The following is a 288,358-nucleotide window of genomic DNA, read 5'->3' as shown; positions in this document are numbered from 1 at the left end:
AAATTGCCCCGGGATTTAATGCAAAAGGCACAATGCTTACTTAAGTACAAGAAGAGCAAATCTTCTCATTGTTTGTGGTTTGCTTTGAGCGTTTCCTGGGATATCAGTATTAGATTCCGATGCACTTCTGCAGCTTTATTCTATCCCTTGGCCTTTCTCATTGACGATGAACCGCAGAAATTGAGTTGGGATTTAATACAAAAGGCACAATGCCGCCTTTAGTACAAGAAGAGTATAGCTTCTCATTGTTTGTGGTTTGCCTTCAGCGTTTCCTGGAAGATCTGTGTTAGATTTCGATGCACTACTGCAGGTTTACTCTAACACCTCGACTTTCACATTGTCGAAGAAGCACAGAAATTGCGTCGGGATTTAAAACAAAGGGCACAATGCCAACATGAGTACAAGAAGAGTAAATCTTCTCATTGTTTGCCTTTTGCTTTGAGCGTTTCCTGGGATGTCTGTACTACATTCCGATGCACAATTGCAATAATACTCGATCCCTAGGACCTTCACATTGACGATGAAACACAGAAATGGTGTCGGGATTTAATACATGGTTCACAATGGCGACTTAAGTACAAGAAGAGTAAATCTTCTCATTGTTTGTGGTTTGTTTGAGCGTTTCCTGGGAGATCAGTATTAGATTCCGATGCACTACTGCAGCTTTACTCTATCCCTTTTACCTTCACATTGATGACGAAACACAGAAATTGCGTCGAGATTTAATACAATTGGCACAATGCCGACTTAAGTACAGGAGGAATAAATCCCTCATTGTTTGAGGATTGCTGTGAGCGTTTCCTGGGAGATCAGTATTAGATTCCGATGCACTACTTCAGCTTTACTCTATCCATTGGAACTTCACATTTACGATGGAACACAGAAATTGCGTCGCGATTTAATAAAAATTGCACAATGCCGACTTAAGTACAATAAGAGTAAATCTTCTCATTGTTTGTGGTTTGCTTTGAGCATTTCCTGTAATATCAGTATTAGATTCCGATGCACTACTTCAGCTTTACTCTATCCCCTGGACCTTCACATTGACGATGATACACAGAAATTGAACGGGATTTAAGACGAAAGGCACAATGCCGTCTTATGTACAAGATAGTTAAATCTTCTCATTGTTTGTGGTTCGTTCGAGCGTTTCCTGGGAGATCAGTATTAGATTCCGTTGCACTAGTGCAGCTTTACTCTATCGTTTGGAACTTCACATTGACGATGAAGCACAGAAATTCGTCCGGATTTAATACAAAAGGCACAATGGCGACTTAAGTAAATAAAGGTTAAATCTTCTCATTGTTTGTGGTTTGTTAGAGCGTTTCCTGTTAGATCAGTAATAGATTCCAATGCACTACTTCAGCTTTACACTATCCCTTGGACTCCACATTGACGATGGAACACGGAAATTGCCACGGGATTTAATACAAAAGGCGCAATGGCGACTTCAGAACAGGAAGAGTAAATCTTCTAATTGTTTGTGGTTTGCTTTGAGCGTTTCCTGGAACATCAGTATTAGTTCCCGATGCACTACTGCAGCTATACTCTATCCCTTGGACCTTCACATGGACGATGAAACACAGAAATTGCGCCCGGATTTAAGACAAAATTTACAATGTCAACTCAAGTACAATTAGAGTAAATCTACTCATTGTTTGCGGTTTGCTTTGAGCGTTTCATCTGAGATCAGTATTAGATTCCGATGCACTACTGCAGCTTTACTCTATCTCTTGTACTTTCACATTGACGATGAAGCACAGAAATTGCGTCGGGCTCTATTACAAAATGCACAATGCCGACTTAAGTACAAGAAGAGTAAATCATCTCATTGTTTGTGGTTTGTTTTGAGCTCTTCCTGGGAGATCAGTATTAGATTCCGATGCACTATTGCAGCTTTACTCTATTCCTTGGACCTCCACATTCACGATGGAACACAGAAATTGCGTAAGGATTTAATTCAAAAGGCACAATGCCGACTTAAGTACAAGATGAGTAAATATTCTCTTTGTTTTTGGTTTGCTTTGAGCGTTTCCTGGGAGTTCAGTATTAGATCCCGATGCTCTAGTGCAATTTCACTCTATTGCTTGGACCTTCCCATTGACGATGAAACACAGAAAATGCGTCGGGATTTAATACAAAAGGCACAATGACGGCTTAAGTGCAAGAAGGTTAAATCTTCTCATTGTTTGTGGTTTCTTTGAGTTTTCCTGTTGGATCAGTAACAGATTCCGATGCACTACTTCAGCTTTCCACTATCCCTTGGCCCTTCACATTGACGATGAAACTCAGAAGTTGCGTCGGCACAATACCGACACAAGTACAAGAAGTGTAAATTTTGTCATTGTTTGTGGTTTGCTTTGAGCGTCTGCTGGGGGATCAGTACTAGGTTCGGATGCACTACTGCAGCTTTACTCTATCCCTCGGACCATCGTATTGACGATTAAACACAGAGATTGCGTCGGGATATAATACAAAATGCACAAAGCCGACTTAAGTACAAGAAGAGTAAATGTTCTCTTTGTTTGTGGTTTGCTTTGAGCATTTCCTGGGAGATCAGTATTAGATTCCGATGCACTACTGCAGCTTTACTCTATCCCTTGGACCTTCACAATGACGATGAAACACAGAAATTGCGTCGGGATTTAATACAAGAGGCACAATGCCGACTTAAGTACAAGAGGAGTAAATCTTCTCATTGTTTGCCTTTTGCTTTGGGCGTTTCCTGGGATGTTTGTATTACATTCCGATGCACTATTGCAGTAATACTCTATCCCTAGGACCTTCACATTGACTATTGAAACACAGAAATGGCGTCGGGATTTAATACAAGGGTCACAATGCCGACTTAAGTACAAGAAGAGTAAATGTTCTCTTTGTTTGTGGTTTGTTTGAGCGTTTCCTGGGAGATCAGTATTAGATTCCGATGAACTACTGCAGCTTTACTCTATCCCTTTTACCTTCACATTGATGCTCAAACACAGAAATTTCGTCGAGATTTAATACCATTGGCACAATGCCGACTTAAGTAGAAGAGCAGTGAATCCCCTCATTGTTTGAGGTTTGCTGTGAGCGTTTCCTGGGAGATCAGTACTAGATTCCGATGCACTACTTCAGCTTTACTCTATCCATTGGAACTTCACATTCACGATGGAACACAGAAATTGCGTCGCGATTTAATAAAAAAGGCACAATGCCGACTTAAGTACAAGAAGAGTAAATCTTCTCATTGTTTGTGGTTTGCTTTGAGCGTTTCCTGTAAGATCAGTATTAGATTCCGATGCACTACTTCAGCTTTACTCTATCCCCTGGACCTTCACATTGACGATGATACACAGAAATTGAACGGGATTTAAGACGAAAGGCACAATGCCGTCTTATGTACAAGATAGTTAAATCTTCTCATTGTTTGTGGTTCGTTCGAGCGTTTCCTGGGAGATCAGTAATAGATTCCGATGCACTACTGCAGCTTTACACTATCCGTTGGACCTTCACATTGGCGATGTAACAAAGCAATTGCGTCGGGGTTGAATACAAAAGGCACAATGCCGACTTAAATACAAGAAATGTAAATCTTATCATTGTTTGCGGTTTGCTTTGAGCGTTTCCTGGGAGATCAGTATTAGATTCCGATGCACTACTGCAGCTTTACTCTTTCCCTTTTACCTTCACAATGACGATGAAAAACAGAAATTGCGTCGTGTTTTAATACGAAAGGCACAACACCGACTTACTTACAAGAAGGTTAAATCTTATCATTGTTTGTGGATTGCTTTGAGCGTTTCCTGGGAAATCTGTATTTCATTCCGCTGCACTACTGCAGCTTCACTCTATCCCATAGACCTTCGCATTGACGATGAAACACAGACATTGCGTCGGGGATTAATACAATTGGCACAATGCCGACTTAAGTACAAGAAGAGTAAATCTTCTCCTTGTTTGTGGTTTGCTTTGAGCGTTTCCTTTGATATCTGTATTAGATTCCGATGCACTACTGCTGCTTTTTCTCTTGGACCCTATCATTGACGATGAAACACAAAAATTGAACGTGCATTAATACGAAAGGTACAACGCCGACTTATGTACAGTAAGGATAAATCTTCTCATATTCTGTGGTTTGATTGAGCGTTTCCTGGGATATTAGTAATAGATTCCGATACTCTACTGCAGATTTTCACTATCCCTGGGACCTTCACATTGACGATGAAACAAAGAAATTGCGTCGGGATTTAATACAAAAGGCACAATGCCGACTTAATTACAAGAAGTGTAAATCTTCTCATTGTTTGTGGTTTGCTCTGAGCGTTTCCTGGGGGATCAGCACTAAGTTCCGATGCACTACTGCAGCTTTACACTATCCCTTGGACCTTCACATTGACGATATAACACAGAAATTGCTTCGGGACTTAATACAAAGGGCACAATGCCGACCTAAGTACAAGAAGAGTAAATGTTCTCATTGGTTGTGGTTTGCTTTGAGCGTTTCCTGGGTGAATAGTATTAGATTCCGATGCCCTACTGCAGCTTTACTCTATCCCTTGGACCTTCACAATGACGATGAAACACAGAAATTGCGTCGGGATTTAATACAAAAGGTACAATGCCGACTTAAGTACAAGAAGAGTAAATCTTTTCATTGTATGTGGTTTGCTTTGAGCGTTTCCTGTGAAATCAGTAGTAGATTGCGGTGCACTACTGCTGCTTTACTCTATCCCTTGGACCTTTTCATTGACGATGAAACACAAAAATTGCGTCGGGATTTAATACAAAAGGCACAATGCCGACTTAAGTACAAGAAGAGTAAATCTTCTCGATGTTTGTGGTTTGCTTTGGGTGATTCCTGGGAGATCAGGATTAGATTCGGATGCAATACTGCTGCGTTAATCTATCCCTTGGACCTTCGTATTGACGTTGAAACACAGAAATTGCGTCGGGATTTAATACAAAAGGCACAATGCCGACTTAAGTACAAGAAGAGTAAATCTTCTCCTTGTTTGTGGTTCGCTTTGAGCGTTTCCTGGGAGATCTGTGTTACATTTCGATGCACTACTGCAGATTTACTCTATCCCTTGGTCCTTCACATTGACGATAAAACACAGAAATTGCGTCGGGATTTAATACAAAAGGCACAATGGCGATTTAACTACTAGAAGAGTGAATCTTCTCTTTGTTCGTGGTTAGTTTTGAGCATTTCCTGGGAGATCAGTATTAGATTCCGATAAACTACTGCAGCTTTACTCTATCCCTTGGACCGTCACATTGACGATGAAAGCCAGAAATTGCGTCGGGATTTAATACGAAAGGCACAATACCGACTTACGTACAAGAAGGTTAAATATTCTCATTGTTTGTGGTTTGCTTTGAGCGTTTCCTGAGAGATCAGTATTAGATTCCGATGCACTACTGCAGCTTTATTCTATCCCTTGGACCTTTACATTGATGATGAAACACAGAAATTGCGTCGGGATTTAATACAACGGGCACAATGCAGACATAAGTACAAGAAGAGTAAATCCTCCCATTGTTTGTGGTTTGCTTTGAGCCTTTGCTGGTGGATCAGTTCTAGATTCCGATGCTCTACTGCAGCTTTACTCTATCCCATGGACCTTCACATTGACGATGAAACACAGAAAATGCGTCGGGATTTAATACAAAAGGCACAATGCCGACTTAAGTACAAGAAGAGTTAAGATTCTCTTTGCTTGTGGTTTGCTTTGAGCGTTTCCTGGGAGTTCAGTATTAGATTCCGTTGCACTAGTGCAGCTTTACTCTATCCTTTGGAACTTCACATTGACGATGAAGCACAGAAACGGCGTCCGGATTTAATACAAAAGGCACAATGGCGACTTAAGTAAAAGAAGGTTAAATCTTCTCATTGTTTGTGGTTTGTTAGAGCGTTTCCTGGGAGATCAGTATTAGATTCCGATGCAATACTGCAGATTTACTCTAACCCTTGGACATTCACAGTCACGATGGAACACTGAAATTGCGTGGGGCTCTAATACAAAACGCACAATCCCGACTTAAGTACAAGAAGAATAAATCTCCTTATTGTTAGTGGTTTGCTTTGAGCGCTTCCTGGGAGATCAGTATTACATTCCGATGAACTATTGCAGCTTTACTCTATCCCTTGGACGTTCACATTGACGATGAAACTCAGAAATTGCGTCGGGATATAATACAAAGGGCACAATGCCGACCTAAGTACAAGAAGAGTAATTCTTCTCATTGTTTGTGGTTTGCTTTGAGCGTTTCCTGATAGATCTGTATCAGATTCCGTTGCACTAGTGCAGTTTTACTTAATCGTTTGGACTTTCATGTTGACGATGAAACACAGAAATGGCGTCAGGATTTAATACAAAAGGCACAATGCCGACTTAAGTACAAGAAGAGTAAATCCTCTCATTGTTTGTGGTTTGCTTTGAGCGTTTCCTGGGAGATCAGTATTAGATTCCGATGCACTACTGCAGCTTTACTCTATCTCTTGAACCTTACATTGACGATGAAAGACAGAAATTGCGTCGGGATTTAATACAAAAGGCACAACGCCGACATAAGTACATGAGGGGTAAACCTTCTCATTGTTTGTGGTTTGCTTTGAGCGTTTCCTGGAAGACCAGTATTAGTTCCCGATGCACTACTGCAGCTATACTCTATCCCTTGGACCTTCACATGGACGATGAAACACAGAAATTGCGTCCGGATTTAAGACAAAATTTACAATGTCAACTCAAGTACAATAAGAGTAAATCTTCTCATTGTTTGCGGTTTGCTTTGAGCGTTTCATCTGAGATCAGTATTAGATTCCGATGCACTACTGCAGCTTTACTTTATCTCTTGTACCTTCACATTGACGATGAAGCACAGAAATTGCCACGGGATTTAATACAAAAGGCACAATGGCGACTTAAGTACTAGAAGAGTGAATCTTCCCATTGTTCGTGGTTTGCTTTGAGCGTTTCCTGTGAAATCAGTATTAGATTCCGATGCACTACTGCAGCTGTACTCTATCCCTTGGACCTTCACATTAACGATGAAACCCAGAAACTGCGTCGAGATTTAATACGAAAGGCACAATCCCGACTTACGAACAAGAAGATTAAAAATTCTCATTGTTTGCGGTTTGCTTTGAGCGTTTCCTGGGAGATCAGTATTAGATTCCGATGCACTACTGCAGCTTTACTCTATCACTTGGACCTTCTCATTGACGATGAAACACAGAAATTGCGTCGGGCTCTAATACAAAACGCACAATGCCGACTTAAGTACAAGAAGAGTAAATCATCTCATTGTTTGTGGTTTGTTTTGAGCTCTTCCTGGGAGATCAGTATTAGATTGCGATGCACTATTGCAGCTTTACTCTATTCCTTGGACCTCCACATTCACGATGGAACACAGATATTGTGTAAGGATTTAATTCAAAAGGCACAATGCCGACATAAGTACTAGATGAGTAAATATTCTCTTTGTTTTTGGTTTGCTTTGAGCGTTTCCTGGGAGTTCAGTATTACATCCCGATGCTCTAGTGCAACTTCACTCGATTGCTTGGACCTTCCCATTGACGATGAAACACAGAAATGGTGTCTGGATTTAATACAAAAGGCACCATGCCGACTTAATTACAAGAAGAGTAAATCCTCTCATTGCTTGTGGTTTGCTTTGAGCGTTTCCTGGAATATCAGTATTAGTTCCCGATGCACTACTGCAGCTTTGCTCTATCCCTTGGACCGTCACATTCACGATGGAACACAGATATTGCGTCGGGCTCTAATACAAATGGCACAATGCCGACTTCAGTACATGGGGAGTAAATCTTCTCATTGTTTGTGGTTTGCTTTGAGCGTTTCCTAGGCGATCAGTATTAGATTCCGATGCACTACTGCAGCTTTCCTCTATCCCTTGGACCTTCACATAGACGATGAAACACAAATATTGCGTCGGGCTCTAATACAAAACGCACAATGCCGACTTAAGTACAAGAAGATTAAATCATCTCATTGTTTGTGGTTTGCTTTGAGCTCTTCCTGGGAGATCAGTATTAGATTCCGATGCACTACTGCAGCTTTACTCTATCCCTTGGACCTTCATATTGACGATGAAACACACAAATTGCGTCGGGATTTAATACAAGAGGCACAATGCCGACTTAAGTACAAGAGGAGTAAATCTTCTCATTGTTTGTGGTTTGCTTTAAGCGTTTCCTGGGATATCAGTATTAGATTCCGATGAACTACTGCAGCTTTACTTTATCCCTTGGACCGTCAGATTGACGATTAAACTCAGAAATTGCGTCGGGATTTAAAACAAAATTTACAATGTCAACTTAAGTACAAGAAGAGTAAATCTTCTCATTGTTTGCGGTTTGCTTTGAGCATTTCCTGGGAGATCAGTATTAGATTCCGATGCACTACTGCAGCTTTACTCTATCCTTTGGACCTTCGCATTGACGATGAATCACAGAAATTGCGTGGGGCTCTAATACAAAACGCACAATGCCGACTTAAGTACAAGATGAGTAAATTTCTTCATTGTTAGTAGTTTGTTTTGAGCGCTTCCTGGGAGATCAGAATTACATTCCGATGCCCTATTGCAGCTTTACTCTATCCCTTGGACCTTTACATTGACGATGAAACTCAGAAATTGCGTCGGGATTTAATACAAAGGGCACAATGATGACTTAAGTACAGGAAGAGTAATTCTTCTCATAGTTTGTGGTTTGCTTTGAGCGTTTCCTGATAGATCTGTATGCCGACTTAAGAACAGGAAGAGTATATCTTCTCATAGTTTGTGGTTTGCTTTGAGCGTTTCCTAGGAGATCAGTATTAGATTCCGATGCACTACTGCAGCATTACTCTATCCCTTGGACCTTCACATTCACCATGGAACACAAAAATTGCGTCGGGTTCTAATACAAAAGGCACAATGCCGACTTAAGTACAAGAAGAGTAAATCTTCTCATTATTTGTGGTTTGTTTTGAGCGTGTCCTGGGCGATCAGTATTAGATTCCGATGCACTACTGCAGCTTTCCTCTATCCCTTGGACCTTCACATTGACGATGAAACACAGAAATTGCGTCGGGCTCTAATACAAAACGCACAATGCCGACTTAAGTACAAGTAGAGTAAATCATCTCATTGTTTGTGGTTTGTTTTGAGCGCTTCCTGGGAGATCAGTATTACATTCCGATGCACTATTGCAGCTTTACTCTATCCCTTAGACCTTCACATTGACGATGAAACACAGAAATTGCGCTGGGATTTAATACAAAAGGCACAATGCTGACATAAGTACAAGAAGAGTAAATCTTCTCATTGGATGTGGTTTGCTTTGGGCGTTTCCTGGGAGATCGGTATTAGATTCCGATGCACTACTGCAGATTCACTCTAACCCTTGGACCTTCACATTCACGATGGAACACAGAAATTGCGTCGCGATTTAATACAAAAAGCACAATGCCGACTTAAATACAAAAAGGTTAAGTCTTCACATTGTATATGGTTCGTTTGAGCGTTACCTGGGAGATCAGTATTAGATTCCGATGCACTACTGCAGTTTTATTCTATCCGTTGGACCTTCACACTGACGATGAAACACAGAAATTGCGTCGGGCTTTAATACAAAAGGCACATTGCCGACATAAGTACAAGAAGAGTAAATCTTCTCATTGTTTGTGGTTAGCATTGAGCGTTTTCTGGGAGATCAGTATTAAATTCTGATGCACTACTGCAGCTTTACTCTATCCCTTGGACCCTCACGTTGACAAGAAACACAGAAAATGCGTCGGGATTTAATACAAAAGGCACAATGACGGCTTTAGTACAAGAAGGTTAACTCTTCTCATTGATTGTGGTTTGTTTGAGTGTTTCCTGTTAGATCAGTAACAGATTCCGATGCACTACTTCAGCTTCGCACTATCCCTTGGCCCTTCACATTGACGATGAAACTCAGAAATTGCGTCTGGATTTATTACAAAAGGCACAATGCCGACACAAGTACAAAAAGTGTAACTTTTGTCATTGTCTGTGGTTTGCTTTGAGCGTCTCCTGGGGAATCAGTACTAGGTTCCGATGCACTACTGCACCTTTACTCTATCCCTCGGACCTTCACATTGACGATTAAACACAGAAAATGCGTCGGGATATAATACAAGAGGCACAATGCCGACTTAAGTACTAGAAGAGTGAATCTTCTCATTGTTCGTGGTTTGCTTTGAGCGCTTCCTGGGAAATCAGTATTAGATTCCAAAGCACTACTGCAGCTTTACTCTATTACCTGGACCTTCACATTGACGATGAAACACAGAAATTGCGTCCGGTTTTAATACAAAAGGCACAATGACGACTTAAGTAAAAGAAGGTTAAATCTTCTGATTGTTTGTGGTTTGTTTGAGCGTTTCCTGTTAGATCAGTAATAGATTCCGATGCACTACTTCAGCTTTACACTATCCCTTGGACCTTCACATTGACGATGAAACACAGAAATTGCCACGGGATTTAATACGAAAGGCACAATGCTGACTTAAGTACAAGAAGAGTAAATCTTCTCGTTATATGTGGTTTGCTTTGGGCGTTTCCTAGGAGATCAGTATTAAATTCCGATGCACTACTGCAGCTTTACTCTATCCTTTGGACCCTCACATTGGCGATGAAGCACAGAAAATGCGACGGGATTTAATACAAAAGGCACAATTACGGCTTAAGTACGTGAAGGTTAAATCTTCTCATTGTTTGTGGTTTCTTTGAGTGTTTCCTGTTACATCTGTAACAGATTCCGATGCACTACTTCAGCTTTCCACTATCCCTTGGCCCTTCACATTGACGATGAAACTCAGAAGTCGCGTCGGGATTTAATACAAAAGGCACAACGCCGACACAAGTACAAGAAGTGTAAATTCTGTCATTTTTTGTGGTTTGCTATGAGCGTCTCCTGGGGGATCAGTACTAGGTTCCGATGCACTACTGCAGCTTTACTCTATCCATCGGACCTTCGTATTGACGATTAAACACAGAAAATGCGTCGGGATATAATACAAAATGCACAATGCCGACTTAAGTACAAGAGGAGTAAATGTTCTCTTTGCTTGTGGTTTGCTTTGAGCATTTCCTGGGAGATCAGTATTAGATTCCGATGCATTACTGCAGCTTTACTCTATCCCTTGGACCTTCACATTGACGATGAAACACAGAAATTGCATCGGGATTTAATACAAGAAGCACAATGCCGACTTAAGTACAAGAGGAGTAAGTCTTCTCATTGTTTGTGGTTTGCTTTGAGCATTTCCTGGGAGATCAAAATTACATTCCGATGCACTACTGCAGCTTTACCCTATCCCTTGGTCCTACACATTGACTGTGAAACACAGATATAGTGTCGGGATTTAATACAAAAGGCACAATGCCGACTTAAGTACAAGAAGAGTAAATCTTCTCATTGTTTGTGGTTTGCTTTGCGCGTTTCCTGGAAGATCAGTATTAGATTCCGATGAACTACTGCAGCTTTACTCTATCCCTTGGACCTTCAGATTGACGATTAAACTCAGATATTGCGTCGGGATTCAAAACAAAATTTACAATGTCAAGTTAAGTACGAGAAGAGTAAATCTTCTTATTGTTTGCGGTTTGCTTTGAGCGTTTCCTGGGAGATCAGTATTAGATTCCGATGCACTACTGCAGCTTTACTCTATCCCTTGGACCTTCACATTCACGATGGAACACTGAAATTGCGTCGGGCTCTAATACAAAAGGCACAATGCCGACTTAAGTACAAGAAGAGTTAATCTTCCCATTGTTTGTGGTTTGCTTTGAGCGTTTCCTAGGCGATCAGTATTATATTCCGATGCACTATTGCAGCTTTACTCTATCCCTTGGACCTCCACATTGACGATGAAACACAGAAATTGTGTTGGGATTTAATACGAAAGGCACAATGCTGACTTAAGTACAAGAGGAGTAAGTCTTCTCATTGTTTGTGGTTTGCTTTGAGCGTTTCCTGGGAGATCAGTATTAGATTCCGATGCACTACTGCAGCTTTACTCTATCCCTTGGACCTTCACATTGACGATGAAACACAGAAATTGGGTCGGGATTTAATACAAAAGGCACAATGCCGATTTAAGTACTAGAAGAGTAGTAAGTCTTCTTTTTGTTTGTGGTTTGCTTTGAGCGTTTCCTGCGAGATCAAAATTACATTCCGATGCACTACTGCAGCTTTACCAGATCCCTTGGACCTACACATTGACGGTGAAACACAGATATAGTGTCGGGATTTAATACAAAAGGCACAATGCCGACAAAAGTACAAGAAGAGTAAATCTTCTCATTTTTTGTGGTTTGCTTTAAGCGTTTCCTGGAAGATCAGTATTAGATTCCGATGAACTACTGCAGCTTTACTCTATCCCTTGGACCTTCAGATTGACGATTAAACTCAGAAATTGCGTCGGGATATAAAACAAAATTTACAATGACAACTTAAGTACAGGAAGAGTAAATCTTCTCATTGTTTGCGGTTTGCTTTGAGCGTCTCCTGGGAGATCAGTATTAGATTCCGATGCACTACTGCAGCTTTACTCTATCCTTTGGACCTTCTCATTGACGATGAATCACAGAGATTGAATGGGGCTCTAATACAAAACGCACAATGCCGACTTAAGTACAAGATGAGTAAATCTCTTCATTGTTAGTAGTTTGTTTTGAGCGCTTCCTGGGAGATCAGTATTACATTCTGATGCACTATTGCAGCTTTACTCTATCCCTTGGACCTTCACATTGACGATGAAACTCAGAAATTGCGTCGGGATTTAATACAAAGGGCACAATGCCGACTTAAGTACAAGAAGAGTAATTCTTCTCATTGTTTGTGGTTTGATTTGAGCGTTTCCTGATAGATCTGTATCAGATTCCGATGCACTACTGCAGCTTGACTCTATCCCTTGGACCTTCACACTGACGATGAAACAAAGGAACTGTCACGGGAATTAATTCAAAAGGCGCAATGCCGACTTATATACAAGAAGAGTATATCTTCTCATTGTTTGTGGTTTGCTTTGAGCGTTTCCAGGAAGATCAGTATTAGATTCCGATGAACTACTGCAGCTTTACTTTATCCCTTGGACCTTCAGATTGACGATGAAACACAGATATTGCGTCGGCATTTAAAACAAAATTTACAATGTCAACTTAAGTACAAGAAGAGTAAATATTCAAACTGTTTGCGGTTTGCTTTGAGCGTTTCCTGGGAGATCAGTATTTGATTCCGATGCACTACTGCAGCTTTACTCTATCCCCTGGACCTTCACATTCACGATGGAACACAGAAATTGCGTCGGGCTCTAATACAAAAGGCACAATGCCGACTCCAGTACAAGAAGAGTAAATCATCTCATTGTTTGTGGTTTGTTTTGAGCGTTTTTTGGGCGATCAGTATTAGATTACGATGCACTACTGCAGCCTTCCTCTATTCCTTGGACCTTCACATTGGCGATGAAACACAGAAATTACGTCGGGCTCTAAAACAAAACGCACAACTCCGACTTAAGTACAAGAAGAGTAAATCATCTCATGTTTGTGGTTTGTTTTGAGCGCATCCTGGGAGATCAGTATTAGATTCCGATGCACTATTGCAGCTTTACTCTATCCCTTGGACCTTCACAATGACGATGAAACACAGAAATTGCGTCGGGGTTTAATACAAAAAGCACAATGCCGACTTAAATACAAAAAGGTTAAATCTTCTCAATGTATATGGTTTCTTTGAGGTTTCCTGGGCGATCATTATTAGATTCAGATGCACTACTGCAGCTTTATTCTATCCCTTGGACCTTTACATTGACGATGAAACACAGAAATTGCGTCTGGATTTAATACAAAAGGCATAATGCCGACTTAAGTACAAGAGGAGTAAATCTTCTCATTGTTTGTGGTTTGCTTTGAGCGTTTCCTGGGAGATCAATATTAGATTCCGATGCACTACTGCAGCTTTACCCTATCCCTTGGTCCTACACATTGACGGTGAAACACAGATATAGTGTCGGGATTTAATACAAAAGGCACAATGCCGACTTAAATAGAAGAAGAATAAATTTTCTCATTGTTTGTGGTTTGCTTTAAGCGTTTCCTGGAATATCAGTATTAGATTCCGATGAACTACTGCAGCTTTACTCTATCCCTTGGACCTTCAGATTGACAAAGACACACAGAAATTGCGTCCGGATTTAGGACAAAAGGCACAATGACGACTTAAGTAAAAGAAGGTTAAATCTTCTCATTGTTTGTGGATTGTTTGGGCGTTTCCTGTTAGATCAGTAATAGATTCCGATGCACTACTTCAGCTTTACACTATCCCTTGGACCGTCACATTGCCGATGAAACACAGAAATTGCTACGGAATTTAATACAAAAGGCACAATGCCGACTTAAGAACAAGAAGAGTATATCTTCTCATTGTTTCTGGTTTGCTTTTGCGTTTCCTGGAAGATCAGTATTAGATTTTGATGCACGACTGCAGCTTTACTATATCACTTGGACCTTCACATTCACGATGGAACATAGAAATTCCGTCGGGCTCTAATACAAAAGGCACAATGCCGACTTCAGTAAATGAAGAGTTACACTCCTAATTGTTTGTGGTTTGTTTTGAGCGTTTCCTGGGCGATCAGTATTAGATTCCGATGCACTATTGCAGCTTTTCTCTAACCCTTGGACCTTCACATTCACGATGGAACACAGAAATTGCGTCGGGTTCTAATACAAAACGCACAATGCCGACTTAAGTAAAAGAAGAGTAAATCTTCTAATTGATTGTGGTTTGCTTTGAGCGTTTCCTTGGGGATCAGTACTATATTCCGATGCACTACTGCAGCTTTACTCTATCCCTTGGACATTCACATTGACGATGAAACACAGAAAATGCGTAAGGATTTAATACAAAAGGCACAATGCCGACTTAAGTACAAGAAGAGAAAATTTTCTTTTTGTTTTTGGTTTGCTTGAAGCGTTTCCTGGGAGTTCAGTATCAGATTCCGATGCTCTAGTGCACCTTCACTCTATTGCTTGGACCTTCCCATTGACGATGAAACACAGAAATGGTGTCGCGATTTAAGACAAAAGGCACCATGCCGACTTAAGTACAAGAAGAGTAAATCATCTCATTGTTTGTGGTTTGCTTTGAGCGTTTCCTGGGAGATCAGTATTAGATTCCGATGCACTACTGCAGCTTTACTCCATCTCTTGAACCTTCACATTGACAGTGAAACACTGAAATTGTATCGGGATTTAATACAAAAGGCACAATGCCGACATAAGTACTTGAAGAGTAAACCTGCTCATTGTTTGTGGTTTGCTTTGAGCGTTTCCTGTAAGATTAGTATTAGTTCCCGATGCACTACTGCAGGATTACTCTATCCCTTGGGTCTTCACATTAACGATGAAACACGGAAATTGCGTCGGGATTTAATACAAAAAGCACAATGCCAGCATGAGTACAAGCAGAGTAAATCTTCTCATTGTTTGTGGTTTGCTTTGAGCGTTTCCTGGGTGATCAGTATTTGATTCCGATGCTCTACTGCAACTTTACTCTATCCCTAGGACGTTCACATTGAAGATGAAACACAGAAATTGAGTCGGGATTTAATACAAAATTCACAATGCCGACTTAAGTACAAGAAGGGAAAATCTTCTCATTGTTTGTGGTTAGATTTGAGCGTTTGCTAAGAAATCAGTATTAGATTGCGATGCACTACTGCAGCTTTACTCTATCCATTGGACGTTCACATTGACGGTGAAACGCAGAAATTGCGTCGGGATTTAATACAAAAGGCACAATGCTGACTTAAGTACAAGAAGAGTGAATCTTCTCATTGTTTGTGGTTTGCTTTGAGCGTTTCCTGGGCGATCAGTATTAGATTCCGATGAACTACTGCAGCTTTACTCTATACCTTGGAAATTCAGATTGACGATTAAACACAGAAATTACGTCGGGAATCTAAACAAAATTTACAATGTCAACTTAAGTACAAGAAGAGTAAATCTACTCATTGTTTGTGGTTTGCTTTGAGCGTTTCCTGGGAGATCAGTATTAGATTTCGATGCACTACTGCAGCTTTACTCTATCTCTTGGACCTTCAGATTGACGATTAATCACAGAAATTGCGTCGGGATTTAAAACAAAATTTACAATGTCAACTTAAGTACGAGGAGAGTAAATCTTCCCATTGTTTGTGGATTCCTTTGGGCGTTTCCTGGGAGATCAGTATTAGATTCCGATGCACTACTGCAGCTTTACTCTATCCCTTGGACCTTCACATTGACGATGAAACACTGAAATTGCGTCCGGATTTAATACAAAAGGCTCAATGACGACTTAAGTAAAAGAAGGTTAAATCTTCTCATTGTTTGTGGTTTGTTTGAGCGTTTCCTGTTAGATCAGTAATAGATTCCGTTGCACTACTTCAGCTTAACACTATCCCTTGGACCTTCACATTGACGATGAAACATAGAAATTGCCGCGGGATTTAATACAAAAGGCACAATGCCGACTTAAGAACAAGAAGAGTAAATCTTCTCATTGTTTGTGGTTTGCTTTGAGCGTTTCCTGGAAGATCAGTATTAGATTCCGATGAACTACTGCAGCTTTACTCTAGGCCTTGGACCTTCAGATTGACGATGAAAAAAAGATATAGCGTCGGGATTTAAAACAAAATTTACAATGTCAACAAGAAGAGTAAATCTTCTCACTGTTTGCGGTCTGCTTTGAGCGTCTCCTGGGAGATCAGTATTAGATTCCGATGCACTACTGCAGCTTTACTCTATCCTTTGGACCTTCTCATTGACGATGAATCACAGAGATTGAATGGGGCTCTAATACAAAACGCACAATGCCGACTTAAGTACAAGATGAGTAAATCTCTTCATTGTTAGTAGTTTGTTTTGAGCGCTTCCTGGGAGATCAGTATTACATTCTGATGCACTATTGCAGCTTTACTCTATCCCTTGGACCTTCACATTGACGATGAAACTCAGAAATTGCGTCGGGATTTAATACAAAGGGCACAATGCCGACTTAAGTACAAGAAGAGTAATTCTTCTCATTGTTTGTGGTTTGATTTGAGCGTTTCCTGATAGATCTGTATCAGATTCCGATGCACTACTGCAGCTTGACTCTATCCCTTGGACCTTCACACTGACGATGAAACAAAGGAACTGTCACGGGAATTAATTCAAAAGGCGCAATGCCGACTTATATACAAGAAGAGTATATCTTCTCATTGTTTGTGGTTTGCTTTGAGCGTTTCCAGGAAGATCAGTATTAGATTCCGATGAACTACTGCAGCTTTACTTTATCCCTTGGACCTTCAGATTGACGATGAAACACAGATATTGCGTCGGCATTTAAAACAAAATTTACAATGTCAACTTAAGTACAAGAAGAGTAAATATTCAAACTGTTTGCGGTTTGCTTTGAGCGTTTCCTGGGAGATCAGTATTTGATTCCGATGCACTACTGCAGCTTTACTCTATCCCCTGGACCTTCACATTCACGATGGAACACAGAAATTGCGTCGGGCTCTAATACAAAAGGCACAATGCCGACTCCAGTACAAGAAGAGTAAATCATCTCATTGTTTGTGGTTTGTTTTGAGCGTTTTTTGGGCGATCAGTATTAGATTACGATGCACTACTGCAGCCTTCCTCTATTCCTTGGACCTTCACATTGGCGATGAAACACAGAAATTACGTCGGGCTCTAAAACAAAACGCACAACTCCGACTTAAGTACAAGAAGAGTAAATCATCTCATGTTTGTGGTTTGTTTTGAGCGCATCCTGGGAGATCAGTATTAGATTCCGATGCACTATTGCAGCTTTACTCTATCCCTTGGACCTTCACAATGACGATGAAACACAGAAATTGCGTCGGGGTTTAATACAAAAAGCACAATGCCGACTTAAATACAAAAAGGTTAAATCTTCTCAATGTATATGGTTTCTTTGAGGTTTCCTGGGCGATCAGTATTAGATTCAGATGCACTACTGCAGCTTTATTCTATCCCTTGGACCTTTACATTGACGATGAAACACAGAAATTGCGTCTGGATTTAATACAAAAGGCATAATGCCGACTTAAGTACAAGAGGAGTAAATCTTCTCATTGTTTGTGGTTTGCTTTGAGCGTTTCCTGGGAGATCAATATTAGATTCCGATGCACTACTGCAGCTTTACCCTATCCCTTGGTCCTACACATTGACGGTGAAACACAGATATAGTGTCGGGATTTAATACAAAAGGCACAATGCCGACTTAAATAGAAGAAGAATAAATTTTCTCATTGTTTGTGGTTTGCTTTAAGCGTTTCCTGGAATATCAGTATTAGATTCCGATGAACTACTGCAGCTTTACTCTATCCCTTGGACCTTCAGATTGACAAAGACACACAGAAATTGCGTCCGGATTTAGGACAAAAGGCACAATGACGACTTAAGTAAAAGAAGGTTAAATCTTCTCATTGTTTGTGGATTGTTTGGGCGTTTCCTGTTAGATCAGTAATAGATTCCGATGCACTACTTCAGCTTTACACTATCCCTTGGACCGTCACATTGCCGATGAAACACAGAAATTGCTACGGAATTTAATACAAAAGGCACAATGCCGACTTAAGAACAAGAAGAGTATATCTTCTCATTGTTTCTGGTTTGCTTTTGCGTTTCCTGGAAGATCAGTATTAGATTTTGATGCACGACTGCAGCTTTACTATATCACTTGGACCTTCACATTCACGATGGAACATAGAAATTCCGTCGGGCTCTAATACAAAAGGCACAATGCCGACTTCAGTAAATGAAGAGTTACACTCCTAATTGTTTGTGGTTTGTTTTGAGCGTTTCCTGGGCGATCAGTATTAGATTCCGATGCACTATTGCAGCTTTCCTCTAACCCTTGGACCTTCACATTCACGATGGAACACAGAAATTGCGTCGGGTTCTAATACAAAACGCACAATGCCGACTTAAGTAAAAGAAGAGTAAATCTTCTAATTGATTGTGGTTTGCTTTGAGCGTTTCCTTGGGGATCAGTACTAGATTCCGATGCACTACTGCAGCTTTACTCTATCCCTTGGACATTCACATTGACGATGAAACACAGAAAATGCGTAAGGATTTAATACAAAAGGCACAATGCCGACTTAAGTACAAGAAGAGAAAATTTTCTTTTTGTTTTTGGTTTGCTTGAAGCGTTTCCTGGGAGTTCAGTATTAGATTCCGATGCTCTAGTGCACCTTCACTCTATTGCTTGGACCTTCCCATTGACGATGAAACACAGAAATGGTGTCGCGATTTAAGACAAAAGGCACCATGCCGACTTAAGTACAAGAAGAGTAAATCATCTCATTGTTTGTGGTTTGCTTTGAGCGTTTCCTGGGAGATCAGTATTAGATTCCGATGCACTACTGCAGCTTTACTCCATCTCTTGAACCTTCACATTGACGGTGAAACACTGAAATTGTATCGGGATTTAATACAAAAGGCACAATGCCGACATAAGTACTTGAAGAGTAAACCTGCTCATTGTTTGTGGTTTGCTTTGAGCGTTTCCTGTAAGATTAGTATTAGTTCCCGATGCACTACTGCAGGATTACTCTATCCCTTGGGTCTTCACATTAACGATGAAACACGGAAATTGCGTCGGGATTTAATACAAAAAGCACAATGCCAGCATGAGTACAAGCAGAGTAAATCTTCTCATTGTTTGTGGTTTGCTTTGAGCGTTTCCTGGGTGATCAGTATTTGATTCCGATGCTCTACTGCAACTTTACTCTATCCCTAGGACGTTCACATTGAAGATGAAACACAGAAATTGAGTCGGGATTTAATACAAAATTCACAATGCCGACTTAAGTACAAGAAGGGAAAATCTTCTCATTGTTTGTGGTTAGATTTGAGCGTTTGCTAAGAAATCAGTATTAGATTGCGATGCACTACTGCAGCTTTACTCTATCCATTGGACGTTCACATTGACGGTGAAACGCAGAAATTGCGTCGGGATTTAATACAAAAGGCACAATGCTGACTTAAGTACAAGAAGAGTGAATCTTCTCATTGTTTGTGGTTTGCTTTGAGCGTTTCCTGGGCGATCAGTATTAGATTCCGATGAACTACTGCAGCTTTACTCTATACCTTGGAAATTCAGATTGACGATTAAACACAGAAATTACGTCGGGAATCTAAACAAAATTTACAATGTCAACTTAAGTACAAGAAGAGTAAATCTACTCATTGTTTGTGGTTTGCTTTGAGCGTTTCCTGGGAGATCAGTATTAGATTTCGATGCACTACTGCAGCTTTACTCTATCTCTTGGACCTTCAGATTGACGATTAATCACAGAAATTGCGTCGGGATTTAAAACAAAATTTACAATGTCAACTTAAGTACGAGGAGAGTAAATCTTCCCATTGTTTGTGGATTCCTTTGGGCGTTTCCTGGGAGATCAGTATTAGATTCCGATGCACTACTGCAGCTTTACTCTATCCCTTGGACCTTCACATTGACGATGAAACACTGAAATTGCGTCCGGATTTAATACAAAAGGCTCAATGACGACTTAAGTAAAAGATGGTTAAATCTTCTCATTGTTTGTGGTTTGTTTGAGCGTTTCCTGTTAGATCAGTAATAGATTCCGTTGCACTACTTCAGCTTAACACTATCCCTTGGACCTTCACATTGACGATGAAACATAGAAATTGCCGCGGGATTTAATACAAAAGGCACAATGCCGACTTAAGAACAAGAAGAGTAAATCTTCTCATTGTTTGTGGTTTGCTTTGAGCGTTTCCTGGAAGATCAGTATTAGATTCCGATGAACTACTGCAGCTTTACTCTAGGCCTTGGACCTTCAGATTGACGATGAAAAAAAGATATAGCGTCGGGATTTAAAACAAAATTTACAATGTCAACAAGAAGAGTAAATCTTCTCACTGTTTGCGGTCTGCTTTGAGCGTTTTCTGGGAGATCAGTATTAGATTCCGTTGCACTACTACTGCAGATTTACTCTATACCTTGGACCTTCACATTAACGATGGAACACCGAAATTTCGTCGGGCTCTAATACAAAAGGCACAATGCCGACTTAAGTACAAGAAGAGTAAATCATCTCATTGTTTGTGCTTTGTTTTGAGCGCTTCCTGGGAGGTCAGTATTAGATTCCGATGCACTATTGCAGCTTTTCCCTATCCCTTGGACCTTCACATTGACGATGAAACAAAGAAATTCCGTCGGGCTCTAATACAACACGCACAATGCCGACTTAAGTACAAGAAGAGTAAACCATCTCATTGTTTGTGGTTTGCTTTGAGCGCTTCCTTTAAGGTCAGTATTAGATTCCGATGCACTATTGCAGTTTTACTCTATCCCTTGGACCTTTACATTGACGATGAAACACAGAAATGGCGTTGGGATTTAATACAAAAGGCACAATGCTGACATTAGTACAAGAAGAGTGAATCTTCTCATTGTTCGTGGTTTGCTTTGAGCGTTTCGTGGGAGATCAGAATTAGATTCCGATGCACTACTGCAGCTTTACTCTATCCCTTGGACCTTCACATTGACGATGAAACCCAGAAATTGTGTCGAGATTTAATACGTTAGTCACAGTGCCGACTTACGTACAAGAAGGTTAAAAATTCTCATTGTTTGTGGTTTGCTTCGAGCGTTTCCTGGGAGATCAGTATTAGAGTCCAATGCGCTACTGCATCTTCATTCTATCCCTTGGACCTTCACATCGACGATGAAACACAGAAATTCCGTCGGGATCTAATACAAAAGGCACAATGCCGACTTAAGTACAAGTGGAGTAAGTCTTCTCATTGTTTGTGGTTTGCTTTGAGCGTTTCCTGGGAGATCAAAATTACATTCCGATGCACTACTGCAGCTTTACCCTATCCCTTGGACCTACACATTGACGGTGAAACAGATACAGTGTCGGGATTTAATACAAAAGGCAGAATGCCGACTTAAGTACAAGAAGAGTAAATCTTCTCATTGTTTGTGGTTTGCTTTAGCGTTTCCTGGAAGATCAGTATTAGATTCCGATGAACTACTGCAGCTTTACTCTATTCCTTGGACCTTCAGATTGACGATTAAACTCAGAAATTGCGTCGGGATTTAAAACAAAACTTACAATGTCAACTTAAGTACAAGAAGAGTAAATCTTCTCATTGTTTGCGGTTTGCTTTGAGCGTTTCCTGGGAAATCAGCATTAGATTCCGATGCACTACTGCAGCTTTACTCTATCCTTTGCACCTTCCCATTGACGATGAATCACAGAAATTGCGTGGGGCTCTAATACAAAACGCACAATGCCGACTTAAGTACAAGATGAGTAAATCTCTTCATTGTTAGTAGTTTGTTTTGAGCGCTTCCTGGGAGATCAGTATTACATTCCAATGCACTATTGCAGCTTTACTCTATCCCTTGGACCTTCACATAGACGATGAAACTCAGAAATTGCGTCGGGATTTAATACAAAGGGCACAATGCCAACTTATGTACAAGAAGAGTAATTCTTCTCATTGTTTGTGGTTTGCTTTGAGCGTATCCTGATAGATCTGCATCAGGTTCCGATGCACTACTGCTGCTTTACTCTATCCCTTGGTCTTCACCCTGATGATGAAACACAGAAATTGCGTCGGGATTTAATACAAAAGGCACAATGCCGACTTACGTACAAGAAGAGTAAACCCTCCCATTGTTTGTGGTTTGCTTTGAGCCTTTCCTGGGGGATCAGTAATAGATTCCGTTGTACTACTACTGCAGATTTACTCTATCCCTTGAACCTTCACATTAACGATGGAACACCGAAATTGCGTCGGGCTCTAATACAAAAGGCACAATGCCAACTTAAGTACAAGAAGAGTAAGTCTTCTCATTGTTTGTGGTTTGTTTTGAGCGTTTCCTGGGAGATCAGTATTAGATTCCGATGCACTACTGCAGCTTTCCTCTATCCCTTGGACCTTCACATTGACGATGAAACAAAGAAATTGCGTCGGGCTCTAATACAACACGCACAATGCCGACTTAAGTACAAGAAGAGTAAACCATCTCATTGTTTGTGGTTTGTTTTGAGCGCTTCCTGGGAGGTCAGTATTAGATTCCGATGCACTATTGCAGTTTTACTCTATCCCTTGGACCTTTACATTGACGATGAAACACAGAAATGGCGTTGGGATTTAATACAAAAGGCACAATGCTGACATTAGTACAAGAAGAGTGAATCTAATCATTGTTCGTGGTTTGCTTTGAGCGTTTCGTGGGAGATCAGTATTAGAGTCCAATGCGCTACTGCATCTTCATTCTATCCCTTGGACCTTCACATCGACGATGAAACACAGAAATTCCGTCGGGATCTAATACAAAAGGCACAATGCCGACTTAAGTACAAGTGGAGTAAGTCTTCTCATTGTTTGTGGTTTGCTTTGAGCGTTTCCTGGGAGATCAAAATTACATTCCGATGCACTACTGCAGCTTTACCCTATCCCTTGGACCTACACATTGACGGTGAAACAGATATAGTGTCGGGATTTAATACAAAAGGCACAATGCCGACTTAAGTACAAGAAGAGAAAATCTTCTCATTGTTTGTGGTTTGCTTTAGCGTTTCCTGGAAGATCAGTATTAGATTCCGATGAACTACTGCAGCTTTACTCTATTCCTTGGACCTTCAGATTGACGATTAAACTCAGAAATTGCGTCGGGATTTAAAACAAAACTTACAATGTCAACTTAAGTACAAGAAGAGTAAATCTTCTCATTGTTTGCGGTTTGCTTTGAGCGTTTCCTGGGAAATCAGCATTAGATTCCGATGCACTACTGCAGCTTTACTCTATCCTTTGCACCTTCCCATTGACGATGAATCACAGAAATTGCGTGGGGCTCTAATACAAAACGCACAATGCCGACTTAAGTACAAGATGAGTAAATCTCTTCATTGTTAGTAGTTTGTTTTGAGCGCTTCCTGGGAGATCAGTATTACATTCCAATGCACTATTGCAGCTTTACTCTATCCCTTGGACCTTCACATTGACGATGAAACTCAGAAATTGCGTCGGGATTTAATACAAAGGGCACAATGCCAACTTATGTACAAGAAGAGTAATTCTTCTCATTGTTTGTGGTTTGCTTTGAGCGTATCCTGATAGATCTGCATCAGGTTCCGATGCACTACTGCTGCTTTACTCTATCCCTTGGTCTTCACCCTGATGATGAAACACAGAAATTGCGTCGGGATTTAATACAAAAGGCACAATGCCGACTTATGTACAAGAAGAGTAAACCCTCCCATTGTTTGTGGTTTGCTTTGAGCCTTTCCTGGGGGATCAGTAATAGATTCCGTTGTACTACTACTGCAGATTTACTCTATCCCTTGAACCTTCACATTAACGATGGAACACCGAAATTGCGTCGGGCTCTAATACAAAAGGCACAATGCCGACTTAAGTACAAGAAGAGTAAGTCTTCTCATTGTTTGTGGTTTGTTTTGAGCGTTTCCTGGGAGATCAGTATTAGATTCCGATGCACTATTGCAGCTTTCCTCTATCCCTTGGACCTTCACATTGACGATGAAACAAGGAAATTGCGTCGGGCTCTAATACAAAACGCACAATGCCGACTTAAGTACAAGAAGAGTAATTCATCTCATTGTTTGTGGTTTGTTTTGAGCGCTTCCTGGGAGGTCAGTATTAGATTCCGATGCACTATTGCAGCTTTACGCTATCCCTTGGACCTTCACATTGACCATGAAACACAGAAATTGCGTTGGGATTTAATACAAAAGGCACAATGCTGACATTAGTACAAGATGAATAAACCTTTCATTGGATGTGGTTTGCCTTGGGCGATTTCTGCGAGATCAGTAATAGATTCCGATGCACTACTGCAGCTTTACTCTAACCCTTGGACCTTCACATTCACGATGGAACACAGAAATTGCGTCGGGACTTAATACAAACAGCACAATGACGACTTAAATACAAAAGGTTAAATCTTCTCATTGTATATGGATTGTTTGAGCAATTCCTGGGAGATCAGTATTAGAATCCGATGCACTACTGCAGCTTTACTCCATCCCTTGGTCCTTTACCCTCACGAAGAACCACAGAAATTGCGTCGGGCTCTAATACAAAAGGCACAATGCCGACTTAAGTACAAGATGAGTAAAAATTCTCTTTGTTTGTGGTTTGCTTTGAGCGTTTCCTGGGAGTTCAGTATGAGATTCCGATGCTCTAGTGCACCTTCACTCTATCGCTTGGACCTTCCCATTGACGATGAAACACAGAAATGGTGTCGGGATTTAATACAACAGGCACCATGCCGACTTAAGTACAAGAAGAGTAAATCCTCTCATTGTTTGTGGTTTGCTTTGAGCGTCTCCTGGGAGATCAGTATTAGATTCCGATGCACTACTGCAGCTTTGCTCCATCTCTTGAACCTTTACATTGGCGATGAAACACTGAAATTGCGTCGGGTTTTAATACAAAAGGCACAATGCCGACATAAGTACATGAAGAGTAAACCTTCTCATTGTTTGTGATTTGCTTTGAGCGTTTCCCGTAAGATCAGTATTAGTTCCCGATGCACTACTGCTGCTTTACTCTATCCCTTGGACTTTCACATTGACGATGAAACACAGAAATTGCGTCGGGATTTAATACAAAAGGCACAATGCCAACTTGAGTACAAGCAGAGAAAATCTTCTCAATGTTTGTGGTTTAATTTGAGCGTTTCCTGGGAGATCAGTATTAGATTCCGATGCACCACTGCAGCTTTACTCTATCCCTTGGACCTTCACATTGACGATGAGACACTGAAATTGTGTCGGGATTTAATACGAAATTCACAATGCCGACTTAAGTACAAGAATGGTAAATCTTCTCATAGTTTGTAGTGAGTTTTGAGCGTTTCCTGGGAGATCTGTATTAGACTCCGATGAACTACTGCAGCTTTACCCTATCCCTTGGACCTTCACATTGCCGATGAAAATCAGAAATTGCTTCGGGAATTAATACAAAAGGCACAATGCCGTTTTAGTACAAGAAGAGTAAATCTTTTCATTGTTTGAGGTTTGCTTTGGGCGTTCCCTGGGAGATCAGTGTTAGATTTCGATGCACTACTGCAGCTTTACTCTTAACCTTGAACCTTCACATTGACGATGAAACACTGAAATTGCGTCGGGATTTAAGACAAAAGGCACAATGCCGACTGAAGTAGATGATGAGTAAATCTTCTCAATGTTTGGGGTTTGCTTTGAGCGTTTCCTGGAAGATCAGTATTAGGTCCCGATGAACTACTGCAGCTTTGCTCTATCCCTTGGACCTTCTGATTGACGATGAAACACAGATATTGCGTCGGGATTTAAAACAAAATTTACAATATCAACTTAAGATCAAGAAGAGCAAATCATCTCACTGTTTGCGGTTTGCTTTGAGCTTTCCCTGGGAGATCAGTATTAGATTCCGATGCACTAGTACTGCAGCTTTACTCTATCCCGTGGTCCTTCACATTAGCGATGGAACACCGACATTGCGTCGGGCTCTAATTCTAAAGGCACAATGCCGACTTAAGTACAAGAAGAGTAAATCTTCTCATTGTTTGTTGTTGGTTTTGAGCGTTTCCTGGGAGATCAGTATTAGTTTCCGATGCACTATTGCAGCTTTCCTCTATCCCTTGGATATTCCCATTGACGATGAAACAAAGAAATTGCGTCGGGCTCTCACTCAAAACGCACAATGCCGACTTAGGTACAAGAAGAGTAAATCATCTCATTGTTTGTGGTTTGTTTTGAGCCCTGCCTGGGAGATCAGTATTAGATTCCGATGCACTATTCCAGCTTTACTCTATCCCTTTGACCTTCACATTGACGATGAAACACAGAAATTGCGTTGGGATTTAATACAAAAGGCACAATGCTGACATAAGAACAAGAAGAGTATATCATCTCACTGTTTGCGGTTTGCTTTGAGCGTTTCCTGGGAGATCAGTATTAGATATCGATGCACCACTGCAGCTTTACTATGTCCCTTGGACCTTCACATTCACGATGGAACACAGATATTACGTCGGGCTCTAATACAAAACGCACATTGCCGACTTAAGTACAAGAAGAGTAAATCATCTCATTGTTTGTGGTTTGTTTTGAGCGCTTCCTGGGAGATCAGTATTAGATTCTGATGCACTATTGCAGCTTTGCTCTATCCCTTGGACCTTCACATTGACGATGAAACACAGAAATTGCGTCGGGATTTAATACAAAAGGCACAATACCGACTTAAGTCCAAGAGGAGTAAATCATCTCATTGTTTGTGGTTAGCATTGAGCGTTTCCTGGGAGATCAGTATTATTCCGATGCACTACTGCAGCTTTACTCTATCCCATGGACCTTCACATTGACGATGACACACAGAAATTGCGTCCGGATTTAGGACTAAAGGCACAATGACGACTTAAGTAAAAGAACCTTAAATCTTCTCATTGTTTGTGGTTTGTTTGGGCGTTTCCTGTTAGATCAGTAATAGATTCCGATGCACTACTTCAGCTTTACACTATCCCTTGGACCTTCAGATTGACGATTAAAGGCAGTTATTGCGTCGGGATATAAAACAAAATTTACAATGTCAACTTAAGTACAAGAAGAGTATATCTTCTCACTGTTAGTGGTTTGCTTTGAGCGTTTCCTGGGAGATCAGTATTAGATTCCGATGCACTACTGCAGCTTTACTCTATCACTTGGACCTTCAGATTCACGATGGAACACAGAAATTGCGTCGGCCTACAATACAAAAGGCACAATGCCGACTTCAGTAAATGAAGAGTTAATCTTCTAATTGTTTGTGGTTGGTCTCGAGCGTTTCCTGGGAGATCAGTATTAGATTCCGATGCACTATTGCAGCTTTACTCTATCCCTTGGACCTTCACATTGACGATGAAACACAGAAATTGCGTTGTTATTTAATACAAAAGGCACAATGCTGGCATTAGTACAAGAAGAGTAAATCTTCTCATTGGATGTGGATTGCTTTGGGCGTTTCCTGCGAGATCAGTATTAGATTCCGATGCACTACTGCAGCTTTACTCTAATCCTAGGACTTTCACATTCACGATGGAACACAGAAATTTCGTCGGGACTTAATACAAACAGCACAATGACGACTTAAATACAAAAAGGTTAAATTTTCTCATTGTATATGGATTGTTTGAGCAATTCCTGGGAGATCAGTATTAGATTCCGATGCACTTCTGCAGCTTAACTCCATCCCTTGGTCCTTTACCCTGACGATGAAACACAGAAATTGCGTCGGGATTTAATACAAAAGGTACAATGCCGACTTAAGTACAAGAAGAGTAAATCTTATCTTTGTTTGTGAATTGATTTGAGCGTTTCCTTGGGGATCAGTACTAGATTCCAATGCACTACTGCAGCTTTACTGTATCCCTTGGACCTTCACATTGACGATGAAACACAGAAAATGCGTAAGGATATAGTACAAAACGGCACAATGCCGACTTAAGTACAAGATGAGTAAATATCCTCTTTGTATGTGATTTTTACTTTGAGCATTTCCTGGGAGTTCAGTATGAGATTCCGATGCTCTAGTGCACCTTCACTCTATCGCTTGGACCTTCCCATTGAGGATGAAACACAGATATGGTGTTGGGATTTAATACAACAGGCACCATGCTGACTTAAGTACAAGAAGAGTAAATCCCCTCATTGTTTGTGGTTTGCTTTGAGCGTTTCCTGGGAGATCAGTATTAGATTCCGATGCACTACTGCAGCTTTACTCCATCTCTTGAACCTTTACATGGACGATGAATCACTGAAATTGCGTCGGGATTTAATACAAAAGGCACATTGCCGACATAAGTACATGAAGAGTAAACCTTCTCATTATTTGTGATTTGCTTTGAGCGGTTCCCGTACGATCAGTATTAGTTCCTGATGCACTACTGCTGCTTTACTCTATCCCTTGGACCTTCACATTGACGATGAAACACAGAAAATGCGTCGGGATTTAATACAAAAGGCACAATGCCAACTTGAGTACAAGCAGAGAAAATCTTCTCAATGTTTGTGGTTTACTTTGAGCGTTCCCTGGGAGATCAGTATTAGATTCCGATGCACTACCGCAGCTTTACTCTATCTCTTGGACCTTCACACTGACGATGAAACACAGAAATTGCGTCGGGATTTAATACAAAAGGCACAATGCCGACTTAAGTACAAGAAGAGTAAATCTTCGCAGTGTTTGTGGTTTGTTTTGAGCGTTTCCTGGAAGATTAGTATTAGGTTCCGATGAACTACTGCAGCTTTACCCTATCCCCTGGACCTTCACATTGCCGATGAAAATCAGAAATTGCTTCGGGAATTAATACAAATTGCACAATGCCGTTTTAAGTACAAGAAGAGTAAATCTTTTCATTGGTTGAGGTTTGCTTTGAGCGTTTCCTGGGAGTTCAGTATTAGATTCCGATGCTCTAGTGCACCTGCACTCAATCGCTTGGACCATCCCATTGACGATGAAACACAGATATGGTGTCGGGATTTAATACAACAGGCACCATGCCGACTTAAGTGCAAGAAGAGTAAATCCTCTCACTGTTTGCGGTTTGCTTTGAGCGTTTCCTGGGGGATCAGTATTAGATTCCGATGCACTACTACTGCAGCTTTACTCTATCCCTTGTACCTTCACATTAACGATGGAACACCGAAATTGCGTCGGGCTCTCATAAGGCACTATGCCGACTTAAGTACAAGAAGAGTAAATCTTCTCATTGTTTGTGGTTAGCTTTGAGCGTTTCCCGGAAGATCAGTATTAGATTCCGATGAACTACTGCAGCTTTACTCTATCCCCTGGACCTTCTGATTGACGATTAAACACAGAAATTACGTCGGGATTCAAAATAAAATTTACAATGTCAACTTAAGTACAAGGAGAGTAAATCTTCTCATTGTTTGTGGTGTCCTTTGGGCGTTTCCTGGGAGATCAGTATTAGATTCCGATGCACTACTGCAGCTTTACCCTATCCCTTGGACCTTCTCATTGACGATGAAACACAGAAATTGCGTCCGGATTTAATACAAAAGGCACATTGACGACTTAAATAAAAGAAGGTTAAATCCTCTCATTGTTTGTGGTTTGTTTGAGCGTTTCCTGTTAGATCAGTAATAGATTCCGATGCACTACTTCAGCTTGACACTATCCCTTGGTCCTTCACATTGTCGATGATACAAAGAAATTGCCACGGGATTTAATACAACAGGCACAATGCCGACTTAAGAACAAGAAGAGTAAATCTTCTCATTGTTTCTGGTTTGCTTTGAGCGATTCCTGGAAGATCAGTATTAGATTCTGATAAGTACTGCAGCTTTACTCTATCCCTTGGACCTTCAGATTGACGATTAAACACAGAAATTGCGTCGGGATTTAAAACAAAATATACAATGTCAACTTAAGTACAAGGAGAGTAAATCTTCTCATTGTTTGTGGTTTCCTTTGGGCGTTTCCTGGGAGATCAGTATTAGATTCCGATGCACTACTGCAGCTTTACTCTATCCCTTGGACCTTCAGATTGACGATGAAACACAGATATTGCGTCGGGATTTAAAACAAAATTTACATTGTCAACTTAAGTACAAGAAGTATAAATCTTCTCACTGTTTGCGGTTTGCTTTGAGCGTTTCCTGGGAGATCAGTATTAGATTCCGATGCACTACTACTGCAGCTTTACTCTATCCCTTGTACCTTCACATTAACGATGAAACACCGAAATTGCGTCGGGCTCTCATAAGGCACTATGCCGACTTAAGTGCACGAAGTGTAAATCTTCTCATTGTTTGTGGTTTGTTTTGAGCGTTTCCTGGGAGATCAGTATTAGATTCCGATGCACTATTGCAGCTTTCCTCTATCCCTTGGACCTTCCCATTGACGATGAAACAAAGAAATTGCGTCGGGCTCTCATACAAAACGCACAGTGCCGACTTAGGTACAAGAAGAGTAAATCGTCTCATTGTTTGTGGTTTGCTTTGAGCCCTGCCTGGGAGATCAGTATTAGATTCCGATGCACTATTGCGGCTTTACTCTATCCCTTGGAACTTCACATTGACGATGAAACACAGAAATTGCGTTGGGATTTAATACAAAAGGCACAATGCTGACATAAGTAGAAGAAGAGTATATCTTCTCACTGTTTGCGGTTTGCTTTGAGCGTTTCCTGGGAGATCAGTATTAAATTCCGATGCACTACTGCAGCTTTACTATGTCCCTTGGACCTTCACATTCACGATGGAACACAGAAATTCCGTCGGGCTCTAATACAAAAGGCACAATGCTGACTTAAATACAAGAAGAGTTATTCTTCTCATTGTTTGTGGTTTGCTTTGAACGTTTCCTGGGCGATCAGTATTAGATTCCGATGCACTATTGCAGCTTTCCTCTATCCCTTGGACCTTCACATTCACGATGGAACACAGAAATTGCGTGGGGCTCTAATACAAAACGCACAATGCTGACTTAAGTACAAGAAGAGTAAATCCTCTCATTGTTTGTGGTTTGCTTTGAGCGTTTCCTGGGAGATCAGTATTAGATTTCGATGCACTACTGCAGCATTACTCCATCTCTTGAACCTTCACAATGACGATGAAACACTGAAATTGCGTCGGGATTTAATACAAAAGGCACAATGCCGACTTAAGTTCATGAAGAGTAAACCTGCTCATTGTTTGTGGTTTGCTTTGAGCGTTTCCCGTAAGATCAGTATTAGTACCCGATGCACTACTGCAGCTTTACTCTATCCCTTGGACCTTCACATTGACGATGAAAAAGCGTCGGGATTTAATACAAAAGGCACAATGCCATCTTGGGTACAAGCAGACTAAATCTTCTCATTGTTTGTGGTTTGCTTTGAGCGTTTCCCGGAAGATCAGTATTAGATTCCGATGAACTACTGCAGCTTTACTCTATCCCCTGGACCTTCTGATTGACGATTAAACACAGAAATTACGTCGGGATTCAAAATAAAATTTACAATGTCAACTTAAGTATAAGAAGAGTAAATCTTGTCATTGTTTGTGGTTTGTTTTGAGCGTTTCCAGGGAGATCAGTATTAAATTCCGATGCACTACTGCAGCTTTCCTCTATCCCTTGGACCTTCACACTGACGATGAAACAAAGAAATAGCGTCGGTCTCTAATACAAAACGCACAATGTCGACTTAAGTACAGGAAGAGTAAATCATCTCATTGTTTGTGGTTTGTTTTGAGCGCTTCCTGGGAGATCAGTATTAGATTCGGATGCACTATTGCAGCTTTCCTCTATCCCTTGGACCTTCACATTGACGATGAAACACAGAAATTGCTACGGGATTTAACACAAAACGCACAATGCCGACTTAAGAACAAGACGATTAAATCTTCTCATTGTTTGTGGATTGCTATGAGCGTTTCCTGGAAGATCAGTATTAGATTCCGATGCACTACTGCAGCTTTACTCTATCACTTGGAGCTTCACATTCACGATGGAACACAGAAATTGCGTCGGGCTCTAATACAAAACGCACAATGCCGACTTAAGTACAAGAAGAGTAAATCATCTTATTATTTGTGGTTTGTTTTGAGCGCTTCCTGGGATATCAGTATTAGATTCCGATGCACTATTGCAGCTTTCCTCTATCCCTTGGACCTTCACATTGACGATGAAACAAAGAAATTGCGTCGGGCTCTCATACAAAACGCACAATGCCGACTTAAGTACATGAAGAGTAAATCATCTCATTGTTTGTGGTTTGTTTTGAGCGCTTCCTGGGAGATCAGTATTAGTTTCCGATGCACTATTGCATCTTTACTCTATCTCTTGGACCTTCACATTGACGATGAAACACAGAAATTGCGTCGGGATTTAATACAAAAGGCACAATACCGACTTAAGTCCAAGAGGAGTAAATCATCTCATTGTTTGTGGTTAGCATTGAGCGTTTCCTGGGAGATCAGTATTAGATTCCGATGCACTACTGCAGCTTTACTCTATCCCTTGGTCCTTCACATTGACGATGACACACAGAAATTGCGTCCGGATTTAGGACAAAAGGCACAATGACGACTTAAGTAAAAGAAGGTTAAATCTTCTCATTGTTTGTGGTTTGTTTGGGCGTTTCCTGTTAGATCAGTTATAGATTCCGATGCACTACTTCAGCTTTACACTATACCTTGGACCATCACATTGACGATGACACACAGAAATTGCCACGGGATTTAATAGAAAAGCCACAATGCCGACTTAAGAACAAGAAGAGTAAATCTTCTCATTGTTTGTGGTTTGCTTTGAGCGTTTCCTGGAAGATCAGTATTAGATTAGGATGAACTACTGCAGCTTTACTCTCTCCCTTGGACCTTCAGATTGACGATTGAACACAGTTATTACGTCGGGATATAAAACAAAATTTACAATGTCAACTTAAGTACAAGAAGAGTATATCTTCTCACTGTTAGCGGTTTGCTTTGAGCGTTTCCTGGGAGATCAGTATTAGATTCCGATGCACTACTGCAGCTTTACTCTATCACTTGGACCTTCAGATTCACGATGGAACACAGAAATAGCGTCGGGCTCTAATACAAAAGGCACAACGCCGACTTCAGTAAATGAAGAGTTAATCTTCTAATCGTTTGTGGTTTGCCTTGAGCGTTTCCTGGGCCATCAGTATTAGATTCCGATGCACTATTGCAGCTTTCCTCCATCTCTTGGACCTTCACATTCACGATGGAACACAGAAATTTCGTCGGGCCCTAATACAAAACGCACAATGCCGACTTAAGTAAAAGAAGAGTAAATCTTCTAATTGATTGTGGTTTGCTTTGAGCGTTTCCTTGGGGATCAGTACTAGATTCCGAAGCACTACTACAGCTTTACTCTATCCCTTGGACCTTCACATTGACGATGAAACACAGAAAATGCGTAAGGATTTAACACAAAAGGCACAATGCCGACTTAAGTACAAGAAGAGTAAATATTCTCTTTGTTCTTGGTTTGCTTTGAGCGTTTCCTGGAAGTTCAGTATTAGATTCCGATGCTCTTGTGTACCTTCACTCTATTGCTTGGACCTTCCCATTGACGATGAAACACAGAAATAGTGTCGGGATTTAATACAAAAGGCACCATGCCGACTTAAGTACATGAAGAGTAAATCCTCTCATTGTTTGTGGTTTGCTTTGAGCGTTTCCCGTAAGATCAGTATTAGTTCCCGATGCACTACTGCAGCTTTACTCTATCCCTTGGACCTTCACATAGACGGTGAAACACAGATATTGCGTCGGGATTTAATACAAAATGCACAATGCCGACTTAAATACAAGAAGAGTGAATCTTCTCATAGTTTGTGGTTTGCTTTGAGCGTTTCCTGGAAGATCAGTATTAGATTCCGATGAACTACTGCAGCTTTACTCTATCCCTTGGACCTTCAGATTGACGATTAAACACAGAAATTACGTCGGTATTCAATACGAAATTTACAATGTCAACTTAAGTACAAGAAGAGTAAATCTTCGGATTGTTTGTGGTTTGCTTTTGAGCGTTTCCTGGGAGATCAGTATTAGATTCCGATGCACTACTGTTGCTTTACTCTATCCCTTGGACCTTCAGATTGACGATTAATCACAGAAATTGCGTCGGGATTTAAAATAAAATTTACAATGTCAACTTAAGTACAAGGAGAGTAAATCTTCTCATTGTTTGTGTATTCCTTTGGGAGTTTCCTGGGAGATCAGTATTAGATTCCGATGCACTACTGCAGCTTTACTCTATCCCTTGGACCTTCACATTGACGGTGAAACACAGAAATTGCGTCGGGATTTAATACAAAAGGCACAATGCCGACTTAAGTACAAGAAGAGTGAATCTTCTCATTGTTTGTGGTTTGCTTTGAACGTTTCCTGGAAGATCAGTATTAGATTCCGATGAACTACTGCAGATTTACTCTATCCCTTGGACCTTCAGATTGACGATTAATCACAGAAATTGCGTCGGGATTTAATACAAAATTTACAATGTCAACTTAAGTGCATGGAGAGTAAATCTTCTCATTGTTTGTGCATTCCTTTGAGCGGTTCCCGTACGATCAGTATTAGTTCCCGATGCACTACTGCTGCTTTATTCTATCCCTTGGACCTTCACATTGACGATGAAACACAGAAATTGCGTCGCGAGTTAATACAAAAGGCACAATGCCAACTTGAGTACAAGCAGAGAAAATCTTCTCAATGTTTGTGGTTTACTTTGAGGGTTTCCTGGGAGATCAGTATTAGATTCCGATGCACTACCAGCTTTACTCTATCTCTTGGACCTTCACATTGACGATGAAACACAGAAATTGCGTCGGGATTTAATACAAAAGGCACAATGCCGACTTAAGTACAAGAAGAGTAAATCTTCGCAGTGTTTGTGGTTTGTTTTGAGCGTTTCCTGGAAGATCAGTATTAGGTTCCGATGAACTACTGCAGCTTTACCCTATCCCCTGGACCTTCACATTGCCGATGAAAATCAGAAATTGCTTCGGGAATTAATACAAATGGCACAATGCCGTTTTAAGTACAAGAAGAGTAAATCTTTTCATTGGTTGAGGTTTGCTTTGAGCGTTTCCTGGGAGTTCAGTATTAGATTCCGATGCTCTAGTGCACCTGCACTCTATCGCTTGGACCATCCCATTGACGATGAAACACAGATATGGTGTCGGGATTTAATACAACAGGCACCATGCCGACTTAAGTGCAAGAAGAGTAAATCCTCTCATTGTTTGTGATTTGCTTTGAGCGTTACCAGGGAGATGAGTATTTGATTCCGATGCACTACTGCAGCTTTACTGTATACCTTGGACCTTCAGATTGACGATTAAACACAGAAATTGCGTCGGGATTTAAAACAAAATATACAATGTCAACTTAAGTACAAGGAGAGTAAATCTTCTCATTGTTTGTGGTGTCCTTTGGGCGTTTCCTGGGAGATCAGTTTTAGATTCCGATGCACTACTGCAGCTTTACCCTATCCCTTGGACCTTCTCATTGACGATGAAACACAGAAATTGCGTCCGGATTTAATACAAAAGGCACATTGACGACTTAAGTAAAAGAAGGTTAAATCTTCTCATTGTTTGTGGTTTGTTTGAGCGTTTCCTGTTAGATCAGTAATAGATTCCGATGCACTACTTCAGCTTGACACTATCCCTTGGTCCTTCACATTGTCGATGATACAAAGAAATTGCCACGGGATTTAATACAACAGGCACAATGCCGACTTAAGACCAAGAAGAGTAAATCTTCTCATTGTTTCTGGTTTGCTTTGAGCGATTCCTGGAAGATCAGTATTAGATTCTGATAAGTACTGCAGCTTTTCTCTATCCCTTGGACCTTCAGATTGACGATTAAACACAGAAATTGCGTCGGGATTTAAAACAAAATATACAATGTCAACTTAAGTACAAGGAGAGTAAATCTTCTCATTGTTTGTGGTTCCCTTTGGGCGTTTCCTGGGAGATCAGTATTAGATTCCGATGCACTACTGCAGCTTTACTCTATCCCTTGGACCTTCAGATTGACGATGAAACACAGATATTGCGTCGGGATTTAAAACAAAATGTACATTGTCAACTTAAGTACAAGAAGTGTAAATCTTCTCACTGTTTGCGGTTTGCTTTGAGCGTTTCCTGGGAGATCAGTATTAGATTCCGATGCACTACTACTGCAGCTTTACTCTATCCCTTGGACCTTCACATTAACGATGGAACACCGAAATTGCGTCGGGCTCTCATAAGGCACAATGCCGACTTAAGTGCACGAAGTGTAAATCTTCTAATTGTTTGTGGTTTGTTTTGAGCGTTTCCTGGGAGATCAGTATTAGATTCCGATGCACTATTGCAGCTTTCCTCTATCCCTTGGACCTTCACATTCACGATGGAACACAGAAATTGCGTCGGGCTCTAATACAAAATGCACAATGCCGACTTAAGTACAAGAAGAGTAAATCATCTTATTGTTTGTGGTTTGTTTTGAGCGCTACCTGGGATATCAGTATTAGATTCCGATGCACTATTGCAGCTTTCCTCTATCCCTTGGACCTTCACATTGACGACGAAACAAAGAAATTGCGTCGGGCTCTCATACAAAACGCACAATGCCGACTTAAGTACATGAAGAGTAAATCATCTCATTGTTTGTGGTTAGCATTGAGCGTTTCCTGGGAGATCAGTATTAGATTCCGATGCACTACTGCAGCTTCACTCTATCCCTTGGTCCTTCACATTGACTATGACACACAGAAATTGCGTCCGGATTTAGGACAAAAGGCACAATGACGACTTAAGTAAAAGAAGGTTAAATCTTCTCATTGTTTGTGGTTTGTTTGGGCGTTACCTGTTAGATCAGTTATAGATTCCGATGCACTACTTCAGCTTTACACTATCGCTTGGACCATCACATTGACGATGACACACAGAAATTGCCACGGGATTTAATAGAAAAGGCACAATGCCGACTTACGAACAACAAGAGTAAATCTTCTCATTGTTTGTGGCTTGCTTTGAGCGTTTCCTGGAAGATCAGTATTAGATTAGGATGAACTACTGCAGCTTAACTCTCTCCCTTGGACCTTCAGATTGACGATTGAACACAGTTATTACGTAGGGATATAATACAAAATTTACAATGTCAACTTAAGTACAAGAAGAGTATATCCTCTCACTGTTAGCGGTTTGCTTTGAGCGTTTCCTGGGAGATCAGTATTAGATTCCGATGCACTACTGCAGCTTTACTCTATCACTTGGACCTTCAGATTCACGATGGAACACAGAAATTGCGTCGGGCTCTAATACAAAAGGCACAATGCCGACTTCAGTAAATGAAGAGTTAATCTTCTAATTGTTTGTGGTTTGCCTTGAGCGTTTCCTGGGCGATCAGTATTAGATTCCGATGCACTATTGCAGCTTTCCTCCATCCCTTGGACCTTCACATTCACGATGGAACACAGAAATTGCGTCGGGCCCTAATACAAAACGCACAATGCCGACTTAAGTAAAAGAAGAGTAAATCTTCTAATTGATTGTGGTTTGCTTTGAGCGTTTACTCGGGGATCAGTACTAGATTCCGAAGCACTACTGCAGCTTTACTCTATCCCTTGGACCTTCACATTGACGATGAAACACAGAAAATGCGTAAGGATTTAACACAAAAGGCACAATGCCGACTTAAGTACAAGAAGAGTAAATATTCTCTTTGTTCTTGGTTTGCTTTGAGCGTTTCCTGGAAGTTCAGTATTAGATTCCGATGCTCTAGTGTACCTTCACTCTATTGCTTGGACCTTCCCATTGACGATGAAACACAGAAATAGTGTCGGGATTTAATACAAAAGGCACCATGCCGACTTAAGTACATGAAGAGTAAATCCTCTCATTGTTTGTGGTTTGCTTTGAGCGTTTCCCGTAAGATCAGTATTAGTTCCCGATGCACTACTGCAGCTTTACTCTATCCCTTGGACCTTCACATTGACGGTGAAACACAGAAATTGCGTCGGGATTTAATACAAAAGGCACAATGCCGACTTAAATTCAAGAAGAGTGAATCTTCTCATAGTTTGTGGTTTCCTTTGAGCGTTTCCTGGAAGATCAGTATTAGATTCCGATGAACTACTGCAGCTTTACTCTATCCCTTGGACCTTCAGATTGACGATTAAACACAGAAATTACGTCGGTATTCAAAACGAAATTTATAATGTCAACTTAAGTACAAGAAGAGTAAATCTTCTCATTGTTTGTGGTTTGCTTTTGAGGGTTTCCTGGGAGATCAGTATTAGATTCCGATGCACTTCTGTTGCTTTACTCTATCCCTTGGACCTTCAGATTGACGATTAATCACAGAAATTGCGTCGGGATTTAAAACAAAATTTACAATGTCAACTTAAGTACAAGGAGAGTAAATCTTCTCATTGTTTGTGCATTCCTTTGGGCGTTTCCTGGGAGATCAGTATTAGATTCCGATGCACTGCTGCAGCTTTACTCTATACCTTGGACCTTCACATTGACGGCGAAACACAGAAATTGCGTCGGGATTTAATACAAAAGGCACAATGCCGACTTAAGTACAAGAAGAGTGAATCTTCTCATTGTTTGTGGTTTGCTTTGAACGTTTCCTGGAAGATCAGTATTAGATTCCGATTAACTACTGCAGCTTTACTCTATCCCTTGGACCTTCAGATTGACGTTCAAACACAGAAATTACGTCGGGATTCAAAACAAATTTTTCAATGTCAACTTAAGTACAAGAAGAGTAAATCTTCTCATTGTTTGTGGTTTGCTTTGAGCTTTTCCTGGGAGATCAGTATTAGATTCCGATGCACTACTGCTGCTTTACTCTATCCCTTGGACCTTCAGATTGACGATTAATCACAGAAATTGCGTCGGGATTTAAAACAAAATTTACAATGTCAACTTAAGTACATGGAGAGTAAATCTTCTCATTGTTTGTGCATTCCTTTGGGCGTTTCCTGGGAGATCAGTATTAGATTCCGATGCACTACTGCAGCTTAACTCTATCCCTTGGACCTTCACATTGACGATGAACCACAGAAATTGCGGTCGGATTTAATACAAAAGGCTCAATGACGACTTAAGTAAAAGAAGGTTAAATCTTCTCATTGTTTGTGGTTTGTTTGAGCGTTTCCTGTTAGATGACTAATAGATTCCGATGCACTTCTTCAGCTTAACACTATCTGTTGGACCTTCACTTTGCCGATGAAACATAGAAATTGCCACGGGATTTAATACAAAAGGCACAATGCCGACTTAAGAACAAGAAGGGTAAATCTTCTCATTGTTTGTCGTTTGCTTTGAGCGTTTCCTGGAAGATCAGTATTAGATTCCGATGAACTACTGCAGCTTTACTCTATCCCTTGGACCTTCAGATTGACGATGAAAACAGATATTGCGTCGGGATTTAAAACAAAATTTACAATGTCAACTTAAGTACAAGAAGAGTAAATCTTCTCACTGTTTGCGGTTTGCTTTGAGCGTATCCTGGGAGATCAGTATTAGATTCCGTTGCACTACTACTGCAGATTTACTCTATTCCTTGGACCTTCACATTAACGATGGAACACCGAAATTGCGTCGGGCTCTAATACAAAGGGCACGATGCCGACTGAAGTACAAGAAGAGTAAATCTTCTCATTGTTTGTGGTTTGTTTTGTGCGTTTCCTGGGAGATCAGTATTAGATTCCGATGCACTATTGCAGCTTTTCTCTATCCCTTGGACCTTCACATTGACGATGAAACAAAGAAATTGCGTCGGGCTCTAATACAAAACGCACAATGCCGACTTAAATACAAGAAGAGTAAATTATCTCATTGTTTCTGGTTTGTTTTGAGCGCTTCCTGGGAGGTCAGTATTAGTTTCCGATGCACTATTGCAGCTTTACTCTATCCCTTGGACCTTCACATTGACGATGAAACACAGAAATTGCGTCGGGACTTAATACAAACAGCACAATGACGACTTAAATACAAAAAGGTTAAATTTTCTCATTGTATATGGATTGTTTGAGCAATTCCTGGGAGATCAGTATTTGATTCCGATGCACTACTGCAGCTTAACTCCATCCCTTGGTCCTTTACCCTGACGATGAAACACATTAATTGCATCGGGATTTAATACAAAAGGTACAATGCCGACTTAGGTGCAAGAAGAGTATATCTTCTCATTGTTTGTGAATTGATTTGAGCGTTTCCTTGGGGATCAATACTAGATTCCAATGCACTACTGCAGCTTTACTGTATCCCTTGGACCTTCACATTGACGTTGAAACACAGAAAATGCGTAAGGATATAATACAAAAGGCACAATGCCGACTTAAGTACAAGATGAGTAAATATCCTCTTTGTTTGTGGTTTGCTTTGAGCGTTTCCTGGGAGTTCAGTATGAGATTCCGATGCTCTAGTGCACCTTCACTCTATCGCTAGGACCTTCCCATTGACGATGAAACACAGATATGGTGTCGGGATTTAACACAACAGGCACCATGCCGACATAAGTACATGAAGAGTAAAGCTTCTCATTATTTGTCATTTGCTTTGAGCGGTTCCCGTATGATCAGTATTAGTTCCCGATGCACTACTGCAGCTTCACTCTATCCCTTGGACCTTCACATTGACCATGAAACACAGAAATTGCGTCGGGATTTAATACTATAGGCACAATGCCAACTTGAGTACAAGCAGAGAAAATCTTCTCAATGTTTGTGGTTTACTTTGAGCGTTTCCTGGGAGATCAGTATTAGATTCCGATGCACTACTGCAGCTTTACTCTATCCCTTGGACCTTCACATTGACGATGAAACACAGAAATTGCGTCGGGATTTAATACGAAATTCACAATGCCGACTTAAGTACAAGAATGGTAATTCTTCTCATTGTTTGTAGTTAGCTTTGAGCGCTTCCTGGGAGATCTGTATTAGATTGCGATGCACTACTGCAGCTTTACTCTATCCCTTGGACCTTCACATTGACGATGAAACACAGAAATTGCGTCGGGATTTAATACAAAAGGTACAATGCCGACTTAGGTGCAAGAAGAGTAAATCTTCTCATTGTTTGTGAATTGATTTGAGCGTTTCCTTGGGGATCAGTACTAGATTCCAATGCACTACTGCAGCTTTACTGTATCCCTTGGACCTTCACATTGACATTGAAACACAGAAAATGCGTAAGGATATAATACAAAAGGCACAATGCCGACTTAAGTACAAGATGAGTAAATATCCTCTTTGTTTGTGGTTTGCTTTGAGCGTTTCCTGGGAGTTCAGTATGAGATTCCGATGCTCTAGTGCACCTTCACTCTATCGCTAGGACCTTCCCATTGACGATGAAACACAGATATGGTGTCGGGATTTAACACAACAGGCACCATGCCGACTTAAGTACAAGAAGAGTAAATCCTCTCATTGTTTGTGGTTTGCTTTGAGTGTTTCCTGGGAGATCAGTATTAGATTCCGATGCACTACTACTGCAGCTTTACTCTATCCCTTGGACCTTCACATTAACGATGGAACACCGAAATTGCGTCGGGCTCTAATACAAAAGGCACATTGCCGACTTATGTACACGAAGAGTAAACCTTCTCATTGTTTGTGGTTTGTTTTGAGCGTTTCCTGGGAGATCAGTATTAGATTCCGATGCACTACTGCACCTTTACTCTGTCCCTTGGACCTTCACATTCACAATGGAACACAGAAATTGCGTCGGGCTCTCATACAAATCGCACAATGCCGACTTAAGTACAAGAAGAGTAAATCATCTCATTGTTTGTGGTTTGTTTTGAGCCCTTCCTGGGAGATCAGTATTAGATTCCGATGAACTATTGCAGCTTTACTCTATCCCTTGGACCTTCACATTGACGATGAAACACAGAAATTGCGTTGGGAATTAATACAAACAGCACAATGACGACTTAAATACAAAAAGTTTAAATTTTCTCATTGTATATGGATTGTTTGAGCAATTCCTGGGAGATCAGTATTTGATTCCGATGCACTACTGCAGCTTAACTCCATCCCTTGGTCCTTTACCCTGACGACGGAACACATAAATTGCGTCGGGCTGTAATACAAAAGGCACAATGCCGACTTAAGTACAAGAAGAGTAAATCATCTCATTGTTTATGATTTGTTTTGAGCGCTTCCTGGGAGATCAGTATTAGATTCCGATGCACTATTGCAGCTTTACTCTATCCCTTGCACCTTCACATTGACGATGAAAAACAGAAATTGCGTTGGGATTTAATACAAAAGGCACAATGCCGACTTAAGTACAAGAAGAGTAAATCTTCTCATTGTTTGTGGTTTGCTTTGTGCGTTTCCTGTGGGATCAGTACTAGATTCCGATGCACTACTGCAGCTTTATTCTATCGCTTGGACCTTCACATTGACGATGAAACTCAGATATTGCGTCGGGAATTAATACAATAAGCACAATGCCGACTTAAGTACAAGAGGAGTTAATCCTCTCATTGTTAGTGGTATTAGATTCCGATGCACCAGTGCAGGTTTACTGTATCCCTTGGACCTTCACATAACCATGAAACACAGAAATCAGATCGGGATTGAATACGAATGGCACAATGACGACTTAAGTACAAGAAGAGTGAATCTTCAAAGAGTTTCTGGTTTGAGCTGCTCCTGGCAGACCAGTATTAGATTCCGATGCACCAGTGCAGGTTTACTGTAACCCTTGGCCCTTCACTTTGGCCATAAAACACAGAAATTTCATCCTGATTGAATACAAGACTCACAATATCAACTTATGGACAAGTACTGTGAATCATCGAAGAGTTTGTGGTTTGAGCGGCTCCTGAGAGACCAGTATTAGATTCCATTGCACCAGTGCAGGTTTACTGTATCCCTTGGACCTTCACATTGACAATGAAACACATAAATCGCATCGGGATTGAATACAAAATACACAATGACGACTTAAGTACAAGAAGAGTGAATCTTCTAAGAGTTTGTGGTTTGAGCAGTTCATGGGATCCCAGTATTAGATTCCGATGAACCAGTGCAGGTTTACTGTATCCCTTGGACACTCTCATTGACCATGAAACATAGAAATTGCATCGGGATATAATACAAAATTCACAATACCGACTTAAGTACAAGAAGAGTGAATCTTCTAAGAGATTGTGCTTTGAGGGGCTCCTGGGAGACCAGTATTAGATTCCGATGCACCAGTGCAGGTTTACTGTATCATTTTGACCTTCACATTGACTATGAAACACAGAAATTGCATCGGGATTGAATACAAAATGCACTATGCCGACTTAAGTACAGAAGAGTGAATCTTCTAAGGGTTTGTGCCTTCAGAGGCTCCTGGGAGACCAGTATTAGAACCCGATGCACCAGTGCAGGTTTACTGTATCCCTTGGCCCTTCACATTGACCATGAAACACAGAAATTGCATCCGGATTGAATACAAAAGTGACAATGCCGTTTTAAGTACAAGAAGAAATAATCCTCTAGGAGTTTGTGCTTTCAGCTGCTCCTGCGAGACCTGTATTAGATTCCGATGCACCAGTGCAGGTTTACTGTATCCCTTCGACCTTCACATTGACCATGACACACAGAAATTCCATCGGGATTGAATACAAAACGGACAATGCCGACTTAAGTACAAGAAGGTGAAATTTCTAAAATTTTGTGGTTTGAGCGGCTCCTGAGAGACAAGTATTAGATTCCGATGCACCAGTGTAGGGTTACTGTATACCTTGCACCTTCACATTGACCATGAAACACAGATATCGCATCGGGATTGAATACAAAGGGCACAATGACGACTTAAGCACAAGTAATGTGAATCTTCGAAGAGTTTGTGCTTTAAGCGACTCCTGGGAGACCTGTATTAGATTCCGATGCACCAGAGCACGTTTACTGTATCCCTTTGACCTTCACATTCATCAATAAACACAGAAATTGCATCGCGATTGAATACAAAAGGGACAATGCCGACCTAAGTACAAGAAGAATGAATCCTCTAAGAGTTTGTGGTTGGAGCGGCTCCTGGCAGATCAGTATTACATTCCGATGCACCAGTGTAGGTTTACTGTATCCCTTGGAACTTCACATTGACCATGAAACACAGAAATTGCATCGGGATTGAATACAAAACGGACAATGATGCCTTAAGTACAAGAAGAGTGAATCTTCTAAGAGTTTGTGCTTTGAGCGGCTCCTGTGAGACCAGTATTTTATTCCGATGCACCAGTGCAGGTTTACTGTATCCCTTGGACCTTCACATTGTGTATGAAACCCAGAGGGTGCTTCGGGATTGAATACAAAAGGCACAATGCCGACTTAAGTACAAGAAGAGTAAATCTTCTAAGAGTTTGTGGTTGGAGCGCCTCCTGGCAGACCAGTATTACATTCCGATGCACCAGTGCAGGTTTACTGTATCCCTTGGACCTTCACATTTACCATGACACACGAAATTGCATCGGGACTGAATACAAAACTCACAATGCCAACTTAAGCACAAGTAATGTGAATCTTCGAAGAGTTTGTGCTTTACGCGGCTCCTGGGAGACTGTATTAGATTCCGATGCACCAGTGCAGATTGACTGTATCATTTGGGCCTCCACATTGACTATGAAACACAGAAATTGCATCGGGATCGAATACAAAGTGCACAATGCCGACTTAAGTACAAGAAGAGTGAATCTTCTAGGAGTTTGTGCTTTCAGCCGCTCTTGGGAAATCAGTATTAGATTCCAATGCACCAGTGCAGGTATACTGTATCCCTTGGACCTTCACGTTGACCATGAATAACAGAAATTCCATCGGGATTGAATATTAAAGGGACAATGCCGAATTAGGTACAAGACGGTGAATTTTCTAAGAGTTTGTGATTTGAGCGGCTCCTGAGAGACCAGTTTTAGATTCCGATGCACCGGTGCAGATTTACTGTATCCCTTGGACCTTCACATTGACCATGAAACACAGAAATTGCTTCGGGATTGAATACATTAGGCACAATGTCGACTTAAGTGCTAGAAGAGTGAATCTTCTAAGAGGTTGTGGTTTCAGCGGCTCCTGGGAAACCAGTATTTGATAGCGATGCACCAGTGCAGGATTACTGTTTCCCTTGGACTTCCACATTGACTATGAAACATAGAAATTGCATCGGGATTGAATACAAAATGCACAATACCGCCTTATGTAAAAGATGAGTGAATCTTCGAAGGGTTTGTGCTTTGAGCGGCTCCTGGGAGACCAGTATTAGATTCCGATGCACCAGTCAGGTTGACTGTATCATTTGGGCCTTCACATTGACTTTGAAACACAGAAATTGCATCTGGATTGAATACAAAATGCACAATGCCGACTTAAGTACAAGAAGAGTGAATCTTCTAGGAGTTTGTGCTTTCAGCGGCTCTTGGGAAATCAGTATTAGATTCCGATGCACCAGTGCAGGTATACTGTATCCCTTGGATCTTCACATTGACCATGAACCAAAGAAATTACATCGGGATTGAATACAAAAGGCACAATGCAGACTTAAGAACAAGAAGAGTGAATCTACTAAGAGTTTGTACTTTGAACGGCTCCAGGGATACACCTATTAGATTTTGATTCACCAGTGCAGGTTTATTGTATCTTTTGGACCTTCAAATTGAGCATGAAGCACAGAAATTGTATCGGGAATGAATACGAAAGGGACAATGCCGACTTAAGTGCAAGAAGACTGAATCTTCTAAGAGTTTGTGCTTTGAGCGGCTACTGGGTGACCAGTATTAGATTGCAATGCACCAGTGCAGGTTGACTGTATCATTTGGACCTTCACATTGACTATGAAACACACATATATTGCATCGGGATTGAATACAAAAGGCAGAATGCCGACTTAAGTACAAGAAGAATGAATCTTCTAAGAGTTTGTGGTTTGAGCGGCTCATGGGAGACGAGTATTAGATTCCGATGCACCAGTGCAGGTTTACTGTATCCCTTGGGCCTTCACATTGACTATGAAACACAGAAATTGCATCGGGATTGAATACAAAATGCACAATGCCGACTTAAGTACAAGAAGAGTGAATCTTCTAGGAGATTGTTATTTCAGCGGCTCTTGGGAAATCAGTATTAGATTCCGATGCACCAGTGCAGGTACACTGTATCCCTTGGACCTTCACATTGACCATGAACCAAAGAAATTTCTTGGGATTGAATACAAAATGCACAATGCAGACTTAAGTACAAGAAGAGTAAATCTTCTCATTGTTTGTGGTTTGCTTTGAGCGTGTCCTCGGAGACCAGTATTAGATTCCGAAGCACTACTGCAGCTTTACTCTATCCCTTGGACCTTCACATTGACGATGAAACACAGAAATTGCGTCGGGAAGTAATACAAAAAGCACAATGCCGACTTATGTACAAGAGGAGCTAATGTTCTCATTGTTAGTGGTTAGCTTTGAGCGGTTCCTGGAAGATCAGAATTAGATTCCGATGCACTACTGCAGCTTTACTCTATCCCTTGGACCTTCACATTGACGCAGATACATAGAAATTGCGTCGGGATTTAATACAAACGGCACAGTGCTGACTTAAGTACAAGAGGGTTAAATCTGCTGATTGTATGTGGTTTGTTTCAGCGTTTTCTGGGGGATCAGTATTATATTCCGATGCACTACTGCAGCTTTACTCTATCCCTTGGACCGTCACTCTGACGATGAAACACAGAAATTGCGTCGGGATTTCACACAAAAAGCACAATGCCGACATAAGTACAAGAAGAGTAAATCTTCTCATTGTTTGTGGTTTGCTTTGTGCGTTTCCTGGGGGATCAATACTAGATTCCGGTGCACTACTGCAGCTTTATTCTATCGCTTGGACCTTCACATTGACGATGAAACCCAGATATTGCGTCGGGAATTAATACAAAAAGCACAATGCCGACTTAAGTACAAGAGGAGTTAATCTTCTCATTGTTAGTGGTTAGCTTTGAACGATTCCTGGAAGATCAGTATTAGATTCCGATGCACTACTGCAGCTTTACTCTATCACTTGGACCTTCACATTGACGATGATACATAGAAATTGAGTCGGGATTTAATACAAAAGGCACAATGCTGACTTAAGTAACAAAGGTTAAATCTTCTCATTGTTTGTCGTTTCCTTTGAGCGTTTCCTGGGAGATCAGTATTAGGTTCCGATGCACTACTGCAGCTTTACTCTATCCCTTGGCCCTGCACATTGACGATGAAACACAGAAATCGCGTCCGGATTTTATACAAAAGGCGCAACGACGACTTAAGTAAAAGAAGGTTAAATACTCTCATTGTTTGTGGTTTGTTTGAGCGTTTCCTGTTAGATCAGTAATAGATTCCGATGCACTACTTCAGCCTTACACTATCCCTTGGACCTTCACATTGACGATGAAACAAAGAAATTGCCACGGGATTTAATACTAAAGACACAATGCCGACTTAAGAAAAGAAGAGTAAATCTTCTCATTGTTTGTGGTTTGCTTTGAGCGTTTCCTGGAAGATCAGTATTAGATTCCGATGAACTACTGCAGCTTTACTCTATCCCTTGGACCTTCCGATTGACGATGAAACACAGATATTGCGTCGGGATTTAAAACAAAATTTACAATGTCAACTTAAGTACAAGAAGAGTAAATCTTCTCACTGTTTGCGGTTTGCTTTGAGCGTTTCCTGGGAGATCAGTATTAGATTCCGATGCACTACTGCAGCTTTGCTCTATCCCTTGGACCTTCACATTGACGATGGAACACAGAAATTGCGTCGGGCTCTAATACAAAACGCACAATGCCGACTTAAGTACAAGAAGAGTAAATCATCTCATTGTTTGTGGATTGTTTTGAGCGCTTCCTGGCAGATCAGTATTAGATTCCGATGCACTATTCCAGCTTTACTCTATCCCTTGGAGCTTCACATTGACAATGAAACACAGAAATTGCGTTGGGATTTAATACAAAAGGCACAATGCTGACTTAAGTACAAAAGGGTTAAATCTTCTCATTGTATGTGGTTTGTTTGAGCGTTTTCTGGGGGATCAGTATTATATTCCGATGCACTACTGCAGCTTTACTCTATCCCTTGGACCTTCACATTGTCGATGATACATAGAAATGGCGTCGGGATTTAACACAAAAGGCACAACGACGACTTAAGTAAAAGAAGGTTCAATCTTCTCATTGTTTGTGGTTTGCTTGAGCGTTTCCTGTTAGATCAGTAATAGATTCCGATGCACTACTTCAGCTTTACACTATCCCTTGGACCTTCACATTGACGATGAAACAAAGAATTTGCCACGGGATTTAATACAAAAGGCACAATGCTGACTTAAGTCTACTGTTTGTTTGTGGTTTGCTTTGAGCATTTCCTGGGAGATCAGTATTAGATTCCGTTGAACTACTACAGCTTTACTCTATCCCTTGGACCATCAGATTGACGATGAAACATAGATATTGCGTCGGGATTTTAAACAAAATTTACAATGTCAGCTTAAGTACAAGAAGAGTAAATCTTCTCACTGTTTGCGGTATGCTTTGAGCGTTTCCAGGGTGATCAGTATTAAATTCCGATGCACTACTGCAGCTTTACTCTATCCCTTGGACCTTCACATTGACGACGGAACACATAAATTGCGTCGGGCTGTAATACAAAAGGCACAATGCCGACTTAAGTACAAGAGGAGTTAATCCTCTCATTGTTAGTGGTATTAGATTCCGATGCACCAGTGCAGGTTTACTGTATCCCTTGGACCTTCACATAACCATGAAACACAGATATGAGATCGGGATTGAATACGAATGGCACAATGACGACTTAAGTACAAGAAGAGTGAATCTTCATAGAGTTTCTGGTTTGAGCTGCTCCTGGCAGACCAGTATTAGATTCCGATGCACCAGTGCAGGTTTACTGTATCCCTTGGACCTTCACTTTGGCCATAAAACACAGAAATTTCATCCTGATTGAATACAAGACTCACAATACCAACTTATGGACAAGTACTGTGAATCATCGAAGAGTTTGTGGTTTGAGCGGCTCCTGAGAGACCAGTATTAGATTCCAATGCACCAGTGCAGGTTTACTGTATCCCTTGGACCTTCACATTGACAATGAAACACATAAATCGCATCGGGATTGAATACAAAATACACAATGACGACTTAAGTACAAGAAGAGTGAATCTTCTAAGAGTTTGTGGTTTGAGCAGTTCATGGGATCCCAGTATTAGATTCCGATGAACCAGTGCAGGTTTACTGTATCCCTTGGACACTCTCATTGACCATGAAACATAGAAATTGCATCGGGATATAATACAAAATGCACAATACCGACTTAAGTACAAGAAGAGTGAATCTTCTAAGAGACTGTGCTTTGAGGGGCTCCTGGGAGACCAGTATTAGATTCCGATGCACCAGTGCAGGTTTACTGTATCATTTTGACCTTCACATTGACTATGAAACACAGAAATTGCATCGGGATTGAATACAAAATGCACTATGCCGACTTAAGTACAGAAGAGTGAATCTTCTAAGTGTTTGTGCCTTCAGAGGCTCCTGGGAGACCAGTATTAGAACCCAATGCACCAGTGCAGGTTTACTGTATCCCTTGGCCCTTCACATTGACCATGAAACACAGAAATTGCATCCGGATTGAATACAAAAGTGACAATGCCGTTTTAAGTACAAGAAGAAATAATCCTCTAGGAGTTTGTGCTTTCAGCTGCTCCTGCGAGACCTGTATTAGATTCCGATGCACCAGTGCAGGTTTACTGTATCCCTTCGACCTTCACATTGACCATGACACACAGAAATTCCATCGGGATTGAATACAAAACGGAGAATGCCGACTTACGTACAAGAAGGTGAAATTTCTAAAATTTTGTGGTTTGAGCGGCTCCTGAGAGACAAGTATTAGATTCCGATGCACCAGTGTAGGGTTACTGTATACCTTGCACCTTCACATTGACCATGAAACACAGATATCGCATCGGGATTGAATACAAAGGGCACAATGACAACTTAAGCACAAGTAATGTGAATCTTCGAAGAGTTTGTGCTTTAAGTGACTCCTGGGAGACATGTATTAGATTCCGATGCACCAGAGCACGTTTACTGTATCCCTTTGACCTTCACATTCATCAATAAACACAGAAATTGCATCGCGATTGAATACAAAAGGGAAAATGCCGACTTAAGTACAAGAAGAATGAATCTTCTAAGAGTTTGTGGTTGGAGCGGCTCCTGGCAGATCAGTATTACATTCCGATGCACCAGTGTAGGTTTACTGTATCCCTTGGAACTTCACATTGACCATGAAACACAGAAATTGCATCGGGATTGAATACAAAACGGACAATGATGCCTTAAGTACAAGAAGAGTGAATCTTCTAAGAGTTTGTGCTTTGAGCGGCTCCTGGGAGACCAGTATTTTATTCCGATGCACCAGTGCAGGTTTACTGTATCCCTTGGACCTTCACATTGTGTATGAAACCCAGAGGGTGCTTCGGGATTGAATACAAAAGGCACAATGCCGACTTAAGTACAAGAAGAGTAAATCTTCTAAGAGTTTGTGGTTGGAGCGCCTCCTGGCAGACCAGTATTACATTCCGATGCACCAGTGCAGGTTTACTGTATCCCTTGGACCTTCACATTTACCATGACACACAGAAATTGTATCGGGACTGAATACAAAACTCACAATGCCAACTTAAGCACAAGTAATGTGAATCTTCGAAGAGTTTGTGCTTTACGCGGCTCCTGGGAGACTGTATTAGATTCCGATGCACCAGTGCAGGTTGACTGTATCATTTGGGCCTCCACATTGACTATGAAACAGAGAAATTGCATCGGGATCGAATACAAAGTGCACAATGCCGACTTAAGTACAAGAAGAGTGAATCTTCTAGGAGTTTGTGCTTTCAGCCGCTCTTGGGAAATCAGTATTAGATTCCAATGCACCAGTGCAGGCATACTGTATCCCTTGGACCTTCACATTGACCATGAATAACAGAAATTCAATCGGGATTGAATATTAAAGGGACAATGCCGAATTAGGTACAAGACGGTGAATTTTCTAAGAGTTTGTGATTTGAGCGGCTACTGAGAGACCAGTTTTAGATTCCGATGCACCAGTGCAGAATTACTGTATCCCTTGGACCTTCACATTGACCATGAAACACAGAAATTGCTTCGCGATTGAATACATTAGGCACAATGTCGACTTAAGTGCTAGAAGAGTGAATCTTCTAAGAGGTTGTGGTTTCAGCGGCTCCTGGGAAACCAGTATTAGATAGCGATGCACCAGTGCAGGATTACTGTATCCCTTGGACTTTCACATTGACTATGAAACATAGAAATTGCATCGGGATTGAATACAAAATGCACAATACCGCCTTATGTAAAAGATGAGTGAATCTTCGATGGGTTTGTGCTTTGAGCGGCTCCTGGGAGACCAGTATTAGATTCCGATTCACCAGTCAGGTTGACTGTATCATTTGGGCCTTCACATTGACTTTGAAACACAGAAATTGCATCGGGATTGAATACAAAATGCACAATGCCGACTTAAGTACAAGAAGAGTGAATCTTCTAGGAGTTTGTGCTTTCAGCGGCTCTTGGGAAATCAGAATTAGATTCCGATGCACCAGTGCAGGTATACTGTATCCCTTGGATCTTCACATTGACCATGAACCAAAGAAATTTCATCGTGATTGAATACAAAAGGCACAATGCAGACTTAAGTACAAGAAGAGTTAATCTTCTAAGAGTTAGTAATTTAAACGGCTCCACGGAGACCAGTATTAGATTCTTATTCACAAGTCCAGGTTTACTGTATCCCTTGGACCTTCACATTGACCATGAATAACAGAAATTCCATCTGGATTGAATATTAAGGGGACAATGCCGAATTAGGTACAAGACGATGAATTTTCTAAGAGTTTGTGGTTTGAGCGGCTCCTGAGAGACCAGTTTTAGATTTCGATGCACCAGTGCAGAATTATTGTATCCCTTGGACCTTCACATTGACCATGAAACACATAAATCGTATCGGCATAGAATACAAAAGCACAATGCCGACTTAAGTGCAAGAAGAATGAATCGTTTAGGAGTTAGTGCTTTCGGCGGCTCCTGGGCGACCAGTATTAGATTCCGATGAACCAGCACAGGTTTACCGTATCCCTTGGACCTTCGCATTGACCATGAAACACAGAAATTGCAACGTGATTAAATACAAAAGGCACAATGGCGACTTACGTACAAGAAGAGTGATCTTCTAAGAGTTTATGCTTTGTGCGGCTCCTGGGAGGCCAGTATTACATTCTGACGCACCAGTGCAGGTTGACTGTATCATTTGGACCTTCCCATTGACCATGAAACACAGAAATTGCATCGGGTTTGAATACCAAATGGACAATGCCGACTTAAGTACAAGAAGAGTGAATCTTCTAGGGGTTTGTGCTTTCAGCGTCTCCTGGGAGACCAGTATTAGATTCCGATCCACCAGTGCAGGTTTATTGTATCCCTTGGACCTTCACATTGACCATGAATCACAGAAATTGCATCGGGATTGAATACAAAAGGCACAATGCCGACTTAAGTACAAGAAGAGTGAATCTACTAAGAGTTTGTACTTTGAACGGCTCCAGGGAGACACCTATTAGATTTTGATTCACCAGTGCAGGTTTATTGTATCTTTTGGACCTTCAAATTGAGCATGAAGCACAGAAATTGTATCGGGAATGAATACGAAAGGGACAATGCCGACTTAAGTGCAAGAAGACTGAATCTTCTAAGAGTTTGTGCTTTGAGCGGCTACTGGGTGACCAGTATTAGATTGCAATGCACCAGTGCAGGTTGACTGTATCATTTGGACCTTCACATTGACTATGAAACACACATATATTGCATCGGGATTGAATACAAAAGGCAGAATGCCGACTTAAGTACAAGAAGAATGAATCCTCTAAGAGTTTGTGGTTTGAGCGGCTCATGGGAGACGAGTATTAGATTCCGATGCACCAGTGCAGGTTTACTGTATCCCTTGGACCTTTACATTGACCATGAATCACAGAAATTGCTTCGGGATTGAATACATTAGGCACAATGTCGACTTAAGTGCAAGAAGAGTGAATCTTCTCAGAGGTTGTGGTTTCAGCGGCTCCTGGGAAACCAGTATTAGATAGCAAAGCACCAGTGCAGGATTACTGTATCCCTTGGACTTTCACATCGACCATGAATCACAGAAATTGCATCGGGATTGAATTCAAAAGGGACAATGCCGACTTAAGTACAAGAGGGTGAATTCTCTAAGAGTTTGTGGTTTGAGCGGCTCCTGAGAGAACAGTATTAGATTCCGATGCACCAGTGCAGGTTTACTGTATCCCTTGGACCTTCACATTGACCATGAAACACAGAAATTGCATCGGGATTGATTACAAAAAGACAATGTGGACATAGGTACAACAACAATGAATCCCTTGGGAATTAGTGCTTTCGGCGGCTCCTGGGAGACCAGTATTAGATTCCGATCAACCAGTGCAGTTTTACTCTATCCCTTGGACCTTTACGTTGACCATGAAACACAGATATCGCATCGGGATTCACTGGAAATGCACAATGCCGACTTAAGTACAAGATGAGTAAATCTCCTAAGAGTTTGTGGTTTGAGCGGCTAATGGGAGACCAGTATTAGATTCCGATGAACCAGCGCAGGTTTAACGTATCCCTTGGACTTTCTCATTGACCATGAATCACAGAAATTGCATCGGGATTGAATACAAAAGGCACAATGCTGACTTAAGTACAAGAAGAGTGATCTTCTAAGGGTTTGTGCTTTGAGCGGCTCCAGGCAGACCAGTATTAGATTCCGATTCACCAGTGCAGGTTTACTGTATCTTTTGGACCTTCAAATTGAGCATGAAACACAGTAATTGCATCAGGATTGAATACAAAATGGACAACGCCGACTTAAGTACAAGAACAGTGAATCTTCTAAGAGTTTGTGGTTTGAGCGGCTCCTGGGAGACCAGTATTAGATTCCGATGCACCAGTGCACGTAGACTGTGTCATTTGGAACTTAACATTGACCATGAAACACAGAAATTGGATCGGGATTGAATACAAAATAAATAATGCCGACTTAAGTACAACAATAATGAATCTTCTAGGAGTTTGTGGTTTCAGCGGCTTCTGGGAGACCGGTATTAGATTCCGATGCACCAGTGCAGGTTGACTGTATCCCTTGGACCTTCACATTGACCATGAACCACAGAAATTGCATCGGGATTGAATACAAAAGGCACAATGCTGACTGAAGTACTAATAGAGTGAATCTTCTAAGAGTTTGTACTTTGAACGGCTCCACGGAGACCACTATTAGATTCCGATTCACCAGTCCAGGTTTACTGTATCCCTTGAACATTCACATTGACCATGAATCACTGAAATTCCATTGGGATCGAATATAAAAAGGACAATGCCGGCTTAAGTTCAAGAAGGTGAATTTTCTAAGAGTTTGTGGTTTGAGCGGCTCCTGAGAGACCAGTATTAGATTCCGATGCACCAGTGCAGGTTTACTGTATCATTTGGACCATCACATTGACCAAGAAACACAGAAATTGCATCGGGATTGATTACAAAAGGACAATGCCGACATAGGTACAACAACAATGAACCCCTTGGGAATTAGTGCTTTCGGCGGCTCCTGGGAGACCAGTATTAGATTCCGATCCACCAGTGCAGCTTTACTCTATCCCTTGGACCTTCACGTTGAAAATGAAACACAGATATCGCATCGGGATTCACTGGAAAAGGCACAATGCCGACTTAAGTACAAGAAGAGTGAATCTCCTAAGAGTTTGTGGTTTGAGTGGCTCATGGGAGACCAGTATTAGATTCCGATGAACCAGCGCAGGTTTAACGTATCCCTTGGACCTTCTCATTGACCATGAATCACAGAATTGCATCGGGATTGAATACAAAAGGCACAATGCTGACTTAAGTACAAGAAGAGTGATCTTCTAAGGGTTTGTGCTTTGAGCGGCTCCAGGCAGACCAGTATTAGATTCCGACTCACCAGTGCAGGTTTACTGTATCTTTTGGACCTTCAAATTGAGCATGAAACACAGTAATTGCATCAGGATTGAATACAAAATGGACAATGCCGACTTAAGTAATAAGAAGAGTGAATCTTCTAAGAGTTAGTGGTTTGAGCGGCTCCTGGGAGACCAGTATTAGATTCCGATTCACCAGTGCAGGTTTACTGTATCCCTTGGACCTTCACATTGACCATGAAACACAGAAATTGCATCGGAATTGAATACAAAATGGACAATGCCGACTTAAGTACAAGAAGAATGAATCTTCTAGGAGTTTATGCTTTCAGCGGCTCCTGGGAGACCAGTATTAGATTCAGATGCACCAGTGCAGGTATACTGTATCCCTTGGACCTTCATATTGGCCATGATACACAGAAATTGCATCGGGAATGAATACAAAATGCACAATGCAGACTTAAGTACAAGAAGAGTGAATCTTCTAAGAGTTTGTACTTTGAACGGCTCCACGGAGACCAGTACTAGATTCCGATTCACCAGTCCAGGTTTACTGTATCCCTTGGACCTTCACATTGACCATGAATCACAGAATTGCATCGGGATTGAATACAAAAGCACAATACTGACTTAAGTACAAGAAGAGTGATCTTCTAAGGGTTTGTGCTTTGAGCGGCTCCAGGCAGACCAGTATTAGATTCCGACTCACCAGTGCAGGTTTACTGTATCTTTTGGACCTTCAAATTGAGCATGAAACACAGTAATTGCATCAGGATTGAATACAAAATGGACAATGCCGACTTAAGTAATAAGAAGAGTGAATCTTCTAAGAGTTTGTGGTTTGAGCGGCTCCTGGGAGACGAGTATTAGATTCCGATGCACCAGTGCAGGTTTACTGTATCCCTTGAATTTCACATTGACCATGAAACACAGAAATTGCATCGGTATTGAATACAAAAGGCACAATGCCAACTTAAGTACAAAAAGTTTGTGGTTTGAGCGGCTCCTGGCAGACCAGTATTAGATTCTGATGCACCAGTGCATGCTTACTGTATCCCTTGGACCTTCAAATTTGACCATGAAACACAGAAATCACATCGGGATTGAATACAAAACTCACAATGCCAACTTTAGCACAAGTAGTGTGAATCTTCGGTGACTTTTGAGCGTCTCCTGGGAGACCTGTACTAAATTCCAATGCACCAGTGCAGGTTTACTGTATCCCTTGGTTCTTCACATTGTGTATAAACCACAGAAATTGCTTCGGGATTGAATACAAAAGGCACAATGCCGATTTATGTACAAGAAGAGTGAATCTTCTAAGATTTTGTGGTTTGAGCGGCTCCTGGGAGACCAGTATTAGATTCCGATGCACCTGTGCAGGATTACTGTATCCCTTGGACTATCACAATGACCATGAATCACAGAAATTGCATCGGGATTGATTACAAAAGGGACAATGCCGACTTAAGTACAAGTAGGTGAATTTCCTAAGAGTTTGTGGTTTGAGCGGCTCCTGAGAGACCAGTATTAGATTCCGATGCACCGGTGCAGGTTTACTGTATCCCTTGGATCTTCACATTGACCATGAAACACAGTAATTGCATTCGGATTGAATACAAAAGGGACAATGCCGACTTAAGTACAAGAAGAAATAACCCTCTAGGAGTTTGTGCTTTTAGCTGCTACTGGGAGACCAGTTTTAGATTCCGATGCACCAGTGCAAGTTTACTGTATCCCTAGGACCTTCACATTGACCATCACACACAGAAATTGCATCGGGATTGAATGCAAAAGGCACAATGCCGACTTAAGTACAAGAAGAGTAAGTCTTCCAAGGGTTTGATTTTGAACGGCTACAGGGAGACCAGTATTAGATTCCGATTCACCTGTGCAGGTTTACTGTATCCCTTGGACCTTCACATTGAGCATGAAGCACAGAAATTGCTTCGGGAATGAATACAAAAGGGACAATGCCGACTTAAGTACAAGAAGAATGAATCTTCTAGGAGTTTATGCTTTCAGCGGATCCTGGGAGACCAGTATAAGATTCAGATGCACCAGTGCAGGTATACTGTATCCCTTGGACCTTCATATTGGCCATGATACACAGAAATTGCATCGGGAATGAATACAAAAAGCACAATGCAGACTTAAGTACAAGAAGAGTGAATCTTCTAAGAGTTTGTACTTTGAACGGCTCCACGGAGACCAGTACTAGATTCCGATTCACCAGTCCAGGTTTACTGTATCCCTTGGACCTTCACATTGAGCAGGAAACACAGAAATTGCATCGGGAATGAATACAAAAGGGACAAGGCCGACTTAGGTATAAGAAGAGTGAATCTTCTAAAAGTTTGTGGTTTGAGCGTCTCCTGGCAGACCAGTTTTAGATTCCGATGCACCAGTGCAGGTTTACTGTATACCTAGGACCTTCACATTGACCATCACACACAGAAATTGCATCGGGATTGAATTTAAAATGGACAATGCCGACTTAAGTACAAGAAGAGCTAATCTTCTAAGAGTTTGTGGTTTGAACGGCTCCAGGCAGACCAGTATTAGATTCCGATTCACCAGTGCAGGTTTACTGTATCTTTTGGACCTTCAATTTGAGCATGAAACACAGTAATTGCATCGGGATTGAATACAAAATGGACAATGCCGACTTAAGTACAAGAAGAGTGAATCTTCTAAAACTTTGTGGTTTGAGCGGCTCATGGCAGACCAGTATTAGATTGCGATGCACCAGTGCGGGTTGACTGTATCATTTTGACCTTCACATTGACTATGAAACTCAGATATTGCATCGGGATTGAATACAAAACTCACAATGCCAACTTAAGCACAAGTAGTGTGAATCTTCAAGGAGTTTGTATTTGAGCATCTCCTGGGAGACCTGTATTAGATTCCGATGCTCCAGTGCACGTTTACTGTATCCCTTTGACCTTCACATTGACCATGAAACACAGAAATTGCATTGGGATTGAATACAAAAGGGACAATGCCGACTTAAGTTCAAGATCAGTGATTCTTCTAAGAGTTTGTGCTTTGAGCGGCTATTAGGAGACCAGTATTAGATTTCGATGGACCAGTGCAGGTTTACTATATCCCTTGGATCTTCACATTGACCATGAAACACAGAAATTGCATTCGCATTGAATACAAAAGGGACAATGCCGACTTAAGTACAAGAAGAAATAACCCTCTAGGAGTTTGTGCTTTCAGCTGCCCCTGGGAGACCAGTTTTAGTTTCCGATGCACCAGTGCAGGTTTACTGTATCAGGTGGATCTTCACATTGACCATGAAACACAGAAACTGCATTGCAATTGATTACAAAATGGACAATGCCGACTTAAGTACAAGAAGAATGAATCTTCTAGGAGTTTGTGCTTTCAGCGGAACCTGGGAGACCAGTATTAGATTCCGATGCACCAGTGCAGGTATACTGTATCCCTTGGACCATCATATTGACCATAATACACAGAAATTGCATCGAGATTGAATTCAAAAAGCACAATGCAGACTTAAGTACAAGAAGAGTAAATCGCCTAAGAGTTTGTGGTTTGAGCGGCTCGTGGGAGACCAGTATTAGATTCCGATGAACCAGCGCAGGTTTAACGTATCCCTTGGACTTTCTCATTGACCATGAATCACAGAAATTGCATCGGGATTGAATACAAAAGGCACAATTCTGACTTAAGTACAAGAAGAGTGATCTTCTAAGGGTTTGTGCTTTGAGCGGCTCCAGGCAGACCAGCATTAGATTCCGATTCACCAATCCAGGTTTACTTTATCTTTTGGACCTTCAAATTGAGCATGAAACACAGTAATTGCATCAAGATTGAATACAAAATGGACAACGCCGACTTAAGTACAAGAAGAGTGAATCTTCTAAGAGTTTGAGGTTTGAGCGGCTCCTGGGAGACCAGTATTAGATTCCGATGCACCAGTGCAGACTTACTGTATCCCTTGGCCCTTCACATTGACCATGAAACAGAGAAATCGCATTGGGATTGAATGGAAAAGGCACAATGCCGACTTAAGTACAAGAAGAGTGAATCTTCTAGGGGTTTGTGTTTTCAGCGGCTCCTGGGACACCAGTATTAGATTCCGATGCACCAGTGCAGGTAGACTGTGTCATTTGGAACTTAACATTGACCATGAAACACAGAAATTTGATCGGGATTGAATACAAAATAAACAATGGCGACTTCAGTACAAGAAGAATGAATCTTCCAGGAGTTTGTGGTTTCAGCGGCTTCTGGGAGACCGGTATTAGATTCCGATGCACCAGTGCAGGTATACTGTATCCCTTGGACCTTCACATTGACCTTGAACCACAGAAATTGCATCGGGATTGAATATAAAAGGCACAATGCTGACTGAAGTACTAATAGAGTGAATCTTCTAAGAGTTTGTACTTTGAACGGCTCCACGGAGACCACTATTAGATTCCGATTCACCAGTCCAGGTTTACTGTATCCCTTGAACATTCACATTGACCATGAATCACTGAAATTCAATTGGGATCGAATATAAAAAGGACAATGCCGACTTAAGTTCAAAAAGGGGAATTTTCTAAGAGTTTGTGGTTTGAGCGGCTCCTGAGAGACCAGTATTAGATTCCGATGCACCAGTGCAGGTTTACTGTATCATTTGGACCATCACATTGACCATGAAACACAGAAATTGCATCGGGATTGATGAAAAAAGGACAATGCCGACATAGGTACAACAACAATGAATCCCTTGTGAATTAGTGCTTTCGGCGGCTCCTGGGAGACCAGTATTAGATTCCGATCCACCAGTGCAGTTTTACTCTATCCCTTGGACCTTCACGTTGACCATGAAACACAGATATCGCATCGGGATTCACTGGAAAAGGCACAATGCCGACTTAAGTACAAGAAGAATGAATCTCCTAAGAGTTTGTGGTTTGAGTGGCTTATGGGAGACCAGTATTAGATTCCGATGAACCAGCGCAGGTTTAACGTATCCCTTGGACCTTCTCATTGACCATGAATCGCAGAAATTGCATCGGGATTGAATACAAGAGGCACAATGCTGACTTAAGTACAAGAAGAGTGATCTTCTAAGGGTTTGTGCTTTGAGCGGCTACAGGGAGACCAGTATTAGATTCCGATTCACCTGTGCAGGTTTACTGTATCCCTTGGACCTTCACATTGAGCATGAAACACAGAAATTGCATCGGGAATGAATACAAAAGGGACAATGCCAACTTAAGTACAAGAAGAGTGAATCTTCTAAGAGTTTGTGGCTTGGGCGGCTCCTAGGAGACCAGTAAGAGATTCCGATGCACCAGTGCAGGTTTACTGTATCTCTTGGACGTTCACATTGACCATGAAACACAGAAATTGCATCGGAATTGAATACAAAATGGACAATGCCGACTTAAGTACAAAAAGAATGAATCTTCTAGGAGTTTATGCTTTCAGCGGCTCCTGGGAGACCAGTATTAGATTCAGATGCACCAGTGCAGGTATACTGTATCTCTTGGACCTTCTTATTGGCCATGATACACAGAAATCACATCGGGATTGAATACAAAAAGCACAATGCAGACTTAAGTACAAGAAGAGTGAATCTTCTAAGAGTTTGTACTTTGAACGGCTCCACGGAGACCAGTACTAGATTCCGACCACCAGTCCAGGTTTACTGTATCCCTTGGACCTTCACATTATGCAGGAAACACAGAAATTGCATCGGGAATGAATACAAAAGGGACAAGGCCGACTTAGGTACAGGAAGAGTGAATCTTCTAAAAGTTTGTGGTTTGAGCGGCTCCTGGGAGACAAGTATTAGATTCCGATGCACCAGTGCGGGTTTACTGTATCCCTTGGATCTTCACATTGACCATGAAACACAGAAATTGCATCGGGATTGAATACAAAAGGCACAATGCCGACTTAAGTACAAGAAGAGTGAATCTTCTAAGAGTTTGTACTTTGAACGGCTCCACGGAGACCAGTACTAGATTCCGATTCACCAGTCCAGGTTTACTGTATGCCTTGGACCTTCACATTGAGCAGGTAACACAGAAATTGCATCGGGAATGAATACAAAAGGGATAAGGCCGACTTAGGTACAAGAAGAGTGAATCTTCTAAAAGTTTGTGGTTTGAGCGTCTCCTGGCAGACCAGTTTTAGATTCCGATGCACCAGTGCAGGTTTACTGTATACCTAGGACCTTCGCATTGACCATCACACACAGAAATTGCATCGGGATTGAATTTAAAATGGACAATGCCGACTTAAGTACAAGAAGAGCTAATCTTCTAAGAGTTTGTGGTTTGAACGGCTCCAGGCAGACCAGTATTAGATTCCGATTCACCACTGCAGGTTTACTGTATCTTTTGGACCTTCAATTTGAGCATGAAACACAGTAATTGCATCGGGATTGAATACAAAATGGACAAGTCGACTTAAGTACAAGAAGAGTGAATCTTCTAAAACTTTGTGGTTGGAGCGGCTCATGGCAGACCAGTATTAGATTGCGATGCACCAGTGCAGGTTGACTGTATCATTTTGACCTTCACATTGCCCATGAAACACAGAAATTGCATTGGGATTGAAAACAATAGGGACAATGCCGACTTAAGTTCAAGATCAGTGATTCTTCTAAGAGTTTGTGCTTTGAGCGGCTATTAGGAGACCAGTATTAGATTCCGATGGACCAGTGCTGGTTGACTGTATCGTTTGGACCTTCAAATTGACAATGAAGCACAGAAATTGCATCTGGATTGAATACAATATGCACAATAAAGATTTAAGTACAAGAAGAGTGAATCATCTAAGAGTTTGTGGTTGGAGCGGCTCCTGGCAGACCAGTATTAGATTCCGATGCAGCAGTGCAGGATTACTGTATCCCTTGGACTATCACATTGACCATGAATCACAGAAATTGCATCGGGATTGAATAAAAAAAGGGCAATGCCAACTTAAGTACAAGAAGTTGAATTTTCTAAGAGTTTGTGGTTTGAGCGGCTCCTGAGAGACCAGTATTAGATTCCAATGCACCAGTGCAGGTTTACTGTATCCCTTGGATTTCACATTGACCATGAAACACAGAAATTGCATAGGGATTGAATACAAAAGGCACAATGCCAACATAAGTACAAGAAGTTTGTGGTTTGAGCGGCTCCTGGCAGGCCAGTATTAGATTCCGATGAACCAGTGCAGGCTTACTGTATCGCTTGGATCTTCACATTGACCATGAAACACATAAACTGCATTGGAATTGAATACAAAATGGACAATGCCGACTTAAGTACAAGAAGAATGAATCTACTAGGAGTTTGTGCTTTCAGCGGAACCTGGGAGACCAGTATTAGATTCCGATGCAGCAGTGCAGGTATACTGTATCCCTTGGACCATCATATTGACCATAATACACAGAAATTGCATCGGGATTGAATACAAAAAGCACAATGGAGACTTAAGTACAAGAAGAGTGAATCTTCTAAGAGTTTGTACTTTGAACGGCTCCACAGAGACCAGTACTAAATTCCGATACACCAGTCCAGGTTTACTGTATACCTTGGACCTTCACATAGAGCAGGAATCACAGAAATTGCATCGGGAATCAATACAAAAGGGACAAGGCCGACATAGGTACAAGAAGAGTGAATCTTATAAGAGTTTTGGTTTGAGCGGCTCCTGGGAGACCAGTATTAGATTCCGATGCACCAGTGCGGGTTTACTGTATCCCTTGGACCTTCACATTGACCATGAAACACAGAAATTGCATCGGGAGTGAATATAAAAGGCACCATGCCGACTTAAGTACAAGAAGAGTAAATCATCTAAGAGTTTGTTGTTTGAGCGGCTCCTGGCAGACCAGTATTAGATTCCGATGCACCAGTGCAGGCTTACTGTATCCCTTGGACCTTCACATTGACCATGAAACACAGAAATCGCATCGGGATTGAATACAAAGCTCACAATGCCAACATAAGCACAAGTAGTGTTAATCTTCGAAGACTTTAAGTTTTGAGCGCTTCCTGGGAGACCTGTATTAGATTCCGATGCACCAGTGCACGTTCACTGTATCCCTTTGACCTTCACATTGACCATGAAACACAGACTTTGCATCGGGATTGAATACAAAACTCACAATGAAAACTTAAGCACAAGTAATGTGAATCTTCAAAGAGTTTGTGCTATGAGTGTCTCCTGGGAGCTCTGTATTAGATTCCGATGCACCAGAGCACGTTTACTGTATCCCTCTGACCTTCACATTGACCATGAAACACAGACATCGCATCCGGATTAAATACTAAAGGCAAAATGGCGAAATAAATACAAGAAGACTGAATCTTCTAAGAGTTTGTGGTTTGAGCGGCTCATGGGTGGCCTGTATTAGATTCCGATGAACCAGGCAGGTTTACAGTATCCCTTGGACTTTGTCATTGACCATGAAACATAAAAATTGCATCGGGATTGAATACAAAACGCACAATCCCGTCATATGTAAAAGAAGAGTGAATCTTCGAAGAGTTTGTGCTTTGAGCGGCTCCTGGGATACCAGTATTAGATTCCGATGCACCAGTGCAGGTTGACTGTATCATTTGGACCTTCACATTGACTATGAAACACAGAAATTGCATCGGGATTGAATACAAAACGGACAACGCCGACTTAAAACAAGAAGAGTGAATCTTCTAAGGGTTTGTGACTTCAGCGGCTCCTGCGAGGCCAGTATTAGATTCCGATGCACCAGTGAAGGATCCTGTATCCCTTGGACCTTCCCATTGCCCACGAATCACAGAAATTGCATCTTGATTGAATACAAAAGGCACAATGCCGACTTAAGTACAAGAAGGTGAATTTTCTACGATTTTGTAGTTTGAGCGGCTCCTGAGAGACCAGTATTAGATTCCGAAGCACCAGAGCAGGTTTACTGCATCTCTTGGACCTTCACATCGACCAAAAATACACAGAAATCGCATCGGGATTGAATACAAAAGAGACAATGCCGTCTTAAGTAAAAGAAGAGTGAATCTTCTAAGAGTTTGTGCTTTGAGCGGCTCCTGGCAGACCAGTATTGGATTCCGATGCACCAGAGCAGGTTGACTGTATCATTTGGACCTTCACATTGCCCATGAAACACAGAAATTGCATTGGGATTGAAAACAATAGGGACAATGCCGACTTAAGTACAAACAGAATGAATCCTCTAGGAGTTTGTGTTTTCAGCAGCTCCTGGGAGACCAGTATTATATTCCGATGCACCAGTGCAGGTTTACTGTATCATTTGGACCTTTACATTGACTATGAAACACAGAAATTGCATCGGGATTGAATACAAAATGCACAATACCGACTTAACTACAAGAAGAGTAAATTTTCTAAGAGTTTGTGCCTTCAGCGGCTCCTGGGAGACAAGTATTTGATACCGATGCACCAGTGCAAGATTACTGTATCCCTTGGACCTTCACATTGCGCATGAATCACAGAAATTGCATCGGGATTGAATACAAAAGGACTATGCCGACTTAAGTACATGAAGGTGAATTTTCTAAGAGTTTGTGGTTTGAGCGGCTCCTGAGAGACCAGAATTAAATTCCGATGCACCAGTGCAGGTTTACTGTATCCATTGGACCTTCACATTGACCATGAAACACAGAAATTGCATCGGAATTGAATACAAAAGGGACAATGCCGGCTTAAGTACAAGATGTATGAATCTTCTAGGAGTTTGTGCTGTCAGCGGATCCTGGGAGACCAGTATTAGATTCCGATGCACCAGTGTAGGTTTACTGTATCTCTTGGACCTTCACATTGACCATGAAACACAGAAATCGCATCTGGATTGAATACAAAAGGCACAATACCGATTTAAGTACAAGAAGAGTGAATCTTCTGGGAGTTTGTGTTATAAGCGGCTCCTGGCAGACCAGTATTAGATTCCGATGCACCAGTGCAGGTTCACTGTATCACTTGGAACTTCACATTGAGGATGAAACACAAAAATTTCATCGGGATTGAATACAAAATGGACAATGCCGACTTAAGTACAAGGAGAGTGAATCTTCTAAGAGTTTGTGATTTGAGTGGCTCCTGGGCGACCAGTATTAGAATCCGATACACCAGCGCAGGTTTACTGTATCCCTTGGACCTTCACATTGAGTATGAAACACATAAATTGCATTGGGATTGAATACCAAAGGCACAATGTCGATTTAAGTACAAGAAGAGTGTATCTTCTAAGAATTTGTGGTTGGAGCGGCTCCTGGCAGACCAGTATTAGATTCCGATGCACCTGTGCAGGTTTACTGTATCCCTTGGACCTTCACATTGATCATGAAACACAGAAATTGCATCGGGATTCAATACAAAATTAACAATGCCGACTTCAGTACAAGAAGAGTTAATCTTCTAAGACTTTGTGCTTTGAGCGGCATATGGGAGACCAGTATTAGATTCCGATGCACCAGTGCAGGTTGACTGTATCATTTGGACCTTCACATGGACCATGAAACACAGAAATTGCATCGGGATTGAATACAAAAGGGACAATGCCGACTTAAGTACAAGAAGAATGAATCCTCTAGGAGTTTGTGCTTTCAGCGGCTTTTGGAAGACCAGTATTAGATTCCGATGCACCAGTGCAGATTTAATGTAACTTTTGGACATTCACATTGACCATGAAACACAGAAATCGCATCGGGATTGAATGGAAAAGGCACAATGCCGAATTAAGTACAAGCAGAGTGAATCTTCTAAGATTCTGTGTTTTGAGCGGCTCCTGGGAGGCCAGTATTACATTCCGATGCACCAGTGCAGGTTGACTGCATCATTTGGACCTCCACATTGACCATGATTTACAGATATTCCATCGGGATTAAATACAAAAGGCACAATGCTGACTTAAGTACGAGAAGAGTGAATCTTCTAAGTTTTTGTGCTTTGAGCGGCTCCTGGAAACCCAGTATTACATTCCGATGCACCTGTGCAGGTTTACCGTATCCCTTGGACCTTCACATTGACCATGAGACACAGAACTTGCATCGGGATTGAATACAAAACTCACAATGCCAACTTAAGCACAAGAAGTGTGAATCTTCGAAGGGTTTGTGCTTTGAGCGTCTCCTGGGAGACCTGTATTAGATGCCGATGCACCAGTGCACCTTTACTGTATCCCTTTCACCTTTACATCGACCATGAAACACGGAAATCGCATCGGGATTGAATACAAAGTGCACAATGCCAACTTAAGCACAAGAACAGTGAATACTCTAAGAATTTGTGGTTTGTGCGGCTCATGGGGGACCAGTATTAGATTCCGATGAACCAGTGCAGGTTTTCTGTATCCCTTGGACCTTCCCATTGACCATGAAAAATAGATATTGCATCGGGATTGAATACAAAAGGGGCAATGCCGACATAAGTACAAGAAGAGTGAATCTTCTAAGAATTTGTTTTTTGAGCGGCTCATGAGAGACCAGTATTAGATTCCAATGCACCAATGCAGGTCAACTGTATCCCTTGGACCTTCACATTGACCATGAAACACAGAAATTGCATCGGGATTGTATACTAAACGCACAAAGCCGACTTACGTACAAGAAGAGTGAATCTTCTACGAGTTTCTGGTTTGAGCTGCCCCTTGAAGACCAGTATTAAAGTCCGATGTACCAGTGCAGGTTTACTGTATCCCTTGGACCTTCGCATTGAGCATGAAACACAGAAATTACATCTGGATTGAATACAAAAGGGACAATGCCGACTAAAGTACAAGAAGAATGAATCGTCTTGGAGTTTGTGCTTTCAGCGGCTCCTGGGAGACCAGTATCAGATTCCGTTGCACCAGTGCAGGTTCACTGTATCCCTTGGACCTTCACATTGACCATGAAACACAGAAATCGCATCGGGATTGAATTCAAAAGACACAATGCTGATTTAAGTACAAGAAGAGTGAATCTTCTAAAAGTTTGTGGTTGGAGCGGCCCCTGGCGGACCAGTATTAGATTCCGATGCACCAGTGCAGGTTTACTGTCTCCCTTGGCACTTCACATTGACCATGAAACACAGAAATTGCATCGGGATTGATTACAAAACTCACATTGCCAACTTAAGCACAAGTAATGTGATTCTTCGAAGAATTTGTGCTTTGAGCGTCTCCTGGGAGACCTGTAGTAGATTCCGATGCACCAGAGCACGTTTACTGTATCCCTCTGACCTTCACATTGACCATTAAACACAGAAATTGCATCGGGATTGAATACAAAATGGACAATGCCGACTTAAGAACAAGAAGGTGAATTTTCAAAGAATTTGTGGTTTGAGCGGCTCCTGGGAGACCAGTTTTAGATTCCGAAGCACCAGTGCAGGTTTACTGTATCCCTTGAACCTTCACATTGATCATGAAACACAGACATCGCATCGGGATGGAATACAAAAGGCACAATGGCGACTTAAATTTAAGAAGATTGAATCTTCTAAGTGTTTGTGGTTTGAGCGGCTCATGGGGGACCAGAGTTAGATTCCGATGAACCAGTGCAGGTTTACTGTATCCCTAAGACATTCTCATTGAAGATGAAACATAGATATTGCGTCGGGATTGAATACAAATGGACAATACCTACTTATGTAAATGAAGTGTGAATCTTCGAAGTGTTTGTGCTTTGACCGGCTCTTGGGGGACCTGTATTAGATTCCGATGCACCAGAGCACGTTTACTGTATCCCTCTGACTTTCGCATTGACCATTAAACACAGAAATTGCATCGGGTTTGAACACAAAAGGGACAATGCCGACTTAAGTACAAGAAGAATGAATCTTCTAGGAGTTTGTGCTTTCAGCGGCTGCTGGGAGACGAGTATTACATTCCGATGCAATAGTGCAGGATTATTGTATCCCTTGGACCTTCACATTGACCACGAAACACAGAAATTGCATCCCGATTGAATACAAAAGAAACAATGCAGCCTTAAGTACAAGAAGGGGAATTTTCTAAGATTTTATGGTTTGAGCGGCTCCTGAGAGACCAGTATTAGATTCCGATGCACCAGAGCAGGTTTACTGTTTCTCTTGGACCTTCACATTGACTATGAAACACAGAAATCGCATAGGGACTGAATACAAATGGCACAATACCGACTTACGTACAAGAAGAGTGAACCTCCTAAGAGTTTGTGGTTTCAGCGGCTCCTGGGTGACCAGTATTAGATTCCGATGCACCAGTGCAGGTTGACTATATCATTTGGACCTTCACATTGACCATGAAACACAGAAATTGCATCGGGATTGAACAAAAAAGGGACAATGCCGACTTAAGTACAAGAAGAATGAATCCTCTAGGAGTTTGTGATATCAGCGGCTGGTGGGAGACCAATATTATATTCCGATGCACCAGTGCAGGTTTACTGCATCATTTGGACCTTAACATTGACTATGAAACACGGAAATTGCATCGGTATTGAATACAAAATGCACAATGCCGACTTAAGTATAAGAAGAGTGAATCTTCTAAGAGTTTGTGCCTTCATCGGCTCCTGGACGACTAGTATTAGATTCCCATACACCAGTGCAGGATAACTGTATCTCTTGGAACTTCACATTGCCCATGAATCACAGAAATTGCATCGGGATTGAATACAAAAGGACTATGCCGACTTAAGTACATGAAGGTGAATTTTCTAAGAGTTTGTGGTTTGAGCGGCTCCTGAGGGACCAGTATTAAATTTCGATGCACCGGTGCACGTTTACTGTATCCCTTGGACCTTCACATTGACCATGAATCACAGAAATCGCTTCGGGATTGAATACAAAAGGCACAATGCCGATTTAAGTACAAGAAGAGTGAATCTTCTAAGACTTTGTGGTTGGAGCGGCTCCTGGCAGACCAGTATTAGATTCCGATGCACATGTGCAGGTTTACTGTATCCCTTGGACCTTCACATTGACCATGAAACACAGAAATTGCATTGGGATTCAATACAAAATGAACAATGCCGACTTAAGTACAAGAACAGTGAATCTTCTAAGAGTTTGTGTGTTCAGCGGCTCCTGGGAGACCAGTATTAAATTCCGGTGCACCAGTGCAGGATTACTGTATCCCTTGGACCTTCACATTGACCACGAATCACAGATATTGCATGGGGAATGAATACAAAATTGACAATGCCGACTTAAGTACAAGAATTTGAATCTTCAAAGAGTTTGTGGTTTGAGCGGCTCCTGAGAGACCAGTATTAGATTCCGATACACCAGTGCAGGTTGACTCTATCATTTGGACCTTCACATTGACCATGAAACACAGAAATTGCATCGGGATTGAATACTAAAGGGACAATGCCGACTTAAGTACAAGAAGAATGAATCCTCTGGGAGTTTGTGCTTTCAGCGGCTCCTGGGAGACCAGTATTAGATCCGATGCACCAGTGCAGGTTTAATGTATTATTTGGACATTCACATTGACCATGAAACACAGGAATCGCATCGGGATTGAATAGAAAAGGCACAATGCCTACTTAAGTAAAAGAAGAGTGAATCTTCTAAGACTCTGTGCTTTGAGCGGCTCCTGGGAGGCCAGTATTACATTCCGATGCACCAGTGCAGGTTGCCTGTATCATTTCGACCTCCACATAGACCATGATTTACAGATATTGCATCGGGATTAAATACATAAGGCACAATGCTGACTTAAGTACAAGAAGAGTGAATCTTCTAAGATTTTGTGCTTTGAGCGGCTCCTGGAAACCCAGTATTACATTCCGATGCACCAGTGCAGGTTGACTGTATCATTTGGAACTTCACATTTACCATGAAACACATAAAGTGCATCGGGATTGAATACAAATGGACAATGTGGACTAAAGTACAAGAAGAATGAATCCTCTTGGCGTTTGTGCTTTCAGCGGCTCCTGGGAGACCAATATTAGATTCCGATGCACCATTGCAGGTTTTCTGTATCCCTTGGACCTTCCCATTGACCATGAAACATAGATATTGCATCGGGATTGAATACAAAAGAGGCAATGCCGACTTAAGTACAAGAAGAGTGAATCTTCTAAGAATTTGTGGTTTGAGCGGTTCATGGGAGACCAGTATTAGATTCCAATGCACCAGTGCAGGTCAACTGTATCCCTTGGACCTTCACATTGACCATGAAACACAGAAATTGCATCGGGATTGAATACTAAACGCACAATGCCGACTTACGTACAAGAAGAGTGAATCTTCTAAGAGTTTGTGGTTTCAGCCGCCCCTGGGAGACCAGTATTAAATTCCGATGCACCAGTGAAGGTTTACTGTATCATTTGGACCTCCACATTGACCATGGTTTACAGATATTGCATCGGGATTAAATACATAAGGCACAATGCTGACTTAAGTACAAGAAGAGTGAATCTTCTGAGATTTTGTGCTTTGAGCGGCTCCTGGAAACCCAGTATTACATTCCGATGCACCTGTGAAGGTTTACTGTATCCCTTGGACCTTCACATTGACCATGAAACACGGAACTTGCATCGGGATTGAATACAAATCTCACAATGCCAACTTAAGCACAAGTAGTGTGAATCTTCGAAGGGTTGTGCTTTGAGCGTCTCCTGGGAGACCTGTATTAGATTCCGATGCACCATCGCACATTTGCTGTATCCCTTTGACCTTCACATTGACCACGAAACACAGACATTGCATCGGGATTGAATAAAATAGGGACAATGCCGTCTTAAGTACAAAAAGGTGAATTTTCCAAGAGTTTGTTGTTGGAGCGGCTCCTGAGAGACCAGTATTAGATTCCGATGCACCAGTGCACCTATACTGTATCCCTTTCACCTTCACATTGACCATGAAACACGGAAATCGCATCGGGATTGAATACAAAGTGCACAATGCCGACTTAAGCACAAGAACAGTGAATATTCTAAGAATTGGTGGTTTGTGCGGCTCATGGGAGACCAGTACAAGATTCCGATGAACCAGAGCAGGTTGACTGTATCCCTTGGACCTTCACATTGACCATGGAACACGGAAATTGCATCGGGATTGAATACTAAATGCACAAAGCCGACTTACGTACAAGAAGAGTGAATCTTCTAAGAGTTTGTGCTTTGAGCGGCTCCTGGGAGACCAGTTTTAGATTCCGATGCACCAGTGCAGGTTGACTGTACCATCTGGAACTTCACATTGACCATAAAACACAGAATGTGCATCGGGATTGAATACAAATATACAATGCCGACTAAAGTACAAGAAGAATGAATACTCTTGGAGTTTGTGCTTTCAGCGGCTTCTGGGAGACCAATATTAGATTGCGATGCACCAGTGCAGGTTTTCTGCAATCCTTGGACCTTCCCATTGACCATGAAACATAGATATGGCATCGGGATTGAATACAAAAGGGGCAATGCCGACTTAAGTACAAGAAGAGTGAATCTTCTAAGAATTTGTGGTTTGAGCGGCTCATGGGAGACCAGTACAAGATTCCGATGAACCAGAGCAGGTCAACTGTATCCCTTTGACCTTCACATTGACCATGGAACACGGAAAATGCATCGGGATTGAATACTAAACGCACAATGCCGACTTACGTACAAGAAGAGTGAATCTTCTAAGAGTTTGTGCTTTGAGCCGCCCCTGGGAGACTTGTATTAAATTCCGATGCACCAGTGCAGGTTTACTGTATCCCTTGGACCTTCACATTGTGTATGAAACAAAGAAATTGCATCGGGATTGAATACAAAAGGCACAATGCCGACTTAAATACAAGAAGAGTGAATCTTCTAATAGTTTGTGGTTGCAGCGGCTCCTGGCAGACCAGTACTATATTCCGATGCACCAGTGCAGGTTTACTGTATCCCTTGGACCTTCACATTGACCATGAAACACAGAAATCGCATCTGGATTGAATACAAAAGGGACAATGCCGACAAAAGTATAAGAAAAATGAATCCTCTTGGAGTTTGTGCCTTGAGCGGCTCCTAGGAGACCAGTATTACATTCCGATGCACCAGAGCACGTTTACCCTATCCCTCTGACCTTCACATTGACCATTAAACACAGAAATTGCATCGGGATTGAATACAAAGGGCACAATGCCGACTTAAGTACAAGAAGAGTGATCATCTAAGAGTTTGTGTTTTGAGCGGCTCCTGGGAGGCCAGTAATAGTTTCCGATGCACCAGTGCAGGATTACTGTACCCCTTGGACATTCACATTGACCACGAAACACAGAAATTGCATCGGGATTGAATACAAAAGGCACAATGCCGACTTAAGTACAAGAAGGTGAATTTTCTAAGAGTTTGTGGTTTGAGCGGCTCCTGAGAGACCAGTTTTAGATTCCGAAGCACCAGTGCAGGTTTACTGTATCATTTGGACCTTCACATTGACTATGAAAGACAGAAATTTCATCGGGATTGAATACAAATGGCATAATGCCGACTTAACTACAAGAAGGTGAATTTTCTAACAGTTTGTGGTTTTAGCTGTTCCTGAGAGACCAGTATTAGATTCCGATGCACCAGTGCAGATTTACTGTAACCCTTGGACCTTCACATTGACCATGAATCACAGAAATTGCATCGGGAATGAATACAAAAGGGACAATGCCGACTTGAGTGCAAGAAGATTGATCCTCAAGGAGCTTGAGCTTTCAGCGGCTCCTGGGAGACCAGTATTAGATTCCGATGCACCTGTGCAGGTATACTGTATCCCTTGGACCTTCACATTGTCCAAGAAACACAGATATCGCATCGGGTTTGAACACAAAAGGGACAATGCCGACTTAAGTACAAGAAGAATGAATCTTCTAGGAGTTTGTGCTTTCAGCGGCTGCTGGGAGACGAGTATTACATTCCGATGCAATAGTGCAGGATTATTGTATCCCTTGGACCTTCACATTGACCACGAAACACAGAAATTGCATCCCGATTGAATACAAAAGAAACAATGCAGCCTTAAGTACAAGAAGGGGAATTTTCTAAGATTTTATGGTTTGAGCGGCTCCTGAGAGACCAGTATTAGATTCCGATGCACCAGAGCAGGTTTACTGTTTCTCTTGGACCTTCACATTGACTATGAAACACAGAAATCGCATAGGGACTGAATACAAATGGCACAATACCGACTTACGTACAAGAAGAGTGAACCTCCTAAGAGTTTGTGGTTTCAGCGGCTCCTGGGTGACCAGTATTAGATTCCGATGCACCAGTGCAGGTTGACTATATCATTTGGACCTTCACATTGACCATGAAACACAGAAATTGCATCGGGATTGAACAAAAAAGGGACAATGCCGACTTAAGTACAAGAAGAATGAATCCTCTAGGAGTTTGTGATATCAGCGGCTGGTGGGAGACCAATATTATATTCCGATGCACCAGTGCAGGTTTACTGCATCATTTGGACCTTAACATTGACTATGAAACACGGAAATTGCATCGGTATTGAATACAAAATGCACAATGCCGACTTAAGTATAAGAAGAGTGAATCTTCTAAGAGTTTGTGCCTTCATCGGCTCCTGGACGACTAGTATTAGATTCCCATACACCAGTGCAGGATAACTGTATCTCTTGGAACTTCACATTGCCCATGAATCACAGAAATTGCATCGGGATTGAATACAAAAGGACTATGCCGACTTAAGTACATGAAGGTGAATTTTCTAAGAGTTTGTGGTTTGAGCGGCTCCTGAGGGACCAGTATTAAATTTCGATGCACCGGTGCACGTTTACTGTATCCCTTGGACCTTCACATTGACCATGAATCACAGAAATCGCTTCGGGATTGAATACAAAAGGCACAATGCCGATTTAAGTACAAGAAGAGTGAATCTTCTAAGACTTTGTGGTTGGAGCGGCTCCTGGCAGACCAGTATTAGATTCCGATGCACATGTGCAGGTTTACTGTATCCCTTGGACCTTCACATTGACCATGAAACACAGAAATTGCATTGGGATTCAATACAAAATGAACAATGCCGACTTAAGTACAAGAACAGTGAATCTTCTAAGAGTTTGTGTGTTCAGCGGCTCCTGGGAGACCAGTATTAAATTCCGGTGCACCAGTGCAGGATTACTGTATCCCTTGGACCTTCACATTGACCACGAATCACAGATATTGCATGGGGAATGAATACAAAATTGACAATGCCGACTTAAGTACAAGAATTTGAATCTTCAAAGAGTTTGTGGTTTGAGCGGCTCCTGAGAGACCAGTATTAGATTCCGATACACCAGTGCAGGTTGACTCTATCATTTGGACCTTCACATTGACCATGAAACACAGAAATTGCATCGGGATTGAATACTAAAGGGACAATGCCGACTTAAGTACAAGAAGAATGAATCCTCTGGGAGTTTGTGCTTTCAGCGGCTCCTGGGAGACCAGTATTAGATCCGATGCACCAGTGCAGGTTTAATGTATTATTTGGACATTCACATTGACCATGAAACACAGGAATCGCATCGGGATTGAATAGAAAAGGCACAATGCCTACTTAAGTAAAAGAAGAGTGAATCTTCTAAGACTCTGTGCTTTGAGCGGCTCCTGGGAGGCCAGTATTACATTCCGATGCACCAGTGCAGGTTGCCTGTATCATTTCGACCTCCACATAGACCATGATTTACAGATATTGCATCGGGATTAAATACATAAGGCACAATGCTGACTTAAGTACAAGAAGAGTGAATCTTCTAAGATTTTGTGCTTTGAGCGGCTCCTGGAAACCCAGTATTACATTCCGATGCACCAGTGCAGGTTGACTGTATCATTTGGAACTTCACATTTACCATGAAACACATAAAGTGCATCGGGATTGAATACAAATGGACAATGTGGACTAAAGTACAAGAAGAATGAATCCTCTTGGCGTTTGTGCTTTCAGCGGCTCCTGGGAGACCAATATTAGATTCCGATGCACCATTGCAGGTTTTCTGTATCCCTTGGACCTTCCCATTGACCATGAAACATAGATATTGCATCGGGATTGAATACAAAAGAGGCAATGCCGACTTAAGTACAAGAAGAGTGAATCTTCTAAGAATTTGTGGTTTGAGCGGTTCATGGGAGACCAGTATTAGATTCCAATGCACCAGTGCAGGTCAACTGTATCCCTTGGACCTTCACATTGACCATGAAACACAGAAATTGCATCGGGATTGAATACTAAACGCACAATGCCGACTTACGTACAAGAAGAGTGAATCTTCTAAGAGTTTGTGGTTTCAGCCGCCCCTGGGAGACCAGTATTAAATTCCGATGCACCAGTGAAGGTTTACTGTATCATTTGGACCTCCACATTGACCATGGTTTACAGATATTGCATCGGGATTAAATACATAAGGCACAATGCTGACTTAAGTACAAGAAGAGTGAATCTTCTGAGATTTTGTGCTTTGAGCGGCTCCTGGAAACCCAGTATTACATTCCGATGCACCTGTGAAGGTTTACTGTATCCCTTGGACCTTCACATTGACCATGAAACACGGAACTTGCATCGGGATTGAATACAAATCTCACAATGCCAACTTAAGCACAAGTAGTGTGAATCTTCGAAGGGTTGTGCTTTGAGCGTCTCCTGGGAGACCTGTATTAGATTCCGATGCACCATCGCACATTTGCTGTATCCCTTTGACCTTCACATTGACCACGAAACACAGACATTGCATCGGGATTGAATAAAATAGGGACAATGCCGTCTTAAGTACAAAAAGGTGAATTTTCCAAGAGTTTGTTGTTGGAGCGGCTCCTGAGAGACCAGTATTAGATTCCGATGCACCAGTGCACCTATACTGTATCCCTTTCACCTTCACATTGACCATGAAACACGGAAATCGCATCGGGATTGAATACAAAGTGCACAATGCCGACTTAAGCACAAGAACAGTGAATATTCTAAGAATTGGTGGTTTGTGCGGCTCATGGGAGACCAGTACAAGATTCCGATGAACCAGAGCAGGTTGACTGTATCCCTTGGACCTTCACATTGACCATGGAACACGGAAATTGCATCGGGATTGAATACTAAATGCACAAAGCCGACTTACGTACAAGAAGAGTGAATCTTCTAAGAGTTTGTGCTTTGAGCGGCTCCTGGGAGACCAGTTTTAGATTCCGATGCACCAGTGCAGGTTGACTGTACCATCTGGAACTTCACATTGACCATAAAACACAGAATGTGCATCGGGATTGAATACAAATATACAATGCCGACTAAAGTACAAGAAGAATGAATACTCTTGGAGTTTGTGCTTTCAGCGGCTTCTGGGAGACCAATATTAGATTGCGATGCACCAGTGCAGGTTTTCTGCAATCCTTGGACCTTCCCATTGACCATGAAACATAGATATGGCATCGGGATTGAATACAAAAGGGGCAATGCCGACTTAAGTACAAGAAGAGTGAATCTTCTAAGAATTTGTGGTTTGAGCGGCTCATGGGAGACCAGTACAAGATTCCGATGAACCAGAGCAGGTCAACTGTATCCCTTTGACCTTCACATTGACCATGGAACACGGAAAATGCATCGGGATTGAATACTAAACGCACAATGCCGACTTACGTACAAGAAGAGTGAATCTTCTAAGAGTTTGTGCTTTGAGCCGCCCCTGGGAGACTTGTATTAAATTCCGATGCACCAGTGCAGGTTTACTGTATCCCTTGGACCTTCACATTGTGTATGAAACAAAGAAATTGCATCGGGATTGAATACAAAAGGCACAATGCCGACTTAAATACAAGAAGAGTGAATCTTCTAATAGTTTGTGGTTGCAGCGGCTCCTGGCAGACCAGTACTATATTCCGATGCACCAGTGCAGGTTTACTGTATCCCTTGGACCTTCACATTGACCATGAAACACAGAAATCGCATCTGGATTGAATACAAAAGGGACAATGCCGACAAAAGTATAAGAAAAATGAATCCTCTTGGAGTTTGTGCCTTGAGCGGCTCCTAGGAGACCAGTATTACATTCCGATGCACCAGAGCACGTTTACCCTATCCCTCTGACCTTCACATTGACCATTAAACACAGAAATTGCATCGGGATTGAATACAAAGGGCACAATGCCGACTTAAGTACAAGAAGAGTGATCATCTAAGAGTTTGTGTTTTGAGCGGCTCCTGGGAGGCCAGTAATAGTTTCCGATGCACCAGTGCAGGATTACTGTACCCCTTGGACATTCACATTGACCACGAAACACAGAAATTGCATCGGGATTGAATACAAAAGGCACAATGCCGACTTAAGTACAAGAAGGTGAATTTTCTAAGAGTTTGTGGTTTGAGCGGCTCCTGAGAGACCAGTTTTAGATTCCGAAGCACCAGTGCAGGTTTACTGTATCATTTGGACCTTCACATTGACTATGAAAGACAGAAATTTCATCGGGATTGAATACAAATGGCATAATGCCGACTTAACTACAAGAAGGTGAATTTTCTAACAGTTTGTGGTTTTAGCTGTTCCTGAGAGACCAGTATTAGATTCCGATGCACCAGTGCAGATTTACTGTAACCCTTGGACCTTCACATTGACCATGAATCACAGAAATTGCATCGGGAATGAATACAAAAGGGACAATGCCGACTTGAGTGCAAGAAGATTGATCCTCAAGGAGCTTGAGCTTTCAGCGGCTCCTGGGAGACCAGTATTAGATTCCGATGCACCTGTGCAGGTATACTGTATCCCTTGGACCTTCACATTGTCCAAGAAACACAGATATCGCATCGGGATTGAATACAAAAGGCACAATTCCGATTTAAGTACTAGAAGAGTGAATCTTCTAAAAGTTTGTGGTTGGAGCAGCTCCTGGCAGACCAGTATTAGATTCCGATGCACTAGTGCAGGTTTACTGTATCCCATGGAACTCCACATTGACCATGAAATACAGAAATTGCATCGGGATTCAATACAAAAGGGACAATGCCGCCATAAGTACAAGATGAGTGAATCTTCTAAGAGTTTGTGCTTTGAGCGACACCTGGGAGACCAGTATTAGATTCCGATGCACCAGTGCAGGTTTACTGTATCCCTTGGACCTTCACATTGTGTATGAAACACAGAAATTGTATTGGGATTGAATATAAAAAGCACAATGCCGACTTCAGTTTACTGTATCTCTTGGACCTTCACATTGACCATGAAACACCGAAATTGCATCGGAAATGGATACAAAACTCACAATGCCAACTTAAGCACAAGTAATGTGAATCTTCGAAGATTTTGTGCTTAGAGCGTCTCCTGGGAGACCTGTATTAGATTCTGATGCACCACAGCACGTTTACTGTATCCCTTTGACCTTCAAATTTACCATTAAACACAGACATCGCATCGGGATTGAATACAAAAGGCACAATGACGACTTATATACAAGAAGAGTGAATCTTCTAAGAGTTTGTGGTTTGAGCGGCTCATGGGAGACCAGCATTAGATTCCGATGAACCAGTGCAGGTTTACTGTATCCCTTGGACATTCTCATTGAACATGAAACATAGATATTCCATCGGGATTGAATACAATATGCACAATAAAGACTTCTGTACAAGAAGGGTGAATCTTCGAAGAGTTTGTGCTTTGAGCAGCTCCTGGGAGACCAGTAGTTGATTCCGATGCACCAGTGCAGGTTGACTGCATCATTTGGACCTTCACATTGACTATGAAACACAGAAATTGCATCGGGATTCAATACAAAATGCACAATGCCTACTTAAGTACAAGAAGAGTGAATCTTCTAAGAGTTTGTGTCGTCAGCGGCTCCTGGGAGACCAGTATTAGATTCCGATGCACCAGTGCGAGATTACTGAAACTCTTGGACCTTCACATTGCCCACGAATCACAGAAATTCCATCGGGAGTGAATACAATAGGGACAATGCCAACTTAAGTACAAGAAGGTGAATTTTCTAACAGTTTGTGGTTTGAGCGGCTCCTGAGAGACCTGTATTAGATTCCGATGCACAAGTGCAGGTTTACTGTATCCCTTGGACCTTCACATTGACCATGAAACACAGGGATCGTATCGGGATTGAATACAACAGGCACAATGCCGACTTAAGTACAAGAAGAGTGAATCTTTTAAGAGTTTGTGCTTTGAGCGGCTTATGAGAAACCAGTATTAGATTCCGATGCACCAGTGTGGGTTGACTGAAAAATTTCGACCTACACATTGAGCATGAAACACAGAAATTGCGTCGGGATTGAATAAAAAAGGGACAATGCCGACTTAAGTACAAGAAGAATATATCCTCTAGGAGTTTGTGCTTTGAGCGGCCCCAGGGAGACCAGTATTAGATTCCGATGCACCAGTGCAGGTTGACTGTATCATTTGGACCTCCACATTGACCATGATTTACAGATATTACATCGGGATTAAATACATAAGGCACAATGCTGTCTTAAGTAGAAGAAGAGTGAATCTTCTAATTTGTGCTTTGAGCGGCTCCTGGAAACCCAGTATTACATTCCGATGCACCTGTGAAGGTTTACTGTATCCCTTGGACCTTCACATTGACCATGAAACACAGAACTTGCATCGGGATTGAATACAAAACTCACAATGCCAACTTAAGCACAAGTAGTGTGAATCTTCGAAGGGTTTGTGCTTTGAGCGTCTCCTGGGAGACCTGTATTAGATTCCGATGAACCAGTGCACGTTTGCTATATCCCTGTGACCTTCACATTGACCATGAAACACGGAAATCGCATCGGGATTGAATACAAAGTGCACAATGCCGACTTATGCACAAGAACAGTGAATATTCTAAGAATTTGTGGTTTGTGCGGCTCATGGGAGACCAGTATTAGATTCCGATGAACCAGTGCAGGTTTACTGAATCCCTTGGACATTCTCATTGACCATGAAACATAGAAATTGCATCGGGATTGAATACAAAGTGCACAATACCGACTTAAGTACAAGAAGAGTGGATCTTCTAAGAGTTTGTGTTTTGAGCGGCTCCTGGGAGACCAGTTTTAGATTCTGATGCACCAGTGCAGGTTGACTGTATCATTTGAAACTTCACATTGACCATGAAACACAGAATGTGCATCGGGATTGAATACAAATGGACTATGCCGACTGAAGTACAAGAAGAATGAATCCTCTTGGAGTTTGTGCTTTCAGCGGCTCGTGGAAGACCAATATTAGATTCCGATGCACCAGTGTAGGTTTTCTGTATCCCTTGGCCCTTCACATTGTGTATGAAACACAGAAATTGCATTGGGATTGAACACAAAACTCACAATGCCAACTTAAGCACAAGTAGTGTGAATCTTCGAAGGGTTTGTGCTTTGAGCGTCTCCTGGGAGACCTGTATTAGATTCCGATGCACCAGTGCACGTTTGCTGTATCCCTTTGACCTTCACATTGACCACGAAACACAGAAATTGCATCGGGATTGAATAAAATAGGGACAATGCCGTCTTAAAAACAAAAAGGTGAATTTTCTAAGAGTTTGTTGTTGGAGCGGCTCCTGAGAGATGAGTATTAGATTCCGATGCACCAGTGCACCTTTACTGTATCCCTTTCACCTTCACATTGACCATGAAACACGGAAATCGCATCGGGATTGAATACAAAGTGCACAATGCCGACTTAAGCACAAGAACTGTGAATATTCTAAGAATTTGTGGTTTGTGCGAATCATGGGAGACCAGTATTACACTCCTGGAAATTGAAATAAGAACACCGTGAATTCATTGTCCCAGGAAGGGGAAACTATATTGACACATTCCTGGGGTCAGATACATCACATGATCACTCTGACAGAACCACAGGCACATAGACACAGGCAACAGAGCATGCACAGTGTCGGCACTAGTACAGTGTATATCCAACTTTCGCAGCAATGCAGGCTGCTATTCTCTCATGGAGACGATCGTAGAGATGCTGGATGTAGTCCTGTGGAACGGCTTGCTATGCCATTTCCACCTGGCGCCTCAGTTGGACCAGCGTTCGTGCTGGACGTGCAGACAGCGTGAGACAACGCTTCATCCAGTCCCAAACATGCTTAATGGGGGACAGATCCGGAGATTTTGCTGGCCAGGGTAGTTGACTTACACCTTCTAGAGCACGTTGGGTGGCACGGGATACATGCGGACGTGCATTGTACCGTTGGAACAGCAAGTTCCCTTGCCGGTCTAGGAATGGTAGAACAATGGGTTCGATGACGGTTTGGATGTACCGTGCACTATTCAGCGCCCCCTCGACGATCACCAGTGGTGTACTGCCAGTGTAGGAGATCGCTCCCCACACCATGATGCCGGGTGTTGGCCCTGTGTGCCTTGGTCGTATGCAGTCCTGATTGTGGCGCTCACCTGCACGGCGCCAAACACGCATACGACCATCATTGGCACCAAGGCAGAAGCGACTCTCATCGCTGAAGACGACACGTCTCCATTCGTCCCTCCATTCACGCCTGTTGCGACACCACTGGAGGCGGGCTGCACGATGTTGGGGCGTGAGCGGAAGACGGCCTAACGGTGTGCGGGACCGTAGCCCAGCTTCATGGAGACGGTTGCGAATGGTCCTCGCCGATACCCCAGGAGCAACAGTGTCCCTAATTTGCTGGGAAGTGGCGGTGCGGTCCCCTACGGCACTGCGTAGGATCCTACGGTCTTGGCGTGCATCCGTCCGTCGCTGCGGTCCGGTCCCAGGTCGACGGGCACGTGCACCTTCCGCCGACCACTGGCGACAACGTCGATGTACTGTGGAGACCTCACGCCCCACGTGTTGAGCAATTCGGCGGTACGTCCACCCCGCCTCCCGAATGCCCACTATACGCCCTCGCTCAAAGTCCGTCAACTGCACATACGGTTCACGTGCACGCTGTCGCGGCATGCTACCAGTGTTAAAGACTGCGATGGAGCTCCGTATGCCACGCCAAACTGTCTGACACTGACGGCGGCGGTGCACAAATGCTGCTCAGCTAGCGCCATTCGACGGCCAACACCGCGGTTCCTGATGTGTCCGCTGTGCCGTGCGTGTGATCATTACTTGTACAGCCCTCTCGCAGTGTCCGGAGCAAGTATGGTGGGTCTGACACACCGGTGTCAATGTGTTCTTTTTTCCATTTCCAGGAGTGTAGATTCCGATGAACCAGTGCAGGTTTACTGAATCCCCTGGACATTCTCATTGACCATGATACATAGAAATTGCATCGGGATTGAATACAAATGGACAATGCCGACTAAAGTACAAGAAGAATGAATCCTCTTGGAGTTTGTGCTTTCGGCGGCTCCTGGGAGATCAATATTAGATTCCGATGCACCAGTGCAGGTTTTCTGTATCCCTTGGACCTTCCCATTGTCCATGAAACATAAATATTGCATCGGGATTGAATACTAAACGCACAATGCCGACTTACGTACAAGAAGAGTGAATCTTCTAAGAGTTTGTGGTTTGAGCCGCCCCTGGGAGACCAGTATTATATTCCGATGCACCAGTGCAGGTTTACTGTATCCCTTGGACCTTCGCATTGACCATGAAACACAGAAATTGCATCTGGATTGAATACAAAAGGGACAATGCCGACTGAAGTACAAGAAAAATGAATCCTCTTGGAGTTTGTGTTGTCACCGGCTCCTGGGAGACCAGTATTAGATTCCGATGCACCTGTGCAGGTATACTGTATCCCTTGGACCTTCACATTGACCAAGAATCACAGAAATCGCATCGGGATTGAATACAAAAGGCACAATGCCGACTTAAGTACAAGAAGGGTGAATCTTCAAAGTGTCTGTGACTTCAGCGGTTCCTGGGAGACCAGTATCAGATTCCGATGCACCAGCGCAGGATTACTGTACCCCTTGGACCTTCACATTGACCACGAATCACAGATATTGCATCGGGATTGAATACAAAAGGGACATTGCCGACTTAAGTACAAGATGGTGAATTTTCTAACAGTTTGTGGTTTTCGCTGTTCCTGAGAGACCAGTACTAGATTCCGATGCACCAGTGCAGATTTACTGTAACCCTTAGACCTTCACATTGACCACGAAACACAGAAATTGCATCGGGAGTGAATACAAAAGGGACAATGCCGACTTAAGTACAAGAAGAATCAATCCTCTAGGAGTTTGTGTTTTCAGCGGCTCCTAGGAGACCAGTATTAGATTCCGATGCACCTGTGCAGGTATGCTGTATCCCTTGGACCTTCACATTGACCAAGAAACACAGAGATCGCATCGGGATTGAATACAAAAGGCACAATGCCGATTTACGTACAAGAAGAGTGAATCTTCTAAGAGATTGTGGTTTGAGCCGCCCCTGGGAGACCAGTATTAGATTCCGATGCACCAGTGCACGTTTGCTGTATGCCTTTGACCTTCACATTGATTACGAAACACAGACATTGCATCGGGATTGAATAAAATAGGGACAATGCCGTCTTAAGTACAAAAAGGTGAATTTTCTAAGAGTTTGTTGTTGGAGCGGCGCCTGAGAGACCAGTATTAGATTCCGATGCACCAGTGCACCTATACTGTATCCCTTTCACCTTCACATTGACCATGAAACATAGATATTGCATCGGGATTTAATACAAAAGGGGCAATGCCGATTTAAGTACAACAAGAGTGAATCTTCTAAGAATTTGTGGTTTGAGCGGCTCATGGGAGACCAGTATTAGATTCCAATGCACCAGTGCAGGTCAACTGTATCCCTTGGACCTTCGCATTGACCATGAAACACAGAAATTGCATCTGGATTGAATACAAAAGGGACAATGCCGATTTAAGTACAAGAAGAGTGAATCTTCTAATAGTTTGTGGTTGAAGCGGCCCCTGCCAGACCAGTATTAGATTCCGATGCACCAGTGCAGGTTTACTGTATCCCTTGGAATTTCACATTAACCATGAAACACAGAAATTGCAACGGGATTGAATACAAAAGGGTCAATGCCGACATAAGTACAAGAAGAGTGAATCTTCTTAGAGTTTGTGCTTTGAGCGGCTCCTGGGAGACCAGTATTACATTCCGATGCACCAGTGCAGGTTTACTGTATCCCTTGGACCTTCACATTGTGTATGAAACACAGAAATTGCATTGGGATTGAATACAAAAAGCAAAATGCCGACTTAAGTACAAGAAGAGCGTATCTTCTAAGAATTTGTGGTTGGAGCGGCTCCTGGCAGACCAGTAATAGATTCCGATGCTCTTGTGCAGGTTTACTGTATCCCTTGGACCTTCACATTGACCATGAAACACCGAAATTGCATCGGAAATGGATACAAAACTCACAATGCCAACTTAAGCACAAGTAATGTGAATCTTCGAAGATTTTGTGCTTAGAGCGTCTCCTGGGAGACCTGTATTAGATTCCGATGCATCAGAGCACGTTTACTGTATCCCTTTGACCTTCAAATTGACCATTAAACACCGACATCGCATCGGGATTGAATACAAAATGCACAATGACGACTTATATACAAGAAGAGAGAATCTTCTAAGAGTTTGTGGTTTGAGCGGCTCATGGGAGACCAGCATTAGATTCCGATGAACCAGTGCAGGTTTACTGTATCCCTTGGACATTCTCATTTAACATGAGACATTGATATTCCATCGGGATTGAATACAATATGCACAATAAAGACTTCTGTACAAGAAGGGTGAATCTTCGAAGAGTTTGTGCTTTGAGCAACTCCTGGGAGACCAGTAGTTGATTTCGATGCACCAGTGCAGGTTGACTGCATCATTTGGACCTTCACATTGACTATGAAACACAGAAATTGCATCGGGATTCAATACATAATGCACAATGCCTACTTAAGTACAAGAAGAGTGAATCTTCTAAGAGTTTGTGTCTTCAGCGGCTCCTGGGAGACCAGTATCAGATTCAGATGCACCAGTGCAGGATTACTGAAACTCTTGGACCTTCACATTGACCACCAATCACAGAAATTCCATCGGGTGTGAATACAATAGGGACAATGCCGACTTAAGTACAAGAAGGTGAATATTCTAAGAGTTTGTGGTTTGAGCGGCTCCTGAGAGACCTGTATTAGATTCCGAAACACAAGTGCAGGTTTACTGTATCCCTTGGACCTTCACATTGACCATGAAGCCCAGGAATCACATCGGGATTGAATACAAAACGCACAATGCCGACTTAAGCACAAGAAGAGTGAATCTTTTAAGAGATTGTGCTTTGAGCGGCTTATGAGAGACCAGTAATAGATTCCGATGCACCAGTGTGGGTTGACTGAAAAATTTGGACCTACACATTGAGCATGAAACACAGAAATTGCATCGGGATTGAATAAAAAAGGGACAATGCCGACTTAAGTACAAGAAGAATATATCCTCTAGGAGTTTGTGCTTTCAGCGGCTCCAGGGAGACCAGTATTAGATTCCGATGCACCAGTGCAGGTTGACTGTATCATTTGGACCTCCACATTGACCATGATTTACAGATACTGCATCGGGATTAAATACATAAGGCACAATGCTGACTTAAGCACAAGTAGTGTGAATCTTCGAACGGTTTGTGCTTTGAGCGTCTCCTGGGAGACCTGTATTAGATTCCGATGCACCAGAGCACGTTTACTGTATACCTTTGACCTTCACATTGACCACGAAACACAGAAATTGCATCGGGATTGAATAAAATAGGGACAATGCAGTCTTAAGTACAAAAAGGTGAATTTTCTAAGAGTTTGTTGTTGGAGCGGCTCCTGAGAGACCAGTATTAGATTCCGATACACCAGTGCACCTAAACTGTATCCCTCTCACCTTCACATTGTCCATGAAACACGGAAATCGCATCGGGATTGAATACAATGTGCACAATGCCGACTTAAGCACAAGAACAGCGAATATTCTAAGAATTTGTGGTTTGTGCGGCTCATGGGAGAGCAGTATTAGATTCCGATGAACCAGTGCAAGTTTACTGAATCCCTTGGACATTCTCATAGACCATGAAACATAGAAATTGCATCGGGATTGAATACAAAGTGCACAATACCGACTTAAGTACAAGAAGAGTGAATCTTCTAAGAGTTTGTGCTTTGAGCGGCTCCTGGGAGACCAGTTTTAGATTCCGATGCACCAGTGCAGGTTGACTGTATCATTTGAAACTTCGCATTGACCATGAAACACAGAATGTGCATCGGGATTGAATACAAATGGACAATGCCGACTAAAGTACAAGAAGAATGAATCCTCTTGGAGTTTGTGCTTTCAGCGGCTCCTGGGAGACCAATATTAGATTCCGATGCACCAGTGCAGGTTTTCTGTATCCCTTGGACCTTCACATTGACCATGAAACACAGAAATTGCATCGGGATTGAATACAAAAGGGGCAATGCCGACTTAAGTACAAAAAGAGTGAATCTTCTAAGACTTTGTGGTTGGAGCTGCTCATGGGAGACCAGTATTAGATTCCAATGCACCAGTGCAGGTCAACTGTATCCCTTGGACCTTCACATTGACCATGAAACACAGAAATTGCATCGGTATTGAATACTAAACGCACAATGCCGACTTACGTACAAGAAGAGTGAATCTTCTATGAGTCTGTTTTTTGAGCCGCCCCCGGGAGACCAGTATTAAATTCCGATGCACCAGTGCAGGTTTACTGTATCCCTTGGACTTTCGCATTGACCATGAAACACAGAAATTGCATCTGGATTGAATACAAAAGGTACAATGCCGACTAAAGTACAAGAAAAATGAATCCTCTTGGAGTTTGTGCTTTCAGCGGCTCCTGGGAGACCAGTATCAGATTCCGATGCACCAGTGCAGGTTTACTGTATCCCTTGGACCTTCACATTGACCATGAAACACAGAAATCGCATCGGGATTGAATACAAAAGGCACAATGCCGATTTAAGTACAAGAAGAGTGAATCTTCTAAAAGTTTCTGGTTGAAGCGCCCCTGCCAGACCAGTATTAGATTCTGATGCACCAGTGCCGGTTTACTGTATCCCTTGGAACTTCACATTGACCATGAAACACAGAAATTGCATCGGGATTGAATACAAAAGGGTCAATGCCGACATAAGTACAAGAAGAGTGAATCTTCTTAGAGTTTGTGGTTTGAGCGGCTCCTGGGAGACCAGTATTACATTCCAATGCACCAGTGCAGGTTTACTGTATCCCTTAGACCTTCACATTGTGTATGAAACACAGAAATTGCATCGGGATTGAACAAAAAAGCCACAATTCCGACTTAAGTACAATAAGAGTGAATCTTCTAATAGTTTGTGGTTGGAGCGGCTCCTGGCAGACCAGTATTATATTCCGATGCACCAGTGCAGGTTTACTGTATCCCTCGGACCTTCAGACTGACCATGAAACACAGAAATTGCATCTGGATTGAATACAAATGGGACAATGCCGACTAAAGTACAAGAAAAATGAATCCTCTTGGAGTTTGTGCTTTGAGCGGCTCCTGGGAGCCCAGTATTACATTCCGATGCACCAGAGCACGTTTACTGTATCCCTCTGACCTTCACATTGACCATTAAACACAGAAATTGCATCGGGATTTAATACAAAGTGGACAATGCCGTCTTAAGTACAAGAAGGTGAATTTTCTAAGAGTTTGTGGTTTGAGCGGCCCCTGAGAGACCAGATTTAGATTCCGAATCACCAGTGCAGGTTTACTGTATCATTTGGACCTTCACATTGACCATGAAACATAGATAATGCATCGGGATTTAATACAAAAGGGGCAATGCCGATTTAAGTACAAGAAGAGTGAATCTTCTAAGAATTTGTGGTTTGAGCGGCTCATGGGAGACCAGTATTAGATTCCAATGCACCAGTGCAGGTCAACTGTATCCCTTGGACCTTCACATTGACCATGGAACACGGAAATTGCATCGGGATTCAATACTGAACGCACAATGCCGACTTACGTACAAGAAGAGTGAATCTTCTAAGAGTTGTGGTTTGAGCCGCCCCTGGGAGACCTGTATTAAATTCCGATGCACCAGTGCAGGTTTACTGTATCCCTTGGACCTTCGCATTGACCATGAAACACAGAAATTGCATCTGGATTGAATACAAAAGGGACAATGCCTACTAAAGTACAGGAAAAATGAATCCTCTTGGCGTTTGTGCTTTCAGCGGCTCCTGGGAGACCAGTATCAGATTCCGATGCACCAGTGCAGGTTTACTGTATCCCTTGGACCTTCACATTGACCATGAAACACTGAAATCGCATCGGGATTGAATACAAAAGGCACAATGCCGATTTAAGTACAAGAAGAGAGAATCTTCTAAAAGTTTGTGGTTGAAGCGGCCCCTGCCAGACCAGTATTAGATTCCGATGCACCAGTGCAGGTTTACTGTATCCCTTGGAATTTCACATTGACCATGAAACACAGAAATTGCAACGGGATTGAATACAAAAGGGTCAATGCCGACATAAGTACAAGAAGAGTGAATCTTCAAAGAGTTTGTGCTTTGAGCGGCTCCTGGGAGACCACTATTACATTCCGATGCACCAGTGCAGGTTTACTGTATCCCTTGGACCTTCACATTGTGTATGAAACAAAGAAATTGCATCGGGATTGAATACAAAATGCACAATGCCTACATAAGTACAAGAAGAGTGAATCTTCTAAGAGTTTGTGTGTTCAGCGGCACCTGGGAGACCAGTATTAGATTCCGATGCACCAGTGCAGGATTACTGTATCCCTTGGACCTTCACATTGACCATGAAACACAGGAATCACATCGGGATTGAATACAAGATGCACAACGCCTACTTAAGTACAAGAAGAGTGAATCTTCTAAGAATATGTGGATTGAGCAGCTCATGGGAGACCAGTATTAGATTCCGATGCACCAGTGCAGGTTGACTGTATCATTTGGACCTCCACATTGACCATGATTTACAGATATTGCATCGGGATTAAATACATAAGGCACAATGCTGTCTTAAGTAGAAGAAGAGTGAATCTTCTAATTTGTGCTTTGAGCGGCTCCTGGAAACCCAGTATTACATTCCGATGCGCCTGTGAAGGTTTACTGTATCTCTTGGACCTTCACATTGACCATGAAACACAGAACTTGCATCGGGATTGAATACAAAACTCACAATGCCAACTTAAGCACAAGTAGTGTGAATCTTCGAAGGGTTTGTGCTTTGAGCGTCTCCTGGGAGACCTGTATTAGATTCCGATGCACCAGTGCACGTTTGCTATATCCCTGTGACCTTCACATTGACCACGAAACACAGAAATTGCATCGGGATTGAATAAAATAGGGACAATGCCGTCTTAAGTGCAAAAAGGTGAATTTTCTAAGAGTTTGTTCTTGGAGCGGCTCCTGAGAGACCAGTATTAGATTCCGATGCACCAGTGCACCTATACTGTATCCTTTCACCTTCACATTGACCATGAAACACGGAAATCGCATCGGGATTGAATACAAAGTGCACAATGCCGACTTATGCACAAGAACAGTGAATATTCTAAGAATTTGTGGTTTGTGCGGCTCATGGGAGACCAGTATTAGATTCCGATGAACCAGTGCAGGTTTACTGAATCCCTTGGACATTCTCATTGACCATGAAACATAGAAATTGCATCGGGATTGAATACAAAGTGCACAATACCGTCTAAGTACAAGAAGAGTGAGTCTTCTAAGAGTTTGTGCTTTGAGCGGCTCCTGGGAGACCAGTTTTAGATTCCGATGCACCAGTGCAGGTTGACTGTATCATTTGAAACTTCACATTGACCATGAAACACAGAATGTGCATCGGGATTGAATACAAATGGACAATGCCGACTGAAGTACAAGAAGAATGAATCCTCTTGGAGTTTGTGCTTTCAGCGGCTCGTGGAAGACCAATATTAGATTCCGATGCACCAGTGCAGGTTTCCTGTATCCCTTGGCCCTTCACATTGTGTATGAAACACAGAAATTGCATTGGGATTCAATACAAAAAGCACAATGCCGACTTAAGTACAAGAAGAGCGTATCTTGTAAGAGTTTGTGGTGGGAGCGGCTCCTGGCAGACCAGTAATAGATTCCGATGCTCTTGTGCAGGTTTACTGTATCACTTGGACGTTCACATTGACCATGAAACACCGAAATTGCATCGGAAATGGATACAAAACTCACAATGCCAACTTAAGCACAAGTAGTGTGAATCTTCGAAGATTTTGTGCTTAGAGCGTCTCCTGGGAGACCTGTATTAGATTCCGATGCACCAGAGCACGTTTACTGTATCCCTTTGACCTTCAAATTGACCATTAAACACAGACATCGCATCGGGATTGAATACAAAAGGCACAATGACGACTTATATACAAGAAGAGTGAATCTTCTAAGAGTTTGTGCTTTGAGCGGCTCCTGGGAGACCAGTTTTAGATTCCGATGCACCAGTGCAGGTTGACTGTATCATTTGGAACTTCACATTGAACATGAAACACAGAATGTGCATCGGGATTGAATACAAATGGACAATGCCGACTAAAGTACAAGAAGAATGAATCCTCTTGGAGTTTGTGCTTTCAGCGGCTCCTGGGAGACCAATATTAGATTCCGATGCACCAGTGCAGGTTTTCTGTATCCCTTGGACCTTCCCATTGTCCATGAAACATAAATATTGCATCTGGATTGAATACTAAACGCACAATGCCGACTTAAGTACAAGAAGAATGAATCTTCTAAGAATTCGTGGTTTGAGCGGCTCATGGGAGACCTGTTTTAGATTCCAATGCACCAGTGCAGGTCAACTGTATCCCTTGGACCTTCACATTGACCATGAAACACAGAAATTGCATCGGGATTGAATACTAAACGCACAATGCCGACTTACGTACAAGAAGAGTGAATCTTCTAAGAGTTTGTGGTTTGAGCCGCCCCTGGGAGACCAGTATTAAATTCCGATGCACCAGTGCAGGTTTACTGTATCCCTTGGACCTTCGCATTGACCATGAAACACAGAAATTGCATTTGGATTGAATACAAAAGGGACAATGTGGACTAAAGTACAAGAAAAATGAATCCTCTTGGAGTTTGTGCTTTCAGCGGCTCCTGGGAGACTAGTATTGGATTCCGATTCACTTCTGCAGGTATACTGTATCCCTTGGACCTTCACATTGACGAAGAAACACAGAGATCGAATCGGGATTGAATACAAAAGGCACAATGCCGATTTAAGTACAAGAAGAGTGAATCTTTTAAAAGTTTGTGGTTGGAGCGGCTCCTGGCAGACCAGTATTAGATTCCGATGCACTAGTGCAGGTTTACTGTATCCCATGGAACTTCACGTTGACCATGAAATACAGAAATTGCATCGGGATTCAATACAAAAGGGACAATGCCGACTTAAGTACAAGATGAGAGAATCTTCTAAGAGTTTGTGCTTTGAGCGGCTCCTGGGAGACCAGTATTAGATTCCGATGCTCTTGTGCAGGTTTACTGTATCCCTTGGACCTTCACATTGACCATGAAACACCGAAATTGCATCGGAAATGGATACAAAACTCACAATGCCAACTTAAGCACAAGTAGTGTGAATCTTCGAAGATTTTGTGCTTAGAGCGTCTCCTGGGAGACCTGTATTAGATTCCGAAGCACCAGAGCACGTTTACTGTATCCCTTTGACCTTCAAATTGACCATTAAACACAGACATCGCATCGGGATTGAATACAAAAGGCACAATGACGACTTATATACATGAAGAGTGAATCTTCTAAGAGTTTGTGCTTTGAGCAGCTCCTGGGAGACCAGTAGTTGATTCCGATGCACCAGTGCAGGTTGACTGCATCATTTGGACCTTCACATTGACTATGAAACACAGAAATTGCATCGGGATTCAATACAAAATGCACAATGCCTACTTAAGTACAAGAAGAGTGAATCTTCTAAGAGTTTGTGTCTTCAGCGGCTCCTGGGAGACCAGTATTAGATTCCGATGCACCAGTGCAGGATTACTTAATCTCTTGGAACTTCACATTGACCACGAATCACACAAATTCCATCGGGAGTGAATATAAAAGGGACAATGCCGACTTAAGTACAAGAAGGTGAATTTTCTAAGAGTTTGTGGTTTGAGCGGCCTCTGAGAGACCTGTATTAGATTCCGATGCACAAGTACAGGTTTACTGTATCCCTTGGACCTTCACATTGACCATGAAACACAGGAATCACATCGGGATTGAATACAAAAGGCACAATGCCGACTTAAGTACAAGAAGAGTGAATCTTTTAAGAGTTTGTGCTTTGAGCGGCTTATGAGAGACCAGTATTAGATTCTGATGCACCAGTGTGGGTTGACTGAATCATTTGGACATACACATTGAGCATGAAACACAGAAATTGAATCGGGATTGAATAAAAAAGGGACAATCACGACTTAAGTACAAGAAGAATATATCCTCTAGGAGTTTGTGCTTTCAGCGGCTCCCGGGTGACCAGTATTAGATTCCGATCCACCAGTGCAGGTTTAATGTATCTTTTGGACATTCACATTGACCATGAACATAGAAATCGCATCGGGATTGAATACAAAATGCACAATGCCAACTTAAGTACAAGAAGAGTGAATCTTCTAAGAATATGGGGATTGAGCAGCTCATGGGAGACCAGTATTAGATTCCGATGCACCACTGCAGGTTGACTATATCATTTGGACCTCCACATTGACCATGATTTACAGATATTGCATCGGGATTAAATACATAAGGCACAATGCTGTCTTAAGTACAAGAAGAGTGAATCTTCTAAGATTTTGTGCTTTGAGCGGCTCCTGGAAACCCAGTATTACATTCCGATGCACCTGTGAAGATTTACTGTATCCCTTGGAGAATCACATTCACCATGAAACACAGAACTTGCATCGGGATTGAATACAAAACTCACAGTGCCAACTTAAGCACAAGTAGTGTGAATCTTCGAAGGGTTTGTGTTTTGGCGTCTCCTGGGAGACCTGTATTAGATTCCGATGCACCAGTGCACGTTTGCTGTATCCCTGTAACCTTCACATTGACCACGAAACACAGAAATTACATCGGGATTGAATAAAATAGGGACAATGCCGTCTTAAGTACAAAAAGGTTAATTTTCTAAGAGTTTGTTGTTGGAGCGGCTCCTGAGAGACCAGTATTAGATTCCGATGCACCAGTGCACCTATACTGTATCCCTTTCACCTTCACATTGACCATGAAACACGGAAATCGCATCGGGATTGAATACAAAGTGCACAATACCGACTTAAGTACAAGAAGAGTGAATCTTCTAAGAGTTTCTGCTTTGAGCGGCTCCTGCGAGACCAGTTTTAGATTCCCATGCACCAGTGCAGGTTGACTGTATCATTTGAAACTTCACATTGACCATGAAACACAGAATGTGCATCGGGATTGAACACAAATGGACAATGCCGACTGAAGTACAAGAAGAATGAATCCTCTTGGTGTTTGTGCTTTCAGCGGCTCCTGGAAGACCAGTATTAGATTCCGATGCACCAGTGCAGGGTTTCTGTATCCCTTGGACCTTACCATTGACCATGAAACATAGATATTGCATCGGGATTGAATACAAAAGGGGCAATGCCGACTTAAGTACAAGAAGAGTGAATCTTCTAAAAGTTTGTGGTTGAAGCGCCCCTGCCAGACCAGTATTAGATTCCGATGCACCAGTGCAGGTTTAATGTATCCCTTGGACCTTCACATTGACCATGAAACACAGAAATCGCATCGGGATTGAATACAAAAGGCACAATGCCGATTTAAGTACAAGAAGAGTGAATCTTCTAAAAGTTTCTGGTTGAAGCGCCCCTGCCAGACCAGTATTAGATTCCGGTGCACCAGTGCCGGTTTACTGTATCCCTTGGAACTTCACATTGACCATGAAACACAGAAATTGCATCGGGATTGAATGCAAAAGGGTCAATGCCGACATAAGTACAAGAAGAGTGAATCTTCTTAGATTTTGTGTTTTGAGCGGCTCCTGGGAGACCAGTATTACATTCTAATGCACCAGTGCATGTTTACTGTATCCCTTGGACCTTCACATTGTGTATGAAACAGAGAAATTGCATCGGGATTGAATAAAAAAGGCACAATGCCGACTTAAGTACAAGAAGAGTGAATCTTCTAGTAGTTTGTGGTTGGAGCGGCTCCTGGCAGACCAGTATTATATTCCGATGCACCAGTGCAGGTTTACTGTATCCCTTGGACCTTCACATTGACCATGAAACACAGAAATTGCATCTGGATTGAATACAAAAGGGACAATGCCGTCTAAAGTACAAGAAAAATGAATCCTCTTGGAGTTTGTGATTTGAGCGGTTCCTGGGAGCCAAGAATAACATTCCGATGCACCAGAGCACGTTTACTGTATCCCTCTGACCATCACATTGACCATTAAACACAGAAATTGCATCGGGATTGAATACAAAATGGACAATGCCGACTTAAGTACAAGAAGAGTGAATCTTCTAAAAGTTTGTGGTTGAAGCGCCCCTGCCAGACCAATATTAGATTCCGATGCACCAGTGCAGGTTTTATGTATCCCTTGGACCTTCACATTGTGTATGAAACACAGAAATGGCATTGGGATTGAATACAAAACTCACAATGCCAACTTAAGCACAAGTAGTGTGTATCTTCGAAGATTTTGTGCTTAGAGCGTCCCCTGGGAGACCTGTATTAGAATTCGATGCACTAGAGCACGTTCACTGTAGCCCTTTGACCTTCAAATTGACCATTAAACACAGACATCGCATCGGGATTGAATACAAAAGGCACAATGACGACTTAAATACAAGAAGAGTGAATCTACTAAGATTTTGTGGTTTGAGCGGCTCATGGGAGACCAGCATTAGATTCCGATGAACCAGTGCAGGTTTACAGTATCCCCTGGACATTCTCATTGAACATGAAACATAGATATTCCATCGGGATTGAATACAATATTCACAATAAAGACTTCTGTACAAGAAGGGTAAATCTTCGAAGAGTTTGTGCTTTGAGCAGCTCCTAGGAGACCAGTAGTTGATTCCGATGCACCAGTGCAGGTTGACTGCATCATTTGGACCTTCACATTGACTATGGAACACAGAAATTGCATCGAGATTCAATACAAAATGCACAATGCCTACATAAGTACAAGAAGAGTGAATCTTCTAAGAGTTTGTGTCTTCAGCGGCACCTGGGAGACCAGTATTAGATTCCGATGCACCAGTGCAGGATTACTGTATCCCTTGGACCTTCACATTGACCATGAAACACAGGAATCACATCGGGATTGAATACAAGATGCACAACGCTTACTTAAGTACAAGAAGAGTGAATCTTCTAAGAATATGTGGATTGAGCAGCTCATGGGAGACCAGTATTAGATTCCGATGCACCAGTGCAGGTTGACTGTATCATTTGGACCTCCACATTGACCATGATTTACAGATATTGCATCGGGATTAAATACATAAGGCACAATGCTGTCTTAACTAGAAGAAGAGTGAATCTTCTAATTTGTGCTTTGAGCGGCTCCTGGAAACCCAGTATTACATTCCGATGCGCCTGTGAAGGTTTACTGTATCTCTTGGACCTTCACATTGACCATGAAACACAGAACTTGCATCGGGATTGAATACAAAACTCACAATGCCAACTTAAGCACAAGTAGTGTGAATCTTCGAAGGGTTTGTGCTTTGAGCGTCTCCTGGGAGACCTGTATTAGATTCCGATGCACCAGTGCACGTTTGCTATATCCCTGTGACCTTCACATTGACCACGAAACACAGAAATTGCATCGGGATTGAATAAAATAGGGACAATGACGTCTTAAGTGCAAAAAGGTGAATTTTCTAAGAGTTTGTTCTTGGAGCGGCTCCTGAGAAACCAGTATTAGATTCCGATGCACCAGTGCACCTATTCTGTATCCTTTCACCTTCACATTGACCATGAAACACGGAAATCGCATCGGGATTGAATACAAAGTGCACAATGCCGACTTATGCACAAGAACACTGAATTTTCTAAGAATTTGTGGTTTGTGCGGCTCATGGGAGACCAGTATTAGATTCCGATGAACCAGTGCAGGTTTACTGAATCCCTTGGACATTCTCATTGACCATGAAACATAGAAATTGCATCGGGATTGAATACAAAGTGCACAATACCGTCTTAAGTACAAGAAGAGTGAGTCTTCTAAGAGTTTGTGCTTTGAGCGGCTCCTGGGAGACCAGTTTTAGATTCTGATGCACCAGTGCAGGTAGACTGTATCATTTGAAACTTCACATTGACCATGAAACACAGAATGTGCATCGGGATTGAATACAAATGGACAATGCCGACTGAAGTACAAGAAGAATGAATCCTCTTGGAGTTTGTGCTTTCAGCGGCTCGTGGAAGACCAATATTAGATTCCGATGCACCAGTGCAGGTTTCCTGTATCCCTTGGCCCTTCACATTGTGTATGAAACACAGAAATTGCATTGGGATTCAATACAAAAAGCACAATGCCGACTTAAGTACAAGAAGAGCGTATCTTGTAAGAGTTTGTGGTGGGAGCGGCTCCTGGCAGACCAGTAATAGATTCCGATGCTCTTGTGCAGGTTTACTGTATCACTTGGACGTTCACATTGACCATGAAACACCGAAATTGCATCGGAAATGGATACAAAACTCACAATGCCAACTTAAGCACAAGTAGTGTGAATCTTCGAAGATTTTGTGCTTAGAGCGTCTCCTGGGAGACCTGTATTAGATTCCGATGCACCAGAGCACGTTTACTGTATCCCTTTGACCTTCAAATTGACCATTAAACACAGACATCGCATCGGGATTGAATACAAAAGGCACAATGACGACTTATATACAAGAAGAGTGAATCTTCTAAGAGTTTGTGCTTTGAGCGGCTCCTGGGAGACCAGTTTTAGATTCCGATGCACCAGTGCAGGTTGACTGTATCATTTGGAACTTCACATTGAACATGAAACACAGAATGTGCATCGGGATTGAATACAAATGGACAATGCCGACTAAAGTACAAGAAGAATGAATCCTCTTGGAGTTTGTGCTTTCAGCGGCTCCTGGGAGACCAATATTAGATTCCGATGCACCAGTGCAGGTTTTCTGTATCCCTTGGACCTTCCCATTGTCCATGAAACATAAATATTGCATCTGGATTGAATACTAAACGCACAATGCCGACTTAAGTACAAGAAGAGTGAATCTTCTAAGAATTCGTGGTTTGAGCGGCTCATGGGAGACCTGTTTTAGATTCCAATGCACCAGTGCAGGTCAACTGTATCCCTTGGACCTTCACATTGACCATGAAACACAGAAATTGCATCGGGATTGAATACTAAACGCACAATGCCGACTTACGTACAAGAGGAGTGAATCTTCTAAGAGTTTGTGGTTTGAGCCGCCCCTGGGAGACCAGTATTAAATTCCGATGCACCAGTGCAGGTTTACTGTATCCCTTGGACCTTCGCATTGACCATGAAACACAGAAATTGCATTTGGATTGAATATAAAAGGGACAATGTGGACTAAAGTACAAGAAAAATGAATCCTCTTGGAGTTTGTGCTTTCAGCGGCTCCTGGGAGACTAGTATTAGATTCCGATTCACTTGTGCAGGTATACTGTAACCCTTGGACCTTCACATTTACGAAGAAACACAGAGATCGCATCGGGATTGAATACAAAAGGCACAATGCCGATTTAAGTACAAGAAGAGTGAATCTTTAAAAAGTTTGTGGTTGGAGCGGCTCCTGGCAGACCAGTATTAGATTCCGATGCACTAGTGCAGGTTTACTGTATCCCATGGAACTTCACATTGACCATGAAATACAGAAATTGCATCGGGATTCAATACAAAAGGGACAATGCCGACTTAAGTACAAGATGAGTGAATCTTCTAAGAGTTTGTGCTTTGAGCGGCTCCTGGGAGACCAGTATTAGATTCCGATGCTCTTGTGCAGGTTTACTGTATCCCTTGGACCTTCACATTGACCATGAAACACCGAAATTGCATCGGAAATGGATACAAAACTCACAATGCCAACTTAAGCACAAGTAGTGTGAATCTTCGAAGATTTTGTGCTTAGAGCGTCTCCTGGGAGACCTGTATTAGATTCCGATGCACCAGAGCACGTTTACTGTATCCCTTTGACCTTCAAATTGACCATTAAACACAGACATCGCATCGGGATTGAATACAAAAGGCACAATGACGACTTATATACATGAAGAGTGAATCTTCTAAGAGTTTGTGGTTTGAGCGGCTCATGGGAAACCAGCATTAGATTCCGATGAACCAGTGCAGGTTTACTGTATCCCTTGGACATTCTCATTGAACATGAAACATAGATATTCCATCGGAATTGAATACAATATGCACAATAAAGATTTCTGTACAAGAAGGGTGAATCATCGAAGAGTTTGTGCTTTGAGCAGCTCCTGGGAGACCAGTAGTTGATTCCGATGCACCAGTGCAGGTTGACTGCATCATTTGGACCTTCACATTGACTATGAAACACAGAAATTGCATCGGGATTCAATACAAAATGCACAATGCCTACTTAAGTACAAGAAGAGTGAATCTTCTAAGAGTTTGTGTCTTCAGCGGCTCCTGGGAGACCAGTATTAGATTCCGATGCACCAGTGCAGGATTACATAATCTCTTGGACCTTCACATTGACCACGAATCACACAAATTCCATCGGGAGTGAATATAAAAGGGACAATGCCGACTTAAGTACAAGAAGGTGAATTTTCTAAGAGTTTGTGGTATGAGCGGCCTCTGAGAGACCTGTATTAGATTCCGATGCACAAGTACAGGTTTACTGTATCCCTTGGACTTTCACATTGACCATGAAACACAGGAATCACATCGGGATTGAATACAAAAGGCACAATGCCGACTTAAGTACAAGAAGAGTGAATCTTTTAAGAGTTTGTGCTTTGAGCGGCTTATGAGAGACCAGTATTAGATTCTGATGCACCAGTGTGGGTTGACTGTATCATTTGAAACTTCACATTGACCATGAAACACAGAATGTGCATCGGGATTGAACACAAATGGACAATGCCGACTGAAGTACAAGAAGAATGAATCCTCTTGGTGTTTGTGCTTTCAGCGGCTCCTGGAAGACCAATATTAGACTCCGATGCACCAGTGCAGGTTTTCTGTATCCCTTGGCCCTTCACATTGTGTATGAAACACAGAAATTGCATAGGGATTCAATACAAAAAGCACAATGCCGGCTTATGTACAAGAAGTGCGTATCTTCTAAGAGTTTGTGGTGGGAGCGGCTCCTGGGAGACCAGTAATAGATTCCGATGCTCTTGTACACGTTTACTGTATCACTTGGGCCTTCACATTGACCATTACAACACCGAAATTGAATCGGAAATGGATACAAAACTCACAATGCCAACTTAAGCACAAGTAGTGTGAATCTTCGAAGGTTTTTGTGATTAGAGCGTCTCCTGGGAGACCTGTATTAGATTCCGATGCACCAGAGCACGTTTACTGTATCCCTTTGACCTTCAAATTGACCATTAACCACAGACATCGCATCGGGATTGAATACAAAAGGCACAATGCCGATTTAAGAACAATAAGAGTGAATCTTCTAAGAGTTTGTGGTTTGAGCGGCTCATGGGAGACCAGTAGTAGATTCCGATGCACCAGTGCAGATTGACTGCATCATTTGGACCTTCACATTGACTATGAAACACAGAAATTGCATCGGGATTCAATACAAAATGCACAATGCCAACTTAAGTACAAGAAGAGTGAATCTTCTAAGAATTTGTGTCTTCAGCGTCTCCTGGGAGACCAGTATTAGATTCCGATGCACAAGTGCAGGATTACTGAATCTCTTGGACCTTCACATTGACCATGAAACACAGAACTTGCGTAGGGATTGAACACAAAACTCACAATGCCAACTTAAGCACAAATAGTGTGAATCTTCGAAGGGTTTGTGCTTTGAGCGTCTCCTGGGAGACCTGTAGTAGATTCCGATGCACCAGTGCACGTTTGCTGTATCCCTTTGACCTTCACATTGACCACGAAACACAGAAATTGCATCGGGATTGAATAAAATAGGGACAATGCCGTCTTAAGTACAAAAAGGTGTATTTTCTAAAAGTTTGTGGTTTTAGCTGTTCCTGAGAGACCAGTATTAGATTCCGATGCACCAGTGCAGGTTTACTGTATCCCTTGGACCTTCGCATTGACCATGAAACACAAAAATTGCATCTGGATTGAATACAAAAGGGACAATGCCGACTAAAGTACAAGAAAAATGAATCCTCTTGGAGTTTGTGTTTTCAGCGGCTCCTGGGAGACCAGTATCAGATTCCGATGCACCAATGTATGTTTACTGTATCCCTTGGACCTTCACATTGACCATGAAACACAGAAATCGCATCGGGATTGAATACAAAAGGCACAATGCCGATTTAAAAACAAGAAGAGTGAATCTTCTAAAAGTTTGTGGTTGAAGCGGCCCCTGCCAGACCAGTATTAGATTCCAATGCACCAGTGCAGGTTTACTGTATCCCTTGGACCTTCACATTGTGTATGAAACACAGAAATTGCATCAGGAGTGAATACAAAAGGGACAATGCCGACTAAAGTACAAGAAAAATGAATCCTCTTGGAGTTTGTGCTTTGAGCGGCTCCTGGGAGCCCAGTATTACATTCCGATGCACCAGAGCACGTTTACTGCATCCCTATGACCTTCACATTGACCATTAAACACAGAAATTGCATCGGGATTGAATACAAAATGGACAATGCCGACTTAAGTATAAGAAGGTGAATTTTCTAAGAGTTTGTGGTTTGAGCGGCTCCTGAGAGACTAGTTTTAGATTCCGAAGCAGCAGTGAAGGTTTACTGTATCATTTGGACCTTCACATTGACTATGAAAGACAGAAATAGCATCGGGATTGAATACAAAATGCACAATGCCGACTTAAGTACAAGAGGGGTGAATCTTCTAAGTGTTTGTGACTTCAGCGGCTCCTGGGAGACCAGTATTAGATTCCGATGCACCTGTGCACGTTTACTGTATCCCTTGGACCTTCACATTGAACATGAATCACAGAAATTGCATCGGGATTGAATACAAAAGGCACAATGCCGACTTAAGTACAAGAAGGTGAATCTTCTAAGAGTTTGTGCCTTGAGCGGCTCCTAGGAGACTAGTTTTAGATTCCGGTGCACGAGTGCAGGTTGACTGTATCATTTCCAACTTCACATTGACCATGAAACACAGAATGTGCATCGGGATTGAATACAAAAGGGACAATGCCGACTAAAGTACAAGAAGAATGAATCCTCTTGGAGTTTGTGCTTTCAGTGGCTCCTGGGAGACCAATATTAGATTCCGATGCACCAGTGGAGGTTTCCTGTATCCCTTGGACCTTCCCATTGACCATGATACATTGATATTGCATCGGGATTGAATACAAAAGGGGCAATGCCGACTTAAGTACAAGAAGAGTAAATCTTCTAAGAGTTTGTGGTTTGTGCGGCTCATGTGAGACCAGTATTAGATTCAAATGCACCATGCAGGTCAACTGTAACCCTTGGACCTTCACATTGACCATGAAACACAGAAATTGCTTCGGGATTGAATTCTAAACGCACAATGCCAACTTACGTACAAGTAGAGTGAATCTTCTATGAGTTTGTGGTTGGAGCGGCCCCTGGCATACCAGTATTAGATTTCGATTCACCAGTGCAGGTTTACTGTATCCCTTGGATCTTCACATTGGCCATGAAACACAGAAATTTCATCGGGATTGAATACAAAAGGGTCAATGCCGACATAAGTACAAGAAGAGTGAATCTTCTTAGGGTTTGTGCTTTGAGCTGCTCCTGGGAGACCAGTATTACATTCCGATGCACCAGTGCAGGTTTACTGTATCCCTTGGACCTTCACATTGTGTATGAAACACAGAAATTGCATCGGGATTGAATACAAAAGGCCCAATGCCACTTAAGTACAAGAAGAGTGAATCTTCTAAGGGTTTGTGGTTGGAGCGGCTCCTGGCAGACCAGTATTAGATTCCGATGCACCAGTGCCGGTGTACTGTATCGCTTGGACCTTCACATTGACCATGAAACACAGAAATTGCATCGGGATTGAATACAAAACTCACAGTGCCAACTTAAGCACAGGTAATGTGATTCTTCGAAGAGTTTGTGCTTTGAGCGTCTCCTAGGAGACCTGTAGTAGATTCCAATGCACCAGAGCACGTTTACTGTATCCCTCTGACCTTCACATTTACCATTAAACACAGATATTGCATCGGGATTGAATACAAAATGGACAATGCTGACTTAAGGACAAGAAGGTGAATTTTATAAGAATTTGTGGTTTGAGCGGCTCCTGAGAGACCAGTTCTAGATTCCGAAGCACCAGTGCAGGATTACTGTTTCCCTTGGACCTTCACGTGGACCATGAAACACAGACATCACATCGGGATTGAATACAAAAGGCAAAATGCCGACTTAAGTACAAGAAGGTGAATTTTCTAAGAGTTTGTGGTTTGAGCGGCTCCTGAGAGAATAGTATTAGATTCCGATGCACCAGAGCAGGTTTACTGTATCTCTTGGACCTTCACATTGACCATGAAACACAGAAATCGCATAGGGATTGAATACAAATGGCACAATGCCGACTTAAGTACAAGAAGAGTGAACCTTCTAAGAGTTTGTGGTTTGAGCGGCTCCTGGGAGACCAGTAATAGATTCCGATGCTCCAGCGCAGGTTGACTGTAGCATTTGGACCTTCACATTGACCTAGAAACACACAAATTGCATCGGGATTGAACACAAAAGGGACAATGCCGACTTAAGTACAAGATGAATGAATCCTCTAGGAGTTTGTGCTTTCAGCGGCTGCTGGGAGACCAGTATTACATTCCTATGCACCAGTGCAGGTTTACTGTATCATTTGGACCATAAAATTGACTATGAAACACGGAAACTGCATCGGGATTGAATACAAAATGCACAATGCCGACTTAAGTATAAGAAGAGTGAATCTTCTAAGAGTTTGTGATTTCAGCGGCTCCCGGACGACCAGTATAAGATTCCTATGCACCAGTGCAGGATAACTGTATCCCTTGGAACTTCACATTGACCATGAATGAATGATATTGTATCGGGATTGAATACAAAAGGGACAATGCCGACTTAAGTAAAAGAAGGTGAATTTTCTAACAGTTTGTGGTTTGAGCGGCTCCTGAGAGACCAGTATTAGATTCCGATGCACCAGTGCAGGTTTACTGTATCCCTTGGACCTTCACATTGACCATGAAACACAGAAATTGCTTCGGGAATGAATACAAAAGTGACAATGCCGACTTAAGTACAAGTAGAATGAATCCTCTAGGAGTTTGTGTTTTCAGCGGCTCCTGGGAGACCAGTACTAGATTCTGATGCACTAGTGCAGGTTTACTGTATCCCATGGAACTTCACATTGACCATGAAATACAGAAATGGCATCGTTATTCAATACAAAAGGGACAATGCCGACTTAAGTACAAGATGAGTGAATCTTCTAAGAGTTTGTGATTTCAGCGGCTCCTGGGAGACCAGTATTAGTTTCCGATGCACCAGTGCAGGTTTACTGTATCCCTTGGACCTTCACATTGTGTATGAAACACAGAAATTACAATGGAATTGAATACAAAAGGCACAACGCCGACTTAAGTACAAGAAGAGTGAATCTTTTAAGAATTTGTGCTTTGAGCGGCTTATGAGAGACCAGTATTAGATTCCGATGCGCCAGTGCGGGTTGACTAAATCATTTGGACCTTCACATTGACCATGAAACACAGAAATTGCATCGGAATTCAATACAAAAGGGACAATGCCGACTTAAGTACAAGAAGAATATATCCTCTGGGCGTTTGTGCTTTCAGCGGCTCCAGGGTGACCAGTATCAGTTTCCGATCCACCAGTGCAGGTTTAATGTATCTTTTGGACATTCACATTGACCATAAACATAGAAATCGCATTGGGATTCAGTAGAAAAGGCACAATGCCGACTTAAGTACAAGAAGAGTGAATCTTCGAAGTATATGTGGATTGAGCGGCTCATGGGAGACCAGTATTAGATTCCGATGCACCAGTGCAGGTTGACTGTATAATTTGGACCTTCACATTAACCATGATACACAGAAATTGCATTGGGATTGAATACATAAGGCACAATGCCGACATAAGTACTAAAAGAGTGAGTCTTCTAAGATTTTGTGCTTTGAGCCGCTGCTGGGAGGCCAGCATTACATTCCAATGCACCAGTGCAGGTTGACTGTATCATTTGGACCTTCACATTGCCATGATACACAGAAATTGCTTCGGGATTGAATACATAAGGCACAATGCCGACTTAAGTACAAGAAGAGTGAATGTTCTAAGATTTTGTGCTTTGCGCGGCTCCTGGGAGACCAGTATTAGATTGCAATGCACCAGTGCAGGTTGACTGTATCTTTTTTGGACCTTCACCTTGACTATGAAACACAGAAATTGCATCGGGATTGAATACAAAAGGCACAATGCCGGCTTAAGTACAAGAAGGGTGAATCTTAGAAGAGTTTGTGCTTCGAGCATCTCCTGGGGGACCTGTATTAGATTCCGATGCACCAGTTCACGTTTACTGTATCCCTTTGACCTTCACATTGACCATGAAACACAGAAATAGCATCGGGATTGAATACAAAAGGAACAATGCCGACTTAAGTACAAGAAGAGTGAATCTTCTAAGAGATTGTGCTTTGAGCGGCTCCTGGGAGACAAGTATTAGATTCCGATGCACTAGTGCAGGTTTACTGTATCCCTTGGACCTTCACATTGACCATGAATCACAGAAATTGCATAGGGATTGAATACAAAAGGGACAATGCTAACTTAAGTACAAGAAGTATGAATCCTCTAGGAGTTTGTGCTTTCAGCGGTTCCTGGGAGACCAGTATTAGATTCCTATGAACCAGTGCAGGTTTACTGTATCCCTTGCACCTTCACATTAACCATGAAACACAGAAATTGCATCGGGATTGAATAGAAAAGGCACAATGCAGACTTAAGTACAAGAAGAATGAATCTTCTGGGAGGTTGTGTTTTAAGCGGCTCCTGAGAGACCAGTTTTAGATTCCGATGCAACAGTGCAGGTTTACTGTATCCCTTAAACTTTCTCATTGACCATGAAAGACAGAAATAGCATCGGGATTGAATACAAAATGAACAATGCCGACTTAAGTACAGGAAGAGTGAATCTTCTAAGAGTTTGTGATTTGAGCGGCTCCTGGGAGACCAGTATTAGATTCCGATGAACCAGTGATGGTTTACTGTTTCCCTTGGACCTTCTCATTGACAATGAAACACGGAAATTGCATCGGGATTGAATACAAAAGCACAATACCGACTTAAGTACAGAAAGAGTGAATCTACTAAGAGTTTGTGGGTTGAGCGGCTCCTGGCAGACCAGTATTACATTCCGATGCACCAGTGCACGTTGACTGAGTCATTCGGCCCTTCACATTGACCATGAACAAAGAAAACTCATCGGGATTGAATACAAAATGGACAATGCCGACTTAAGTACAAGATGAATGAATCCTCTAGGAGTTTGTGCATTCAGCGGCTGCTGGGAGACCAGTGTTACATTCCTATGCACCAGAGCAGGTTTACTGTATCATTTGGACCATAACATTGACTATGAAACACGGAAATTGCATCGGGATTGAATACAAAATGCACAAGCTGACTTAAGTATAAGAAGAGTGAATCTTCTAAGAGTTTGTGCCTTCAGCGGTTCCCGGACGACCAGTATTAGATTCCCATGCACCAGTGCAGGATAACTGTATCCCTTGGAACTTCACATTGACCATGAATCACAGATATTGCATCGGGATAGAATACAAAAGGGACAATGAGGACTAAAGTAAAAGAAGGTGAATTTTCTAACAGTTTGTGGTTTGAGTGGCTCCTGAGAGACCAGTATTATATTCCGATGCACCAGTGCAGGTTTACTGTATCCATTGGACCTTCACATTGACCATGAAACACAGAAATTGCATCGGGAATGAATACAAAAGGGACCATGCCGACTTAAGTACTAGATGAGTGAATCTTCTAAGAGTTTGTGCTTTGAGCGGCTCCTGGGAGACCAGTATTTGTTTCCGATGCACCAGTGCAGGTTTACTGTATCCCTTGGACCTTCACATTGTGTATGAAACACAGAAATTGCATTGGAAATGAATACAAAAGGCACAACGCCGACTTAAGTACAAGAAGAGTGAATCTTTTAAGAGTTTGTTCTTTGAGCGGCTTATGGAAGACCAGTATTAGATTCCGATGCACCAGTGCGGGTTGACTAAATCATTTGGACCTTCACATTGACCATGAAACACAGAAATTGCATCGGAATTCAATACAAAAGGGACAATGCCGACTTAAGTACAAGAAGAATATATAATCTAGGAGTTTGTGCTTTCAGCGGCTCCAGGGTGACCACTATTAGTTTCCGATCCACCAGTGCAGGTTTAATGTATTTTTTGGACATTCACATTGACCATGAAACATAGAAATCGCATCGGGATTCAATAGAAGAGGCAGAATGCCGACTTAAGTACAAGAAGAGTGAATCTTCGAAGAATATGTGGATTGAGCGGCTAATGGGAGACCAGTATTAGATTCCGATGCACCAGTGCAGGTTGACTGTTTCATTTGGACCTTCACATTGACCATGATACACAGAAATTGCATTGGGATTGAATACAAAAGGGACAATGCCGACTAAAGTACAAGAAAAATGAATCCTCTTAGAGTTTGTGATTTGAGCGGCCCATGGGGGACCAGTATTATATTCCGATGAACCAGTGCATGTTTACTGTATCCCTTGGACATTCTCACTCAGGATGAAACATAGAAATTGCATTGGGATTGAATATAAAATGCACAATAACGACATATGTAAAAGAAGCGATAAGCTTCGATGAGTTTGTGCTTTGAGCGGCTCCTGGGAGGCCTGTATTAGATTCCGATGCACCAGAGCACGTTTACTGTATCCCTCTGACCTTCACATTGACCATTATCACAGAAATTGCATCGGGATTGAATACAAAATGGACAATGCCGACTTAAGTACAAGAAGGTGAATTTTCTAAGAGTTTGTGGTTTGAGCGGCTCCTGAGAGACCAGTTTTAGATTCCGAAGCACCAGTGCAGGTTTACTGTGTCATTTGGACCTTCACATTGACTATGAAAGACAGTAATTGCATCGGGATTGAATACAAAATGCACAATGCCGACTTAAGTACAAGAAGGGTGAATCTTCGAAGTGTTTGTGACTTCAGCGGCTCCTGGCAGACCAGTATAGAATCCGATGCACCAATGCAGGATAACTGCATCCCTTGGACCTTCACATTGACCACGAATCACAGAAATTGCATCGGGATTGAATACAAAAGGGACAATGCCGACTTAAGTAAAAGAAGGTGAATTTTCTAACAGTATCTGGTTTGAGCGGCTCCTGAGAGACCAGTATTAGATTCCGATGCACCAGTGCAGGTATACTATATCCCTTGGACCTTCACATTGACCATGAAACACAGAGATCGCATCGGGATTAATTACAAAAAGCACAATGCCGATTTAAGTACAAGAAGAGGGAATCTTCTAAAATTTTGTGGTTGGAGCGGCTCCTGGCAGACCAGTATTAGATTCTGATGCACTAGTGCAGGTTTACTGTATCCATGGAACTTCACATTGACCATGAAATACCGAAATTGCATCGGGATTCAATACAAAAGGGACAATGCCTACTTAAGTACAAGAAGAGTAAACCTTCTAAGAGTCTGTGGTTTGAGCGGCTCCTGGGAGACCAGTAATAGATTCCGATGCTCCAGTGCTGGTTGACTGTATCATTTGGACCTTCACATTGACCATGAATCACAGATATTGCATCAGGATTGAATACAAAAGGGACAATGCCGACTTAAGTAAAAGAAGGTGAATTTTCTAACAGTTTGTGGTTTGAGCGGCTCCTGAGAGACCAGTATTAGATTCCGATGCACCAGTGCAGGTTTACTGTATCATTTGGACCTTAACATTGACTATGAAACACGGAAATTGCATCGGGATTGAATACGAAATGCACAATGCCGACTTAAGTATAAGAAGAGTGAATCTTCTAAACGTTTGTGCCTTCAGCGGCTCCCGGACGACCAGTATTACATTCCCACGCACCAGTGCAGGATAACTGTATCCCTTGAAACCTCACATTGACCATGAATCACAGATTTTGCATCGGGATTGAATACAAAAGGGACAATGCCGACTTAAGTAAAAGAAGGTGAATTTTCTAACAGTATCTGGTTTGAGCGGCTCCTGAGAGACCAGTATTAGATTCCGATGCACCAGTGCAGGTATACTATATCCCTTGGACCTTCACATTGACCATGAAACACAGAGATCGCATCGGGATTAATTACAAAAAGCACAATGCCGATTTAAGTACAAGAAGAGGGAATCTTCTAAAAGTTTGTGGTTGGAGCGGCTCCTGGCAGACCAGTATTAGATTCTGATGCACTAGAGCAGGTTTACTGTATCCATGGAACTTCACATTGACCATGAAATACCGAAATTGCATCGGGATTCAATACAAAAGGGACAATGCCGACTTAAGTACAAGATGAGTGAATCTTCTAAGAGTTTGTGTTTTGAGCGGCTCCTGGGAGACCAGTATTAGATTCCGATACACCAGTGCAGGTTTACTGTATCCCTTGGACCTTCACATTGACCATGAATCACAGAAATTGCATAGGGATTGAATACAAAAAGGGCAATGCTAACTTAAGTACAAGAAGTATGAATCCTCTAGGAGTTTGTGCTTTCAGCGGCTCCTGGGAGACCAGTATTAGATTCCGATGAACCAGTGCAGGTTTACTGTATCCCTTGCAATTTCACATTGACCATGAAACACAGAAATTGCATCGGGATTGAATAGAAAAGGCACAATGCCGACTTAAGTACAAGAAGAGTGAATCTTCGAAGAAAATGTGGATTGAGCGGCTCATGGGAGACCAGTTTTAGATTCCGATGCAACAGTGCAGGTTTACTGTATCCCTCAAACTTTCTCATTGACCATGAAACACAGAAATTGCATCGGGAATGAATACAAAAGGGACAATGCGGACTTAAGTACAAGTAGAATGAATCCTCTAGGAGTTTGTGTTTTCAGCGGATCCTGGGAGACCAGTACTAGATTCTGATGCACTAGTGCAAGTTTACTGTATCCCATGGAACTTCACATTGACCATGAAATACAGAAATTGCATCGGGATTCAATACAAAAGGGACAATGCCGACTTAAGTACAAGATGAGTGAGTCTTCTAAGAGTTTGTGCTTTGAGCGGCTCCTGGGAGACCAGTATTTGTTTCCGATGCACCAGTGCAGGTTTACTGTATCCCTTGGACCTTCACATTGTGTATGAAACACAGAAATTGCATTGGGATTGAATACAAAAGGCAGAATGTCGACTTAAGTACAAGAAGAGTGAATCTTTTGAGAGTTTGTGCTTTGGGCGGCTTATGAAAGACCAGTATTAGATTCCGATGCACCAGTGCGGGTTGACTGAATCATTTAAACCTTCACATTGACCATGAAACACAGAAATTACATCGGCAATGAATACAAAAGGGACAATGCCGACATAAGAACAAGAAGAATATATCCTCTAGGAGTTTGTGCTTTCAGCGGCTCCAGGGTGACCAGTATTGGATTCCGATCCACCAGTGCAGGTTTAAAGTATCTTTTGGACATTCACATTGACCATGAAACATAGAAATCGCATCGGGATTCAATAGAAAAGGCACAATGCCGACTTAAGTACAAGAAGAGTGAATCTTCGAAGAAAATGTGCATTGAGCGAGTGATGGGAGACCAGTATTGGATTCCGATGCACCAGCGCAGGTTGACTGTATTATTTGGACCTTCACATTGACCATGATACACAGAAATTGCATTGGGATTGAATACATAAGGCACAATGCCGACATAAATACAAGAAGAGTGAATCTTCTAAGTGTTGTACTTTAAACGGCTCCAGGGAGACCAGTATTAGATTCCGATGAACCAGTGACGGTTTACTGTATCCCTTGGACCTTCTCATTGACCATGAGACACGGAAATTGCATCGGGATTGAATACAAAAGGCACAAAACCGACTTAAGTACAAAAAGAGTGAATCTACTAAGAGTTTGTGCGTTGAGAGGCTCCTGGCAGACCAGTATTACATTCCGATGCACCAGTGCAGGTTGACTGTGTCATTCGGCCCTTCACATTGACCATGAAGAAAGAAAACTCATCGGGATTCAGTACAAATTGGACTATGGCGTCTTAAGTACAAGAAGAATGAATCTTCTAGGAGTTTGTGCCTTCAGCGTCTCCTAGGAGACCAGTATTAGATTCCGATGCGCCAGTACAGGTCGACTGTATCATTTGGACCTTCGCATTGACCATGAAACACAGAAATTGCATCGGGATTGATTACAAAAGTGACAATGCCGAATTAAGTGCAAGAAGAATGAATCCTCTAGGAGTTTGTGCTTTTAGCGGTTCCTGGGAGACCAGTATTAGATTCCGATGCACCAGTACAGGTTTACTGTATCCCTTGTACCCTCACATTAACCATGAAAAACAGATATTGCATTGGGATAGAATACAAAAGGCACAATGCCAATTTAAGTACAAGAAGAGTGAATCTTCTAAGTGTTGTACTTTAAACGGCTCCAGGGAGACCAGTATTAGATTCCGATTCACCAGTGCAGGTTTACTGAATCCCTTGGACCTTCACATTGAGCATGAAACACAGAAATTGCATCGGGATTGAATACAAAAGGGACAATGCCGACTTAAGTACAAGAAGAGCGAACCTTCTAAGAGTTTGTGGTTTGAGCTTCTCATGGGAGACCAGTATTAGATTCCGATGCACCAGTGAACGTATACTGTATCCCTTGGACATTCTCACTGACCATGAAACATAGAAATTGCATCGGGATTGAATACAAATGCACAATACCGACTTAACTACAAGAAGAGTGATTCTTCTAAGAATTTGTGGTTTGAGCGGCTCATGGGAGACCAGTATTAGATTCCGATGAACCAGAGGAGGTTTAACGTATCCCTTTGACCTCCTCATTGACCATGAAACACAGAAATTGCATCGGGATTGAAAACAAAGGGCACAATGCCGACATAAGTAGAAGAAGAGTGATCATCTAAGAAATTGTGCTTTGAGCGGCTCCTGGGAGGCCAGTATTACATTCGGATGCACCAGTGCAGGTTGACTGTATCATTTGGACCTTCACATTCACCATGAACCACAGACATTCCATCGGTATTAAACAAAAAATGGACAATGCCGACTTAAGTACAAGAAGAATGAATCTTCTAGGAGTTTGTGCTTTCAGTGGCTCCTGGGACACCTGAATTAGATTCCGATGCACCAGTGCAGGGTTACTGTATCCCTTGGACCTTCACATTGGCCATGAAACACAGAACATGCATCGGGATTGAATAAAAAAGGCACAATGCCCACTTAAGTACAAGAAGAGTGAATCTTCAAAGAGTTTGTGGTTTGAGCGGCTCATGGGAGACCAGTATTAGATTCCGATGGACGAGTGCAGGTTTACCGTATCCCTTGGACCTCCTCATTGACCATGAAACACAGAAATTGAATCGGGATTGAATACAAAGGCCACAATGCCGACTTAAGTACAAGAAGAGTCATCATCTAAGAAATTGTGCTTTGAGCGGCCCCTGGGAGGCAAGTATTACATTCGGATCCACCACTGCAGGTTGACTGCATCATTTGGACCTTCACATTGACCATGAACCACAGAAATTGCATCGGTATTAAATAAAAAATGGACAATGCCGACTTAAGTACAAGAAGAATGAATCTTCTGGGAGTTTGTGCTTTCAGTGGCTCCTGGGACACCAGTATTAGATTCCGATGCACCAGTGCAGGTTTACTGTATTCTTTTGACCTTCACATTGACCTAGAAACACAGAAATTGCAAGCGGGATTTAATACAAAATACACAGTGCCAACTTAAGTACAAGAAGAGTGAATTTTCTAAAAGTTTGTGCTTTGAGCGGCTCCTCGGAAACCAGTATTAGATTCCGATACACCAGTGCAGGTTTACTGTATCCCTTGGAACTTCAAATTGACCATGAAACTCAGAAATTGCAACGGAATGTAATTCATAAAACACAATGCTGACTTAAGTACAAGAAGAGTGAATCTTCTAGGAGTTTGAGCTTTGAGCGGCTCCTGGGTGTCCAGTATTAGATTCCGATGCACCTGTGCTGGTTTACTGTATCCCTTGGACCTTCCCATTGACCATGAAACACAGATATTGCATCGGGATGGAATACATAAGGGACAATGCCGACTGAAGTACATGAGGAGTGAATTTTGTAAGAGTTTGTGCTTTGCGCGCCTCCTGGGAGACCAGTATTAGATTCCGATGCACCAGAGCAGGTTTACTGTATCCCTTGGAACTTCAAATTGACCAGGAAACACAGAAATTGCAACGGAATGGAATTCATAAGGCACAATGCTGACTTAAGTACAAGAAGAGTGAATCTTCTAAGAGTTTGATTGAATACAATATGGACAATGCCGACTTACGTACAAGAAGAGTGAATCTTCTAAGAGTTTGTGTTTTGAGCGGCTCCTGGGAGACAAGTATTAGATTCCGTTTCACCAGTGGAGGTTTACTGTATCCCTTGGACCTTCACATTGACCATGAAACACAGAAATTGCATCGGGATTGAATACAAAACGGACAATGCCGACTTGAGTACAAGAAGAGTGACTTTTCTAAGAGTTTGTGGTTTGAGCGGCTCCTGGGATACCAGTGTTAGATTCCAATGCACCAGTGCAGGTTTACTATATCCCTTGAACCTTCACATTGACAATGAAACACAGAACTTGCATCGGGATTGAATACAAAATGGACAATGCCGATTTAAGTACAAGAAGGGTGAATCTTCAAAGAGTTTGTGCTTCGAGCGGCTCCTGGGAGACCAGTATTAGATTCGGATGAACCAGTACCGATTAACTGTATCCCTTGGTCCTTCACATTGACCATGAAACACAGATATTACATCTGGACATAATACACAAAAGACAATGCCAACTTAAGTACAAGTAGAGTAAATCTTCTAAGAGTTTGTGCTTTGAGCGGCTCATGGGAGACCAGTATTAGATTCCGATGCACCAGTGCAGGTTTTGCTGTATCACTTGGCCCTTCACATTGACCATGAAACACAGAAGTTGCGGGGGGATTAAATACATATGGCACAATGCCGTCTTAAGTACAAGAAGTGTGAATCCTCTAAGAGTTTGTGCTTTTAGCGGCTCTTGGGAAACCAGTATTAGATTCCGTTGCACCAGTGCAGGGTTACTGTATCCCTTGGACCTTCACATTGGCCATGATACACAGAACTTGCATCGGGATTGAACACAAAAGGGACAAAGCCGACTTAAGTACAAGAAGAGTGAATTTTCTAAGAGTTTGTGGTTTGAGCGGGTCGTGGGTGAAAAGTGTTAGATTCCGATGCACCAGTGCAAGTTTACTGTATCCCTTGGACCTTCACATTGGCCATGAAACACAGAAATTGAATCGAAATTGAACACAAAAGGGACAATGCCGACTTACATACAAGAAGAGTGAATATCTTCAGAGTTTGTGACTTGAGCGGCTTCTGTGATACCAGTATTAGATTCCGATGCACTAGTGCAGGTTTACTGTTTTCCTTGGACCTTCCCATTGACCATGAAACACAGAAATTGCATCGGGATTGAATACAAAAGGGACTGCCCACTTAAGTACAAAAAGAGTTAATCATCTAAGAGTTTGTGTTTTGAGCGCCTCTTGGGAGACCGGTATTAGATTGCAATGCACCAGTGCAGGTTTACTGTATCATTTGGACCTTCACATTGCCCATGAAACGCAGAAATTGCATCGGGATTGAATACAAAATGCACAATGCCGACTTAAGTACAACAAGAGTGAATTTTCTAAGAGTATGTGCTTTCAGCGGCTTCTGGGAGACCAGTATTAGATTCCGTTTCACCAGTGCAGGTTTACTGTATCCCTTGGACCTTCACATTGACCATGAAACACAGAAATTGCATCGGGATTTAATACTGGAGGGACAATGCCGGCTTAACTACAAGAAGATTAAATTTTCTACAAGTTTGTGGTTTGAGCGACTCCTGGGAGACCAGTGTTAGATTCCGATGCACCAGTGCAGGTTTCCTATATCCCTTGGACCTTCACATTGACAATGATACACAGAACTTGCATCGGGATTGAATACAAAATGGACAATGCCGACTTAAGTACAAGAAGGGTGAATCTTCAAAGAGTTTGTGCTTTGAGCGGCTCCTGGGAGACCAGTATTAGATTCCGATGCACCAATGCCGATTAACTGTATCCCTTGGTCCTTCACATTGACCATGAAACACAGATATTACATCGGGACTGAATACATAAAAGACAATGCCAACTTAAGTACAAGTAGAGTAATTCTTCGAAGAGTTTGTGCTTTGAGCGGCTCATGGGAGACCAGTATTACATTCCGATGCACCAGTGCAGCTTTTGCTGTATCACTTTGCCCTTCACATTGACCATGAAACACAGAAGTTGCGTGAGGATTAAATACATATGGCACAATGCCGTCTTAAGTACAAGAAATGTGAATCCTCTAAGAGTTTGTGCTGTTAGCGGCTCTTGGGAAACCAGTATTAGATTCCGATGCACCAGTGCAGGTTTACACGATCCCTTGGACCTTCACATTGACCATCATATACAGATATTGCATCGGGAATGAATACAAAAGGCACAATGCCAACTTAAGTACAAGAAGATTGAATCATCTAAGAGTTTCTGCTCTGAGCAGCTCCTGGGAGACCAGTATTAGATTCCTTTGCACCAGTGCAGGATTACTGTATCCCTTGGACCTTCACATTGACCATGATACACAGAACTTGCATCGGGATTGAATACAAAAGGGACAATGCCGACTTAAGTACAAGAAGGATGAATCTTATAAGATTTTGTGCTTTGAACGGCTCCTGGGAGACCAGAATAGATTCCGATGCACCAGTGCTGGTTAACGGTATCCCTTGGACCTTCACATTGACCATGAAATGCAGAATATGCATCGGGATTAATTACAAAAGAGACAATGCCGACTTAAGTACAAGAAGACTGAATCTTCTAAGAGTTTGTGCTTTGAGCGGCTCCTGGGAGACCAGTATTAGGTTCCGACGCACCAGTGCAGGTTTACTGTATCATTTGGACCCTCACATTGTCAATGATACACAGAACTTGCATCGGGATTGAATACAAAATGGACAATGCCGACTTAAATTCAGGAAGGGTGAATCTTCTGAGAGTTTGTGTTTTGAGCGGCTCCTGGGAGATCAGTATTAGATTCCGATGCACCAGTGCAAGTTTACTATATCCCTTCGACCTTCTCATTGGCCATGGAACACAGAAACCGCATCGGGATTGAATGCAAAAGAGTCAATGCCGACTTAAGTACAAGAAGAGTGAATCTTCTAAGAGTTTGTGTTTGAGGGTCTCCTGGGAGACCAGTATTAGATTCCGATGCACCAGTGCAGGTTTACTGTATCCCTTTGCCTTTCACATTGACCATGAAACACAGAAATTGCATCGGGATTGAATACATGAGGCACAATGACGACTTAAGTACAAGAAGAGGGAATCTTCTAAGAGTTTGTGCTTTTAGTGGCTCTTGGGACACCACTTTTAGATTCCAGTGCACCAGTGCAGGTTTACTATATCCATTGGACCTTCACACTGAACATGAAACACAGAAATTGCATCGGGATTGAATACAAAAGGCACAATGCCGACTTAAGTACCAGAAGAGTGAATCGTCTTAGATTTTCTGCTCTGAGCAGCTCCTGAGAGACCAGTATTAGATTCCGTTGCACCAGTGCAGGTTTACTGTATCCCTTGGACCTTCACATTGACCATGAAACAATGAAATTGCATCGGGATTGAATACAAAATGGACAATATAGACTTTAGTACAAGAGGAGTGAATTTTCTAAGAGTTTGTGGTGTGAGCGGCTCCTGGGAGAAAAGTGTTAGATTCCGATGCACCAGTGCAAGTTTACTGTATTCCTTGGACCTTCACATTGACCATGACACACAGAAATAGCATCGGCATTGAATACAAAAGGGACAATGCCGACTTAAGTACAAGAACGGTGAATCTTATAAGATTTTGTGCTTTGAGCGGCTCCTGGGAGCCAAGTATTAGAATCCGATGCACCAGTGCTGGTTAACGGTATCCCTTGGACCTTCACATTGACCATGAAACACAGAATATGCATCGCGATTGAATACAAAAGAGACAATGCCGACTTAAGTACAAGAAGAGTGAATCTTCTAAGAGTTCGTGATTTTGGCGGCTGTTGGGAAACCAGTATTCGATTCCGATGCACCAGTGCAGGTTTACACGATCCCTTGGACCTTCACATTGACCATCAAACACAGATATTGTATCGGGATTGAATACAAAAGGCACAATGCCAACTTAAGTACAAGAAGATTGAATCATCTAAGAGTTTCTGTTCTGAGCGGCTCCTGGGAGACCAGTATTAGATTCCGTTGCACCAGTGCAGGTTTACTGTATCCCTTGGACCTTCACATTGACCATGATACACAGAACTTGCATCGGGATCGAATACAAAAGGGACAATGCCGATTTAAGTAAAAGAAGAGTGAATTTTCTAAGAGTTTGTGGTTTGAGCGGGTCCTGGGAGAAAAGTTTTAGATTCCGATGCACCAGTGCAAGTTTACTGTATCCCTTGGACCTTCACATTGGCCATGAAACTCAGAAATTGCATCGGGATTGAACACAAAAGGGACAATGCCGACTTGAGTACAAGAAGGATGAATCTTATAAGGTTTTGTGCTTTGAGCGGCTCCTGGGAGACCAGAATAGATTCCGATGCACCAGTGCTGGTTAACGGTTTCCCTTGGACCTTCACATTGACCATGAAATGCAGAATATGCATCGGGATTAATTACAAAAGATTCAATGCCGACTTAAGTGCAAGAAGACTGAATCTTCTAAGAGTATGTGCTTTGAGCGGCTCCTGGGAGACCTGTATTAGGTTCCGACGCAACAGTGCAGGTTTACTGTATCCCTTGGTCCTTCACATTGAATATGAAGCACAGATATTGTATCGGGATTGAATACAAAAGGGACAATGCGACTTAAGTACAACAAGAGTGAATCTTCTAAGAGTTTATGCTTTGAGACGCTCGTGGGAGACCAGTATTAGGTTCCGATGCACCAGTGTAGGTTTACTGTATCCCTTGGACCTTCACATTGACCATAAAACACAGAAATTGCATCGGGATTGAATACACAAGGGACTGCCGAATTAAGTACAAGAAGGGTTAATCATCTAAGAGTTTGTGTTTTGAGCGGCTCTTGGGAGACCAGTATTAGATTCCGATGCACCATTGCAGGTTTACTGTATCACTTGGACCTTCACATTGACCATGAAACACAGTAAATTGCATCGGGATTTAATACACAAGGGACTGCCGACTTAAGTACAAAACGAGTTAATCATCTAAGAGTTTGTGTTTTGAGCGGCTCTTGGGAGACCAGTATTAGATTCCGATGCACCAGTGCAGGTTTACTGTATCCCTTGGACCTTCACATTGCCCATGAAACGCAGAAATTGCATCGGGATTGAATACAAAATGCACAATGCCGACTTAAGTACAAGAAGGATGAATCTTATAAGGTTTTGTGCTTTGAGCGGCTCCTGCGAGACAAGTATTAGATTCCGATGCACCAGTGCAGGTTTACTGTATCCCTTGGACTTTTACATTGACCATGAAACACAGAAATTACATCGGGACTGAATACATAAAAGACAATGCCAACTTAAGTACAAGTAGAGTAAATCTTCTAAGAGTTTGTGCTTTGAGCCGCCCCTGGGAAACCAGTATTAGATTCCGATGCACCAGTGCAGAATTACTGTATCCCTTGGTCCTTCACATTGACCATGAAACACAGATATTGCGTCGGGATTGAATACAATAGGGACAATGGCGACATAAGTGCAAGAAGAGTGAATCTCTTCAGAGTTTGTACTTTGAGCGGCTCCTGGCATATCAGTATTAGATTCCGATGCACCAGTGCAAAATTACTGTATCCCTTGGACCTTCACATTGACCATGAAACACAGAAATCGCATCGGGATTGAACACAAAAGGAACAATGCCGACTTAAGTACAAGAAGGATGAATCTTATAAGATTTTGTGCTTTGAGCGGCTCCTGGGAGACCAGAAGAGATTCCGATGCACCAGTGCTGGTTAACGGTATCCCTTGGACCTTCACATTGACCATGAAATGCAGAATATTCATCGGGATTAATTACGAAAGAGACAATGCCGACTTAAGCACAAGAAGACTGAATCTTCTAAGAGTTTGTGCTTTGAGCGGCTTCTGGGGGACCAGTATGAGATTCCGTTTCACCAGTGCAGGTTTACTGTATCCCTTGGACCTTCACATTGACCATGAAACACACAAATTGGATCGGGATTGAATACAGGAGGGACAATGCCGGCTTAGCTACAAGAAGAGTAAATTTTCTACAAGTTTGTGGTTTGAGCGGCTCCTGGGAGACCAGTGTTAGATTCCGGTGCACCAGTGCAGGTTTCCTATATCCCTTGGACCTTCACATTGACAATGAAACACAGAACTTGCATCGGGATTGAATACAAAATGGACAATGCCGACTTAAGTACAAGAAGGGTAAATCTTCTGAGAGTTTGTGTTTTGAGCGGCTCCTGGGAGTCCAGTATTAGATTCCGATGCACCAGTGCTGTTTAACTGTATCCCTTGAACCTTCACATTGACCATGAAACACAGAAATTACATCGGGATTGAATACATAAGAGACAATGCCAACCTAAGTACAAGAAGAGTAAATCTTCTAAGAGTTTGTGCTTTGAGCGGCTCCTGGGAAACCAGTATTAGATTCCGATGCACCAGTGCAGGTTTACTGTATCCCTTGGTCCTTCACATTGACCATGAAACACAGATATTGCATCGGGATTGAATACAATAGGGACAATGCCGACTTAAGTACAAGAAGAGTGAATATCTTCAGAGTTTGTGCTTTGAGCGGCTCCTGGGATACCAGTATTAGATTCCGATGCACCAGTGCAAGTTTACTGTATCCCTTCAACCTTCACATTGAAGATGAAACACAGAAATTCCATCGCGATGGAATACAAAAGGCACAATGCCGTCTTAAGTACCAGAAGAGTGAATCTTCTAAGAGTTTGTGCTTTGAGCGTCTCCTGGGAGACCGCTATTAGATTCTGATGCACCAGTGCAGGTTTACTGTATCCCTAGGACCTTCACATTGACCATGAAACACATAATTACATCGGGATGGAATACATAAGGGACAATGCCGACTCAAGTACAACAAGTGAGAATTTTGTAAGACTTTGTGCTTTGCGCGACTACTGGGAGACCAGTATTAGATTCCGATGCACCAGTGCAGTTTTACGGTATCCCTTCCACCTTCACATTGAACAAGAAACACAGAAATCGCATCGGGATTGAATACAAAAGGGACAATGCCGATATAAGAACAAGAAAAGTGAGTCTTCTAAGAGTTTGTGCTTCGAGCGGCTAATGGGAGACCGGTATTAGATTCCGAAGCACCAGTGCAGGTTTACTGTATCACTTGGCCCTTCACATTGACCATGAAACACAGAAGGTGCGTGGGGATTAAAAACATATGGCACAATGCCGGCTTAAGTACAAGAAGAGTGAATCTTCTAAGAATTTGTGCTTTTAGCGGCTCTTTGGAAACCAGTATTAGATTCCGATGCACCAGTGCAGGTTTACACGATCCCTTGGACCTTCACATTGACCATCAAACACAGATATTGCCTTGGGATTGAATACAAAAGGCACAATGCCACCTTAAGTACAAGACGAGTGAATATCTTCAGAGTTTGTGTTTTGAGCGGCTCCTGGGATATCAGTATTAGATTCCGATGCACCAGTGCAGGTTTACTGTATCCCTTGGACATTCACATTGACCATGAAACACAGAAATTCTATCGGGATTGAATACAAAAGGGACTGCCGACTTAAGTACAAAAAGAGTAGATCATCTAAGTGTTTGTGTTTTGAGCGGCTCTTGGGAGACCGGTATTAGACTGGGATGCACCAGTGCAGGTTTACTGTATCATTAGGACCTTCACATTGCCCATGAAACGCAGAAACTGCTTCGGGATTGAATACAAAATGCACAATGCTGACTTAAGTACAACAAGAGTGAATTTTCTAAGAGTTTGTGCTTTGAGCGGCTTCTGGGAGACCAGTATTAGATTCCGTTTCACCAGTGCATGTTTACTGTATCCCTTGGACCTTCACATTGACCATAAAACACAGAAATTGCATCGGGATTGAATACAGGAGGGACAATGCCGGCTTAACTACAAGAAGAGTAAATTTTCTACAAGTTTGTGGTTTGAGCGGCTCCTGGGAGACCAGTGTTAGATTCCGATGCACCAGTGCAGGTTTCCTATATCCCTTGGACCTTCACATTGACAATGAAACACAGAACTTGCATGGGGATGAATACAAAATGGACAATGCCGACTTAAGTACAAGAAGGGTGAATCTTCTGAGAGTTTGTGCTCTGAGCGGCTCCTGGGAGACCAGTATTAGATTCCGATGCACCAGTGCTGTTTAACTGTATCCCTTGAACCTTCACATTGACCATGAAACACAGAAATTACATCGGGATTGAATACAATAGGGACAATGCCGACTTAAGTACAAGATGAGTGAATCTTCTAAGGGATTGTGCTTTCAGCGGCTATTGGGAGACCAGTATTAGATTCGAATGCCCCAGTGCTGGTTTACTGTATACCTTGGACCCTCACATTGACAATGAATCACAAAAACCGCATCTGGATTGAATACAAAAGGGACAATGCTGACTTAAGTACAAGAAGAGTGAATTGTCTAAGAGTTTGTGCTTTGAGCGGCTCCTGGGAGACAACTATTAGATTCAGATGCACCGGTGCACGTTTACTGTATCCCTTGGACCTTCACATTGACGATGAAACACAGAAATTGCATCGGGGTTGGACACAAATCGGACATTGCTGACTTAAGTACAAGAAGAGTGAATCTTCTCAGAGTATGTGCTTTGAGCGGCTTCTGGGAGAAAAGTGTTAGATTCCGATGCACCAGTGCAAGTTAACTGTATCCCTTGGACCTTCACATTGGCCGTGAAACACAGAAATTGCATTGGGATTGATTACAAAAGGGACAATGCCGACTTAAGTACAAGAAGGATGAATCTTATAGGATTTTGCGCTTCAAGCTGCTCCTGGGAGACCGGCATTAGATTTCGATGCACCAGTGCTGGATAACGTTATCCCTTCGACCTTCACATTGACCATGAAACACAGAATATGCATCGGGATTGAATACAAAAGAGACAATGCCGACTTAAGTACAAGAAGGTGAATTTTCTAAGAATTTGTGGTTTGAGCGGCTCCTGGGAGGCCATTATTACATTCCGATGCACACGTCCAGGTTGACTGTATCATTTGGACCTTCACATTGAGCATGAAACACAGAATTTGCTTCGGGATTGAATACAATATGGACAATGCCGACTTACGTACAAGAAGAATGAAACTTGTAAGAGTTTCTGCTTTCAGCAGCTCCTGGGAGACCAGTATTAGATTCCGATGCACAAGTGCAGATTTACTGTATCCCTTGGACCTTCACATTGACTATGAAACACAGATATTGCATCGGGATTGAATACAAAAGGCACAATGCCGACTTAAGTACAAGAAGAGTAAATCTTCAAAGAGTTTGTGGTTTGAGCTGCTCCTGGCAGACCAGTATTAGATTCGAATGCACCAGTGCAGGTTTACTGTATACCTTGGACCCTCACATTGACCATGAAACACAGAAACCGCATCGGGATTGAATACAAAAGAGTCAATGCCAACTTAAGTACAAGAAGATTGAACCTTCTAAGAGTTTCTGCTCTGAGTGGCTCCTGGAAGACCAGTATTAGATTCCGTTGCACCAGTGCAGGTTGACTGTATCATTTGGACCTTCACATTGACCATGATACACAGAACTCTAATCGGGATTGAATACAAAAGGGACAATGCCGACTTAAGTAAAAGAAGAGTGAATTTTCTAAGAGTTTGTGGTTTGAGCGGGTCCTGGGAGAAAAGTGTTAGATTACGATGCACCAGTGCAAGTTTACTGTATCCCTTGGACCTTCACATTGACCATGAAACACAGAAATAGCATCGGGATTGAATACAAATGGGACTGCCGACTTAAGTACAATAAGTGTGAATCTTCTGAGAGTTTGTGGTTTGAGCGGCTCCTGGGAGACCAGTATTAGATTCCGATGCACCAGTGCTGTTTAACTGTATCCCTTGAACCTTCACATTCACCGTGATATACAGAAATTACATCGGGATTAAATACATAAGAGACAATGCCAACCTAAATACAAGAAGAGTAAATCTTCTAAGAGTTTGTGATTTGAGCGACTCGTGGGAAACCAGTATTAGATTCCGACGCACCTGTGCACGTTTACTGTATCCCTTGGACCTTCACATTGACCGTGAAACACAGAAATTGCATCGAGATTGAATACAAATGGAACAATGCCGACTTAAGTACAAGAAGAGTGAATCTTCTAAGGGACTGTGCTTTCAGCGGCTCCTCGGAGACCAGTATTAGATTCGAATGCACCAGTGCAGGTTTACTGTATACCTTGGACCCTCACATTGACCATGAAATGCAGAATATTCATCGGGATTAATTACGAAAGAGACAATGCCGACTTAAGCACAAGAAGACTGAATCTTCTAAGAGTTTGTGCTTTGAGCGTCTCCTGGGAGACCACTATTAGATTCCGATGCACCGGTGCAGGTTTACTGTATCCCTAGGACCTTCACATTGACCATGAAACACATAATTACATCGGGATGGAATACATAAGGGACAATGCCGACTCAAGTACAACAAGTGAGAATTTTGTAAGACTTTGTGCTTTGCGCGACTCCTGGGAGACCAGTATTAGATTCCGATGCACCAGTGCAGGTTTACGGTATCCCTTCCATCTTCACATTGAACAAGAAACACAGAAATCGCATCGGGATTGAATACAAAAGGGACAATGCCGATATAAGGACAAGAAAAGTGAGTCTTCTAAGAGTTTGTGCTTTGAGCGGCTAATGGGAGACCGGTATTAGATTCCGAAGCACCAGTGCAGGTTTACTGTATCACTTGGCCCTTCACATTGACCATGAAACACAGAAATTCCATCGCGATGGAATACAAAAGGCACAATGCCGTCTTAAGTACAAGAAGAGTGAATCTTCTAAGAGTTTGTGCTTTTAGCGGCTCTTGGGAAACCAGTATTAGATTCCGATGCACCAGTGCAGGTTTACACGATCCCTTGGACCTTCACATTGACCATCAAACACAGATATTGCATTGGGATTGAATACAAAAGGCACAATGCCAATTTAAGTACAAGACGAGTGAATCTCTTCAGAGTTTGTGTTTTGAGCGGCTCCTGGGATATCAGTATTAGATTCCGATGCACCAGTGCACATTTACTGTTTCCCTTGGACATTCACATTGACCATGAAACACAGAAATTGCATCGGGATTGAATACAAAAGGGACTGCCGACTTAAGTACAAAAAGAGTAGATCATCTAAGAGTTTGTGTTTTAAACGGCTCTTGGGAGACCGGTATTAGATTGCGATGCACCAGTGCAGGTTTACTGTATCATTTGGACCTTCACATTGCCCATGAAACGCAGAAACTGCTTCGGGATTGAATACAAGATGCACAATGCTGACTTAAGTGCAACAAGAGTGAATTTTCTAAGAGTTTGTGCTTTGAGCGGCTTCTGGGTGACCAGTATTAGATTCCGTTTCACCAGTGCATGTTTACTGTATCCCTTGGACCTTCACATTGAGCATAAAACACAGAAATTGCATCGGGATTGAATACAGGAGGGACAATGCCGGCTTAACTACAAGAAGAGTAAATTTTCTACAAGTTTGTGGTTTGAGCGGCTCCTGGGAGACCAGTGTTAGATTCCGATGCACCAGTGCAGGTTTCCTATATCCCTTGGACCTTCACATTAACAATGAAACACAGAACTTGCATGGGGATGAATACAAAATGGACAATGCCGACTTAAGTACAAGAAGGGTGAATCTTCTGAGAGTTTGTGCTCTGAGCGGCTCCTGGGAGACCAGTATTAGATTCCGATGCACCAGTGCTGTTTAACTGTATCCCTTGAACCTTCACATTGACCATGAAACACAGAAATTACATCGGGATTGAATACAATAGGGACAATGCCGACTTAAATACAAGAAGAGTGAATCTTCTAAGGGTTTGTGCTTTCAGCGGCTCCTGGGAGACCAGTATTAGATTCTAATGCCCCAGTGCTGGTTTACTGTATACCTTGGACCCTCACATTGACAATGAATCACAGAAACCGCATCTGGATTGAATACAAAAGGGACAATGCTGACATAAGTACAAGAAGAGTGAATTGTCTAAGAGTTTGTGCTTTGAGCGGCTCCTGGGAGACCACTATTAGATTCAGATGCACCGGTGCACGTTTACTGTATCCCTTGGACCTTCACATTGACCATGAAACACAGAAATTGCATCGGGGTTGGATACAAATCGGACATTGCCGACTTAAGTACAAGAAGAGTGATTCTTCTCAGGGTATGTGCTTTGAGCGGCTTCTGGGAGAAAAGTGTTAGATTCCGATGCACCAGTGCAAGTTAACTGTATGCCTTGGACCTTCACATTGGCCATGATACACAGAAATTGCATTGGGATTGAATACAAAAGGGACAATGCCGACTTAAGTACAAGAAGGTGAATTTTCTAAGATTTTGTGGTTTGAGCGGCTCCTGGGAGGCCATTATTACATTCCGATGCACACGTCCAGGTTGACTGTATCATTTGGACCTTCACATTGAGCATGAAACACAGAATTTGCTTCGGGATTGAATACAATATGGACAATGCCGACTTACGTACTAGAAGAATGAAACTTGTAACAGTTTCTGCTTTCAGCAGCTCCTGGGAGACCAGTATTAGATTCCGATGCACAAGTGCAGATTTACTGTATCCCTTGGACCTTCACATTGACTATGAAACACAGATATTGCTTCGGGATTGAATACAAAAGGCACAATGCCGACTAAAGTACAAGAAGAGTAAATCTTCAAAGAGTTTGTGGTTTGAGCTGCTCCTGGCAGACCAGTATTAGATTCCGATGCACCAGTGCAGGTTTACAGTGTCCCTTGGACCTTCACACTGACCATGAAACACAGAAGTTGCATCCTGATTGAATACAAAACTCACAATGCCAACTGAAGCACAAGTAGTGTGAATCATCGAAGAGTTTGTGCTTTGAGCGTCTTTTGAGAGACCTGTATTACGTTCCGATGCATCAGTGCAGGTTTACTGTATCCCTTGGACCCTCACATTGACCATGAAACACAGAAATTGCATCGGGATTCAATACAAAATGGACAATGTAGACTTTAGTACAAGAAGAGTGAATTATCTAAGAGTTTGTGGTGTGACCGGCTCCTGGGAGACAAGTGTTAGATACTGATGCACCAGTGCAAGTTTACTGTATTCCTTGGAGCTTCACATTGACCATGAAACACAGAAATAGCATCGGTATTGAATACAAAAGGGTTAATGCCGACTTAAGTACAAGAACGGGGAATCTTATAAGATTTTGTGCTTTCAGCGGCTCCTGGGAGCCCAGTATTGGATTCCGATGCACCAGTGCTGGTTAACGGTATCCCTTGGTCCTTCACATTGACCATGAAACACATAATTACATCGGGCTGGAATACATAAGGGACAATGCCGACTCAAGTACAACAAGTGAGAATTTTCTAAAACTTTGTGCTTTGCGCGGCTCCTGGGACACCAGTATTAGCTTCCGATGCATCAGTGCAGGTTTACTGTATCCCTTGGACCTTCACATTGACCGTGAAACACAGAAATTGCATCGAGATTGAATACAAATGGAACAATGCCGACTTAAGTACAAGAACAATGAATCTTCTAAGGGATTGTGCTTTCAGCGGCTCCTGGGAGACCAGTATTATATTCGAATGCACCAGTGCAGGTTTACTGTATACCTTGGACCCTCACATTGACCATGAAACACAGAAACCGCATCGGGATTGAATACAAAAGAGTCAATGCCAACTTAAGTACAAGAAGATTGAACCTTCTAAGAGTTTCTGCTCTGAGTGGCTCCTGGAAGACCAGTATTAGATTCCGTTGCACCAGTGCAGGTTGACTGTATCATTTGGACCTTCACATTGACCATGATACACAGAACTCTAATCGGGATTGAATACAAAAGGGACAATGCCGACTTAAGTAAAAGAAGAGTGAATTTTCTAAGAGTTTGTGGTTTGAGCGGGTCCTGGGAGAAAAGTGTTAGATTACGATGCACCAGTGCAAGTTTACTGTATCCCTTGGGCCTTCACATTGACCATGAAACACAGAAATTGCATCGGGATTGAATACAAATGGGACTGCCGACATAAGTACAATAAGTGTGAATCTTCTGAGAGTTTGTGGTTTGAGCGGCTCCTGGGAGACCAGTATTAGATTCCAATGCACCAGTGCTGTTTAACTGTATCCCTTGAACCTTCACATTGACCATGACATACAGAAATTACATCGGGATTAAATACATAAGAGACAATGCCAACCTAAATACAAGAAGAGTAAATCTTCTAAGAGTTTGTGATTTGAGCGGCTCGTGGGAAACCAGTATTAGATTCCGACGCACCTGTGCACGTTTACTGTATCGCTTGGACCTTCACATTGACCATGAAACACAGAAATTGCATCGAGATCGAATACAAATGGAACAATGCCGAATTAAGTACAAGAAGAGTGAGTCTTCTAAGGGATTGTGCATTCAGCGGCTCCTCGGAGACCAGTATTAGATTCGAATGCACCAGTGCAGGTTTACTGTATACCTTGGACCCTCACATTGACCATGAAATGCAGAATATTCATCGGGATTAATTACGAAAGAGACAATGCCGACTTAAGCACAAGAAGACTGAATCTTCTAAGAGTTTGTGCTTTGAGCGGCTTCTGGGGGACCAGTATTAGATTCCGTTTCACCAGTGCAGGTTTACTGTATCCCTTGGACCTTCACATTGACCATGAAACACAGAAATTCCATCGCGATGGAATACAAAAGGCACAATGCCGTCTTAAGTACCAGAAGAGTGAATCTTCTAGGAGTTTGTGCTTTGAGCGGCTCCTGGGAGTCCAGTATTAGATTCCGATGCACCAGTGCTGTTTAACTGTATCCCTTGAACCTTCACATTGACCATGAAACACAGAAATTACATCGGGATTGAATACATAAGAGACAATGCCAACCTAAGTACAAGAAGAGTAAATCTTCTAAGAGTTTGTGCTTTGAGCGGCTCCTGGGAAACCAGTATTAGATTCCGATGCACCAGTGCAGGTTTACTGTATCCCTTGGTCCTTCACATTGACCATGAAACACAGATATTGCATCGGGATTGAATATAATAGGGACAATGCCGACTTAAGTACAAGAAGAGTGAATATCTTCAGAGTTTGTGCTTTGAGCGGCTCCTGGGATACCAGTATTAGATTCCGATGCACCAGTGCAAGTTTACTATATCCCTTCGACCTTCACATTGACCATGAAACACAGAAATTCCATCGCGATGGAATACAAAAGGCACAATGCCGTCTTAAGTACCAGAAGAGTGAATCTTCTAAGAGTTTGTGCTTTGAGCGTCTCCTGGGAGACCACTATTAGATTCCGATGCACCAGTGCAGGTTTACTGTATACCTAGGACCTTCACATTGACCATGAAACACATAATTACATCGGGATGGAATACATAAGGGACAATGCCGACTCAACTACAACAAGTGAGAATTTTGTAAGACTTTGTGCTTTGCGCGACTCCTGGGAGACCAGTATTAGATTCCGATGCACCAGTGCAGGTTTACGGTATCCCTTCCATCTTCACATTGAACAAGAAACACAGAAATCGCATCGGAATTGAATACAAAAGGGACAATGCCGATATAAGAACAAGAAAAGTGAGTCTTCTAAGAGTTTGTGCTTTGAGCGGCTAATGGGAGACCGGTATTAGATTCCGAAGCACCAGTGCAGGTTTACTGTATCACTTGGCCCTTCACATTGACCATGAAACACAGAAGTTGCGTGGGGATTAAATACATATGGCACAATGCCGGCTTAAGTACAAGAAGAGTGAATCTTCTAAGAGTTTGTGCTTTTAGCGGCTCTTGGGAAACCAGTATTAGATTCCGATGCACCAGTGCAGGTTTACACGATCCCTTGGACCTTCTCATTGACCATCAAACACAGATATTGCATTGGGATTGAATACAAAAGGCACAATGCCACCTTAAGTACAAGACGAGTGAATCACTTCAGAGTTTGTGTTTTGAGCGGCTCCTGGGATATCAGTATTAGATTCCGATGCACCAGTGCAGGTTTACTGTATCCCTTGGACATTCACATTGACCATGAAACACAGAAATTGCATCGGGATTGAATACAAAAGGGACTGCCGACTTAAGTACAAAAAGAGTAGATCATCTAAGAGTTTGTGTTTTAAACGGCTCTTGGGAGACCGGTATTAGATTGCGATGCACCAGTGCAGGTTTACTGTATCCCTTGGACCTTCACATTGACCATAAAACTATATCCCTAGGACCTTCACATTAACAATGAAACACAGAACTTGCATGGGGATGAATACAAAATGGACAATGCCGACTTAAGTACAAGAAGGGTGAATCTTCTGAGAGTTTGTGCTCTGAGCGGCTCCTGGGAGACCACTATTAGATTCAGATGCACCGGTGCACGTTTACTGTATCCCTTGGACCTTCACATTGACCATGAAACACAGAAATTGCATTGGGGTTGGATACAAATCGGACATTGCCGACTTAAGTACAAGAAGAGTGAATCTTCTCAGAGTATGTGCTTTGAGCGGCTTCTGGGAGAAAAGTGTTAGATTCCGATGCACCAGTGCAAGTTAACTGTATCCCTTGGACTTTCACATTGGCCATGAAACACAGAATATGCATCGGGATTGAATACAAAAGAGACAATGCCGACTTAGGTACAAGAAGGTGAATTTTCTAAGATTTTGTGGTTTGAGCGGCTCCTGGGAGGCCATTATTACATTCCGATGCACACGTCCAGGTTGACTGTATCATTTGGACCTTCACATTGAGCATGAAACACAGAATTTCCTTCGGGATTGAATACAATATGGACAATGCCGACTTACGTACAAGAAAAATGAAACTTGTAAGAGTTTCTGCTTTCAGCAGCTCCTGGGAGACCAGTATTAGATTCCGATGCACAAGTGCAGATTTACTGTATCCCTTGGACCTTCACATTGACTATGAAACACAGATATTGCATCGGGATTGAATACAAAAGGCACAATGCCGACTTAAGTACAAGAAGAGTAAATCTTCAAAGGGTTTGTGGTTTGAGCTGCTCCTGGCAGACCAGTATTAGATTCCGATGCACCAGTGCAGGTTTACTGTGTCCCTTGGACCTTCACATTGACCATGAAACACAGAAGTTGCATCCTGATTGAATACAAAACTCACAATGCCAACTGAAGCACAAGTAGTGTGAATCATCGAAGAGTTTGTGCTCTGAGCGTCTTTTGAGAGACCTGTATTACATTCCGATGCATCAGTGCAGGTTTACTGTATCCCTTGGACCTTCACATTGACCATGAAACACAGAAATTGCATCGGGATTGAATACAAAATGGATAATGAAGACTTAAGTACAAGAAGAGTGAATTTTCTAAGAGTTTGTGGTTTGAGCGGGTCCTGGGAGAAAAGTGTTAGATTCCGATGCACCAGTGCAAGTTTACTGTATTCCTTGGACCTTCACATTGACCATGAAACACAGAAATAGCATCGGTATTGAATACAAAAGGGACAATGCCGACTTAAGTACAAGAACGGTGAATCTTATAAGATTTTGTGCTTTCAGCGGCTCCTGGGAGCCCAGTATTGGATTCCGATGCACCAGTGCTGCTTAACGGTATCCCTTGGTCCTTCACATTGACCATGAAACACATAATTACATCGGGATGGAATACATAAGGGACAATGCCGACTCAAGTACAACAAGTGAGAATTTTCTAAGGCTTTGTGCTTTGCGCGGCTCCTGGGACACCAGTATTAGATTCCGATGCACCAGTGCAGGTTTACTGTATCCCTTGGACCTTCACATTGACCGTGAAACACAGAAATTGCGTCGGGATTGAATACAAAAGGGACAATGCCGACTTAAGTAAAAGAAGAGTGAATTTTCTAAGAGTTTGTGGTTTGAGCGGGTCCTGGGAGAAAAGTGTTAGATTACGATGCACCAGTGCAAGTTAACTGCATCCCTTGGCCCTTCACATTGGCCATGAAACATAGAAATTGCATTGGGATAGAATACAAAAGGGACAATGCCGACTTAAGTACAAAAGGTGAATTTTCTAAGATTTTGTGGTTTGAGCGGCTCCTGGGAGGACATTATTACATTCCGATGGACACGTCCAGGTTGACTGTATCATTTGGACCTTCACATTGACCATGAAACACAGAATTTGCATAGGGATATAATACAATATGGACAATGCCGACTTACGTACAAGAAGAATGAAACTTGTAGGAGTTTGTGCTTTGAGCGGCTCCTGGGAGACCAGTATTAGATTCCGATGCACAAGTGCAGGTTTACTGTATCCCTTGGACCTTCACATTGACCATGAAATGCAGAATATGCATCGGGATTAATTACAAAAGAGACAATGCCGACGTAAGTACAAGAAGACTGAATCCTCTATGAATTTGTGCTTTAAGCGGCTCCTGGGAGACCAGTATGAGATTCCGATGCACCAGTGCAGGTTTACTGTAACCCTTGGAACTTCACATTGACCATGAAACACAGAAATTGCATCGGGATTCAATACAAAATGCACAATGCCGACTTAAGTACAAGAAGAGTGAATCTTCTAAGAGTTTGTGCTTTGAACGTCTCCTGGGAGACCAGTATTTTATTCCGATGCACCAGTGCAGGTTTACTGTATCCCTTGGACCTTTACATTGACCATGAAACACAGAAATTGCATCGGGATTGAACACAAAACTCACAATGCCAACTTAAGCACAAGTAAAGTAAATCTTCGAAGAGTATGTGTTTTGAGCGTCTCCTGGGAGACCTGTATTAGAATCCGAAGCACCAGAGCACGTTTACTGTGTCCCTTTGACCCTCACATTGACCATTAAACACAGAAATTGCATCGGGATTGAATACAAAAGGGACAATGCCGACTTACGTACAAGAAGGAGGATTTTCTAAGAGTTTGTGGTTTAAGCTGCTCCTGAGAGACTAGGCTTAGATTCCGATGAACCAGTGCAGGTTTACTATATCCCCTGGACCTTCGCATTGACCATGAAACACAGACATCGCATCGGGATTGAATACAAAAGGCACAATGGCGACTTAAATACAAGGAGGGTGAATCTTCGAAGAGTTTGTGGTATGAGCGGCTCATGGGAGATCTGTATAAGAATTAGATGAACCAGGGCAGGTTTACTGTATCCCTTGCACCTTCAAATTGACCATGAAACACAGAAATAGCATCTGGATTGAATACAAAAAGCACAATGACGACTTAAGTACAAGAAGAGTGAATCTTCTAAGAGTTCGTGGTTTTAGCGGCTCATGGGAGACCAGTATTAGATTCCGATGAACCAGTCCAGGTTTACTGTATCCCTTGGACATTCTCATTGACCATGAAACACAGAAATGGCACCGGGATTGATTACAAAATGCACAATACCGGCTTAAGTAGAAAAAGAGTGAATCTTCTAAGAATTTGTGCTTTGAGCGGCTCCTGGGAGTCCAGTATTAGATTCCGATGCACCAGTGCCAGATTACTGTATCCCTTGGACCTTCACATTGACCATGAAACACAGAAATCGCATCGGGATTGAATACAAAAGGCACAATGCCGATTTGAGTACATGAAGAGTTAATCTTCTAAGAGTTTGTGGTAGGAGCGGCTCCTGGCAGACCAGTATTAGATTCCGATGCACCAGTGCAGGTTTACTGTAACCCTTGGAACTTCACATTCACCATGAAACACAGAAATTGCATCGGGATTGAATACAAAAGGGACATTGCCGACTTAAGTACAAGAAGGAGAATTTTCTAAGAATTTGTGGTTTGAGCGGCTCCTGAGAGACCAGTATTAGATTCCGATGCACCAGTGCCGGATTACTGTATCCCTTGGACCTTCACATTGACCATGAATCACAGAAATTGCATCGGGATTGAATACAATGGGGATAATGCCGACTTAAGTAGAATAAGTTGAATTTTCTAAGAGTTTGTGGTTTGAGCGGCTCCTGAGATACCAGTTTTCGATTCCGATGCACCAGAGCAGGTTTACTGTATCGCTTGGACCTTCACATTGACCATGAAACACACAAATTGCATCGGGATTGAATACAAAATGGACAATGCCGACTAAAGTACTAGAAGAATGAATCCTCTCGAAATTTGTGCTTTCAGCGGCTCCTGGGAGACCAGTATTAGATTCTGATGCACTAGTGCAGGTTTACTGTATCCCTTGGACCTTCACATTGACCATGAAACACAGAAATCGCATCGGGATTGAATACAAAAAGCACAATGCCGATTTGAGTACATGAAGAGTTAATCTTCTAAGAGTTTGTGGTTCGAGCGGCTCCTGGCAGACCAGTATTAGATTCCGATGCACCAGTGCAGGTTTACTGTAACCCTTGGAAATTCACATTCAACATAAAACACAGAAATTGCATCGGGATTGAATACAAAAGGGACAATGCCGACTTAAGTACAAGAAAAGTGAATCTTCTAAGAGTTTGTGCTTTGAGCGGCTCCTGGGAGTCCAGTATTTTATTCCGAAGCACCAGTGCAGGTGTACTGTATCCCTTGCAACTTCACATTGTGTATGAAACACACAAATTGCATCGGGATTGAATACAAAATGGACAATGCCGACTAAAGTACTAGAAGAATGAATCCTCTCGAAATTTGTGCTTTCAGCGGCTCCTGGGAGACCAGTATTAGATTCCGATGCACTAGTGCAGGTTTACTGTATCCCTTGGACCTTCACATTGACCATTAAACACAGAAATTGCATCGGGATTGAATACAAAAGGGACAATGCCGACTTAAGTACAAGAAGGAGAATTTTCTAAGAGTTTGTGGTTTAAGCTGCTCCTGACAGACTAGGCTTAGATTCCGATGCACAAGTGCAGGTTTACTATATCCCTTGGACCTTCGCATTGACCATGAAATTCAGACATCGCATCGGGATTGAATACTAAAGGCACAATGGCGACTTAAATACAAGAAAGGTGAATCTTCTAAGAGTTTGTGGTTTGAGCGGCTCATGGAAGACCAGTTTTAAGAGTTCGTGGTTTTAGCGGCTCATGGGAGACCAGTATTAGATGCCGATGAACCAGTGCAGGTTTACTGTATCCCTTGGACATTCTCATTGACCATGAAACATAGAAATGGCACCGGGATTGAATACAAAATGCACAATACCGACTTAAGTACAAGAAGAGTGAATCTTCTAAGAGTTTGTAACTTCAGCGGCTCCTGGGAGACCAGTATTAGTTTCCGATGCACCAGTGCAGGATTACTGTATCCGTTGGACCTTCACATTGACCACGAATCACAGAAATTGCATCGGGATTGAATACAAAAGGCACAATGCCGACTTAAGTACCATAACAGTGGATCTTCTATGAGTTTGTGGTTGGAGCGGCTCCTGGCAGACCAGTATTATATTGCGATGCACCAGTGCAGGTTTACTGTATCCCTTGGACCTTCACATTGACCATGAAACACAGAAATTGCAGAGGGATTGAATGCAAAACTCACAATGACAACTTAAGCACAACTAATGTGAATCTTCGAAGACTTTGTGCTTGGAGCGTCTCCTGGGAGACCTGTATTAGATTCCGATGCACCAGAGCACGTTTACTGTATCCCTCTGACCTTCACATTGACCATTAAACACAGTTATTGCAGCGGGATTGAATACAAAGAGGACAATGCCAACTTAAGTACAAGAATGTGAATTTTCTAAGAGTTTGTAGTTTGTGCGGCTCCTGAGAGAACAGTTTTAGATTTCGATTCACCAGTGCAGGTTTACTATACCCCTTGGACCTTCACATTGACCACGAAACACAGACATCGCATCGGGATTGAATACAAAAGCACAATGGTGACTTAAATACAAGAAGAGTGAATCTTTTAAGAGTTTGAGGTTTGAACGGCTCATGGGAGAGCAGTATTAGATTCCGATGAACCAGTGCTGGTTTACTGTATGCCTTGGACATTCTCATTGAGCATGAAACATAGATATTGCATCGGTATTGAATACAAAATGCACAATACTGACTTATGTAAAAGAAGAGTGAATCTCCGAAGTGTTTGCGCTTTGAGCGGCTCTTAGGAGACCAGTATTAGATTAAGATTCACCTGTGCAGGTTTACTGTATCCCTTGGACCTTCAAATTGAGCATGAAACACAGAAATTGCATCGGGATTGAATACATAATGCACAATGCCAACTTAAGTTCAACATGACTGATTCTTCTAAGAAATTGTGCTTTAAGCGGCTCCTGGGAGACCAGTATTAGATTCCGATGCACCAGTGCAGGTTTACTGTATCCCTTGGAATTTCACATTGTGTAAGAGACACAGTAATTGCATCGGGATTGAATACAAAAGGCACAATGCCGACTTAAGTACCATAAGAATGGATCTTCTAAGAGTTTGTGGTTGGAGCGGCGCCTGGCAGACCAGTATTATATTCCGATGCACCAGTGCAGGTTTACTGTATCCCTTGGACCTTCGCATAGACCATGAAACACAGATATTGCATCGGGATTGAATGCAAAACTCACAATGCCAACTTAAGCACAAGTAATGTGAATCTTCGAAGTGTTTGTGCTTGGAGCGTCTCCTGGGAGACCTGTATTAGATTCCGAAGCGCCAGAGCACGTTTACTGTATCCCTCTGACCTTCACATTGACCTTTAAACACAGTTATTGCAACGGGATTGAATACAAATCGGATAATGCCGACTTAAGTACAATAAGGCGAATTTTCTAAGAGTTTGCGGTTTGAGCGGCTCCTGAGATACCACTTTTAGATTCCGATGCACCAGTGCAGGTTTACTGTATCGTTTGGACCCTCACATTGACCATGAAACATAGAAATTGAATCGGGATTGAATACAAAAGGCACAATGCCGACTTAAGTACAATAAGAGTGGATCTTCTAAGAGTTTGTGGTTGGAGCGGCTCCTGGCAGACCAGTATTATATTCCGATGCACCAGTGCAGGTTTACTGTATCCCTTGGACCTTCACATTGACCATGAAACACAGAAATTGCAGCGGGATTGAATGCAAAACTCACAATGCCAACTTAAGCACAACTAATGTGAATCTTCGAAGACTTTGTGCTTGGAGCGTCTCCTGGGAGACCTGTATTAGATTCCGATGCACCAGAGCACGTTTACTGTATCCCTCTGACCTTCACATTGACCATTAAACACAGTTATTGCAACGGGATTGAATACAAAGAGGACAATGCCAACTTAAGTACAAGAATGTGAATTTTCTAAGAGTTTGTAGTTTGAGCGGCTCCTGAGAGACCAGTTTTAGATTCCGATTCACCAGTGCAGGTTTACTATACCCCTTGGACCTTCACATTGACCACGAAACACAGACATCGCATCGGGATTGAATACAAAAGCACAATGGTGACTTAAATACAAGAAGAGTGAATCTTTTAAGAGTTTGAGGTTTGAACGGCTCATGGGAGAGCAGTATTAGATTCCGATGAACCAGTGCTGGTTTACTGTATGCCTTGGACATTCTCGTTGACCATGAAACATAGATATTGCATCGGTATTGAATACAAAATGCACAATACCGACTTATGTAAAAGAAGAGTGAATCTCCGAAGGGTTTGCGCTTTGAGCGCCTCTTAGGAGACCAGTATTAGATTCCGATGCACCAGTGCAGGTTGACTGTATCATTTGGGCCTTCACATTGGACTATGAAACACCGAAATTGCGTCGGGATTAATTACAAAATGCACAATGCCGACTTAAGTACAAGAAGAGTGAATCTTCTAAGAGTTTGTAATTTGAACGGCTACAGGGAGACCAGTATTAGATTCAGATTCACCTGTGAAGGTTTACTGTATCCCTTGGACCTTCAAATTGAGCATGAAACACAGAAATTGCATCGGGATTGAATACATAAGGCACAATGCCAACTTAAGTTCAACATGACTGATTCTTCTAAGACATTGTGCTTTGAGCGGCTCCTGGGAGACCAAAATTAAATTGCGATGCGCCTGTGCAGGTAGACTGTATCATTTGGAACTTCACGTTGACCATGAAACACAGAAATTACATCGGGATTGAATACAAAATGGACAATGCCGACTTAAGTACAAGAAGAATGTATCATGTAGGAGTTTGTGCTTTCAGCGGTTTCTGGGAGACCAGTATTAGATTCCGATGCACCACTGCAGGTTTACTGTATCCCTTGGACCTTCACGTTGACCATGATACACAAAAATTGCATCGGGATTGAATACAAAAAGCACAATGCAGACATAAGTACAAGAAGAATGAATCTTCTAAGAGTTTGTAACTTGAACGGCTCCACGGAGACCAGTTTTAGATTCCGATTCACCAGTCCAGGTTTACTGTATCCGTTGGACCTTCACATTGAGCAGGAAACACAGATATTGCATCGGGAATGAATACAAAATGGACAATGCCGACTTAGGTACAAGAAGAGTGAATCTTCTAAGAGTTTGTGGTTTGAGCGGTTCCTGAGAGACCAGTATTAGATTCCGATTAACCAGTGCGGGTATACTGTATCCTTTGGACCTTCACATTGACCATCAAACACAGAATTTGCTTCGGGATTGAATACAAAAGGCACAATGCCGTCTTAAGTACAAGAAGAGTGAATCTTCTAAGAGTTTGTGGTTCGAGTGGCTCCTGGCTGAGCAGTATCAGATTCCGATTCACCAGTCCAGGCTTACTGTATCCCTTGGACCTTCACATTGAGCAGGAAACACAGAAATTGCATCGGGAATGAATACAAAAAGGACAATGCCGACTTAGGTACAAGAAGAGTGAATCTTCTAAGAGTTTGTGGTCTGAGCGGCTCCTGGGGGCCCAGTATTAGATTCCGATGCACCGGTGAAACTTGCTGTATCCCTTGGACCTTCCCATTGACCATAAAAGACAGAAATCGCATCGGGATTGAATACAAAACTCACAATGCCAACTTAAGCACAAGTAGTGAGAATCTTCGAAGACTTTAAGCTTTGAGCGTCTCCTGGGAGACCTGTATTAGATTCCGATGCACCAGTGCACGTTTACTGTATCCCTTTGCCCTTCACATTGACCATGAAACACAGATATTGCATCGGGATTGAATACAACACGGACAATGCCGACTTAAGTACAAGAAGGTGAATTTTCTAAAAGTTTGTGGTTTGAGCGGCTCCTGAGAGACCAGTATTAGATTGCAATGTACCAGTGCAGGGTTACTGTATGCCTTGGACTTTCACATCGTGTAAAAAACACAGAAATTGCATCGAGATTGAATACAAAAGGCACAATGCCGACTTAAGTACAAGAAGAGTGAATCTTCTAAGAGTTTGTGGTAGGAGCGGCTCCTGGCAGACCAGTATTAGAATCCGACGCACCAGTGCAGGTTTACTGTATCCCTTGGACCTTCACATAGACCATGAAACACAGAAATTGCATCGGGATTGAATGCAAAACTCACAATGCCAACTTAAGCACAAGTAATTGAATCTTCGAAGAGTTTGTGCTTGGAGCGCCTCCTGGGAGACCTGTATTAGATTCCGATGCTCCAGAGCACGTTTACTGTATCCCGCTGACCTTCACATTGACCTTTAAACACAGTTATTGCAACGGGATTGAATACAAAGAGGATAATGCCGACTTAAGTACAAGAAGGTGAATTTTCTAAGAGATTGTGGTATGATCGGCTCCTGAGAGACCAGTTTTAGATTCCGATGCACCAGTGCAGGTTTACTATATCCCTTGGACCTTCACATTGACCACGAAACTCAGACATCGCATCGGGATTGAATACAAAAGGCACAATGGCGACTTCAAAACAAGAAGAGTGAATCTTCTAAGAAATTGTGGTTTGAGCGGCTCAGGGGAGATGAGAATTGGATTCCGATGAACCAGTGCAGGTTTACTGTATCCCTTGGACATTCTCATTGAGCATGAAACATAGATATTGCATCGGTATTGAATAAAAAATGCACAATGCCGACTTAAGTACAAGAAGAGTGAATCTTCTAAGAGTTTGTAATTTGAACGGCTACAGGGAGACCAGTATTAGATTCAGATTCACCTGTGAAGGTTTACTGTATCCCTTGGACCTTCAAATTGAGCATGAAACACAGAAATTGCATCGGGATTGAATACATAAGGCACAATGCCAACTTAAGTTCAACATGACTGATTCTTCTAAGACATTGTGCTTTGAGCGGCTCCTGGGAGACCAAAATTAAATTGCGATGCGCCTGTGCAGGTAGACTGTATCATTTGGAACTTCACGTTGACCATGAAACACAGAAATTACATCGGGATTGAATACAAAATGGACAATGCTGACTTAAGTACAAGAAGAATGTATCATGTAGGAGTTTGTGCTTTCAGCGGCTTCTGGGAGACCAGTATTAGATTCCGATGCACCACTGCAGGTTTACTGTATCCCTTGGACCTTCACGTTGACCATGATACACAAAAATTGCATCGGGATTGAATACAAAAAGCACAATGCAGACATAAGTACAAGAAGAATGAATCTTCTAAGAGTTTGTAACTTGAACGGCTCCACGGAGACCAGTTTTAGATTCCGATTCACCAGTCCCGGTTTACTGTATCCGTTGGACCTTCACATTGAGCAGGAAACACAGATATTGCATCGGGAATGAATACAAAATGGACAATGCCGACTTAGGTACAAGAAGAGTGAATCTTCTAAGAGTTTGTGGTTTGAGCGGTTCCTGAGAGACCAGTATTAGATTCCGATGCACCAGTGCGGGTATACTGTATCCTTTGGACCTTCACATTGACCATCAAACACAGAATTTGCTTCGGGATTGAATACAAAAGGCACAATGCCGTCTTAAGTACAAGAAGAGTGAATCTTCTAAGAGTTTGTGGTTCGAGTGGCTCCTGGCTGAGCAGTCTCAGATTCCGATTCACCAGTCCAGGCTTACTGTATCCCTTGGACCTTCACATTGAGCAGGAAACACAGAAATTGCATCGGGAATGAATACAAAAAGGACAATGCCGACTTAGGTACAAGAAGAGTGAATCTTCTAAGAGTTTGTGGTCTGAGCGGCTCCTGGGGGACCAGTATTAGATTCCGATGCACCGGTGAAGGCTTGCTGTATCCCTTGGACCTTCCCATTGACCATAAAAGACAGAAATCGCATCGGGATTGAATACAAAACTCACAATGCCAACTTAAGCACAAGTAGTGAGAATCTTCGAAGACTTTAAGCTTTGAGCGTCTCCTGGGAGACCTGTATTAGATTCCAATGCACCAGTGCACGTTTACTGTATCCCTTTGCCCTTCACATTGACCATGAAACACAGATATTGCATCGGGATTGAATACAACACGGACAATGCCGACTTAAGTACAAGAAGGTGAATTTTCTAAAAGTTTGTGGTTTGAGCGGCTCCTGAGAGACCAGTATTAGATTGCAATGTACCAGTGCAGGTTTACTGTATGCCTTGGACTTTCACATCGTGTAAAAAACACAGAAATTGCATCGAGATTGAATACAAAAGGCACAATGCCGACTTAAGTACAAGAAGAGTGAATCTTCTAAGAGTTTGTGGTAGGAGCGGCTCCTGGCAGACCAGTATTAGAATCCGACGCAACAGTGCAGGTTTACTGTATCCCTTGGACCTTCACATAGACCATGAAACACAGAAATTGCATCGGGATTGAATGCAAAACTCACAATGCCAACTTAAGCACAAGTAATTGAATCTTCGAAGAGTTTGTGCTTGGAGCGCCTCCTGGGAGACCTGTATTAGATTCCGATGCTCCAGAGCACGTTTACTGTATCCCGCTGACCTTCACATTGACCTTTAAACACAGTTATTGCAACGGGATTTAATACAAAGAGGATAATGCCGACTTAAGTACAAGAAGGTGAATTTTCTAAGAGATTGTGGTATGATCGGCTCCTGAGAGACCAGTTTTAGATTCCGATTCACCAGTGCAGGTTTACTATATCCCTTGGACCTTCACATTGACCACGAAACTCAGACATCGCATCGGGATTGAATACAAAAGGCACAATGGCGACTTCAAAACAAGAAGAGTGAATCTTCTAAGAAATTGTGGTTTGAGCGGCTCAGGGGAGAGCAGTATTGGATTCCGATGAACCAGTGCAGGTTTACTGTATCCCTTGGACATTCTCATTGAGCATGAAACATAGATATTGCATCGGTATTGAATAAAAAATGCACAATGCCGACTTAAGTACAAGAAGAGTGAATCTTCTAAGAGTTTGTGGTTTGAGCGGCTCCTGGCACACCAGTATTAGATTCCGATGCGCCAGTGCAGGCTTACTGTATCCCTTGGACCTTCACATTGACCATGAAACACAGAAATCGCATCGGGATTGAATACAAAAGGCACAATTCCGATTTAAGTACAAGAAGAGTGATTCTTCTAAGCGTTTGTGGTTGGAGCGGCTTGTGGCAGACCAGTATTAGATTCCGATGCACCAGTGCAGGTTGACTGTATCATTTGGACCTACACATTGATTATGAAACACAGAAATTGCATCGGTATTGAATACAAAATCGAAAAGAAGAGTTAATCTACTAAGAGTTTGTGGTTGGACCGGCTCCTGGCAGACCAGTATTAGATTCAGATGCACCAGTGCAGGTTTACTATAACCCTTGGAACTTCACATTCACCATGAAACACAGAAATTGCATCGGGATTGAATACAAAAGGGACATTGCCGACTTAAGTACAAGAAGAGTGAATCTTCTAAGAGTTTGTGCTTTGAGCGGCTCTTGGGAGACCAGTATTTTATTCTGATGCACCAGTGCAGGTTTACTGTATCCCTGGGACCTTCACATTGACCATGAAACAAGGAAATTGCATCGGAATTGAATACAAAACTCACAATGCCAACTTAAGCACAAGTAATGTAAATCTTCGAAGAGTATGAGCTTTGAGCGTCTCCTGGGAGACCTGTATTAGAATCCGAAGCACTAGAGCACGTTTACTGTATCCCTTTGACCTTCACATTGACCATTAAACACAGAAATTGCATCGGGATTGAATACAAAAGGGACAATGCCGACTTAAGTACAAGAAGGAGAATTTTCTAAGAGTTTGTGGTTTAAGCGGCTCCTGAGAGACTAGTTTTAGATTCCGATGCACCAGTGCAGGTTTACTATATCCCTTGGACCTCCACATTGACCATGAAACACAGACATCGCATCGGGATTGAATACAAAAGGCACAATGGCGTCGTAAATACAAGAAGGGTGAATCTTCTAAGAGTTGGTGGTTTGAGCGGCTTATGGGAGACCAGTATAAGATTTCGATGAACCAGTGCAGGTTTACTGTATCCCTTGGACATTCTCATTGACCATGAAACATAGAAATGGCACCGCGATTGAATACAAAATGCACAATACCGGCTTACGTACAAGAAGAGTGAATCTTCTAAGAGTTTGTGCTTTGCGCGGCTCCTGGGAGTCCAGTATTAGATTCAGATGCACCAGTGCCGGATTACTGTATCCCTTGGACCTTCACATTGACCATGATTCACAGAAATTGCTTCGGGATTAAATACAAAACGGATAATGCCGACTTAAGTACAATAAGGTGAATTTTCTAAGAGTTTGTGGTTTGAGCGGCTCCTGAGATACCAGTATTAGATTCCGATGCACCAGTGCAGGTTTACTGTATCGCTTGGACCCTCACATTGACCATGAAACACAGAAATCGCATCGGGATTGAATACAAAAGGCACAATGCCGATTTGAGTACATGAAGAGTTAATCTTCTAAGAGTTTGTGGTTGGAGCGGCTCCTGGCAGACCAGTATTAGATTCCGATGCACCAGTGCAGGTTTACTGTAACCCTTGGAACTTCACATTCACCATGAAACACAGAAATTGCATCGGGATTGAATACAAAAGGGACAATGCCAACTTAAGTACAAGAAAGTGAATCTTCTAAGAGTTTGTGGTTGGAGCGGCTCCTGGCAGACTAGTATTAGATTCCGATGCACCAGTGCAGGTTAACTGTACCCCTTGTACTTTCACATTGTCCATGAAACACAGAAATTGCATCGGGATTGAATACAAAAGGTACAATGCCGACTTAAGTACAAGAAGGGTGGATCTTCTAAGAGTTTGTGGTTTGAGCGGCTCCTGAGATACCAGTATTAGATTCCGATGCACCAGTGCGGGTTTACTGTATCGCTTGGACCCTCACATTGACCATTAAACACAGTTATTGCAACGGGATTGAATACAAAGATGACAATGCCAACTTAAGTACAAGAATGTGAATTTTCTAAGAGTTTGTGGTTTCAGCGGCTCATGGGAGAGCAGTATTAGATTCCGATGAACCAGTGCTGGTTTACTGTATGCCTTGGACATTCTCATTGAGCATGAAACATAGATATTGCATCGGTACTGAATACAAAATGCACAATACCGACTTATGTAAAAGAAGAGTGAATCTCCGAAGGGTTTGCGCTTTGAGCGGCTCTTAGGAGACCAGTATTAGATTCCGATGCACCACTGCATGTTGACTGTATCATTTGGGCCTTCACATTGACTATGAAACACAGAAATTGCGACGGGAATGATTACAAAATGCACAATGCCGACTTAAGTACAAGAAGAGTGAATCTTCTGAGAGTTTGTAATTTGAACGGCTACAGGGAGACCAGTATTAGATTCAGATTCACCTGTGCAGGTTTACTGTATCCCTTGGACCTTCACATTGAGCATGAAGCACAGAAATTGCATCGGGACTGAATACAAAAGGGACAATGCCGACATAAGTTCAAGAAGACTGATTCTTCTAAGAGTTTGTGCTTTGAGCGGTTCCTGGGAGAACAGAATAGGATTGCGATGCGCCTGTGCAGGTAGACTGTATCATTTGGAACTTCACATTGACCATGAAACACAGAAATTACATCGGGACTGAATACAAAATAAACAATGCCGACTTAAGTACAAGAAGAATGTATCATCTAGGAGTTTGTGCTTTCAGCGGCTTCTGGGAGACCAGTATTAGATTCCGATGCACCACTGCAGGTTTACGGTATCCCTTGGACCTTCACATTGACCATGATACACAAAAATTGCATCGGGATTGAATACAAAAAGCACAATGCAGACTTAAGTACAAGCAGAGTGAATCTTCTAAGAGTTTGTAATTTGAACGGCTCCACGGAGACCAGTTTTAGATTCCGATTCACCAGTCCAGGTTCACTGTATCCCTTGGACCTTCACATTGAGCAGGAAACACAGAAATTGCATCGGGAATTAATACAAAAAGGACAATGCCAACTTAGGTACAAGAAGAGTGAATCTTCTAAGAGTTTGTGCTTTGAGCGGCTCCTGGGAGACCAGTATTAGATTCCGATGCACCGGTGCAGGCTTACTGTATCCCTTGGACCTTCCCGTTGCCCATGAAAGACAGAAATCGCTTCGGGATTGAATACAAAACTCACAATGCCAACTTAAGCACAAGTAGTGAGAATCTTCGAAGACTTTAAGCTTTGAGCGTCTCCTGGGAGACCTGTATTAGATTCCGATGCACCAGTGCACGTTTACTGTATCCCTTTGACTTTCACATTGACCATGAAACACAGATATTGCATCGGGATTAAATACAAAACGGACAATGCCGGCTTAAGCAAAGAAAGTGAATTTTCTAAATGTTTGTGGTTTGAGCGGCTCCTGAGAGACCAGTATTAGATTGCAATGTACCAGTGCAGGTTTACTGTATCCCTTGGACTTTCACATCGGTATTGAATACAAAATGCACAATACCGACTTATGTAAAAGAAGAGTGAATCTCCAAAGGGTTTGTGCTTTGAGGGGCTCCTGGGAGACCAATATTAGATTCCGATTCACCAGTGCAGGTTGACTGTATCATTTGGGCCTTCACATTGATATAAAACACAGAAATTGAATCGGGATTGAATACAAAACTCACAATGCCGACTTAAGTACAAGAAGAGTGAATCTTCTAAGAGTTTGACTTCAGCGGCTCCTGGGAGACCAGTATTAGTTTCCGATGCACCAGCGCAGGATTACTGTATCCCTTGGACCTTCACATTGACCACGAATCACAGAAATTGCATTGGGATTGAATACAAAATGGACAATGCCGACTTAAGTACAAGAAGGTGAATTTTCTAAGAGTTTGTGGTTTGAGCGGCTGCTGAGATACCAGTTTTAGATTCCGATGCACCAGTGCACGTTTACTGTATCCCTTGGACCTTCAAGTTGACCATGAAACACAGAAATCGCATCGGGATTGAATACAAAAGACACAATGCCGATATAAGTACAAGAAGAGTTAATCTACTAAGAGTTTGTGGTTGGACCGGCTCCTGGCAGACCAGTATTAGATTCAGATGCACCTGTGCAGGTTTACTGTAACCCTTGGAACTTCACATTCACCATCAAACACAGAAATTGCATCGGGATTGAATACAAAAGGGACAACGCCGACTTAAGTACAAGAAGAGTGAATCTTCTAAGAGTTTGTGCTTTGAGCGGCTCCTGGGAAACCAGTATTTTATTCCGATGCACCAGTGCAGGTTTACTGTATCCATTGAACCTTCACATTGACCATGAAACACAGAAATTGCATCGGTATTGAATACAAAAGGGACAATGCTGACTTAAGTACAAGAAGAGTGAATCTTCTAAGAGTTTGTGCTTTGAGCGGCTCCAGAGAGACCAGTATTTTATTCCGATGTACCAGTGCAGGTTTACTGTATCCCTCGGACCTTCACATTGTGTATGAAACACAGAAATTGCTTCAGGATTGAATACAAAAGCACAATGCCGACTTAAGTACAAGAAAGTGAATCTTCTAAGAGTTTGTGGTTGGAGCGGCTCCTGGCAGACCAATATTAGATTCCGATGCACCAGTGCAGGTTTACTGTAACCCTTGGAACTTCACATTCACCATGAAACACAGAAATTGCATCGGTATAGAATACAAAAGGGACAATGCTGACATAAGTACAAGAAGAGTGAATCTTCTAAGAGTTTGTGCTTTGAGCGGCTCCAGAGAGACCAGTACTTTATTCCGATGTACCAGTGCAGGTTTACTGTATCCCTCGGACCTTCACATTGTGTAAGAAACACAGAAATTGCTTCAGGATTGAATACAAAAGCACAATGCCGACTTAAGTACAAGAAAGTGAATCTTCTAAGAGTTTGTGGTTGGAGCGGCTCCTGGCAGACCAGTATTAGTTTCCGATGCACCAGTGCAGGATTACTGTATCCCTTGGACCTTCACATTGACCACGAATCACAGAAATTGCATCGGGATTGAACACAAAAGGCACAATGCCGACTTAAGTACAAGAAGGTGAATTTTCTAAGAGTTTGTGGTATGAGCGGCTCCTGAGAGACCAGTATTAGATTCCGATGCACCAGTGCAGGTTTACTGTAACCCTTGGATCTTCACATTGACCTTAAAAGACATCAATTGCATCCGGATTGAATACAAAGAGACAATGCCTACTTAAGTACAAGAAGAATTATTCCTCTAGGAGTTTGTGCTTTTAGTTGCTCCTGGGTGACCAGTATTACATTCCGATGCACCAGTGCAGGTTTACTGTATCCCTACGACCTTCACATTGACCATGACACACAGAAATTGCATCGGGATTGAATACAAAAGGCACAATGCCGAGTTAAGTTCAAGAAGAGTGAATCTTCTAAGAATTTGTAATTTGATTGGGTACAGGGAGACCAGTACTAGAATCCGAATCACCTGTGCAGGTTTACTGTATCCCTTGCACCTTCACATTGACCATGACTCACAGAAATTACATCGGGATTGAATAGAAAATGGACAATGCCTGCTTAAGTACAAGAAGGAGAATTTTCTAAGAGTTTGTGGTTTATGCGGCTCCTGAGAGACTAGTTTTAGATTCCGATGCACCAGTGCAGGTTTACTATATCCCTTGGACCTTCACATTGACCATGAAACACAGACATCGCATCGGGATTGAATACGAAAGGCACAATGGCGACTTAAATACAAGAAGGGTGAATCTTCTAAGAGTTTGTGGTTTGAGCGGCTCATGGGAGACCAGCATAAGATTTCGATGAACCAGTGCAGGTTTACTGTATCCCTTAGACACTCTCATTGACCATGAAACATAGAAATGGCACCAAGATTGAATACAAAATGCACAATACCGGCTTAAGTACAAGAAGAGTGAATCTTCTAAGAGTTTGTGCTTTGCGCGGCTCCTGGGAGTCCAGTATTAGATTCCGATGCACCAGTGCCGGATTACTGTATCCCTTGGACCTTCACATTGACCATGATTCACAGAAATTGCTTCGGGAATGAATACAAATCGGATAATGCCGACTTAAGTACAATAAGGTGAATTTTCTAAGAGTTTGTGGTTTGAGCGGCTCCTGAGATACCAGTTTTAGATTCCGATGCACCAGTGCAGGTTTACTATATCCCTTGGACTTTCACATTGACCACGAAACACAGACATCGCATCGGGATTGAATACAAAAGGCACAATGCCGACTTAAGTACAAGAAGAGTGGATCTTCTAAGAGTTTGTGGTTGGAGCGGCTCCTGGGATACCAGTATTTTATTCCGATGCACTAGTGCAGGTTTACTGTATGCCTTGGACCTTCACATTGTGTATGAAACACAGAAATTACTTCAGGACTGAATACAAAATGCACAATGCCGACTTAAGTACAAGAAAGTGAATCTTCTAAGAGTTTGTGGTTGGAGCGGCTCCTGGCAGACCAGTATTAGATTCCGATGCACCTTTGCAGGTTTACTGTATCCCTTGGAATATCACATTGTGTAATAAACACAGAAATTGCATCGGGATTGAATACAAAAGGCACAATGCCGACTTAAGTACAAGAAGAGTGGATCTTCTAAGAGTTTGTGGTTGGAGCGGCTCCTGGCAGACCAGTATTATATTCCGATGCACCAGTGCAGGTTTACTGTATCCCTTGGACCTTCACATTGACCACGATACACAGAAGTCGCATCGGGATTGAATACAAAAGGGACAATGCCAACTTAAGTACAAGAAGATTGAATCTTCTAAGAGTTTGTGCTTTGAGCGGCTCCTGGGATACCAGTATTTTATTCCGATGCACTAGTGCAGCTTTACTGTATGCCTTGGACCTTCACATTGTGTATGAAACACAGAAATTACTTCAGGACTGAATACAAAATGCACAATGCCGACTTAAGTACTAGAAAGTGAATCTTCTAAGAGTTTGTGGTTGGAGCGGCTCCTGGCAGACCAGTATTAGATTCCGATGCACCAGGGCAGGTTTACTGTATCCCTTGGAATTTCACATTGTGTAAGAAACACAGAAATTGTATCGGGATTGAATACAAAAGGCACAATGCCGATTTGAGTACATGAAGAGTGGATCATATAAGAGTTTGTGGTTGGAGCGGCTCCTGGCAGACCAGTATTATATTACGAAGCACTAGTGCAGGTTTACTGTGTCCCTTGGACCTTCACATTGACCATGAAACACAGAAATTGCAGCGGGATTGAATGCAAAGCTCACAATGCCAACTTAAGCACAAGTAATGTGAATCTTCGAAGACTTTGTGCTTGGAGCGTCTCCTGGGAGACCTGTATTAGGTTCCGATGCACCAGAGAACGTTTGCTGTATCCCTCTGACCTTCACATTGACCATTAAACACAGTTATTGCAACGGGATTGAATACAAAGAGGACAATGCCAACTTAAGTACAAGAATGTGAATTTTCTAAGAGTTTGTGATTTGAGCGGCTCCTGAGAGACCAGTTTTAGATTCCGATGCACCAGTGCAGGTTTACTATATCCCTTGGACCTTCACATTGACCACGAACCACAGACATCGCATCGGGATTGAATACAAAAGCACAATGGCGACTTAAATACAAGAAGACTGAATCTTCTAAGAGTTTGAGGTTTGAACGGCTCATGGGAGAGCAGTATTAGATTCCGATGAACCAGTGCAGGTTTACTGTATGCCTTGGTCATTCTCATTGAGCATGAAACATAGATATTGCATCGGTATTGAATACAAAATGCACAATACCAACTTATGTAAAAGAAGAGTGAATCTCCGAAGGGTTTGCGCTTTGAGCGGCTCCTAGGAGACCAGTATTAGATTCCGATGCACCAGTGCAGGTTGACTGTATCATTTGGGCCTTCACATTGACTATGAAACACAGAAATTGCGTTGGGATTGATTACAAAATGCACAATGGTGACTTAAGTACAAGAAGAATGTATCATGTAGGAGTTTGTGCTTTCAGCGGCTTCTGGGAGACCAGTATTAGATTCCGATGCACCACTGCAGGTTTACTGTATCCCTTGGACCTTCACATTGACCATGATACACAAAAATTGCATCGGGATTGAATACAAAAAGCACAATGCAGACATAAGTACAAGAAGAATGAATCTTCTAAGAGTATGTAATTTGAACGGCTCCACGGAGACCAGTTTTAGATTCCGATTCACCAAGTCAGGTTTACTGTATCCCTTGGACCTTCACATTGAGCAGGAAACACAGATATTGCATCGGGAATGAATACAAAAAGGACAATGCCGACTTAGGTACAAGAAGAGTGAATCTTCTAAGAGTTTGTGGTTTGAGCGGTTCCTGGGAGAACAGTATTAGATTCCGATGCACCAGTGCGGGTATACTGTATCCCTGGGACCTTCACAATGACCATGAAACACAGAAATTGCATCGGGATTGAATAGAAAATGGAATATGCCGACTTAAGTACAAGAAGGGGATTTTTCTAAGAGTTTGTGGTTTGAGCGGCTCCTGAGATACCAGTTTTAGATTCCGATGCACCAGTGCAGGTCTACTGTATCGCTTGGACCTTCACATTGACCATGAAACACAGAAATTGCATCGGGATTGAATACAAAATGGACATTGCCGACTTAAGTACTCGAACAGTGAATCTTCTAAGAGTTTGTGCTTTGAGCGGCTCCTGGGAGACCAGTATTTTATTCCGATGCACCAGTGCAGGTTTACTGTATCCCTGGGACCTTCACATTGACCATGAAACACAGAAATTGCATCGGGATTAAATACAAAACACACAATGCCAGCTTAAGCACAAGTAATGTAAATCTTCGAAGAGTATGAGCTTTGAGCGTCTCCTGGGAGACCTGTATTAGAATCCGAAGCACCAGAGCACGTTTACTGTATCCCTCTGACCTTCACATTGACCATTAAACACAGTTATTGCAACGGGATTGAATACAAAGAGGACAATGCCAACTTAAGTACAAGAATGTGAATTTTCTAAGAGTTTGTGATTTGAGCGGCTCCTGAGAGACCAGTTTTAGATTCCGATGCATCAGTGCAGGTTTACTATATCCCTTGGACCTTCACATTGACCACGAAACACAGACATCACATCGGGATTGAATACAAAAGCACAATGCCGACTTAAATACAAGAAGACTGAATCTTCTAAGAGTTTGAGGTTTGAACGGCTCATGGGAGAGCAGTATTAGATTCCGATGAACCAGTGCTGGTTGACTGTATCATTTGGGCCTTCACATTGACTATGAAACACAGAAATTGCGTCGGGATTGATTACAAAATGCACAATGCCGACTTAAGTACAAGAAGAGTGAATCTTCTAAGAGTTTGTAATTTGAACGGCTACAGGGAGACCAGTATTAGATTCAGATTCACCTGTGCAGGTTTACTGTATCTCTTGGACTTTCAAATTGAGCATGAAACACAGAAATTGTATCGGGATTGAATACATAAGGCACAATGCCAACTTAAGTTCAACATGACTGATTCTTCAAAGAGTTTGTGCTTTGAGCGGCTCCTGGGAGACCAAAATTAAATTGCGATGCGCCTGTGCAGGTAGACTGTATCATTTGGAACTTCACATTGACTATGAAACACAGAAATTACATCGGGATTGAATACAAAATGGACAATGCCGACTTAAGTACAAGAAGAATGTATCATGTAGGAGTTTGTGCTTTCAGCGGCTTCTGGGAGACCAGTATTAGATTCCGATGCACCACTGCAGGTTTACTGTATCCCTTGGACCTTCACATTGACCATGATACACAAAAATTGCATCGGGATTGAATACAAAAAGCACAATGCAGACATAAGTACAAGAAGAATGAATCTTCTAAGAGTATGTAATTTGAACGGCTCCACGGAGACCAGTTTTAGATTCCGATTCACCAGTCCAGGTTTACTGTATCCCTTGGACCTTCACATTGAGCAGGAAGCACAGATATTGCATCGGGAATGAATACAAAAAGGACAATGCCGACTTAGGTACAAGAAGAGTGAATCTTGTAAGAGTTTGTGGTTTGAGCGGTTCCTGGGAGAACAGTATTAGAATCCGATGCACCAGTGCGGGTATACTGTATCCCAGGGACCTTCACATTGACCATGAAACTCAGAAATTGCATCGGGATTGAATACAAAATGGACAATGCTGACTAAAGTACAAGAAGGATGAATACTCTAGAAGATTGTGCTTTCACCGGCTCCTGGGAGACCAGTATTAGATTCCTATGCACCAGTGCAGGTTTACTGTATTCCGTCGACCTTCACATTGACCACGAAACACAGAAGTCGCATCGGTATTGAATACAAACGGCACAATGCCGATTTGAGTACATGAAGAGTTAATCTTCTAAGAGTTTGTGGTTGGAGCGGCTCCTGGCAGACCAGTATTAGATTCCGATGCACCTTTGCAGGTTTACTGTATCCCTTGGAATATCACATTGTGTAAGAAACACAGAAATTGCATCGGGATTGAATACAAAAGGCACAATGCCGACTTAAGTACAAGAAGAGTGGATCTTCTAAGAGTTTGTGGTTGGAGCGGCTCCTGGCAGACCAGTATTATATTCCGATGCACCAGTGCAGGTTTACTGTATCCCTTGGACCTTCACATTGACCACGATACACAGAAGTCGCATCGGGATTGAATACAAAAGGGACAATGCCAACTTAAGTACAAGAAGATTGAATCTTCTAAGAGTTTGTGCTTTGAGCGGCTCCTGGGATACCAGTATTTTATTCCGATGCACTAGTGCAGCTTTACTGTATGCCTTGGACCTTCACATTGTGTATGAAACACAGAAATTACTTCAGGACTGAATACAAAAGGCACAATGCCGACTTAAGTACAAGAAAGTGAATCTTCTAAGAGATTGTGGTTGGAGCGCCTCCTGGCAGACCAGTATTAGATTCCGATGCACCAGTGCAGGTTTACTGTATCCCTTGGAATTTTACATTGTGTAAGAAACACAGAAATTGTATCGGGATTGAATACAAAAGGCACAATGCCGATTTCAGTACATGAAGAGTGGATCATCTAAGAGTTTGTGGTTGGAGCGGCTCCTGGCAGACCAGTATTATATTCCGATGCACTAGTGCAGGTTTACTGTATCCCTTGGACCTTCACATTGACCATGAAACACAGAAATTGCATTGGGATTGAATACAAAACTCACAATGCCAGCTTAAGCACAAGTAATGTAAATCTTCGAAGAGTATGAGCTTTGAGCGTCTCCTGGGAGACCTGTATTAGAATCCGAAGCACCAGAGCACGTTTACTGTATCCCTCTGACCTTCACATTGACCATTAAACACAGTTATTGCAACGGGATTGAATACAAAGAGGACAATGCCAACTTAAGTACAAGAATGTGAATTTTCTAAGAGTTTGTGATTTGAGCGGCTCCTGAGAGACCAGTTTTAGATTCCGATGCATCAGTGCAGGTTTACTATATCCCTTGGACCTTCACATTGACCACGAAACACAGACATCGCATCGGGATTGAATACAAAAGCACAATGCCGACTTAAATACAAGAAGACTGAATCTTCTAAGAGTTTGAGGTTTGAACGGCTCATGGGAGAGCAGTATTAGATTCCGATGAACCAGTGCTCGTTGACTGTATCATTTGGGCCTTCACATTGACTATGAAACACAGAAATTGCGTCGGGATTGATTACAAAATGCACAATGCCGACTTAAGTACAAGAAGAGTGAATCTTCTAAGAGTTTGTAATTTGAACGGCTACAGGGAGACCAGTATTAGATTCAGATTCACCTGTGCAGGTTTACTGTATCTCTTGGATTTTCAAATTGAGCATGAAACACAGAAATTGCATCGGGATTGAATACATAAGGCACAATGCCAACTTAAGTTCAACATGACTGATTCTTCAAAGAGTTTGTGCTTTGAGCGGCTCCTGGGAGACCAAAATTAAATTGCGATGCGCCTGTGCAGGTAGACTGTATCATTTGGAACTTCACATTGACTATGAAACACAGAAATTACATCGGGATTGAATACAAAATGGACAATGCCGACTTAAGTACAAGAAGAATGTATCATGTAGGAGTTTGTGCTGTCAGCGGCTTCTGGGAGACTAGTATTAGATTCCGATGCACCACTGCAGGTTTACTGTATCCCTTGGACCTTCACATTGACCATGATACACAAAAATTGCATCGGGATTGAATACAAAAAGCACAATGCAGACATAAGTACAAGAAGAATGAATCTTCTAAGAGTATGTAATTTGAACGGCTCCACGGAGACCAGTTTTAGATTCCGATTCACCAGTCCAGGTTTACTGTATCCCTTGGACCTTCACATTGAGCAGGAAACACAGATATTGCATCGGGAATGAATACAAAAAGGACAATGCCGACTTAGGTACAAGAAGAGTGAATCTTGTAAGAGTTTGTGGTTTGAGCGGTTCCTGGGAGAACAGTATTAGATTCCGATGCACCAGTGCGGGTATACTGTATCCCAGGGACCTTCACATTGACCATGAAACACAGAAATTGCATCGGCATTGAATAGAAAATGGACAATGCCGACTTAAGTACAAGAAGGGGATTTTTCTAAGAGTTTGTGGTTTGAGCGGCTCCTGAGATACCAGTTTTAGATTCCGATGCACCAGTGCAGGTCTACTGTATCGCTTGGACCTTCACATTGACCATGAAACACAGAAATTGCATCGGGATTGAAAACAAAATGGACAATGCCGACTAAAGTACAAGAAGGATGAAAACTCTAGAAGATTGTGCTTTCACCGGCTCCTGGGAGACCAGTATTAGATTCCTATGCACCAGTGCAGGTTTACTGTATTCCTTCGACCTTCACATTGACCACGAAGCACAGAAGTCGCATCGGTATTGAATACAAACGGCACAATGCCGATTTGAGTACATGAAGAGTTAATCTTCTAAGAGTTTGTGGTTGGAGCGGCTCCTGGCAGACCAGTATTAGATTCCGATGCACCTTTGCAGGTTTACTGTATCCCTTGGAATATCACATTGTGTAAGAAACACAGAAATTGCATCGGGATTGAATACAAAAGGCACAATGCCGACTTAAGTACAAGAAGAGTGGATCTTCTAAGAGTTTGTGGTTGGAGCGGCTCCTGGCAGACCAGTATTATATTCCGATGCACCAGTGCAGGTTTACTGTATCCCTTGGACCTTCACATTGACCACGATACACAGAAGTCGCATCGGGATTGAATACAAAAGGGACAATGCCAACTTAAGTACAAGAAGATTGAATCTTCTAAGAGTTTGTGCTTTGAGCGGCTCCTGGGATACCAGTATTTTATTCCGATGCACTAGTGCAGCTTTACTGTATGCCTTGGACCTTCACATTGTGTATGAAACACAGAAATTACTTCAGGACTGAATACAAAAGGCACAATGCCGACTTAAGTACAAGAAAGTGAATCTTCTAAGAGTTTGTGGTTAGAGCGCCTCCTGGCAGACCAGTATTAGATTCCGATGCACCAGTGCAGGTTTACTGTATCCCTTGGAATTTTACATTGTGTAAGAAACACAGAAATTGTATCGGGATTGAATACAAAAGGCACAATGCCGATTTCAGTACATGAAGAGTGGATCATCTAAGAGTTTGTGGTTGGAGCGGCTCCTGGCAGACCAGTATTATATTCCGATGCACTATTGCAGGTTTACTGTATCCCTTGGACCTTCACATTGACCATGAAACACAGAAATTGCAGCGGGATTGAATGCAAAGCTCACAATGCCAACTTAAGCACAACTAATGTGAATCTTCGAAGACTTTGTGCTTGGAGCGTCTCCTGGGAGACCTGTATTAGATTCCGATGCACCAGAGCACGTTTGCTGTATCCCTCTGACCTTCACATTGACCATTAAACACAGTTATTGCAACGGGATTGAATACAAAGAGGACAATGCCAACTTAAGTACAAGAATGTGAATTTTCTAAGAGTTTGTGATTTGAGCGGCTCCTGAGAGACCAGTTTTAGATTCCGATGCACCAGTGCAGGTTTACTATATCCCTTGGACCTTCACATTGACCACGAAACACAGACATCGCATCGGGATTGAATACAAAAGCACAATGGCGACTTAAATACAAGAAGACTGAATCTTCTAAGAGTTTGAGGTTTGAACGGCTCATGGGAGAGCAGTATTAGATTCCGATGAACCAGTGCAGGTTTACTGTATGCCTTGGACATTCTCATTGAGCATGAAACATAGATATTGCATCGGTATTGAATACAAAATGCACAATACCGACTTATGTAAAAGAAGAGTGAATCTCCGAAGGATTTGCGCTTTGAGCGGCTCCTAGGAGACCAGTATTAGATTCCGATGCACCAGTGCAGGTTGACTGTATCATTTGGGCCTTCACATTGACTATGAAACACAGAAATTGCGTCGGGATTGATTACAAAATGCACAATGCCGACTTAAGTACAAGAAGAGTGAATCTTCTAAGAGTTTGTAATTTGAACGGCTACAGGGAGACCAGTATTACATTAAGATTCATCTGTGCAGGTTTACTGTATCCCTTGGACTTTCAAATTGAGCATGAAACACAGAAATTGCATCGGGATTGAATACATAAGGCACAATGCCAACTTAAGTTCAACATGACTGATTCTTCTAAGAGTTTGTGCTTTGAGCGGCTCCTGGGAGACCAAAATTAAATTGCGATGCGCCTGTGCAGGTAGACTGTATCATTTGGAACTTCACATTGACTATGAAACACAGAAATTACATCGGGATCGAATACAAAATGGACAATGCCGACTTAAGTACAAGAAGAATGTATCATGTAGGAGTTTGTGCTTTCAGCGGCTTCTGGGAGACCAGTATTAGATTCCGATGCACCACTGCAGGTTTACTGTATCCCTTGGACCTTCACATTGACCATGATACACAAAAGTTGCATCGGGATTGAATACAAAAAGCACAATGCAGACATAAATACAAGAAGAATGAATCTTCTAAGAGTATGTAATTTGAACGGCTCCACGGAGACCAGTTTTAGATTCCGATTCACCAGTCCAGGTTTACTGTATCCCTTGGACCTTCACATTGAGCAGGAAACACAGATATTGCATCGGGAATGAATACAAAAGGGACAATGCCGACTTAGGTACAAGAAGAGTGAATCTTCTAAGAGTTTGTGGTTTGAGCGGTTCCTGGGAGAACAGTATTAGATTCCGATGCACCAGTGCGGGTATACTGTATCCCTTGGACCTTCACATTGACCATGAAACACAGAATTTGCTTCGGGATTGAATACAAAAGGCACAATGCCGTCTTAAGTACAAGAAGAGTGAATCTTCTAAGAGTTTGTGGTTCGAGTGGCTCCTGGCTGAGCAGTATTGGATTCCGATTCACCAGTGCAGGTTTACTGTATCCCTTGGACCTTCACATTGAGCAGGAAACACAGAAATTGCATCGGGAACGAATACAAAAAGGACAATGCCGACTTAGGTACAAGAAGAGTGAATCTTCTAAGAGTTTGTGGTTTGAGCGGCTCCTGGGGGACCAGTATTAGATTCCGATGCACCGGTGAAGGCTTACTGTATCCTTTGGACCTTCCCATTGACCATGAAAGACAGAAATCGCATCGGGAACGAATACAAAACTCACAATGCCAACTTAAGCAATAGTAGTGAGAATCTTCGAAGACTTTAAGCTTTGAGGGTCTCCTAGGAGACCTGTATTAGATTCCGATGCACCAGTGCACGTTTACTGTATCCCTTTGACCTTCACATTGACCATGAAACACAGATATTGCATCGGGATTGAATACAACACGGACAATGCCGACTTAAGTACAAGAAGGTGAATTTTCTAAATGTTTGTGGTTTGAGCGGCTCCTGAGAGACCAGTATTAGATTGCAATGTACCAGTGCAGGTTTACTGTATGCCTTGGACTTTCACATCGTGTAAAAAACACAGAAATTGCATCGAGATTGAATACAAAAGGCACAATGCCGACTTAAGTACAAGAAGAGTGAATCTTCTAAGAGTTTGTGGTAGGAGCGGCTCCTGGCAGACCAGTATTAGAATCCGATGCACCAGTGCAGGTTTACTGTATCCCTTGGACCTTCACATAGACCATGAAACACAGAAATTGCATCGGGATTGAATGCAAAACTCACAACGCCAACTTAAGCACAAATAATGTGAATCTTCGAAGAGTTTGTGCTTGGAGCGTGTCCTGGGAGACCTGTATTAGATTCCGATGCACCAGAGCACGTTTACTGTATCCCTCTGACCTTCACATTGACCTTTAAACACAGTTATTGCAACGGGATTGAATACAAAGAGGACAATGCCGACTTAAGTACAAGAAGAGTGAATCTTCTAAGAGTTAGTGGTTTGAGCGGCTCCTGGCAGACCAAAATTAGATTCCGATGCACCAGTGTAGGTTTACTGTATCCCTTGGACCTTCACATAGACCATGAAACACAGAAATTGCATCGGGATTGAATACAAAACTCACAATGCCAACTTAAGCACAAGTAATGTAAATCTTCGAAGAGTATGAGCTTTGAGCGTCTCCTGGGAGACCTGAATTAGAATCCGAAGCACCAGAGCACGTTTACTGTATCCCTTTGACCTTCACATTGACTATTAAACACAGAAATTGCATCGGGATTGAATACAAAAGGGACAATGCCGACTTAAGTACAAGAAGGAGAATTTTCTAAGAGTTTGTGGTTTAAGCGGCTCCTGAGAGACTAGTTTTAGAGTCCGATGCACCAGTGCAGGTTTGCTGTATCGCTTGGACCCTCACATTGACCATGAAACACAGAAATCGCATCGGGATTGAATACAAAAGGCACAATGCCGATTTGAGTACATGAAGAGTTAATCTTCTAAGAGCTTGTGGTTGGAGCGGCTCCTGGCTGACTTGTATTAGATTCCGATGCACCAGTGGAGTTTTACTGTATCCCTTGGACTTTCACATTGTGTAAGAAACACAGAAATTGCATCGGGATTGAATACAAAAGGTACAATGCCGACTTAAGTACAAGAAGAGTGGATCTTCCAAGAGTTTGTGGTTGGAGCGGCTCCTGGCAGACCAGTATTATATTCCGATGCACCAGTGTAGGTTTACTGTATCCCTTGGACCTTCACATTGTCCATGAAACACAGAAATTGCTTCGGGATTGAATGCAAAACTCACAATGCCAACTTAAGCTCAACTAATGTGAATCTTCGAAGACTTTGTGCTTGGAGCGTCTCCTGGGAGACCTGTATTAGATTCCGAAGCACCAGAGCACGTTAGTGTACACCTCTGACCTTCACATTGACCATTAAACACAGTTATTGCAACGGGATTGGTTACAAAGAGGACAATGCCAACTTAAGTACAAGAACGTGAATTTTCTAAGAGTTTGGGGTTTGAGCGGCTCCTGAGAGACCAGTTTTAGATTCCGATGCACCAGTGCAGGTTTACTATATCCCTTGGACCTTCACATTGACCACGAAACACAGACATCGCATCGGGATTGAATTCAAAAGCACAATGGCCACTTAATTACAAGATGAGTGAATCCTCTAAGAGTTTGTGTTTTGAGCGGCTCCTGGGAGACCAGAATAGGATTGCGATGCGCTTGTGCAGATAGACTGTATCATTTGGAACTTCACATTGACCATGAAACACAGAAATTACATCGCGATTGAATACAAAATGGGCAATGCCGACTTAAGTACAAGAATAATGTATCATCTAGGAGTTTGTGCTTTCAGCGGCTTCTGGGAGACCATTATTAGATTCCGATGCACCACTGCAGGTTTACGGTATCCCTTGGACCTTCACATTGACCATGATACACAAAAATTGCATCGGGATTGAATACAAAAAGCACAATGCCAACTTAAGCACAAGTAGTGAGAATCTTCGAAGACTTTAAGCTTTGAGCGTCTCCTTTGAGACCTGTATTAGATTCCGATGCACCAGTGCACGTTTACTGTATCCCTTTGACTTTCACATTGACCATGAAACACAGATATTGCATCGGGATTGAATACAAAACGGACAATGACGACTTAAGTACAAGAAGGTGAATTTTCTAAATGTTTGTGGTTTGAGCGGCTCCTGAGAGACCAGTATTAAATTGCAATGTACCAGTGCAGGTTTACTGTATCCCTTGGACTTTCACATCGTGTAAAAAACACAGAAATTGCATCGGTATTGAATACAATATGCACAATACCGACTTATGTAAAAGAAGAGTGAATCTCCAAAGGGTTTGTGCTTTGAGCGGCTCCTGGGAGACCAAAATTAGATTCCGATTCACCAGTGCAGGTTGACTGTATTATTTGGGCCTTCACATTGATCTAAAACACAGAAATTGAATCGGGATTGAATAAAAAACTCACAATGCCGACTTAAGTACAAGAAGAGTGAATCTTCTAAGAGTTTGACTTCTGCGGCTCCTGGGAGACCAGTATTAGTTTCCGATGCACCAGCGCAGGATTACTGTATCCCTTCGACCTTCACATTGACCACGAATCACAGAAATTGCATTGGGATTGAATACAAAAGGCACAATGACGACTTACGTACAAGAAGGTGAATTTTCTAATAGTTTGTGGTTTGAGCGGCTCCTGAGATACCAGTATTAGATTCCGGTGCATCATTGCAGGTTTACTGTATCCCTTGGACCTTCACATTGACCATGAAACACAGAAATTGCATCGGGATTGAATACAAAAGGGACAATGCCGACTAAAGTACAAGTAGAATGAATCCTCTTGGAGTTTGTGCTTGCAGCGGCTCCTGGGAGACAGTATTAGAATCCGATGCACCACTGCAGGTTTACTGTATCCCTTGGACCTTCACATTGACCATGAAACACAGAAATTGCATCGGGATTGAATAAAAAATGCACAATGCCGACTTAAGTAGAAGAAGAGTTAATCTTCTAAGAGTTTGTGGTTTGAGCGGCTCCTGGCAGTCCAGTATTAGATTCCGATGCGCCACTACAGGCTTACTGTATCCCTTGGACCTTCACATAGACCATGAAACACAGAAATCGCATCGGGATTGAATACAAAACTCACAATGCCAACTTAAGCACAAGTAGTGTCAATCTTACAAGACTTTAAGCTTTGAGCGTCTCCTGGGAGACCTGTATTAGATTCCAATGCACCAGTGAACGTTTACTGTATCCCTTTGACCGTCACATTGACCATGAAACACAGAAATTGCATCGGGATTGAATACAAAAGAGAGAATGCCGACTTAAGTACAAGAAGGTGAATTTTCTAAGAGTTTGTGGTTTGAGCGGCTCCTGAGAGACCAGTATTAGATTCCGATGCACCTGTGCAGGTTAACCGTATCCCATGCACCTTCACATTGACGATGAAACACAGAAATTGCATCGGGATTGAATGCAAAATGGACAATGCCGACATAAGTACAAGAAGAGTGAATCTTCTAAGAGTTTGTGTTTTGAGCGGCTCCTGGGAGACCAGTATTTTATTCCGATGCACCAGTGCAGGTTTACTGTATCCCTTGGACCTTCACATTAACCATGAAACACAGAAATCGCATCAGGATTTAATACAAAAGCACAATGCCAACTTAAGTACAATAAGGTGAATTTTCTAAGAGTTTGTGGTTTGAGCAGCTCCTGAGATACCAGTTTTAAATTCCGATGCACCAGTGCAGATTTACTGTATCGCTTGGACCTTCACATTGACCATGAGACACAGAAATTGCATCGGGATTGAATACATAATGGACAATGCCGACTAAAGTACAAGAAGAATGAATCCTCTAGAAGTTTGTGCTTTCAGCGGCTCCTGGGAGACCAGTATTAGATTCCGATGCACCAGTGCAGGTTTACTGTAACCCGTGGAACTTCACATTCACCATGAAACACAGAAATTGCATCGGGATTGAATACAAAAGGGACAATGCTGACTTAAGTACAAGAAGAGTGAATCTTCTAAGAGTTTGTGCTTTGAGCGGCTCCAGAGAGACCAGTATTTTATTCCGATGTACCAGTGCAGGTTTACTGTATCCCTCGGACCTTCACATTGTGTATGAAACACAGAAATTGCTTCAGGATTGAATACAAAAGCACAATGCCGACTTAAGTACAAGAAAGTGAATCTTCTAAGAGTTTGTGGTTGGAGCGGCTCCTGGCAGACCAGTATTAGATTCCGATGCACCAGTGCAGGTTTAATGTATCCCTTGGAACTTCACATTGACCATTAAACACAGAAATTGCATCGGGATTGAATACAAACCTCACAATGCCAACTTAAGCACAAGTAATGTGAATCTTCGAAGAGTATGTGCTTAGAGCGTCTCCTGGGAGACCTGTATTAGATTCCGATGAACCAGAGCATGTTTACATTATCCCTTTGACCTTCAGATTCACCATTAAACGCAGAAATTGCATCGGGATTGAATACAAAAGGGACAATGCCGACTTAACTACAAGAAGGAAAAATTTTCTAAGAGTTTGTGGTTTGAGCGGTCCTGAGAGACCAGTTTTAGATTCCGATGCACCAGTGCAGGTTTACTGTATCCCTTGGACCTTCACATTGACCATGAAACACAGACATAGCATCGGGATTGAATACAAAAGGCACAATGGCGACTTAAATACAGGAAGGGTGAATCTTCTAAGAGTTTGTGGTTTCAGCGGCTCATGGGAGACCAGTATAAGATTCCGATGAACCAGTGCAGATTTACTGTATCCCTTGGACATTCTCATTGACCATGAAACATAGAAATTGCATACGGGATTGAATGCAAAATGCACAATAGCGACTTATGTAAAAGAAGAGTGGATCTTCGAAGGGTTTGTGCTTTGAGCGACTCCTGGGAGACCAGTATTAGATTCCGATGCACCAGTGCAGGTTGACTGTATCATTTGGGCCTTCACATTTACTATGAAACACAGAAATTGTATCGGGGTTGAATACAAAATGCACAATGCCGACTTAAGTACAAGAAGAGTAAATCTTCTAAGCGTTTGTGACTACAGCGGCTCCTGGGAGAGGAGTATTAGATTCCGATGCACCAGTGCAGGATTACTGTATCCCTTGCACGTTCACATTGACCATGAAACAGAGATATTGCATCGGGATTGAATACAAGACGGACAATGCCGACTTAAGTACAAGAAGGTGAATTTTCTAAAAGTTTGTGGTTTGAGCGGCTCCTGAGAGACCAGTATTAGATTGCGATGCACCAGTGCAGGTTTACTGTATCCCTTGGACTTTCACATTGTGTAAGAAACACAGAAATTGCATCGGGATTGAATACAAAAGGCACATTGCTGACTTAAGTACAAGAACAGTTAATCTTCTAAGAGTTTGTGGTAGGAGCGGCTCCTGGCAGACCGCTATTAGATTCCGATGCACCCGTGCAGGCTTACTGTATCCCTTGGAACTTCACATTGACCATGAAACACAGAAATCGCATCGGGATTGAATACAAAAAGGCACAATGCCGATTTGAGTACATGAAGAGTTAATCTGCTAAGAGTTTGTGGTTGGAGCGGCTGCTGGCAGACCAATATGAGATTCCCATGCACCAGTGCAGGTTTACTGTAACCCTGGGAACTTCACATTCACCATGAAACACAGAAATTGCATCGGGATTGAATACAAAAGGGACAATGCTGACTTAAGTACAAGAAGGTGAATTTTCTAAGAGTTTGTGGTTTGAGCGGCTCCTGAGAGACCAGTTTTAGATTCCGATGCACCAGCGCAGGTTTACTATATCCCTTGGACCTTCACATTGACCACGAAACACAGACATCGCATCGGGATTGAATACAAAAGGGACAATGCCGACTTAAGTACAAGGAGAGTTAATCTTCTAAGAGTTTGTGGTAGGAGCGGCTCCTGGCAGACCGCTATTAGATTCCGATGCACCAGTGCTGGTTTACTGTAACCCTTGGAACTTCAAATTCACCATGAATCACAGAAATTGCATCGGGATTGAATACAAAAGGGATAATGCCGAGTTAAGTACAATAAGGTGAATTTTCTAAGAGTTTGTGGTTTGAGAGGCTCCTGAGATACCGGTTTTAGATTCCGATGCACCAGTGCAGGTTTACTGTATCGCTTGGACCTTCACATTGACCATGAAGTACCGAAATTGCATCGGGATTGAATACATAATGGACAATGCCGACTAAAGTACAAGAAGAATGAATCCTCTAGAAGTTTGTGCTTTCAGCGGCTCCTGGGAGACCAGTATTAGATTCCGATGCACCAGTGCAGGTTTACTGTATCCATTGGACCTTCACATTGACCATGAAACACAGAAATCACATCGGGACTGAATACAAAAAGGCACAATGCCGATTTGAGTACATGAAGAGTTAATCTTCTAATAGTTTGTGGTTGGAGCGGCTCCTGGCAGACCAGTATTATATTCCGATGCACCAGTGTATGTTTACTGTATCCCTTGGACCTTCATATTGTCCATGAAACACAGAAATTGCTTCGGGATTGAATGCAAAACTCACAATGCCAACTTAAGCACAACTAATGTGAATCTTCGAAGACTTTGTGCTTGGAGCGTCTCCTGGGAGACCTGTATTAGATTCCGATGCACCAGAGCACGTTTACTGTATACCTCTGACCTTCACATTGACCATTAACCACAGTTATTGCAACGGGATTGAATACAAAGAGGACAATGCCAACTTAAGTACAAGAATGTGAATTTTCTAAGAGTTTGTGGTTTGAGCGGCTCCAGAGAGACCAGTTTTAGATACCGATGCACCAGTGCAGGTTTACTATATCCTTTGGACCTTCACATTGACCACGAAACACAGACATCGCATCGGGATTGAATACAAAAGCACAATGGCGACTTAAATACAAGAAGAGTGAATCCTCTAAGAGTTTGTGCTTTGGGCGGCTCCTGGGAGACCTGTATTAGATTCCGATGCACCAGAGCACGTTTACTGTATACCTCTGACCTTCACATTGACCATTAAACACAGTTATTGCAACGGGATTGAATACAAAGAGGACAATGCCAACGTAAGTACAAGAATGTGAATTTTCTAAGAGTTTGTGGTTTGAGCGGCTCCTGAGAGACCAGTTTTAGATTCCGATGCACCAGTGCAGGTTTACTATATCCCTTGGACCTTCACATTGACCACGAAACACAGACATCGCATCGGGATTGAATACAAAAGCACAATGGCGACTTAAATACAAGAAGAGTGAATCCTCTAAGAGTTTGTGCTTTGAGCGGCTCCTGGGAGACCTGAATAGGATTGCGATGCGCTTGTGCAGATAGACTGTATCATTTGGAACTTCACATTGACCATGACACACAGAAATTACATCGGGATTGAATACAAAATGGACAATGCCGACTTAAGTACAAGAATAATGTATCATCTAGGAGTTTGTGCTTTCAGCGGCTTCTGGGAGACCAGTATTAGATTCCGATGCACCACTGCAGGTTTACGGTATCCCTTGGACCTTCCCATTGACCATGAAAGACAGAAATCGCATCGGGATTGAATACAAATCTCACAATGCCAACTTAAGCACAAGTAGTGAGAATCTTCGAAGACTTTAAGCTTTGAGCGTCTCCTGGGAGACCTGTATTAGATTCCGATGCACCAGTGCATGTTTACTGTATCCCTTTGACTTTCACATTGACCATGAAACACAGATATTGCATCGGGATTGAATACAAAACGGACAATGCCGACTTAAGTACAAGAAGGTGAATTTTCTAAATGTTTGTGGTTTGAGCGGCTCCTGAGAGACCAGTATTAGATTGCAATGTACCAGTGCAGGTTTACTGTATCCCTTGGACTTTCACATCGTGTAAAAAACACAGAAATTGCATTGGTATTGAATACAAAATGCACAATAACGACTTATGTAAAAGAAGAGTGAAGCTCCAAAGGGTTTGTGCTTTGAGCGGCTCCTGGGAGAAAAAAATTAGATTCCGATTACTCAGTGCAGGTTGACTGTATTATTTGGGCCTTCACATTGATCTAAAACACAGAAATTGAATCGGGATTGAATACAAAACTCACAATGCCGACTTAAGTACAAGAAGAGTGAATCTTCTAAGAGTTTGACTTCTGCGGCTCCTGGGAGACCAGTATTAGTTTCCGATGCACCAGCGCAGGATTACTGTATCCCTTGGACCTTCACATTGACCACGAATCACAGAAATTGCATTGGGATTGAATACAAAAGGCACAATGCCGACTTAAGTACAAGAAGGTGAATTTTCTAAGAGTTTGTGTTTTAGCGGCTCCTGAGATACCAGTATTAGATTCCGATGCATCATTGCAGGTTTACTGTATCCCTTGGACCTTCACATTGACCATGAAACACAGCAATTGCATCGGGATTGAATACAAATGGACAATGCCGACTAAAGTACAAGTAGAATGAATCCCCTTGGAGTTTGTGCTTTCAGCGGCTCCTGGGAGACAGTATTAGATTCCGATGCACCACTGCAGGTTTACTGTATCCCTTGGACCATGAAACACAGAAATTGCATCGGGATTGAATAAAAAATGCACAATGCCGACTTAAGTACAAGAAGAGTTAATCTTCTAAGAGTTTGTGGTTTGAGCGGCTCCTGGCAGACCAGTATTACATTCCGATGCGCCAGTGCAGGCTTACTGTATCCCTTGGACCTTCACATTGACCATGAAACACAGAAATCGCATCGGGATTGAATACAAAACTCACAATGCCAACTTAAGCACAAGTAGTGTCAATCTTACAAGACTTTAAGGTTTGAGCGTCTCCTGGGAGACCTGTATTAGATTCCAATGCACCAGTGAACGTTTACTGTATCCCTTTGACCGTCACATTGACCATGAAACACAGAAATTGCATCGGGATTGAATACAAAAGAGAGAATGCCGACTTAAGTACAAGAAGGTGAATTTTCTAAGAGTTTGTGGTTTGAGCGGCTCCTGAGAGACCAGTATTAGATTCCGATGCACCTGTGCAGGTTAACCGTATCCCTTGCACCTTGACATTGACGATGAATCACAGAAATTGCATCGGGATTGAATGCAAAATGGACAATGCCGACTTAAGTACAAGAAGGTGAATTTTCTAAGAGTTTGTGGTTTGAGCGGCTCCTGAGATACCAGTTTTAGATTCCGATGCACCAGTGCGGGTTTACTGTATCCCTTGGACCTTAACATTGACCATGAAACACAGAAATTGCATCGGGATTGAATACATAATGGACAATGCCGACTAAAGTACAAGAAGAATGAATCATCTAGAAGTTTGTGCTTTCAGCGGCTCCTGGGAGACCAGTATTAGATTCCGAAGCACCAGTGCAGGTTTACTGTAACCCGTGGAACTTCACATTCACCATGAAACACAGAAATTGCATCGGGATTGGATACAAAAGGGACAATGCCGACTTAACTACAAGAAGGAAAAATTTTCTAAGAGTTTGTGGTTTGAGCGGTCCTGAGAGACCAGTTTTAGATTCCGATGCACCAGTGCAGGTTTACTGTATCCCTTGGACCTTCACATTGACCATGAAACACAGACATCGCATCGGGATTGAATACACAAGGCACAATGGCGACTTAAATACAGGAAGGGTGAATCTTCTAAGAGTTTGTGGTTTGAGCGGCTCATGGGAGACCAGTATAAGATTCCGATGAACCAGTGCAGGTTTAATATCCCTTGGAACTTCACATTGACCATTAAACACAGATATTGCATCGGGAATGAATACAAAAGGGACAATGCCGACTTAACTACAAGAAGGAAAAATTTTCTAAGAGTTTGTGGTTTGAGCGGTCCTGAGAGACCAGTTTTAGATTCCGATGCACCAGTGCAGGTTTACTGTATCCCTTGGACCTTCACATTGACCATGAAACACAGACATCGCATCGGGATTGAATACACAAGGCACAATGGCGACTTAAATACAGGAAGGGTGAATCTTCTAAGAGTTTGTGGTTTGAGCGGCTCATGGGAGACCAGTATAAGATTCCGATGAACCAGTGCAGATTTACTGTATCCCTTGGACATTCTCATTGACCATGAAACATAGAAATTGCATACGGGATTGAATGCAAAATGCACAATAGCGACTTATGTAAAAGAAGAGTGGATCTTCGAAGGGTTTGTGCTTTGAGCGGCTCCTGGGAGACCAGTATTAGATTCCGATGCACCAGTGCAGGTTGACTGTATCATTTGGGCCTTCACATTTACTATGAAACACAAAAATTGCATCGGGGTTGAATACAAAATGCACAATGCCGACTTAAGTACAAGAAGAGTAAATCTTCTAAGCGTTTGTGACTACAGCGGCTCCTGGGAGAGGGGTATTAGATTCCGATGCACCAGCGCAGGATTACTGTATCCCTTGCACTTTCAGATTGACCATGAAACAGAGATATTGCATCGGGATTGAATACAAAACGGACAATGCCGACTTAAGTACAAGAAGGTGAATTTTCTAAAAGTTTGTGGTTTGAGCGGCTCCTGAGAGACCAGTATTAGATTGCGATGCACCAGTGCAGGTTTACTGTATCCCTTGGACTTTCACATTGTGTAAGAAACACAGAAATTGCATCGGGATTGAATACAAAAGGCACATTGCTGACTTAAGTACAAGAACAGTTAATCTTCTAAGAGTTTGTGCTTTGAGCGGCTCCTGGAGACCAGTATTTTATTCCGATGCTCCAGTGCAGGTTTACTGTATCCCTTGCACCTTCACATTGTGTATGAACACAGAAATTGCTTGAGGATTGAATACAAAGGCACAATGCCGACTTAAATACAAAAAAGTGAATCTTCTAAGAGTTTGTGGTTGGAGCGGCTCCTGGCAGACCAGTAGTAGATTCCGATGCACCCGTGCAGGTTTAATGTATCCCTTGGAACTTCACATTGACCATGAAACACAGAAATTGCATCGGGTTTGAATACATAATGGACAATGCCGACTAAAGTACAAGAAGAACGAATCCACTAGAAGTTTGTGCTTTCAGCGGCTCCTGGGAGACCAATATTAGATTCCGATGCACCAGTGCAGGTTTACTGTAACCCTTGGAACTTCACATTCACCATGAAACACAGAAATTGCATCGGGATTGAATACAAAAGGCACAATGCTGACTTAAGTACAAGAAGAGTGAATCTCCTTAGAGTTTGTGCTTTGAGCGGCTCCTGGGAGACCAGTATTTTATTTCGATGCACCAGTGCAGGTTTACTGTATCCCTTGCACCTTCACATTGTGTATGAAACACAGAAATTGCTTCAGGATTGAATACAAAAGCACAATGCCGACTTAAATACAAGAAAGTGAATCTTCTAAGAGTTTGTGGTTGGAGCGGCTGCTGGCAGACCAATGTGAGATTCCGATGCACCAGTGCCGGTTTACTGTAACCCTGGGAACTTCACATTCACCATGAAACACAGAAATTGCATCGGGATTGAATACAAAAGGGACACGGCTGACTTAAGTACAAGAAGGTGAATTTTCTAAGAGTTTGTGGTTTGAGCGGCTCCTGAGAGACCAGTTTTAGATTCCGATGCACCAGTGCAGATTTACTATATCCCTTGGACCTTCACATTGACCACGAAACACAGATATCGCATCGGGATTGAATACAAAAGGGACAATGCCGACTTAAGTACAAGAAGAGAGAAACTTCTAAGAGTCTGTAATTTGAACGGCTACAGGGAGACCAGTAATAGGTACCGATGCACCAGTGCAGGTTTACTGTATCCCTTGCACCTTCACATTGACCATGAAACACAGAAATTGTATCGGGATTCAATACAAAAGGCACAATGCCGACTTAAGTACGAGAAGAGTGAGTCTTCGAAGATGTTAAGTTTTGCGCGTCTCCTTGGAGACCTGTATTAGATTCCGATGCACCAGTGCACGTTTACTGTATCCCTTTGACCTTCACATTGACCATGAAACACATATATTGCATCGGGATTGAATGCAAAATTCACAATGCCAACTTAAGCACAACTACTGTGAATCTTCGAAGAGTTTGTGCTTGGAGCGTCTCCTGGGAGACCTGAATTAGATTCCGATGCACCAGAGCACGTTTACTGTATCCCTCTGACCTTTTCATTGACCTTTAACACAGTTATTGCAACGGGATTGAATACAGTGAGGACAATGCCGACTTAAGTACAAGAAAGTGAATTTTCTAAGAGTTTGTGGTTTGAGCGGCTCCTGAGAGACGAGTTTTATATTCCAATGCATCAGTGCAGGTTTACTATATCCCTTGGACCTTCACATTGACCACGAAACACAGACATTGCATCGGGATTGAATACAAAATGCACAATGGCGACTTTAATACATGAAGAGTGAATCTTCTCAGAGTTTGTGGTTTGAGCGGCTCATGGGAGAGCAGTATTAGATTCCGATGAACCAGTGCAGGTTTACTGTATCCCTTGCACATTCTCGTTGAGCATGAAACATAGATATTGCATCGGGATTGAATACAAAACTCACAATGCCAACTTAAGCACAAGTAGTGTGAATCTTAGAAGAGTTTAAGCTTTGAGCGTCTCCTGGGAGACCTGTATTAGATTCCAATGCACCAGTGCACGTTTACTGTATCCCTTTGACCGTCACATTGACCATGAAACACAGAAATTGCATCGGGATTGAATACAAAAGGGAGAATGCTCACTTAAGTACAAGAAGGTGAATTTTCTAAGAGTTTGTGGTTTGAGCGGCTCCTGAGATACCGGTTTTAGATTCCGATGCACCAGTGCAGGTTTACTGTATCGCTTGGACCATCACATTGACCATGAAACACAGAAATTGCATCGGTATTGAATACAAAATGGACAATGCCGACTAAGGTACAAGCAGAATGAATCCTCCTGGAGTTTGTGCTTTCAGCGGCTCCTGGGAGACCAGTATTAGATTCCGATGCACCAGAGCAGGTTTACTGTATCCATTGGACCTTCACATTGACCATGAAACACAGAAATCGCATCGGGATTGAATACAAAAGGGACAATGCTGACTTAAGTACAAGAAGAGTGAATCTTCTAAGAGTTTGTGCTTTAAGCGGCTCCAGAGAGACCAGTATCTTATTCCGATGTACCAGTGCAGGTTTGCGGTATCCCTCGGACATTCACATTGTGTATGAAACACAGAAATTGCTTCAGGATTGAATACAAAAGCACAATGCCGACTTAAGTACAAGAAAGTGAATCTTCTAAGAGTTTGTCGTTGGAGCGGCTCCTGAGATACCAGTTTTAGATTCCGATGCACCAGTGCAGGTCTACTGTATCGCTCGGACCTTCACATTGACCATGAAACACGGAAATTGCATCGGGATTGAATACAAAATGGACATTGCCGACTTAAGTACACGAACAGTGAATCTTCTAAGAGTTTGTGCTTTGAGCGGCTCCTGGGAGACCAGTATTTTATTCCGATGCACCGGTGCAGGTTTACTGTATCCCTGGGACCTTCACATTGACCATGAAACACAGAAATTGCATCGGGATTGAATACAGAACTCACAATGCCAGCTTAAGCACAAGTAATGTAAATCTTCGAAGAGTATGAGCTTTGAGCGTCTCCTGGGAGACCTGTATTAGAATCCGAAGCACCAGAGCACGTTTACTGCATCCCTTTGACCTTCACATTGACCATTAAACACAGAAATTGCATCGGGATTGAATACAAAAGGGACAATGCCTACTTAAGTACAAGAAGGAGAATTTTCATAGAGTTTGTGGTTTATGCGGCTCCTGAGAGACTAGTTTTAGATTCCGATGCACCAGTGCAGGTTTACTATATCCCTTGGACCTTCACATTGACCATGAAACACAGACATCGCATCGGGATTGAATACGAAAGGCACAATGGCGACTTAAATACAAGAGGGGTGAATCTTCTAAGAGTTTGTGGTTTGAGCGGCTCATGGGAGACCAGTATAAGATTTCGATGAACCAGTGCAGGTTTACTGTATCCCTTAGACACTCTCATTGACCATGAAACATAGAAATGGCACCGGTATTGAATACAAAATGCACTATACCGGCTAAAGTACAAGAAGAGTGAATCTTCTAAGAGTTTGTGCTTTGCGCGGCTCCTGGGAGTCCGTATTAGATTCCGATACACCAGTGCCGGATTACTGTATCCCTTGGACCTTCACATTGACCATGATTCACAGAAATTGCTTCGGGAATGAATACAAATCGGATAATGCCGACTTAAGCACAATTAGGTGAATTTTCTAAGAGTTTGTGGTTTGAGCGGCTCCTGAGATACCAGTTTTAGATTCCGATGCACCAGTGCAGGTTTACTGTATCGCTTTGACCTTCACATTCACCATGAAACATAGAAATTGCATCGGGATTGAATACAAAATGGACAATACCGACTAAAGTACAAGAAGGATGAATACTCTAGAAGTTTGTGCTTTCACCGGCTCCTGGGAGACCAGTATTAGATTCCTATGCACCAGTTCAAGTTTACTGTATTCCTTGGACCTTCACATTGACCACGAAACACAGAAGTCGCATCGGGACTGAATACAAAAGGCACAATGCCGATTTGAGTACATGAAGAGTTAATCTTCTATGAGTTTGTGGTTGGAGCGGCTCCTGGCAGACCAGTATTAGATTCCGATGCACCTTTGCAGGTTTACTATATCCCTTGGAATATCACATTGTGTAAGAAACACAGAAATTGCATTGGGATTGAATACAAAAGGCACAATGCCAACTTAAGTACAAGAAGAGTGGATCTTCTAAGAGTTTGTGGTTGGAGCGGCTCCTGGCAGACCAGTATTATATTCCGATGCACCAGTGCAGTTTTACTGTATCCCTTGGACCTTCACATTGACCACGAAACACAGAAGTCGCATCGAGATTGAATACAAAAGGGACAATGCCAACTTAAGTACAAGAAGATTGAATCTTGTAAGAGTTTGTGCTTTGAGCGGCTCCTGGGAGACCAAAATTAAATTGCGATGCGCCTGTGCAGGTAGACTGTATCATTTGGAACTTCACATTGACTATGAAACACAGAAATTACATCGGGATTGAATACAAAATGGACAATGCCGACTTAAGTACAAGAAGAATGTATCATGGAGGAGTTTGTGCTTTCAGCGGCTTCTGGGAGACCAGTATTAGATTCCGATGCACCACTGCAGGTTTACTGTATCCCTTGGACCTTCACATTGACCATGATACGCAAAAATTGCATCGGGATTGAATACAAAAAGCACAATGCAGACATAAGTACAAGAAGAATGAATCTTCTAAGAGTATGTAATTTGAACGGCTCCACGGAGACCAGTTTTAGATTCCGATTCACCAGTCCAGGTTTACTGTATCCCTTGGACCTTCACATTGAGCAGGAAACACAGATATTGCATCGGGAAAGAATACAAAAAGGACAATGCCGACTTAGGTAAAAGAAGAGTGAATCTTCTAAGAGTTTGTGGTTTGAGCGGTTCCTGGGAGACCAGTATTAGATTCCGATGCACCAGTGCGGGTATACTGTATCCCTTGCACCTTCACATTGACCATGAAACACAGAATTTGCATCGGGATTGAATACAAAAGGCACAATGCCGTTCTAAGTACAAGAAGAGTGAATCTTCTAAGAGTTTGCGGTTCGAGTGGCTCCTGGCTGAGCAGTATTAGATTCCGATTCACCAGTCCAGGTTTACTGTATCCCTTGGACCTTCACATTGAGCAGGAAACACAGAAATTGCATCGGGAATGAACACAAAAAGGACAATGCCGACTTAGGTACAAGAAGAGTGAATCTTCTAAGAGTTTGTGGTTGGAGCGGCTCCTGAGATACCAGTTTTAGATTCCGATGCACCAGTGCAGGTCTACTGTATCGCTTGGACCTTCACATTGACCATGAAACACGGAAATTGCATCGGGATTGAATACAAAATGGACATTGCCGACTTAAGTACACGAACAGTGAATCTTCTAAGAGTTTGTGCTTTGAGCGGCTCCTGGGAGACCAGTATTTTATTCCGATGCACCGGTGCAGGTTTACTGTATCCCTGGGACCTTCACATTGACCATGAAACACAGAAATTGCATCGGGATTGAATACAGAACTCACAATGCCAGCTTAAGCACAAGTAATGTAAATCTTCGAAGAGTATGAGCTTTGAGCGTCTCCTGGGAGACCTGTATTAGAATCCGAAGCACCAGAGCACGTTTACTGTATCCCTTTGACCTTCACATTGACCATTAAACACAGAAATTGCATCGGGATTGAATACAAAAGGGAAATGCCTACGTAACTACAAGAAGGAGAATTTTCTAAGAGTTTGTGGTTTATGCGGCTCCTGAGAGACTAGTTTTAGATTCCGATGCACCAGTGCAGGTTTACTATATCCCTTGGACCTTCACATTGACCATGAAACACAGACATCGCATCAGGATTGAATACGAAAGGCACAATGGCGACTTAAATACAAGAAGGGTGAATCTTCTAAGAGTTTGTGGTTTGAGCGGCTCATGGGAGACCAGTATAAGATTTCGATGAACCAGTGCAGGTTTACTGTATCCCTTAGACACTCTCATTGACCATGAAACATAGAATTGGCACCGGGATTGAATTCAAAATGCACAATACCGGCTTAAGTACAAGAAGAGTGAATCTTCTAAGAGTTTGTGCTTTGCGCGGCTCCTGGGAGTCCAGTATTAGATTCCGATGCACCAGTGCCGGATTACTGTATCCCTTGGACCTTCACATTGACCATGATTCACAGAAATTGCTTCGGGAATGAATACAAATCGGATAATGCCGACTTAAGTACAATAAGGTGAATTTTCTAAGAGTTTGTGGTTTGAGCGGCTCCTGAGATACCAGTTTTAGATTCCGATGCACCAGTGCAGGTTTACTATATCCCTTGGACCGTCACATTGACCACGAAACACAGACATCGCATCGGGATTGAATACAAAAGGCACAATGGCGACTTCAAAACAAGAAGAGTGAATCTTCTAAGAGTTTGTGGTTTGAGCGGCTCAGGGGAGAGCAGTATTGGATTCCGATGAACCAGTGCAGGTTTACTGTATCCCTTGGACATTCTCATTGAGCATGAAACATAGATATTGCATCGGTATTTAATAAAAAATGCACAATGCCGACTTAAGTACAAGAAGAGTGAATCTTCTAAAAGTTTGTGGTTTGAGCGGCTCCTGGCAGACCAAAATTAGATTCCGATGCGCCAGTGCAGGCTTACTGTATCCCTTGGACCTTCACATTGACCATGAAACCCAGAAATTGCATCGGGATTGCATACAAAAGGGACAATGCCAACTAAAGTACAAGTAGAATGAATCCTTTTTGGAGTTTAGTGCTTTCAGCGGCTCCTGGGAGACCAGTACTAAATTCCGATGCACCAGTGCAGGTTTACTGTATCCCTTGGACCTTCACATTGACCATGAAACACAGAAATTGCATCGGGATTGAATACATAATGGACAATGCCGACTAAAGTACAAGAAGAATGAATCCTCTAGAAGTTTGTGCTTTCAGCGGCTCCTGGGAGACCAGTATTAGATTCCGATGCACCAGTGCAGGTTTACTGTAACCCGTGGAACTTCACATTCACCATGAAACACAGAAATTGCATCGGGATTGGATACAAAAGGGACAATGCTGACTTAAGTACAAGAAGAGTGAATCTTCTAAGAGTATGTGCTTTGAGCGGCTCCAGAGAGACCAGTATTTTATTCCGATGTACCAGTGCAGGTTTACTGTATCCCTCGGACCTTCACATTGTGTATGAAACACAGAAATTGCTTCAGGATTGAATACAAGAGCACAATGCCGACTTAACTACAAGAAGGAAAAATTTTCTAAGAGTTTGTGGTTTGAGCGGTCCTGAGAGACCAGGTTTAGATTCCGATGCACCAGTGCAGGATTACTGTATCCCTTGGACCTTCCCATTGACCATGAAACACAGACATCGCATCGGGATTGAATACAAAAGGCACAATGGCGACTTAAATACAGGAAGGGTGAATCTTCTAAGAGTTTGTGGTTTGAGCGGCTCATGGGAGACCAGTATAAGATTCCGATGAACCAGTGCAGATTTACTGTATCCCTTGGACATTCTCAATGACCATGAAACATAGAAATTGCATACGGGATTGAATGCAAAATGCACAATAGCGACTTATGTAAAAGAAGAGAGGATCTTCGAAGGTTTTGTGCTTTGAGCGGCTCCTGGGAGACCAGTATTAGATTCCGATGCACCAGTGCAGGTTGACTGTATCATTTAGGCCTTCACATTTACTATGAAACACAGAAATTGCATCGGGGTTGAATACAAAATGCACAATGCCGACTTAAGTACAAGAAGAGTAAATCTTCTAAGCGTTTGTGACTACAGCGGCTCCTGGGAGAGGAGTAAGATTCCGATGCACCAGTGCAGGATTACTGTATCCCTTGCACTTTCAGATTGACCATGAAACAGAGATATTGCATCGGGATTGAATACAAAACGGACAATGCCGACTTAAGTACAAGAAGGTGAATTTTCTAAAAGTTTGTGGTTTGAGCGGCTCCTGAGAGACCAGTATTAGATTGCGATGCACCAGTGCAGGTTTACTGTATCCCTTGGACTTTCACATTGTGTAAGAAACACAGAAATTGCATCGGGATTGAATACAAAAGGCACATTGCTGCCTTAAGTACAAGAACAGTTAATCTTCTAAGAGTTTGTGCTTTGAGCGGCTCCTGGAGACCAGTATTTTATTCCGATGCACCAGTGCAGGTTTACTGTATCCCTTGCACCTTCACATTGTGTATGAAACACAGAAATTGCTTCAGGATTGAAAACAAAGGCACAATGCATACTTAAATACAAGAATGTGAATCTTCTAAGAGTTTGTGTTTGGAGCGGCTCCTTGCAGACCAGTAGTAGATTCCGATGCACCCGTGCAGGTTTAATGTATCCCTTGGAACTTCACATTGACCATGAAACACAGAAATTGCATCGGGTTTGAATACATAATGGACAATGCCGACTAAAGTACAAGAAGAACGAATCCTCTAGAAGTTTGTGCTTTCAGCGGCTCCTGGGAGACCAGTATTAGATTCCGATGCACCAGTGCAGGTTTACTGTATCCATTGGACCTTCACATTGACCATGAAACACAGAAATTGCATCGGGATTGAATACAAAAGGGACAATGCTGACTTAAGTACAAGAAGAGTGTATCTTCTAAGAGTTTGTGCTTTGAGCGGCTCCAGAGAGACCAGTATTTTATTCCGATGTACCAGTGCAGGTTAACTGTATCCCTCGGACCTTCACATTGTGTATGAAACACAGAAATTGCTTCAGGATTGAATACAAGAGCACAATGCCGACTTAAGTACAAGAAAGTGAATCTTCTAAGAGTTTGTGGTTGGAGCGGCTCCTGGCAGACCAGTATTAGATTCCGATGCACCAGTGCAGGTTTAATGTATCCCTTGGAACTTCACATTGACCATTAAACACAGAAATTGCATCGGGATTGAATACAAAACTCACAATGCCAACTTAAGCACAAGTAATGTAAATCTTCGAAGAGTATGTGCTTAGAGCGTCTCCTGGGAGACCTGTATTAGATTCCGATGCACCAGAGCATGTTTACATTATCCCTTTGACCTTCAGATTCACCATTAAACGCAGATATTGCATCGGGATTGAATACAAAAGGGACAATGCCGACTTAACTACAAGAAGGAAAAATTTTCTAAGAGTTTGTGGTTTGAGCGGTCCTGAGAGACCAGTTTTAGATTCCGATGCACCAGTGCAGGTTTACTGTATCCCTTGGACCTTCACATTGACCATGAAACACAGACATCGCATCGGGATTGAATACACAACGCACAATGGCGACTTAAATACAGGAAGGGTGAATCTTCTAAGAGTTTGTGGTTTGAGCGGCTCATGGGAGACCAGTATAAGATTCCGATGAACCAGTGCAGATTTACTGTATCCCTTGGACATTCTCATTCACCATGAAACATAGAAATTGCATACGGGATTGAATGCAAAATGCACAATAGCGACTTATGTAAAAGAAGAGTGGATCTTCGAAGGGTTTGTGCTTTGAGCGGCTCCTGGGAGACCAGTATTAGATTCCGATGCACCAGTGCAGGTTGACTGTATCATTTGGGCCTTCACATTTACTATGAAACACAAAAATTGCATCGGGGTTGAATACAAAATGCACAATGCCGACTTAAGTACAAGAAGAGTAAATCTTCTAAGCGTTTGTGACTACAGCGGCTCCTGGGAGAGGAGTATTAAATTCCGATGCACCAGTGCAGGATTACTGTATCCCTTGCACTTTCAGATTGACCATGAAACAGAGATATTGCATCGGGATTGAATACAAAACGGACAATGCCGACTTAAGTACAAGAAGGTGAATTTTCTAAAAGTTTGTGGTTTGAGCGGCTCCTGAGAGACCAGTATTAGATTGCGATGCACCAGTGCAGGTTTACTGTATCCCTTGGACTTTCACATTGTGTAAGAAACACAGAAATTGCTTCAGGATTGAATACAAAGGCACAATGCCGACAAAAAATACAAAAAAGTAATTCTTCTAAGAGTTTGTGGTTGGAGCGGCTCCTGGCAGACCAGTAGTAGATTCCGATGCACCCGTGCAGGTTTAATGTATCCCTTGGAACTTCACATTGACCATGAAACACAGAAATTGCATCGGGTTTGAATACATAATGGACAATGCCGACTAAAGTACAAGAAGAACGAATCCTCTAGAAGTTTGTGCTTTCAGCGGCTCCTGGGAGACCAATATTAGATTCCGATGCACCAGTGCAGGTTTACTGTAACCCTTGGAACTTCACATTCACCATGAAACACAGAAATTGCATCGGGATTGAATACAAAAGGGACAATGCTGACTTAAGTACAAGAAGAGTGAATCTCCCTAGAGTTTGTGCTTTGAGCGGCTCCTGGGAGACCAGTATTTTATTCCGATGCACCAGTGCAGGTTTACTGTATCCCTTGCACCTTCACATTGTGTATGAAACACAGAAATTGCATCGGGATTGAATACAAAAGGCACATTGCTGACTTAAGTACAAGAACAGTTAATCTTCTAAGAGTTTGTGCTTTGAGCGGCTCCTGGAGACCAGTATTTTATTCCGATGCACCAGTGCAGGTTTAGTGTATCCCTTGCACCTTCACATTGTGTATGAAACACTGAAATTGCTTCAGGATTGAATACAAAAGCACAATGCCGACTTAAATACAAGAAAGTGAATCTTCTAAGAGTTTGTGGTTTGAGCGGCTCCTGAGAGACCAGTTTTAAATTCCGATGCACCAGTGCAGGTTTACTATATCCCTTGGACCTTCACATTGACCACGAAACACAGACATCGCATCGGGATTGAATACAAAAGGGACAATGCCGAATTAAGTACAAGAAGAGTGAATCTTCTAAGAGCCTGTAATTTGAACGGCTACCGGGAGACCAGTAATAGGTTCCGATGCACCAGTGCAGGTTTACTGTATCCCTTGCACCTTCACATTGACCATGAAACACAGAAATTGCATCGGGATTCAATACAAAAGGCACAATGCCGACTTAAGTACGAGAAGAGTGAGTCTTCGAAGATGTTAAGTTTTGCGCGTCTCCTAGGAGACCTGTATTAGATTCCGATGCACCAGTGCACGTTTACTGTATCCCGTTGACCTTCACATTGACCATGAAACACATATATTGCATCGGGATTGAATGCAAAATTCACAATGCCAACTTAAGCACAACTAATGTGAATCTTCGAAGGGTTTGTGCTTGGAGCGTCTCCTGGGAGACCTGAATTAGATTCCGATGCACCAGAGCACGTTTACTGTATCCCTCTGACCTTTGCATTGACCTTTAACACAGTTATTGCAACGGGATTGAATACAGTGAGGACAATGCCGACTTAAGTACAAGAAAGTGAATTTTCTAAGAGTTTGTGGTTTGAGCGGCTCCTGAGAGACGAGTTTTATATTCCGATGCATCAGTGCAGGTTTACTATATCCCTTGGACCTTCACATTGACCACGAAACACAGACATTGCATCGGGATTGAATACAAAATGCACAATGGCGACTTTAATACATGAAGAGTGAATCTTCTCAGAGTTTGTGGTTTGAGCGGCTCATGGGAGAGCAGTATTAGATTCCGATGAACCAGTGCAGGTTTACTGTATCCCTTGCACATTCTCGTTGAGCATGAAACATAGATATTGCATCGGGATTGAATACAAAACTCACAATGCCAACTTAAGCACAAGTAGTGTGAATCTTAGAAGAGTTTAAGCTTTGAGCGTCTCCTGGGAGACCTGTATTAGATTCCAATGCACCAGTGCACGTTTACTGTATCCCTTTGACCTTCACATTGACCATGAAACACAGAAATTGCATCGGGATTGAATACAAAAGGGAGAATGCTCACTTAAGTACAAGAAGGTGAATTTTCTAAGAGTTTGTGGTTTGAGCGGCTCCTGAGATACCGGTTTTAGATTCCGATGCACCAGTGCAGGTTTACTGTATCGCTTGGACCATCACATTGACCATGAAACACAGAAATTGCATCGGTATTGAATACAAAATGGACAATGCCGACTAAGGTACAAGCAGAATGAATCCTCCTGGAGTTTGTGCTTTCAGCGGCTCCTGGGAGACCAGTATTAGATTCCGAAGCACCAGAGCAGGTTTACTGTATCCATTGGACCTTCACATTGACCATGAAACACAGAAATCGCATCGGGATTGAATACAAAAGGGACAATGATGACTTAAGTACAAGAAGAGTGAATCTTCTAAGAGTTTGTGCTTTGAGCGGCTCCAGAGAGACCAGTATCTTATTCCGATGTACCAGTGCAGGTTTGCGGTATCCCTCGGACCTTCACATTGTGTATGAAACACAGAAATTGCTTCAGGATTGAATACAAAAGCACAATGCCGACTTAAGTACAAGAAAGTGAATCTTCTAAGAGTTTGTCGTTGAAGCGGCTCCTGAGATACCAGTTTTAGATTCCGATGCACCAGTGCAGGTCTACTGTATCGCTTGGACCTTCACATTGACCATGAAACACAGAAATTGCATCGGGATTGAATACAAAATGGACATTGCCGACTTAAGTACACGAACAGTGAATCTTCTAAGAGTTTATGCTTTGAGCGGCTCCTGGGAGACCAGTATTTTATTCCGATGCACCAGTGCAGGTTTACTGTATCCCTGGGACCTTCACATTGACCATGAAACACAGAAATTGCATCGGGATTGAATACAAAACTCACAATGCCAGCTTAAGCACAAGTAATGTAAATCTTCGAAGAGTATGAGCTTTGAGCGTCTCCTGGGAGACCTGTATTAGAATCCGAAGCACCAGAGCACGTTTACTGCATCCCTTTGACCTTCACATTGACCATTAAACACAGAAATTGCATCGGGATTGAATACAAAAGGGACAATGCCTACTTAAGTACAAGAAGGAGAATTTTCATAGAGTTTGTGGTTTATGCGGCTCCTGAGAGACTAGTTTTAGATTCCGATGCACCAGTGCAGGTTTACTATATCCCTTGGACCTTCACATTGACCATGAAACACAGACATCGCATCGGGATTGAATACGAAAGGCACAATGGCGACTTAAATACAAGAGGGGTGAATCTTCTAAGAGTTTGTGGTTTGAGCGGCTCATGGGAGACCAGTATAAGATTTCGATGAACCAGTGCAGGTTTACTGTATCCCTTAGACACTCTCATTGACCATGAAACATAGAAATGGCACCGGGATTGAATACAAAATGCACAATACCGGCTAAAGTACAAGAAGAGTGAATCTTCTAAGAGTTTGTGCTTTGCGCGGCTCCTGGGAGTCCGTATTAGATTCCGATACACCAGTGCCGGATTACTGTATCCCTTGGACCTTCACATTGACCATGATTCACAGAAATTGCTTCGGGAATGAATACAAATCGGATAATGCCGACTTAAGCACAATAAGGTGAATTTTCTAAGAGTTTGTGGTTTGAGCGGCTCCTGAGATACCAGTTTTAGATTCCGATGCACCAGTGCAGGTTTACTGTATCGCTTTGACCTTCACATTCACCATGAAACATAGAAATTGCATCGGGATTGAATACAAAATGGACAATACCGACTAAAGTACAAGAAGGATGAATACTCTAGAAGTTTGTGCTTTCACCGGCTCCTGGGAGACCAGTATTAGATTCCTATGCACCAGTTCAAGTTTACTGTATTCCTTGGACCTTCACATTGACCACGAAACAGAGAAGTCGCATCGGGATTGAATACAAAAGGAACAATGCCGATTTGAGTACATGAAGAGTTAATCTTCTATGAGTTTGTGGTTGGAGCGGCTCCTGGCAGACCAGTATTAGATTCCGATGCACCTTTGCAGGTTTACTATATCCCATGGAATATCACATTGTGTAAGAAACACAGAAATTGCATTGGGATTGAATACAAAAGGCACAATGCCAACTTAAGTACAAGAAGTGTGGATCTTCTAAGAGTTTGTGGTTGGAGCGGCTCCTGGCAGACCAGTATTATATTCCGATGCACCAGTGCAGGTTTACTGTATCCCTTGGACCTTCACATTGACCACGAAACACAGAAGTCGCATCGAGATTGAATACAAAAGGGAATTTGCCAACTTAAGTACAAGAAGATTGAATCTTGTAAGAGTTTGTGCTTTGAGCGGCTCCTGGGAGACCAAAATTAAATTGCGATGCGCCTGTGCAGGTAGACTGTATCATTTGGAACTTCACATTGACTATGAAACACAGAAATTACATCGGGATTGAATACAAAATGGACAATGCCGACTTAAGTACAAGAAGAATGTATCATGGAGGAGTTTGTGCTTTCAGCGGCTTATGGGAGACCAGTATTAGATTCCGATGCACCACTGCAGGTTTACTGTATCCCTTGGACCTTCACATTGACCATGATACGCAAAAATTGCATCGGGATTGAATACAAAAAGCACAATGCAGACATAAGTACAAGAAGAATGAATCTTCTAAGAGTATGTAATTTGAACGGCTCCACGGAGACCAGTTTTAGATTCCGATTCACCAGTCCAGGTTTACTGTATCCCTTGGACCTTCACATTGAGCAGGAAACACAGATATTGCATCGGGAAAGAATACAAAAAGGACAATGCCAACTTAGGTACAAGAAGAGTGAATCTTCTAAGAGTTTGTGGTTTGAGCGGTTCCTGGGAGACCAGTATTAGATTCCGCTGCACCTGTGCAGGTTAACCGTATCCCTTGCACCTTCACATTGACCATGAATCACAGAAATTGCATCGGGATTGAATACAAAATGGACAATGCCGACTTAAGTACAAGAAGGTAAATTTTCTAAGAGTTTGTGGTTTGAGCGGCTCCTGAGATACCAGTTTTAGATTCCGATGCGCCAGTGCAGGTTTACTGTATCCCTTGGACCTTCACATTGACCATGAAACACAGAAATCGCATCGGGATTGAATACAAAAGACACAATGTCGATTTAAGTACAAGAAGAGTTAATCTACTAAGATTTTGTGGTTGGACCGGGTCCTGGCAGACCAGTATTGGATTCAGATGCACCAGTGCAGGTTCACTGTAACCCTTGGAACTTCACATTCACCATGAAACACAGAAATTGCGTCGGGATTGAATACAAAAGGGACATTGCCGACTTAAGTACAAGAAGAGTGAATCTTCTAAGAGTTTGTGCTTTGAGCGGCTCCTGGGAGACCAGTATTTTATTCCGATGCACCAGTGCAGGTTTACTGTATCCCTGGGACCTTCACATTGACCATGAAACACAGAAATTGCATCGGGATTGAATACAAAACTCACAATGCCAACTTAAGCACAAGTAATGTAAATCTTCGAAGAGTATGAGCTTTGAGCGTCTCCTGGGAGACCTGTATTAGAATCCGAAGCACCAGAGCACGTTTACTGTATCCCTTTGACCTTCACATTGACCATTATACACAGAAATTGGATCGGGATTGAATACAAAAGGGACAATGCCGACTTAAGTACAAGAAGGAGAATTTTCTAAGAGTTTGTGGTTTAAGCGGCTCCTGAGAGACTAGTTTTAGATTCCGATGGACCAGTGCAGGTTTACTATATCCCTTGGACCTCCACATTGACCATGAAACACAGACATCGCACCGGGATTGAATACAAAAGGCACAATGGCGACTTAAATACAAGAAGGGTGAATCTTCTAAGAGTTTGTGGTTTGAGCGGCTTATGCGAGACCAGTATAAGATTTCGATGAACCAGTGCAGGTTTACTGTATCCCTTGGACATTCTCATTGACCATGAAACATAGAAATGGCACCAGGATTGAATACAAAATGCACAATACCGGCTTACGTACAAGAAGAGTGAATCTTCTAAGAGTTTGTGCTTTGCGCGGCTCCTGGGAGTCCAGTATTAGATTCAGATGTACCAGTGCCGGATTGCTGTATCCCTTGGACCTTCACATTGACCATGATTCACAAAAATTGCTTCGGGATTAAATACAAAACGGATAATGCCGACTTAAGTACAATAAGGTGAATTTTCTAAGAGTTTGTGGTTTGAGCGGCTCCTGAGATACCAGTTTTAGATTCCGATGCACCAGTGCAGGTTTACTGTATCGCTTGGACCCTCACATTGACCATGAAACACAGAAATCGCATCGGGATTGAATACAAAAGCACAATGGCGACTTAAATAAAAGAAGAGTGAATCCTCTAAGAGTTTGTGCTTTGAGCGGCTCCTGGGAGACCAGAATAGGATTGCGATGCGCTTGTGCAGATAGACTGTATCATTTGGAACTTCACATTGACCATGAAACACAGAAATTACATCGGGATTGAATACAAAATGGACAATGCCGACTTAAGTACAAGAGTAATGTATCATCTAGGAGTTTGTGCTTTCAGCGGCTTCTGGGAGACCAGTATTAGATTCCGATGCACCACTGCAGGTTTACGGTATCCCTTGGACCTTCACATTGACCATGATACACAAAAATTGCATCGGGATTGAATACAAAAAGCACAATGCAGACTTAAGTACAAGCAGAGTGAATCTTCTAAGAGTTTGTAATTTGAACGGCTCCACGGAGACCAGTTTTAGATTCTGATTCACCAGTCCAGGTTTACTGTATCCCTTGGACCTTCACATTGAGCAGGAAACACAGAAATTGCATCGGGAATGAATACAAAAAGGACAACGCCAACTTAGGAACAAGAAGAGTGAATCTTCTAAGAGTTTGTGCTTTGAGCGGCTCCTGGGAGACCAGTATTAGATTCCGATGCACCGGTGCAGGCTTACTGTATCCCTTGGACCTTCCCATTGACCATGAAAGACAGAAATCGCATCGGGATTCAATACAAATCTCACAATGCCAACTTAAGCACAAGTAGTGAGAATCTTCGAAGACTTTAAGCTTTGAGCGTCTCCTGGGAGACCTGTATTAGATTCCGATGCACCAGTGCACGTTTACTGTATCCCTTTGACTTTCACATTGACCATGAAACACAGATATTGCATCGGGATTGAATACAAAACGGACAATGCCGACTTAAGTACAAGAAGGTGAATTTTCTAAGAGTTTGTGGTTTGAGCGGCTCTTGAGAGAACAGTATTAGATTCCGATGCACCTGTGCAGGTTAACCGTATCCCTTGCACCTTCACATTGACGATGAATCACAGAAATTGCATCGGGATTGAATGCAAAATGGACAATGCCGACTTAAGTACAAGAAGGTGAATTTTCTAAGAGTTTGTGGTTTGAGCGGCTCCTGAGATACCAGTCTTAGATTCCGATGCACCAGTGCAGGATTACTGTATCCCTTGGACCTTCACATTGACCATGAAACACAGAAATCGCATCGGGATTGAATACAAAAGACACAATGCCGATTTAAGTACAAGAAGAGTTAATCTACTAAGAGTTTGTGGTTGGAGCGGCTCCTGGCAGACCAGTATTAGATTCAGATGCACCAGTGCAGGTTAACTGTAACCCTTGGAACTTCACATTCACCATGAAACACAGAAATTGCATCGGGATGGAATACAAAAAGGACAATGCCGACTTAAGTACAAGAAGAGTGAATCTTCTAAGAGTTTGTGCTTTGAGCGGCTCCTGGGAGACCAGTATTTTATTCCGATGCACCAGTGCAGGTTTACTGTATCCCTTGGACCTTCACATTGACCATGAAACACAGAAATCGCATCGGGATTGAATACAAAAGCACAATGCCGATTTAAGTACAAGAAGAGTTAATCTTCTAAGAGTTTGTGGTTGGAGCGGCTCCTGGCAGACCAGTATCAGATTCCGATGCACCAGTGCAGGTTTACTGTAACCCTTGGAACTTCACATTCACCATGAATCACAGAAATTGCATCGGGATTTAATACAAAAAGGATAATGCCGACTTAAGTACAATAAGGTGAATTTTCTAAGAGTTTGTGGTTTGAGCAGCTCCTGAGATACCAGTTTTAGATTCCGATGCACCAGTGCAGGTTTACTGTATCGCTTGGACCTTCACATTGACCATGAGACACAGAAATTGCATCGGGATTGAATACATAATGGACAATGCCGACTAAAGTACAAGAAGAATGAATCCTCTAGAAGTTTGTGCTTTCAGCGGCTCCTGGGAGACCAGTATTAGATTCCGATGCACCAGTGCAGGTTTACTGTAACCCGTGGAACTTCACATTCACCATGAAACACAGAAATTGCATCGGGATTGAATACAAAGGGACAATGCTGACTTAAGTACAAGAAGAGTGAATCTTCTAAGAGTTTGTGCTTTGAGCGGCTCCAGAGAGACCAGTATTTTATTCCGATGCACCAGTGCAGGTTTACTATATCCCTTGGACCTTCACATTGACCATGAAACACAGACATCGCATCAGGATTGAATACGAAAGGCACAATGGCGACTTAAATACAAGAAGGGTGAATCTTCTAAGAGTTTCTGGTTTGAGCGGCTCATGGGAGACCAGTATAAGATTTCGATGAACCAGTGCAGGTTTACTGTATCCCTTAGACACTCTCATTGATCATGAAACATAGAAATGGCACCGGGATTGAATACAAAATGCACAATACCGGCTTACGTACAAGAAGAGTGAATCTTCTAAGAGTTTGTGCTTTGCGCGGCTCCTGGGAGTCCAGTATTAGATTCAGATGTACCAGTGCCGGATTATTGTATCCCTTGGACCTTCACATTGACCATGATTCACAGAAATTGCTTCGGGATTAAATACAAAACGGATAATGCCGACTTAAGTACAATAAGGTGAATTTTCTAAGAGTTTGTGGTTTGAGCGGCTCCTGAGATACCAGTTTTAGATTCCGATGCAACAGTGCAGGTTTACTGTATCGCTTGGACCCTCACATTGACCATGAAACACAGAAATCGCATCGGGATTGATTACAAAAGGTACAATGCCGACTTAAGTACAAGAAGAGTGGATCTTCTAAGAGTTTGTGGTTGGAGCGGCTCCTGGCAGACCAGTATTATATTCCGATGCACCAGTGTAGGTTTACTGTATCCCTTGGACCTTCACATTGTCCATGAAACACAGAAATTGCTTCGGGATTGAATGCAAAACTCACAATGCCAACTTAAGCACAACTAATGTGAATCTTCGAAGACTTTGTGCTTGGAGCGTCTCCTGGGAGACCTGTATTAGATTCCGATGCACCAGAGCACGTTTACTGTATACCTCTGACTTTCACATTGACCATTAAACACATTTATTGCAACGGGATTGAATACAAAGAGGACAATGCCAACTTAAGTACAAGAATGTGATTTTTCTAAGAGTTTGTGGTTTGAGCGGCTCCTGAGAGACCAGTTTTAGATTCCGATGCACCAGTGCAGGTTTACTATATCCCTTGGACCTTCACATTGACCACGAAACACAGACATCGCATCGGGATTGAATACAAAAGCACAATGGCGACTTAAATAAAAGAAGAGTGAATCCTCTAAGAGTTTGTGCTTTGAGCGGCTCCTGGGAGACCAGAATAGGATTGCGATGCGCTTGTGCAGATAGACTGTATCATTTGGAACTTCACATTGACCATGAAACACAGAAATTACATCGGGATTGAATACAAAATGGACAATGCCGACTTAAGTACAAGAGTAATGTATCATCTAGGAGTTTGTGCTTTCAGCGGCTTCTGGGAGACCAGTATTAGATTCCGATGCACCACTGCAGGTTTACGGTATCCCTTGGACCTTCACATTGACCATGATACACAAAAATTGCATCGGGATTGAATACAAAAAGCACAATGCAGACTTAAGTACAAGCAGAGTGAATCTTCTAAGAGTTTGTAATTTGAACGGCTCCACGGAGACCAGTTTTAGATTCCGATTCACCAGTCCAGGTTTACTGTATCCCTTGGACCTTCACATTGAGCAGGAAACTCAGAAATTGCATCGGGAATGAATACAAAAAGGACAATGCCAACTTAGGAACAAGAAGAGTGAATCTTCTAAGAGTTTGTGCTTTGAGCGGCTCCTGGGAGACCAGTATTAGATTCTGATGCACCGGTGCAGGCTTACTGTATCCCTTGGACCTTCCCATTGACCATGAAAGACAGAAATCGCATCGGGATTCAATACAAATCTCACAATGCCAACTTATGCACAAGTAGTGAGAATCCTCGAAGACTTTAAGCTTTGAGCGTCTCCTGGGAGACCTGTATTAGATTCCGATGCACCAGTGCACGTTTACTGTATCCCTTTGACTTTCACATTGACAATGAAACACAAATATTGCATCGGGATTGAATACAAAACGGACAATGCCGACTTAAGTACAAGAAGGTGAATTTTCTAAATGTTTGTGGTTTGAGCGGCTCCTGAGAGATCAGTATTAGATTGCAATGTACCAGTGCAGGTTTACTGTATCCCTTGGACTTTCACATCGTGTAAAAAACACAGAAATTGCATCGGTATTGAATACAAAATGCACAATACCGACTTATGTAAAAGAAGAGTGAATCTCCAAAGGGTTTGTGCTTTCAGCGGCTCCTGGGAGACCAAAATTAGATTCTGATTCACCAGTGCAGGTTGACTGTGTTATTTGGGCCTTCACATTGATCTAAAACACAGAAATTGAATCGGGATTGAATACAAAACTCACAATGCCGACTTAAGGACAAGAAGAGTGAATCTTCTAAGATTTTGTGGTTTGAGCGGCTCCTGGCAGACCAGTACTAGATTCCGATGCGCCAGTGCAGGCTTACTGTATCCCTTGGACCTTCAGCTTGACCATGAAACACAGAAATCGCATCGGGATTGAATACAAAACTCACAATGCCAACTTAAGCACAAGTAGTGTCAATCTTAGAAGACTTTAAGCTTTGAGCGTCTCCTGGGAGACCTGTATTAGATTCCAATGCACCAGTGAACGTTTACTGTATCCCTTTGACCGTCACATTGACCATGAAACACAGAAATTGCATCGGGATTGAATACAAAAGAGAGAATGCCGACTTAAGTACAAGAAGGTGAATTTTCTAAGAGTTTGTGGTTTGAGCGGCTCCTGAGAGACCAGTATTAGATTCCGATGCACCTGTGCAGGTTAACCGTATCCCTTGCACCTTCACATTGACCATGAAACACAGAATTCGCATCGGGATTGAATACATGAGACACAATGCCGATTTAAGTACAAGAAGAGTTAATCTACTAAGAGTTTGTGGTTGGAGCGGCTCCTGGCAGACCAGTATTAGTATCAGATGCACCAGTGCAGGTTAACTGTAACCCTTGGAACTTCACATTCACCATGAAACACAGAAATTGCATCGGGATGGAATACAAAAGGGACAATGCCGATTTAAGTACAAGAAGAGTTAATCTTCTAAGAGTTTGTGGTTGGAGCGGCTCCTGGCAGACCAGTATTACATTCCGATGCACCAGTGCAGGTTTACTGTAACCCTTGGAACTTCACATTCACCATGAATCACAGAAATTGCATCGGGATTTAATACAAAAGGGATAATGCCGACTTAAGTACAATAAGGTGAATTTTCTAAGAGTTTGTGGTTTGAGCAGCTCCTGAGATACCAGTTTTAGATTCCGATGCACCAGTGCAGGTTTACTGTAACGCTTGGACCTTCACATTGACCATGAGACACAGAAATTGCATCGGGATTGAATACATAATGGACAATGCCGACTAAAGTACAAGAAGAATGAATCCTCTACAAGTTTGTGCTTTCAGCGGCTCCTGGGAGACCAGTATTAGATTCCGATGCACCAGTGCAGGTTTACTGTAACCCGTGGAACTTCACATTCACCATGAAACACAGAAATTGCATCGGGATTGAATACAAAGGGACAATGCTGACTTAAGTACAAGAAGAGTGAATCTTCTAAGAGTTTGTGGTTTGAGCGGCTCCAGAGAGACCAGTATTTTATTCCGATGTACCAGTGCAGGTTTACTGTATCCCTCGGACCTTCACATTGTGTATGACACACAGATATTGCTTCAGGATTGAATACAAAAGCACAATGCCGACTTAAGTACAAGAAAGTGAATCTTCTAAGAGTTTGTGGTTGGAGCGGCTCCTGGCAGACCAGTATTAGATTCCGATGCACCAGTGCAGGTTTAATGTATCCATTGGAACTTCACATTGACCATTAAACACAGAAATTGCATCGGGATTGAATACAAAACTCTCAATGCCAACTTAAGCACAAGTAATGTAAATCTTCGAAGAGTATGTGCTTAGAGCGTCTCCTGGGAGACCTGTATTAGATTCCGATGCACCAGAGCATGTTTACATTATCCCTTTGACCTTCAGATTCACCATTAAACGCAGAAATTGCATCGGGATTGTATACAAAAGGGACAATGCCGACTTAACTACAAGAAGGAAAAATTTTCTAAGAGTTTGTGGTTTGAGCGGTCCTGAGAGACCAGTTTTAGATTCCGATGCACCAGTGCAGGTTTACTGTATCCCTTGGACCTTCACATTGACCATGAAACACAGACATCGCATCGGGATTGAATACAATAGGCACAATGGCGACTTAAATACAGGAAGGGTGAATCTTCTAAGAGTTTGTGTTTTGAGCGGCTCATGGGAGACCAGTATAAGATTCCGATGAACCAGTGCAGATTTACTGTATCCCTTGGACATTCTCATTGACCATGAAACATAGAAATTGCATACGGGATTGAATACAAAATGCACAATAGCGACTTATGTAAAAGAAGAGTGGATCTTCGAAGGGTTTGTGCTTTGAGCGGCTTCTGGGAGACCAGTATTAGATTCCGATGCACCAGTGCAGGTTGACTGTATCATTTGGGCCTTCACATTTACTATGAAACACAGAAATTGCATCGGGGTTGTATACAAAATGCACAATGCCGACTTAAGTACAAGAAGAGTAAATCTTCTAAGCATTTGTGACTACAGCGGCTCCTGGGAGAGGAGTATTAGATTCCGATGCACCAGTGCAGGATTACTGTATCCCTTGCACCTTCACATTGACCATGAAACAGAGATATTGCATCGGGATTGAATACAAAACGGACTATGCCGACTTAAGTACAAGAACGTGAATTTTCTAAAAGTTTGTGGTTTGAGCGGCTCCTGAGAGACAAGTATTAGATTGCGATGCACCAGTGCAGGTTTACTGTATCCCTTGGACTTTCACATTGTGTAAGAAACACAGAAATTGCATCGGGATTGAATACAAAAGGCACAATGCTGTCTTAAGTACAAGAACAGTCAATCTTCTAAGAGTTTGTGCTTTGAGCGGCTCCTGGGAGACCAGTATTTTATTCTGATGCACCAGTGCAGGTTTACTGTATCCCTTGCACCTTCACATTGTGTATGAAACACAGAAATTGCTTCAGGATTGAATACCAAAGCACAATGCCGACTTAAATACAAGAAAGTGAATCTTCTAAGAACTTGTGGTTGGAGCGGGTCCTGGCAGACCAGTATTAGATTCCGATGCACCCGTGCAGGTTTAATGTATCCCTTGGAACTTCACATTGACCATGAAACACAGAAATCGCATCCGGATTGAATACAAAAAGGCACAATGCCGATTTGAGTACATGAAGAGTTAATCTGCTAAGAGTTTGTGGTTGGAGCGGCTGCTGGCAGACCAATATGAGATTCCGATGCACCAGTGCAGGTTTACTGTAACCCTGGGAACTTCACATTCACCATGAAACACAGAAATTGCTTCGGGATTGAATACAAAAGGGACAATGCTGACTTAAGTACAAAAAGGTGAATTTTCTAAGAGTTCGTGGTTTGAGCGGCTCCTGAGAGACCAGTTTTAGATTGCGATGCACCAGTGCAGGTTTACTATAACCCTTGGACCTTCACATTGACCACGAAACACAGACATCGCATCGGGATTGAATACAAAAGGGGCAATGCCGACTTAAGTACAAGAAGAGTGAATCTTCTAAGAGTCTGTAATTTGAACGGCTACAGGGAGACCAGTATTAGATTCCGATTCAACTGTGCAGGTTTACTGTATCCCTTGGACCTTCACATTGAACATGAAACACAGACATCGCATCGGGATTGAATACAAAAGGCAGAATGCCGATTTAAGTACAAGAAGAGTTAATCTTCTAAGAGTTTGTGGTTGGAGCGGCTCCTGGCAGACCGGTATTAGATTCCGATGCACCAGTGCTGGTTTACTGTAACCCTTGGAACTTCACATTCACCATGAATCACAGAAATTGCATCGGGATTGAATACAAAAGGGATAATGCCGAGTTAAGTACAATAAGGTGAATTTTCTAAGAGTTTGTGGTTTGAGAGGCTCCTGAGATACAGGTTTTAGATTCCGATGCACCAGTGCAGGTTTACTGTATCGCCTGGACCTTCACATTGACCATGAAACACAGAAATTGCATCGGGATTGAATACATAATGGACAATGCCGACTAAAGTACAAGAAGAATGAATCCTCTAGAAGTTTGTGCTTTCAGCGGCTCCTGGGACACCAGTATTAGATTCCGATGCACCAGTGCAGGTTTACTGTATCCATTGGACCTTCACATTGACCATGAAACACAGAAATCGCATCGGATTGAATACAAAAAGGCACAATGCCGATTTGAGTACATGAAGAGTTAATCTGCTAAGATTTTGTGGTTGGAGCGGCTCCTGGCAGACCAGTATTAGATTCCGATGCACCCGTGCAGGTTTAATGTATCCCTTGGAACTTCACACTGACCATGAAACACAGAAATTGCATCAGGATTGAATACAAAACTCACCATGCCAACTTAAGCACAAGTAATGTAAATCTTCGAAGAGTATGTGCTTTGAGCGTCTCCTGGGAGACCTGTATTAGATTCCGATGCACCAGAGCACGTTTACATTATCCCTTTCACCTTCAGATTCATCATTAAACACAGAAATTGCATCGGGATTGAATACAAAAGGACAATGCCGATTTAAGTACAAGAAGGAAAAATTTTCAAAGATTTTGTGGTTTGAGCGGTCCTGAGAGACCAGTTTTAGATTCCGATGCACCAGTGCGGGTTTACTGTATCCCTTGGACCTTCACATTGACCATGAAACACAGACATCGAATCGGGATTGAATACAAAAGGCACAATGGCGACTTAAATACAGGAAGGGTGAATCGTCTAAGAGTTTGTGGTTTGAGCGGCTCATGGAAGACCAGTATTAGATTCCGTTGCACCAGTGCAGGTTTACTGTATCAATTGGACATTCTCATTGACCATGAAACATAGAAATTGCATCGGGATTGAATACAAAATGCACAATAGCGACTTACGTAAAAGAAGAATAAATCTTCGAAGGGTTTGTGCTTTGAGCGGCTCCTGGGAGACCAGTATTAGATTCCGTTGCACCACTGCAGGTTGACTGTATCATTTGGGCCTTCACACTTACTATGAAACGCAGAAATTGAATAGGGATTGAATACAAAATGCACAATGCCGACTTAAGTACAACAAGAGTAAATCTTCTAAGCGTTTGTGACTACAGCGGCTCCTGGGAGACGAGTATTAGATTAAGATGCACGAGTGCAGGATTACTGTATCCCTTGCACCTTCACATTGACCATGAAACACAGATATTGCATCGAGATTGAATACAAAACGGACAATGCCGACTTAAGTACAAGAAGGTGAATTTTCTAAAAGTTTGTGGTTAGAGCGGCTCCTGAGATTCCAGTATTAGATTGAGATGCACCAGTGCAGGTTTACTGTATCCCTTGGACTTTCACATTGTGTAAGAAACACAGAAATTGCATCGGGATTGAATGCAAAACTCACAATGTCAACTTAAGCACAACTAATGTGAATCTTCGAAGAGTTTGTGCTTGGAGCGTCTCCTGGGAGACCTGTATAGGATTCCGATGCACCAGAGCACGTTTACTGTGTCCCTCTGACCTCCACATTGACCATTAAACACAGTTATTGCAACGGGATTGAATACAAAGAGGTCAATGCCAATTTAAGTACAAGAATGTGAATTTTCTAAGAGGTTGTGGTTTGAGCGGCTCCTGAGACACCAGTTTTAGATTCCGATGCACCAGTGCAGGTTTACTATATCCCTTGGACCTTCACTTTGACCACGAAACACAGATATCGCATCGGGATTGAATACAAAAGGCACAATGCCGACTTAAATACAAAAAGAGTGAATCTTTTAAGAGTTTGTGGTTTAGCGGCTCATGGGAGAGCAGTATTAGGTTCCGATGAACCAGTGCAGGTTTACTGTATCCCTTGGACATTCTCATTGAGCATGAAACATAGATATTGCAGCGGTATTGAATACAAAATGCACACTACCGACTTATGTAAAAGAAGAGTGAATCTAAGAAGGGTTTGTGCTTTGAGCGGCTCCTGGGAACCAGTATTAGTTTCCGATGCACCAGTGCAGGGTTACTGTATCCCTTGGACCTTCACATTGACCACGAATCACAAAAATTGCATCGGGATTGAATACAAAAGGCACAATGCCGACTTAAGTACAAGAAGGTGAATTTTCTAAGAGTTTGTGGTTTGAGCGGCTCCTGAGAGACCAGTATTACATTCCCATGCACCAGTGCAGGTTTTTCTGTAACCCTTGGATCTTCACATTGACCATGATAGACAGAAATTGCATCCGGATTGAATACAAATGGTACAATGCCAATTTAAGTACAAGAAGAATTAATCCTCTAGGAGTTTGTGCTTTCAGTTGCTCCTGGGAGACCAGTATTAGATTCCCATGCACCAGTGCAGGTTTACTGTATCCCTACGACCTTCACATTGACCTTGACACACAGAAATTCCGTCGGGATTGTATACAAAAGGTACAATGCCGACTTAAGTACAAGAAGAGTGAATCTTCTAAGAGTCTGTAATGTGAACGGCTACAGGGAGACCAATATTAGATTCCGATTCACCTGTGCAGGTTTACTGTATCCCTTGGACCTTCACATTGAGCATGAAACACAGAAATTGCATCGGGATTGAATACAAAAGCGACAATGCCGACTTAAGTACAAGAAGAGTGAATCTTCTAAGAGTTTCTGGTTTGGGCGGCTCCTGGGAGACCAGTAATAAGTTCCGATGCACCAGTGCAGGTTTACTGTATACCTTGCACCTTCACATTGACCATGAAACACAGAAATTGCATCGGGATTGAATACAAAACTCACAATGCCAACATAAGCACAAGTATTGTAAATCTTCGATGAGTATGTGCTTTGAGCGTCTCCTGGGAGACCTGTATTAGATTCCGATGCACCAGAGCTCGTTTACAGTATCCCTTTGACCTTCAGATTCACCATTAAACACAGAAATTGCATCGGGATTGAATACAAAAGGGACAATGCCGACTTAAGTACAAGAAAGTGAATCTTCTAAGAGTTTGTGGTTTGAGCGGCAACTGAGAGACCAGTTTTAGATTCCGATGCACCAGTGCAGGATTAATGTATCCCTTGGACCTTCACATTGACCATGAAACACAGATATAGCATCGGGATTGAATACAAAAGGCACAATGCCGACTTAAGTCCAAGAAGAGTCAATCTTCTAAGAGTTTGTGCTTTGAGCGGCTCCTGGGAGACCAGTATTAGATTCCGATGCACCTGTGCAGGTTTACTGTATCCCTTGGACCTTCACATTGACCATGAAACAGAGAAATTGCATTGGGATTAAATACTAAAGTCACAATGACAACTTAAGCACAAGAAATGGGAAACTTCGAAGAGTTTGTGCTTTGAGCGTCTCCTCTGGGACCAGTATTTGATTCCGATGCACCAGTGCAGGTCGACTGTATTTTTCGGACCTTCGCATTGACCATGAAACACAGATATTGAATCGGGAATGAATACAAAAGGGATAACGCCGACTTAAGTACAAGAAGAATGAATCCTCCTGGAGTCTGTGCTTTCAGCGGCTCCTGGGAGACCAGCATTAGATTCCGATGCACCAGTGCAGGTTTACAGTATCCCTTGGACATTCACATTCACCATGAAACATAGATATCGCATCGGGATTGAATAAAAAAGGCACAATGCCGACTTCAGTACAAGAAGAGTGAATTTTCTAAGAGTTTGTGGTTGGAGCGGCTCCTGGCAGACCAGTATTAGATTCCGATGCACCAGTGCACGTTTACTGATTCCCTTGGACATTCACATTGACCATGAAACACAGATATTGCAGCGGGATTGAATACAAAACTCACAATGCCGACTTAAGTACAAGAAGGTGAATTTTCTAAGAGTTTTTGGTTTGAGCGGCTCCTGAGAGACCAGTTTTAGATTCCGAAGCACCAGGGCAGGTTTACTGTATCCTTTGGACCTTCCCATTGACCATGAATCACAGACATTCCATCGGGATTGAATTCAAGAGGCACAATGGCGACTTAAATACAAGTAGAGTGAATCTTCTAAAGGTTTGTCGTTTGAGCGGCTCATGGGGGACCAGTATTAGACTCCGATGAACCAGTGCAGGTTTACTGTATCCCTTCGACATTCTCATTGACCATGAAACATAGAAATTGCATCGGGATTGAATACAAAATGCACAATAGTGAATCTTCGAAGAGTTTGTGATTTGAGCGGCTCCTGGGAGACCTGTATCAGATTCCGATGCACTAGTGCAGGTTGACTGTATCATTTGGACATTCACATTGACTATGAAACACAGAAATTGCATCGGGATTGAATACAAAATGCACAATGCTGACTTAAGTACAAGAAGAGTGAATCTTCTGAGAGTTTGTGACTTCAGCGGCTCCTGGGAGACCACCATTGGATTCCGATGCACCAGTGCAAGATTACTCTATCCCTTGGACCTTCACATTGACGACGAATCACAGAAATTCTAACGGGATTGAACACAAAAGGCACAATGCCGACTTAAGTACAAGAAGGTGAATTTTCTAAGAGTTTCTGGTTTGAGCGGCTCCTGAGAGACCAGTATTAGATTACGATGCAACAGAGCAGGTTTACTGTATCTCTTGGACCTTTGCATTGACCATGAAACTCATAAATCGCATCGGTATTGAATACAAATGGCACAATGCCGACTTAAGTACAAGAAGAGTGAATCTTCTAAAATTTTGTGCTTTGAGCGGCTCCTGGGAGGCCAGTAATACATTCCGATGCACCAGTGCAGGTTGACTGTATCATTTGGACCTCCACATTGACCATGATACACAGAAATTGCATCGGGATGGAATACATAAGGCACAATGTCGACTTAATTACAAGAAGAGTGAATCTTCTAACATTTTGTGCATTGAGCGGCTCCTGGAAGGCCAGTATTACATTCCGATGCTCCAGTGCAGGTTAACTGTATCCCTTGGACCATCACATTGACCAAGAAACACAGAACTTGCATCGGGATTGAATACAAAACTCACAATGCCAACTTATGCACAAGAAGTGTGAATCTTCGAAGAGTTTGTGCTTTGAGCGTCTCCTGGGAGACCTGTATTAGATTCCAATGCACCAGTGCAGGTTTACTGTATCCCTTTGACCCTCACATTGACCACGAAACACAGAAACTGCATCTTGATTGAATAAAATAGGGACAATGCTGTCTTAAGTACAAGAGGAGTGAATCTTCCAAGAATTTGTGGTTTGTGCGGCTCACGGGAGACTAGTATTAGATTCCGATGAACCAGTGCAGGTTTACTGAATCCCTTGGACATTATCATTGACCATGAAACATAGAAATTGCATCGGGATTGAATACAATATGCACAATACCGACTTAAGTACAAGAAGAGTGAATCTTCTAAGAATTTGTGTCTTGAGCGGCTCCTGGGAGACCAGTTTTAGATTCCGATGCACCAGTGCAGGCTTACAGTATCCCTTGGACCTTCACATTGACCATGAGACACAGAAATCAAATCGGGATCGAATACAAAAGGCACAATGCCGATTTGAGTACAAGAAGAGTGAATCTTCTAAGAGTTTGTGCTTCGAGCGGCTCCTGGGAGACTAGTATTACATTCCGATGCACCAATGCAGGTTTACTCTATCCCTTGGACCTTCACATTGTGTATGAAACACAGGAATTGCATCGGGATTGAATACAAAAAGCACAATGCCGACTTCCGTACCAGAAGAGTGAATCTTCTAAGAGTTTGTGGTTGGAGCGGCTCCTGGCAGACAAGTATTAGATTCCGATGCACCAGGGCAGGTTTACTGTATCCCTTGGACCTTCACATTGACCTTGAAACACAGAAATTGCAACAGGATTGAATACAAAACTCACAATGCCGACTTAAGTCCAAGAAGGTGAATTTTCTAGGAGTTTGTGGTTCGAGCGGCTCCTGAGAGACCAGTTTTAGATTCCGATGCACCAGTGCAGGTTTACTGTATCCCTTGGAACTTCACATTGTCCATGAAACACAGACAGTGCATCGGGATTGAATACAAGAGTCACAATGGCGACTTAAATACAAGAAGAGTGAAGCTTGTAAGAGTTTGTCGTTTGAGCTTCTCATGGGGGAGCAGTATTACATTCCGATGAACCAGTGCAGGTTTCCTGTATCCCTTGGACATTCTCATTGACCATAGAACATCGAACTTGCATCGGGATTGAGTACAAATTGCACAATACCGACTTATGTAAAAGAAGAGTGAATCTTCGGAGAGTTTGTGCTTTGAGCGGCTCCTGGGAGACAAGTATTAGATTCCGATCCACCAGTGCAGATTGACTGTATCATTTGGACCTTCACAGTGACCATGAAATACAGAAATTGCATCGGGATCGAATACAAAAGGGACAATGCCGACTTAAGTACAAGAAGAATGAATCCTCTAGGAGGTTATGCTTTCAGCGGCTGCTGGGAGACCAGTATTACATTCCGATGCACCAGTGCAGGTATACTGTATCATTTGGACCTTAACATTGACTATGAACACGGATATTGCACTGGGATTGAATACAAAATACACAATGCCAACTTAAGTACAAGAGGGTGAATTTTCTAGGAGTTTGTGGGTTGAGCGTCTCCTGAGAGACCAGTATTAGATTCCGATGCACCAGCGCAGATTTACTGTATCCCTTGGACCTTCACATTGACCATGAAACACAGAAATTGCATCGGGATTGAATACAAAAGGGACAATGCCGACTTAAGTACAAGAAGAATGAATCCTATAGGAGTTTGTGCTTTCAGCGGCTCCTGGGAGACCAGTATTAGATTCCGATGCACCAGTGTGGGTTTATTGTATCCCTTGGACCTTCACATTGACCATGAAACACAGAGATCGCATAGGGATTGAGTACAAAAGGCAGAATGCCGATTTAAGTACAAGAAGAGTGAACCTTCTAAGAGTTTTTGGTTGGAGCGGCTCCTGGGAGACCAGTATTAGATTCCGATGCACTAGTGCAGGTTCACTGTTTCCCTTGGAACTTCACATTGACCATGAAATACAGAAATTGCATCCGGATTCAATACAAAAGGGACAATGCCGACTTAGGTACAAGAAGAGTGAATACTCTAAGAATTTGTGGCTTGAGCGGCTCCTTAGTGACCAGTATTAGATTCCGATGCACCAGTGCAGGTTTACTGTATCCCTTGGCCATTCTCATTGACCATGAAACATAGAAATTGCATCGGGATTGAATACAAAATGCACAATACAGACTTATGTAAAAGAAGAGTGAATCTTCGAAGAGTTTGTGCTTTGAGCGGCTCCTGGGAGACCAGTATTAGATTCCGATGAACCAGTGCAGGTTGACTGTATCACTTGGACATTCACATTGACTATGAAACACAGAAATTGCATCGGGATTGAATACAAAATGCACAATGCTGACTTAAGTACAAGAAGAGTGAATCTTCTAAGAGTTTGTGACTTCAGCGGCTCCTGGGAGACCACCATTAGATTCCGATGCACCAGTGCAGGATTACTGTATCCCTTGGACCTTCACTTTGACGACGAATCACAGAAATTGCATCGGGATTGAATACAAAAGGCACAATGCCGACTTAAGTACAAAAAGGTGAATTTTCTGAGAGTTTGTGGTTTGAGCGGCTCCTGAGAGACCAGTATTAGATTCCGATGCACCAGAGCAGGTTTACTGTATCTCTTGGACCTTTGCATTGACCATGAAACACAGAAATCGCATCGGTATTGAATACAAATGGCACAATGCCGACTTAAGTACATGAAGAGTGAATCTTGTAAGAGTTTGTGCTTTGAGCGGCTCCTGGGAGACAAGTATTAGATTCCGATGCACCAGTGCAGGTTGACTGTATCATTTGGACCTTCACATTGACCATGAAATACAGAAATTGCATCGGGATCGAATACAAAAGGGACAATTCCGACTCAAGTACAAGAAGAATGAATCCTGTAGGAGGTTGTGCTTTCAGCGGCTGCTGGGAGACCAGTATTACATTATGATGCACCAGTGCAGGTTTACTGTATCATTTGGACGTTAACATTGACTATGAACACGGATATTGCATCGGGATTGAATACAACATACACAATGCCGATCTAAGTACAAGAAGGTGAATTTTCTAAGAGTTTGTGTGTTGAGCGGCTCCTGAGAGACCAGTATTAGATTCCGACGCACCAGTGCAGATTTACTGTATCCCTTGGACCTTCACATTGACCATGAAACACAGAAATTGCATCGGGATTGAATACAACTGGGACAATGCCGACTTAAGTACAAGAAGAATGAATCCTCTAGGAGTTTGGGCTTTCAGCGGCTCCTGAGAGACCAGTATTAGATTCCGATGCACCAGTGCAGGTTTATTGTATCCCTTGGACCTTCACATAGACCATGAAACACAGAGATCGCATCGGGATTGAGTACAAAAGGCACAATGCCGATTTAAGTACAAGAAGAGTGAATCTTCTAACAGTTTGTGCCTTGAGCGGCTCCTGGGAGACCAGTATTAGATTCCGATGCACCAGTGCAGGTTTACTGTATCCCTTGGCCCACCACATTGTGTATCAAACACAGAAATTGCATTGATATTGAGTACAAAAGGCACTATGCCGACTTAAGTACAAGAAGAGTGTATCTTCTAAGAGTTTGTGGTTGGAGCGGCTCCTGGCAGACCAGTATTAGATTCCGATGCACCGGTGCAGGTTTACTGTATCCCTTGGACCTTCACATTGACCATGAAACACAGAAATTGCATCGGAAATGGTTTACAAATCTCACAATGCCAACTTAAGCCGAAGTAGTGTGATCCTCGACGATTTTGTGTTTTGAGCGCCTCCTGGGAGACCTCTATTAGATTCCGATGCACCAGAGCATGTTTACTGTATCCTTTGACCTTCACATTGACCATTGAACACAGAAATTGCATCGGGATTGAATACAAAATGCACAAAACCGACATAAGTACAAGAAGAGTGAATCTACTAAGAGTTTGTGGGTTGAGCGGCTCCTGGCAGACCTGTATTAGATTCCGATGCACCTGTGCAGGTTTACTGTATCCCTTGGATTTTCACATTGACCATGAAACAGAGTAATTGCATTGGGATTAAATACTAAAGTCACAATGGCAACTTAAGCACAAGAAGTGGGAAACTTCGAAGAATTTGTGCTTTGAACGTCTCCTGGGGGACCAGTATTTGATTCCGATGCACCAGTGCAGGTCGACTGTATTTTTCGGACCTTCGCATTGAACATGAAACACAGAATTTGAATCGGGAATGAATACAAAAGGGATAACGCCGACTTAAGTACAAGAAGAATAAATCCTCCTGGAATCTGTGTTTTCAGCGGCTCCTGGGAGACCAGTATTAGATTCCGATGCACCAGTGCAGGTTGACTGTGTCATTTGGCCCTTCACGTTGACCATGAAATAAAGAAAACTCATCGGGATTGAATACAAAATGGACAATGCGGTCTTAAGTACAAGAAGAATGATTCTTCTAGGAGTTTGTGCTTTCAGCGGCTCCTGGGAGGCCAGTATTAGTTCCCAATGCACCAGTGCAGGTTTACTGTATCCCTTGGACTTTCACATTGACCATGAATCACAGAAATTGCATTGGGATTAAATACAAAATGCACGATACCGACTTAAGAACAAGAAGAGTGAATCTTCTAAGAGTTTGTGCTTTGAGCGGCTCCTGGGAGACAAGTATTAGATTCTGATGCGCCAGTGCAGGTTGACTGTATCCCTTGGACCTTCACATTGACCATGAAACACAGTAATTGCATCAGGATTGAATACAAAAGGGACAATGCCGACTAAAGTACAAGAAGAATGATTCCTCTTGGAGTTTGTGCTTTCAACGGCTCCTGGGAGACCAGTATTAGATTCCGATGCACCAGTGCAGGTTTACAGTATCCCTTGGACCTTCACATTCACCATGAAACACAGAAATCGCATCGGGATTGAATAAAAAAGGCACAATGCCGACTTCAGTACAAGAAGAGTGAATTTTCTAAGAGTTTGTGGTTGGAGCGGCTCCTGGGAGACCAGTATTAGATTCCGATGCACCAGTGCACGTTACTGTTTCTCTTGGACATTCACATTGACCATGAAACACAGAAATTGCATCGGGTTGAATACAAAACTCACAATGCCGACTTAAGTACAAGAAGGTGAATTTTCTAAGAGTTTTTGGTTTGAGCGGCTCCTGAGAGACCAGTTTTAGATTCCGAAGCACCAGTGCAGGTTTACTGTATCCTTTGGACCTTCCCATTGACCATGAAGCACAGACATTGCATCGGGATTGAATACAAGAGGCACAATGGCGACTTAAATACTAGAAGAGTGAATCTTCTAAGGGTTTGTCGTTTGAGCGGCTCATGGGGGACCAGTATTAGATTCCGATGAACCAGTGCAGGTTTACTGTATCCCTTCGACATTCTCATTGACCATGAAACATAGAAATTGCATCGGGATTGAATACAAAATGCACAATACCGACTTATGTAAAAGAAGAATGAATCTTCGAAGAGTTTGTGCTTTGAGCGGCTCCTGGGAGACCTGTATCAGATTCCGATGCACTAGTGCCGGTTGACTGTATCATTTGGACATTCACATTGACTATGAAACACAGAAATTGCATCGGGATTGAATACATAAATCACAATGACGACTTAAGTACAAGAGAAGGAATCTTGTAAGAGTTTGTGCTTTTAGTGGCTCTTGGGAGACCACTTTTAGAATCCAGTGCACTTGTGCACGTTTACTGTATCCACTGGACCTTCACATTGACCATGAAACACAGAAATTGCATCGGGATTGAATACAAAATGTACAATGCCGACTTAAGTACCAGAAGAGTGAATCTTCTAAGAGTTTCTGCTCTGAGCAGCTCCTGAGAGACCAGTATTAGATTCCGTTGCGCCAGTGCAGGTTTACTGTATCCCATGGACCTTCACATTGACAATGAAACACCGAATATGCATTGGGATTGAATACATAAGAGACAATGCCGACTTAAGTTCAAGAAGGCTGAATCTTCTATGAGTTTGTGCTTTGAGCGGCTCCTGGGAGACCAGTATTAGGTTCCGACGCACCAGTGCAGGTTTACTGTCTCCCTTGGTCCTTCACATTGACCATGAATCACAGATATTGCATCGGGATTGAATACAATAGGGACAATGCCGAATTAAGTACAAGAAGAGGGAATGTCTTCAGATTTTGTGCTTTGAGCGGCTCCTGGGAGATCAGTATCAGATTCAGATGCACCAGAGCACGTTTACTGTATCCCTTGGACCTTCACATTGACCATGAGACACAGAAATTTCTTCGGGATTGAATACAAATGGGACAATGCCGACTTAAGTACAAGAAGAGTGAATCTTCTAAGAGATTGTGATTTCAGCGGCTCCTGGGAGACCACTATTAGATTCCGAAGCACTAGTGCAGGTTTACTGTATCCCTTGGACATTCGCATTAACCATGAAACATAGAAATTGCATCGGGACTGAATACATAATGCACAATACCCACTTAAGTACAAGAAGAGTGAATCTTCTAAGAGTTTGTGGTTTGAGCGGCTCCTGAGAGACCAGTATTAGATTCCGATGCACCAGTGCAGGTTTACTGTATCCCTTGGACCTTCACATTGACCGCGAAACACAGAAGTTGCATCCGGATTGAATACAAAAGGGACAATGCCGACTTGAGTACAAGAAGAAATAATCCTATGGGAGTTTGTGTTTTCAGCTGCCCCTGGGAGACCAGTATTAGATTCCGATGCACCAGTGCAGGTTTACTGTATCCCTTGGACCTTCACATTGACCATGACACACAGAAATTGCATCGGGATTGAATACAAAAGGCACAATGCGGACTTAAGTACAAGAAGAGTGAATCTTCTAAGAGTTTGTAATTTGAACGGCTACAGGGAGACCAGTATTACATTCCGATTCACCTGTGCAGGTTTACTGTAACCCTTGGACCTCCACACTGAGCATGAAGCACACAAATTGCATCAAGATTGAATACAAAAGGGATAATGCCGACTTAAGTACAAGAAGAGTGATTCTTCTAAGAGTTTGTGGTTTGAGCGGCTCCTGGGAGACCAGTATTAGATTCCGATGCACCAGTGCAGGTTCACTGTATCCCTTGGACCTTCACATTGACCATGAAACACAGAAATTGCATCGGGATTGGATACAAATCGGACATTGCCGACTTAAGTACAAGAAGAGTGAATCTTCTCAGAGTACGTGCTTTGAGCGGCTCCTGGGAGACCAGTATTAGATTCCGATGCACCAGTGCAGGTTTACTGTATCCCTTGGACCTTCACATTGACCATGAAATACAGATATTGCATCATGATTGAATAAAAAAGGCACAATACCAACTTAAGTACAAGAAGAGTGTATTTTCTAAGAGTTTGTGTTTTGAGCGGCTGCTGGGAGAAAAGTGTTAGATTCCGATGCACCAGTGCAAGTTTACTGTATCCCTTGGACCGTCACATTGGCCATGAAACACAGAAATCGCACCGGGATTGAATACAAAAGGGACAATGCCGACTTAAGTACAAGAAGGATAAATCTTCTAAGATTTTGTGCTTTGAGCGGCACCTGGGAGACCAGTATTAGATCTCGATGCACCAGTGCTGGTAAACGGTATCCCTTGGACCTTCACATTGACCATGAAACACAGAATATGCATCGGGATTGAATACAAAAGAGACAATGCCGAATTAAGTACAAGAAGACTGAATCTTCTAAGTGTTTGTGCTTTGAGCGATTCCTGGGAGACCAGTATTAGGTTTCGACGCACCAGTGCAGGTTTACTGTATCCCTTGGTCCTTCACATTGAACATGAAACACAGATATTGCATCGGGATTGAATACAAAAGGGACAATGCTGACATAAGTACAAGAAGGTGAATTATGTAAGATTTTGTGGTTTGAGCGGCTGCTGGGAGGCCATTATTACATTCCGATGCACACGTCCATGTTGACTGTATCATTTTGACCTTCACATTGACCATGAAACACAGAATTTGCACCAGGATTGAATACAATATGGACATCCCCGACTTACGTACAAGAAGAATGAAACTTCTAGGAGTTTGTGTTTTCAGCGGCTCCTGGGAGACCAGTATTAGATTCCGATGCACCAGTGGAGGTTTACTGTGTCCCTTGGACCCGCACATTGACCATGAAGCACAGAAATTGCATCCTGATTGAATACAAAACTCACAATGCCAACTTAAGCACAAGTAGTGTGAATCATCGAAGAGTTTGTGTTTTGAGCGTCTTTTGGGAGACCTGTATCAAATTCCGACGCATCAGTGCACGTTCACTGTATCCCTTTGACCTTCACATCGACTATGAATGTCAGAAATTCCATCTATATTTAATACAAAAGGGACAATGCCGACTTAAGTACAAGAAGGTGAATTTTCTAAGAGTTCGTGGTTTGAGCGGCTCCTGGGAGACCAGTATTAGATTCCGATGCACCAGTGCAGGTTTACTGTATCCCTTGGACCTTCACATTGACCACGAAACACAGAAATTGCATCCGGATTGAATACAAAAGGGACAATACCGACTTGAGTACAAGAAGAAATAATCCGATAGGAGATTGTGCTTTCAGCTGCCTCTGGGAGACCAGTATTAGATTCCGATGAACCAGTGCAGGTTTACTGTATCCCTTGGACATTCCCATTGACCATGACACACAGAAATTGCATCGGGATTGAATACAAAAGGCAAAATGCCGACTGAAGTACAGGAAGAGTGAATCTTCTAAGAGTTTGTAATTTGAACGGCTACAGGGAGACCAGTATTATATTCCGATTCACCTGTGCAGGTTTACTGTATCCCTAGGACCACCACACTGAGCATGAAGCACAGAAATTGCATCAACATTGAGTACAAAAGGGACAATGCCGAATTAACCACAAGAAGAGTGAATTTTCTAAGAGTTTGTGTTTTGAGCGGCTGCTGGGAGAAAAGTGTTAGATTCCGATGCACCAGTGCAAGTTTACTGTATCCCTTGGACCGTCACATTGGCCATGAAACACAGAAATTGCACCGGGCTTGAATACAAATGTCTCAATGCAGACTTAAGTAAAAGATGGATAAATCTTATAAGATTTTGTGCTTCGAGCGGCACCTGGGAGACCAGTATTAGATCTCGATGCACCAGTGCTGGTTAACGGTATCCCTTGGACCTTCACATTGACCATGAAACACAGGATATGCATCGGGATTGACTACAAAAGAGACAATGCCGACTTAAATACAGGAAGACTGAATCTTCTAAGAGTTTGTGCTTTGAGCGGCTTCTGGGAGACCAGTATTAGGTTCCGGCGCACCAGTGCAGGTTCACTGTATCCCTTGGTCCTTCACAATGAACTTGAAACACAGATATTGCATCTGGATTGAATACAAAAGGGACAATGCCGACTTAAGTACAAGAAGGTGAAGTTTCTACGATTTTGTGGTTTGAGCGGCTCCTAGGAGGCCCTTATTACATTCCGATGCACACGTCCAGGTTGACTGTATCATTTGGACCTTCACATCGACCATGAAACACAAAATTTGCACCGGTATTGAATACAATATGGACAATGCCGACTTACGTACAAGAAGAATGAAACTTCTAGGAGTTTGTGTTTTCAGCGGCTCCTGGGAGACCAGTATTAGATTCCGATGCACCAGTGCAAGTTTACTGTGTCCCTTGGACCTTCACATTGACCATGAGACACAGAAATTGCATCGTGATTGAAAACAAAACTCACAATGCTAACTTAGGCACAAGTAGAGTGAATCATCGAAGAGTTTGTGTTTTGAGCGTCTTTTGGGAGACCTGTATTAGATTCCGATGCATCAGTGCACGTTCACTCTATCCCTTTGACCTTCACATCGACTATGAAACACAGAAATTGCATCGATATTGAATACAAAAGAGACAATGCCGATTTAAGTACAAGAATGTGAATTTTCTAAGAGTTCGTGGTTTGAGCGGCTATTGAGAGACCTGTAATAGATTCCGATACACTATAGCAGGTTTACTGTATCCCTTGGATCTTCACATTGACCATGAAACACAGAAATCGCATCGGGATTGAATACAAAAGGCACAGTGACTACTTAAGTACAAGAAAAGTGAATCTTCTAAGAGTTTGTGGTTTGAGCGGCTCATGGGAGCCCAGTATAAGATTCCGATGAACCAGTGCAGGTTTACTGTATCCCTTGTACATTCTCATTAACCATGAAACATAGAAATTGCATCGGGATTGAATACATAATGCACAATACCCACTTAAGTACAAGAAGAGTTAATCTTCTAAGAGTTTGTACTTTAAACGGCTCCACGGAGAACAGTATTACATTCCGATTCACCAGTGCAGGTTTACTGTAACCCTTGGAACTTCACATTGACCATGAAACACAAAAATTGCATCGGGATTGAATACAAAAAAGACAATGCCGACTTAAGTACAAGAAGAGTGAATCTTCTAAGAGTTTGTGCTTTGAGCGGCTCCTGGGAGACCTGTATTTTATTCCGATGCAACAGTGCAGGTTTACTGTATCCCTTGGGCCTTCACATTGACCATGAAACACAGAAATTGCATCGGGATTCAATACAAAAATCACAATGCCAACTTAAGCACAAGTTATGTAAATCTTCGAAGACTATGTGCTTTGAGCGTCTCCTGGGAGACCTGTATTAGAATCCGAAGCACCAGAGCACGTTTACTGTATCCCTTTGACCTTCACATTGACCATCAAACAAAGAAATAGCATCGGGATTGAATACAAAAGGGACAATGCCGATATAAGTACTAGAAGGAGAATTTTCTAAGAGTTTGTGGTTTAAGCGGCTCCTGAGAGACTATTTTTAGATTCTTATGCACCAGTGCAGGTTTACTATATCCCTTGGACCTTCACATTGACCATGAAACACAGACATCGCATCGGAATTGAATACAAAAGGCACAATGGTGACTTAAATACAAGAAGGGTGAATCCTCTAAGAATTTGTGGTTTGAGCGGCTCATGGAAGACCAGTATAAGATTTCGATGAACCAGTGCAGGTTTACTGTATCCCTTGCACCTTCACATTGACCATGAAACACAGAAATCGCATCGGGATTGAATACAAAAGGCACAATGACGACTTAAGTACAAGAAGAGTGAATCTTCTAAGAGTTCGTGGTTTTAGCGGCTCATGGGAGACCAGTATTAGAATCCGATGAACCAGTGCAGGTTTACTGTATCCCTTGGACTTTCACATTGTGTAAGAAGCACAGAAATTGCATCGGGATTGGACACAAAAGGCACAATGCCGACTTAAGTACAAGAAGAGTGAATCTTCTAAGAGTTTGTGGTTGGAGCGGCTCCTGGCAGACCAGTATTAGATTCCAATGCACCAGTGCAGGTTTACTGTATCCCTTGGACCATCACATTGACCATGAAACACAGAAATTGCATCGGGTTTGAATGCAAACCTCACAATGCCAACTTAAGCACAAGTAATGTGAATCTTCGAAGAGTTTGTGCTTGGAGCGTCTCCTGGCAGACCTGTATTAGATTCCGATGCGCCAGAGCACGTTTACTGTATCCCTCTGACCTTCACGTTGACCATTAAACACAGTTATTGCAACGGGATTGAATACAAAGAGGACAATGCCGACTTAAGTACAAGAAGGTGAATTTTCTAAGAGTTTGTGGATTGAGCGGCTCCTGAGAGACCAGTCTTAGATTCCGATGCACCAGTGCAGGTTTACTATATCCCTTGGACCTTCACATTGACCACGAAACGCAGACATCGCATTGGGATTGAATACAACAGGCACAATGGCGACTTCAATACAAGAAGAGTGAATCTTCTAAGAGTTTGTGGTTTGAGCGGCTCATGGGAGAGCAGTATTAGATTCCAATGAACCAATGCAGGTTTACTGTATCCCTTGGACATTCTCATTGACCATGAAACATAGAAATGGCACCGGGATTGATTAGAAAAGGCACAATGCCGACTTAAGTACAAGAAGAATTAATCCTCTAGGAGATTGTGCTCTCAGTTGCTCCTAGGAGACCAGTATTAGATTCTGATGAACCTGTGCAGCTTAACTGTATCCCTTGAACCTTCACATTGACCATGAAACACAGAAATTGCATCGGGATTGAATACAAAACGCACAATGCCGACTTAAGTACAAGAAGAGTGAATCTTCTAAGAGTTTGTGGTTTGAGTGGCTCCTGGCTAAGCAGTATTAGATTCCGATGCACCGGGCAGGCTTACTGTCTCCCTTGGACCATCCCATTGACCATGAAAGACAGAAATCGCATCGGGATTGAATACAAAACTCACAATGCAAACTTAAGCACAAGTAGTGTGAATCTTCGAAGACTTTAAGCTTTGAGCGTCTCCTAGGAGACCTGTATTAGATCTCGATGCACCAGTGCACGTTTACTGTATCCCTTTGACCTTCACATTGACCATGAAACACAGATATTGAATCGGGATGAATACAAAACGGACAATGCCGACTTAAGTACAAGAAGGTGAATTTTCTAAAAGGTTGTGGTTTGAGCGGCTCCTGTGAGACCAGTATTAGATTGCGATGCACCAGTGCAGGTTTACTATATCCCTTGGACTTTCCTATTGCTTAAGAAACACAGAAATTGCATCGGGATTGAGTACAAAAGGCACAATGCCGATTTAAGCACAAGAAGAGTTAATCTTCTAAGAGTTTGTGGCTTGAGCGGCTCATGGGAGACCAGTATTAGATTCCAATGCACCGGTGCAGGTTCACTGTATCCCTTGGACCTTCACATTGACCATGAAACACAGAAATTGCATCGGGATTGGATACAAATCGGACATTGCCGACTTAAGTACAAGAAGAGGGAATCTTCTCACAGTATGTGCTTTGAGCGGCTCCTGAGAGACTAGTTTTAGATTCCGATGTACCAGTGCAGGTTTACTATATCCCTTGGACCTTCACATTGACCATGAAACACAGACATCGCATCGGAATTGAATACAAAAGGCACAATGGCGACTTAAATACAAGAAGGGTGAATCTTCTAAGAGTTTGTGGTTTGAGCGGCTCATGGGAGACCAGTGTAAGATTTCGATGAACCAGTGCAGGTTTACTGTATCCCTTGCACCTTCACATTGACCATGATACACAGAAATCGCATCGGGATTGAATACAAAGGGCACAAAGACGACTTAAGTACAAGAAGAGTGAATCTTCTAAGAGTTCGTGGTGTTAGCGGCTCATGGGAGACCAGTATTAGATTCCGATGAACCAGTGCAGGTTTACTGTATCCCTTGGACATTCTCATTGACTATGAAACATAGAAATGGCACCGGGATTGAATACAAAATGCACAATACCGGCTTAAGTACAAGAAGAGTGAATCTTCGAAGAGTTTGTGCTTTGAGCGGCTCCTGGGAGTCCAGTATTAGATTCCGATGCACCAGTGACAGATTACTGTATCCCTTGGACCTTCACATTGAGCATGAATCACAGAAATTGGATCGGGATTGAATACAAAAGGCATATTGCCGACTTAAGTACAATAAGGTGAATTTTCTATGAGTTTGTGGTTTCAGCGGCTCCTGAGATACCAATTTTATATTCCGATGCACCAGTGCAGGTTTACTGTATCGCTTGGACCTTCACATTGACCATGAAACACAGAAATTGCATCGGGATTGAATATAAAATGGACAATGCCGACTAAAGTACAAGATGAATGAATCCTCTAGAAGTTTGTGCTTTCAGCGGCTCCTCGGAGACCAGTATTAGATTCCGATGCACCAGTGCAGGTTTACTGTATCCCTTGGACCTTCACATTGACCATGAAACGCAGATATCCCATCGGGATTGAATACAAAAGGCACAATGGCGACTTAAATACAGGAAGGGTGAATCTTCTAAGAGTTTGTGGTTTAAGCGGCTCATGGGAGACCAGTATAAGATTCCGATGAACCAGTGCAGACTTACTGTATGCCTTGGACATTCTCATTGACCATGACACATAGAAATTACAGCGGGATTGAATACAAAATACACAGTCCCGACTTATGTAAAAGAAGAGTGAATCTTCGAAGGGTTTGTGATTTGAGCGGCTCCTGGGAGAAAAGTGTTAGATTCCGGTGCACCAGTGCACGTTTACTGTATCCCTTTGACCATCACATTTACCATGAAACACAGATATTGCATCAGGATTGAATACAAAACGGACAATGCCGACTTAAGTACAAGAAGGTGAATTTACTAAAAGTTTGTGGTTTGAGCCGCTCCTGAGAGACCAGTATTAGATTGCGATGCACCAGAGGTTTACTGTATCCCTTGGACTTTCACATTGTGTAAGAAACACAGAAATTGCATCGGGATTGAATACAGAAGGCACAATGCCGACTTAAGTACAAGAAGAGTGAATCTTCTAAGAGTTTGTGGTAGGAGCGGCTCCTGGCAGACCAGTATTGGAATCCGATGCACCAGTGCAGGTTTACTGTATCACTTGGACCTTCACATTGACCATGAAACACAGAAATTGCATCGGGATTGAATGCAAATCTCCCAATGCCAACTTAAGCACAAGTAATGTGAATCTCCGAAGGGTTTGTGCTTTGAGCGGCTCCTGAGAGACCAGAATTAGATTCCGATAACCAGAGCAGGTTTACTGTATACCTTGGACTTTCACATTGTGTAAGAAACACAGAAATTGCATGAAGATTGAATACAAAAGGCACAATGCCGACTTAAGTACAAGGAGAGTGAATCTTCTAAGAGTTTGTGGTTTGAGCGGCTCCTGAGATACCAGTATTAGACTCCGATGCACCAGTGCAGGTTCACTGTATCCCTTGGACATTCACATTGACCATGAAACACAGAAATTGCATCGGCAATGAATACAAAAGGTACAATGCCGACTAAAGTACAAGTAGAATGAATCCTCTTGGAGTTTGTGCTTTCAGCGGCTCCTGGGAGACCAGTATTAGATTCCGATGCACCAGAGCAGGTTTACTGTATCTCTTGGACCTTCACATTGTGTATGAAACACAGAATTTGCATCGGGAATGAATACAAAAGGCACAATGCGGACTTAAGTACAAGAAGAGTGAATCTTCGAAAAGTTTGTCGTTGGAGCAGCTGCTGGCAGACCAGTATTAGATTCCGATGCACCAGTGCATGTTTACTGTATTCCTTGGACCTTCACATTGTTCACTAATCACAGAAATTGCATCGGCATTGAATACAAAATGCACAATGCAGACTAAAGTACATGAAGGTGAATTTTCTAAGAGTTTGTTGTTTGAGCGGCTCCTGAGAGACAAGTTTTAGATTCAGATGAACCAGTGCAGGTTTACTATACCCCTTGGACCTTCACATTGACCACGAAACACAGCCATCGCATCGGGATTTAATACAAAAATCACAATGGCGACTTAAATACAAGAAGAGTGAATCTTCTAAGAGATTGTGGTTTGAGCGGCTCATGGGAGAGCAGTATTTGATTCCGATGAAACAGTGCAGGTTTACTGTATCCCTTGGACATTCTCATTGAACATGAAAAATAGATATTGCATCGGTATTGAATACAAAATGCACAGTCCCGACTTATGTAAAAGAAGAGTGAATCTTCGAAGGGTTTGTGATTTGAGCGGCTCCTGGGAGAAAAGTGTTAGATTCCGGTGCACCAGTGCACGTTTATTGTATCCCTTTGACCTTCACATTTACCATGAAACACAGATATTGCATCAGGATTGAATACAAAACGGACAATGCCGACTTAAGTACAAGAAGGTGAATTTACTAAAAGTTTGTGGTTTGAGCCGCTCCTGAGAGACCAGTATTAGATTGCGATGCACCAGTGCAGGTTTACTGTATCCCTTGGACTTTCACATTGTGTAAGAAACACAGAAATTGCATCGGGATTGAATACAGAAGGCACAATGCCGACTTAAGTACAAGAAGAGTGAATCTTCTAAGAGTTTGTGGTAGGAGCGGCTCCTGGCAGACCAGTATTGGAATCCGATGCACCAGTGCAGGTTTACTATATCACTTGGACCTTCACATTGACCATGAAACACAGAAATTGCATCGGGATTGAATGCAAAACTCCCAATGCCAACTTAAGCACAAGTAATGTGAATCTCCGAAGGGTATGTGCTTTGAGCGGCTCCTGGGAGACCAGTATTAGATTCCGATGCACCAGTGACGGTTGACTGCATTATTTGGGCCTTCACATTGACTATGAAACAAAGAAATTGCATCGGGATTGAATACAAAATGCACAATGCCGACTTAAGTACAAGAAGAGTGAATCTTCTAAGAGTTTGTGACTTCAGCGGCTGCTGGGAGGCCAGTGTTAGATTCCGATGCACCAGTGCAGGATTACTGTATCCCTTGGATCTTCACATTGACCATGAAACACAGAAATTGCATCGAGACTGAATGCAAAACTCCCAATGACAACTTAAGCACAAGTAATGTGAATCTCCGAAGGGTTTGTGCTTTGAGCGGCTCCGGAGAGACCAGAATTAGATTCCGATAACCAGAGCAGGTTTACTGTATCCCTTGGACTTTCACATTGTGTAAGAAACACAGAAATTGCATGAAGATTGAATACAAAAGGCACAATGCCGACTTAAGTACAAGGAGAGTGAATCTTCTAAGAGTTTGTGGTTTGAGCGGCTCCTGAGATACCAGTATTAGACTCCGATGCACCAGTGCAGGTCCACTGTATCCCTTGGACATTCACATTCACCATGAAACACAGAAATTGCATCGGCAATGAATACAAAAGGTACAATGCCGACTAAAGTACAAGTAGAATGAATCCTCTTGGAGTTTGTGCTTTCAGCGGCTCCTGGGAGACCAGTATTAGATTCCGATGCACCAGAGCAGGTTTACTGTATCCCTTGGACCTTCTCTTTGACCATGAAACACAGAAATCGCATCGGGATTGAATACAAAAGGCACAATTCCGATTTAAGTACAAGAAGAGTGATTCTTCTAAGCGTTTGTGGTTGGAGCGGCTTGTGGCAGACCAGTATTAGATTCCGATGCACCAGTGCAGGTTGACTGTATCATTTGGACCTTCACATTGATTATGAAACACAGAAATTGCATCGGTATTGAATACAAAATCGAAAATGCCGACTTAAGTACAAGAAGAGTGAATCTTCTAAGAGTTTGTGACTTCAGCGGCTCCTGGGAGGCCAGTGTTAGATTCCGATGCACCAGTGCAGGATTAATGTATCCCTTGGACCTTCACATTGAGCACGAAACACAGAAATTGCATCGGGATTGAATACAAAAGGCACAATGCCGACTTAAGTACAAGAAGGTGAATTTTCTAAGAGTTTGTGGTTTGAGCGGCTCCTGAGAGACCAGAATTAGATTCCGATGCACCAGAGCAGGTTTACTGTATCTCTTGGACCTTCACATTGTGTATGAAACACAGAATTTGCATCGGGAATGAATACAAAAGGCACAATGCGGACTTAAGTACAAGAAGAGTGAATCTTCGAAAAGTTTGTCGTTGGAGCAGCTGCTGGCAGACCAGTATTAGATTCCGATGCACCAGTGCATGTTTACTGTATTCCTTGGACCTTCACATTGTTCACTAATCACAGAAATTGCATCGGCATTGAATACAAAATGCACAATGCAGACTAAAGTACATGAAGGTGAATTTTCTAAGAGTTTGTTGTTTGAGCGGCTCCTGAGAGACAAGTTTTAGATTCAGATGAACCAGTGCAGGTTTACTATACCCCTTGGACCTTCACATTGACCACGAAACACAGCCATCGCATCGGGATTGAATACAAAAATCACAATGGCGACTTAAATACAAGAAGAGTGAATCTTCTAAGAGATTGTGGTTTGAGCGGCTCATGGGAGAGCAGTTTTAGATTCCGATGAAACAGTGCAGGTTTACTGTATCCCTTGGACATTCTCATTGAACATGAAAAATAGATATTGCATCGGTATTGAATACAAAATGCACAATACCGACTTATGTGAAAGAAGAGTGAATGTCCGAAGGGTTTGTGTTTTGAGCGGCTCCTGCGAGACCAGTATGAGATTCCGATGCACCAGTGCAGGTTGACTGTATAATTTGGGCCTTCACCTTTACTATGAAACACAGAAGTTGCTTCGGGATTAAATACAAAATGCACAATGATGACTTAAGTACAAGAAGAGTGAATCTTCTAAGAGTTTGTGACTTCAGCGGCTCCTGGGAGACCAGTATTAGTTTCCGATGCACCAGTGCAAGATTACTGTATCCCTTGGACCTTCACATTGACCACGAATTACAGAAATTGCATCGGTATTGAATACAAAAGGCACAATGCCGACTTAAGTACAAGAAGGTGAATTTTCTAAGAGTTTGTGGTTTGAGCGGCTCTTGAGATACCAGTATTTGATTCCGATGCACCAGTGCAGGTTTACTGTATCCCTTGGACCTTCACATTAACCATGAAACACAGAAATTGCATCGGGATTGAATACAAAAGGGACAATGCCGACTAAAGTACAAGTAGAATGAATACTCTTGGAGTTTGTGCTTTCAGCGGCTCCTGGGAGACCAGTATTAGATTCCGATGCACCAGTGCAGGTTTACTGTATCCCTTGGACCTTCACATTGTTCATGAAACACAGATATCGCATCGGGATTGAATACAAAACGCACAATGCCGATTTCAGTACAAGAAGATTGAATCTTCTAAGAGTTTGTGGTTGGAGCGGCTTGTGGCAGACCAGTATTAGATTCCGATGCACCAGTACAGGTTGACTGTATCATTTGGACCTTCACATTGATTATGAAACACAGAAATTGCATCGGGATTGAATCCAAAATGGACAATGCCGACTTAAGTACAAGAAGAGTGAATTTTCTAAGACTTTGTGACTTAAGCGGCTCCTGGGAGGCCAGTGTTACATTCCGATGCACCAGTGCATGGTTACTGTATCCCATGGACCTTCACATTGAGCACGAATCACAGATATTGCATTGGGATTAAATACAAAAGGCACAATGCCGACTTAAGTACAAGAAGGTGAATTTTCTAAGAGTTTGTGGTTTGAGCGGCTCCTGAGAGGCCAGAATTGGATTCCGATGCACCAGAGCAGGTTTATTGTATCTCTTTGACCTTCACATTGTGTATGAAACACAGAATTTGCATCGGGATTGAATACAAAAGGCACAATGCCGACTTAAGTACAAGAAGAAAGAATCTTCTAAGAATTTGTGGTTGGAGCGGCTCCTGGCAGACCAGTATTAGTTTCCGATGCACCAGTGCAGGTTTACTGTATCCCTTGGACCTTCACATTGACCACGAATCACAGAAATTGCATCGGGATTGAATACCAAAGGTACAATGCCGACTAAAGTACAAGAAGGTGAATTTTCTAAGAGTTTGTGGTTTGAGCGGCTCCTCAGATACCAGTATTAGAATCCGTTGCACCAGTGCAGGTTTACTGTATCCCTTGGACCTGCACATTGACCATGAAACACAGAAATTTCATCGGGATTGAATACAAAAGGGACAATGCCGATTAAAATCCAAGTATAATGAATCCTCTTGGAGTTTGTGCTTTCAGCGCCTCCTGGGAGACCAGTATTAGATTCCGATGCACCAGTGCAGGTTTACTGTATCCCTTGGACCTTCACATTGACCATGAAACACAGTTATCGCATCGGGATTGAATACAAAAGGCACAATGCCGATTTAAGTACAAGAAGATTGAATCTTCTAAGAGTTTGTGGTTGGAGCGGTTTGTGGCAGACCAGTATTAGATTCCGATGCACCAGTGCAGGTTGACTGTATCATTTGGACTTTCACATTGATTATGAAACACAGAAATTGATTTGGAATTGAATACAAAACGGACAATGCCGACTTAAGAAGAAGAAGAGTGAATCTTCTAAGAGTTTGTGACTTCAGCGGCTCCTGGGAGGCCAGTATTAGATTCCGATGCACCAGTGCAGGATTACTGTATCCCTTGGACCTTCATATTGAGCGCAAATCACAGACATTGCATCGGGATTGAATACAAAAAGCACAATGTCGACTTAAATACAAGAAGAGTGAATCATCTAAGAGTTTGTGGTTTGAGCGGCTCATGGGAGAGCAGCATTAGATTCCGATGAACCAGTGCAGGTTTACTGTATCCCTTGGACATTCTCCCTGAGCATGAAACATAGATATTGCATCGGTATTGAATACAAAATGCACAATACCGACTTATGTAAAAGAAGAGTGAATCTTCTAAGAGTTTGTGATTTGAGCGGCTCCTGGGAGACCAGTATTAGATTTCGATGCACCAGTGCAGGTTTTCTGTATCCCTTGGACCTTCACATTGACCATGAAACACAGAAATCGCATTGGGATTGAATACAAAAGGGACAATGCGAACATAAGTACAAGAAGAGTGCATCTTCTAAGAGTTTGTGCTTTGAGATGCTCCTTGGAGACCAGTATTAGATTCTGATGCACCAGTGCAGGTTGACTGTATCATTTGGACCTTCACATTGACCATGAAACACAGAAATTGCATCGGGATTGAATACAAAAGGCACAATGCCGATTTAAGTACAAGAAGAGTGAATCTTCTAAAAGTTTGTGGTTTGAGCGGCTCCTGAGAGACCAGTATTAGATTCCGATGCACCAGTGCAGGTTTACTGTATCCCATGGAACTTCACATTGACCATAAAACACAGAAATTGCATTGGGATTGAATACAAAATGGACAATGCCGACTTAAGTAAAAGAAGAGTGAATCTTCTAAGCGTTTGTGATTTGAGCGGATCCATGGGAGACCAGTATTAGATTCCGATGCACCAGTGCTGGTATACTGTATCCCTTGGACCTTCACATTGTGTATGCACACATAAATTGCATTCGGATTGGATACAAAAGGCACAATGCTGACTTAAGTACAAGAAGAGTGTATCTTCTAAAAGTTTGTGGTTAGACCGGCTCCTGGCAGACCTGTTTTTAATTCCGATGCACCTGTGCAGGTTTACTGTATCCCTTGGACCTTCACATTGCCCATGAAACACAGAAATTGCATCGGGATTGAATACAAAAGGGACAATGCCGACTTAAGTACAAGAAGAATGAATCCTATTAGAGTTTGTGCTTTCAGCGGCTCCTGGGAGACCAGTAATAGATTCCGATGCACCAGTGCAAGTTTAATGTATCTTTTGGACATTCACATTGACCATGATACACAGAAATCGCATCGGGATTGAATAGAAAATGCACAATGCCGACTTAAGTACAAGAAGAGTGAATCTTCTAAGATTTTGTGCTTTGAGCGGCTCCTGGGAGGCCAGTATTACATTCCGATGCACCAGTTCAAGTTGACTGTATCATTTGGACATCCACATTGACCATAATACACAGAAATGGGATCGGGATGGAACACATAAGGCACAATGCCGACTTATGTACAAGAAGAGTGAATCTTCTAAGAGTTTGTGGTTGGAGCGGCTCCTGGCAGACCAGTATTAGATTCCGATGCACCAGTGCAGGTTTACTGTATCCCTTGGACCTTCACATTGACCATGAAACACAGAAATTGCATCGGGATTGAATACAAATCTCACAATGCCGACCTAAGTACAAGAAGGTGAATTTTCTAAGAGTTTGTGGTTTGAGCGGCTCCTGAGAGACCAGTTTCAGATTCCGAAGCGCCAGTGCAGGTTTACTGTATCCCTTGGACCTTCACATTGACCATGAAACACAGACCGTGCATCGGGATTATATACAAGAGGCACAATGACGACTTAAATACAAGAAGAGTGAAGCTTCTAAGAGTTTGTCGTTTGAGCGGCTCATGGGGGAGCAGTATTAGTTTCCGATGAACCAGTGCAGGTTTACTGTATCCCTTGGACATTCCCATTGACTATGAAACATCGAAATTGCATTGGGATTGAATACAAAATGCACAATACCGACTTATGTAAAAGAAGAGTGAATCTTCGAAGAGTTTTTGCTATGAGCGGCTCCTGGGAGACCAGTATTAGATTCCGATACACCAGTGCAGGTTGACTGTATCATTTGGACCTTCACATTGACTATGAAACACAGAATTTGCATCGGGATTGAATACAAAATGCACAATGCTGGCTTAAGTACAAGAAAAGGGAATCTTCTAAGAGTTTGTGACTTCAGCGGCTCCTGGGAGACCAGTATTTGATTCCGATGCCCCAGTGCAGGTTGACTGTATCATTTGGACCTCCACATTGACCATGATACACAGAAATTGCATAGGAAATGGATAAATGCCAACTTAAGCAGAAGTAGTGTGACCTTCGAAGATTTTGTGCTTTGAGCGCCTCCTGGGAGACCTGTATTAGATTCCGATGCACCAAAGCATGTTTACTGTATCCATTGACCTTCACATTGACCATTAAACACAGAAATTGCATCGGGATTGAATACAAAAGGGACAATGCCGACTTAAGTACAAGAAGGTGAATTTTCTAAGAGTTTGTGGTTTGAGCGGCTCCTGAGAGTCCAGTATTAGATTCCGATGCACCAGTGCAGGTTTACGGGATCCCTTGGACCTTCACATTGACCATGAAACACAGATATCGCATCGGGATTGAATACAAAATGCACAATGACGACTTATATACAAGAAGAGTGAATCTTCTAAGAGTTTGTGGTTTGAGCGGCACCTCAGAGACCAGTATTAGATTCCGATGCACCAGTGCAGGATTACTGTATCCCTTGGACCTTCACTTTGACCATGAAACACGGAAATCGCATCGGGATTGAACACAAAATGCACAATGCCGACTTAAGGACAAGAAAAGTGAATCTTCAAAGAGTTTGTGGTTTGAGCGGCTCTTGGGAGACCAGTATTAGATTCCGATGAACCAGTGCAGGTTTCCTGTATCCCTTGCACCTTCACATTGACCATGAAACACAGAAATTGCATAGGGATTGAATACAAAAGGGGCAATGCAGACTGAAGTACAAGAAGAACGAATCCTCTAAGAGTTTGAGCTTTCAGCGGCTCCTGGGAGACCAGTACTAGATCCCGATGAACCAGTGCAGGTTTACTGTATCCCTTGTACCTTCACATTGACCATGAAACACAGAAATTGCATCGGGATTGAATAGAAACGGCACAATGCCGTCTTCAGTACAAGAAGAATGAATCTTCTAGGAGTTTGTGCTTTAAGCGGCTCCTGGGAGACCAGTATTTGATTCCGATGCACCAGTGCAGGTCGACTGTATCTTTCGGACCTTCGCATTGACCATGAAACACAGAAATTCCATCGGGAAAGAATACAAAAGGGATAACGCCGACTTAAGTACAAGAAGAATGAATACTCCTGGAGTCTGTGCTTTCAGCGGCTCCTGGAAGACCAGTATTAGATTCCGATGCAACAGGGCAGGTTTACTGTATCCCTTTGACTTTCACATTGACCGTGAAACACAGAAATTGCATTGGGATTGAATACAAAATGCACAATGCCGACTTAGGTACAAGACGAGTGATTCTTCTAAGAGTTTGTACTTTGAACGGCTCCAGGGAGACCAGTATTAGATTCCGAATCACCAGTACAGCTTTACTCTATCACTTGGACCTTCAGATTGAGCATGAAACACAGACATTGCATCGGGATTGAACACAAAAGGGACAATGCCGACTTAAGTATAATAAGAGTGAATCTTCTAAGACTTAGTGGTTTGAGCGGCTCCTGGAAGACCAGTATTAGATTCCGATGCACCAGTAAAGGATTACTGTATCCCTTGGACATTCACATTGACTAAGAATCACAGAAATTGCATCGGGATTGAATACAAAAGGGACAATGCCGACTTATGTAGAAGAAGGTAATTTTCTAAGAAATTGTGGTTTGAGCGGCTCCTGGGAGACCAGTATTTAATTCCGATGCACCGTTGCAGGTTTACTGTATCCCTTGTACCTTCACATTGCCCATGAAACACAGAAATCGCATCGGGATTGAATACAAAAGGGACAATGCCGACTTAAGTACAAGAAGGTCAATTTTCTAAGAGTTTGTGCTTTGAGCGGCTCCTGAGATACCAGTATTAGACTCCGATGCACCAGTGCAGGTTCACTGTATCCCTTGGACATTCACATTGACCATGAAACACAGAAATTGCATCGGCAATGAATACAAAAGGTACAATGCCGACTAAAGTACAAGTAGAATGAATCCTCTTGGAGTTTGTGCTTTCAGCGGCTCCTGGGAGACCAGTATTAGATTCCGATGCGCCAGAGCAGGTTTACTGTATCCCTTGGACCTTCTCATTGACCATGAAACACAGAAATCGCATCGGGATTGAATACAAAAGGCACAATTCCGATTTAAGTACAAGAAGAGTGAATCTTCTAAGCGTTTGTGGTTGGAGCGGCTTGTGGCAGACCAGTATTAGATTCCGATTCACCAGTGCAGGTTGACTGTATCATTTGGACCTTCACATTGATTATGAAACACAGAATTTTCATCGGTATTGAATACAAAATCTAAAATGCCGACTTAAGTACAAGAAGAGTGAATCTTCTAAGAGTTTGTGACTTCAGCGGCTCCTGGGAGGCCAGTGTTAGATTGCGATGCACCAGTGCAGGATTACTGTATCCCTTGGACCTTCACATTGAGCACGAAACACAGATATTGCATCGGGATTGAATACAAAAGGCACAATGCCGACTTAAGTACAAGAAGGTGAATTTTCTAAGAGTTTGTGGTTTGAGCGGCTCCTGAGAGACCAGAGTTAGATTCCGATGCACCAGAGCAGGTTTACTGTATCTCTTGGACCTTCACATTGTGTATGAAACACAGAATTTGCATCGGGAATGAATACAAAAGGCACAATGCCGACTTAAGTACAAGAAGAGTGAATCTTCGAAAAGTTTGTCGTTGGAGCAGCTGCTGGCAGACCAGTATTAGATTCCGATGCACCAGTGCATGTTTACTGTATTCCTTGGACCTTCACATTGTTCACTAATCACAGAAATTGCATCGGTATTGAATACAAAATGCACAATACCGACTTATGTGAAAGAAGAGTGAATGTCCGAAGGGTTTGTGTTTTGAGCGGCTCCTGGGAGGCCAGTATTACATTCCGATGCACCAGTTCAAGTTGACTGTATCATTTGGACATCCACATTGACCATAATACACAGAAATGGCATCGGGATGGAACACATAAGGCACAATGCCGACTTAAGTACAAGAAGAGTGAATCTTCCAAGAGTTTGTGGTTGGAGCGGCTCCTGGCAGACCAGTATTAGATTCCGATGCACCAGTGCAGGTTTACTGTATCCGTTGGACCTTCACATTGACCATGAAACACAGAAATTGCATCGGGATTGAATACAAATCTCACAATGCCGACCTAAGTACAAGAAGGTGAATTTTCTAAGAGTTTGTGGTTTGAGCGGCTCCTGAGAGACCAGTTTCAGATTCCGAAGCGCCAGTGCAGGTTTACTGTATCCCTTGGACCTTCACATTGACCATGAAACACAGACCGTGCATCGGGATTATATACAAGAGGCACAATGACGACTTAAATACAAGAAGAGTGAAGCTTCTAAGAGTTTGTCGTTGGAGCGGCTCATGGGGGAGCAGTATTAGTTTCCGATGAACCAGTGCAGGTTTACTGTATCCCTTGGACATTCCCATTGACTATGAAACATCGAAATTGCATTGGGATTGAATACAAAATGCACAATACCGACTTATGTAAAAGAAGAGTGAATCTTCGAAGAGTTTTTGCTATGAGCGGCTCCTGGGAGACCAGTATTAGATTCCGATACACCAGTGCAGGTTGACTGTATCATTTGGACCTTCACATTGACTATGAAACACAGAATTTGCATCGGGATTGAATACAAAATGCACAATGCTGGCTTAAGTACAAGAAAAGGGAATCTTCTAAGAGTTTGTGACTTCAGCGGCTCCTGGGAGACCAGTATTTGATTCCGATGCCCCAGTGCAGGTTGACTGTATCATTTGGACCTCCACATTGACCATGATACACAGAAATTGCATAGGAAATGGATAAATGCCAACTTAAGCAGAAGTAGTGTGACCTTCGAAGATTTTGTGCTTTGAGCGCCTCCTGGGAGACCTGTATTAGATTCCGATGCACCAAAGCATGTTTACTGTATCCATTGACCTTCACATTGACCATTAAACACAGAAATTGCATCGGGATTGAATACAAAAGGGACAATGCCGACTTAAGTACAAGAAGGTGAATTTTCTAAGAGTTTGTGGTTTGAGCGGCTCCTGAGAGTCCAGTATTAGATTCCGATGCCCCAGTGCAGGTTTACGGGATCCCTTGGACCTTCACATTGACCATGAAACACAGATATCGCATCGGGATTGAATACAAAATGCACAATGACGACTTATATACAAGAAGAGTGAATCTTCTAAGAGTTTGTGGTTTGAGCGGCACCTCGGAGACCAGTATTAGATTCCGATGCACCAGTGCAGGATTACTGTATCCCTTGGACCTTCACTTTGACCATGAAACACGGAAATCGCATCGGGATTGAACACAAAATGCACAATGCCGACTTAAGAACAAGAAAAGTGAATCTTCAAAGAGTTTGTGGTTTGAGCGGCTCTTGGGAGACCAGTATTAGATTCCGATGAACCAGTGCAGGTTTCCTGTATCCCTTGCACCTTCACATTGACCATGAAACACAGAAATTGCATAGGGATTGAATACAAAAGGGGCAATGCAGACTGAAGTACAAGAAGAATGAATCCTCTAAGAGTTTGAGCTTTCAGCGGCTCCTGGGAGACCAGTACTAGATCCCGATGAACCAGTGCAGGTTTACTGTATCCCTTGTACCTTCACATTGACCATGAAACACAGAAATTGCATCGGGATTGAATAGAAACGGCACAATGCCGTCTTCAGTACAAGAAGAATGAATCTTCTAGGAGTTTGTGCTTTAAGCGGCTCCTGGGAGACCAGTATTTGATTCCGATGCACCAGTGCAGGTCGACTGTATCTTTCGGACCTTCGCATTGACCATGAAACACAGAAATTCCATCGGGAAAGAATACAAAAGGGATAACGCCGACTTAAGTACAAGAAGAATGAATACTCCTGGAGTCTGTGCTTTCAGCGGCTCCTGGAAGACCAGTATTAGATTCCGATGCAACAGGGCAGGTTTACTGTATCCCTTCGACTTTCACATTGACCGTGAAACACAGAAATTGCATTGGGATTGAATACAAAATGCACAATGCCGACTTAGGTACAAGACGAGTGATTCTTCTAAGAGTTTGTACTTTGAACGGCTCCAGGGAGACCAGTATTAGATTCCGAATCACCAGTACAGCTTTACTCTATCACTTGGACCTTCAGATTGAGCATGAAACACAGACATTGCATCGGGATTGAACACAAAAGGGACAATGCCGACTTAAGTATAATAAGAGTGAATCTTCTAAGACTTAGTGGTTTGAGCGGCTCCTGGAAGACCAGTATTAGATTCCGATGCACCAGTAAAGGATTACTGTATCCCTTGGACATTCACATTGACTAAGAATCACAGAAATTGCATCGGGATTGAATACAAAAGGGACAATGCCGACTTATGTAGAAGAAGGTGAATTTTCTAAGAAATTGTGGTTTGAGCGGCTCCTGGGAGACCAGTATTTAATTCCGATGCACCGTTGCAGGTTTACTGTATCCCTTGTACCTTCACATTGCCCATGAAACACAGAAATCGCATCGGGATTGAATACAAAAGGGACAATGCCGACTTAAGTACAAGAAGGTCAATTTTCTAAGAGTTTGTGCTTTGAGCGGCTCCTGAGATACCAGTATTAGACTCCGATGCACCAGTGCAGGTTCACTGTATCCCTTGGACATTCACATTGACCATGAAACACAGAAATTGCATCGGCAATGAATACAAAAGGTACAATGCCGACTAAAGTACAAGTAGAATGAATCCTCTTGGAGTTTGTGCTTTCAGCGGCTCCTGGGAGACCAGTATTAGATTCCGATGCGCCAGAGCAGGTTTACTGTATCCCTTGGACCTTCTCATTGACCATGAAACACAGAAATCGCATCGGGATTGAATACAAAAGGCACAATTCCGATTTAAGTACAAGAAGAGTGAATCTTCTAAGCGTTTGTGGTTGGAGCGGCTTGTGGCAGACCAGTATTAGATTCCGATTCACCAGTGCAGGTTGACTGTATCATTTGGACCTTCACATTGATTATGAAACACAGAATTTTCATCGGTATTGAATACAAAATCTAAAATGCCGACTTAAGTACAAGAAGAGTGAACCTTCTAAGAGTTTGTGACTTCAGCGGCTCCTGGGAGGCCAGTGTTAGATTGCGATGCACCAGTGCAGGATTACTGTATCCCTTGGACCTTCACATTGAGCACGAAACACAGAAATTGCATCGGGATTGAATACAAAAGGCACAATGCCGACTTAAGTACAAGAAGGTGAATTTTCTAAGAGTTTGTGGTTTGAGCGGCTCCTGAGAGACCAGAATTAGATTCCGATGCACCAGAGCAGGTTTACTGTATCTCTTGGACCTTCACATTGTGTATGAAACACAGAATTTGCATCGGGAATGAATACAAAAGGCACAATGCCGACTTAAGTACAAGAAGAGTGAATCTTCGAAAAGTTTGTCGTTGGAGCAGCTGCTGGCAGACCAGTATTAGATTCCGATGCACCAGTGCATGTTTACTGTATTCCTTGGACCTTCACATTGTTCACTAATCACAGAAATTGCATCGGTATTGAATACAAAATGCACAATACCGACTTATGTGAAAGAAGAGTGAATGTCCGAAGGGTTTGTGTTTTGAGCGGCTCCTGGGAGGCCAGTATTACATTCCGATGCACCAGTTCAAGTTGACTGTATCATTTGGACATCCACATTGACCATAATACACAGAAATGGCATCGGGATGGAACACATAAGGCACAATGCCGACTTAAGTACAAGAAGAGTGAATCTTCTAAGAGTTTGTGGTTGGAGCGGCTCCTGGCAGACCAGTATTAGATTCCGATGCACCAGTGCAGGTTTACTGTATCCCTTGGACCTTCACATTGACCATGAAACACAGAAATTGCATCGGGATTGAATACAAATCTCACAATGCCGACCTAAGTACAAGAAGGTGAATTTTCTAAGAGTTTGTGGTTTGAGCGGCTCCTGAGAGACCAGTTTCAGATTCCGTAGCGCCAGTGCAGGTTTACTGTATCCCTTGGACCTTCACATTGACCATGAAACACAGACCGTGCATCGGGATTATATACAAGAGGCACAATGACGACTTAAATACAAGAAGAGTGAAGCTTCTAAGAGTTTGTCGTTTGAGCGGCTCATGGGGGAGCAGTATTAGTTTCCGATGAACCAGTGCAGGTTTACTGTATCCCTTGGACATTCCCATTGACTATGAAACATCGAAATTGCATTGGGATTGAATACAAAATGCACAATACCGACTTATGTAAAAGAAGAGTGAATCTTCGAAGAGTTTTTGCTATGAGCGGCTCCTGGGAGACCAGTATTGGATTCCGATACACCAGTGCAGGTTGACTGTATCATTTGGACCTTCACATTGGCTATGAAACACAGAATTTGCATCGGGATTGAATACAAAATGCACAATGCTGGCTTAAGTACAAGAAAAGTGAATCTTCTAAGAGTTTGTGACTTCAGCGGCTCCTGGGAGACCTGTATTTGATTCCGATGCCCCAGTGCAGGTTGACTGTATCATTTGGACCTCCACATTGACCATGATACACAGAAATTGCATAGGAAATGGATAAATGCCAACTTAAGCAGAAGTAGTGTGACCTTCGAAGATTTTGTGCTTTGAGCGCCTCCTGGGAGACCTGTATTAGATTCCGATGCACCAAAGCATGTTTACTGTATCCATTGACCTTCACATTGACCATTAAACACAGAAATTGCATCGGGATTGAATACAAAAGGGACAATGCCGACTTAAGTACAAGAAGGTGAATTTTCTAAGAGTTTGTGGTTTGAGCGGCTCCTGAGAGTCCAGTATTAGATTCCGATGCACCAGTGCAGGTTTACGGGATCCCTTGGACCTTCACATTGACCATGAAACACAGATATCGCATCGGGATTGAATACAAAATGCACAATGACGACTTATATACAAGAAGAGTGAATCTTCTAAGAGTTTGTGGTTTGAGCGGCTCCTCGGAGACCAGTATTAGATTCCGATGCACCAGTGCAGGATTACTGTATCCCTTGGACCTTCACTTTGACCATGAAACACGGAAATCGCATCGGGATTGAACACAAAATGCACAATGCCGACTTAAGAACAAGAAAAGTGAATCTTCAAAGAGTTTGTGGTTTGAGCGGCTCTTGGGAGACCAGTATTAGATTCCGATGAACCAGTGCAGGTTTCCTGTATCCCTTGCACCTTCACATTGACCATGAAACACAGAAATTGCATAGGGATTGAATACAAAAGGGGCAATGCAGACTGAAGTACAAGAAGAATGAATCCTCTAAGAGTTTGAGCTTTCAGCGGCTCCTGGGAGACCAGTACTAGATCCCGATGAACCAGTGCAGGTTTACTGTATCCCTTGTACCTTCACATTGACCATGAAACACAGAAATTGCATCGGGATTGAATAGAAACGGCACAATGCCGTCTTCAGTACAAGAAGAATGAATCTTCTAGGAGTTTGTGCTTTAAGCGGCTCCTGGGAGACCAGTATTTGATTCCGATGCACCAGTGCAGGTCGACTGTATCTTTCGGACCTTCGCATTGACCATGAAACACAGAAATTCCATCGGGAAAGAATACAAAAGGGATAACGCCGACTTAAGTACAAGAAGAATGAATACTCCTGGAGTCTGTGCTTTCAGCGGCTCCTGGAAGACCAGTATTAGATTCCGATGCAACAGGGCAGGTTTACTGTATCCCTTCGACTTTCACATTGACCGTGAAACACAGAAATTGCATTGGGATTGAATACAAAATGCACAATGCCGACTTAGGTACAAGACGAGTGATTCTTCTAAGAGTTTGTACTTTGAACGGCTCCAGGGAGACCAGTATTAGATTCCGAATCACCAGTACAGCTTTACTCTATCACTTGGACCTTCAGATTGAGCATGAAACACAGACATTGCATCGTGATTGAACACAAAAGGGACAATGCCGACTTAAGTATAATAAGAGTGAATCTTCTAAGACTTAGTGGTTTGAGCGGCTCCTGGAAGACCAGTATTAGATTCCGATGCACCAGTAAAGGATTACTGTATCCCTTGGACATTCACATTGACTAAGAGTCACAGAAATTGCATCGGGATTGAATACAAAAGGGACAATGCCGACTTATGTAGAAGAAGGTGAATTTTCTAAGAAATTGTGGTTTGAGCGGCTCCTGGGAGACCAGTATTTAATTCCGATGCACCGTTGCAGGTTTACTGTATCCCTTGTACCTTCACATTGCCCATGAAACACAGAAATCGCATCGGGATTGAATACAAAAGGGACAATGCCGACTTAAGTACAAGAAGGTCAATTTTCTAAGAGTTTGTGCTTTGAGCGGCTCCTGAGATACCAGTATTAGACTCCGATGCACCAGTGCAGGTTCACTGTATCCCTTGGACATTCACATTGACCATGAAACACAGAAATTGCATCGGCAATGAATACAAAAGGTACAATGCCGACTAAAGTACAAGTAGAATGAATCCTCTTGGAGTTTGTGCTTTCAGCGGCTCCTGGGAGACCAGTATTAGATTCCGATGCGCCAGAGCAGGTTTACTGTATCCCTTGGACCTTCTCATTGACCATGAAACACAGAAATCGCATCGGGATTGAATACAAAAGGCACAATTCCGATTTAAGTACAAGAAGAGTGAATCTTCTAAGCGTTTGTGGTTGGAGCGGCTTGTGGCAGACCAGTATTAGATTCCGATTCACCAGTGCAGGTTGACTGTATCATTTGGACCTTCACATTGATTATGAAACACAGAATTTTCATCGGTATTGAATACAAAATCTAAAATGCCGACTTAAGTACAAGAAGAGTGAATCTTCTAAGAGTTTGTGACTTCAGCGGCTCCTGGGAGGCCAGTGTTAGATTGCGATGCACCAGTGCAGGATTACTGTATCCCTTGGACCTTCACATTGAGCACGAAACACAGAAATTGCATCGGGATTGAATACAAAAGCACAATGCCGACTTAAGTACAAGAAGGTGAATTTTCTAAGAGTTTGTGGTTTGAGCGGCTCCGGAGAGACCAGAATTAGATTCCGATGCACCAGTGCATGTTTACTGTATTCCTTGGACCTTCACATTGTTCACTAATCACAGAAATTGCATCGGTATTGAATACAAAATGCACAATACCGACTTATTTGAAAGAAGAGTGAATGTCCGAAGGGTTTGTGTTTTGAGCGGCTCCTGGGAGACCAGTATGAGATTCCGATGCACCAGTGCAGGTTGACTGTATAATTTGGGCCTTCACCTTTACTATGAAACACAGAAATTGCTTCGGGATTAAATACAAAATGCACAATGATGACTTAAGTACAAGAAGAGTGAATCTTCTAAGAGTTTGTGACTTCAGCGGCTCCTGGGAGACCAGTATTAGTTTCCGATGCACCGGTGCAGGATTACTGTATCCCTTGGACCTTCACATTGACCACGAATTACAGAAATTGCATCGGTATTGAATACAAAAGGCACAATGCCGACTTAAGTACAAGAAGGTGAATTTTCTAAGAGTTTGTGGTTTGAGCGGCTCTTGAGATACCAGTATTTGATTCCGATGCACCAGTGCAGGTTTACTGTATCCCTTGGACCTTCACATTAACCATGAAACACAGAAATTGCATCGGGATTGAATACAAAAGGGACAATGCCGACTAAAGTACAAGTAGAATGAATACTCTTGGAGTTTGTGCTTTCAGCGGCTCCTGGGAGACCAGTATTAGATTCCGATGCACCAGTGCAGGTTTACTGTATCATTTGGACCTTCACATTGATTATGAAACACAGAAATTGCATCGGGATTGAATCCAAAATGGACAATGCCGACTTAAGTACAAGAAGAGTGAATCTTCTAAGACTTTGTGACTTAAGCGGCTCCTGGGAGGCCAGTGTTACATTCCGATGCACCAGTGCATGGTTACTGTATCCCATGGACCTTCACATTGAGCACGAATCACAGATATTGCATTGGGATTAAATACAAAAGGCACAATGCCGACTTAAGTACAAGAAGGTGAATTTTCTAAGAGTTTGTGGTTTGAGCGGCTCCTGAGAGGCCAGAATTGGATTCCGATGCACCTGAGCAGGTTTATTGTATCTCTTTGACCTTCACATTGTGTATGAAACACAGAATTTGCATCGGGATTGAATACAAAAGGCACAATGCCGACTTAAGTACAAGAAGAAAGAATCTTCTAAGAATTTGTGGTTGGAGCGGCTCCTGGCAGACCAGTATTAGTTTCCGATGCACCAGTGCAGGTTTACCTTATCCCTTGGACCTTCACATTGACCACGAATCACAGAAATTGCATCGGGATTGAATACCAAAGGTACAATGCCGACTAAAGTACAAGAAGGTGAATTTTCTAAGAGTTTGTGGTTTGAGCGGCTCCTCAGATACCAGTATTAGATTCCGTTGCACCAGTGCAGGTTTACTGTATCCCTTGGACCTGCACATTGACCATGAAACACAGAAATTTCATCGGGATTGAATACAAAAGAAACAATGCCGATTAAAATCCAAGTATAATGAATCCTCTTGGAGCTTGTGCTTTCAGCGGCTCCTGGGAGACCAGTATTAGATTCCGATGCACCAGTGCAGGTTTACTGTATCCCTTGGACCTTCACATTGACCATGAAACACAGTTATCGCATCGGGATTCAATACAAAAGGCACAATGCCGATTTAAGTACAAGAAGATTGAATCTTCTAAGAGTTTGTGGTTGGAGCGGTTTGTGGCAGACCAGTATTAGATTCCGATGCACCAGTGCAGGTTGACTGTATCATTTGGACTTTCACATTGATTATGAAACACAGAAATTGCATTGGAATTGAATACAAAACGGACAATGCCGACTTAAGAAGAAGAAGAGTGAATCTTCTAAGAGTTTGTGACTTCAGCGGCTCCTGGGAGGCCAGTATTAGATTCCGATGCACCAGTGCAAGTTTAATGTATCTTTTGGACATTCACATTGACAATGAAACACAGAAATCGCATCGGGATTGAATAGAAAATGCACAATGCCGACTTAAGTACAAGAAGAGTGAATCTTCTAAGATTTTGTGCTTTGAGCGGCTCCCGGGAGGCCAGTATTACATTCCGATGCACCAGTTCAAGTTGACTGTATCATTTGGACCTCCACATTGACCATAATACACAGAAATTGCATCGGGATGGAACACATAAGGCACAATGCCGACTTAAGTACAAGAAGAGTGAATCTTCCAAGAGTTTGTGGTTGGAGCGGCTCCTGGCAGACCAGTATTAGATTCCGATGCACCAGTGCAGGTTTACTGTATCCGTTGGACCTTCACATTGACCATGAAACACAGAAATTGCATCGGGATTGAATACAAATCTCACAATGCCGACCTAAGTACAAGAAGGTGAATTTTCTATGAGTTTGTGGTTTGAGCGGCTCCTGAGAGACCAGTTTCAGATTCCGAAGCGCCAGTGCAGGTTTACTGTATCCCTTGAACCTTCACATTGACCATGAAACACAAACCGTGCATCGGGATTGTATACAAGAGGCACAATGACGACTTAAATACAAGAAGAGTGAAGCTTCTAAGAGTTTGTCGTTTGAGCGGCTCATGGGGGAGCAGTATTAGTTTCCGATGAACCAGTGCAGGTTTACTGTATCCCTTGGACATTCCCATTGACTATGAAACATCGAAATTGCATTGGGATTGAATACAAAATGCACAATACCGACTTATGTAAAAGAAGAGTGAATCTTCGAAGAGTTTGTGCTATGAGCGGCTCCTGGGAGACCAGTATTAGATTCCGATACACCAGTGCAGGTTGACTGTATCATTTGGACCTTCACATTGACTATGAAACACAGAATTTGCATCGGGATTGAATACAAAATGCACAATGCTGGCTTAAGTACAAGAAGAGTGAATCTTCTAAGAGTTTGTGACTTCAGCGGCTCCTGGGAGACCAGTATTTGATTCCGATGCCCCAGTGCAGGTTGACTGTATCATTTGGACCTCCACATTGACCATGATACACAGAAATTGCATAGGAAATGGATAAATGCCAACTTAAGCAGAAGTAGTGTGACCTTCGAAGATTTTGTGCTTTGAGCGCCTCCTGGGAGACCTGTATTAGAATCCGATGCACCAGAGCATGTTTACTGTATCCATTGACCTTCACATTGACCATTAAACACAGAAATTGCATCGGGATTGAATACAAAAGGGACAATGCCGTCTTAAGTAGAAGTAGGTGAATTTTCTAAGAGTTTGTGGTTTGAGCGGCTCCTCGGAGACCAGTATTAGATTCCGATGCACCAGTGCAGCATTACTGTATCCCTTGGACCTTCACTTTGACCATGAAGCACAGAAATCGCATCGGGATTGAACACAAAATGCACAATGCCGACTTAAGAACAAGAAAAGTGAATCTTCAAAGAGTTTGTGGTTTGAGCGGCTCTTGAGAGACCAGTATTAGATTCCGATGAACCAGTGCAGGTTTCCTGTATCCCTTCACCTTCACATTGACCATGAAACACAGAAATTGCACAGGGATTGAATACAAAAGGGGCAATGCAGACTTAAGTACAAGAAGAATGAATCCTCTAAGAGTTTGAGCTTTCAGCGGGTCCTGGGAGACCAGTATTAGATTCCGATGAACCAGTGCAGGTTTACTGTATCCCTTGTACCTTCACATTGACCATGAAACACAGAAATTGCATCGGGATTGAATAGAAACGGCACAATGCCGTCTTCAGTACAAGAAGAATGAATCTTCTAGGAGTTTGTGCTTTAAGCGGCTCCTGGGAGACCAGTATTTGATTCCGATGCACCAGTGCAGGTCGACTGTATCTTTCGGACCTTCGCATTGACCATGAAACACAGAAATTGCATCGGGAAAGAATACAAAAGGGATAACGACGACTTAAGTACAAGAAGAATGAATACTCCTGGAGTCTGTGCTTTCAGCGGCTCCTGGAAGACCAGTATTAGATTCCGATGCAACAGGGCAGGTTTACTGTATCCCTTGGACTTTCACATTGACCGTGAAACACAGAAATTGCATTGGGATTGAATACAAAATGCACAATGCCGACTTAAGTACAAGACGAGTGAATCTTCTAAGAGTTTGTACTTTGAACGGCTCCAGGGAGACCAGTATTAGATTCCGAATCACCAGTACAGCTTTTCTCTATCACTTGGACCTTCAGATTGAGCATGAAACACAGACATTGCATCGGGATTGAACACAAAAGGGACAATGCCGACTTAAGTACAATAAGAGTGAATCTTCTAAGACTTAGTGGTTTGAGCGGCTCCTGGGAGACCAGTATTTAATTCCGATGCACCGTTGCAGGTTTACTGTATGCCTTGTACCTTCACATTGCCCATGAAACACAGAAATCGCATCGGGATTGAATACAAAAGGGACAATGCCGACTTAAGTACAAGAAGGTCAATTTTCTAAGAGTTTGTGCTTTGAGCGGCTTATGGGAGACCAGTATTAGATTCCGATGCACCAGTGCGGGTTGACTGTATCATTTGGACCTTCACATTGACCATGAAACACAGACATTGCATCGGGATTGAATACAATACGGACAATGCCGACTTAAGTACAAGTAGAATGAATCCTCTAGGAGTTTGTGCTTGCAGTGGCTAATGGGAGACCAGTATTAGATTCCGATCCACCAGTGCAGGTTTAATGTATCTTTTGGACAATCACATTGACCATGAAACATAGAAATCGCATCGGCATTGAATAGAAAATCACAATGCCGACTTAAGTACAAGAAGAGTGAATCTTCTAAGAATATGTGGATTGAGAGGCTCATGGTAGACCAGTATTAGATTCCGATGCACCAGTGCAGGTTGACTGTATCATTTGGACCTTCACATTGACCATGATACACAGAAATTGCATCGGGATAGAATACATTAGGCTCACTGCCGACTTAAGTACAAGAAGAGTGAATCTTCTAAGATTTTGTGTTTGAGCGGCCCCTGGGAGGCCAGTATTACATTCCGATGCACCTTTGTAGGTTGACTGCATCATTTTGACCTTCACATTGACCATGATACACAGAAATTGCATCGGGATTGAATACACAAGGCTCTATGCCGACTTAAGTACAAGAAGAGTGAATCTTCTAAGATTTTGTGCTTTGAGCGGCTCCTGGGAGAACAGTACTAGATTGCGATGCACCAGTGCAGGTTGACTGTATCATTTGGACCTTCATATTGACTATGAAACACAGAAATTGCATCGGGATTGAATACAAAAGGCACAATGCCGACTTAAGTACAAGAGGGGTGAATCTTAGAAGAGTTTGTGCTTCGAGCATCTCCTGGGAGACCTGTATTAGATTCCGATGCACCAGTTCACGTTAACTGTATCCCTTTGACCTTCACATTGACCATGAAACACAGAAATTGCATCGGGATTGAATACAAAAGGGGCAATGCGGACTTAAGAATAAGAAGAGTGAATTTTCTAAGAGTTTGTGGTTTGAGCGGCTCCTGGGTGGCCAGTATTAGATTCCGATGCACCAGTGCAGGATTACTGTATCCCTTCGACATTCACATTGACCATGAAACACAGAAATCGCATCGGGATTGAACACAAAAGGCACAATGCCGACATAAGTACAAGAAGAGTGAATCTTCAAAGAGTTTGTGGTTTGAGCGGTTCTTGGAAGACCAGTATTAGATTCCGATGAACCAGTGCAGGTTTACTGTATCCCTTGGACCTTCTCATTGACCATGAAACACATAAATTGCATGAGGAATGAATACAAAAGGGACAATGCTGGCTTAAGTACAAGAAGAATGAATCCTCTGGGAGTTTGTGCTTTCAGCGGCTCCTGGGAGACCAGTATTAGATTCCGATGAACCATTGCAGGTTTACTATATCCTTTGCACCTTCACATTGACCATCAAACACAGAAACTGCATCGGGATTAAATAGAAAAGGCACAATGCCGACTTAAATACAAGAAGCATGAATCTTCTAAGGGTTTGTGCTTTGGGCGGCTCCTGGGAGACCAGTATTAGATTGCGATGCACCAGTGCAGGTTGACTGTATCATTTGAACCTTCACATTGACTATCAAACACGGAAATTGCATCGGGTTTGAATACAAAAGGCACAAACCCGACTTAAGTACAAGAAGAGTGAATTACTAAGAGTTTGTGGGTTGAGCGGCTCCTGGCAGACCAGTATTAGATTCCGGTGCACCAGTGCAGGTTTACTGTATCCCTTGGACCTTCACATTGACCATGAAACAGAGAAATTGCATTGGGATTGAATACAAAACCCACATTCCCAACTTCAGCACACGAAGTGTGATTCTTAGAAGAGTTTGTGCTTTGAGAGTCTCCTGGGGGACCAGTATTTCATTCCGATGCACCAGTGCAGTTCGACAGTATCATCTGGACCTTCGCATTGACCATGAAACACAGAAATTGCATCTGGAATGGATACAATAGGGACAACGCCGACTTAAGTACAAGAAGATTGAATCCTCTAGGAGTCTGTGCTTTCAGCGGCTACTGGGAGACCAGTATTAGATTCCGATGCAACAGTGCAGGTTTACTGTATATCTTAAACGTTCACCTTGACCATGAAACACAGAAATCGCATCGGGATTGAATCGGAAAGGCACAATGCCGACTTAGGTACAAGAAGAGTGAATCTTCCAAGAGTTTGTGCTTTGAGCGGCTCATGGGAGACCAGTATTAGATTCCGATGCACCAGTGCAGGTTGACTGTGTCATTTGCACCTTCACATTGACTATGAAACATAAAAGTTGCATCGGGATTGAACACAAAAGGCAGAATGCGGAGTTAAGTACAAGAAGAGTGAATCTTCTAAGAGTTTGTGGTTTGAGAGGCTCCTGGCAGACCAGTATTAGATTCCGATGCACCAGTGCAGCTTTACTGTATCCCTTGCACCTTCACATTGACCATTAAACACAGAAATTGCATCGAGATTGAATACAAAACTCACAATGCCAACTAAAGCATACAAGGTGTGAATCATCGAAGAGTTTGTGATTTGAGCGTCTCCTGGGAGACCTGTATTAGATTCCGATACACCAGTGCACGTTTACTGTGTCCCTTTGACCTTCACATTGACCATGAAACACAGAAATTGCATCGGGACCGAATACAATAGGGCCAATGCCGACTTAATTACAAGAAGAGTGAATTTTCTAAGAGTTTGTGCTTTGAGCTGCGCCTTGGAGACCAGTATTCGATTCCGATTCACCAGTGCAGGCTTACTGTATCCCTTGGAGCTTCACATTGACCATGAAACACAGAAATTGCATCAGGATGGAATACATAAGGGGCAATGCCGACTTAAGTACAAGAACAGTGAATCTTCTAAGACTTTGATCTTTGAGCGGCTCCTGGATGTCCAGTATTAGATTCCGATGCACCTGTGCAGGATTACTGTATCCCTTGGACCTTCACAGTGACCATGAAACACAGAAATATGCATTGGGATTGAATACAAAAAAGGACAATTCCGACTTAAGTACAAGAAGAGTGAATCTTCTATGGCTTTGTGCCTTGAGCGGCACCTGGAAGACCAGCATTAGATTCCGATGCACCAGTGCTTGTTTACTGTATCCCTAGGACCTACATATTGACCATGAAACACTGAAACTGCATCGGGATTAAATACAAAACTGACAATGCCGACCTAAATACAAGAAGAATGAATCCTCTAGGAGTTTGTGCTTTCAGCGGCTCCTGGGAGACCAGTATAAGATTGCGATGCACTAGTGCAGGTTGACTGTATCATTTGATCCTTCACATTGACTATCAAACACTGAAATTGCTTCGGGATTGAATACAAAAGGCACAATGCCGACTTAAGTACAAAAAGAGTGCATCTTCTAAGAGTTTGTGGTTTGGGCGGCTCCTGGCAGACCAGTAATAGATTCCAATGCACCAGTGCAGGTTTACTGTATCCCTTGGACCTTCACGTTGCTCATGAAACACAGAAATTGCATCAGGATTGCATACAAAAGGGACAATGCCGAGTTAAGTACAAGAAGAATGAATCCTCTAGGAGTTTGTGTTTTAGCGACTCCTGTGAGACCAGTATTAGATTCCGATGCACCAGTGCAGGTTTACTGTATAACTTGTACCCTCACATTGACCATGAATAACAGAAATTGCATTGGGATTGAATACAAAAGGCACAATGCCGACTTAAGTACAAGAAGAGTGATTCTTCTAAGAGTTTGTACTTTGAACGGCTCCAGGGAAACCAGTATTAGATTCCGATTCACCAGTGCAGGTTTACTGTATCCCTTGGACCTTCACATTGACCATGAAACACAGAACTTGCATCGGAATTGAATACTAAAGGGACAATGCCGAATTAAGTACAAGAAGGTCAATGATCCAAGAGTTTGTGGTTTGAGTAGCTCCTGAGAAACCAGTATTAGATTCAGATGCACCAGTGCAGGTTCACTGTATCCCTTGGACCTTCACATTGACCATGAAACACAGATATTGCGTCGGGATTGAATAGAAACGGGAAAATCCGACATAAGTACAAGAAGAATGAATCCTCTACGAGTTTTTGCGTTCAGCGGCTCCTGGGAGACCAATATTACATTCCGATGAACCAGTGCAGGTTTACTATATCCCTTGGACCTTCACATTGACCACGAAACGCAGACATCGCATCGGGATTGAATACAACAGGCACAATGGCGACTTCAATACAAGAAGAGTGAATCTTCAAAGAGTTTGTGGTTTGAGCGGCTCATGGGAAACCAGTATTAGATTCCGATGAACCAGTGCAGGTTTACTGTACCCCTTGGACATTCTCATTGACCATGAAACATAGAAATTGCAACGGAATTGAATACAAAAGCACAATGCCGACCTCAGTAGAAGAAGAGTGAATCTTACAAGGGTTTGTGCTTTGAGCGGCTCCTGGGAGACCAGTATAAGATTGCGATGCACCAGTGCAGGTTGACTGTATCATTTGAACCTTCACATTGACTATCAAACACTGAAATTGCTTCGGGATTCATTACAAAAGGCACAATGCCGACTTAATTACAAGAAGAGTGAATTTTCTAAGAGTTTGTGATTTGAGCTGCGCCTCGGAGACCAGTATTCGATTCCGATGCACCAGTGCAGGTTTACTGTATCCCTTGGACCTTCAAATTGACCATGAAACACAGAAATTGCATCGGGATAGAATACAAAACCCACAATGCCAACTTAAGCACAAGTAGTGTGAATCTTCGAAGAATTTGTGCTTTGAGCGTCTCCTGGGAGACCTGTATTAGATTCCGATGCACCAGTCAGGTTTACTGTTTCCCTTGGACCTTCACATTGACCATGAAACATAGACATTACATCGCGATTGAATACAAAAGGGAGAATGCAGAGTTAAGTACAAGAAGGTGTCTATTCTAAGAATTTGTGGTTTGAGTGGCTCCTGAGAGACCAGTATTAGATTCCGATGCACCAGTGCACCTTTACTGTATCCCTTGGACCAACACATTGACCATGAAACACTGATAACGCATCGGGATTGAATACAAATGGCACAATGCCAACTTAAGTACAAGAAGAGTGAACCTTCTAAGAATTTGTAGTTTGAGCGGCTCATGGGAGACCAGTATTAGATTCCGATGCACCAGTGCAGGTTTACTGTATCCCTTGGACCTTCACATCGACCATGAAGCACAGATATCTCATTGGGATTGAATACAAAAGGCACAATGCCGACTTAAGTACAAGAGGAGTGAATCTTCTAAGAGTTTGTGCTTTGAGCGCTCCTGGGAGACCAGTATTAGAATCCGATGCACCAGTGCAGGTCGACTATATCATTTGGACCCTCGCATTGACCATGAAACACAGAAATTGCATCGGGATTGAATACAAAAGGGACAATGCCGAGTTAAGTACAAGAAGAATGAATCCTGTAGGAGTTTGTGCTTTTAGCGGCTCCTGGGAGATCAGTATTAGATTCCGATGAACCAGTGCAGGTTTACTGTATCCCTTGTACCCTCACATTGACCATGAAAAACAGATATTGCATTGGGATTGAATACAAAAGGCACAATGCCGACTTAAGAGTGAACCTTCTAAGAGTTTGTGGTTTGAGCGGCTCCTGGCAGACCAGTATTAGATTCCGATGCGCCAGTGCAATATTACTGTATCCCTTGTACCTTCACATTGACCATGAAACACATAACTCGCATCGGGATTGAATAGAAAAGGCACAATGCCGACTTAAGTACAAGAAGAGTGAATCTTCTAAGGGTTTGTGCTTTGAGCGGCTTCTGGGAGACCAGTATTAGTTTCCGATGCACCAGTGCAGGTTTACTGTATCCCTTGGACCTTCGCATTCCCCATGAAACACAGAAATTGCATCGAGATTGAATACAAAACTCACAATGTCAATTTAAGCACAAGAAGTGTGGATCTTCGAAGAGCTTTTGCTTTGAGCGTCTCCCGGAGACCTGTACTAGATTCTGATGCACCAGTGCACGTTTTTGTATCCCTTTGACCTTCACATTGACCATGAGACACAGAACTTGAATCGGAATTGAATACTAAAGAGACAAAGCCGACTTAAGTACAAGAAGGTGAATTTTCTAAAGCACACGAGGTGTGAATCATCGAAGAGTTTGTGATTTGAGCGTCGCCTGGGGGACCTGTATTATATTCCGATGCACCAGTGAACGTTTACTGTATCCCTTTGACCTTCACATTGACCATGAAACACAGAAATTGCATCGGGATTAAATACAATAGGGACAATGCCGACTTAAGTACAAGAAGAGTGAATCTTCTAAGGGTTTGTGCTTTGAGCGGCTTCTGGGAGACCAGTATTAGATTCCGATGCACCAGTGCAGGCTAACTGTATCCCCTGGACCTTCATATTGACCATGAAACACAGAAATTGCATCGGGATTGAAAACAAAACTCACAATGTCAATTTTCTAAGAGTTTGTGGTTTGAGAGGCTGAAGGGAGAAAAGTGTTAGATTCCGATGCACCAGTGCAGGTTTACTGTATCCCTTGGACTTTCACATTGACGATGAAACACAAAAATCGCATCGGAATTGAATACAAAAGGCACAATGCCGACTTAAGTACAAGAAGAAAGAATCTTCTAGGAGTTTTTGCTTTCAGGGGTTCCTGGGAGACCGGTATTAGATTCCGATGCACCAGTGGTGGTTTACTGTATCCCTTGGATCTTCACATTGCCCATGAAACACAGAAATATCATCGGGATGGAATATATAAGGGACAATGCCGACTCAAGTACAACAAGTGTGAATTTTGTGAGAGTTTGTGATTTGCGCGGCTCCTGGGAGACCAGCATTAGATTCCGATGCACCAGTGCAGGTTTACTGTATCCCTTTGACCTTCACATTGACCAAGAAACACAAAAATCGTATCGGGATTGAATACAAAATGGACAATGCCAACTTAAGAACATGAAGAGTGAGTCTTCTAAGAGTTTGTGATTTGAGAGGCTCATCGGAGACCAGTATTAGATTCCGATTCACCAGTGCAGGTTTGCTGTATCTCTTGGCCCTTCACATTGACCATGAAACACAGAAGTAGCGTGGGGATTAAATACATACGGCACAATGCCGACTTAAGTACAAGAAGAGTGAATCTTCTAAGAGTTTGTGCTTTGAGCGGCTCTGAGGAGACCAGTATTAGATTCCGATGCACCAGTGCAGGTTTACTGTATCCCTTGCACCTTCACATGGACCATGAAACACAGATATTGCATCGGGATTGAATACAGAAGGCACAATGCCAACTTAAGTACAAGAAGATTGAATCTTCAAAGAGTTTCTGGTCTGAGCGGCTCCTGGGAGACCAGTATTAGATTCCGTTGCACCAGTGCAGGTTTACTGTATCCCTTGGACCTTCACATTGACCATGATACACAGAACTTGCATCGGGATTGAATACAAAAGGTACAATGCCGACTTATGTACAAGAAGAGTGAATTTTCTAAAAGTTTGTGGTTTGAGTGGCTCCTGGAGCAAAAGTGTTAGATTCCGATGCACCAGTGCAAGTCTACTGTATCCCTTGGACCTTCACATTGGCCATGAAACACAGAAATTTAATCAGAATTGAATACAAAAGGGACAATGCCGACTTAAGTACAAGGAGGATGAATCTTATAAGATTTTGTGCTTTGAGCGGCTCCTGGGAGACCAGTATTAGATTCCGATGCACCAGTGCTGGTTAACGATATCCCTTGGACCTTCACGTTGACCATGAAACACAGAATATGCATCGGGATTGATTACAAAAGAGACAATGCCGACTTAAGTACAAGAAGACTGAATCTTCTAAGAGTTTGTGCTTTGAGCGGCTCTTGGGAGACCGGTATTAGGTTCCGACGCACCAGTGCAGGTTTACTGTATCCCTTGGACCTTCTCATTGAACATGAAACACAGATATTGCATTGGGATTGAATACAAAATGCACAATGCCGACATAAATACAAGAAGATTGAATCTCTTCAGAGTTTGTGCTTTGAGCGGCTCCTGGGATACCAGTATTAGATTCTTATGCACCAGTGCAGATTTACTGTATACCTTGGACCTTCACATTGACCATGAAACACAGAAATTGCATCGGGATTGAATACAAAACGGACTGCCGACTTAGGTACAAGAAGAGTTAATCGTTTAAGTGTTTGTGTTTTGAGCGGCTCTTGGGAGACCAGTATTAGATTCCGATGCACCAGTGCACGTTTACTGTATCCTTTGGGCATTCACATTGCCCATGAAACGCAGAAATTGCATCGGGATTGAATACAAAATGCACAATGCCGACTTAAGTACAAGAAGAGTGAATCTTCTAAGAGTTGTGCTTTGAGCGGCTCCTGCTTAGACCAGTATTGGATTCCGTTTCACCAGTGCAGGTTTACTGTTTCCCTTGGACCTTCACATTGACCATGAAACACAGAAATTGCATCAGGATTGAATACAAAAGGGACTGCCGACTTAAGTACAAGAAGAGTTAATCATCTAAGAGTTTGTGCTTTGAGCAACTCTTGGGAGACCAGTATTAGATTCCGAAGCACGAGTGAAGGTTTACTGTATCCCTTGGACCTTCACATTGCCCATGAAACGAAGAAATTGTAACGGGATTAAATACAAAATGCACAATGCCGACTTAAGTACACGAAGAGTGAATCTTCTAAAGGTTTGTGCTTTGAGCGGCTCCTGGGAGACCAGTATTAGATTCCGTTGCAAGAGCGCAGGTTTACTGTATCCCATGGCCATTCACATTGACCATGAAACACAGATATTGCCTCGGGATTGAATACAAAAGGCACAATGCCAACTTAAATACAAGAAGATTGAATCTTGTAAGAATTTCTGCTCTGAGCGGCTCCTGGGAGACCAGTATTAGATTCCGTTATACCAGTGCAGGTTTACTGTATCCCTTGGACCTTCACATTGATCATGATACACAGAACTCGCAGCGGGATTGAGTACAAAAGGGACAATGCCGACTTAAGTACAAGAAGAGTGAATTTTTTAGGAGTTTGTGGTATGAGCGACTCCTGGGAGAAACGTGTTAGATTCCGATGCACCAGTGCAAGTTTACTGTATACCTTGGACCTTCACATTGGCCATGAAACACAGAATTTGCATCGGGATTGAATACAAGATGGATAATGCCGACTTAAGTACAAGCAGGGTGAATCTTATAAGATTTTGAGCATTGAGCGGCTCCTGGGAGACCAGTATTAGATTCCGATGCACCAGTGCTGGTTAACGGTATCCCATGGACCTTCACATTGACCATGAAACACAGAATTTGCATCGGGATTGAATACGAAAGATACAATGCCGACTTAAGTACAAGAAGACTGAATCTTCTAAGAGTTTGTGCTTTGAGCGCCTCCTGGGAGACAAGTATTAGGTTCCGACGCACCAGTGCAGGTTCACTGTATCCCTTGGACCTTCACATTCTCCATGAAAAGCAGGAATTGCATTAGGATTGAATACAAAATGCACAATGCCGACTTAAGTACAAGAAGAGTGAATCTTCTAACGGTTTCTGCTTTCAGCGGCTCCTGGGAGACAAGTTTTAGATTTCGTCGCACCAGTGCATGTTTACTGTATCCCTTGGACCTTCTCATTGACCATGAAACACAGACATTGCATCGGGATTGAATACAAAATCGACAATGCCGACTTAAGTACAAGAAGGGTGAATCTTCTAAGAGATTGTGATTTGAGCGGTTCCTGGGAGACCAGTATTAGATTCCGATGCACCAGTGCAGGTTTACTGTATGCCTTGGTCCTTCACATTGACCATGGAACACAGATATTGCATCGGGATTGAATACAATAGGGACAATGCCGTCTTAAGTTCAAGAAGAGTGATTCTCTTCAGTGTCTGTGGTTTAAGCGGCTCCTGGGATACCAGTATTAGATTCCGATGCACCAGTGCACGTTTACTGTATCCCTTCGACCTTCACATTGACCATGAAACACAGAAATTCCATCGCGATTGAATTCAAAAGGCACAATGCCGTCTTAAGTACAAGAAGAGTGAATCTTCTAAGAGTTTGTGCTTTCAGCGTCTCCTGGGAGACCAGTATTATATTCAGATGCGTCAGTGCAGGTTTACTGTAGCATTTGGACCTTCACATTGACCATGAAACACAGAAATTGCATCGGGATTGAATACAAATTGGACAATGCCGACTTAATTACAAGAAGAGTGATTCTTCTAAGAATTTGTGCATTGAGCGGCTCCTGGGATACCGGTATTAGATTCCTAAGCACCATTGCAGGATGACTGTTTCTATTGGACCTTCAAATTGACCATGAAACACAGAAATTGCATCGGGTTTGAATACAAATCGGACATTGCCGACTTAAGTACAAGAAGATTGAATCTTCTCAGAGTATGTCCTGTGAGCGGCTCCTGGGAGACCAGTATTAGATTCCGATGCACCTGTGCTTGTTTAGTGTATCCCTTGGACCTTCACATGGACCATCAAACACAGAGATTGCATCGGTATTCTATACAAAAGGCACAATGCCGACTTAAGTACAAGGAGTGTGAATCTTCTAAGAGTTTGTGCTTTGAGCGGCTCCTGGGAGAAAAGTATCAGATTCCGATGCACCAGTGCAGGTTTATTGTATCCGTTGGCCCTTCACATTGCCCATGAAACACAGAAATTGCATCGGGATTGAATACATAAGGTACAATGCCGACATAAGTACAAGAAGAGTAAATCTTCTAAGAATTTGTGCTTTGAGCGGCTCTTGGGAGACCAGTATTAGATTCCGATGCACCATTGCAGGTTTACTGTATCCCTTGGACCATCACATTGACCATGAAACACAGAACTCGCAGCGGGATTGAATACAAAAGGAATAATGCCGACTTAAATACAAGAAGAGTGAATCTTCTCAGAGTATGTGCATTGAGCGGCTCCTGGGAAACCAGTGTTAGATTCCGATGCACCTGTGCTGGTTTAGTGTAACCCTTGGACCTTCACATGGACCTCCAAACACAGAAATTGCATCGGGATTGAATACAAAAGGGACTGCCGACTTAAGTACAAGATGTGTTAATCATCTAAGAGTTTGTGTTTGAGCGGCTCCTGCGAGACCAGTATTAGATACCGATGCACCAGTGCAGGTTTAATGTATCGCTTGGACCTTCACATTGACCATGAAACACGGAAATTGCATCGGGATTGAATACAAAAGGGACAATGCCGACTTAAGAACAAGAAGAGTGAATCTTCTAAGAATTTGTGTTTGAGCGTCTCCTGGGAGACCAGTATTAGATTCCGATGCACCAGTGCAGTATTGCTTTATCCCTTGGACCTTCACATTGACCATGCAACACAGAATTTCCATCGGGACTGAATACGAAAGGCTTAACTCCGACTTAAGTACAAGAAAAGTGAATCTTCTAAGAGTTTGTGGTTTGAGCTGCACCAGGGTGACCAGAGTTAGACTGCGACGCACCAGTGGAGGTTTACTGTATCCCTTGGACCTTCACATTGACCATGAAACACAGTAATTGCTTCGGAACTGAATACAAAAGGGACAATGCCGACTTAAGAACAACAAGAGTGAATCTTGCAAGAGTTTGTGCTTTGAGCGGCTCCTGGGAGACCAGTATCAGATTACGATGCACCTGTGCAGGTTTACTGTATCGCTTGGGCCTTCAGATTGACCATGAAACCCAGAAATTGCATGGGGATTGAATCCTAATGGCACAATGCCAACTTAAGTACAAGAAGAGTGAATCTTCGAAGATTTTGTGCTTTCAGCGGCTCCTGGGAGACCAGTATTAGATTCTGCTGCACCAGTGCAGGTTTACTGTATCCCTTCGACCTTCACATTGACCATGAAACACAGAAATTGCATCGGGACTGAATACAAATGGGACAATGCCGACTTAAGTATAAGAAGAGTGAATCTTCTCAGAGTATGTGCTTTGAGCGGCTCCTGGGAGACCAGTATTAGATTTCGATGCACCAGTGCAGGTTTACTGTATCCCTTGGACCTTCACATTGACCATGAAACATAGAAATTGCATCGGGATTGAATACAGAAGGGACTCCCGACTTAAGTACAAGAAGAGTTAATCATCTAAGAATTTGTTTTTTGAGCGGCTCTTGGGAGACCAGTATTAGATTCCGATGCACCAGTGCAGGTTTACTGTATCCCTTGGGCATTCATATTGCCCAAGAAACGGAAAAATTGCATCGGGATTGAATACAAAATGCACAATGCCGACTTAAGTACAAGAAGAGTGCATCTTCTAAGAGTTTGTGTTTGAGCGTCTCCTGGGAGACCAGTATTAGATTACGACGCACCAGTGCAGGTTTACTGTATCCCTTGGCCCTTCACATTGACCAGGAAACACAGAAATTGCATCGGGATTGATTACATACGGCACAATGCCGACTCAAGTACAAGAAGAGGGAATCTTCTAAGAGTTTCTGCTCTGAGCAGCTCCTGAGAGACCAGTATTAGATTCTGTTGCACCAGTGCAGGTGTACTGTATATCTTGGACCTTCACATTGACCATGAAACACAGAAGTTGCATCGGGATTGAATACAAAAGAGACAATGCCGACTTAAGTACAAGAGGAGGGAAATTTCTAAGAGTTTGTGGTTTGAGCGGATCCTGGGAGAAAAGTGTTAGATACCGATGCACCAGTGCACGTTTACTGTATCCCTTGGTCCTTCACATTGACCATGATACACAGATATTGCATCGGGATTGAATACAATAGGGACAATGCCGACTTAAGTACAAGAAGAGTGAACCTCTTCAGAGTTTGTGCTTTGAGCGGCTCCTGGGATACCAGTATTAGATTCCGATGCACCAGTGCAGGTTTACTGTATCCCTTCGACCTTCACATTGACCATGAAACACAGAAATTGCATCGGGACTGAATACAGATGGGACAATGCGGACTTAAGTATAAGAAGAGTGAATCTTCTCAGAGTATGTGCTTTGAGCAGCTCCTGGGAGACCAGTATTAGATTCCGTTGCACCAGTGCAGGTTTACTGTATCCCTTGGACCTTCACATTGACCATGATACACAGAACTTGCATCGGGATTGAATACAAAAGGGACAATGCCGACTTAAGTACAAGAAGAGTGAATCTTCTAAGAGTTTGTGCTTTGAGCGGCTCCTGGGAGACCAGTATTAGATTCGAATGCACCAGTGCAGGATTACTGTAGCAATTGGACCTTCACATTGACCATGAAACACAGAAATTGCATCGGGATTGAATACAAAAGGGACAATGCCGACTTAAGTATGAGAAGAGTGAATTTTCTAAGAAGTTTGTGGTTTGAGCGGCTCCTGGGAGAAAAGTGTTAGATTACGGTGCACCAGTGCAGGATTACTGTATCCCTTGGACCATCCCATTGACCATGAAACACAGAAATTGCATCGGGACTGAATACAAAAGGGACAATGCCGACTTAAGTATAAGAAGAGTGAATTTTCTAAGAAGTTTGTGGTTTGAGCGGCTCCTGGGAGAAAAGTGTTAGATTACGGTGCACCAGTGCAGGTTTACTGTATCCCTTAGACCATCCCATTGACCATGAAACACAGAAATTGCATCGGGACTGAATACAAAAGAGACAATGGCGACTTAAGTACAGGAAGACTGAATCTTCTAAGAGATTGTGTTTGAGCGGCTCCTGGGAGACCAGTATTATATTCCGACGCACAATTGCAGGTTTATTGTATCCCTTGGTCCTTCACAATGACCATGAAACACAGATATTGCATCGGGATTGAATACAAATGGGAATATGCCGACTTAAATACAAGAAGAATGATTCTCTTCAGAGTCTGTGTTTTAAGCGGCTCCTGGGATACCAGTTTTAGATTCCGATGCACCAGTGCTGGTTTACTGTATCCCTTGGACCTTCACATTGATCATGAAACACAGAAATTACATCGGGATTGAATACAAAAGAGACTGCTGACTTAAGTACAAGAAGAGTTAATCATCGTGGAGTTTGTGCTTGGAGCGGCTCTCTGGATACCAGTATTAGATTCCAATGCACCAGTACGGGTTTGCTGTATCCCTTGGACCTTCACATTGACCATGAAACGCTGAAATTGCATTGGGATTGAATACAAAAGGGACAATGCCGACTTAAGTACAAGAAGGGTGAATCCTCTAAGAGTTTGTTGTTTGAGCGGCTCCTGAGAGACCAGTATTAGATTTCGATGTACCAGTGCTCATTAACTGTATCCCTTGGACCTTCACATGACCATGAAACACAGAAATTACATCGGGATTGAATACGAAAGGGACAATGCCGACTTAAGTACAAGAAGAGTGAATCTTCTCAGAGTGAGTGCATTAAGCGGCTCCTAAAAGACCAGTATTAGATTCCGATGCACCTGTGCTGGTTTAGTGTATCCCTTGGACCTTCACATGGACCTCCAAACACAGAAATTGCATCGGGAGTGAGTACAAAGGGAACAATGCCGACTTAAGTACAAGAAGAGTGAATATTCTAAGAGTTTGTCGTTTGAGCGGCTCCTGGCAGACCAGTATTAGATTCCGATGCACCAGTGCAGGTTTACTGTATCCCTTGGACCTTCATATTGACCATGAAACGCAGAAATTGCATCGGAATTGAATACAAAATGCACAATGCCGACTTACGTACAAGAAGAGTGAATCTTCTAAGAGTTTGTGCTTTGAGCGGCTCATGGGAGACCAGTATTAGATTCCGAAGCACAAGTACAGGTTTACTGTATCCCTTGGAACTTCACATTGATCATGAATCACAGAAATTTCATCGGGATTGAATACAAAAGGCACAATGCTGACGTAAGTACAAGCAGAGTGAATCTCCTAAGAGTTTGTGCTTTGAGCGGATCCTGGGAGACCAGTATTAGATTCCGATGAACCAGTGCAGGTTTACTGTATCCCTTGGCATTCACATTGACCATGAAACACAGGGATTGCTTCGGGATTGAATACAAAAGAGACAATGCCTCTTTAAGGACAAGAAGACTGAATCTTCTAAGAGTTTGTGCTTTGAGCTGCTACTCGGAGGCCAGTATTAGATTACGATGCACCAGTGCAGGTTTACTGTATCGCTTGGACCTTCACATTGACCATGAAACACAGAAATTGCATTGGGATTGATTACTAAAGGCACAATGCCAACTTAAGTACAAGAAGAGTGAATTTCTTCAGAGTCTGTGTATTGAGCGGCTCCTGGCATACGAGTATTAGATTCTAATGCACCAGTGCAGGTTTACTGTATCCCTTCGACCTTCAGATTGACCATGAAACACAGAAATTCCATCGCGATTGAATTCAAAAGGCACAATGCCGTCTTAAGTACAAAAAGAGTGAATCTTCTAAGAGTTTGTGCTTTGAGCGTCTCCTGGGAGACCAGTATTAGATTCCGATGCACCAGTGCACGTTTACTGTATCCCTTGGACCTTCACATTGACCATGAAACACAGAAATTGCATCGGGATTGAATATAAATGGAACAATGCCGATTTATGTACAAGAAGAGTGAACCTTCCAAGAATTTGTGCATTGAGCGGCTCCTGGGAGACCAGTATTAGATTCCGATGCACCTGTGCTTGTTTAGTGTATCCCTTGGACATTCCCATTGACCATGATACACAGAAATTGCATCGGAATTGAACACAAACGAGACAATGGCGACTTAAGTACAGGAAGACTGAATCATCTAAGAGTTTGTGCTTTGAGCGGCTACTGGGAGACCAGTATTAGGTACCGACGCACCACTGCAGGTTTACTGTATCCCTTTGTCCTTCACATTGACCATGAAACACAGATATTGCATTGGGATTGAATACAGAAGGGAATATGCCGACTTAAGTACAAGAAGAATGAATCTCTTCAGAGTTTGTGCTTTGAGCGGCTCCTGGGATACCAGTATTAGATTCTGATGCACCAGAGCAGGTTTCCTGTATCCCTTGGACCTTCACATTGATCATGAAACACAGAAATTGCATCGGGATTGAATACAAAATGACTGCCGATTTAAATACAAGAAGAGTTAATCATCGCAGAGTTTGTGCTTGGAGCGTCTCTTGCGAGACCTGTATTAGATTCCGATGCACCAGTGCTGGTTTACTGTATCCCTTGGACCTTCACATTGACCATGAAACGCAGAACTTACATCGGGATTGAATATAAAGGTGGCAATGCCGACTTAAGTACAAGAAGAGTGAATCTCTTCAGAAATTGTGCTTTGAGCGGCTCCTGGCAGACCAGTATTAGTATCCAATGCACCAGTGCAGGTTTACTGTATCCCTTGGACTTTCACATTGACCATGAAACACAGAAATTGCACCGGGATTGAACACAAAAGGGACATTGCCGACTTAAGTACAAGGAGGGTGAATCTTCTAAGAGTTTGTGCTTTGAGCGGCTCCTGGGAGACCAGTATTAGATTCCGATGCACCAGTGCTGATTATCTGTATCCCGTGGACCTTCACATGACCATGAAACAGAAATTACATCGGGATTGAATACAAAAGGAACAATGCCGACTTAAATACAAGAAGAGTGAATCTTCTCAGAGTATGTGCATTGAGCGGCTCCTGAGAGACCAGTGTTAGATTCCGATGCACCTGTGCTGGTTTACTGTAACCCTTGGACCTTCATATGGACCTCCAAACACAGAAATTGCATCGGGATTGAATACAAAAGGGACTGCCGACTTAAGTACAAGAAGAGTTAATCATCTAAGAGTTTATTTTTTGAGCGGCTCTTGGGAGACCAGTATTAGATTCCGATGCACCAGTGCAGGTTTACTGTATCCCTTGGGCATTCATATTGCCCAAGAAACGGAGAAATTGCATCGGGATTGAATACAAAATGCACAATGCCGACTTAAGTACAAGAAGAGTGGATCTTCTAAGAGTTTGTGCTTTGAGCGGCTCCTGGGAGATTAGTATTAGGTTCCGACGCACCAGTGCACGTTTACTGTATCCCTTGGTCCTACACATTGAACATGAAACACTGATATTGCATCAGGATTGAATACATAAGGGACAATGCTGACTTAAATACAAGAAGAGTGAATTTCTTCAGAGATTGTGCTTTCAGCGGCTCCTGGGATACCAGTATTAGATTGCGATGCACCAGTGCAGGTTTACTGTATCGCTTGGACCTTCACATTGACCATGAAACACAGAAATTGTATCAGGATTGAATACAAAAGGGACTGCCGACTTAAGTACAAGAAGAGTGAATTTTCTAAGAGTTTGTGGTTTGTGCGGCTCCTGGGAGAAAAGTGTTAGATTCCGATGCACCAGTGCACGTTTACTGCATCCCTTGGAATTCACATTGACCATGTAACATAGAATATGCATCGGGATTGAATACAAAAGAGACAATGCCGACTTAAGTACAAGAAGACTGAATCTTCTAAGAGTTTGTGCTTTGAGTGGCTACTGAGAGACCAGTATTAGATTCGAATGCACCAGTGCAGGATTACTGTATATCTTGGACCTTCACATTGACCATGAAACACAGAAACCGCATCGGGATTGAATACAAAAGATACAATGCTGACTTAAGTACAAGAAGAGTTAATCTTCTAAGAGTTTGTGTTTGAGCGTCTCCTGTAAGACCAGTGTTAGATTCCGATGCTTCAGTGCAGGTTTACTGTATCCCTTGGACCTGCATATTGACCATAAAACTTAGATATTGGATCGGGATTGAATACAAATGGGACAATGCCGACCTAATTACAAGAAGAGTGAATCTACTAAGAATTTGTGCATTGAGCGGCTCCTGGGATACCGGTATTACATTCCTAAGCACCACTGCAGGCTAACTGTTCCCTTGGACCTTCACATTGACCATGAAACACAGAAATTTCGTCGGGATTGAGTATAAATCGGACATTGCCGACTTATGTACAAGAAGAGTGAATCTTCTCACAGTATGAGCTTTCAGCGGCTCCTGGGAGACCAGTATTAGATTCCGATGCACCAGTGCAGGTTTACTGTGGCCCTTGCACCATCACATTGACCATGAAACACAGAAATTGCATCGGGATTGAATACAAAAGGCACAATGCCGACTTAAGTACAAGAAGACTGAATCTTCTAAGAGTTTGTGGTTTGAGTGGCTTCTTGGAGACCAGTATTAGGTTCCGGCGCACCAGTGATGGTTTACTGTATCCCTTGGTCCTTCACATTGACCATGACACACAGATATTGCATCGGGATTGAGTACAAAAGGGACAATGCAGACTTAAGTACACGAAGAATGAATCTCTTTAGACTTTGTACTTTGAGCGGCTCTTGGGATACAAGTATTAGAGTCAGATCCACCAGTGCACGTTTAATGTATCCCTTGGATCTTCACTTTGACCATGAAACACAGATATTGCATCGGGATGAATACAAATGGGACAATGCCGACGTAAGGACAAGAAGAGTGAATCTTCTAAGAGATTGTGCTTTGAGCGGCTCCTGGGAGACCAGTATTAGACTCCATTGCACCAGTGCAGGTTTAGTGTACCCCTTTGACCTCCACATTGACCAAGAAACACAGAAATTGCATCGGGATTGAGTACAAAAGGGACACTGCCGACTTAAGTACAAGAAGAGTGAATTTTCTAAGAGTTTGTGGTTTGAGTGGCTCCTGGGAGACCAGTATTAGATTCCGATGCACCAGTGGAGGTTTACTGTATCCCTTGGCCCTTCACATTGACCATGAAACACAGAAATTGCGTGGGGATTGAATACATATGGCACAATGCCGACTTAAGTACAAGAAGATTGAATCTCCTAAGAGATTCTGCTCTATTAGATTCCGTTTCACCATTGCAGGTTTACTGTATCCCTTGCACCTTCAGATTGATCATGATACACAGAGCTCGCAGCGGGATTGAGTGCAAAAGGGACAGTGCCGACTTAAGTACAAGAAGAGTGAATTTTTTAAGAGTTTGTGGTATGAGCGACTCCTGGGAGAAAAGTGTTAGATTCCGATGCACCAGTGCAAGTTCACTGTATCCCTTGGACTTTCACATTGGCCATGAAACACAGAATATGCATTGGGATTGAATACAAAATGGACAATGCCGACTTAATTTCAAGAAGGGTGATTCTTCTAAGAGTATGTGCTTTGAGCGGCTCCTGGGAGACCAGTATTGGATTCCAATGCACCAGTGCTGATTATCTGTATCCCTTGGACCTTCACAATGACCATGAAACACAGATATTACATCGGGATTGCATACAAAAGAGACAATGCCAACTTAAGTACAAAAAGAGTAAATCTTCTAAGAGTTTGTGCTTTGTGCGGCTCCTGGGAGACCAGTATTAGATTCCGATGCACCAGTACAGGTTTACTGTATCCCTTGGTCCTTCACATTGACCAACAAACACTGATATTGCATCGGGATTGAATACAATACGGACAAGGACGACTTAAGTACAAGAAGAGTGAAACTCTTCAGATTCTGTGCTTTGAGCGGCTCCTGGGATACCAGTATTAGATTCCGATGCAACCAGTGCACGTTTATTGTATCCCTTGGACCTTCACATTGACCATGAAACACAGAATTCCATCGCGATTGAATACAAAAGGCACAATGCCGTCATAAGTACAAGAAGAGTGAATCTTCTAAGAGTTTGTGCTTTGAGCGTCTCCTGGGAGACCAGTATTAGATTCCGATGCAACCAGTGCACGTTTATTGTATCCCTTGGACCTTCACATTGACCATGAAACACAGAAATTGCATCGGGATTGAATACAAATGGAACAATGCCGACTTAAGTACAAGAAGTGTGAATCTTCTCAGAGTATGTGCTTTGAGCGGCTCCTGGGAGACCAGTACTAGATTCCGATGCACCTGTGCTTGTTTAATGTATCCCTTGGACCTTCACATGGACCATCAAACACAGAGATTGCATCGGGATTAAATACAAAAGGCACAATGCCGACTTAAGTACTAGAAAAGTGAATCTTCCAAGAGTTTGTGATTTGAGCGGCTCCAGGGTGACCAGAATTAGATTCCGATGCACCAGTGCAGGTTTAATGTATCCCTTGGACCTTCACATTGACCATGAAACACAGAAATTATATCGGGATTCAATACAAATTGCACGATGCCGACTTATGTACAAGAAGAGTGAATCTTCTAAGAGTTTGTGCCTTCAGCGGCTCCTGCGAGACCAGTATTATATTCCGATGCACCAGTGCAGGATTGCTGTATCCCTTGGACCTTCACATTGACCATGCAACACAGAATTTGCATCGGGATTGAACACGAAAGGCACAACTCCGACTTAAGTACAAGAAAAGTGAATCTTCTAAGAGTTTGTGGTTTGAGCGGCTTCAGGGTGACCAGAATTAGATTCCGATGCACCAGTGCAGGTTAACTGTATCCCTTGGACCTTCACATTGACCATGAAACACAGTAATTGCTTCGGAATTGAATACAAAAGGGACAATACCGACTTAAGAATAAGAAGAGTGAATCATGCTAGAGTTTGTGCTTCGAGCGGCTCCTGGGAAACCAGTATTAGATTACGATGCACCAGTGCATGTTTACTGTGTCGGTTGGACTTTCACATTGACCATGAAGCACAGAAATTGCATGGGGATTGAATATTAAAGCCACAATGCCAACTTAAGTACAAGCAGAGTGAATCTTCGAAGATTTTGTGCTTTGAGCGGCTCCTGGGAGACCAGTATTAGATTCCGATGCACCAGTTCACGTTTACTGTATCCCTTGGACATTCACATTGAACATGAAACACAAAAATTGCTTTGGGATTGAATACAAAAGGGATAATGCCGACATAAGTGCAAGAAGAATGATTTTTCTAAGAGTTTGTGGTTTGAGCGGCTCCTCGCAGACCAGTATTAGATTCCGATGCACCAGTGCAGGTTTACTGCATCCCTTGGACTTTCACATTGAGCATGAAACACAGAAAGTGCATCGGGATTGAATACAAAAGGGACTATGCCGACTTTAAGTACAAGAAGAGTGAATAATCTAAGAGTTGGTGGTTTGAGCTGATCCTGGGAGACCAGTATTAGATTCCGATGCACCGCTGCAGGTTCACTGTATCCCTTGGACCTTCACATTGACCGTGAAACGCAGAAATTGCATCGGGATTGAACATAAATGGGGCAATGCCGACTTAACTACAATAAGAGTGAATCTTCTACGAGTTTGTGCTTTGAGCGGCTCCTGGGAGACCAGTATTAGATTCTGTTGCACCAGTGCTAGTTTACTGTATCCCGTGGACTTTCACATTGACCATGAAACACAGAAATTGCATCGGGATTGAATACAAAAGGGACAATGCCGACTTAAGTACAAGAAGGGTGAATCTTATAAGATTTAGTGCTTTGAGCGGCTCCCGGGAGACCAGTAATAGATTCCGATGCACCAGTGCTCGTTAACGGTATCCCATGGACCTTCACATTGACCATGAAACACAGAATATGCATCGGGATTGAATACAAAAGAGACAATGCCGACTTAAGCACAAGAAGACTGAATCTTGTAAGAGTTTGTGCTTTGAGCGGCTCCTGGGAGACCGGTATTAGATTCCGATGCACCAGTGCAGGTTTACTGTATCCCTTGGTCCTACACATTGACCATGAAACACAGAAATTGCATCGGGATTCAATACAAAAGCGACAACGCCGACTTAGTATAAGAAGAGTGAATTTTCTAAGAGTTTGTGGTTTGAGTGGCTCCTGGGAGAAAAGTGTTAGATTCCGGTGCACCAGTGCAGGTTTACTGTATCCCTTGGACATTCCCATTGACCATGAAACACAGAAATTGCATCGGGATTGAACACAAAAGAGACAATGCAGACTCAATTACAGGAAGACTGAATCTTCTAAGAGTTTGTACTTTGAGCGGCTACTGGGAGACCAGTATTCGGTTCCGACGCACCAGTGCAGGTTTACTGTATCCGTTGGTCCTTCACACTGACCATGAAACACAGATATTGCATCGGGATTGAATACAAAAGGGAATATGCCGACATAAGTACAAGTAGAATGAATCTCTTCAGAGTTTGTGCTTTAAGCGGCTTCTGGGATACCAGTATTAGATTCCGATGCACCAGTGCAGGTTTACTGTATCCCTTGGACCTTCACATTGATCATGAAACACACAAAATGCATCGGGATTGAATACGAAATGGACTGCCGACTTAAGTAAGGGAAGAGTGAATTTTCTAAGAGTTTGTGGTTTGAGCGGCTCCTGGGAGAAAAGTGTTAGATTCCGATGCACCAGTGCAGGTTTACTGTATACCTTGGGCTTTCACATTGACCATGAAACGCAGAAATTGCGTGGGGATTGAATATAACTGGGGCAATGCCGACTTAAGTACAAGAAGAGTGAATCTTCTAAGGGTTTGTGCTTTGAGCGGCTCCTGGGAGACCAGTATTAGATTCCGATGCACGAGTGCTGATTAACTGTATCCCGTGGACCTACACATGACCATGAAACACAGACATTACATCGAGGTTGAATACAAAAGAGACAATGCCGACTTAAATACAAGAAGAGAGAATCTTCTCAGAGTATGTGTTTGAGCGGCTCCTGGGAGACCAGTATTAGATTCAGATGCACCTGTGCTGGTTCAGTGTATCCCTTGGACCTTCACATGGACCTCCAAACACAGATATTGCATCGGGATTGAATACAAAATGGACTGCCGACTTAAGTACAAGATGTGTTAATCATCTAAGAGTTTGTGCATTAAGCGGCTTCTCGGAGGCCAGTATTAGATTCCGATGCTCCAGTCCAGGTTTATTGTAGCCCTTGGACCTTCACATTGACCATGTAACGAAAAATTTCATCAGGATTGAATACAAAATGCACAATGCCGACTTAAGTACAAGAAGAGTGAATCTTCTAAGAGTTTGTGCTTTGAGCGGCTCATAGGAGACCAGTATTAGTTTCCGAAGCACCAGTGCAGGTTTACTGTATCCCTTGGAACTTCACATTGATCATGAAACACAGAAATTGCATCGGGATTGAATACTAAAGGCACAATGCCGACGTAAGTACAAGAAGAGTGAATCTCCTAAGAGTTTGTGCTTTGAGCGGCTCCTGGGAGACCAGTATTAGATTCCGATGCACCAGTGCAGGTATACTGTATCCCTTGGACTTTCACATTGAGCATGAAACACAGAAAGTGCATCGGGATTGAATACAAATGGGACAATGCCTACTTAAGAACAAGAAGACTGAATCTTATAACAGTTTGTGCTTTGAGCGGCTTCTCGGAGACCAGTATTAGACTGCGATGCACCAGTGTGGGTTTTCTGTATCCCTTGGAGGTTCACATTAACCATGAAACACAGAAATTATAAAGGAATGGAATACAAATTGCACAATGCCGACTTCAGTACAAGAAGAGTGAATAATCTAAGAGTTGGTGGTTTGAGCTGACCCTGGGAGACAAGTATTAAATTCCGATGCACCGGTGCAGGTTTACTGTATCCCTTGGACGTTCACATTGACCATGAAACGCAGAGATTGCACCGGATTGAATATAAATGGGGCAATGCCGACGTAAGTACAAGAAGAGTGAATCTTCTAAGAGTTTGTGCTTTGAGCGGCTCCTGGGAGACCAGTATTACATTTTGTTGCATCAGTGCAGGTTTACTGTATACCTTGGACTTTCACATTGACCATGAAACACAGAAATTGCATCGGGATTGAATACAAAAGGGACAATGCCGACTTAAGTACAAGAAGAGGGAATATTATAAGAGTTTCTGCTTTGAGCGGCTCCTGGGAGACCAGTATTAGATTCCGATGCGAAAGTGCTGATTAACTGTATCCCTTGGACCTTCACATTGACCATGAAACACTGAAATTACATCGGGATTGAATACAAAAGAGACAATGTTGACTTAAATACAAGAAGAGTGAATCTTCTAAGAGTTTGGGCTTTGAGCAGCTCCTGGGAGACCAGTATTAGATTCAGATCCACCAGTGCACGTTTACTGTATCCCTTGGATCATCACATTGACCATGAAACACAGAAATTGCAACGGGATTGAATACAAATGGGACAATGCCGACTTAAGTACAAAAAGAGTGAATCTTCTAACAGATTGTGCTTTGAGCGGCTCCTGGGAGGCCAGTATTAGATTCCATTGCACCAGTGCAGGTTTACTGTATACCTTTGACTCTCACATCGACCATGAAACAAAGAAATCGCGTCGGAAGTGAATACAAACGGGACAATGCCTACTCAAGTACAAGAATAGTTATTCTTCTCAGAGTATGTGCTTTGATCGGCTCCTGGGAGACCAGTATTAGATTGCGATGCACCAGTGATGGTTGACTGTATCATTTGGAACTTCACATTGACTATGAAACTCAGAAATTGCATCGCGATTGAATACAAAAAGCACAATGCCGACTTAAGTACAAGAAGAGTGAATTTTCTAAGAGTTTGTGGTTTGAGCGGCTCCTGGGAGACCAGTATTAGATTCCGATGCGCCAGTGCAGGTTTACCGTATCCCCTGGACCTTCACATTGACCAAGAAACACAGAAATTGCATCGGGATTGAATACAAAAGGGATTGCAGCCTTAAGTACAAGAAGTGTTAATCACGTAAGAGTTTGTGCTTCGAGCGGCTCCTGGGAGACCAGTATTAGATTCCGATTCTCCAGTGCAGGTTTAATGTAGCCCTTGGACATTCACATTGACCATGAAACGCAAAAATTGCATCAGGATTGAATACAAAATGCACAATGCCGACTTAAGTACAAGAAGAGTGAATCTTCTAAGAGTTTGTGATTTGAGCGGCTCATAGGAGACCAGTATTAGATTCCGAAGCACCAGTGCAGGTTTACTGTGTCCATTGGAACTTCACGTTGATCATGAAACACAGAAATTGCATCGGGATTGAATACAACAGGCACAATGCCAACTTCAGTACAAGAAGAGTGAATCTTCGAAGATTTTGTGTTTTGAGCGGCTCCTGGGAGACCAGTATTAGATTCCGATGCAACAGTTCACATTTACTGTATCCCTTGGACGTTCACATTGACCATGAAACACACAAATTGCTTCGGTATTGAATACAAAAGGGAATATGCCGACATAAGTACAAGTAGAATGAATCTCTTCAGATTTTGTGCTTTAAGCGGCTTCTGGGATACCAGTATTAGATTCCGATGCACCAGTGCAGGTTTACTGTATCCCTTGGACCTTCACATTGATCATGAAACACAGAAATTGCATCGGGATTGAATACGAAATGGACTGCCGACTTAAGTATAGGAAGAGTGAATTTTCTAAGAGTTTGTGGTTTGAGCGGCTCTTGGGAGAAAAGTGTTAGATTCCGATGCACCAGTGCAGGTTTACTGTATAGCTTGGGCTTTACATTGACCATGAAACGCAGAAATTGCATGGGGATTGAATATAACTGGGGCAATGCCGACTTAAGTACAAGAAGAGTGAATCTTCTAAGAATTTGTACTTTGAGCGGCTCCTGGGAGACCAGTATTAGATTCCGATGCACCTGTGCTGGTTCAGTGTATCCCTTGGACCTTCACATGGACCTCCAAACACAGATATTGCATCGGGATTGAATACAAAAGGGACTGCCGACTTAAGTACAAGATGTGTTAATCATCTAAGAGTTTGTGCATTAAGCGGCTTCTCGGAGGCCAGTATTAGATTCCGATGCTCCAGTCCAGGTTTAATATAGCCCTTGGACCTTCACATTGACCATGCAACGAAAAATTTCATCAGGATTGAATACAAAATGCACAATGCCGAATTAAGTACAGGAAGAGTGAATCTTCTAAGAGTTTGTGCTTTGAGCGGCTCCTGGGAGACCAGTATTAGATTCCGATGCACCAGTGCAGGTTTACTGTATCCCTTGGACTTTCACATTGGGCATGAAACACAGAAAGTGCATCGGGATTGAATACAAATGGGACAATGCCTACTTAAGAACAAGAAGACTGAATCTTATAAGAGTTTGTGCTTTGAGCGGCTTCTCGGAGACCAGTATTAGATTGCGATGCACCAGTGCGGGTTTTCTGTATCCCTTGGAGGTTCACATTAACCATGAAACACAGAAATCATATCGGAATTGAATACAAATTGCACAATGCCGACTTAAGTACAAGAAGAGTGAATCTTCTATGAGTTTGTGCCTACAGCGGCTCCTGCGAGACCAGTATTAGATTCCGATGCACCAGTTCAGTATTGCTGTATCCCTTGGAACTTCACATTGACCATGCAACACAGAAATTGCATCGGGATTGAATTCGAAAGGCACAACTACGACTCAAGTACAAGAAAAGTGAATCTTTTAAGAGTTTGTGGTTTGAGCGGCTCCAGGGTGACCAGAATTAGATTCCGATGCACCAGTGCAGGTTTACTGTATCCCTTGGACTTTCACATTGAGCATGAAACACAGAAACTGCATCGGGATTGTATACAAAAGGGACTATGACGACTTCAGTACAAGAAGAGTGAATAATCTAAGAGTTGGTGGTTTGAGCTGATCCTGGGAGACAAGTATTAAATTCCGATGCACCGGTGCAGGTTTACTGTATCCCTTGGACCTTCACATTGACCATGAAACACAGAAATTACATCGGGATTGAATACAAAAGAGACAATGCCGACTTAAGTACAGGAAGAGTGAATCTTCTAAGAGTTTGTGCTTTGAGCAGCTCCTGGGAGACCAGTATTAGATTCAGATCCACCAGTGCACATTTACTGTATCCCTTGGATCATCACATTGACCATGAAACACAGAAATTGCAACGGGATTGAATACAAATGGGACAATGCCGACTTAAGTACAAGAAGAGTGAATCTTCTAACAGATTGTGCTTTGAGCGGCTCCTGGGATACCAGTATTTGATTCCATTGCACCAGTGCAGGTTTACTGTATACCTTTGACTCTCACATTGACCATGAAACAAAGAAACCGTGCCGGAAGTGAATACAAAAGGGACAATGCCTACTCAAGTACAAGAAGAGTTATTCTTCTCAGAGTATGTGCTTTGATCGGCTCCTGGGAGACCAGTATTAGATTGCGATGCACCAGTGATGATTGATTGTATCATTTGGAACTTCACATTGACTATGAAACTCAGAAATTGCATCGCGATTGAATACAAAAGGCACAATGCCGACTTAAGTACAAGAAGAGTGAATATTCTAAGAGTTTGTGGTTTGAGCGGCTCCTGGGAGACCAGTATTAGATTCCGATGCGCCAGTGCAGGTTTACTGTATCCCCTGGACCTTCACATTGACCAAGAAACACAGAAATTGCATCGGGATTCAATACAAAAGGGACTGCCGACTTAAGTACAAGAAGTGTTAATCATCTAAGAGTTTGTGCTTCGAGCGGCTCCTGGGAGACCAGTATTAGATTCCAATTCACCAGTGCAGGTTTATTGTAGCCCTTGGACCTTCACATTGACCATGAAACACACAAATTGCTTCGGGATTGAATACAAAAGGGACAATGCCGATATAAGTGCAAGATGAGTGAATTTTCTGAGAATTTGTGGTTTGAGCGTCTCCTGGCAGACCAGTATTAGATTCCGATGCACCAGTGCAGGTTTACTGTATCACTTGGACTTTCACATTGATCATGAAACACAGAAACTGCATCGGGATTGAATACAAAAGGGACTATGGCAACTTAAGTACAAGAAGAGTGAATCTTCTAAGAGTTGGTGGTTTGAGCTGCTCCTGGGAGACCACTATTAGATTCCAATGCACCAGTGCAGGTTTACTGTATCCCTGGGACCTTCAAATTGACCATGAAACACAGAAATTGCATCGGGATTGAATACATAAGGGACAATGCCATCTTAAGTATAACAAGAGTGAAATTTCTAGGAGTTTGTGGCTTGAGCGGCTCGTGGGAGACCAGTATTAGATTCCGATGCACCAGTGCAGGTTTACTGTATCCCTTGAACATTCACATTGACCATGAAACACAGAAATCGCATCGGGATTGAATACAAAAGGCACAATGCCGACTTAAGTACAAGAAGAGTGAATCTTATAAGAGTTTGTGGTTTGAGCGGCTCTTCGGAGACCTGTATTAAATTCCGATGAACTAGTGAAGGTTTACTGTATCCCTTGGACCTTCTCATTGACCATGAAACACACAAATTGCGTTGGGATTGAATACAAAAGGCACAATGCCGACTTTAGTACAAGAAGAGTGAATCTTCTAAAAGATTGTGCTTTGAGCGGCTAATGGGAGACCAGTATTAGATTCCGATGCACCTGTGCAGGTTGACTGTATCATTTGGACCTTCACATTGACCATGAAACACAGAAATCGCATCGGGATTGTATAGGAAAGGCACAACGTGGACTTAAGTACAAGAACAGTGAATCTTCTAAGAGTTTGTGGTTTGAGCGGCTCATGGACGACCAGCATGAGATTCTGATGAACCAGTGCAGGTTTACCGTATGCCTTGGACCTCCTCATAGACCATGAAGCACAGAAATTGCATCGGGATTGAATACAAAAGACACAATGCCGACTTAAGTACAAGAAGAGTGATCTTCTAAGAGTTTGTGCTTTGAGCGGCTCCTGGGAGGCCACTATTTCATTCCAATGCACCAGTGCAGGTTGACTTTATTATTTAAGCCTTCACATTGACCAAGAAACACAGAAATTGCATCGGGATTCAATACAAAATGGACAATGCCGACTTAAGTACAAGAAGAATGAATCTTCTAGGAGTTTGTGCCTTCACCGGCTCCTTGGAGACCAGTATTAGCTTCCGATGCACCAGTGCAGGTTTACTGTATCCCTTGGACCTTCACATTGAGCATGAAACACAGAATATGCATAGGGTTTGAAAACAAATGGGACAATGCCCACTTCAGTACAAGAAGAGTGACTCTTCTAAGAGTTTGTGGTTTGAGCGCCTCCTGGGAGACCGGTATTAGATTCCGATGCACCAGTGCACGTTTACTGTATCCCTTGAGCCTTCACATTGACCATGAAACACAGAAATTGCATCGGGATTGAATACAAAACTCACAATGCCAACTTAACCTCAAGAAGTGTGAATCTTCGGAGAGTTTGTGTTTTGAGCGTCTCCTGGGAGTCCTGTATTAGATTCCGATGCACCAGTGCAGGTTTACTGTGTCCCTTGGACCTTCACATTGACCATGAAACACAGATATCGCATCGGGATTGAATACAAAAGGCACAATGCCGATTTAAGTACAAGAAGAGTGAATCTTCTAAGAGTTTGCGGTTTGGGCGGCTCATGGGAGACCAGTATTAGATTCTGATGCACCAGTGCAGGTTGACTGTATCATTTGGACCTTCACATTGACCATGAAACACAGAAATTGTCTCTGGATTGAATACAAAAGGCACAATGCTGACTTAAGTACAAGAAGAATGATTCTTCTCGGAGTTTGTGCTTTGAGCGGCTCCTGGGATACCAGTATGAGATTCCGATGCACCAGTGCAGGTTTACTGTATCCCTTGGACTTTCACATTGAGCATGAAACACAGAAAGTGCATCGGGATTGAATACAAAAGGGACTATGCCTACTTCTGTACAAGAAAAGTGAATAATCTAAGAGTTGGTGGTTTGAGCTGATCCTGGGAGACAAGTATTAGATTCCGATGCACCAGTGCAGGTTTACTGTATCCCTTGGACCTTCACATTGACCCTGAAACGCTGAAAATGCATCGGGATTGAATATAAATGGCGCAATTCCGACGTAATACAAGAAAAGTGAATCTTCTAAGAGTTTGTGCTTTGAGCGGCTATTGGGAGACCAGTAATACTTTCTGTTGCACCAGTGCAGGTTTGCTGTAGCATTTGGACTTTCACATTGACCATGAAACACAGAAATTGCATCGAGATTGAATACTAAAGGGATAAAGCCGACTTAAGTACATGAAGGGTGAATCTTCTAAGAGTTTCTGCTTTGAGCGGCTCCTGGGAGACCAGTATTAGATTCCGATGCACCAGTGCTGATTAACTGTATCCCTTGGACCTTCACATTGACCATGAAACACAGAAATTACATCGGGATTGAATACAAAAGAGACAATGCCGACTTAAGTACAACAAGAGTGAATCTTCTAACAGATTGTGCTTTGAGCGGCTCCTGGGAGACCAGTACTAGATTCCATTGCACCAGTGCAGGTTTACTATATACCTTGAACCCTCGCATTGACCATGAAACAAAGAAACCGCATCGGAAGTGAATACAAAAGGGACAATGCCTACTTAAGTACAAGAAGAGTGAATCTTCTCAGAGTATGTGATTTGAGCGGCTCCTGGGAGACCAGTATTGGATTGCGATGCACCAGTGATGGTTGACTGTATCATTTGGAACTTCACATTGACTATGAAACACAGAAATTGCATCGTGATTGAATACAAAGGCACAATGCCGACTTAAGTACAAGAAGAGTGAATTTCCTAAGAGTTTGTGGTTTGAGCGGCTCCTGGGAGACCAGTATTAGATTCCGATTCTCCAGTGCAGGTTTAACGTAGCCCTTGGACCTTCACATTGACCATGAAACGCAAAAATTGCATCAGGATTGAATACAAAGTGCGCAATGCCGACTAAAGTAAAAGAAGAGTGAATCTTCTAAGAGTTTGTGCTTTGAACGGCTCATAGGAGACCAGTATTAGATTCCGAAGCACCATTCAGGTTTACTGTTCCCATTGGAACTTCACATTGATCATGAAACACAGAAATTGCATCGGAATTGAATACAAAACGCACAATGCCGACGTAAGTACAAGAAGAGTGATTCTCCTAAGAGTTTGTGCTTTGAGAGACTCCTGGGAGACCAGTATTAGATGCCGACGCACCAGTGCAGGTTTACTGTATCCCTTGGACCTTCACATTCACCATGAAACACAGAAATTGCATGGGGTTTAAATACTATAGGCACAATGCCAACTTCAGTACAAGATGAGTGAATCTTCGAAGATTTTGTGTTTTGAGCGGCTCCTGGGAGGCCAGTATTAGATTCCGATGCAACAGTTCACATTTACTGTATCCCTTGGACCTTCACATTGACCATGAAACACAAAAATTGCTTCGGGATTGAATACAAAAGGGACAATGCCGACATAAGTGTAAGATGAGTGAATTTTCTGAGAGTTTGTGGTTTGAGCGGCTCCTGGCAGACCAGTATTAGATTCCGATGCACCAGTGCAGGTTTACTGTATCACTTGGACTTTCACATTGAGCATGAACCACAGAAAGTGAATCGGGATGGAATACAAAAGGGAATATGCCGACTTAAGAACAAGAAGAGTGAATCTTCTAAGAGTTGGTGGTTTGAGCTGCTCCTGGGAGACCAGTATTTGATTCCGATGCACCAGTGCAGGTTTACTGTATCCCTGGGACCTTCACATTGACCATTAAACACAGAAATTGCATCGGGATTGAATACATAAGGCACAATCCCAACTTAAGTATAAGAAGAGTGAATTTTCTAGGAGTTTGTGGCTTGAGCGGCTCCTGGGAGACCAGTATTAGATTCCTATGCACCAGTGCAGGTTTACTGTATCCCTTGGACATTCACATTGAGCATGAAACGCAGAAATTGCATAGGGTTTGAAAACAAAACGGACAATGCCGACTTCAGTACAAGAAAAGTGAATTTTCTAAGAGTTTGTGGTTTGAGCGCCTCCTGGGAGACCAGTTTAGATTCCGATGCACCAGTGCACGTTTACTGTATCCCTTGACCCTTCACATTGACCATGAAACACAGAAATTGCATCGGGATTGAATTCATTAGGCACAATGTCGACTTAAGTACAAGAAGAGTGAATCTTCTAAGAGTTTGCGCTTTGAGCGGCTCCTGGGAGACCAGTATTAGATTGCGATGCACCAGTGCACGTTGACTGTATCGTTTGGACCTTCACATCGACTATGAAACACAGAGATTGCATCGGGATTGAATACAAAAGCACAATGCCGACATAAGTACAAGAGGAGTGAATCCTCAAAGAGTTTGTGGTTTGAGCGGCTCCTGGCTGACCAGTATTATATTCCGATGCACCAGTGCAGGTTTACTGTATCCCTTGAACCTTCACATTGACCATGAAACTCAGGAATTGCATCGGGATGGAATACAAAAGGGAATATGCCGACTTAAGAACAAGAAGAGTGAATCTTCTAAGAGTTGGTGGTTTGAGCTGCTCCTGGGAGACCAGTATTTGATTCCGATGCACCAGTGCAGGTTTACTGTATCCCTGGGACCTTCACATTGACCATTAAACACAGAAATTGCATCGGGATTGAATACATAAGGCACAATCCCAACTTAAGTATAAGAAGAGTGAATTTTCTAGGAGTTTGTGGCTTGAGCGGCTCCTGGGAGACCAGTATTAGATTCCTATGCACCAGTGCAGGTTTACTGTATCCCTTGGACATTCACATTGAGCATGAAACGCAGAAATTGCATAGGGTTTGAAAACAAAACGGACAATGCCGACTTCAGTACAAGAAAAGTGAATTTTCTAAGAGTTTGTGGTTTGAGCGCCTCCTGGGAGACCAGTTTAGATTCCGATGCACCAGTGCACGTTTACTGTATCCCTTGACCCTTCACATTGACCATGAAACACAGAAATTGCATCGGGATTGAATTCATTAGGCACAATGTCGACTTAAGTACAAGAAGAGTGAATCTTCTAAGAGTTTGCGCTTTGAGCGGCTCCTGGGAGACCAGTATCAGATTGCGATGCACCAGTGCACGTTGACTGTATCGTTTGGACCTTCACATCGACTATGAAACACAGAGATTGCATCGGGATTGAATACAAAAGCACAATGCCGACATAAGTACAAGAGGAGTGAATCCTCAAAGAGTTTGTGGTTTGAGCGGCTCCTGGCTGACCAGTATTACATTCCGATGCACCAGTGCAGGTTTACTGTATCCCTTGAACCTTCACATTGACCATGAAACACAGGAATTGCATCGGGATTGAATACAGAACTCACAATGCCAACTTAACCTCAAGAAGTGTGAATCTTCGGAGAGTTTGTGTTTTCAGCGTCTCCTGGGAGACCTGTATTAGATTCCGATGCACCAAAGCACGTTTACTGTATCCCTTTGACCTTCACATTGTCCATGAAATACAGAAATTGCATCGGGATTGAACACAAAAGGGACAATTCCGACTTAAGTACAAGAAGGTGAATTTTCTAAGAGTTTGTGGTTTGAGAGGCTCCTGAGAGACCAGTATTAGATTCCGATGCACCAGTGCAGGTTTACTGTATCCCTTGGACCTTCACATTGACCATGAGACACAGAAATCGCATCGGGATTGAATACAAAAGGCACAATGCCGATTTAAGTACAAGAAGAGTGAATCTTCTAAGAGTTTGCGGTTTGGGCGGCTCATGGGAGACCAGTATTAGATTCCGATGAACCAGTGCAGGTTTACTGTATCCCTTGGACATTCTCATTGACCATGAAACATAGAAATTGCATCGGGATTGAAAACAAAATGCACAATGCCGACATAAGTGCAAGATGAGTGAATTTTCTGAGAGTTTGTGGTTTGAGCGGCTCCTGGCAGACCAGTATTATATTACGATGCACCAGTGCTGGTTTACTGTATCCCTGGGACCTTCACATTGACCATGAAACACACATATTGCATCGGGATTGAATACATAAGGCACAATCCCAACTTAAGTATAAGAAGAGTGAATTTTCTAGGAGTTTGTGGCTTGAGCGGCTCCTGGGAGACCAGTATTAGATTCCTATGCACCAGTGCAGGTTTACTGTATCCCTTGGACATTCACATTGAGCATGAAACGCAGAAATTGCATAGGGTTTGAAAACAAAACGGACAATGCCGACTTCAGTACAAGAAAAATGAATTTTCTAAGAGTTTGTGGTTTGAGCGCCTCCTGGGAGACCAGTTTAGATTCCGATGCACCAGTGCACGTTTACTGTATCCCTTGACCCTTCACATTGACCATGAAACACAGAAATTGCATCGGGATTGAATTCATTAGGCACAATGTCGACCTAAGTACAAGAAGAGTGAATCTTCTAAGAGTTTGCGCTTTGAGCGGCTCCTGGGAGACCAGTATTAGATTGCGATGCACCAGTGCACGTTGACTGTATCGTTTGGACCTTCACATCGACTATGAAACACAGAGATTGCATCGGGATTGAATACAAAAGCACAATGCCGACATAAGTACAAGAGGAGTGAATCCTCAAAGAGTTTGTGGTTTGAGCGGCTCCTGGCTGACCAGTATTACATTCCGATGCACCAGTGCAGGTTTACTGTATCCCTTGAACCTTCACATTGACCATGAAACACAGGAGTTGCATCGGGATTGAATACAGAACTCACAATGCCAACTTAACCTCAAGAAGTGTGAATCTTCGGAGAGTTTGTGTTTTCAGCGTCTCCTGGGAGACCTGTATTAGATTCCGATGCACCAAAGCACGTTTACTGTATCCCTTTGACCTTCACATTGTCCGTGAAATACAGAAATTGCATCGGGATTGAACACAAAAGGGACAATTCCGACTTAAGTACAAGAAGGTGAATTTTCTAAGAGTTTGTGGTTTGAGAGGCTCCTGAGAGACCAGTATTAGATTCCGATGCACCAGTGCAGGTTTACTGTATCCCTTGGACCTTCACATTGACCATGAGACACAGAAATCGCATCGGGATTGAATACAAAAGGCACAATGCCGATTTAAGTACAAGAAGAGTGAATCTTCTAAGAGTTTGCGGTTTGGGCGGCTCATGGGAGACCAGTATTAGATTCCGATGAACCAGTGCAGGTTTACTGTATCCCTTGGACATTCTCATTGACCATGAAACATAGAAATTGCATCGGGATTGAAAACAAAATGCACAATGCCGACATAAGTGCAAGATGAGTGAATTTTCTGAGAGTTTGTGGTTTGAGCGGCTCCTGGCAGACCAGTATTATATTACGATGCACCAGTGCTGGTTTACTGTATCCCTGGGACCTTCACATTGACCATGAAACACACATATTGCATCGGGATTGAATACATAAGGCACAATGCCGACTTAAGTACAAGAAGAGCGATTCTTCTAAGAGTTTGTGGTTTGAGCGGCCCTTGGGAGACCTGTATTAGATTCCGATGAACCAGTGCAGGTTTACTGTATCCCTTGGACCTTCTCTTTGACCATGAAACACACAAATTGCGTCGGGATTGAATACAAAAGGCACAATGACGACTTAAGTACACGAAGAGTGAATCTTCTAAAAGATTGTGCTTTGAGCGGCTAATGGGAGACCAGTATTAGATTCCGATGCACCTGTGCATGTTGACTGTATCATTTGGACCTCCACATTGACCATGAAACAAAGAAATTGCATCGGGATTGAATACTTAAGGCACAATGCCGACTTAAGTACAAGAAAAGTGAAACTTCTAAGAATTTGTACTTTGAACGGCTCCAGGGAGACCAGTATTAGATTCCGATTCTCCAGTGCAAGTTTACTGTATCCCTTGGTACTTCACATTGACCATGTAACACAGCTATTGCATCGGGAATGAATACAATAGGGACAATGCCGACTTAAGTACAAGAAGGTGAATTTTCTAAGAGTTTGTGGTTTGAGCGGCTCCTGAGAGACCAGTATTAGATTCCGATGCACCAGTGCAGGTTTACTGTATCCCTTGGACTTTCACATTGACCATGAAACACAGAAATCGCATCGGGATTTAATACAAAAGGCACAATGCCGACTTAAGTACAAGAAGAGTGAATCTTCTAAGAGTTTGTGGTTTGGGCGGCTCGTGGGAGACCAGTATTAGATTCCGATGAACCAGTGCAGGTTTACTGTATCCCTTGGACATTCTCATTGACCATGAAACATAGAAATTGCATCGGGATTGAAAACAAAATGCACAATACCGACTTAAGTACAAGAAGAGTGAATCTTCTAAGAGTTTATGCTTTGAGCGGCTCCTGGGAGACCAGTATTAGATTCTGATGCACCAGTGCAGGTTGACTGTATCATTTGGACCTTCACATTTACCATGAAATACAGAAATTGCATCGGGATTGAATACAAAAGGTACAATGCTGACTTAAGTACAAGAAGAATGATTCTTCTCGGAGCTTGTGCTTTCAGCGGCTCCAGGGAGACCAGTATTAGATTCCGATGCACCAGTGCAAGTTTACTGTATCCCTTGGACCTTCATATTGAGCATGAAACACAGATATTACATCGGGATTGAATACAAAAGGGACAATGCCGACTTAAGTACAAGAAGAGTGTATCTTCTAAGAGCTTTTGCTTCGAGCGGCTCCAAAGAGACCAGTATTAAATTGCGATGCACCAGTGCACGTTGACTGTATCATTTGGACCTTCACATTGACTATGAAACACAGAGATTGCATCGGGATTGAATACAAAAGCGGAATGCCGACTTAAGTACAAGAAGAGTGAATCTTCTAAGAATTTGAGGTTTGAGCGGCTCCTGGCTGACCAGTAATAGATTCCGATGCTCCGGTGCAGGTTTACTGTATCCCTTGAACCTTCACATTGACCATGAAACACAGAAATTGCATCGGGACTCAATACAAAACTCACAATGCCAACTTAACCTCAAGAAGTGGGAATCTTCGAAGAGCTTGTGCTTTGAGCGTCTCCTGGGAGACCTCTATTAGATTCCGATGCACCAGTACACGTTTACTGTATCCCTATGACCTTCACATTGACCATGAAACACAGAAATTGCATCGGGATTGATTACAAAAGGGACAATGCCGACTTAAGTACAAGAAGGTGAATTTTCTAAGAGTTTGTGGTTTGAGCGGCTCCTGAGTGACCAGTATTAGATTCCGATGCACCAGTGCAGGTTTACTGTATCCCTTGGACCTTCACATTGACCATGAAACACAGAAATCGCAACGGGAGTGCATACAAAATGCACAATGCCGACTTAAGTACAAAAGGAGTGAATCTTCTAAGAATTTGTGGTTTGGGCGGCTCATGGGAAACCAGTATTAGATTCCGATGAACCAGTGCAGGTTTACTGTATCCCTTGGACATTCTCATTGACCATGAAACATAGAAATTGCATCGGGATTGAATACAAAATGCACAATACCGACTTAAGTACAAGAAGAATGAATCTTCTAAGAGTTTGTGCTTTGAGCGGCTCCTGGGAGACCAGTATTAGATTCCGGTGCACCAGTGCAGGTTTACTGTATCCCTTGGACTTTCACATTGTCCATGAAACCCACGTATCGATCCGGATTGAATACAAAATGCACAATGCCAACTTAAGTACAAGAAGAGTGAATCTTCTAAGAGAAAGTGGTTTCAGCGCCTCGTGGGAGACCAGTATTAGATTCCGATGCCCCAGTGCACGTTTACTGTATCCCTTTAACCTTCACAATGACCATGAAATACAGAAATTGCATCGGGATTGAATACAAAAGGGACAATGCCGACTTAAGTACAAGAAGGTGAATTTTGAAAGAGTTTGTGGTTTGACTGGCTCCTGAGAGACCAGTATTAGATTCCGATGCACCAGTGCAGGTTTACTGTATCCCTTGGACCTTCTCATTGATCGTGAAACACAGAAATCGCAACGGGATTGAATACAAAAGCCACAATGCCGACTTAAGTACAAGAAGAGTGAATCTTCTAAGAGATTATGATTTGAGCGGCTCCTGGGACACCAGTATTAGATTCCGATGCACCAATGCAGGTTGACTGTATCATTTGGACCTTCACATTGACCATGCAACACAGAAATTGCATCGGGATTGAATACAAAAGGTACAATGCTGACTTAAGTACAAGAAGAATGATTCTTCTAGGAGTTTGTGCTTTGAGCGGCTCCTGGGAGACCAGTATGAGATTCCGATGCACCAGTGCAGGTTTACTGTATCCCTTGGACATTCACATTGTCCATGAAACACACATATCACATCGGGATTGAATACAAAATGCACAATGCCATTTTAAGTACAATAAGAGTGAATTTTCTAAGAGTTTGTGGTTTGAGCGGCTCCTCGGAGACCAGTATTAGATTCCGATGCACCAGTGCACGATAAATGTATCCCTTTGCCCTTCACATTGACCATGAAACACAGAAATTGCATCGGGATTGATACAAAAGGTACAATGCCGACTTAAGTACAAGAAGAGTGAATTTTCTAAGACTTTGTGGTTTGAGCGGCTCCTGGGAGACCAGTATTAGATTCCGATGCACCAGTGCAGGTTTACTGTATCCCTTGGACAATCACATTGACCATGAAACACAGAAATCGCATCGGGATTGAATACTTATTGCACAATGCTGACTTAAGTACAAGAAGAGTGATTCTTCTAAAGGTTTTGTGGTTTGAACGGCTCATGGGAGTCCAGTATTAGATTCCGATGCACCAGTGCAGGTTTACTGTATCCCTTGGACCTTCACATTGTCCATGAAACACACATACCACATCGGTATTGAATACAAAATGCACAATGCTGACTTAAGTACAAGAAGTGTGAATCTTCTAAAGGTTTTGTGGTTTGAGCGGCTCATGGGAGTCCAGTATTAGATTCCGATGCACCAGTTCTGGTTTACTGTATCCCTTGGACCTTCACATTGACCATGAAGAACAGAATCTGCATCGGAATTGAATACAAAAAGCACAATGCCGACTTAAGTACAAGAAAAGTGAATCTTCTAAGAGTTTCTACTTTGAACGGCTCCAGGAAGACCAATATTAGATTCCGATTCACCAGTGCAAGTTCACTGTAACCCTTGGACCTTCACATTGAGCATGAAACACAGATATTGCATCGGGATTGAATACAAAAGGGACAATGCCGACTTAAGTACAAGAAGGGTAAATCTTCTAAGAGTTTGTGCTTCGAGCGGCTCCTGGGAGACCAGTATTAGGTTGTGATGCACCAGTGCACGTTGACTGTATCATTTGGACCTTCACATTGACTATGAAACACAGAGATTGCATCGGGATTGAATACAAAAGCACAATGCCGACTTAAGTACAAGAAGAGTGAATCTTCTAAGAGGTTGTGGTTTGAGCGGCTTCTGGCTGACCAGTATTAGATTTCGATGCACCAGTGCAGGTTTACTGTATCCCTTGAACATTCACATTGACCATGTAACACAGAAATTGCTTCGGGATTGAATACAAAACTCACAATGCCAACTTAACCTCAAAAAGTGTGAATCTTCGAAGAATTTGTGCTTTGAGAGTGTCCTGCAAGACCTGTATTAGATTCCGATGCACCAGTGCACGTTAACTGTATCCCTATGACCTTCACATTGACCATGAAACACAGAATATCCATCGGGATTGAATACAAAAGGACAATGCCGACTTCAGTACAAGAATGTGAATTTTCTAAGAGTATGTGGTTTGAGCGGCTCCTGAGAGACCAGTACTAGATTCCGATGCACCAGTTCAGGTTTACTGTATCCCTTGGACCTTCACATTGACCATGAAACACAGAAATCGCATCGGGATTGCATACAAAAGGCTGAATGCCAACTTAAGTACAAGAAGAGTGAATCTTCTAAGAGATTGTGGTTTGGGCGGCTCTTGGGAGACCAGTATTAGATTCCAATGAACCAGTGCAGGTTTACTGTATCCCTTGGACATTCTCATTGCCCATGAAACATAGAAATTGCATCGTGATTGAATACAAAATGCACAACACCGACTTAAGTACAAGAAGAATGAATCTTATAAGAGTTTATGATTTGAGCGGCAACTGGGAGACCAGTATTAGATTCCGATGCACCAGAGCAGGTTGACTGTATCATTTGGACCTTCACGTTGACCATGAAACACAGATATTGCATCGGGATTGAATACAAAATGTACAATGCTGACTTAAGTACAAGAAGAATGATTCACCTCGGAGTTTGTGCTTTGAGCGGCCCCTGGGAGACCAGTATGAGATTCCGAAGCACCAGTGCAGGTTTACTGTATCCCTTGCACCTTGACATTGTCCATGAAACACACATATCGCATTGGGATTGAATACAAAACGCACAATGCCAACCTAAGTACAAGAAGAGTGAACTTTCTAAGAGTTTGTGGTTTAAGCGGCTCCTTGGAGACCAGTATTAGATTAATATGCACCAGTGCACCATAAATGTATCCCTTTGACCTTCACATTGACCATGAAACACAGAAATTCCATCGGGATTGAATACAAATCTCACAATGCAAACTTAACCTCAAGAAGTCTGAATCTTCGGAGAGTTTGTGCTTTGAGTGTCTCCTTGGTGACCTGTATTAGATTCCGATGCACCAGTGCAGGTTAACTCTATCACTTGGACCTTCACATTGACCATTAAAGACAGAAATCGCATCGGGATTGAATACAAAAGGCACAACGCCGACTTAAGTACAAGAAGAGTGAATCTTCTAAGAGTTTGTGGTTTAGGCGGCTCATGGGAGACCAGTATTAGATTCCGATGAACCACTGCAGGTTTACTGTATCCCTCGGACATTCTCATTGACCATGAAACATAGAAATTGCATCGGGATTGAATACAAAATGCAGAATACCGACTTAAGTACAAGAAGAGTGACTCATCTAAGAGTTTATGCTTTGAGCGGCTCCTGGGAGACCAATATTAGATTCTGATGCACCAGTGCAGGTTGACTGTATTATTTGGACCTTCACATTGACCACGAAACACAGAAATTGCATCGGGATTGAATGCAAAAGGTACAATTCCGACTTAAGTACAAGAAGAATGATTCTTCTCGGAGTTTGTGCTTTGAGCCGCTCCTGGGAGACCAGTATGAGATTCCGACGCACCAGTGCAGGTTTACTGTATCCCTTGGACCTTCACATTGACCATGAAACACAGGAATTGCATCGGGAGTGGATACAAATGAGACAATGCCGAATTAAGTACAGGAAGAGTGAATCATCTAAGAGTTTGTGCTTGCAGCGGCTCCTGGGAGACCAGTATTAGATTCCGATGCCCATGTGCAGGTTTTCTGTATCGTTTGGACCTTCACATTGACCAGGAAACACAGAAATTGCATCGGGATATAATACAAAATGGACAATGCCCACTTAAGTACAAGAAGAGTGAATCTTCTATGAGAAAGTGGTTTCAGCGCCTCCTGGGAGACCAGTACTAGATTCCGATGCACCAGTGCACGTTTACTGTATCCCTTTAACCTTCACATTGACCATGAAATACAGAAATTGCATCGGGATCGAATACAAAAGGGGCAATGCCGACTTAAGTACAAGAAGGGGAGTTTTGAAAGAGTTTGTGGTTTGAGCGGCTCCTGAGAGACCAGTATTAGATTCCGATGCACCAGTGCAGGTTTACTGTATCCCTTGGACCTTCACATTGACCATGAAACACAGAAATCGCATCGGGATTGAATACAAAAGGCACAATGCCTACTTAAGTACAAGAAGAGTGAATCTTCTAAGAGTTTATGCTTTGGGCGGCTCCTGGGACACCAGTATTAGGTTCCGATACACCAATGCAGGTTGACTGTATCATTTGGACCTTCACATTGACCATGCAACACAGAAATTGCATTGGGATTGAATACAAAAGGCACAATGCTGACTTAAGTACAAGAAGAATGATTCTTCTAGGAGTTTGTGCTTTGAGCGGCTCCTGGGAGACCAGTATGAGCTTCCGATGCACCAGTGCCGGTTTACTGTATCCCTTGGACATTCACATTGTCCATGAAACACACATATCGCATCAGGATTGAATACAAAATGCACAATGCTGACTTAAGTACAAGAAGAGTGAATCTTCTAAGGGTTCTGTGGTTTGAGCGGCTCATGGGAGTCCAGTATTAGATTCCGATGCACCAGTGCTGGTTAACTCTATCCCTTGGACCTTCACATTGACCATGAGGCACAGAATCTGCATCGGAATTGAATACAAAAAGCACAATGCCGACTTAAGTACAAGAAAAGTGAATCTTCTAAGAGTTTATCCTTTGAACGGCTCCAGGGAGACCAATATTAGATTCCGATTCACCAGTGCACATTTACTGTATCCCTTGGACCTTCACATTGAGCATGAAACACAGATATTGCATCGGGATGAATACAAAAGGGACAATGCCGACTTAAGTACAAGAAGTGTGAATCTTCTAAGAGTTAGTACTTCGAGCGGCTCCTGGGAGACCAGTATTAGATTGCGATGCACCAGTGCACGTTGACTGTATCATTTGGACCTTCACATTGACTATGAAACACAGAGATTGCATCGGGATTGAATACAAAAGCACAATGCCGACTTAAGTACAAGAAGAGTTAATCTTGTAAGAGTTTGTGGTTTGAGCGGCTCCTGGCTGACCAGTATTAGATTTCGATGCACCAGTGCAGGTTTACTGTATCCCTTGAACATTCACATTGACCATGAAACACAGAAATTGCATCGGGATTGAAAACAAAACCAACAATGCCAACTCAACATCAAAAAGTGTGAATCTTCGAAGAGTTTGTGTTTTGAGCGTGTCCTGGAAGACCTGTATTAGATTCCGATGCACCAGTGCACGTTTACTGTATCCCTATGACCTTCACATTGACCATGAAACACAGAAATTGCATCGGGATTGAATACAAAATGGACAATGCCGACTTCAGTACAAGAAGGTGAATTTTCTAAGAGTATGTGGTTTGAGCGGCTCCTGAGAGACCAGTATTTGATTCCGATGAACCAGTGCAGGTTTACTGTATCCCTTGGACATTCTCATTGACCATGAATCATAGATATTGCATCGGGATTGGATACAAAGTGCACAACAACGACTTAAGTACAAGAAGAACGAATCTTATAAGAGCTTATGCTTTGAGCGGCTCCTGGGAGACCAGTATTAGATTCCGATGCACCAGGGCAAGTTGACTGTATCATTTGGACCTTCACGTTGACCATGAAACACAGATATTGCATCGGGATTGAATACAAAGTGTACAATGCTGACTTAAGTACAAGAAGAATGATTCATCTCGGAGTTGTGCTTTGAGCGGCTCCTGGGAGACCAGTATGAGATGCTGATGCACCAGTGCAGGTTTACTGTATCCCTTGCACCTTCACATTGTCCATGAAACACACATATCGCTTTCGGATTGAATACAAAATGCACAATGCCAACTTAAGTACAAGAAGAGTGAACTTTCTAAGAGTTTGTGGTTTAAGCGGCTCCTGGAAGACCAGTATTAGATTCCGATGCACCAGTGCACCATAAATGTATCCCTTTGGCCTTCACATTGACCATGAAACACAGAAATTGCATCGGGATTGATTACAAAAGGGACAATGCCGACTTAAGTACAAGAAGAGTAAATTTTCTAAGAGTTTGTGGTTTGAGCGGCTCTTGGGAGACCAGTATTAGATTCCGATGCACCAGTGCAGGTTTACTGTATCTCTTGGATCTTCGCATTGACCATGAAACACAGAAATTGCATCGGGATTGAATACAAAATGGACAATCCCGACTTAAGTACAAGAAGAGTGAATCTTCTAAGGGTTTTCTCGTTTGAGCGGCTCATGGGAGACCAGTATTAGATTCCGATGCACCAGTGTTCTTTTGCTGTGTCCCTTGGACCTTCACAATGACCATGAAGCACAGAAATTGCATCGGAATTGAGTACATAAGGCACAATGCCGACTTAAGTACAAGAAGAGTGAATCTTCTAAGAGTTTGTGCTTTGAGCACCTCCTGGGAGACCAGTATTAGATTAGAATGCACCAGTGCTGGTATACTGTATTACGTGGACCTTCACATTGCCCATGAAACGCAGAAATTGCATCGGGATTGAATACAAATGAGACAATGCCAACTTAAGTACAAGAAGAGTGAATCTGCTAAGAGTTTGTGGTTTGAGCGCCTCCTGGGAGACCAGTATTAGATTCCGATGCACCAGTGCACGTTTAGTGTATCCCTTGACCCTTCACATTGACCATGAAACACAGAAATTGAATCGGGATTGAATACATAAGTCACAATGCCGACTTATGTACAGGAAGAGTGAATCTTCTAAGAGTTTGTGCTTTGAGCGGCTCCTGGGAGACCAGTATTAGATTGCGATGCACCAGTGCACGTTGACTGTATCATTTGCACCTGCACATTGACTATGAAACACAGAGATTGCAACGGGGTTGAATACAAAAGCACAATGCCGACTTAAGTACAAGAAGAGTGAATCTTCTAAGGATTTATGGTCTGAGCGGCTCCTGGCTGACCAGTATTAGATTCCGATGCACCAGTGCAGGATTACTGTATCCCTTGAACCTTCACATTGACCATGAAACACAGAAATTGCATCGGGATTGAATACAAAACTCACAATGCCAACTTAACCTCAAGAAGTGTGAATCTTCGGAGAGTTTGTGTTTTGAGCGTCTACTGGGAGACCTGTATTAGATTCCGATGCACCAGTGCACGTTTACTGTATCCCTTTCACCTTCACATTGACCATGAAATACTTAAATTGCATCGGGATTGAATACAAAAGGGACAATGCCGACTTAAGTACAAGAAGGTGAATTTTCTAAGAGTTTGTGGTTTGAGCGGCTCCTGAGAGACCAGTATTAGATTCCGATGTACCAGTGCAGGTTTACTGTATCCCTTGGACGTTCACATTGACCATGAAACACAGAATCCGCATCGGGATTGAATACAAAACGCACAATGCCGACTTAAGTACAAGAAGAGTGAATCTTCTATGATTTTATGCTTTGAGCGGCTCCTGGGAGACCAGTATTAGATTCCGATGCACCCGTGCAGGTTGACTGTATCATTTGGACCTTCACATTGACCACGAAACACAGAAATTGCATCGGGATTGAATACAAAAGGTACAATGCTGACTTAAGTACAAGAAGAATGATTCTTCTAGGAGTTTGTGCTTTGAGCGGCTCCTGGGAGACCAGTATGAGATTCCGATGCACCAGTGCAGGTTTACTGCATCCCTTGGACATTCACATTGTCCGTGAAACACACATATCGCATCGGGATTGAATACAAAATGCACAATGCCAACTTAAGTACAAGAAGAGTGAATTTTCCAAGAGTTTGTGGTTTGAGCGGCTCCTGGGAGACCAGTATTAGATTCCGATGCACCAGTGCACGATAAATGTATCCCTTTGACTTTCACATTGACCATGAAACACAGAAATTGCATCGCGATTGAATGCAAAAGGGACAATGCCGACTGAAGTACAAGAAGAGTGAATTTTCTAAGAGTTTGTGGTTTGAGCGGCTCCTGGGAGACCAGTATTAGATTCCGATGCACCAGTGCACGATAAATGTATCCCTTTGACCTTCACATTGACCATGAAACACAGAAATTGCATCGGGATGGAATACAAAAGGTACAATGCCGACTTAAGTACAAGAAGAGTGAATTTTCTAAGAGTTTGTGGTTTGAGCGGCTCCTGGGACACCAGTATTAGATTCCGATGCGAAAGTGCAGGTTTACTGTATCCCTTGGGCATTCATATTGCCCAAGAAACGGAGAAATTGCATCGGGATTGAATACAAAATGCACAATGCCGACTTAAGTACAAGAAGAGTGAATCTTCGAAGATTTTGTGCTTTCAGCGGCTCCTGGGAGACCAGTATTAGATTCCGCTTCACCAGTTCACGTTTACTGTATCCCTTGGACCTTCACATTGACCATGAAACACAAAAGTTGCTTTGGGATTGAATACAAATGGGACAATGCCGACATAAGTGCAAAAAGAGTGAATTCTCTAAGAGTTTGTGGTTTGAGCGGCTCCTGGCATACCAGTATTAGATTTCGATGCACCAGTGCAGGTTTACTGTATCCCTTGGACCTTCACATTGACCATGAAACACAGAAATTGCATCGGGATTGAATACAAAAGGGACTCCCGACTTAAGTACAAGAAGAGTTAATTATCTAAGAGTTTGTTTTTTGAGCGGCTCTTGGGAGACCAGTATTAGATTCAGATGCACCAGTGCAGGTTTACTGTATCCCTTGGGCATTCATATTGCCCAAGAAACGCAGAAATTGCATCGGGATTGTATACAAAATGCACAATGCCGACTTAAGTACAAGAAGAGTGAATCTTCTAAGAGTTTGTGCTTTGAGCGGCTCCTGGGAGACCAGTAATAGATTCCGTTTCACCAGTGCAGGTTCACTGTATCCCTTGGACCTTCACATTGACCATGAAACGCAGAAATTGCATCCTGATTGAATACAAGTGGGACAATGCCGCCTTAAGTACAAGAAGAGTGAATCTTCTAAGAGTTTGTGTTTGAGCGTCTCCTGGGATACCAGTATTAGATTCCGATGCACCAGTGCAGGTCTACTGTATCCCTTGGACCTTCACATTGACCATGAAACACAGAAATTGCATCGGGATTGAATACAAATGGGACAATGCCGACTTAAGTACAAGAAGAGTGAATCTTCTCAGAGTATGTGTTTTGAGCGGCTCCTGGGAGACCAGTATTAGATTCCGTTGCACCAGTGCAGGTTTACTGTATCCCTTGGACCTTCACATTGACCATGATACACAGAACTTGCATCGGGATTGAATACAAAAGGGACAATGCCGCCTTAAGTACAAGAAGAGTGAATTTTCTAAGAGTTTGTGGTTTGAGCCGCTCCTGGGAGAAAAGTGTTAGATTCCGATGCACCAGTGCACGTTTACTGTATCCCTCGGACCTTCACATTGACCATGTAACACAGAATATGCATCGGGAACGAATACAAAAGAGACAATGCCGACTTAACTGCAAGAAGACTGAATCTTCTAAGAGTTTGTGCTTTGAGCGGCTCCTGGGAGATTAGTATTAGGTTCCGGCGCACCAGTGCACGTTTACTGTATCCCTTGGTCCTTCACATTGAACATGAAACACTGATATTGCATCAGGATTGAATACATAAGGGACAATGCTGACTTAAATACAAGAACAGTGAATTTCTTCAGAGATTGTGCTTTCAGCGGCTCCTGGGATACCAGTATTAGATTCCGATGCACCAGTGCAGGTTTACTGTATCCCTTGGGCATTCATATTGGCCAAGAAACGGAGAAATTGCATCGGGATTGAATACAAAATGCACAATGCCGACTTAAGTACAAGAAGAGTGAATCTTCTAAGAGTTTGTGCTTTGAGCCGCTCCTGGGAGACCAGTAATAGATTCCGTTTCACCAGTGCAGGTTCACTGTATCCCTTGGACCTTCACATTGACCATGAAACACAGAAATTGCATCGTGATTGAATACAAGTGGGACAATGCCGCCTTAAGTACAAGAAGAGTGAATCTTCTAAGAGTTTGTGTTTGAGCGTCTCCTGGGAGACCAGTATTAGATTCCGATGCACCAGTGCAGGTTTACTGTTTCCCTTGCCCCTTCACATTGATTATGAAACACAGAAATTGCATCTGGATTGATTTCATACGGCACAATGCCGTCTCAAGTACAAGAAGAGTGAATCTTCTAAGAGTTTGTGCTTTGAGCGTCTCTTGGGAGACCTCTATTAGATTCCAGTGAACCAGTGTAGATTTACTGTATCCATTGGACCTTCACATTGACCATGAAACACAGAAATTGCATCGGGATTGAATACAAAAGGCACAATGCCGACTTTAGTACCAGAAGAGTGAATCTTCTAAGAGTTTCTGCTCTGAGCAGCTCCTGAGAGACCAGTATTAGAATCCGTTGCACCAGTGCAGGTTTACTGTATCCCTTGGACCTTCACATTGACCATGAAACACAGAAGTTGCATCGGGATTGAATACAAAAGAGACAATGCCGACTTAAGTACAAGAGGAGGGAATTTTCTAAGAGTTTGTAGTTTGAGCGGCTCCTGGGAGAAAAGTGTTAGATTCCGATGCACCAGTGCACTTTTACTGTTCCCTTGGTCCTTCACATTGACCATGAAACACAGATATTGCACCGGGATTGAATACAATAGGGACAATGCCGACTTAAGTACAAGAAGAGTGAATCTTCTCAGAGTATGTGCTTTGAGCGGCTCCTGGGAGACCAGTATTAGATTCCGTTGCACCAGTGCAGGTTTACTGTATCCCTTGGACCTTCACATTGACCATGATACACAGAACTTGCATCGAGATTGAATACAAAAGGGACAATGCCGACTTAAGTACAAGAAGAGTGAATTTTATAAGAGTTTGTGGTTTGAGCGGCTCCTGGGAGCAAAGTGTTAGATTCCGATGCACCAGTGCACGTTTACCGTATCCCTTGGACCTTCACATTGACCATGTAACACAGAACATGCATCGGGATTGAATACAAAAGAGGCAATGCCGACTTAAGTCCAAGAAGTCTGAATCTTCTAAGAATTTGTGCTTTGAGCGGCTCCTGGGAGATTAGTATTAGGTTCCGACGCACCAGTGCAGGTTTACTGTATCGCTTGGACCTTCACATTGACCATGAAACACAGAAATTGTATCAGGATTGAATACAAAAGGGACTGCCGACTTAAGTACAAGAAGAGTGAATCTTCTAAGAGTTTGTGCTTTGAGCGGCTCCTGGGAGACCAGTATTAGATTCGAATGCACCAGTGCAGGATTACTGTATACCTTGGACCCTCACATTGACCATGAAACACAGAAACCGCATCGGGATTGAATACAAAAGAGACAATGCCGACTTAAGTACAAGAAGAGTGAATCTGCTAAGAGTTTATGTTTGAGCGTCATCTGGGAGACCAGTGTTAGATTCCGATGCTTCAGTGCAGGTTTACTGTATCCCTTGGACCTGCATATTGACCATGAAACATAGATATTGCATCGCGATTGAATACAAATGGGACAATGACGACCTAATTACAAGAAGAGTGAATCTACTAAGAATTTGTGCATTGAGCGGCTCCTGGGATACTGGTATTAGATTCCTAAGCACCACTGCAGGCTAACTGATCCCTTGGACCTTCACATTGGCCATGAAACACAGAAATTTCATTGGGATTGAATATAAATCGGACATTGCCGACCTATGTACAAGAAGAGTGAATCTTCTCACAGTATGAGCTTTGAGCGGCTCCTGGGAGACCAGTATCAGATTCCGTTGCACCAGTGCAGGTTAACTGTATCCCTTGGACCTTCACATTGGCCATAAAACACAGATATTGCATCAGGATTGAATACAAAAGGGACAATGCCGACTTAAGTACAGGAAGACTGAATCTACTAAGAGTTTGTGGTTTGAGTGGCTTCTTGGAGACCAGTATTAGGTTCCGACGCACCAGTGATGGTTTACTGTATCCCTTGGTCCTTCACATTGACCATGAGACGCAGATATTGCATCGGGATTGAGTACAAAAGGGACAATGCCGACTTAAGTACAAGAAGAATGAATCTCTTCAGAAATTGTGCTTTGAACGGCTCCTGGGATACAAGTATTAGACTCAGATCCACCAGTGCACGTTTAATGTATCCCTTGGATCTTCACATTGACCATGAAACACAGATATTGCATCGGGATTGAATACAAATGGGACAATGCCGACTTAAGGACAAGACGAGTGAATCTTCTATGAGATTGTGCTTTGAGCGGCTCCTAGGAGACCAGCATTAGATTCCATTGCACCAATGCAGGTTTACTGTACCCCTTTGACCTCCACATAGACCAAGAAACACAGAAATTGCATCGGGATTGAGTACAAAAGGGACACTGCCGACTTAAGTACAATAAGAGTGAATTTTCTAAGAGTTTGTGGTTTGAGCGGATCCTGGGAGACCAGTATTAGATTCCGATGCACCAGTGCAGGTTTACTGTATCCCTTGGATCTTCACATTGACCATGAAACACAGAAATTGCGTGGGGATTGAATACATATGGCACAATACCGACTTACGTACAAGAAGAGTGAATCTTCTAAGATTTTGTGCTTTGAGCGGCTCTTGGGAGACCAGTATCATATTCAGATGCACCAGCGCAGGTTTACCGTATCCCTTGGACCTTCACATTGACCATAAAACACAGATATTGCGTCGGGACTTAATACAAAAGGCACAATGCCAACTTAAGTACAAGAAGATTGAATCTTCCAAGAGTTTCTGCTCTGAGCGGCTCCTGGGAGACCAGTATTAGATTCCGTTTCACCAGTGCAGCTTTACTGTATCCCTTGGACCTTCACATTGATCATGATACACACAGAACTCGCAGCGGGATTGAGTACAAAAGAGACAGTGCCGACTTAAGTACAAGAAGAGTGAATTTTTTAAGACTTTGTGGTATGAGCGACTCCTGGGAGAAAAGTGTTAGATTACGATGCACCAGTGCAAGTTTACTGTATCCCTTGGACCTTCACATTGGCCATGAAACACAGAAATTGCATCGGGATTGAATACAGAAGGGACAATGCCGACTTAAGTACAAGAAGGGTGAATCTTATAAGATTTTGTGCTTTGAGCGGTTCCTGGGAGACCAGTATTAGATTCCGATGCAACAGTGCTGGTTAACGGTATCCCATTGACCTTCACATTGACCATGAAACACAGAATATGCATTGGGATTGAATACAAAATGGACAATGCCGACTTAATTACAAGAAGGGTGAATCTTCTAACAGTTTGTGCTTTGAGCGTCTCCTGGGAGACCAGTATTAGATTCCGATGCACCAGTGCACGTTTATTGTATCCCTTGGACCTTCACATTGACCATGAAACACAGATATTGCATCGGGATTGAATACAAATGGAACAATGCCGACTTAAGTACAAGAAGAGTGAATCTTCTCAGAGTATGTGCTTTGAGCGGCTCCTGGGAGACCAGTATCAGATTCCGATGCACCTGTGCTTGTTTAGCGTATCCCTTGGACCTTCACATGGACCATCAAACACAGAGATTGCATCGGGATTGAATACAAAAGGCACAATGCCGACATAAGTACAAGAAGAGTGAATTTTCTAAGAGTTTGTGGTTTGAGCGACTCCGGGCATTCCAGTATTAGATTTCGATGCACCAGTGCTGGTTTACTGTATCCCTTAGACCTTCACATTGACCATGAAACACAGAAATTGCATCGGGATTGAATACAAAAGGGACTCCCGACTTAAGTACAAGTAGAGTTAATCTTCTAAGAGTTTGTGTTTTGAGCGGCACTTGGGAGACCAGTATTAGATTCCGATGCACCAGTGCAGGTTTACTGTATCCCTTGGGCATTCATATTGCCCAAGAAACGCAGAAATTTCATCGGGATTGAATACAAAATGCACAATGCCGACTTAAGTACAAGAAGAGTGAATTCTCTAAGAGTTTGTGGTTTTTAGCGGCTCCTGGGAGACCAGTGTTAGATTCCGATGCACCAGTGCAGGTTTACTGTATCACTTGGACCTTCACATTGAATTTGAAACACAGAACTTGCATCGGGATTGAATACAAAATGCACAATGCCGACTTAAGTACAAAAAGAGTGAATTTTCTAAGAGTTTGTGGTTTGAGCGGCTCCTGGGAGAAAAGTGTTAATTTCCGATGCACCAATGCAAGTTTACTGTATCCCTTGGACCTTCACATTGACCATGAAACACTGAAATGGCGTCGGGAATGAATACAAAAGGGACAATGCCGACTTAAGTACAAGTAGGGTGAGTCTTATAAGATTTTGTGCTTTGAGCGGTTCCTGGTAGCCCATTATTAGATTTCGATGCCCCAGTGCTGGTTAACGGTATTCCCTGGACCTTCACATTGACAATGAATCACAGAATATGCATCGGGATTGAATACAAAAGAGACAATGCCGACTTAAGTACAAGAGGAGGGAATTTACTAAGAGTTTGTGGTTTGAGCGGCTCCTGGGAGAAAGGTGTTAGATTCCGATGCACCAGTGCACGTTTACTGTATCCCTTGGTCCTTCACATTGACCATGAAATACAGATATTGCATCGGGATTGAATACAATAGGGACAATGCCGACTTAAGTACAAGAAGATTGAATCTCTTCAGAGTTTGTGCTTCGAGCGGCTCCTGGGATACCAATATTAGATTCCGATGCTCCAGTGCAGGTTTACTGTATCCCTTGGTCCTTCACATAGACCATGAATCACAGATATTGCATCGGGATTCAATACAATAGGGACAAGGCCGACTTAAGTACAAGAAGAGTGAATCTTCTCAGAGTATGTGCTTTGAGCGGCTCCTGGGAGACCAGTATTAGATTCCGTTGCACCAGTGCAGGTTTACTGTATCCCTTGGACCTTCACATTGACCATGATACACAGAACTTGCATCGGGATTGAATACAAAAGGGACAATGCCGACTTAAGTACAAGAAGAGAGAATTTTCTAAGAGTTTGTGGTTTGTGCGGCTCCTGGGAGAAAAGTGTTAGATTCCGATGCACCAGTGCACGTTTACTGCATCCCTTGGAATTCACATTGACCATGTAACACAGAATATGCATCGGGATTGAATACAAAAGAGACAATGCCGACTTAAGTACAAGAAGACTGAATCTTCTAAGAGTTTGTGCTTTGAGCGGCTACTGAGAGACAAGTATTAGATTCGAATGCACCAGTGCAGGATTACTGTATACCTTGGACCCTCACATTGACCATGAAACACAGAAACCGCATCGGGATTGAATACAAAATGCACAATGCCGACTTAAGTACAAGAAGAGTTAATCTTCTAAGAGTTTGTGTTTGAGCGTCTCCTGTAAGACCAGTGTTAGATTCCGATGCTTCAGTGCAGGTTTACTGTATCCCTTGGACCTGTATATTGACCATGAAACATAGATATTGCATCGGGATTGAATACAAATGGGACAATGCCGACCTAATTACAAGAAGAGTGAATCTACTAAGAATTTGTGCATTGAGCGGCTCCTAGGATACCGGTATTACATTCCTAAGCACCACTGCAAGCTAACTGTTCCCTTGGACCTTCACATTGACCATGAGACACAGACATTTCGTCGGGATTGAGTATAAATCGGACATTGCCGACTTATGTACAAGAAGAGTGAATCTTCTCACAGTATGAGCTTTGAGCGGCTCCTGGGAGACCAGTATTAGATTCCGATGCACCAGTGCAGGTTTACTGTGGCCCTTGCACCATCACATTGACCATGAAACACAGAAATTGCATCGGGATTCAATACAAAAGGCACAATGCCGACTTAAGTACAAGAAGACTGAATCTTCTAAGAGTTTGTGGTTTGAGTGGCTTCTTGGAGACCAGTATTAGGTTCCGGCGCACCAGTGATGTTTTACTGTATCCCTTGGTCCTTCACATTGACCATGACACACAGATATTGCATCGGGATTGAGTACAAAAGGGACAATGCAGACTTAAGTACACGAAGAATGAATCTCTTCAGACTTTGTGCTTTGAGCGGCTCTTGGGATACAAGTATTAGATTCAGATCCACCAGTGCACGTTTAATGTATCCCTTGGATCTTCACATTGACAATGAAACACAGATATTGCATCGGGATGAATACAAATGGGACAATGCCGACTTAAGGACAAGAAGAGTGAATCTTCTAAGAGATTGTGCTTTGAGCGGCTCCTGGGAGACCAGTATTAGATTCCATTGCACCAGTGCAGGTTTAGTGTACCCCTTTGACCTCCACATTGACCAAGAAACACAGAAATTGCATCGGGATTGAATACAGAAGGGACAATGCCGACTTAAGTACAAGAAGGGTGAATCTTATAAGATTTTGTGCTTTGAGCGGTTCCTGGGAGACCAGTATTAGATTCCGATGCACCAGTGCTGGTTAACGGTATCCCATTGACCTTCACATTGACCATGAAACACAGAATATGCATTGGGATTGAATACAAAATGGACAATGCCGACTTAATTACAAGAAGGGTGAATCTTCTAACAGTTTGTGCTTTGAGCGTCTCCTGGGAGACCAGTATTAGATTCCGATGCACCAGTGCACGTTTATTGTATCCCTTGGACCTTTACATTGACCATGAAACACAGATATTGCATCGGGATAGAATACAAATGGAACAATGCCGACTTAAGTACAAGAAGAGTGAATCTTCTCAGAGTATGTGCTTTGAGCGGCTCCTGGGAGACCAGTATCAGATTCCGAT

Source organism: Schistocerca piceifrons, chromosome X (genome assembly GCF_021461385.2).
Source record: "Schistocerca piceifrons isolate TAMUIC-IGC-003096 chromosome X, iqSchPice1.1, whole genome shotgun sequence".
NCBI lineage: Eukaryota > Metazoa > Arthropoda > Insecta > Orthoptera > Acrididae > Schistocerca > Schistocerca piceifrons.
This window is presented reverse-complemented; position numbering follows the sequence as displayed.